This window comes from Metopolophium dirhodum, chromosome 1 (genome assembly GCF_019925205.1).
Source record: "Metopolophium dirhodum isolate CAU chromosome 1, ASM1992520v1, whole genome shotgun sequence".
Classification (NCBI taxonomy): Eukaryota; Metazoa; Arthropoda; class Insecta; order Hemiptera; family Aphididae; genus Metopolophium; species Metopolophium dirhodum.
In genome coordinates, this window is record NC_083560.1 from 104,159,371 (window position 1) to 104,391,043 (window position 231,673).

At 28.2% G+C, this 231,673-nt stretch overlaps 9 protein-coding genes across 13 annotated transcripts; 5 read left to right on the forward strand and 4 right to left on the reverse strand.

Annotated features, from left to right (window-relative positions):
* Positions 1–13,059: 13,059 nt before the first annotated feature.
* Positions 13,060–17,252, reverse strand: LOC132936065 (uncharacterized). 3 transcript variants are annotated; one of them, XM_061002737.1, is made up of 5 exons: positions 17,012–17,252; positions 15,421–16,898; positions 15,090–15,352; positions 14,438–14,609; positions 13,060–14,329 (listed from the first exon to the last, which is right to left on the reverse strand). In XM_061002737.1, the coding sequence occupies exons 2-5, from the start codon at positions 16,895–16,897 to the stop codon at positions 14,211–14,213; spliced, it is 2,031 nt and encodes a 676-aa protein (XP_060858720.1). In that variant the 5' UTR covers position 16,898; positions 17,012–17,252; the 3' UTR covers positions 13,060–14,210. The 3 variants fall into 3 exon arrangements, with proteins under 3 accessions (XP_060858720.1, XP_060858719.1, XP_060858718.1); XM_061002736.1 differs by having other exon boundaries at positions 15,421–16,901; XM_061002735.1 differs by having other exon boundaries at positions 15,421–17,252.
* A 206-nt stretch (positions 17,253–17,458) lies between these two features.
* Positions 17,459–29,544, forward strand: LOC132936626 (codanin-1). Its single transcript, XM_061003379.1, has 16 exons — positions 17,459–17,612; positions 18,494–18,653; positions 21,140–21,213; positions 21,292–21,479; positions 21,822–22,171; positions 22,263–22,571; positions 22,665–22,923; positions 22,986–23,134; positions 23,206–23,500; positions 23,575–23,768; positions 23,821–24,006; positions 24,082–24,316; positions 24,379–24,542; positions 27,874–28,039; positions 28,112–28,368; positions 28,425–29,544. The coding sequence occupies exons 2-16, from the start codon at positions 18,537–18,539 to the stop codon at positions 28,566–28,568; spliced, it is 3,087 nt and encodes a 1,028-aa protein (XP_060859362.1). The 5' UTR covers positions 17,459–17,612; positions 18,494–18,536; the 3' UTR covers positions 28,569–29,544.
* A 7,168-nt stretch (positions 29,545–36,712) lies between these two features.
* Positions 36,713–38,876, reverse strand: LOC132942669 (testis-specific serine/threonine-protein kinase 4-like). The gene is made up of 5 exons (XM_061011267.1): positions 38,709–38,876; positions 38,383–38,552; positions 38,135–38,284; positions 37,237–37,510; positions 36,713–36,901 (listed from the first exon to the last, which is right to left on the reverse strand). The coding sequence occupies exons 1-5, from the start codon at positions 38,874–38,876 to the stop codon at positions 36,713–36,715; spliced, it is 951 nt and encodes a 316-aa protein (XP_060867250.1).
* An 18,243-nt stretch (positions 38,877–57,119) lies between these two features.
* On the forward strand, positions 57,120–76,390 carry LOC132935691 (spondin-1). The gene is made up of 11 exons (XM_061002307.1): positions 57,120–57,529; positions 65,204–65,468; positions 65,683–65,830; positions 65,963–66,169; positions 66,260–66,383; positions 66,460–66,590; positions 71,867–72,095; positions 72,188–72,359; positions 73,098–73,320; positions 73,901–74,111; positions 75,852–76,390. Exons 1-11 carry the CDS (start codon positions 57,352–57,354, stop codon positions 76,022–76,024), a joined length of 2,061 nt encoding a protein of 686 aa, XP_060858290.1. The 5' UTR covers positions 57,120–57,351; the 3' UTR covers positions 76,025–76,390.
* LOC132935692 (uncharacterized) lies at positions 59,644–64,335 on the reverse strand. The gene is made up of 8 exons (XM_061002308.1): positions 63,175–64,335; positions 62,894–63,106; positions 62,618–62,817; positions 61,036–61,306; positions 60,858–60,956; positions 60,405–60,598; positions 60,194–60,323; positions 59,644–60,113 (listed from the first exon to the last, which is right to left on the reverse strand). The coding sequence occupies exons 1-8, from the start codon at positions 63,298–63,300 to the stop codon at positions 59,730–59,732; spliced, it is 1,617 nt and encodes a 538-aa protein (XP_060858291.1). The 5' UTR covers positions 63,301–64,335; the 3' UTR covers positions 59,644–59,729.
* Positions 76,391–81,222: 4,832 nt separating the features above from the next.
* Positions 81,223–88,631, forward strand: LOC132932899 (cytochrome P450 4g15). The gene is made up of 13 exons (XM_060999247.1): positions 81,223–81,416; positions 84,213–84,421; positions 84,531–84,643; positions 84,749–84,839; positions 85,082–85,264; positions 85,380–85,449; positions 85,848–85,974; positions 86,046–86,238; positions 86,307–86,416; positions 86,754–86,822; positions 86,907–87,075; positions 87,490–87,675; positions 88,193–88,631. The coding sequence occupies exons 2-13, from the start codon at positions 84,214–84,216 to the stop codon at positions 88,372–88,374; spliced, it is 1,701 nt and encodes a 566-aa protein (XP_060855230.1). The 5' UTR covers positions 81,223–81,416; position 84,213; the 3' UTR covers positions 88,375–88,631.
* A 2,599-nt stretch (positions 88,632–91,230) lies between these two features.
* Positions 91,231–110,908, forward strand: LOC132935853 (proton channel OtopLc-like). Of its 3 annotated transcripts, none has more exons than XM_061002486.1 (11): positions 91,231–91,423; positions 91,500–91,599; positions 95,900–96,046; positions 97,987–98,103; positions 100,294–100,408; positions 100,489–100,594; positions 100,883–101,101; positions 102,169–102,329; positions 105,504–105,684; positions 106,983–107,506; positions 108,792–110,908. In XM_061002486.1, exons 2-11 carry the CDS (start codon positions 91,574–91,576, stop codon positions 109,278–109,280), a joined length of 2,085 nt encoding a protein of 694 aa, XP_060858469.1. In that variant the 5' UTR covers positions 91,231–91,423; positions 91,500–91,573; the 3' UTR covers positions 109,281–110,908. The 3 variants fall into 3 exon arrangements, with proteins under 3 accessions (XP_060858469.1, XP_060858471.1, XP_060858472.1); XM_061002488.1 differs by having other exon boundaries at positions 91,511–91,599; XM_061002489.1 differs by lacking the exons at positions 91,231–91,423; positions 91,500–91,599 and adding an exon at positions 93,911–94,046.
* Positions 110,909–111,852: 944 nt separating this feature from the next.
* LOC132949107 (collagen alpha-5(IV) chain-like) lies at positions 111,853–165,756 on the reverse strand. Its single transcript, XM_061019890.1, is given in 62 exon segments — positions 111,853–112,437; positions 113,118–113,232; positions 113,328–113,505; positions 113,595–113,780; positions 113,980–114,051; positions 114,183–114,281; positions 114,426–114,516; positions 114,707–114,786; positions 115,813–115,910; positions 115,978–116,089; positions 116,316–116,382; positions 116,685–116,736; positions 116,806–116,872; positions 117,937–118,036; positions 118,698–118,768; positions 118,843–118,908; positions 119,243–119,305; positions 119,426–119,524; positions 120,387–120,449; positions 120,786–120,822; positions 121,309–121,361; positions 121,472–121,576; positions 121,652–121,742; positions 123,252–123,310; positions 123,410–123,466; positions 123,628–123,672; positions 124,851–124,922; positions 125,902–125,964; positions 126,033–126,138; positions 126,421–126,517; positions 126,824–126,933; positions 127,064–127,143; positions 128,052–128,120; positions 128,183–128,227; positions 128,293–128,423; positions 128,553–128,674; positions 128,771–128,822; positions 129,342–129,474; positions 129,561–129,596; positions 129,979–130,041; positions 130,321–130,383; positions 130,633–130,695; positions 130,801–130,908; positions 131,227–131,280; positions 131,427–131,549; positions 132,646–132,705; positions 132,782–132,830; positions 132,898–132,938; positions 133,774–133,900; positions 134,050–134,102; positions 134,169–134,240; positions 134,847–134,883; positions 135,342–135,526; positions 138,733–138,802; positions 139,863–139,925; positions 141,476–141,562; positions 142,049–142,171; positions 142,174–142,185; positions 142,286–142,330; positions 142,992–143,071; positions 145,918–146,035; positions 165,664–165,756. Coding segments are annotated over 62 exon segments (5,289 nt in total). The 3' UTR covers positions 111,853–112,179.
* Positions 165,757–168,604: 2,848 nt separating this feature from the next.
* On the forward strand, positions 168,605–216,555 carry LOC132937036 (collagen alpha-1(IV) chain). The gene is made up of 69 exons (XM_061003869.1): positions 168,605–168,811; positions 169,217–169,259; positions 175,689–175,856; positions 175,983–176,055; positions 176,999–177,060; positions 178,079–178,106; positions 178,300–178,379; positions 183,127–183,199; positions 186,337–186,414; positions 186,592–186,662; positions 186,805–186,841; positions 187,530–187,684; positions 187,758–187,821; positions 188,077–188,129; positions 188,303–188,348; positions 189,860–189,922; positions 191,442–191,497; positions 191,881–191,944; positions 192,641–192,712; positions 192,933–193,004; positions 193,135–193,161; positions 193,814–193,881; positions 194,112–194,202; positions 194,291–194,386; positions 194,518–194,624; positions 194,783–194,872; positions 195,261–195,382; positions 196,927–197,011; positions 198,236–198,272; positions 198,350–198,428; positions 198,500–198,552; positions 198,996–199,088; positions 199,163–199,197; positions 199,311–199,347; positions 200,326–200,388; positions 200,497–200,559; positions 200,908–200,985; positions 201,097–201,141; positions 201,238–201,273; positions 201,367–201,420; positions 201,491–201,553; positions 202,096–202,158; positions 202,247–202,309; positions 203,418–203,453; positions 203,648–203,737; positions 204,485–204,582; positions 204,764–204,863; positions 206,257–206,324; positions 207,252–207,350; positions 207,588–207,661; positions 207,761–207,858; positions 208,197–208,241; positions 208,340–208,441; positions 208,589–208,687; positions 208,769–208,837; positions 208,998–209,051; positions 209,845–209,900; positions 210,088–210,130; positions 210,413–210,484; positions 210,610–210,681; positions 210,800–210,853; positions 211,061–211,132; positions 211,295–211,384; positions 211,526–211,606; positions 211,678–211,766; positions 212,438–212,639; positions 214,648–214,819; positions 214,901–215,015; positions 216,017–216,555. The coding sequence occupies exons 1-69, from the start codon at positions 168,783–168,785 to the stop codon at positions 216,272–216,274; spliced, it is 5,343 nt and encodes a 1,780-aa protein (XP_060859852.1). The 5' UTR covers positions 168,605–168,782; the 3' UTR covers positions 216,275–216,555.
* Positions 216,556–231,673: the final 15,118 nt, after the last annotated feature.

The following is a 231,673-nucleotide window of genomic DNA, read 5'->3' on the forward strand; positions in this document are numbered from 1 at the left end:
CCGTTTTTTAAAAAAGAAAAATTTAGAACTACAAAAATCAGCTAATATAAGGGTTTTTTTTAGAGGGGTGAATTCTATTTAAACGAAATTTCAGAGGATTAAACTTTTATCTTGTGAATCACACTTAAAAATATTGTGTGTCGATTGTTGAAATTATGTTTTACACGTTTAATCCAAAACCAAAAATAAGGACCACATAAATCGGCTAATATTAACGATTTTAATTCTAGGGTTTTATTGTTAGATTAGATTCACAAGATAAAAGTTTAATCCTCTGAAATTCCGTTTAAATACAATTCACCCCCCAAAAAACCGCTTATATTAGCCGAATTTAGTGGTTCTAATATTTTCTTTTTGAAAAAACGAGTAAAACATAAGTTCAACAATTGATCCCCAATGTTTTAAAGTGCAATGCTCCGCATATTGTATTTAACCAAAAATTCAAAGAATTAAACTTTAATTCGGCTAATATTAGGGGATTTTTGGGGGATGAATTGTATTTAAACGAAAATTAAAAGGAATAAACTTTTATCGTACGAATAACTCTTTAAAACATTGTGGGTCGATCGTTGAACTTATGTTTTACTCGTTTTCTCAAATAGAAAATATTGGAACCACATAATTCGGCTAATAAAAGGGGTTTTTTGGGAAGGGTGAATTGTATTTAAACGAAATTTTAAAGGAATAAACTTTTATCGTATGCATAACACTTTAAAACATTGAGGGTCAATCGTTGAACTTATGGTTTACTCGTTTTTTCCAAAAGAAGAAATTGGAATCACATAAATCAGCTAATTTTAGCAATTTTTTTTTGGCGGGTGAATTGTTTTTAAATGAAATTTCAAAGGATTAAACTTTCATATTATGGATAACACTTTAAAACATTGTACGTCAATTGTTGAACTTAAGTTTTACCCGTTTTTTAAAAAAGAAAAATTTAGAACTACAAAAATCAGCTAATATAAGGGTTTTTTTTAGAGGGGTGAATTCTATTTAAACGAAATTTCAGAGGATTAAACTTTTATCTTGTGAATCACACTTAAAAATATTGTGTGTCGATTGTTGAAATTATGTTTTACACGTTTAATCCAAAACCAAAAATAAGGACCACATAAATCGGCTAATATTAACGATTTTAATTCTAGGGTTTTATTGTTAGATTAGATTCACAAGATAAAAGTTTAATCCTCTGAAATTTCGTTTAAATACAATTCACCCCCCAAAAAACCCTTTATATTAGCCGAATTAAAGTTTCATTCTTTGATCTTTTGGTTAAATACAATATACCCCCGCAAAAAAAAATTGTTAAAATTAACTGATCATGTGTTTCTAATTGCTGCTTTTGGGAAAAATGAGTAATACATAAGTTCAACGATTCGCCCACAATGTTTTAAAGTATTATCCATACGATAAAAGTTTATTCCTTTGAAATTTCGTTTAAATACAATTCACCCCCCAAAAAAACCGCTTATATTAGCCGAATTTTGTGGTTTTAATATTTTCTTTTTGAAAAAAATGAGTAAAACATAAGTTCAACAATTGACCCCCAATGTTTTAAAGTACAATGCTCCGCATATTGTATTTAACCAAAAATTTAAAGAATTAAACTTTAATTCGGCTAATATTAGGGGATTTTTGGGGGATGAATTGTATTTAAACGAAAATTAAAAGGAATAAACTTTTATCGTACGAATAACTCTTTAAAACATTGTGGGTCGATCGTTGAACTTATGTTTTACTCGTTTTCTCAAATAGAAAATATTGGAACCACATAATTCGGCTAATAAAAGGGGTTTTTTGGGAAGGGTGAATTGTATTTAAACGAAATTTTAAAGGAATAAACTTTTATCGTATGCATAACACTTTAAAACATTGAAGGTCAATCGTTGAACTTATGTTTTACTCGTTTTTTCCAAAAGAAGAAATTGGAATCACATAAATCAGCTAATTTTAGCAATTTTTTTTTGGCGGGTGAATTGTTTTTAAATGAAATTTCAAAGGATTAAACTTTCATATTATGGATAACACTTTAAAACATTGTACGTCAATTGTTGAACTTATGTTTTACCCGTTTTTTAAAAAAGAAAAATTTAGAACTACAAAAATCAGCTAATATAAGGGTTTTTTTTAGAGGGGTGAATTCTATTTAAACGAAATTTCAGAGGATTAAACTTTTATCTTGTGAATCACACTTAAAAATATTGTGTGTCGATTGTTGAAATTATGTTTTACACGTTTATTCCAAAACCAAAAATAAGGACCACATAAATCGGCTAATATTAACGATTTTAATTCTAGGGTTTTATTGTTAGATTAGATTCACAAGATAAAAGTTTAATCCTCTGAAATTTCGTTTAAATACAATTCACCCCCAAAAAAAACCCTTTATATTAGCCGAATTAACGTTTCATTCTTTGAACTTTTGGTTAAATACAATATACCCCGCAAAAAAAAATTGTTAAAATTAACTGGTCATGTGATTCTAATTTCTGCTTTTGGAAAAAACGAGTAAAACATAAGTTCAACGATTGACCCTCAATGTTTTAAAGTGTTATGCATACGATAAAAGTTTATTCCTTTAAAATTTCGTTTAAATACAATTCACCCTTCCCAAAAAACCCCTTTTATTAGCCGAATTATGTGGTTCCAATATTTTCTATTTGAGAAAACGAGTAAAACATAAGTTCAACGATCGACCCACAATGTTTTAAAGTGCAATGCTCCGCATATTGTATTTAACCAAAAATTTAAAGAAATAAACTTTAATTCGGCTAATATTAGGGGATTTTTGGGGGATGAATTGTATTTAAACGAAAATTAAAAGGAATAAACTTTTATCGTACGAATAACTCTTTAAAACATTGTGGGTCGATCGTTGAACTTATGTTTTACTCGTTTTCTCAAATAGAAAATATTGGAACCACATAATTCGGCTAATAAAAGGGGTTTTTTGGGAAGGGTGAATTGTATTTAAACGAAATTTTAAAGGAATAAACTTTTATCGTATGCATAACACTTTAAAACATTGAAGGTCAATCGTTGAACTTATGTTTTACTCGTTTTTTCCAAAAGAAGAAATTGGAATCACATAAATCAGCTAATTTTAGCAATTTTTTTTTGGCGGGTGAATTGTTTTTAAATGAAATTTCAAAGGATTAAACTTTCATATTATGGATAACACTTTAAAACATTGTACGTCAATTGTTGAACTTATGTTTTACCCGTTTTTTAAAAAAGAAAAATTTAGAACTACAAAAATCAGCTAATATAAGGGTTTTTTTTAGAGGGGTGAATTCTATTTAAACGAAATTTCAGAGGATTAAACTTTTATCTTGTGAATCACACTTAAAAATATTGTGTGTCGATTGTTGAAATTATGTTTTACACGTTTATTCCAAAACCAAAAATAAGGACCACATAAATCGGCTAATATTAACGATTTTAATTCTAGGGTTTTATTGTTAGATTAGATTCACAAGATAAAAGTTTAATCCTCTGAAATTTCGTTTAAATACAATTCACCCCCAAAAAAAACCCTTTATATTAGCCGAATTAACGTTTCATTCTTTGAACTTTTGGTTAAATACAATATACCCCGCAAAAAAAAATTGTTAAAATTAACTGGTCATGTGATTCTAATTTCTGCTTTTGGAAAAAACGAGTAAAACATAAGTTCAACGATTCGCCCACAATGTTTTAAAGTATTATCCATACGATAAAAGTTTATTCCTTTGAAATTTCGTTTAAATACAATTCACCCCCAAAAAACCGCTTATATTAGCCGAATTTTGTGGTTTTAATATTTTCTTTTTGAAAAAATGAGTAAAACATAAGTTCAACAATTGACCCCCAATGTTTTAAAGTGCAATGCTCCGCATATTGTATTTAACCAAAAATTTAAAGAATTAAACTTTAATTCGGCTAATATTAGGGGATTTTTAGGGGATGAATTGTATTTAAACGAAAATTAAAAGGAATAAACTTTTATCGTACGAATAACTCTTTAAAACATTGTGGGTCGATCGTTGAACTTATGTTTTACTCGTTTTCTCAAATAGAAAATATTGGAACCACATAATTCGGCTAATAAAAGGGGTTTTTTGGGAAGGGTGAATTGTATTTAAACGAAATTTTAAAGGAATAAACTTTTATCGTATGCATAACACTTTAAAACATTGAGGGTCAATCGTTGAACTTATGGTTTACTCGTTTTTTCCAAAAGAAGAAATTGGAATCACATAAATCAGCTAATTTTAGCAATTTTTTTTTGGCGGGTGAATTGTTTTTAAATGAAATTTCAAAGTATTAAACTTTCATATTATGGATAACACTTTAAAACATTGTACGTCAATTGTTGAACTTAAGTTTTAACCGTTTTTTAAAAAAGAAAAATTTAGAACTACAAAAATCAGCTAATATAAGGGTTTTTTTAGAGGGGTGAATTCTATTTAAACGAAATTTCAGAGGATTAAACTTTTATCTTGTGAATCACACTTAAAAATATTGTGTGTCGATTGTTGAAATTATGTTTTACACGTTTAATCCAAAACCAAAAATAAGGACCACATAAATCGGCTAATATTAACGATTTTAATTCTAGGGTTTTATTGTTATATTAGATTCACAAGATAAAAGTTTAATCCTCTGAAATTTCGTTTAAATACAATTCACTCCCCAAAAAACCCTTTATATTAGCCGAATTAAAGTTTCATTCTTTGATCTTTTGGTTAAATACAATATACCCCGAAAAAAAAAATTGTTACAATTAACTAATCATGTGTTTCGAATTGCTGCTTTTGGGAAAAATGAGTAATACATACGTTCAACGATTCACCCACAATGTTTTAAAGTATTATCCATACGATAAAAGTTTATTCCTTAGAAACTTCGTTTAAATACAATTCACCCCCCAAAAAACCGCTTATATTAGCCGAATTTTGTGGTTCTAATATTTTCTTTTTGAAAAAACGAGTAAAACATAAGTTCAACAATTGACCCCCAATGTTGTAAAGTGCAATGCTCCGCATATTGTATTTAACCAAAAATTCAAAGAATTAAACTTTAATTCGGCTAATATTAGGGGATTTTTGGGGGATGAATTGTATTTAAACGAAAATTAAAAGGAATAAACTTTTATCGTACGAATTACTCTTTAAAACATTGTGGGTCGATCGTTGAACTTATGTTTTACTCGTTTTCTCAAATAGAAAATATTGGAACCACATAATTCGGCTAATAAAAGGGGTTTTTTGGGAAGGGTGAATTGTATTTAAACGAAATTTTAAAGGAATAAACTTTTATCGTATGCATAACACTTTAAAACATTGAGGGTCAATCGTTGAACTTATGTTTTACTCGTTTTTTCCAAAAGATGAAATTGGAATCACATAAATCAGCTAATTTTAGCAATTTTTTTTTGGCAGGTGAATTGTTTTTAAATGAAATTTCAAAGGATTAAACTTTCATATTATGGATAACACTTTAAAACATTGTACGTCAATTGTTGAACTTATGTTTTACCCGTTTTTTAAAAAAGAAAAATTTAGAACCACAAAAATCAGCTAATATAAGGGTTTTTTTAGAGGGGTGAATTCTATTTAAACGAAATTTCAGAGGATTAAACTTTTATCTTGTGCATCACACTTAAAAATATTGTGTGTCGATTGTTGAAATTATGTTTTACACGTTTGTTCCAAAACCAAAAATTAAAACCACATAAATCGGCTAATATTAACGATTTTAATTCTAGGGTTTTATTGTTAGGTTAGATTCACAAGATAAAAGTACATATGTAACTACAAAATAATTATTCAATTTTAAATTTGATAAATTTTGTCGAAATTCGATATTTAAATGTTTATAAAAAAAAATTGTGCCTATGTATTTTTAATATTTTTCAACTGATTCTGTATTAATATATCAGGAGCCTTGTATTAAATTTTTACACTTTTTGGCCCAACAAATAAAACTTTATTGATATTTATTGAAAAAAAAACAATAAAATTGATTTGCTTTTATTTGCTAACTGTTTGCTAACTACCGGCGTTTGTTTGGAGACGATCGGACAAAGTGGGTGGGCTGAAATTTTTTTTCTAAAATCGGCCAAAAATAGAATTTTGATTTGCCAACTTCAAAAATTGATTTTCTATTATTTGATAACTGTTTGCTAACTACCGGCGTTTGTTTGGAGACGATCGGACAAAGTGGGTGGGCTGGAATTTTTTTTTCTAAAATCGGCCAAAAATAGAATTTTGATTTGCCAACTTCAAAAATTGATTTGCTATTATTTGCTAACTGTTTGCTAACTACCGGCGTTTGTTTGGAGACGATCGGACAAAGTGGGTGGGTTACCTGAACTTGGCCCACCCAAATAAATAATGCTTATAACTGCCTCAATAATGATTTGCTAACTTCTATAATAAATTGGCTATTATTTGCTAACTATTTGCTAACTTTTGGTATTGGTTTGGGTCTTATCATAGAAAGTGGGTGGGTCAAATTCATGGACATCCCTATTTTACCATCCGCGCCTGTTGTCAATTCATAGACACTCGGTAGTGTTATTCAACCATCTAATGATAAATCTATTGAATTTGGTATCAATTACAATTTAATAACAATAAAAAAAAAAAAATCAAATACCTACTAGATAATATCCATGTTATAATTAATGAAGTTTTTGAAATGGCTAAGTTTCTAAGTCATCAAAATTTGTCATTCAGAGATCCTAAAAACTCTGAAAGCTTATATAAGTGGAATGATGAAGATAATCTGAACAAAGGAAATTTTTTATAAAATATTTTATTTTATAAATTTATAAAAATAGCAAACGCAGGAAAGTAAACTTAGAAAATAAACTATTAATTTCTTGTGGTAGGGGCTTACTGGTAACTTTAAGTAAAATTTAATTTTAATATATTCAATATTTACATTTTGAAGAATTTATTACAATATATTATAATTTATTTATTATTATACAATATTTATTACAAGTTACCATTAGACAAATTCAGAGTTGAAACATTTCAAACAATAATCAACCAGATTATTAACAGTCTAAACTCTAAATGAATATTTCCCCGACAACAATATCAATTGATAGCAGATGTTCAATTCTTAATACCTGTGTGGGTGATAAACTAGATTTATACCTACCAAAGAAGTAATAGACATCTTAATATAGAACTAAAAAATTGTATTACTATAGCATCTCAAATTGTTATAAAATGTATCAAATTGACTCAATTCTTCACAATATTTTATTAGGTGCCCCCCCCCCCCCAATATTTTATTATTAGTCCTGGTGGATCTAATTCAACAAATACTTTGGCGTTCAATTTTACAAAATTAGAATGATAATATCTAACTTTATTCTAAATATGCCTTAAATGTTTATATCACATAATTTAATCTAAATAATTCACATAATATCATAGATTTAATTTATAATTAACTTACATTTATTTAGTTGTATACTTAAAAACCAATTGTAAACAAATTGTCGATTAGTTATAAATTATAATAGATACATTGTTATTATATACAGGTGTTACTTATGCTATTTAGACTTTGGAGTTTAGCTAGATATTAGCAGAAACGTGTTTAAATATAGTGCGCCATACACAGCGATTTTGCCGTTTATCGACGTTGACACCGCTCAACCGTTCGTATCGTAAAAACTGCGGTGGTAAAACTGTTCGGACCCGACGGCGAAATTACCACAGTGTGGAGGGGGCCACTTGTGATCTAAATATAACATACATTATACTAATTATTGTTGTATTGAAATTTTTGATAAATAGGAAATATTCAATATTGTATTTATAGATATTCGTCGAAATTATTTTATTTTATTATCGATTATATTTTAATACCATTGTTTTATCTGTATTCAATGTCTAAACATTACCTTGATGTACTTGATTGTGAATCGTGTTTCTTTTTTGAACCTAATGTTAAGTTGTATTATATTGTTGATTGCTTGTAATAATGAGTAAAAATAATAATTAACATATACGTAATGGAAACGAAGGTAAGTACATTCCTTTATTGAAATACATAATTAAGTAAACATCATTGATTAATTATTGTGTAGCAACGCAAAATCTCAGCAAAGTAAAATTGCTCCGCCTGTAGTAGCTAGTCTATAATCGCGTCGGGATGAATTCTAGGTAATTTGAAATGTTGAGATTTGAAGTTGAGTATAATTATAATATAATATTTTATCGATTAATTTATACAGAGTCTGTTCACTATTCAGACTTTCAGGACTCTTGGATTTTCTCTTTCATTATTATGCTAGGTACTGATAAACGTTTTAGATTCTGAGCGGTGATTAGTTTTACTATAATGTGTTTTTTTGTCCATATATATTCAGATATTCTATATAATTTCTAGGTATATATAATTGGTATATTAATATAATCTTAAAATTCAACATTTTTAGTCAACGATTATTTTGTAACGCAACGTCACACATCGTTTTAACATAAAAAAAGCTGGAATAAAGTCTATTAAAAAAAAAATTGTTTTTAAACTAAAATTATTGCAACTATTCGTCCTTAGATATAAAAGTTAAACAGTTTATAAATTTTTAACTACAAAATAATTATTCAATTTTAAATTTGATAAATTTTGTCAAAATTCGATATTTAAATGTTTATAAAAAAAAATTGTGCCTATGTATTTTTAATATTTTTCAACTGATACTGTATTAATATATCAGGAGCCTTGTATTAAATTTTTACACTTTTTGGCCCAACAAATAAAACTTTATTGATATTTATTGAAAAAAAAACAAAAAAATTGATTTGCTATTATTTGCTAACTGTTTGCTAACTACCGGCGTTTGTTTGGAGACGATCGGACAAAGTGGGTGGGCTGAAATTTTTTTTCTAAAATCGGCCAAAAATAGAATTTTGATTTGCCAACTTCAAAAATTGATTTTCTATTATTTGATAACTGTTTGCTAACTACCGGCGTTTGTTTGGAGACGATCGGACAAAGTGGGTGGGCTGGAATTTTTTTTTCTAAAATCGGCCAAAAATAGAATTTTGATTTGCCAACTTCAAAAATTGATTTGCTATTATTTGCTAACTGTTTGCTAACTACCGGCGTTTGTTTGGAGACGATCGGACAAAGTGGGTGGGTTACCTGAACTTGGCCCACCCAAATAAATAATGCTTATAACTGCCTCAATAATGATTTGCTAACTTCTATAATAAATTGGCTATTATTTGCTAACTATTTGCTAACTTTTGGTATTGGTTTGGGTCTTATCATAGAAAGTGGGTGGGTCAAATTCATGGACATCCCTATTTTACCATCCGCGCCTGTTGTCAATTCATAGACACTCGGTAGTGTTATTCAACCATCTAATGATAAATCTATTGAATTTGGTATCAATTACAATTTAATAACAATAAAAAAAAAAAAATCAAATACCTACTAGATAATATCCATGTTATAATTAATGAAGTTTTTGAAATGGCTAAGTTTCTAAGTCATCAAAATTTGTCATTCAGAGGTCCTAAAAACTCTGAAAGCTTATATAAGTGGAATGATGAAGATAATCTGAACAAAGGAAATTTTTTATAAAATATTTTATTTTATAAATTTATAAAAATAGCAAACGCAGGAAAGTAAACTTAGAAAATAAACTATTAATTTCTTGTGGTAGGGGCTTACTGGTAACTTTAAGTAAAATTTAATTTTAATATATTCAATATTTACATTTTGAAGAATTTATTACAATATTGTATAGGCACTGAATTGTGTAGAATTTTAAAGTAACACTAATTAATACATTTTGTGTACTTATATATTAATTTAAAGATTTTTGATGAAATAGGATTCTCATATACCACTCACCACTGTACTTGAAAATCTAAGTATTTTGTGTTTAAAAAAATTTCTATCCCCCCCTAAGACAAATTCCTAATTACGCCACTGTTGGGTTCGTTACAATAGCACACAAAGATGTTTGTGTTGTAAATCAGGCTGCAGTGTGTATACGGTGCATTAATGAAGGAGACGCAAAAGAAAGACTATTTGCTTTATTAAAAGTGGTTGATTCATCAGGAAATGGCTATTATGATATATTAAAAAAAACTTTTTCTGAACATTCCATTAAGTACAATCATATTATTGGGAATCATTTGATGGAGCAGCATACATAATGAGCGAGGAGTATTCAGATTTACAATTTATTACAAATTAAAAGTCAAGAAAACTAAAAAAGCATTTACATATAGTGCTATTGTCATATGCTTAACTTATGTGTATGTGATACATGTAAAAGCATGGAAACCAAAATATACAATTTGGATTTTTGAATCGATTATCAAAATTTTTTTAGTAAATCTTATAAACGTATTCACATATAGTTACATGTAATTGATTCAAGTTTGGAATCAAATAAATTGAAAAAGCTTAAAAATAGGAGAAAACCGCGAGTTGGTGGTCGTGAGAAAAAGCGTTGTTTTAGATTTTTGATGGTATTTATTTTTCCTATAGTTATTAGTGCTTTACATCATATTTCTATTTCTAGATATTATTCGACCCTAAAGTTTTGTTCAGAAGCATCTTCTTTATTAGATAATTTATGTAGTTTTAAAATAATTCTCATAGCTCATATATTTTTGACTTATTGAGCCACGTTATCTCCAGACAAGATGTATGGATTTATTGTCAGCTTGGAACATGATAGATTCGGTTAAACAAGTAATTGGACATACAGAATTTGACAGTATTCAGAAAAATTCTATATATTTTTGAACAATATGAATGACCTGTATAATATAACTGAGTAGTATGAGTCTACCTGAAAATTTATTAGTATCGAGTAAATTACCTGTTACTAGGAATAGCAGCAAAAAATAATATATGATTAGATATGTGTAGATGAAACCTTAGAGTTACCATTAGACAAATTCAGAGTTGAAACATTTCAAACAATAATCAACCAGATTATTAACAGTCTAAACTCTAAATGAATGTTTCCCCGACAACAATATCAATTGATAGCAGATGTTCAATTCTTAATACCTGTGTGGGTGATAAACTAGATTTATACCTACCAAAGAAGTAATAGACATCTTAATATAGAACTAAAAAATTGTATTACTATAGCATCTCAAATTGTTATAAAATGTATCAAATTGACTCAATTCTTCACAATATTTTATTAGGTGCCCCCCCCCCCCCAATATTTTATTATTAGTCCTGGTGGATCTAATTCAACAAATACTTTGGCGTTCAATTTTACAAAATTAGAATGATAATATCTAACTTTATTCTAAATATGCCTTAAATGTTTATATCACATAATTTAATCTAAATAATTCACATAATATCATAGATTTAATTTATAATTAACTTACATTTATTTAGTTGTATACTTAAAAACCAATTGTAAACAAATTGTCGATTAGTTATAAATTATAATAGATACATTGTTATTATATACAGGTGTTACTTATGCTATTTAGACTTTGGAGTTTAGCTAGATATTTAATAAGACGTATACATTAGTTTATTAATCATTACCAGGCACACCCGGCGAAATGCACCACCTGAGAATTTTAATAATTTGAACCTTTCAAATAAAACATAAAATATAAAAATGCCTTCACTATTAATTTATAGTAGTAATAAGTTACACTAATTTTTCATGGATAATATATCCTTATATTATCTATGGTTTAAGCGTGTAACAATCTGTGGATAACAACTACCAATTCGATCAGCTATCAACATTCAGTGGCAAAACAACGAATGATTTATTTACTTTTCTATGCGCAGTGCTTTAGCCATTTATCAAACTTTAGTGTAAATTGTATAGTAGTATAGGTATGCAATTGTCAGTTGATGATGTAGTTGCATCGTTACAATAATGTGGAAAATAACACATTAATGTATTAAAATTACTTTTAAATAGTAATTTTGTCACAATCGTGTTAGTTTAAATAAAAAATATTTAAACTACTACTGTGTTATAGCAAAAGTAATTTGTAATTTGAGTTACGTAACTAACCATTACTTAACACTGTACAAAGTCACATACCCCCTTGTATAGTGTTCGGGTTTATTATCATAAACATAATATAATGTAGTCCAGAAGATCAGAAATACACCAATAATTTCATTGTAGGTATGTACAAATATATAAAATTATAATTATTTCTTTTATACATAAATAGACAAAAGTTGACTGTAGAGTGTACATATGCAGAGTGATACTATTGTATAAGACATGAACATATTGTAATAGTAGGTACATTAGTATTTATAAGAGGCGCATACAAATTTGGGAAATATTTGGTCGGAAAAGTTAATATTTGGAAAATCTTTTTGAATTTTATTTCATTGGGATGTACTAGGACACTAGGTCGGAAAATATTAAATTACAAAAATATATAACTTTTATAGTTGAAAAGGTTTTTTTTTGGAAATATATTTTGTAAGAAAATATTTGGCAGGAATTAATTTTATCGAAAACATAAATAATCAAATTCTCATTTCTGGGTGGAATTTGCTTTTACGATATTAAATCTTTTTTTTTATTTGGGTAGATATTCAGAAATATTTGATAACAAATAATAATCAAGAGGGATTAGAAATTAATCAATAATTGATGTAACATTATACATGTCCCAAATAATCAATGCATATTTTACTTGTGAAAATACTAAATAGTGATCAAATAATGGTTGTATAAAGACTTATTAATGTAAATGGTCGTAACTGACCATTGTATACTGACTAAGATTGTATACTCAATATAACATATAATTGCATAAAAATAATGCTGCTTTCAAAAAATTGATATTTTAAGATAAAAACTACAAAATAATTAATATTGGTGTAGCACGTTATTAAGAAATCAGTGCACGTGCAGCGGCGCACCACTATTTCTTTTACACTACAATAATCATAAACACTAATGAATACTTATTAGTTATTAGTTGTTACGCACAAATGTACTCAACCCAGAAAATGACTTATTTTGAATATTCAAACTCCTTAAAAACAGTTGGTATAAACAATCAACATTAAGAATAGAAAAAATGTAATTTAATTTAATACAAGAATTTAAAATCTATAGTTCATTAACTATTAACATCAATCATTGTAATCTAATTATACAATGTTTTTTTGAATGCATTGCTCTTGGTAAAACATTAAATAGATTAATTTATTTGGTTGTACATTAGGTTAGTTCACCCCTACATTATATGTATAAATATTTTTCCTTTTATATTATTCAATGTCTTATAATTGCCATTGTACAAAAAGAATAATAATAATAATAATAATTTATACAAAATCTGATTATGGAGAGTATTGAATTATAAACAAACATTAGAAAACATCTGAGGGAGTTGTCAAAATCAAGCAATGGTAGTTACCAGGTACAATATTATTATAGTTATCATGTCATATTTTAATAGTGGATTTAAACAGCTTACAATTGGTAATACTTAAGTTGTTATTTTTTTACCACAGTAGAATACTAATTATTACAATTTTGTCATCTAATAATATATATTTAACTCGTTTAAAATTTTTTTTCTCGTGTCATACAACCACAATTAGACGAGTAAATATAAATAAAAAAGTAATATATAAATATATACAATTTTAGGAGTATTCAGAGGGGACTACAATCATAAGCAATTATTGTTTATAGTTTATTGTTATGATTTGTTTATCATAATAATTTTTAATATTACAAATTATTGTTAATTATCAAGCATACATAATACATTAAATACTTATTCAATTATTGTTTTTTTAATTAAATATAAAATAATTAAATGAGAGATGAGTTAAACATTTTGTTTAGAAAATATTTTACTATAAGACACCTTTTATTTCTTAATAGTTTATCTTTCATACTAAATTATCATTAAAACATTTTTTTTTTTTTTAAGTGTATATGTTTTGTCTTAAGTGTTACAACATATTCTTTAATAGATAACTAACCAAAATTAAGGTTACTTATTATACAGATATAAGCTGAATATTAAACAAAGCTCATGGCAGACAATTAATGATCATTTTGATTTACCGACACTATAACAGCATCAGTGAATTAATCCACAGGTTTAATTTACAACTTCTCGTAATTTCTAAATTAATCTATGCACCAAATATTCAGGAAAAAATAATAACTTAAAAATAATAAAGAAATATTTAGTAGTAAAAGTTTAGAAATCGTTAATTTTGTTTAATTGTTTATGGCGTTGTTTGGCATATCTGATCCACTCCTTGATGAACGAATTAACACAATGCTTTGTAACGTGTTTGTATTTGGTTTTTGATATATCTAAGGGTGTATTTAAATATAACAATAAATATACTTATAATGAGCATTTTCTTCAATATTTGATTAGTAAAGGTATTTTCAATCATAAAATACCTAGATTATACATACCAAAAATAATTTTGATGATTTTTAAATTTCCAATTTGAAAATTCCCACGAAATCCACGCCAAGAATAGTTGCTCGTTAAACTATAAGTAAACAATGTACGTAAAATTGTTCTAACAAAGCTTTTCAAATTTAACCCGAGCTTATCATGATCTTTAGGTGTGATAAATGAAATCTGTGAACAAACATATTTTAATAAAACTAAAATAACATAAAATATATTAATATACTGTAATACTATAATATAATATTTAAAAAAATATATTTGTTTAGTTAGATATTATATTATTTTTTTTATGTCTTGATAGGTTTTAATTAAATGGAAACATTTTTACTTTCTTCCAACAGTGATCATAAAACGGTTTGAAACAAACACGGTAATTTGATTAAGAAAAACATATCAAATTGCCTATATTTTTAGTTTATTGGTTGATTATGAGAAATCCTTAGTACCTACTCCAAAATTACTACTTTTAAATTTAAAACTAACAGTAATAGATATGGAAAAAGTATTGGAATATTTTTACAGTGTCAGGTGACAAAAAAGATAAAATACCTAGTACGGTTGCAACGCTTTGCGCCGTCTTGAGCCAACATTTTGTGTAAACTGCTGTGCAACAACTATATAAATAAATAAAAGAAAGAAAAAACTTACAAACTTTTTATAGAAATGTGAACTTTCATCTAATAGTCTTGATTCGAGTTCAATAACATCTTCTATTTTTTTTAATGGAAACAATAATAAAAAATTGTAACTGTCTATTGTTGATGCTGGTAATTTTTTAGCTTGTTCTTGTACTTTATCAGATTGTACATCATTAAATTTCTGTGCTAAAAAGTCCAAGTTTGAATTTATTCTTTTCATACATTGCCAAATACTGTGAATATCAATGTATGCATCAATGTTTTCTTTTAAATCTAAAAAAATAATAATCAAAAATGAACGTATAATAAATTTGATGCATGTATTTTAAGTAGGCATTTACCTTGATCACCTTGATCAGTGTTATCTTCAGCAGAAATAATACGGGAATCTGAATCCTCCAATTCGCTCGAAGTCGTCATACAACTATCAAGATTTTCTTGATCAGTATTATTTTCAGGTGAAATCATATGTGAATCCAAATCCTCCAATTTAATTGAAGTTGTCATACAAACATCCCATTTTCCTTGATCAGTATTATCTTCAGGTGAAATAATACAAGTATCCGAATCCACCACTTCGTTCGAAGTCATCTTACAAATATCTCCTATTCCTTGATCAGTGTTATTTTTAGGTGAAATAATACAGATATTGGAATCCTCCAATTCGTTCAAAGTCGTCATACAAATACCCTCTAATCTTTGATCAATGTTATCTTCAGGTGAAATAATACGGGTATCCGAATCCACCAATTCGCTCAAAGTTGTCATACAACAATCTAATTTTCCTTGATCAATGTTATCTTTAGGTGAAATAATACTGGTATCCAAATCCTTTAATTCACCTGTAGTCGTCATAAAAATATCCAATTTTTCTTGATCAGTGTTATCTTTAGGTGAAATAATACGTGAATCCAAATCCTCCATTACACACGTAGTCGTCATACTACTATCCACTTTTCCTTGATCGTTATCTTCAGGTGAAATAATACATGAATCTGAACACTCCATTTCATCCGAAGTCGTCATACAACTATCCGATTTTATTTGATCAATGTTATTTTCAGGGGAAATAATACATGAATCCAAATCCTCCATTACACACGTAGTCGTCATACTACTATCCACTTTTCCTTGATCGTTATCTTCAGGTGAAATAATACATGAATCTGAACACTCCATTTCATCCGAAGTCGTCATACAACTATCTGATTTTATTTGATCAATGTTATTTTTAGGTGAAATAATACGTGAATCCAAATCCTCCATTACACACATAGTCGTCATACAACTATCCGATTTTATTTGATCAATGTTATTTTCATGTGAAATAATACGTGAATCCAAATCTGCCATTTCACCAGAAATCGTCATACAACTATCCGATTTTATTTGATCAATGTTATTTTCAGGAGAAATAATACGTGAACCCGAATCCTCCATTCCACACGTAGTCGTCATACAACTGTCCGATTTTATTTGAGCAATGTTATTTTCAGGAGAAATAATACGTGAATCCAAATCCTCCATTACACACGTAGTCGTCGTACAACTATCCGATTTTATTTGATCAATGTTATTTTCATGTGAAATAATACGTGAATCCAAATCTGCCATTTCACCAGAAATCGTTATACAACTATCCGATTTTATTTGATCGATGTTATTTTCAGGAGAAATAATACGTGAATCCAAATCCTCCATTCCACACGTAGTCGTCATACAACTATCAGATTTTATTTGATCAATGTTATTTTCAGGTGAAATAATATGTGAATCCGAATCCTCCATTTCACCCGAAGTCGTCATGCAACTATCCATTCTGCTAGAAAACACACCACACACGAGAATGTATAGAAAAAGTAAACATACGCACAGAAAACCAGTAATTGCTGGTACTAATTGTTAAGCAACACGGTTTAATAAAATACCTACTATAATGGTACACAACGATTCAATGCTATGATAACGAAATCTGTATAATGCCCAGATCGCTAGCGTTTTGTATAATGTTTATTAGATTGTGTTCCGATGCTCTTGACCGTTGTCCATCTGTTTCAGATAACGAGAACTACGGATTTCATGAACGGTTTAGCGACGCTGTTGCGTACAAATTTAAACGAGAGAATACAGACTAGGTGATTAAATCAATTGTTGCTCTGGCTGATAGCTGTTGTAGCATAATGCCAGGACGTCTCTACTGATAACGGTTCTGTTATCTGAATTGATAAACGTGTATTCCGTGCGTTTACTGAACATGGTGGTAAACAAAGAACCACGGCTGTGGTTTGCATCGTTTTGGCGGTAAAATGATTTCGTTATCATCGTTATTTATCATTTATCCATTGTTATTATCCTGACTGTAATGCGTTACTATTATCATTATGTACGCCGATGTAATATTATTTAATATTATAATGTATTTTATTAATATTAAAAACTACTATGAATCTTTAACATAATTATGTAATTATGATTTCTTAATATTGTGGTTTGTTGACTGTCTATTAGCAGCGTTTGAAATTTTTTCATTCTGGTGAGTCTTTGAAGTCAAGTGTATTACTTATTTACGGCCATTTAGACCAAATATACAAACATATTTTTTTACATCCACCAACTCGTTCTTCCGCCAGACTCCGTACGCAGTTTTTTCCCTTCGAAAAAAGTCTTTATCTTTCCAAACCTTCCCCTATTCTACTGACTAACTTGTATTATGTTTTTCCTGCATTAACATAGATGCCTACTTTTTATTGCTTCTATAAGTTTTATGCACTGACTTTTCTCTGTGTTCTCATTGTTCCCTAGAAATTTCTCATATTATTATCTGCATATTCTAAAAAACTGATTGTTAATTGATTCAATTTTAAAATATCCCTTGTGCCATTTGTAAATCTGTCATTCAACAATTTCATGTGCACATGATAAGTCTGATTTACGTATACAACATTTGCCGATTTCCGTGTACCTTTATATAAAATATTTTTGTGGGTAAAATAAAATTGTACTTATATTTCTAAGTTTCTTCCAGTGGCTAAACAAAGCAGTGGCGAAGCTACATGGGAGTCAAAAAGACGTTGTCTACCCACTTAAAATACTGACAAATAATTTTTAAATACCTAATAAATTTAATAAAATATTAACTTTACAAGTTTGAATGTTGTAATAATGCCACACTATTTACTTCAAGTTAGTGTGGGGCTGTTGCAAAACACACTGTATTGTAATAAGCCATGAGAGCTCTACTTTCCCTACGCTGTTCACTGGAGTCTGCAGACTTATAGCTCCCATTACCCATTAGGCACTCCATATGGAAATTTATTATATTATTTTAAATTAAAAAACTTTATTTTAACATAAGTGTTTAAAATTATGTTATTGTTTAATTAAAAAAACATCTATTAATTATGTTTTTTTTAGATTTATAAGGATATTATAATCAGGTAAAATAATACCAATAACCATGCAAAAGTACATGTCTAAATCTGAAGTTCGATGTGCAAGTTTAATGAACAATGTATTGGAAGAAAACATTAATACAAATGAAATTTTGGAAAAAATTAGATCATTTGAGCAATGTGTAAGTTTATAATTTAATACTTAATTGAAATCTTGCATGCTTTATGTACTTATATATCGATGATTATACGACAAAAAGGACTGCGAGACGTTCCTAGTTTTCAAGAGAACCTAAACATTTTTTTCATATTAAAGCATATTATATTGATGTTTATTGATTATTTATGAATATTTTTTAAATTTTTAGGAGAATATAATGATAATATTTGAAGATTTTTCAGAGAATATTATCATCATATTTTAGGTGATTTAAGAGAATATAAATCCGGCTTTAATTATGACACATAATTTATTATATATTATAATATTATGTTCATCAAAATAAGGTGTTTACAAATAATTTCAGTAAAAAAAAAAAAAAACTTTTAAACAAGACAAAATATAACATTAAAAAATGTATTAATACTTGATGAATAACAATATAATAAACAACTATTAATATATAAAAAATAACACAAAAAACAAGATTAATAATTCTTAAAGAACGTATTAATAAATTACTATGGTAAAAATTAAATATAATAATATATAATATGTATAAATAAAAACAATGTTATTTGAACCTTCTTCGTCAATCTTCTGTAATATATCTCACTTATTTCCAGAATAGATTTCATACTTAAATACTACTCTTGACATTTTTGGGATAATTTAAAAAGATAATTTTGCTTTTCTTCTGAAATTATCAAATTTGTTTTTGTACAACTGTAATTAATTAATTTTGATTTTCACTTTTTTAATCATTATACTTTTTGGTTCTTCTTCGGTTTTGTTATTAAAAAACATATACTTCATGATTTGAATTTAAAGACTTTTTTGAAAAGAAACAATTACTTTAGTTTTTTTTAAGGAATTCATTGTTTATGGTTTTTAAAGTGAAAATTGTTTAGTTATTGTTTTCTTATCATTGTATTTTGAACCCTGTACATTTTTAACTTTGATTGGAAAAACGTTTAAGTGTGCATTGGTGATTAAAGTTGACCATTCATTATGTGTCGATACAACTTTATATCTTATAAAGCGTTCTATTGTAGCATTAACAAAATAGTGTGTTGGTATAGCTAGTAAACGTAATACAAACCCTACTTGAGCTGCGACACTAGTGCCCGAATCCGGTTAGACTCTGTAGTGCGGGTCTTCACTACATTCCCTAACTGTGGCATAATTTAAGGCACATTATTAAATATTTGTGTAGTAAACATATTTTATGTACCTATATTAATTATACATACTATATGATTTTTTAAATTATGAATCATAAAATTGTTGCTGTATATTATATATTCAAGTTAAAATATTAGGCACATATATTCGTAGTGTATATAAAATATATCATCATATAACTGTTGTAACTAATAAAAGCTATATCGTTAGTATTTTTTTCGTAACTTAATATTTTTAGACTTCAATGGTTTAATGATAATATGGAAAACAAATAAGTATAATAAATAACTGAATTATTAAATGAATACATTTACATTTCATATAATGAATATTGAGTTAAATATTAGGTAGATAAGTTGGGACCTTTGGCCATTGGGTAGGCAAATAAAAAAAAAATGTATGTTTATAGCTAAAATTTTACTATTATTGCACTATAGTAGTGTAGTCAGTTGCATAAGTTATTAAAATATTTACATAGTTATTTTTTTTACCATTTTTATGCTAGTGCCAAAGTACCTACGTTATGCGATTTTTAATTTGATTTATTTTCTTCAATATTACTAGCTAGATATCTTTTAGTATTTTTAATAGACTATAATGATATTAATTAATAATTTCCAAGATATAATTATATATTTTAGATAAACTACCAATGTATCTATCTAATATTTTAACTTGAATATAAAATACATTACAACAATTTTATACTTAACAATTTAAAATATTATATACGTATGGTATATATAATTAATATAGGAAGGTACATAAAATATGCTTGCTGCATAAATATTTAATAAAACTCCCTAAATCAGATAGGAAACATACTGGAGTCCTGCACTTCAGAATCTAACTGAATTCGGGCACTAGTGCCTAAGCTCAGTTAGGATTTGTAAATGCGGCAAGGAAAAACAAACATTATTTTTTACTTCTTCAATGAATTCAAACTTGGTCTTACACAGCATTGCTATAATTTCCCGTTTTTTATTTTGCCCATAGCATCACTTGAATCGCAATGAAGAGTGAACTTGTTGACTTGTTTTTTATACGACAATAATTTATTATTATATGGATGTATGTTATACCTTTTTTTAGCAGGCAAAATATACTGTTGTTTTTATCTTAAATTTTCTTTAAAGTTAAAATTAATATTGTTTGTTAAATAATGGTCACATCTGTTTCTGCACATGAACATATTGGGAATAAAAACATTTTTCTCTGTCCAACAGTAAAAACCATGTGTTGCATAGACCCATTTTCCATGTATACCATATGTAATTAACAAATTATCAGAAAATGTATTAATTTATAATTTATATATTATAGAACATTCGTCATGGTGTAGGAAAAATAGAATTTACATTTTATGTGATTGATTTTGTTCATAATAAGACTATGCAGTAAGTAAATGATTATATTGATTTTCATATAGCACTGAACTATAATCATGTATATTAAAAATATATCCATTTTATTAGGTATGTAAATCTGCAAGATGAGAATGAAACTATTATAAACAATGCATTTAATGTGCCAGAAGTTGAATCACCGATGGTGAAACGAATAATACCCAAAGTATCGGCAACAAAAGGTTCCAACAATCAAGGCAAGAAGACGGTTCAAATACATTCGGTGACTTCAAAAATGAACAAAACAAAAATAATTGGTATGTTGTTAATTTTGTAAAATAGTTTATTAGATTTTAAGAACATTTTTATTTTATTTTACTTTTACTTTTATAGAATATAGAACTGTTTGTAATTGTTAAATCAATTTTTGAATTGTAAACAGAAAATCTTCTTATACACTTCGAAATTATACTACAACGTCTACAACATATTTTTTTTTCTATTTAAATTTGAATCTATCCTTTCATTATAAAAGAAAAATTGTTGTTAAATACTTATTGTTAAAGTTAGTGATTTGATTTCAAAACTAAACATTTATTGACTGTTATTTTTCATTGATATTTAAACAAGTAGAAGTTATTATGTGTTTAATTTTTCAGATACCACTAAGAAAGAACGAAGGAGCTTGGATATATTGGGAAGTCTGTACGCTGCACTGATAAATTCTAACATATTATGTAATTTATTTCATGAATTAGGTTATGTTTTTACGCTTCTTGCAGTAAAAGATCATGAAATAAAATTTAATAATGACAGTTTTAGTTCAAATAATACATATTTCAAATCATCTGATGATTGTCATTATTTTGCTTCAAAGACTATAGAACAGTTGGTTTCAATTTTAAGTTATTTGGAAAAACCAATTATTAATCTAATTTTAAAACAGAAAGTAATCAACACATATGTACCAGAATTGGCTAAAACTTTTGAGAGTAAATTTAACACATCAGTTAGTAAATATAGATAACATTATTATATTAATAGTATTTACTTGGATATAAAATTTATATAAATATTGTGAATTATTGTTTTGTTTTCAGAACATAAATGATGATATTAAGTCTTTAAATTCAAGTATACCAAAAGATATGGTGAAATTTGATGGTGAACAAGATGCCAAAGATTGTTTTCCATCAATAAAAATGTTCCATGCTTTCAAAACTCAAAGAGATGCATTTTATGATTTACTGGAAAATTGGAAACAAAACGAAAATCAGTTTGAGCTAGATTCTAAGAAATTTGAACATATAAAGAAAATGCTTAATGAAAATAATAATTCTGTTAATATGAGTAAATTTGCTAAATTATTTGTCGCTCAATTGATAAATTCTACATTTGAAGAATCAAAGGTTATCTTTTTCATACTAATTTATCAATACTACATTTTTTTTTCATCTAAATATAATTTATTCATTGTTTAATATTTCGACATATATTTTTAGAATGTCTATAAAAATAAAACTATTAAAGAGTTGTCTGCCTCAAAGTTAGAATTACTCCATCAGCGAATTACTAAACGAGATTATACAAGTGGATATAGTGTTGATCCAGCTAATGAATTTCCTGGCATGCAAATGTTTTTTAAAGAATTTGTCATTATGTTGTTGGGTGATGGAATTTTTTGTAAACATTTAATAGACACTTTAGTACACAGAATCGATATATTAAATACAATGGAATGGGCTTCTGAACTACAAGAAGGTGTGTACCGTTTAATTTATTAAAAATACAAATTGCTACAAAGAAACATTTATATTTTCAAGGTGCAATTTATCAGCAAACCTTCTTTTTTTATGTTGATACTTTAAGATTGTTAGCCAAATTTTTGGCCTTTGCATTATATAATCCGTACAAAGATTATGATGTTTTAAATCCGGCTTTAAAAGAATATATATGGGAAGTACGATCAAAGGTAATTTGTGTACTATAGTATTATATTAATTATGCTTTAATCTTATTCTTAACATTATATTTAATATATAGGCTTTACCTCCAATAAATTTACTTGCTAAATTACATTGTGCTCTTAAACATGGACATAGTGAAATTGTATTAACAACTTCATGGATAATTGAATACTTGTATCAAGTGGATCGGATTTCAATTACAACTCCTTTTTATAAAGATGTACTAATTTTGATCTATTCTCTGTGTATGTTAAATTCTGATATAACTGGTTCCATACTAATGTTGAGGTTACAGTTTAATTGTTTAATTGAACACATAAATATTGAACCTCATACACTATTTGATGACTCAAAAAGATGTTTTGATAAAAGTAATTTATTATATAATGTATATTATTGTTATTGTAATTTATTATAATCTATTTTATACTATACAATCTTACAGGTCTTTTTGAAAATTTTGTAAAAGAATTAAAAAATGGTATTACAGTTAATACGAAGCAAATTTATCACTATTGTCCGCAGCTAAATAACTATCGTACTGTATTAGAAAGTAAAGTTAATAATAAAAAAATAAAATTTTTATCGCCTACTGTCAGTATACCCAGTCGAAAAATAAATCAAAATCATCAGATAGAAGTGAGTATACAGTTAACAAATAAGATAAATACAATTTTAATTTTAATTTTAGTTGGAATTAGAATCACATTTCTTTGAAAATCATTCTTCATCTGTATTAGCAACAGTTGATTTCATTGCTAAACGAATTGCTTCTACTTGCACCAAAAAGATTCAAAACAAAGGTATGGCTGCTGTAAAGAATCAATTTGTTGATATTGTGTGTGAAAAATTCAAAGAACATATCAGAGAAAATACAGTAAATAAAATTATTATTTTGCTAATCATAATGTGTATCAGACATAACTAAATAACTAATTACTAATTTTTACAGGATTCAATATTTAAAGTGGATGAAAATGATGTTGCTAAGTGTAGTTTATTTTTAAGTTCCTCTATTCAACAGTATGTAGATCATTTTTCTAAAAACAATATTCCCAACTCAATTCAAGAACTATTGGATTCTGAATCTGTGAACCCGGGCTCTTTGCCTTTTTGTATTGCTGTTACAGTTCGTAAATTTAAAGCACTAGTAACAGATTGGGTTAAGAATCATATAAATATCAAAAGTAATATGTTGTATCTTGTTTTTATCAATTTGAATTGAACTGATTGATAATGTTGTTAACAGGTATGTTCATTACTTACATTAATACTGAATTGAAAACAAATTTGAAAACTGGTAGTATAAATGAAGATGGAAATAATCTCCGTGAACTATTGATGCCTACTCATTGTGATGAACCAGATGAAGATTATTTTATCCCAGAAAATGAACTATTGATAGATTTGAATGCAAGTATATTTTATTATAAAAAAGTCACATCAACAATTATTTTATACAAAAAAATATTTAAATATTTAGTTTTTGTGTGAATTGTACGTTACTCCTTCATTATGGTCAAGGTCATAATGATACATTACATTTTAATGTATGAGTCCTAATTATCTGAGCAAACACTACAAAATTTAAATCTGCAAGCGTCTATTGATTATATAAAACTAGACACAAGCTACATGTGACATTAATTTAATACAATTTTGTTGAAATAATAATTTTTAACACAACTATTTAAAGTAATTTAAGCAAAAATTATTTTTGTTTATTGTTTGTTTATTTTTATTGAAATTTTATTGGACCACATTTTGTTTACATTTATCAAATGTAATTATATTAAACATTTTCATAATACATTCCTGTACATGGTATTTGTTTGTTATTATCCTGTTGCCACTGCACTTAATAAAATGTATCACCCCACCAATTGTATATTGTACTCGAATATTTTTTATCTAACGTTACACAACTTATTTGAAATTAAGTGATAGTACTATATTGTGGGAAATAATTCATAAAAATAAATTTTAAACAATGTTTAAAATTGATTAATTATGTTTGTTATATATATGTGACTATACTAGTGTTGGCCAACGATATAATTTTCAATATCGATATCGTATTTTTTCCCCCGATATCGTATTGCGATATCAGAAAAATACCGATATCGATATCGAAGCATATTAAAAATTTAAAACATTAAAAGTATAGAATGCATATTATATTATGAGTGTATTGAAAGTATATTAAAAGTATAGAATACATATTGTTTTAATATTATATTATGAGTGTAAATTAATTATTAATTAACAATTATATATTATTTTGTATAAACTGAAAAGTATCCAATGTATTTAATTAAAAAATTTCTTCTTCGAGCAGTTTTTCCATCAATGTTTCAGAACTTGGGTTCGATTTGAAATATGAATTCAAAAATAACAGTTGATTGAGTCGTTCAGGAGATAATCTATTTCTTTTCTTGGAAATGATTGTTCCAGCTTCGCTAAATAACCGTTCACAGGGAACACTTGTGGCCACTATATTTAAGTATTTTTTGGCTTGTAATGATACAGCTGAGTATTTAGATTCGTTTTCTTTCCACCAATTTAAAGGATCTTGATCGTAGGGAACTTTGATTTTCAAATTTTTATACTCTTCAAGTTGTTTCATCGTAGGACTTTGAGTTACCGAATAATCGTCTTCGTCATCATCATCGCTATCTATCATTAATGATCGTAATTTCTTACGAGGAGGAGAGTGTGTTTCAAAATGTTCTTCATTTTCTAATATTGATTCAGAGATTAATTCTTCTTCATTTTCTATTTCTGGATCAGTAATTAATTCTTTCAGCTCATTTTCAAGTTGTTTCCAAACAGTTTCTTTTTCTTCTTCAGATAGAAATTTTAACTCTCAAAATCTAGGGTCTAATGCTGATGATTTTGCTAATATTAAACCCATCATTTTTCTCTTTCATTAAGTGCAGTCTGTTCAACAAGTCTAGTTATTGTTTGTTTACTAGGAACAGAATACTCAGGTACGGCTATTTCCATAAATTCAAGAAAACCTTCTCCTTCTATAATACTCAGAGGTCTTAAATCTTTAATAACAAATTTCACTAGGCTTTTTGTTAGTTCCTTAGCTCGTTTAGTTTTGTTTGATAATTTTGATGGAGTTTGCTTAAAATATGGAATTAAAGTGTTAGACGTACTTGGTTTTGTACTTGTACATTGCTGAAAATGTGATTTGAGATTAGTCGTATTTCCACTATAACCAACAGCACATTTGCACTTTTTACAAAAAACTTGATTTTTATTTAATATAATCCCCTTTTCATTAACTTTAAAACCAAAATGTTGCCATATATCACTTCTAGCACCAGACAAAGGTACTAATTTAAAGTTTTCACTCATTTTATTTGTATAAATAATAAAATTAATAACGAACGTAATAATTACGACGTCTCACCGCGAGTTAACAACTGATACTGAATTTAGATTAAATTGTTTGGTGTGGTGGTTATTTCTTTGGAACATATTAATATCGCCTCATATCATAATCTACGTTTTTATCTTTATTATATCTGTCAGATATTTTTTTTAAATTTAATTTTATACTGTTTATTCAGTTTAGTGTTTAATTACACCGATATTGCGATATTTTCGATAATTATTTTTAGATATCGATATCGAAACCATTGAAAAATACTCACAATATCGATATCGTATCGAATTATCGATATCGTTGGCCAACACTAGACTATACCCGTACAATATAGCAAAAGGGACAACATACTAATAGGATTATAATATAATAAAATATAATATTTAATGTACAAGAAGTATTTACTCTTTTTCTATTAATAGATAACATACTAGACTTATCTATATGTAAGATTATGATTTAGATTATAGAGATATAAAAAATATCAAAATTCTAAATTAAACACTGCTGATGTAATATTGCCTAGTGGTGGTGTGATCAATTAAATACGACTTGGTGGCAGAATGATAGTAAACAAGACCCTATATAGACTATATTTATTCAGCTTGACATTTATGTAATTACTAAAAAAAGTATGTCATTTTAGGTCAAATATAAATTTGTTTCAAATCATATTTTCTATAAATACTTGAATTATTAATTATAATTTAAAAATTTCAATTTTAATAACTATTTTGTAATTTATTCAAATGTTTTTTTTATAAAGAATTGATAAAGATGATAACATTTTTTATAGTGAATTAATCACTAGGTTCAGATGTTTTTATTTTAACATTACATATCTTATGACTTATTAATTATTTATGTTTAGCCTACACTTTAAAATTGTATAAGTAATTATATTAATGTTGTCTAAAATACATAAAATAATATAAAGGTTAGGCATTATCGAGTTAAAAATTTGGTTAAGTTACTTTATTGAAATTATTTAGTTAAATAGAGTTAATTTTTTAAATGTAACTTTAACTTAAAAAGTTGAATTTTTTTTCAATGATATTTATGAGTTAAGTAAAAGAAAAGTAAATTTTAACTTTTGCCTTAACTTACATTTTTCTATTAAACCTTCACTCAATGAATTAAAAAAAATATTTAATTTTTGCCAGACTTGTTCAAATACACAAAATGTTAGTATCATTATTGACACATTTGTTATTTTAATACTTTTTACAGACAATATAATTGATATTTAAGTGAAACATACTGATTTTGGATATGACTTAAATTTATCATAATAATAGATGTTCAATGTGATTAGAACTAATTAATTATTTATATTAATCCTTTCAGATGTTTAGTTTAAAAATTATTGAAGTTGATAGTCATAAACTATCTTTGGATGATATTTCAGAATATTCTGAAAGATTTAAAATTATTTTAGAAAACAAAAATAAAATGGAATTTAATTTATACCGATTTATAATAACAAGACTGATTGATAATGTATTACTAGCAAGTATGTCAACAGTCAATGAATGGAAATTTCTCAAAAACCCTAGTAATCCGTATTCATATTTTTTTGTTTCAGCATATCAAATGCCGATGCTTTTTAATAAAGATGTGATGAAAGCTTATCATCCATATTTCGCTGAAAAACTGTATACCGTTTCAATGATAGTATGTGAACGTAACATATATATTCTGTCGCAGAAGTCTAATTCTCATAAGGCTATTATAAGTGAAAAAATAACTGCTTGGATACAATATTTCATAGAAAACGATTTCCTAACTATTGATGAACTTACAGATCAAATTATGTCAATTTTACAATTATCTTGGCCAGAGGTAATTTTTAAATTAAATAAATACTTACAAAATTAAAATTTAACATTTTTTTTTAGGATACATTAAAATGTTTGTCGATTTGCTTTAAAGACCTTAACAGTGTATGTTTAAAGAAATTTGATGATACTAAGGTGCAAGAGTTATTCATGTGGTTAACACATTTCATGGACATGATTGAGGATTATGATATCGATTATTGAAAACAATATAAACAGAGATATTTACTTTTTTGTTTCCATTTTTTTATACATTTAATTTTTATTTTTTAACGAGACTGAATTTTTACAAGATCAGATTTTATAACTAGAATTAACAGTTTGATCTCTTTTGTTATCATTCAGATACTTTCTTGTGTACCTTAATAATTATTGAATTATTTTTTTAAATTAGAAATTTTAATATTGAATTATGTATACATATTAATATATGCAATATTATAAATAAATATAATCAAATCTCATAATGCATATTATGTTTTAGAGTTCATTAATTTTAATATGAATAATCCAGATAGATAGAAGGCTTTCTATCAATATAGACCTAGTTTATGCGGTAAACGGTCACTTTGCCTTATCCGGTGTATTGTTTAAAATACAATAACTTGGACACATTGTATGGTCAGTCAAAATGTTCATTTCAAACGAGGACGTCTTGTACTATTTTGTGAATATAAATATATAGGTTATAAAGTTTTATGAGATTTAAACATAATTTTATATTTAAAGTAAATTAAAGATTTTATAAATAGTAAATAAACAAGCCAAATTAATCAGTTTTTTAAATTAACCGGTTGGATGGTAGGTAACAACCAAACAATTCATTTGGTGCTATAAAATATATTTTCTAAATTATAATTATAATACCAAATCAGATACACCAGTATGTATTTAAATATAAGAATATTTTTAATGTAATTGGTCAGAACTTCAGACTTTTTTTATATTATACCTACTATACTACTGGGCTATACATTATTTACCTATATAATAGTGCAAAGTGTCCGCGTTTACAATCTAGAGTTTAATTCAACTGCTCAAATTGTCTACGTTCTGAAATTCTAATTTTTTCCGACCGTACATTTTCGCATTTTGCACTTTCAATGTTCTACTGTACAAATTGGCCTAGAACCATCGTATGACTATCTAGTAATTGAATACATTTTCTGAAAACACATTTGAATTTGTTAAGAAATTAACTTAAAATTTAGATTTTTACTTTTTTAAATTAAACTTTCAATCCTTTAAAAATATATAAATTAAATAATTTTAAAATTTTAATGAATAATGATATTTAACTGAATAATTTAAGAAAAAATTAAATATATTTTCAGGAATTTCATCAGATAAATAGGTTAGTTGATACAATTGACAAAAGATTGATACTTTTAGAAAAAAAATTTAATAAAAGAAAGTGGGCAAGTTGGTGTCGCTCTGCTGTACATTACGTTACAAGTTGGTCACTGTAATGGATGGTGTTAAATTTGAATTCAATGATATAATATCATTGTATACAAAAAATGATTCTGAGCGAAAACTAAGTACCTATATTTGATGATATTATTGTGAATAAAGTAATTTATAAATAAACCTATTTACTTGGAACCTAAATATCTAATTGACAGTAAATTTAACAAGTTTTTCAGAACTAGAACTAGAATTTAATTTTAGAAAAATAAAGGTTCTATTGTTGATCTTCTTTTACATTTTTTTTTTTACTAATTTAGAGGTGATATGTTATTTAATAAATATAATACTCTTAAATCTTAATTAATACAAATTGCTTATACCAATATCCAGTGGCACAACTATCGGTGGGGTGGCTACCACTGAATACAAATTAGCCTTCCAAAAATATCCCTTATTGATTTAAATAATATATATGCCCCTGATGGGTTATTTTAAATTAATAGTTTTGTAAGGTGGCCTGTAGTCCCTCCAGAATTGTAACCCTAGTTCTGCCCATATGACAATATTGTGGTTTAACTAATAGTATAGGTATAGGTACATTTATTAAATACACCAATTGCACCACCTGTCCACCACGGTCCACAACACCAACCACAATTACCAGGCGTCACTGTAATAAATTATAATTTATAGACCAAGAACTTATAGCTACTATACTACTAATACTAATATGATGTATTCAGTAGGTATCTATTACAAATTACAATAATCTGTTGCGAAAACAGAAAAACGCTTATTGATTAAAATGTGAAAATAGTACAAACACAACAATCTAAACAGTTTTTTCCATATTTTATAACTAAAAATGAAATTTTCATTATTCCATTGATATAAGTTCATTCATGTGTTTTAGGTTGTGTAAAATTTAAATCCGTGAGTTATTTTACCAATATATAATACTTAATTTCTTCTTTTGGCTCCATTTTCAATCGGTCTATATTAATAAATACAAGTTTACACCAGTTAATAATAATTAAAAATCAAAAATTGTTCATTAAAAATTATTTATTTTAGACATGCGCCAATTTGTGCATGTCATAGGTGAAGACGTGTAAAAGGAGTTTTTTCAATAATTTAGACTAATAAACGGAAGAAAAGCACTTTCAGTAGGTACCTAGGTAATCCTATATTATCAAAATTTAAACGGTTCATAATCGTAAATTATCTAGAATGATAAAATCACAATAATTACAACACCATTTCTTTTCTACAAGCAGATTTAAAATCATTACGTGTCTCATATATAGGTACCCTAAATAATCCATGAGGCAAGAGATTGGTTTTCTCAGGGCCGTGTTAAGCTTTTTGGCGCCCAGGGGCACTAATTTTTAAGCGCCCCAGTCCCCCTCTCTTCTTTATATCATCCACTTATTGACTACCTCGCACGTTATTTAGTATTTCAGGTATGTGAAGAAGTATAGGATGACTTTTTTTTGGAGACTCCAAAAATTATCATCTATATTTTTAATTGTCTGATGATCCTGATCCCTGATGTTGTGTCGACATAAAACAAATAGTACTGAAATGGCTAATTTGGCCAATTTTAAATGTGCATTACAATACCTTAACATAGATTTAGTGGGTAATAAATTTATTAAGCTATCATATAGTTACAATGTTAAAAACTTTATCTAAATTTAATTTAGTTTTATTCAATAAAATTGCATTACATAAAAAAATTATAATAATTTTTTTCCTGCTTTCCCTTTAGCAAATTTATTAACTATTATGGTTGGTTAGAAACAGTCACTCATCGGAAAACCTGTGCGAGTATAAATAACTCGCGATAAGAAGTTTGTGACCAGTTCAAAAGTTTATTATATCATTATTTTTAGTACCTTAGTACCTACATAAAATTGAATTCGATTAATTTTTATTTTATTATCGGTACGACAAAAATATATTTCTAAATATATAACTAAGGAATTAATCATCGTAATTTTTTCATTAAAATTTTTATTAAATATAAATTGAGGAGTCGCAAACAGGCAACACTGGCAACAGCGGTTTCTCAAGCTTGGGGCGCCCCTTGATTTTACCAAGCTGTGGCGCCCGGGGGAAAATGACCCCTCCCCCCCTGAACACGGCCCTGGGTTTTCTATAACATGGTATCCTATTGAAACGACTAACGAGTTTTTTTTTACCTACTTTTTGAGAGAACGCTAATGGAAGTTTATTTTATACCAATAAGTAATATTATACAATGATTACATAATAATATATTAATAACATATCCATATGTTGCTGTTCATTATACTGTAAAATCAATTATAATACCTATATTTAAGTATTAAAATTAATGATGAAATCGTGTTTGTATTCAGTACTTTCGTCTGGAATATATACCGGCTGTATGATAAAGAAAATAGTAGGGAGGTGTTTACCTACCGAATATCAACGGAGAAAAATAACGTTCTCGAGATCGAAAGTTACTATATTGTCATAATGCGACATGTGGATGCAGACAGCACCCGTTATGTGATGGGAATTTCATGCACACTGTATACAGCAGTGGCGGATCCAAAGCTTAATTTTTTGTGGGGGGGTAGCAAAAGTACAAAAAGTTCCAAAATTGGCTAAACACAGTGTAAAACAAAGGAAAACTATGGTGATTGGGGGGGGGATGCCCCCTTTGCCTTCCCCCTGGATTCACCACTGGTATAGATACATTGTACGGGATCCGGTCAAAACGCCGACAGTGAAAATGTCGATAATTGAAATATCAACATGACCAAAATTACATTTTAAGTTACACCAAAAATCAAAATCGATTTTGCGTAAAAAATTCAGTTTTTCCCAGCGTTTTGAAAATTATTGGAAATCTTAAATGTTGACCTTCCCAATGCACAAACTAGATTCGATTTTTCATCGAACAAGATAGGTACTGAAGTTGAAAATTAAAACATCATTTCGACTACTTAATTATCGTGTACATACACAAAAAAAACACACATTGTAAAATCAATACATTCGTCGATCAGAATCTAATATAGTATTTGAACTTACATTGAAAATTATGATTAATTCCAAGTTGGTGCCAGTTTCCAAATTGGTTCCAATGGTTTAAACACAGTAAAAGTAATGTAACACAGAAACTACCTACACCTATTATCAGTGGCGGTAAGCCTACCAGGAATTCGGGATTTTCCCAGTAGGCCCTATCTGGTGTTGATGTATGGAGCCCTACACAGACATCTATTTAGTACTAGATAGCGAACTCCCACCGTGAATCTTCCATCAAGGTCGGGGGGCAATTGCATGGTATTTCATATGACAAATAAGATTAATTACGATTTATTTTGTATTATATTTTATTATTTCTAAACCTGTAGTTTTAAAAACAAAAAAAATATTTTAAGTAAGTAAGTCATTTTACACTTAATATTTTATTTTACCATTAAAAATGATGTTGTTCCTAATACATTTTGTATAATGAATGAAATGTTTTGTCCCCCAAGAAAACAGCTGAGCTTCACTTGATAACAATGTAAATTATAATATAATAGGAGTACCTTTTATCTAGTTAGTATATAGATATATGTGGGGCCCTAGGACCATTTATCAAGTACTCAACCTTGTGTGATGAATATTGAAAATAATTTTAATAAAGATACAAATTGACTAAATTTAACCACTCTATAAGAAAAATACCATTATTACTTAATAAACAATATTTATTTTTGTTCCCCGTATCGACCGTATCATTAGGGATATTGAGATTTATTTTTAGATTAGAGTTATAGAAAACGGGTTTTCGCGCGGGTTTGGATACAAAAGGTTCTATGTAAATATTTTATTATTTATTGATTACCAAATTTCTTCTCAATATTAACTGTAAAAATAATACAAATTCTGATTTAATTTAAAAGGTTTTGATAACTTATACGTCCAAATCAAATAATTATAAACTGAAAAATATTTAAACATATTTAAATTGGCTTTTCTGAAAAATTTCAAATTTACACATAGAACCTTTTGGATCCAAACCCGCAATCGGTAGAATATAGCTGTACTATAAAAATAAAAATGTATTATTTAACCAATGCGGTAGATATACGTTTATATAGTTTTTTAATTTTTTTTTTTAAATGTGTAGTTTTTAACGCTAATTTCGAAACTGTTTAAATTTTTTTGCAGAAACCATTATTTTGGAAGTTATAGTCATCCAAAGTTTGCGATTTTACATTTATATACGAATGTGCGCAATACTACTTTAATGCTGCGCGGAGGAACTTATGTTTGGTGTTTTTTCGATTTTTTTGTCCGAGCGCAGCGCAGCGAGCTGATGGCAACGCTAGCACATAATATGTGCTTTTTAACAACTTTGTTTAGTTCCGATGCCTACCCAAGGTGTTTTTACACAGCAAATCAGGAGATATTTTCGATTTTTTTGTCCGAGCGATATTCAATTCTAAGTATTTTTTTTTTTTTAAATGCGCGTTACAAAAAAAATTTAGTATTTAAAGTTTTTCATCAATAACTTCCAAACGAAGTTTGTCCGGCTTTTTTTTTACATTCTTAAAAAGCATTTTGAATACACATTTTGAAAAAAAAAAAATTCGAAAATTCGAAAAGTTGCTAAACCAGAATCGTTTCCAAATCTGTACTAAGAGTACCTATATTACTTTTTATATAGTTTTGTACTATATTGTTATATCAAAATAAAATGTCGCTCGCGTCTTATTTTTTGGGGGCCCTTATTCAAATTACTTGTCGGTAAACAAATATAAGCCTATCCGCCACTGCCTATTATATGATTAAATATTTACTGAGATATATATGTTTTCCGTTTTGACCGTTTCATTCAGCACGTCCGGATTTTTATTAATACTTGCCATTCAAATTTAATCTTTATAGTTTAGGTACAGTTTTACATACAGGCTCTGTTGTATAAATTGAGATAATAGTATTGCTTTATCGGTTTATATTATTACGACAGTCGACAAGTATCGGTATTATTAACACATGTTGTTTCGACGGTCGATTATTTTTATTAATCTGTCGACATGTTATTACCGTACTGTTTAATATTTTTAATATCATTCTAATCTGTTGATATTTCATACTTTTCGATATTTCGACTGTCGGCATTTCGACCGGATCGCGTACACTGTATACCAAGGCTGGACATTAACGTGTTAAAAGTTAAAATTAAGTTAAGACATTAAGTTAATTTTAATTAAGTAAATTAACTTGTTAATTTTTTTTCAAATTAACTTTTCACTTAATGAGTTACTTTTTTCAAGATTCACATGTTAACTTCAAGTTAATTTTATTTCAAAAGTATCTAAATTAAGTTAATTTTCGTCCAAAGAATACAAATTTTCGAATGAGTTTTTACTTTGATGTATCATTTCAAATTTCCCCAGTAATTCTCATGAGCGTAAATAAAAACTATCTAACAAACCATATTATGTATGTCTGGAGTTTTTTATTTTTGCAAATTATTAAATTTTAACTTTACACTAAGTTAAGTTACATTTTTTTCAAAGTTAACTTTTTACTTAACGAGTTGCCAAAAAAAAATACGAGTAACTTTTAACTTAACTTAACTTTATTATTTTAAAATAACTTAACTTAAGGAGTTAAAAAAAATCGTGAACTTGCCCAGTCTTGCTGTATATTCCAATGTGCATGCAACTCCCATCACATAACGTGTGCTGTCTGAACCTACATGTCGCATACTCGCATTATGTCAATAGCTAGTAGGTAGGTACAGTAACATTCGAGCTTGAGAGCGTTTTTTTTTCTCCGCCGATATTACTTACTATTTTTTATCATACTGCCGGTATATATTCCAGATGAGAATTAAATACTGAATACACATACGATTTCGTCATTCATTTTACTTAAAGAACACCACCTCCCCCCACCATTACTTATTTAATTTAATTTATTTTAATACTATATAATATAGGTATTTTAATAATTGATTTTACAGTATAATGAACAACAAAATATGGATATATTATGTTATTAATATATTATTATATAATCAATGTATAATATTACTTATTGGTATAAAATAAACTTCCATTAGCGTTCTCTCAAAAAGTGTACAGATTTGACCGTCAGTTAATTCGTTGGTCGTTTCAATAGGATACCATATTATAGAAAACCAATCTCATGCTTCTTGAATTTATTTAGTATATGAGACACGTAATGATTTAGACGTCGGCGACGTTGTGTACATAATAGTATGATCGTTTACTACTTACACAATCGTATTATAATTATAGACCTGTAACTTATAAGGCTTTAAAGAAATGGTCTGATAGCAGAGAGAGGGGGGCTAATATTGTTAGAAAAAGATAACCACGGGCTCATATTATAATACTATAATAACAGTATGGACGTCTTTGAAGATAGTATTCAACTAGGACATAATATTATCAATCTATCAGTGTCGTAGCCCAAAACAATTTTTTATTTTTTTTTTTTTGGGGGGGGGGGGGGGGTGGCACTTAATTTTTTTCTCTAGATTTTATAGAACTAGAATATTTTCACCTGTTGCTTTATGACACCATTGTTCATACTAATATTTCAGGGGGTCACTTGCTCCCCCCTTTGGTTACGGAACTGCAATAGTTACCCATCTTCTAACTAAAAAAAGAGTAGTTAGGGATTTGTAATGTAGGTACATTGAATGCTTTTAAAAATTATTTAAATACGTATTCTGAATACATTTTAAAAGAATAGAAATGTCAAAATTGACAATTTACGGAATTACATTATTATCCACACATTCGTTTTATACGGAACAAATGCGCTCGTAAATTGCCTACATTCAGTTCCTAAAAATCAGATCCGTTGACAACACTCTTGAATACTATTTATAGGTACTACATAGTTATTAATATCTTCTCGTTAATTACCCGTCAAGATACTGTTTGTTCGGGCTCATTTTTATCAGTTGGACTTTTGTCTGGCGGTTGACTCCACGGTTGATTTTTAATATCTGATATATTCAAACGAACTTTCAACGGTGCCAGTAATTTTATTATCATCTGTTTACAGGAATCGGAAATAATTACGTCTCGAGGGAATGAAACTGGCTTTTGTACTTGCTAGTGAAAAAAAAATAAGACAAAAAATATTCGTTGCTAAATAATTTGTATACTTCATTAGTTATTATCTATTATTTACGTAATCAGTGGCGTGGTGAGAGTAATAACAATTAGAACCCCAGGGCAGATTAAATATTTAATATTAACCCAACCAAGAATCGTTTATTTCAACCTACTCTCAGCCCTCGAGAAACTTTAACCAAATTTCTAAAAAAATATTCTTGGTCTATCCAGACCCATGATTTCTATCACCAGGAATATAATATGAGTTCACTGTGGTACTGAAGACAGCAGGTTGATATATTATATAATGCTGCAAACAATTTGGTACCTACTTTTAGTAACTTTTGATAAGTTGTATCGTCAAAGGGCAGAGTTCCAAATATCATGGCGTAAAGCACTACTCCGATGGACCAAATGTCAGAGGTATTGGGCTGATAGGGTATGCCTTTTAATATTTCTGGTGACGCGTAAGCGTAACTGCCACAGAACGTGCTGCTCGTTTTCATCTGACCATTTTTCTTTATCATATTATTTCGAGCGAATCCAAAATCCGATAACTTGATATTGTAACTGGTGTCCATCAACAAGTTTTCACATTTTATGTCTCTAAGAACAAAAATCATTTTGATTTCTATGTAAACGATGGCGGTCTATTTATAACAGGGCCAGAGAGGTCGCCAACGTTACCCAACAAGTGAGCCAGTGTCTTACCTAGCCGATGGGGGGATGGCAGAGGGGTCATTTATCCCTCCCCCATCGGCCATCTCTATATTTTTTATGTATTGTGTATTGTGTATACAAATTTGATTTTTATAAGGTTTTTTTATTGGCCCCCTTTTAGAAATCCTGGCTACGCCACTAAAGTGAGCTAATTTTAAGTACCTACTTATCTTGGTGATCGCCTACTATTTATTTTGGTAGGTATATTATTTATATTATTATATACAGCATAATAATAAATTGTATATTTATGTTTTTCTTTTATTATTTTTCCATCGGAAAATTGTATCTTTTTCTTCGCTAGTGGTTATACTTTGTATATAAAGCGTAAACGCGTGTTTAAGATAACGCACGTGATCAACCGATGATAGGTACTGGTACTGGTATAATAAGTTTTTATTTTTTAATAAAATTGACCAATATTTCTCTAAAGATCGACCAGCCAATCTCGATCGTCTGGTTGCTGACCCCTGATCTATAATAAGAGTATAAGACACTTAACATTGGTACCTGTGTACGACTCCTTTTGTGTGGCAATATTCTATAGCGTTAACAAGTTCCATAAACCATTTTCGAGCTCTATCATCGTCTATTTTACCGTCTCTTTTAATGATGTCCAATAAACTCCCATTTTCCGCGTATTCCATAATGATGTAAACTCTAAAATGTCAAGTGTATATTTTTCTATTGACGCACACTAGATAAGTATGCGTAATAATGCACCGCGACTGCAAAAGTATCTATATAATAATTATTACCGGTGTGTTGTTTCGATCGCTTGATAGTATCTGATTAAATTATCGTGCCTAAGGCCTTTGACCACTTCGATTTCTCTGGGTAGGAATTTTTCTAAATAATCGGTCGCCTCTTGAAGTTTTGAAACAATTTTAATTGCCACATTGCACCTATGGCGTTCGGAATGTGCAATCTATAGGTAGGTACATATTATTTTAAAACGTATTATATTTTTCATATTTGTTTTTTTTTTTATCAATAATTGTTTTAAATAATAGCATTTATTGTGTATCGTATTAGTTGAGAATTAAATAAGAATTATTATATACATTATACAATAATTTATAACCTTAACGGTAGCGTATGATCCACTACCCACGCTTCGGCCAACAGTGTACCCGTGCGTTTCTAACACCGAAAGCTTTTGATCTTTTGACTTTTTCTTTTCTTTTGATTTATTTTTTTCAACTTTTTCTGGTTTCACGTTAGTGTTTGCGTTTTCTGCTCCATCAGCCATTCAAATAGTTTTGCTTTATAGTAAAAAATTTTGTTTTTTTAAAATCCCTATGTATATTTATCTATGAATTTATTATTTGTCAAAACAAATTTTTTTCGCGTATCCATAGTTCGTTCAATTTAACTTTTCCGTATACGATTATTGTTTAAAATCTACAAAACGGTCGTTACCAAGGCTACTGTGGTATAATAATATGGGCACCTATATTAAATTATTCGAACATTTATCCCATAGCGGTCAGCCGTCGTCCGGTACGACGCATCGTCGCCGACAATAATAATATTATTTAGGTTACCCGCATACACAAATTAATAATAATTATCTACCTACCTATTTCAAATTTCCCAGTTTGACGACTGCCGTGGCGCAGAGCATAAATTGTCACCGACATCATCTCATTATAATAATATCATACCTACTATTGTGTCAGTAATCGGTATGTCTGCCAACGAATGGGTAATCGGCAAATACGTCATATTATTATAATTTACGACCATACATTATATAACTGATCCTGTACGGCGTTGCCCGTAACAATAATTAAATGCCCGTCGATTGACCCGGTACTTACCCCTTCTTAAACTCTGCTAAATGTAAATTGCAAAGATTTTTACACTGATATTTTGGGTTGTTTTGGCCAAATATAAAAAACAGTTCTAATGCTATGGATTTGCAATTTATTTAGGCCTTTGATTTTATATAGGTTGTAGATATATTATTTACTATAACTATAGAGCTATATTATCTTATATATTATATAAGATAATACAGCTCTCTATTGTTTCCGTTTTGTTTTAGTTGAAGAACACGAACACAATTACAGTGACTAATTTTATGATTTTGCACTTATATTTAATGTTTTCTGTACTTATTAATTATAATAATTCTGTACATATTTTTCGCACAAAAAACAGTTGCAGTTTCTTTCACCAAATGCTGAAAAGCCGACGTAAATTCATTATCGTAAAATTGGTATCCGTCCAATCGTTTAGTAAAAATATATTTTTTTCATAATTTGATAAAAATTCTAAAAAAAAAATTATATTCTGAGTATTTATGCAGTTATACTTTACAAGCACTATTTGCATAATTTGCTATAGGTAGTGATAACATGATAAAAAGTAATAACTGTATTCTCCTGTAAATTATGGTAAAATAAAACAATACAAAATACATATATTAAATGAGTTAAAAATAAATCAAATATATATTAACTACATATTTTGTAGATTATAACTTTTCACAATTTATTGTTACATGGTTAACTTAAACGGATTAAACCCAACTAATTCTACACAATATAGGAGGTACCTAGTAACCTATATTAAATTATTGAGCAAAATAAAATAATAAATAATAATCCCTGTTTTGAGTTTTTTCTCTCTCATATTAATCATACAATTTATTAATATGCATTTACAATCTATATAATTTTTAATTTATAATTTCATAAATACATTTATTTCAAATACATTTTTTCTTGATTTGACATTTATTTTGCAAAATTATTAGTTATTTGTAAAATATTTATTTCTGTAGTCCAGTTTCATTCTATATTTAATATAGTAATGTTAGTTAGTCGATTAGCTAATTGAGTTACTCAAATAATTGTTTATTATCAACGCCTTCTGATGCTCCACTAAGAAACTGTCTGTAAGACATTTGACATTTCTATTTAAAAATTCAATAATAGACGGAAGTATACCTACATGGTAGGTAAATTACGTTTTTAATAAGAAAATTTAAAATAAATATAATACCTAACTAGGTATAGACGTATAGTATGCACAAAATAAGAAACAAAAAATAACATATATATAACAATAAAATAACAATAACATAATCATGCGCATTTAAACCATACCAAGTAACCGTGCCTATACAATAAAATATAAAAATCAATATAATCACGGTTATCTATATCTGTTCGTCCAGCGAGAGACTACTGCAGACTGCAGCCCCACCAAAATATGGACATATAGTACCTATCTACGATTGTATAACTATATATCTATACTGTATACCTATACGGCTATACTATAACTAATGTTTTTTAAAAAACAAATATGTTAATCCAACATAACAATAATGATAAATTGTACAATCAAATCCCAACCGTCTAAAATAAGCAATTGCGATTAATTTCTTAAAATATTTTTTTGGCCATTATTTAATTTAAGTATAAATTATCTACACTTAATAATATTGTATTCACCAATTTACATAGTAAGACAATTTAAAACTTTAATATGAAGCCCCTTAAATAATATGAGTCTTATGTGAGGAGCACTGTACCCCCTGCATCTCCACTAAATCCGGCACTGCGTATGTAAGTCGTTGCGCAGTGTACAGGTAACATCGTAGTTTGCATAAGTCCATTATTTCCAGTGCTTGAAAACTATGTATAGATTCGGGGTAGAATAATAGAATTATACTGTCAACGAATTTCCGAGTGAATATTTTTTATGGTTTTATTTAAAAGTGTAAATTAAATAAATATTTGTATATTTAATAATAAGTAATAATATGGTGTATTGATTTTCATTATAATAATATCATAAAACACCTGTCATACAGCGCATTAGGTCGTTAAATAATTACCTACATGCACGGTGCGCACTATACATGCAACTATAGAGTTAATCATCTATATGCACCTACCTATGCATTGATAGTAATCAATGGTAAATGTTTATGTTTTATTAAGTACCTATGACCTATGTGTACCGCTGTTATATCCCTACTACCGTATTCGCAGCACGCACAACGCACCGCTACTTCTGTATTTATAATATTAAAATAATAATAAATAGATAATAATTATAATAACAATATAAACATAATCAAATTTCAGTTACTGTAGGTTATTATATTATTATAAACTGAGAAGCTTTAAAAAAATAATATGCAAATTCTCAAACCTCAGGAAAAAACTTACACACACACACACTGCAGTTGTGCAATTGATTACACGATATACGATATACATAGCTTTTCCGCAGAATCTAAAAGACAAGCACAAAACTAGAAAAACAACTTGTTAGTCATTACAAGCAAACACTTAAATTCTACTACCTACATATAAAATAATTCATAATGTTTTAATGATTATTTAAACATTATCCGCAACTACGTTGGGTTACCTATATACACTATTCGGGTTTATTGTGGATAATATACGTGATTAATAATATGATTAGTGAATGCAAATAATATCTTGTATCATAATTTGTAGGTACACAAAAGTATAGTGACTACAATATTATAGTTCATAATTCATATACAACACGAACAAATTAATTCAAACACGTATTTCTAATTTCTATGCGTATTTTATTATTCTTGCATACATTATGTTACCTACCTACTGCTGTGATAAACAAAAACTGGTGACTACACCTAACCTATACACTATAATAGGAACAGAGACGGACTACCTATATAGTATTGTAGTTTTTGAGGGACATTGATCAGTTGTACTTAAAATAAAATTTGTATTATATTTTACACCAATTATATTACGCTCCTTTTTTTCGTTCATCGATATTTCCGTTTAAAAACATATATAATAAAAACCACTTAGATTAAAAAAATATTGGTTATTATTATTAAAATTCATAATATTCATTGGCATGTGACTGTCAACGGTGTATCTACGGGGGGTATGGGGGTGTCATACCCCCGGGCCCCGGGACCGTATTTTGTACACAATGCAATATGTATATAATATGAATATATATGTATACTAAATATTATGTCTATTATTCTTTATTTTTAATCTTTGAAAAAACCCTACTAAAATTTTGTCTTTTTTGTAGTAAATATTATTTACTTTAATTCAATTCTACTTTAAATTATTGATATTTTTCTTATTAACAAATTGTATAATCAAATAAAATAAGAAATGCTTAAAAGCTAAAAATTAATATGTCTATTATATTATATAGCTTAATTATTTAAATAACTTAGAACAGTTACAATTATTGTTTTATTCTATTTTATTTGTATTCCTTAATTTTATTTATTATGATTCAATATGACGTATTCTCTTAAAATAACTAACACATTGTACTGAGTAGTAAACTGTGGTCCAATTGGTAATTAACATGGTGATCAGTATATAGGTACTTTATGTCTTATTTAATAAAGTTGTTTATATAATATATAGAAATTCTCAAAGTGCTTCCTTTCGGACTCATATAAAATTACTAAATTTTGAAATAAACCTACCCATAACTAATATTAATATATTGATGGAAGTCTTTAAATAATACATTTTGAATCCTATTTTTAAGTTAAATATATACCTAACAATATTATAATATTATAATAATAATAATGCACATAAATTTTCAAAACTACTATGTTGAGTGTCTTCGTGTGTGATGATGTGGCCGTGGCGGTATAAGCAGCAGTATAAATTATAAATAAAAATAAGAATTCTTAATATCACATAATATTATCACTCGGGCACTCGGCATAATATAATAATATCATATTATTTTCTAAACACTTGTACATTGTAATATTCACCTATACAAAATACACTATAGAGTATAGATTATACAAGATAGGTACAATAGTGTAGCTATTATAATAGTATATACCTAACTATTTTGAAGATATTCTAAATAAAATGTATATTATTAATAATAACAATAATAACATAGGTATATTTTTTTGTGACTTTTGCGTCCCCTTTTTTCGTTGCACACCTTGCCAGTCTCACCAAGCCCTTTCTACGGTTCTGACATCCAAAATTTGTTTGTAGGATCTAAATAAGAAAAGAAGACGAAAAACGTGTTTTCAAAATCTATGCCGTGTAGTTAGATCGTCCAGTATGTATTACCTACGATTGAATGAAAATAGGTCTTTATAGCTCGAAATACAGTAAGTTTTGAATCCCTTAATTTTTCTAGTGTAGTTTTAAAATGCCCTACTGGCTACCACCGGGCGACAACTGGAAATTGACTAAATACTGCAGTTTTATTTATTATATAGCTGATATAATATACCTAAATCCTAATATTGTCATTATTAAGTATTAAATCAACTGCGAATCATGATCTGTACGGAACACTACATATTAATAAATATTTTAAAATAATTTTGTATAAATTATACGACGCAAAAAGTATTTTAAATGCGATTTTGCCATATTATGTAGGCATGCTATTAGCTATTATATTGTAGCTAAAATAAAACTGTAAAATGAGTTTGTTGTTGTTAATCGTTTCGCATTTGTTGTGTTCTTATTCCCCGCAGGCTTTGGTTCGATTATAGATACCACGATTACACACTATTTTACCTTGAAGTAATATAAAAACGATTACTTCTGGGTATTTCTAAGACGTACTATATTACCCTATTACTTAATGTCTACGATGATTAACAATAGTAAAAAGTAAATAGCTATAACGCACCAACTTAATAATATTGTGAAAACTATTAAAAAAATACAATGAAACCTAGGTAGTTCAATTTATAATATTAAATGTTTTCGTATATAACCAGATTATGGATCAAGGGCGCATTTATAAACAATTAATGGGGGTGCACGAAATAATATTTTAAAAAACATTAAACTATTACACAATACTTTAGTTTTATGCATTCAACTCGTAGTTAATCAAAAACCAAAATATTCATTATTCACTAATTATAATAATAGTATGCAACTAAAAAAGCAAAAAAACACTTTGGCATAGTTATATAATAAATATTAAAGAATAGTGTTTTCCCATCGGTCATAAAAACTGTACGAAATAGAAAATTTTTTGACATCCTACTTTTCAAGTTTTGCACTGATACTTTGTATTTTTGGCGTTTTAAATGACGAAGGTCAAAATAAATTTGATTCACAAACAATACCTTGTAATGTGTAATATGTTTCAGTGTAGTTGTAGAATAAACTTAAATATAAAATATAATAAACTATTAAAGTAAGTTGTATAATATAGCGATTAAAGGGATTTGTGATGAACAGTTATTTTAGCCAAAACATACCAATCTTTTGTTCATCATACTGATCGACTTAGTAATGCGATAATAATTTTTAAAACTGATCTGAATTTGTTATTATGTCTACTTGAGATCGGCCGGTCCACTTTTCCCAATTTCACCCCCCCCCCCCCACACACACAACATCTATAAATTTAGTTTGAATATTTTTAAATTTCGGAATTTTCAAACGTTGATTATTCGGAATTTAAATAAGAAATCTTAAAACGTGGACTGACTGATCTTAGGTAGACATTATGATGAATTCAAATCATTTTTCAAAAGTATTATCGCAAGTACAATATATACTTTTAGTCAAATAAGACACACGTTCTAGATCGTTCACGCGCGCAACACCTGCACGGTGGTGACCAAGTCTTGTTCTGCCCGTGCCGCGTGCGTAGGCGTTGCTTGTGTAGTGCTGGACACGTACACACACTAATAATCATTTACTACACACGTCACACGCACATCATAATATTCCTGACAAGTATTTTCCTGAATTCATTGTTCCTGACGAAAATTAAGCGCTATCGTCGACACCGGCCATGGGCGCTTACTCGTGTCACTTACGAGTTAACATATCGGCGTTCAACGTGTTAAATAACAAATGACTGTGTAATACATATTATTATTTTTTGGAAATAAGTATATACATATTTTATGTTCATGACTTTTTTATTTTTCATAAACTTAAGATTGCCTGAGTGCCCTTATACTAACAGCGCCCGGGGCAAGAATAACTAACTTGCCCCCCTACCATCGCTAGATCTGGTACTGAGCACAACAGTGGGTTAAATTCATTTTCGCCAAAAAAATACATTTGAAAATATAAAATATAATAATACATTTTAAAAGTTTCATATTCCCACAAATAATATTTTTAAATTACAAAAAAATAACTAAAATTGTTATTCTTGGTTTTAATATGTAATTTCGACCAAATTTAAGTTCAGATGTCTGTAAAAAATAAATGTGTTTATAATTTTTAGATTTTTTGGTAACAGTATGAACTGTTTATGTTATTTATGTTATATTTATCTTATGTTTTAAATTTTTAATCCTCACCTATAATAATTGAACATTTTATAATTTTTTAACTTCCTTTTTTAATACATTTCTTAATTTTCCAGCTTTTGATAAAATATGATGATGTCAACTTTTGAACTTAAAATTTTTATAAAAATCGTGCTAATGGATATTTAATAGATTTTATGAACTGCTATTATAATAACTTATAAGGAACCTTGTATTACAATTTCAAGCCTTTTGAGCCAACGAATAAAATTTTATTTTAAAATGTACAGAATAAAAAATTACACACACACAGTCGCAAGTCACACACGCACGCACTTTAAATATTGCCTATACTAAACTCCTTAATTAAATACCACCACCGATCCCCTTAAGATAAGATATAAATTAAATCACTATCCCTACAACTCCACTAAGTAGACAATTAGTGTGTATGTGTTATGTAGAAATACACAAATAAAAATCACCATTTACTTCAACATTACCTGATTTTTGGACATTCTAAACAATAGCAATAATCAAAAGCTTATAAAAAATTATGCCATTGTATATAATACAGTTGAAGTGTTGAATCAGTTAGTTTATGAAATAACTGGGTAATTTATAAAATAACTAAAAATTTTAGGTAATGTATATAATTTATACTTTAACTAGTTATTTTATACATTCCCTGGCATCACTTCGTCAATGTGTAAAATAACAAATTGTACAAAATATCATGTAGCTACAATATCGTTATTTTATACTATCCAATATAATAATAAATCAGATAACACTGACGTCGTTATTGTCGGTGACCGCAATGTTCATGTACGTTTATCGTATTTTTATAAGATTATCGTTACTGGTACACGCGGTCTTGTTAAGAATACTTTTCAAATGTATTCAGAATACGTATTTAAATACTTTCTTTTAAAAGTATTTAAATATAAATACAAATACATTTTAAAAGTATTCAAAATACTTACAAAAATACTTTATTTTAAAATCAATAAATGAATAACTAATTATCAATATTTCAACCAGTTCAATGACTAGTTGACTAAAACCACTACTACCCACGCCATTAAGTACTATTATTGAATAGTTTCTTTAATCAACCAAACCAAGCGCTCTCGTGTATCCCTTCATATTATATTGTGTTTATTGTAAAAAAATTTAATACAGATTGTAAAAATTAAAATAAATATGAAAAAAAAAGTTCAATAACATTATACCAAGATTATTCAAGATAAATGTCAATCTAACCAGTGGGGTGGTCAGTGTCTTGTATGCCATAGTATAATATGGGGTTTCAGTCATTCTGTTATCCGCTTGTATTTTGGTGAAACCTTATTTATAAATGATCAAAGGTTAGAAGCATTTTAAAATAATATTTTAGAATCAACATTTAAAATAGTACATTCCGAATTATTAGTAATTGGAATTTGGAGTAGACCACGAGAATGAAAAAAGTATTTAGTATTCTAGAATAAAAATACAAATAAAAAGTATTTTTTAAGTATTTAAAATACATTGGTCAAAAAGTATTTGAAAACTATTTGAAATACAAAAAAAGTATTTAAATACAAGTATTCGAATACTTAACAAGACTGGGTACATGTATTATATTATTAAGATTGCCAATAAAATTGGTAAGGTTTAAAGCTTAGTAATAGTTTTACAGTCACACGTGTTCACTGTTGGTTCGTCTGTCTCCACACTGTTATTTTAAGTATTGATATAGTTCACAATTAGTTCGAATGAGTTCGATTTAATGAAAGAAAAGTTTTATATATTAGTATTAAAAATCGTTCATTAAAACCAATTAGTGCAGTTTTCACAAAAGAAAAATATATGCAAGTTTGATGATAGACGTGAATAAAATGAAAATAAAAAAGGAATCTTCTCGTGACTATTGGTTAGAAAAACATTACGATATTGTGAAAATAAACAGCATTGAAAAAAAATTGATACTACCCATAAGTAATCAAAATGAAAATGTTAAATTATACCTATGTTGTGACTTATGATTAAAGAAATTTTTGATTATTTACATGAAATTCATATTTATATTGCAGGACACGAAGGTAGAGATCGCATGTAATATGAAATATATAAACGTTATAAAAATATTACTCAATCAGATGTTAAGCAATACTTGGATTTGTGTATACCTTGCCAACAAAAAAAAAGTAAAAAAAAAGGAATTGTCGTAAAACCGATGGTATTTGAAAATTTAAACAGCCGCAAATAATGTAATTATAATTAATTCAGTAAAATAAAATATTTTAATATATTTAAAATTTTAATGTATTTTATACTTTAACGGATATCAAACTAAAATTGTATCGAACAACTAGATATCCTATGAAATAACCAGTTAAAGTATAATTTGCATATATTATTTCATACTTAAACTAACATTCGTAGGTAATTCATGAACTACCTATTTATTTAATAAAATAACGGAATTCAACACTTTAGCTGTAATATATATAAATCCTAACCATAATTTGTCAACAATAACGACAGCGGAATATAACATTTTGTTTCTCAAAGTAATTTCAACCCATTATAATATTATAGATTATTATTTTAAGGTTCGGAACTTATGCACTAAAATATTGTTGAAAATATGCATCTAAAAGAACTAAAATAGGTAGGTATGTGCAAAATTATGCAACTAAATTGTTATATGTAAATATGTGCAATAAATATTTTATATATTTTAAGTTCGTTATTTATATCTTATTTTGAATATTCTACAGATATAGGCTATAATTAATGAATAATATGCAAAATGCAACAAGTAAATTATTATTATTTTATTTTTTACCTGTAATGAAATGTGCTATTTAGTTATTACTTTATTATTATATTTAACCTTTAATTATGTAATTGTTTACCTGGTTTCTAAGGATATAAAAATAGTATTCAACAGTGCAGATTACGTTACCTATGTACATAACAAATAATAAAACAGGAAAGTTATTTATTTGTTAATTATTGTAACGACAAAACGAAAATAAAATAAAACTATCTGTACAAGCATATTTTAACGAAGGTAAGATATCAATAATTAGCAATTAACAATTCTGTAATTGTTTAGAGTATCTGCAACATTTTAAAGTTGTTGTCGACTTTGAGCGGAACGATTAGGTACCAAAGTATTGATTTTACATATTTATTGTGTGTGGTTTTTTTTTGTGTCTTTCATCAACTTTTGGTATGTTTCTCATGTTACAGTAAAAATGCTTAGATTTTCTACTTCATCATCTTTTATAAATATAGTTTATACTTTGGGGTATAAAAAGTAAAAATCCTAGTAATTTTTCATAAGCAGAAAAATTAAAATTAAATTAAGAAAAACCGGATTTTTTATGCAAAACCAGTTTTCGACAAATTAGTTTTGTTTTTTTGGTGTAGGAAACTCAAAAATGAATAACCGTAAGTACTTTAAATTTACACTAGTTTTTATATTCTGACCATTTTTCATAGAGCTTCAATGTAACACATTCATTACAATGACATGCTTGACAACTACTGTACAGCGGAGCGGTCCACATGTCCATATTGTCGAAAAAACTTGAAAATTTAATACGTGGTTCCTTATAAGTCTTAAACTTTTAAATGGTGTGATTAAAATAAAAGTTTACTAGAAGTCACATGGGAAGAATAACAGTTTTAGTTATTTTGTTTTAATGAAAATTTTTTCCACGGGTACCTGATACTTTTAAAGTACCAATATTATTATATTTTATACATGCAATGACAATTACAAATCCAATGTTTTCACCTATGTATTCAACCTACTTTATTACTAAAAGTAAAATAAATTACTGTAATATAGTAATAATATTATAAAAAATACTTAGTAAAAAGCTTGACAGATCGTCTCGCTCAGAATCATTTTTCGTATACAATGATTTTAATATTTTATATTATTAAATTCAAATGTAACACATCCTTTACAGTGATCTACACGGCTCTTTTTGTAGTAGGTACAGTATTTCTGATAACTGATAAGTGATAGTATAAACTATATAAGCACAGACGATGAGAATATTATTGATTTTTCCGTAGATAATGTGGTAGGTAAGAAATTAAAATGACCCAATTATGTAATATTATTTACAACTTATTCTTATTTTAACCTACCTTCTATACCCCGTTTGATGATATAATATACCTATAAGATATAATATATTGAATGTTCGTCGAATTATCACTAATGGTAAAGAATAAATATAATGAATGTAAATGATTTATTTTTTTTTAGTTAATAATAATTTGTATTTATATGTTGATAACTAGGTATAATTGTGGGTGGTAGCACACACCACGTTTTTTTAAACACATATTATGGGAAACTTAAGTGCCATCAATAATGAGCCTGTGGTTTTATTATTTTCTAATGAAATAACATTAGCTGTATAAGAATATATAATACAATTATTTTTTCTATTTTAATCTCACTGCAGGTTTAGTGAAAATGATCTTACAAAAACTTTTTTTACGTCCCAGAACTCTACAAAGTCTTGTTCCCCGAAACGATTTCGGAACACACAAGTAATATACAATATTGACGTCATCAGTAAACGATTTAACTATGTTTATGTTCTAACGTCTAACAACAGATTAAAAGTTTTTGAAAATATTTTTTTTTTAGAAAAACTTATTATCGTAGTCGCATTGTGTTCAGTTCATTTGTGGTAGCGGTTATTGGGATTGGATGTGCCATAACATATGTCAATTATAATCCACAGTTAAGGGATAATTTGAAGAAACAATCAGCAATAATGGACGAAGCTATACAGTTTCTATGGCAAGAGAAAAAGACTTTCAAACAGAGGATTGACGAAATTATTCATCCAAAGAAAAATTAAAACGTATATTCTAAGCAATTCACCTGAAATAATATGTGTTTATAACTATGTATTGTAATTTTCTATGATACTGAACGTTTATCGGTAATCATTATTAATAAAAGCTAAATATTAAAGAAAACTGTCAAACTTATCGAAACCGGAGGGGCATTGACTGTTTGATAAATCGGTATTACCTAACTATGTGTGTAGTTATGTGTTTACCAAAAAAAATCAAAAGCAGGTAAGTGGGTATTGCTCTGCTGTACAGTAGGTTACAAGTGGGTCCTCTGTAATGGATGGTGTTAAATTTGAATTCAATATAATCAATATAATTCAATATAATCATTGCATACGAAAAACGATATTGGGCGAAGACGGTCGTCAGCCTATAATATTACTAAGTGTATATTTTGATGATATTGTTGTGATTAAAGTAATTTATTTTACTATTAGGCGTTAGTACCAACCAGTGCTGGATTTAGAAAATTTGACTCCCGGGGCTAATAAAAATGCAGCGCCCTTACGTAGGTTGAGGTACGGGATGTGCCGTGTGTCAACACAAAATGTTTAAATGCAAATCAAAAAATATATATTTATATATTATTAAATATTTTTTTTTAATCCATTGTTTTTACATTATATACCATGTGTACGTGAAAACTGGGTACACTATATTATAACTCACTTACCTACATTATTCAATACCCTATACATATTTTATAATTCTATTAGTGGGAGATTGATGATCGAATAGTCTAGTTTTACAGAATTAAAAAATATGTATAGAGTACACATATTATGGTTTAGTACAGAATTAATATACCAATTAATATTGGTCAAACTGTCAAGTTATAATAGAATAAATCAAATGTATTTTTGTACTAATAGTAATGATTTTTCGGTAATTGTTTATGTTTTTTCCTCAAAGCACAATGTTTGCTCAACATTTACAACTACATGTACATTTGAAAAAAAAGTAATTACCTTTTATAATATCAACTCAAGAGTTCAAAAAACAATGTTTTAAATATCCCAACTATGATTAAATTTATTAAATTTAAATAAAAATATATAATTTAACCTAACCTAACCTAACCTAACAGACGTTAAAATTGCTTAATATCGGATTCTGTTTTTGAAAATAAATAAAGGGGTTATTATGATTTTGGGGAAAAATGGGTTTCATTCAAAACAAACCTTTTCCATTTTTCTAATTTTTCAGGACAGCTCTATTTTTGTTTCTCTAATTTTTAAATGATTTATGCCCGTATGCATAATAAATGTATGTGTCACATAAGATAATAATATGTTCAACTATGCCTTATGTGAAACATAAATAGACTATGCATATGGACAATAGGACAATGAATAATATGTAATATACCATTGAAAAAAAGGTAAAAAAATTATAAATTTTTTTCTGATATAAAAAATTGTCTTCTGAAAATGTTTACAGTATATTTTTAAGCTTAAAGAAAATGATTTTGGACAAAACGTTCCTTTTACAGGAATAGGAATACGGTCCTTTATGAATACAAACTGGAATAAGCGGCTTTTGGAACCAAATCAATTTATATCCATCATAATTCCTGACAAACATTTTCCTGAATTTATTGTTCCCGACGAAAATTAAGAGCTATTGTTCACACCAGCCATGGGCGCTTAGTTAGGAACTCGTGTCACTTACGAGTTAACATCGGCGTTCAACGTGTTAAATAACGGATGAATGTGTAATACATATTATTATTTTTTGGAAATAAGTATATACATATTTTATATTCATGACTTTTTTATTTTTCATAAACTTAAGATTGCCTGAGTGCCCTTTTACCAACAGCGCCCGGGGAAAGAATAACTAACTTGCCCCCCTACTATCGCTAGATCTGGTACTGAGCACAACAGTGGGTTAAATTCATTTTCGCCAAAAAAATACATTTGAAAATATAAAATATAATAATATATTCTAAAAGTTTCATATTCCCATATTTAAATTACAAAAAAATAACTAAAATTGTTAATCTTGCTTTTAATATGTAATTTCGTCCAAATTTGAACTTAAAATGTCTGTAAAAAATAATTGTGGTTTTAATTTTTAGATTTTTTGGTAACAGTATGAACTATTTATGAAAATCCTTGTTTTAAATTTTTAATCCTCACCTATACTAATTGAACATTTTATAATTTTTTAATTACCATTTTTAATACATTTTTTAATTTTCGAGCTTTTGATAGAATATCATGATGTAAACTTTTGAACTTAAAATTCTTATAAAAATCATGCTTATGGATCATTATAGATTTTATCAACTGCTATTATACTAACTTATAAGAAATCTTGTATTACATTTTCAAGCCTTTTGACCAAACGAATAAAATTGTACTTTAAAATGTCTATAAATAACTTAAAACAAGTCAAAATATTTTAAAAATTGGATCATGTATAGTAAATTATAAAATAATTATTCAACACAAATTTAAGTACCAATTACCATACCATCTGTTAATAGTTTTTGAATTATAATAAATAAATAAAATTGTTACATGAGAATTTGTTAATTTACGGGTGAATATCCAATGTCTACCTTCAAACCCTTGTAAAAAATTAATTTGAATTTCCGTTAAACATTTTTTCTCCGCTCTGTAGTTAAAATAAAAATAATAATATGTATTATTATACATATATGTAACATATAGGTAAAATATAATTATTTTTACATTGTATGGATTATTTATGGAAAAGTCTTCTCGTAGTTTAAAAATTATAATATTCTAGCCTTAGCTAGGTAACCTACTATTACGTCTATAACATGTATTTTTGGTTTGCACTAAATATTTTATTCCGTCTGTACCTAACGATAAAAATGTGTACTATTATAATATTATAGTATTATCAATATTATTATTTCTATTGTTCAGCAAAATCGTTGACTACAGTAATAAATTATATTATCAAGTCCATATAATTGAAAACACTGCGCTGTATTGCGTAATACTTGCGAGCATTAATAATTATACATATATTATAATGAAAAAACTGCGTGAACTTATTGACACTGGGTAGTAGGTACCTAATATTAGGATTTAGGTAATAGGAATTATATATTTTTCATAAACCCGTGGTAAAAAGGTATGACATGTGATGATGGTGTTTGTGTCATAGTTAAATGGGGCTGTAGCCATTTTCCTAAAACAAGGATTTGAAAATATAATAAATATATTCTTAAATCATATTATTCAAACAAACAAAACATATAGGTACCTTTATATACTTATCTTTGAATTATTATAAATAGTTGCATTTTTTTATAATTATATTATTTTTTTGTCAAATTATATGTTTAATACAATAAAAGTAAATAACTAAAAGAGGTAAATATGCTAAAATATCGGCTAAATCGTTTAATATTTGGAATACCTAAAGATACATAATTTAAGTCTGAAGAAAACGTTTAGAGAAAAATGGAAAACTAACCTTTTTTTGGAGGAAAACGGTATCTTATTTTTGATGAAAATGGACCCACCCTTTAAAGGTAAATGTACTCGAGTATACAATACCATGTTATATTGTATGTTGTCCATAATCATAACTTCGATTAGCATTTTGTAAGGCGATCAATGTAACAATATAGGTATAAACTATAAAAGAACTATTTATTTTATATGAAAAACCAAGCAATCCTTTAAAACTGTAAAAAATGGGCGAGGGGAGTTAAATCTATGTTGTCTGTTGGGTATCTAAGCCAGTGAGCCCCTCTATCTATATAGTTGCAAATATTAATAATTTGACAAGTTTATTTTAACAAGTTTCTCATAAGTAGTTCATATTATAACTGTAACCAAATAACCTCAAAAATATATAATTTTGATTTTTTACAGATATTATAAGTTAAAATTTGGTCTAAAATCTAAATTCGATATTGAAACGAAGAATAACGGTTTTAGTTATTTTGTTGTAAATCAAAAATATTTTTCGGGGAATTCATTTTATGTAATTTCTAATGTAAAATCACTTACTATAATAATTAATAGCAATATATTAATATGACAATAGACTTGGAACTTCCAAGACCGTCTCCACTCAGAATCGTTTTTCAAATACAATAATTGAGTACAAATTTAAAACATTCATTACAATGATTTACTCAATGACGAGGTACGCACTCGACTCCTAAAACTGTACTGCAAAGCGGTTACCTACTACCCCTCCTTTTTATATTTATGTTTTGTTGTATGTTGTATCCGTTTTGTTTAAGCAGTAGAAGGTACCAGAAACTTCGGAGGGTTATAGGGTTTTGTTAGAAACTAATTGGTCAAAATGTAAAGCTTCTGCCAAAATTTTTTAAAATCATATTAATTATCTGGAACTGTACTATATTGATTTTTATATATATTTTTTCGGGAAAGTGTTTACTTAAAAACGTATTTTATTTGATAAGTATTTACGCGTGAACGTATTTGTTTGGAAATTAAACTGTTGGCAAATATTATTTTGGAATCGTATTGAATTGAGACGTATTTTGTCGGAATAGTATTAACTCCGAAATGTATTTTGTGGCAAAGTATTTCCATATCATATAACAAAACCTAATACTTAATATACATTTCCAAAGAAATATTTTCCATGACATGAGTTTCTGAACAATACGATTCCGACAAAATATTGATCAGTATAATATATGATATTATATTTTTTTTATTAATTAACCCGTGGAAACTATTAGGCCATTGGGTGAAGGTTATTTTAAGTTGGTTTCTTTTACTGTGGGGATGATACAATTGGTTTGAACACGTGTATATGTAGCGAGGGTTTGTCACTAAAACCCCGGTGGTCATCCATCCGGGACCTATGTGAGTATGTGACACCAGCCGGTGCTTGCACTCAGAACATGTTTTGTGACTGAGGACAATCACTAGCTGTGCCCCAACATGCCACGATCAGTATAACATTACAGTTCCAACAAGTTACAACACAAAATATTCCCAACAGAGTATTTTCCATAAAATTACGTTTCCAAGCAAATTCGTTGCTGACATAATATATTATTTCAAATGAATTTAATAAAATTCTAACAAATGTACGTTTCCAACGGATTATTTTTCAACAAAAAAAAAAAAAATGATTTTGAACATAATTTATTGTTATAATAATTTATAATTATAGTTGTCTTACCTACTTTTGATCGGAAATTTTCTAAAGGGCCCAAACATTTTTTTGTTTGAACCTATAGTATATTATGTATTTATGTACATGTTATAAGTATAATTCAAATTAATAAAATAGCCTTAGATATATACCCCAAGATTTTTAGTACTTGGGAAAATAATAAAGATTTTGTTGACGGTCGTATGAGGAATCAAAATCTGAATGTAGTTAACGATACTGCTGAATGTGGAGTTTCATTGATTTAAGCATTCAATTATGGGACACTTATCAATCAAGAAGAGCAAAAGCAATGTCTTTTGTAAGAAGTTGGACAACTATCCAAATCCAAGAAAGCAACGATAGACGATTAAAATTTTGTAACATGATTATTTTTTATCTAAATATTATGATCATCCATGACTTTTTTATATTCATAATATGAATTATATTATATTATATATTTTGTTGTTTTGTACACTGTGTAAAATTTATTTGCTATTTTTAAACAAATTGCACAACCAGTAAAAATTAAAATTTTTCCTTGAAATGTTTGTGTACCTTCTTATTACATTATATTATATAATATAACCATATGAAAATAAAATTGTTTTCCTCGTCACTCTAATATATATTTATAGGTACCTAAATTACCATTTTAAATATTACAATTATTATTAATATCGAATAAAACTGATCTTTTTATAGTTTATTTTATGAATTACTCAATAAGGAAGGGACCCCCCCCCCCCCCCGATTGTGGCCATTCAGCCATTGTGCACAAAATAAATATACAAAATGATTAATAATATGTATACGCATTGCTGAGCGTGCGTTATAATATTATATTTATATTTATTACGTTCGGATATTATTTTTTAATCATTAAAATTCCTCATTATCATATCGATAGTGGCCCAGCATTTTTGGCTGAACGGCGTCCATGAATTATTATTTTATATAGATGCGTAGTTATCTAATACTACAAAATATGATATATTGTTATAAATGTAGAATTATTACAAAACACCATATTATTATTGCCATGACGTATGGTAATCTGGTAGGCAATGGGCATTGTGTTCTCGCTAGAACAACGCTGCGAGCTTATCTGTGCTGAATTGACCTGCAATACGCGATAAACTTGCGTGCAGTATATCATTGTTACTGTGTCTTATCGATTAGAAACATGGACTACCGACTTTGTACATACAAAATATAAAATATTACTTGCTGGGTGTCTGCGTTACACACATGATTTAGATATAATATAATACAGTATTATATTGTGTAACCAACGTTTTAATGGTCCTGCAACATAACTACGATCTAGACGGCGTACGATAGTAATAATAATAATAATAATAATAATGATATACAAAACAACGAGTAACGGGACACCGCAGTGAACGCAATCAAACGTTTCTATTCGGTTGGCTTCTACGTTAAGATGCTGGCTAAAATCGTAATTGTATGCTTGGGACTTTTGTCCGTGGGCCACGCTTGTGACAATAATAACTTGCAGCCTTTGGAAACGGCCAAGGCGTCGGCGAAATGGATGCACGATGGCTTCAAAATGTCCATGTTTGGTGACCCGGACAAATACATACCGCATTCGATGTACATTGGTAAGTACCTCACATTATAGATGACGTGATTTTTCATCAGGTCAACCCGTATACCTAGGTTGTGGGTCAAAGAATCGTAAAATCCGGCTTTTGCGCAACACAAATCACAATCCCCTCCCATACTTTCATTTACACTCTACCTACCACAAATCTGTTATTCTGTGTTATGATGTAAATTCCCCCTGTTAGGTATATTATTCCGTTAACCGTATTGATTTTGGGATTTTGTATCACAATTACTAACAAATAAATAAAAATAAAATAACTTGAAATTTAAACAATGAGATATTAAATAATTAAATATTATTTTATATAAATATTTCTATATAGCTTGATAACTGAATTTATTTTGTGATGTGAACGATCATATTATGAACGTTTTAATTTATTTATACGGTAAATTAATAAATAACTTTACCGATACTTAAAGTTAACAACTATTTAGTTCCCTTGTAACACTTTACCTTTTAAAACGTCTATTTAGCACCTTTTAGTCACACCATCATACCTAAATACTTATCTACATAGTGGACTACACAAAATAAAAATCACTCTTCTCAACAATTGTAACGATATATGTGTATCATGGGTGTACCTAAAAATAATATTGTCTGGTCTGAAACTTGCAGCGAAACAGTCGTGACCTATATTTTCAACTTTACGAAATCGTACGTACCTACACGTATAATAGGAAAACGAATACATGAATAGTTAATGATACATTGTAAAATGTAATTAAAATATGTTCAATAATTAAAATAAGTTTAAACGAAGTATAAGAAAAATGCTGTTATAATACTTACCTATTATTTTTGTTTGTAAAAAAAAAAAAACAATTGAGAAAGTTAAGGTATTAGTATATTAATATTTTTCATACATAAGAATGAATGATGTTCAATTTAAAAATTAGGTACATAATATGCAATTAAGTTCAAGTATGTGAGTATGTCGTATATACTAAACATTATTTAGACTTGTATATAAATTATTATAATGACATATTGAATACTCTAACCTTTCTAAAAAGTAAAAAGTATGCAATAAATCATTTCAATATTCGCAGAATAATAATTGAGTATACATATACATATACAATATACATGTTTAGCCGTTCAGGATGTATTATTTTTCATTTGAAAAAGACGTATTATCGCTGAATTCTTTAGTCATGTATTTTAATTTTAAATGATATTATACAAATTCTTATATTTTGAAAATATTCCTTATGGTGTTAAACTGTTAAGATTCACGGATTTATCGAGATAGGTATTCCACTCAAAATATATATTTTTAGTTACCAAAATATGATTGTCAAACTATAAATTTATCATTGCTTAAATATTTTATATTTCTTGTACATTATACGCATGATCACCGATAGAAGAATTGTGATTTACTTAACATCAGTTTATTTTAATTTTTCCTTCCTTCCAATTTAGTTAATCACCAAAATGATATAACACCATTACACAACTGAATCTTTCTTTTGATACTTAAAAACAATATAAAATGTAAAATGGAATTTAATTCATAATGATATAATCATATTTATTTTTTACTTTAACATTTAGCTGTGTTATATATTTTATATATGTATAATATTAATAATATATTTAATTGTTCCTAACAATTAATATACTACAGGTATACTGCATACAGCATACTAATAATATGTATATTATGTGAACAATGCGAATATATTATATCGTCGTAGATCAGATAATTATAAATATATCGGTTACTATGTTAGTTTTGTTATCAAAGTCAAATAATTTTGAGGTATTTTATATTTTTGGTACACGATATCAGGAAGCATATTATATTATATTATATTTATATGTTCAGCTGCCTGAACTAATTTAGTATGAAAGTATTGAGTCAAAATATTTTGTCTTTGTTTCTAATAAATACATTTAAGAAAATTACCAACTAATTTTTAGTGTTAACAAAATATTATTTAGTATCCACATTCCATCATTTAAAAAGCTCTGCTAATTTTAATACGTAAATAGAGCAATTAGGTACGTAGTTTTTAGATGTTTAGCCAGTTTAGGTATACACTAAATGTGTTACGGTTGGAATAAACAAAAAATTTGATATATTTAATTATAATTTAAAACAAGTGTCCAACACAACATTATAATCATCAAAATCACATATTATATTATTGACGTAGGTATTCAAATCACAATAAACAAAACTATTTTTGCGTCGCTTTTACCATTTTTTCTAATTTCGTAATAGTCTGGGCTCTATTCATAATCAAACTTTTTTCAGTGCATATTTCATTTTGAAAATCGCGTAATTGGTCTTCGGCTTGCACTCGTTCGAGCTCTATTTTTTCCGTAATCACGTGTATGCACTTGTTCAACTCACAAATGTCGTCTACCAGCTTTTCATTTTTCCCATTGCCTTTCTCCAGTCGCTTCATGGTGTCTTCGATTTCCTTCATTATCGTTTCCTGCAGATAATCGCCTTTGGTACTGTTCGAACTGCCTCCGATGTCTTTTTCGGCCAGACTTTCTTTTATCTTGTTGTAATGCATCACGACGCGCATCACGTCCACCCATTCTTTTCTGGCCACCTGCATTCGATAACGTACAAAATATTACATAAATATAAATGCATCTAGCCACGGATACAACTTTTGCAGCCGTCATTCACCTTGTAAGCCATTATGCCCCTTTTGATTTCGTTGTGTAGATCTTTCTTCACGGAAACTATCAATTTTTCTTGCTTTTCCTGCAGCTGATTTATGATTTTTCGACGTTCCCGCGCCAACAGTGCCAACAACCTGCGTTTGATTGAAGTAATAGTATAATGCTGTAGGTGCGTTACTATTACGCGTTGGAAAATTGACATAAATAATAATCACATTTTAACCAGACATACAGGATATGCCTTGGCCAGCGTGTCGGCCATCTTGCTGGTGGGTTTTTCCATCAATGCTCCTTGCCACATCATTTCGGTCATGGAATTTGAACAGGTCGAGGCTGGGCTAAGTAGAGATAGTATCGGAGAAGTCGAAGCGATTACAAGGTTTTGAAGTTTTTGTTCACGCTCTTCGATCTAGAATATTTAAACGAATCAAATCATGAAGACTATTGGTCATGATGTTATAGGGCTCGTTATAATCGAACTCTAGAGCAGTCAATAATTGTTATAAATAGGTATGTACTACTGCATAAGAAAAATTAAATGTAAATTCCGATTATGTAGTATCTAAGTAGGGAATGCAACATGTCGGGTGTAACAATCATTAAATTATAATTATTATTATGTATTATAATAATATTGAATTAATTATATTCGTTTATTTTGTTATTACTTCTTGTAATATATTCTTCACTCTTTTTTTCAACATCGAAAGCATTTTTATACGTTTGAATAAGTGTGGGTTGAAGTTATCACATCCTTTGCTTTCAGCCTTGAAAGTAATAAAAATTATTATAAGTAGGTACATGATTTAATCGTACATCCCTTTATGCTAAATAAAAATTGCTCACTATTAATTTTTCAAGTAGCTTCTCGATGTATGGATCGTGGCAAGCAGTACTGTTAGGATCCTCTTCTGACAACATTTCCTGTTCAATGTTATTATGTAATCTTTTGAAAAATTCATAAGTCAACGTCCGGGATTCTTTTGACTTTCGATTTGACAAAATTGTTCTAACTTCGGCCGTCAGTTGATACACTTTGTCCTCTTGTTCACAGTTACTTTTCGGTGTGTTGGACGCTTCCACTTTTAAATCTATCGGTTTCACTACAGGTGTTTGGCTAAATAGTATGTTGTATATAAATAAGAATTGTAATAAAAAAAACAACACGTTTAGTAATTATAATAATAAAATGACATCGATATATTTATGAAGAGAAACATTATTTCTATTGTAAAATTGTAGATACCTATAATTATAGACATTATATTCATATATCTTCCATATTGAGTTATGAACCGTGTTTTTCACAATGAACTGAATAAGTGGGTATCTAATTGAATCGCGTTAAGTTTACATGGTTTATACTTATTTCTTATATATAGGTATACCTACTTTATCATTTAAACAGATACGATTAAGTGATGAATATCATAGGTAGATTGATGGTTTTTAATTATTTTTTCTTTATATAATAATTATTATTATGTTATATATGATTTATTTACTAATTATATTTAATTTGAGGACTTAGCCTGTTATGAAATCAAAATAAAATGTTGCCATTTTCATAGAATTTTTTATTTAGGTATCATTATTATAATAATGTGATGAAAATACTTTTTTTTTAGACATTTATAATTTTAGATTCTGAGCTAAGTGAAAATTGTAATGGTTTTACAACTATAGTATCATACCTGGTTACATAAATTATTTAACGTGGTAACCCTATGCAATGATGAATATACTATAATCGTTCGTTGGTAATAACTAATTATGGTGTTAACTCTCAAACAACGTGTCAGATATAAGTACCTAAAGGTAATTACGTGATGATTAGTGTTTGACTTTAAACACTCCAATAAATAGACTAAAATAATATGCGATCAAAACTATACACCAAAAAATAAAAATTTCCACTTAATTTTTTATTATTGGATGTGTATGATTCAACCATCCAATTATACAATTTATTTTAAATTGTAGGTATAATTTATAATTGGTATGATCTACTCTTATACATCTACAATCAATACATTTATAAAAGATCTGTGCTTATAGTACCTACCTATTATAAAATAAATACTGGTTTCAAAGTATAAATATTTGTTCATGAATATTTTATATTGTTTTAAATTTACGTTCTTTTGAATCTGTTAACCTAGTAATTATATGGAAAAATTGTATAAATGATCAAATATGTACTAAAAAAAAACGTAGATATTACTATATACTCAAATATGTATGCACTGGAGAAGACTTGATTTTTCATTTATAAATTCATAATTCTAAATGGTAAAAAAAACATGCAAATGCAGTAAAGTTCGGGCCTAATGATTACCACCGGGCCTAATCTTTTAATTTTAGGTACCTACTCAATATTTGAATTCTAAATTGAGGCTAAAATATGATTATACGCTAAGGATCTTACATTGGTCGACCGCACGAATTAACCCAACAGCCCGTATTTCCACCCACCGTCACGGCAACGTATGCAAACAATCCGGCATTTTCAGGCAAAGTCTTGCACGCTATGTAAGTACGCCCATCGTTCGACAAATGATTCAAGTCGACCATTTCCAATTCTCGATTTTTAACGAATTTCATCCATTTCTGTTTGTTTTCATTGATCTAAACAATTGAGCCGATTTAATTGTATTATTTTTTTTAGTACCTCTAGCTGGCGTTTATGAGATTTATCACCCACTTCTTTTTCTTTTTCGACTTCCACGCTGGCTTTGGTAGTTATTTCCGGAAATACGCCGTCCAAAGACAGCGGACCCGGTTTTGGGGTTTCGTTGAACGGAGTGGTCATCTTACGGGTGTTCATACTTAAAATAAGTTGCGACAAATATATATTACGTGCTTGTTTTTCATTTGTATTTTTATACGGTTCAATTGCGAGTTTATGTAACCATTTCTAAGATTATATAGATAATACATACAAATTAAAAATTACCGAGAAGATAAGTTAGTTTAATTTGTTACTTTGCATATCTCTTTTTCACTTTCAGATTTTAACGAATCAAATGCTGCTTTAAAATGTTCTAAAAAGAATAAAAAATCCTCGTTAATTTTCTCTTCAATACTTAGCTGCTGCATTATTCCAGCCATTATGTTATTATAGATGTCCTTTCACAAAAAAACGTGTTCAATTTATATTTTCTAAACAGAATTGATTGCGTTCATTGACTTTACGACGGTATTTCGGTATAGTAGTTACGAGAAAAATAACATGTCTATTGTTTAATATTAAGTTGTTATTTTATGTAAAACTAGAATGTAATATATCTATAGATACAAATATTGTAGACGTTACTATGCCATCAGGTGGATATTAATTAAAAATATAACTCGGCGACAACAATAAATACATATTTTATTATTAAAAATATATTATCATACCTAGTCATGATGTAATCGGTCAACGATAATAACTATGTTATCAGTTATATATAGTATATATTACTAGCTGACACGGTAATGCTTTAGTGTTACTAGGTTCTTGTGATTGTTCAACTCCTTTTGGGTGTAACACGCTGTAGAAGTGTGTTGATAGTCTTAAGTGTAAATGATATTATTTTTTAATTTATAGCCATCCCGACCGGCGAAGTAGTGGTTCAAACTTGATATATTCTGTACCAAAATACACAGGCTTATCGCATTAATAATAATAATAAATATTATTAAAACCAATAGCAACCATTAATAAACAAAAATGTCCATAATAAATCTCAAAATCCTTGTTTGAGAACCTCCTCGGGTTTGACCTATTATTTACCTTTTTTGCGACAAAATGTAGCCTATCTTTTTCCCCGATGTCTAATCTACATCTGTACCAAATTTGATCGCAATCGAATGAATGGTTTAGGAATGCATCATAAAGGATATAGAAACAACTTTTGTGTTTTATATAGGTACTAGCTCTCCGAGCGTCGATGGGGGAGACCCCCAAACCCCCCAAGTAGGCGAAGAGTTTTAACTGATGTCGGAAACTGCAGTGGTCTTTTGGTCTGGTCGTTGGTCTCGAGCCGGTTGGTGTGTGTAAGGAGGTCTGGTGATAAGGAACTGTGATAAGGTCAGGACCACCGCGGTTCGACGTGGTAGGCCGGGTTATGCCGCCGGAAATTCAAAATTCCATAAAAAAAATCATACAGCCACCGCGATTTTTTTGGTGTCTAGCAGGTCAGTCACCTCAGTTATCCGGGTAGGCAATTCGACTTCGTCGGATATCGGACAATGGGGGACGGCCGGGTCACGGCATCAGGTATGCAATCCAACTGCGTTGGATCGCGGACAACGTTCCTTACTGCCGCCGAAAACGCGACATTACGTGATTAAAAATTTAAAAAAATTCGGGCGTCCATGCAAATCATATAGCCGCCGTGTTTTTTGGGTGTATAGCAGGGCAGTCACCTCAGTTATCCGGGTAGGCAATCTGACTTCGTCGGATAGCGGACAATGTGCGATGGCCTGGTCACATTGTAAGGTATGCAATCCGACTGCATCGGATCGCGGACAGCGTCCATTACTCTCACCAAAAAAGCAAAAATAAGTAATAAATTACGTGAAAAAAATTTAAAAAATTTCGGGCGTCCATGCAAATTATATAGCCAACGAATTGTTTGGGTGTCTAGGAGGTCAGTCACCTCGAATGACGTTCGCCGTAGTATATAACTACACACAATGTAAACGATATATACTACACAAACCAAAAAAACATATTGTATATATCTACCTATGGTATATGAACTAATCAATACATACATATCAATATAACATTACAGTTGTCAGGTGAGTTAACTGGTTGAGGTAATCATATAGTCACTTTCTTATTTTGGTAATTAATAATTTAATGTAGCATACAAATACTGCTACAGTTACTATATAATATATATTAATAAATAAATAGATCCTCGGGTCTCTGCTTTATAGTTTTAGATAGATATAGATTATATAACATAATGGGGTAAATGGTAATAACTACTAGTAATAGTAATATTTTTTTCGCTTATAGTAACGATTGAAAGTGAAAATTTGGATTTTAATTCGTTTCTGGTAACTGCTGAACGCGATTGCCACAGTACGATAAGCGAAGATTGTGGCGATCCCGCATCACCAGACCGATCAGGTTCACTTCAATTACTTTCGTCTGATGACAGTGCGACATTCCATCCGGAGTGTATAAACACCATCATCCAGTCTGAACCAGAAGTCAAACTGCAAAAGTTGCGTTTCGTATGGTCAGCACCAAAAACAGGAAGCGGCTGCGTGTACTTAAGGTATTTAAATGATATTGACCTGTTAATTTGTATATATCATCTACCCATTACAATGTTAATAGTCAATTCAATTTTATTTAATGAAAAGTTAAGTTAATTTCATATTGATTTCACTCTTAAATGCCTAAACTAGCTATAGCTTATGTTCATGCAGAGTTTAATAAGTCGTGTGTTCAGTAAGTCGTGAGTTTAATAAGATAATGATATATTTTAGGGCTTTGATTACCTATGAAAACGGCTTTAATAAACAGAATAGTGAACTGTTAAAGGAACTATGCGAAATGTCTTTCGATACAGTTACGAAGCAAAATTCATCGGCTGAAACCGAAAGTTGTTGTGCTTGTGACGAAGCCGTTTATGAGGTAGGTAAACAACCAATGAAAATATAAAAAATATCCTGAACCTGCGTACCTGTATGGCTGTACACTGTCTTGTAGTTTGTGTGAAAGCAGTGTCTGTTTATAAAGTTTTTTTTTGTCTAACTGAAATAATAGATGAAATTTGAAGGACTTTGGTCATCTGAAACTCATCCGAAAGACTTCCCGAGTGCTTTGTGGCTTACTCACTTCAGTGACATAATTGGAGCGACACACGATAAGAACTATTCCTTTTGGGCTGAAGGTCAATGGGCCACCGACGGTGTTAGACAGTTGGCCGAATGGGGTTCAACGGCGATTTTGGAATCCGAACTTAGGCAGCAGGTACCCAAACGTTTCATATGCACATCGAATAAAATCATATCTATTTGTATACTTATTCACGATATTCAAGGTATTGTTTTTAATTGTTAGAAGAAACATTTGAGAACTTTGATCAAAGCCGCTGGTCTTTGGCATCCACGAGTAAACGCTAACGCCACGTCTAAATTCCGAGTGGACAAGAAACATCATTACATCTCATTGGCTTCTATGCTCGGTAAAATAATAATAATACAAATCGCATAAATATATACTATTATGGTTATCATCTTTCGTGTGTAAATTGATTTTAGGACCGTCCCCTGATTGGATAGTAGGTGTCAATGGCCATAATTTATGTGAAAAGAACTGTCAGTGGGTTCAAAACCGAACTATAGACTTGTACGTCTACGACGTTGGAACAGACAGCGGACGTACATATATGGTAACGTAATAATATAATTGTATACTAATGTCAAATATATTACTCATATTTTACCTATAGTTTCTACTGTACCTATTAACTTAAAATAAATATATTAATATAGGCTGATACTTTAAACAAAACCTTAATTTAGTCAATTAGATGTGTGTTGACTGTCGAACATTTAACCTTTTCAATATATACAAACGGTAAAATAACAATATAGTACCAATTACATCATTCTAAATTAAGATTATTCCAATTTGATCAATTAAAAAAATAAAATATAATATTTAGGTAGGTTGCTTACGCGGTAACTTCGGTACCTATATGTTAATTTTTTTTTTAGGAACTATAGGCAAATAAATCGTAACTATAGACAAGAATAGCTGTTTAATTAGACAACCTTAATATACCTATTTATATTCGTTTTGATTTTTTTCGAAAATTCTTCAATTCGCACATAATTATTATGTGGTAGGTGTGATAAGAATTAGTTATTAAATCAATTTATTAATTTACATTAAAAAAGCTTGATGGTGTGAGAACTATCCAGTAACGGCACTTCAGCGTGAATCTATATGTGCTTATAGTATGTAATTGTGGTATATTCAATTAGGTCTCGAGGCCACTGTCACCAGAGCCATTCGAGAGGGAGGGGGAATTTCTCGGAATAAAGTTTGTTAAGAGGTTATATTATACGTATGTTTTTGAAGGTGCTTCTAAATTTGGAATAATGTTTTTTGAATGTGGAGTTTAGTATGGAAGGCATCGTTTGAGAAAAGAGGAGGGAAATTGATTATTAGTCTAAGGATTTAATTTTGTGTATTTGAGTTTTTAGCTAAGCTATGATATACCATTTGAATATTTACCTAGGCTAGGCCAGAGTTATTTAATTTTAATTTTGTTAAGTGGATGTGTGTGTTATGCCCAATTCAGGAATTTGTAGAATGTTTATATTAGGTATTTGGCTATGTTGGCTTTAGGTATGGGTTAGTTTTTTAGTGTATACTCAATGACAGAGATCAAAAGTTGTATTGACCAATTTATTTATTTTTTTCTGTTAAACGCTATGCGGGACTAAAATAAAGATAAGGAGATAGTGTAGATGGTTTGAGGCTACATCAGGATCAACATGAGTGGAGTAAACCACTTTGTAATAACATTTTATGTTTAAATGACTAAAATTAAGTTTTACCATTGTGATTTAAAATAGACTTATTTGTCATCGTCCAATGTCAAATGGACTATTCCCATGACCTAATATGTGATGGATACTATTTTATCATTAAAAAAAAAAATCAAATAAGGTTACTTCGGTGATTTTTAATTAAAAGTTATAATACCTATCTTGAATTCCGAAAGATTTATTTAGGGGAAAAAAAATTAACTTTTAATCACAGCTAAAAAGCAAAACAATATTATAGACATATATAATTGTTATCACAGAATGTTGTGGTAGGAAATGGGAGAGAAATGATTTTAATTTACATTTCGTTTATTTTAAACGCTAAATTTTAAAATAAATATTTTATTTAAATTCCTGAACATATAAGAGGAACTAAAGACGGTCTGCGCAGTGCTGTAGGTACAGCCAGCATAATTTCAAATTTGTATGATTTTTAAGCAGAAGGAATATTTTATCATAATCAATTAAGTTCATTACATAAAATATAGTGAGTAAAAAATTTTTAAAAATGTATTGTTTTTCGGAATTTTGTGTATTTAATAATAATAACATAAATAATCGTATTTGGAACAAACCAAAATATTAATCGTAAGGACAGAAAAGTTTATATAGTAATTACAGAATTTAATTAAAAAGTTCCGCGATTGACGTTTATAATAGCTTTAGTTATTTTTACATTATAAACATTTTGTCAAGCTTTTTAAAATATTATTTTCATCTATGGACGTAAATTATAATGATATATTGACGACTTACGTGCTGTAAATTTTAATTTATGACCTATACCTATAATAGCCTCGAAATTACTTATAATAGTTACAAAAAATATTATTCAGTGTATATTCCATTAAGAATATATTAGTTACACTTGAACAAATTTGATAAATTATTGATTTTATGAATCATTTGTATACATTTGTGTGCACACATTTCAGTAAAAATTATTTTCTAAATGGCATTTAGGTAATCATAATATTAGTAACATAGTATTATATGGTCGTATAGAGCACACTAAAACCCATATTAGTACCTATAATGTTGGAATGCATACTATATTGCGTATATTTAGCTTTCAATAATTGGTAACATAATACTATTTTGTTATGATTATCGAAGTAATATCGTTTCCACAGAATAAATTAAATATCATTTATATTCTGTGTTACTACATTCTATGCATGAATTTTCCTTACAATGTTCCTATAGTAAATAATTAACATTTTTAACTTTTTTTATATACATAACTATTTTATTTTTAGACTTTTTTATGTTTTATTATAAAAATTTGTTATTCTAAATACAGATATCTAATATTCATACAGTAAATAGGTGTACAGCGTATAATAATGTTCATAATGACCTTGATTATACATTTTTTTTTCAATTAATTATGAGTATTTTGAACATTAATTGTTATTTGTACTAAATAAATTCAAATCCATGACACAACGTTAATTCGACAGTCTAGTTAGAGCTCGAAGGTTCATGTATTTGCATATTAATTTATTCTGTTAATAATAGTAGTTGCGTGCACCTACGTCATACGAGCATATTATTATGATACATTTTTAATTTATTTGACGATTTTCTTAATAAAATCCATGTTGACCTGTTTAAAATTATAATTGGAATCTTAATATTTTACTCATTTAGCTATTTGATTTGTCTATATTTCATTAGACTTTAAGTCAACTATATCACACTTGCTGCTGTGCACTTCATATTTTTTTATATAGCAATATATGAGATAATATCTTGCCAAATAAATATGTCATGCCTTCAATCATTTTAAAAGTGATTTCGCTCTAAGATTGACTTAAAAATATAAAAAAAATGGTTTTGCGTGGCCAGAGAGATAAAACAAACAGTACACTGACATCTTCCTGTAACATTTTTTTTTAAAATAGGGTAAGTGTGTAACACTGCTGTACATTAGGTTCTAGGAGAATCATTATAATGGATGTGTTAAATTTGAATTCAATGATAAAATTTATTTCATACGAAAAATGATCCTGAGCGAGGACTATGGTCTGTAAGCTTATAATGTTACTACCTAATACCTATGTATATATTTTAATGATATTATTGAGATTAAATTGAAATTAATTTATTTTACTACTATACTACTACTGTAGTAGGTTAAATTCATTTTTGCCGAAAAATTGCTTTAAAAATGACACTGTGTGTATAAAATATAACAATATTATACTCTAAAAGTTTCAAGTACTCAAGTATAATATTTTTAAATAACAACAAAATAACTAAAACCGTTATTCTTGGTTTTAATATATAATTTTGTGCAAACTTGAACTTAAAATGTGTGTAAATAAATAACTGTGCTTATATACTTTTTCATTTTTTGGTTACAGTATGAAATATTTATGAGAATCCCTATATTAAATTTTTAATCCTTAAATATAAAACTTGAACATTTTATAATTTTTAACTACAAAATAATGTTCAAGATTTTGATAAATGTTGTCAAATTTTGAAATTGAAATACTTATAAAAAAAATTGTGCCTATATGAATCTATAATTTTTCTTAGTTACCACTACTTATGAGGAACCTTGTATTAAAGTTTCAAGCTTTTCGAACCAACGAAAACAATTTATTAACATTTATAGAAAAAAACTAAAAAAATTTCAAATTTCAAATGTCACAAACAACTCAAAATTAGTGAAAATATTTTGAAAATCTTATCATGTAGAAAATGATAATATAAAAATTTGATGAAGCTTTCAAGTACCATCGGTTAATAGTTTTTGAATTACAACAAAATAAAAAAATCATTCTATAAAAATTTGTTTATTTGCGAGTGAATATCCAATGTCTAACTTCAACCGCTCATAAAAAATTAATTTGACTTTCCGGAATAATTGTTTTTTTTTTGGTTGTTGTTAAATGTAAGAAAACTTATGGGGAATCTTGAAATTCATTTTCAAATCGTAAATATACATAAAAAAAATGTTATGAATTTCCAACTCAAAATATTTTGTAAATTTTCGTTGATTTTGTTGAATTTTTTCGAAATTTTGACTTCAGACGCTCATCAAAAATACTGTGAGTTTACTCTTGATTTTTTTTTACATGTTCACTAATAACCTTCTATTAAATGTTCAAGTTTTTTGATCGACTGAAAAATTTCTTATTCACAATAATTCAAAAATAATAATAATTAATAAAGATTGAAATTTTCTTATACGTATAAATAGTTTAAATTTTTTGACAAAAAAAAATACCAATATAAACATTTGGTGAAAATGTCATACCGTTATTATTTTTAGAATTATACAAAAAAAACAAAATATACGAAAAAATATTTGAAAACGTGTTTTGCGTAAAAATCTCAGTTTTTTTTTGTTTTTCCTGACGCTTAAAAATTGTTGGGAATTTTTTACGTTTGACCCCCTAATGTACCAATATTTTACCAGGAAAATCGGAGCGTCTTTAAGTACTACCCCAATAAGTGACAAACACAAAAGAATAATTTAAAAAATAACACATATCATTGTAAAATCAATTACACTCCACTCCGAAATTAAAATCAAAAGTATTGTGTTCTACTTATGAAGTTACTTTTTAGTTTTTTTTTTTAGTGTATTAATGAAACACACTGATAATAATGGTTAATCAAGTGAATAAATTAGTTAATTTATAAATTATTATTTGTTATCTATAATATTATAGTAGGCAATACTGTGTTAGGTAGGTTAGGTTAAGTTAGGTTATACTGTACAATTAGATTAGAGATGCTCGTCTATTATTAAATAGTGATTAGATTCTTATTATTATGCAATAAATTAAATTTATATCTTTTAATCATGTTATTAGTATTATAGATGCATAATTATACTTTTAATATCATTAAGTAAACATAAAACAATAATATTTATAATATTAACGCAAAAAAATTGTAATGCGTAAAACCTATGTTTATAATGCACGTTCCTACATATTATTATTTAAATTGCCCACATAATCAGTGAAATTATTTGTATTGGTAAAATATTTAAATTCACCCCAATGATAAAATAAATAAAATGTTTGATATTGTTGCATACACAATTAATAATTATATACATAAAATATATTTAAATTAATTTTAGTCACACAATCAAGAGACCCTACCACATGAACGCATTTTTCGGATCACCCCGATGTATCCGGATGATCCCAGGTCACCTTTTTTCAACGAAAATGGCAACGAGATGGCTCCTTTGGCGCGCTTACATTTGAACAGAATCAACCTCATACCGAAGTCTTGTTCAGATAAGATTATAACAGAGTTAATGGACGAACTCGTAGTGTCGGAGAACTCACAAGATATATTAAGGCGTAAGCACCAGTTTTTGTTTTATTTGTTTTGGTTTATTAGATAATATTATACCTACCTACCTCAACGACATAACTATAATGTCCTTGTTTAGCTGAATGTGCTGTATCAAAATACTCTGAATGGAATAAATGCAACGTGACTTGTGGCAAAGGTCTCAGAGCGAGAAGCAGAAACTATTTAAATGAGACCGCAGCTCAGCAGTTTGGTTGCGACAGACAATTGGTATCTAAAGAAATGTGTCTGTCTTCAGTGCCAATTTGCCCGTAATTATATTTTATTTGATATTATACCTAATACTTTTGTGATTTTGAGGGAATTGGGAGCAAATGAAAATTATTTAAAAACAATATTGTTGTTAAGATTTGTTATAATGCCAGAAATGTAAGTAATAATTAGTTGTAAATTATCTTATTAAACATACTCCTAAATCAGGTTTTTAATTTCGGTGATTTTCAAGGAAAGAAATGTCATTTTGTAACGCTCATTTTCAATTCTAACTTTTAATAATAATATACAGGTAGCGAAAATCGTAATAATAATGATGGAATCTGTTTGAGTACTGTTGCCTTATAGAAGAAATTTATTTTATAGCTAGATTTTAACATTTTTTATTCACCTCTGTGTGATGTAATTGTTAATTTGTTTCTTATACTCATAAAAACTACATCACGCTCAAAGATTAAAAATTAAAAAACAAATATATTTTTAAAAGATTATTTTTTTTTTTGTAGATTTATTGATCGGTATAAAACTTCTAAGAGTTCAAAATTATATCTTAATAGGGCTATTTCCATTCATCTCCATTGAAGATTGATGATAGTTCGTACCTACTTAGCTATTTGTTAATCTAAAAATGTATTATTGCCTTACTTGTAAATTACGATTGGAAAATCATTTTTAATTTGATTTATAATTATAATTTTTCGGACACGTTGTCTTTGAATTTATTGTGTTTGTATTAGTTTTAAATTAGGCACCTACTAGTTTTTTTTTTAATTTAGTGGTGAGACAGAACAAGAAGACGACAGTCTGCTAATAGACGATGCTAAATGTAACACCACGGAATGGACACCGATGTCTGAGTGTTCAGTGTCGTGCGGTATAGGATTCATGTTCCGCACCAGACAATTTTTAGATCACACGAGTTACAAAAAGTGTCGCCACATCGGACTTGTCATGAAGAAGAAATGCATGCAGCCAGCTTGCACTAAAGTCGCTGAACAGGTGATCCAAACATTATAAAAATATACTTCTATGACACGAGCGTTTTAGAAGAGCAATTCATATTAAACGTCACATTTGTGAACATAAGGTAGAAATTTAGGAGTGGGGCTTACACATTTAATTTTTCTAGAAAAATCTGCTGTATTTGAAGGTTGAACGCCATGAGATTCAGGTTTGGATATCAACTAGATTCCGATGACTATGCCAACAGTGATTTTAAAATTTTGTTTTCTATTGCCATAGTATATAAAATTTAAATATATTTTTGTTATTTTACGGTTATATTTAAATGTGTCTTAGAAATAATAATAGTCTTAGGTTTTAACTATTCATATCGAAATATAGTGCATAATATGAATTTAATGATAGTAGAAACCGATAAATATGATAACCAATATTGGGTATCATTTAATAAAAGTATATTAATATTAGTGAGAACCAAATGTGGTTCTCATGGCAATGTAAACAAATTCACCAAGGGCCAATTTGGGTCTCACTGCAACTTTGGAAATAACTCTAAAAACCCACATTATGGTGCTCAACGTGAGTTAACCGTATAATATAATTATTTGTGTTTTAGTCTTCTTTCACTAGCACATGCCCGGTAACCGAATGGAGTATGTGGAGTCCGTGCAACGTAACTTGTGGCCAAGGGTTGTCGATCAAGTCTCGGTTGTTGCTTGTATCCGGTGAAAATTACACAAAATGTATCGATAAAGTCGTGCTGGAGGAAACTCGAACGTGTAACGGGACGCGGCCTACCTGTGAAATAAACTCGTCTCTCGCAAAAGGTAAATAGCAAAATCGAATTACTTATAAAAAGTATAATATTCTTCCGTGTATAATATGTGAATCATATATTCACTAAAAACTTTAACGTTTTAATTGTTTGTATTAGCTAAAGCAATGATATTATCCGATAAAACTGAACCTATCTTGTATTCTTGTGTAGAATATTTAACTATTATAAATATTTTTTATAAAATGGAATGTGGAATTGCGTTTCTATACCCTGTTCTAAATGAGAAACACCCAGACTTAATAAATATTAGTTATTTCCCTTTACTTGTGAGATCGTTCAGCTAGTTAGGGTATTGCTATTATAACATTATAGTACCTACCTATATATAGCAGTTGTACATAATAATATTATAATATGGTGTATAACTGTATAGTAAGTGTATAGCCGAATAGGTACATTTAGAATATCTCATATTTTCTCAAAGTAAACATTAGACATTTGAGTATTAATAATTATTGTTATTTAATATTCGTTAACGGATGTGTTAGCGAACTCATGTATTTTCTACCTTGTAAAAATATCTATTGCTAAACAAATTTACAAATTTAAAAATATGAAATATTATTTTGAAATACAATCAGTTATTAAAAAAATGTTAACTAACGTAGGTATTTAGTAATTTTATTTATTTTATTGTAAATTAATTTTGAATTCACTATAGTTTGTTTCTATAGTGACATTAAATTATTGTAAAATGACTGAAATCAAATTACATTTGATTCAGAATGGGTTAAATTAAATAAATGATTACATTAATAAAATATTTTTTTTCCTATTACATTAGCATATTACTAGTTCTGGACGATAGATTTAAATTTCTGCATTACTGCGAGGACACCGCTAAAAGATTTAAAAAAATAATAAGTTGGTAGCTGTTTTTATTTTATCGAGTTCTTGCAGTATTATAAATTAACCATATAAATTGCAAAGAAAGATTGTGTGTTTATCATATTCATTAATATTTTCCTCTTAACATACCTACATTCATTACCTATGTACATATAGACTCATAGTGTGCAAATACGGGCATTGAAGTCATAACCGAGTAACCTGACCCGATTGTATATATGTTCGATTATATATAGATGTATTTTAAGTATAATAAATGATATCATAAATATAATTTATTCCATTGTGTCTTCTGTATTCGTTAATAATTGAATATTCCATTACTGCTTTAACTATTAAAATTCATATTTCCAACAGTCCGTAAACTTACGTAATAAAGTAACATTTTATGTTTTAAAAATCAAATAAAAACCGATTGTCAACAACTTGTCCACTAAATTGAATACTTCGCAAAATATTTCATTAGGACAAAATATGGTATAACGAATAAGTAGAATGTAGATAGAAAATGATCGATGAGAGTTTTTTTTCTACTTGACAAAATATTATAATAGAAGTTTGGTGTTTAATACTAATGTCCAACTATTAACTATTAATAACACACAATCATAAACACGTTACACGCGTATAATAAATAAGTACCTATTTATAATGACAAAAAATAAGATTATCTAATACATTTAAGTGTAGGTATTAGAATTTCAACGTTTTAGCAATAAATAAAACTATACGACTAGAAAACAGTATGCTATAGAATACAATAATATTACAGATATGAGACATCGTATTAAAAGGTGCCTAATGCAAACGTGGCCTACCTATATTGTAAAAAAGTGTGAATTCTCACTAAAATAAATCATAAATCAATTTTTTTTTTCAGAAATATGTAGCATGGAAAAAAACGAAGGAGCTTGTAACGTAAACGCTGTGCGTTATTATTACGATAAAGCATTTAAGACATGCAAACAGTTCAAATACGGTGGATGCCGGGGTAATGAAAATAATTTTAAAAGTGCCAAAGAATGCTATAAAGTGTGTCACGGTGTAGTTTGAAGAAATTAAGTACTTACTTCAATAATAAGTATCGTTATTTAGTATAGTTTTAACTTATAAGATACATAATAATAATGCGACAATATATTATGATATATTACTATAATGTATATAATATAATAGAATAGTACATATAGATGTTAAAAACTTATATTATATACGCACAGTATGTACACTTATTAAACTTGCCAGACATACCTATTATAGTTAACCAACATTTTACTGTGGATTTGTGTTTATGTTATTTCCTTACGTTGTGCAATTTTTTTTAAATCGTTTGTGTTTTTGTACGTCATCAGAACCATTAATTTTGTATTCATATAATATTATTATTACCATTGAAAAATAAACAACATTTTATTCAAATGGAATATCATCATTGACGTCACCATTATATTTTTTTTCGGTTTAAGGGTAGCTATATAGTATATACCTATATTACATGTTATACTATATTGAATATTCACATACTATTGTGGACTGATTTGTATGTACCTGTATATCCATAATCTAGATGTTTACCCAAAAGTCGTATAGTTAATAATTTATGCGTATGTCATAATTTGTAATAAAGTATAATAGGTGTATTAATTATTATGACGTATATTAGTTCGAATATTATTGTTACCGTCATGAGTTTAAACTGGTTTGTGTTATAAGCAAAATGCTAATTAAAATATAGGATAACATTTTTTACCTATTAATATTTTAATTGATACAATAATACAGAAATTTACTGTGCAGCTATTTGCTTAAAACTATGAATCAAATGATGTTTTACATTAATTCAAGAGTATCTATTCTAGATTACCTACCTCTTCTGGACCCATAAAAAAACAGGATTAGGTATTGTAAATTACCTATTTTAATTTTACATGTACCTAATATTTATTGTACAAGCACAATATTTGAATAAGAACAATTTAATTTAGTGAACCAAATTTTTAATTAGTTATTATGTTTCAATTATTTTTTTTGACCTCGGAAATTACGTAATATCCTCACGATAACAAGCTTAAATTGATTGAATTTCGATTGTTAAATAGATCAATTATTTAGTGTTATCTACCGGTCAAACATTTAAAAAAAAAAATAGGTAGACACATAAAACCTAATGGTTTTGAAGTCGTTTTGACAATACTTTGTGTAGAGGGGGCAATTAAAAATGTCTTATATCTACCTATTGACCTATATTTTATATCTTATACTGGTGAGATTGGGATAGTCACTGTTATTATACTTGCTTATCGGTTATATCTATAAATTATACCAATAGGTACACACAATGGGCTCAAATTGCCTCCCATCTGACCATCGAATTACCCTCCGATACAAATAAAAACATTATGGAACTTAAGTACCTAACTAGTATTTAAAACATCTGTCGGAAAAAAAATAGTACTTCATTGATGTAAAATAAAATGCGATACCTATTGCATTTAATACCTTGTCACAAATATTATAATAAAATAATTTAGTCTGTACAGTAGTTAGTAATATATTGCCATTTTACATCACGGTCTTAAACAAATGTAAGGAAAACCATTTAAGTTAAATGTTTTTTAAATTGAAGTTTAAATAAAAAAATTGAGATGCAAAAGTTAAGTAGACCATTACGGGTGTATTCAAATTTTAAAGTCGTAATAAATAATTTCAAGAAAAAACAATTCTAAGCGGAGCTCGGTTTATCTAAAATAGCTGGCAAAAATCAAGTTTTAATCGAAATTGCAGTTCTTCCTTGCACATACTTAATTGGGTACCTTTGTTTTTCTCAAAACCTCAACTACAAACTACAAATAAATTTAAAAAAATTAATATTTTAGTTCAAATTGGGCAATGGTATTGCCATAACATTTTTGAAATTTTTTACTAAAAATAATATCATTTTATTTACAAAATCTATTCATTTTTTGCTTTGCCAATAATCTAAAGTTGTACCTAATCTTGGTAATCATTAATAACTATGATTGAAATAGGACGAGAAATAAAAATACATAGCTAAAAGTAATTTTATTTGATTTATCAGGTCCATCAATCAGCATTGTTTCGTCGGTGTACTTTTTTACTTTGTTACTTTTTTACTTTAAAAATAGTCTCAAAATCCATAAATTTAAAATATAAATAGAATTGTTAATATTGTTAACAAATCTTATCGATAATGAAATTGATATTTTCCTGAAACGAATGCAGCCCCCCCCCCCCCCACCAATTTCAGATCCATGCTGACTACTGATCATAAAAAATATTACAGTTTATTTTATTAATAATTATGTAAATAATGAGAAAATCTATAACAATATAAATACCTATCTATCTAATAAACTAAAATATCATACTACAATATCATATATGATCAGTAGAGGTACCTATGTATTTTCTATTACTTATTCGCCTATGTATTAATGTAATTGATATTTATAGCAAAAAAAAACTAAAAAAATTGAAATTTTAAATTTTCCGTAAACAGCTCAAACCAATTCAAAATATTTTCAAAATTGTTTGGTGTAAAGAAAATGAGTATATAAACAATCAGTGAAATGTTCATGTATTTACAATTATTAGTTTTTAATTAAATATAATAAAATAACGAAATCACTACACGAGAAATCTACTGAATATCCAAACTCGTAAAAATTTAATTTGACTGTGTTGTAGACATTTTTTTTTTATGGAGGTTGACAAACTTATGAGAAATCTTGTATTGTATTTCCAAATCTTAGATTTAAAAACAAACATTTTTATGAATTTCAAACATAAAATAATTTACACATGTTCGTGATTTTTACGTGTTTTGTCAAGATTTGAAATTTAAACGCTTATAAAAAAAAATTGTGACCATGTATTTTTCATATTTTTCAAATGTAATTGTAACAATATATTAAGAGCCAAAAGCATAAAGTTTTGATAAAGTTTGTCAAAATTTGATTTTTAAATGTTTAGAAAAAAATTTTCCTATTTATCTTCAATATTTTACAACTGCAATTATTACAATTAAATATTTATAACGAATCCTGTGTTAAATTTTCAATTTGTGCGATAGTTTAACGCAACAAAAAGCGTATCGATATTTGTATAAAAAAATCTGAAAAATCTAAAAATGTTTATAAAGAGCTCAAAACGAGTCAAAACATTTAAAAAATATAAAATGTTAAAATGCTTAATTATATAAAATTAACATTTGGTGAAACTTTAAGACATACGGCCATTCGTTTTTTAATTTCAACAAAATATGAAATTCGTTTAATGAGAAAAATTTGTCTAACTTCAAACGCTCAAAAAATGTATTTGACTTTCAGGCAAACTTTTTTTTTGAGTTTAAGAAATTATAAAAATATTAAAAAATGTTAAAAATGTATAGTTCAAATAAAAAATTTAATTCACAGGTATTGAATTCAAACTTTCTGTCATTTATGTATTTTATATATTTTAAATGTTTAAAATTGTTATAAGATCAATTTATGAGGGGTCTTGTATTAAATTACGCATCTTTTTTAACAGAATAACAATCTGAAAATTTCGAATAACTAAAGATAACTTAAAATTAGTTTAATTATTTTGAAATAATTGTCAGTAATTATATCAAATGATAAGTGTAAGTATAAGTGGAATTTTTCTAGTTTCTACGGATTAATATTTTTCTTATTTACAACATAATAACTAAAATATTTTAAATAAAAAATCATTAATTTTTTATAAATATCAAATTACATCGAAATTTTAATTTTAACGCTTATAAAATAGTAAGGTAGGTCCAATTTATACTTTTTAATTTTTTTTATGTAAACTTATAATTTATAAAGTATCTTGTTTCAATTCTTAAGTTTTTGGTATAACATCATTATGTTTTATAAGACAATTAATATCAAGTATTGAAATTAAAATGCTTACGTATATGCTAAGGCCTATAACATTTACTATGGATATATCTGTTTTAAGAACAACTTAAGAATGAACCTTGTGTTTATTTTTCAAACTTTTTTTTGCATTAAACATTTTTATGATTATGAAAAAAGGAAAACATTTAAAATGTCTATACAAACCACAAATAAAGCCAAACTATTTTTAAAATTATAACATGTCTAGAGAATCCTAATGTCTGATGAAAATGTTAAGTGAAAATTTCAAGACTCTATGGCCTATGCGGTAATTAATTTCTGAATTAGATGCATTAAATGGAAATTAATTAATGATATTCACCTTTGTATTTTAGAAGTATAACTTACTTGGGTATAATTTATCATATAAATCAATTTACTTATTTGAATTTGAATTTAATTTAGTTAGATAAAAATAATTCATTTATACTCAAATCAATTTATTTTAATATGAGAAATAAATATTGTGGTAAGATTTAAATATTGGGTATTTAGACGATTGTTTACGTATTGTTTGTATATTAAACAGAATTTAAAATTAATTTTGAATTAAAATAAACAACCCAACGTTAGAAAATATTTAAGTTAACGTAGTGATAAATTAAAACCAAATAAAGACATTATGTTTAATATTATGAAATAAGAAATGTGCTAATGTAATGTGTATTGTATAACAGTTCATAAATGTATAAGAACACAGAAAATGATGTTTTGAAATTGGAAAATAACTCTAAGTAAATATATAGTAAAATTCATAAAGTATGAACACTATTACTATGTAATTGTTGATATGAAATTGATTTTGAGAAATCCGGAGAAAATCTTATATTTTTGGTGGCTGTTTGAAAACGATTTTTAGACAGTCAATGAAAACTCTGTTTGCCCATGTAGGTACCTATTTTATAATATTATCGAGTAATTAAGTTTTATTTTTCACCGTGTTTTTGATTATCACTCGTAAGTATAAAAATATAAAAACGAAAACATCATGAAAATATTGCAATAATTAAACATTGGTGCGTTCATTATAGTTTAAATGCACAATATGTTATATATAAAACCATAGTTAATATCCATCGGTGTTTTTTTTTCTGTAATTAAACCAACCTACCCAATCGAACATTTCTCTCACCACTTGACGATATGCGTCTAAAACCAATGGTCAGACGAACAAAAAAAAAACAAAACAATAATAGTAATAATGTATTAATGACGATGGAAATTAAGGTGATCCTTGATCCTCCTTAATTACGTATTCACTGGCATACTACTCGTACGGGTACGATGAGTGGGTAATGGGTATATAAAAGCTGGTCGTACCCAAAGCCGTGTTATGTGTTCAGCGTTCAGTGTTCCTTCAACAACCATTTACATGACACCGAGACATCATCGACATTAAACAACACCGTGTGCAGTAGCTTGGAGTGGAGCTCTCCAAACTTCACTCGTATTTTTGTGATCAGTTGATTTTTATTGACTTTTATTTTTCAAGACTTCGTTGACATTGCATGATACAGGTAATAGTTTTTCATTTTTACACATAATAGATTATATTATAAGCACGTCCATTCTAGATTATAGTCAAGTATTATATTATATCGTTCCTAACCTGCAGCTGTATTTTCTTTATACTTTATCGATCGTTAATATTAATTTACTGATACTGAACATGTATAATGATGTGGAAGCATGTATCACTAGACCTCATCATTATTTTGATTGACGACTTTCGATCGAAACAGAAGAATTTTTGGTTTTCGGTAAAAAAAAAAATAGTAAAAATAATAAATAGGTACTTGCGATAAAAAACGGTTTTTTTTCAATTGTTATAGCTTAGAGTAAATCAAAGATCTTATGATGTCTTTAAATGTTTCATAATTTTTGTCGTCGATCATAAATAACGGACCAATGATGATACATGTCAGATTATACTCTTGAATGGATTGTTAAATAATATAGTAAATAATTTAGCACGTAACCAAAATTTAACATTTTGATCAACTAATTATTATTTTGTATATGTAGCTTTAATGTTAAGTGCTTTTTCTTACAACTATTATTTTAATTAAAAAATCCCCAATTATTCGAATACCAAATAGATATAATATAAAAACATACATTTTGTAGACTAAGTTAAATGTGTTTAACTTAAGTTGTATGAAACTCAAATAGGTAACCTACCTATAAATTTTACTGATAGCGTCACACCAATAAGGTGACAACATTTAAAAATATTATATGATATTATGGTATGTAATTTGATTGAAATATATTCATAGGTATAATAATTCTAATAAATGGTAGTAAGTACATTATAGTTGTAAAAACAATATTTTCACTAAATTATACAAATATTTCAAGGACTGTATAATTGCCGTAAGTCGTTTTTAATGAACCTATAATATTATAAATTGTCGTTTGCATGTGTTTGTTCGATTTCTCAAATACTATAATAAACTATGATTAAATAACAATTAATGATTTCATTGAAAAAAGTATTACAGTCAAACTTAGTTTTTTTTATATTATTAAAATATTATTATAAAAAATTATTAGCGTACAGAACGGAATTATAACAAAAGCAAAATAAAATTATACTTTTGAAACATTGTGTATTAATAAGAATTTGGAACAGAATTTTTAATCATTAGGTATTTTTATTCATAATTTAATATCCATATTTTGTTATTTTGTAATAAACCAGTTTTAGTTTAGTACCTATTATAAAAAATTATTATGTCTTTACCCATTTGCGTAGTTCGCGTGTAAGTAATATACAATAATAATTTGTATACAAAATTCATTTGGCTTTAAAAATAGAATTTTTTCGTTGGCAATGATTGTGATAATGTGTCAATACAATTTAACCAAGCAATTCGAAGAAAATAAAGTTAAATTAGAAACATGAAATAATTAATGCTTTTTGTACACTTATGTATTTCAATGATAACGTAGAAGAACATTTAATTAAAATGTTGGTATAATGTAATGGTTTTTTGATAAAACATTAAACGCAGGTACTTTATATAAAAATTATAATCCTAATTCAAAAATGAAAACTTAAACCAAAATTAATAAAAATGATTAGGTACCTAGGTATATGTTTAAAGTTTTTCACATGAAATTCAATATATACGTGAAAAATAATAATGTACAAATAGAGTGTAAACGTAGGTATATATTATCGAATAACCTATATTTAGGCTAAATTAAAACATGTAGCTATATAATACCAGTCCCTACTTATAATAATCACTTTTCCTCAATTGATAAATATTTTGCAAAATACATTTAATGTGATAAAACACTAAAATATTCATTCATAAATGAAATATGACCTTAAAATCGAACGATATGTATTAAAAACTGAATAGAGTAAAATATGCAAAAATATGCACCAAACAGTTGTGTATTTCAATTCACAACACTGGACATTATTTGAGCTTACTTAATATATAATACGATAACACGGGAAAAATTCAAAAAACTTTCAAATCCACCTCGTAGATATTCTAAGTATAATTATTATTTTAGAGGTTAACGGCGTTGAATATGATTCAGATATACGAAACTACTGACAATGTCTGATTAGCACCTATCTGGTCACATTGTACTGTGCATATATTTGTATCTGACCAAATATTTAATATGTTTGGAAAGTAACATTATTTGTATTTAACGTTAATTTTTTCGAAAAATATAGGTATAGTTGAAGAACTATTTCAAAATATGTTAATTTGAAATAGCCCTTTAATATTAATCCAACTATTGACATAACTATTCATATAAGAAAAATCACCTGAATAATTAAAAATATAAAATTATAATAGATTTTGAAAATTAATTAAAACAGTTAATTTATTATACATATTTGATAAACATTTTACCTATTAACCCATTATCATATTATTAATTAACCTAGTCTGTAGGTACGACAGGTCAAATGACAAATATAAGGTTATTAATATCGTGTCCGTTTGCATATCAATCGGTTATTCGCATATTAATGCTTCTTTGGATATTTTGTTGTTTATGTAGGTTGTAGGTACCTATTTTATATGGATAATTATATTTATGAAACAAAGGATTTAAATACTCTAATATTTGCATAAAATTATTCTAAATACTTACCAATAAATTATCATAGAACATATTATCGACATATTGTGTTAACTACAATATTTTAACATACCATAGGTAAATTATTTGGTTATTATTTATAAACGCAAATCGATCGAATTTTTTTGAAAGTTGAGAAACATCATTATATACCGAATTCAGATTTATTAACCAATAACTGTGTGCTTGTGCAGAATGGTGACCAACGTTCAGGGTGTCAACCCACTCTTCGCGCTATCGGCATTCAATCTGTTTTTCTACCTACTCACGCCGGCAATCGTGTTATGGTACATATACTTCCGGATGTCACGCAAGCAGCTCTACGACCTCGCCAGTAAGATCCCAGGATCTGAAGGGTTACCGCTGCTGGGAAATGCGTTAGACTTTATGCAAGACCCACACAGTGAGTTATTAATAATAATATTATAACAGTACTATTGATATGGCGACGCCTAAATTAAAATAATTTGAGTTTTTTTTTATTTATTATTTATTATATTTTATATTCACAGCCATTTTCGAAAAGATTTACGAACGGAGTTTTGAATTCGAAAGGAATTCACCCATCAAAATGTGGATCGGTCCCAGGTTGTTGGTGTTCTTGACCGATCCCAGGGACGTTGAGGTAACGTACCTACATATTTTTGTACATTAAATACAATTTTTTCGCTACCTTCCGTTGGCGTAAATGCAAACGTGAAACTATATAATATTGTGTTTGAATCTGCAGGTGATCCTGAGCAGTAACGTGTATATTGACAAATCTCCCGAATACCGTCTTTTTGAACCATGGTTAGGAAATGGTCTGTTGATAAGCACCGGTAAGCATACCGTCATAAGTTTAACACTGGAGGTGTATTTAAGATTTTCAAAAAGGTAGAGGGATAATGTTTTATTTAATCGCAGTGATAGATAGAATAGATACCTACTACAATATTAATTTAATTTAAATAATTATTGTTAAGATATAACAATGTATCGAACTATCAACCCTTAAGGTCCATAAGCCATGTATATAGATATTATTGTTAAACGTTCATTTTATGATTTTTTCTTTGGACAGGTGACAAATGGAGGGCCCACAGAAAATTGATCGCGCCAACGTTCCACTTGAACGTGCTCAAGTCGTTCGTGACACTCTTCAACGTCAACAGCCGCGACACCGTCAGTAAGCTCAGAAAAATGGGCAGCTCCACATTTGACATTCACGATTTCATGAGCGAGTGCACGGTGGAGATTTTGTTGGGTAAGTCCGACGATTTGGAAGCCACGTGAAATACATTATTGTTATTTTATACCGTCATTGGCTATTTATGCGTGACATATTTTACTAACCCTCCCCATTTATTTTATCGTTACAGAGACCGCCATGGGAGTAAGCAAGAAAACTCAAAAGAAAAGTGGTTTTGAATACGCCGCTGCTGTTATGAAGTAAGTGAACCAAAAAAACGAAACATAATCGTAATACATCTCATTTAGAATTTTATCTACCCACAACAATGCGTTTTTCCTTTATAATGCTACAATATTAGAATCAATTACATTACCTACAGCAGTTAATTGGTAGTTTACCTTTCCCACGTTCGTAATACCTTATATTATATTATATAGTTACTCTTATTTCAATTTATAAATAAAATACTTCGAATAATAATTAGTGAATATCAACTGTTCGGTCTCAATCGGTTCCTTATTGCAGTTGGTGATTTTTTGAAGCCGAGTATTTTGTTAAAACCTATTAGATTAACGAGAAGTACTGATGTGCATAAATATAGATACTGTTATTGTGATTATACTAAAATAATTAATTTGTTTTTTTGTTTTTAAAGAATGTGTGATATTTTACATATGCGTCACACAAACTTGTGGCTGAAACCAGATTTTATTTTCAATTTTACCAAGTACGCAAAGGAGCAAGTTGGGCTCCTTGACCTGATTCACGGTTTGACGAACAACGTCAGTATAATATAATATTATTTTTGATTTATGATCAACGTCTAAGAAAAATATTCTTGTAAATCTTCTAGGTATTGGCTAAGAAGAAGGAAGAATTTTTGAAGAAAAAGAGTCTGATGAAAGAGGTCTCTGACATTCCAGCAGCTTCTGAGGAAATCGTTGAAACAAGTTCAACACCTGATGTAGAAGAAGTACCGTACGGAAACTCATTTGGGCAGTCTGCTGGTCTGAAAGACGACTTGGACGTAGAAGACGATGGAATTGGTAATGCACATTATACACATCCGTAATTGTTCTGGTCATAAGGAAACTTTTGTATTTTTAATCTGTAGGCGAGAAGAAGAGAGTGGCATTTTTGGACTTGTTAATCGAATGCTCAGAAAATGGAGTTGTATTATCCGACGAAGAAGTTCGTGAACAAGTCGATACAATCATGTTTGAGGTTCGTTCCAAAATTATAATTTAGAAATAAATAACCAATGATAAAAGTTGTGAAAAAAAAACTTTCCAATAGTAAATCTAGTGTACTACTTATTTATTATTCGACTAAATATTTAAATTTCAAAAAAATTCGATACTTACCTAAACCCTAAACTTTTCCATATACGTGTAATTATATTGATATACGATGTTAAAGATTAATAACCATTCCTAATTCATTTCTTCTCCCATACCGAACATTTTTTCCTTTCTTGGTTCTTTAATAATTTATACATTCGCGCATAATATACAATTGTAATAACTGAAACGCTTATATTTTTGTGTTTTTTTTTTATAAGGGTCACGACACAACAGCAGCCGGTAGCAGCTTCTTCTTGTGTCTGATGGGTGCTCACCAAGACGTACAGGTAAGACTCGCTCGCCATTAATAATTGTTCAATCTATGTCATATAGAAGTTTTCCATTTTGATTTATGTGCGTTTTTGTTGTAGCAAAAAGTCGTCGATGAATTGTACTCGATATTCGGCGATTCCGACAGGCCGGTAACGTTCCAAGACACATTACAAATGAAATACATGGAAAGGTGCATCATGGAGACGTTGCGCATGTACCCTCCAGTTCCGATTATCTCGAGGCAAATCAAAGAGAAAGTTAAACTTGGTGAGTTTATACACGAAACCCCATGACAACGGTGTCAGTGCCATAATTTCGGCGTTTTATTTAACCATGCTCCTTTTGATCGTCACCGCTCTCCAGTCAATTGTATACTATAATATTATAAATTATAACAATAATATTATGTTCTACGACCAAAGGCCGAACAACCGATCCTCAGTTCTAGAGCATTCCAAACATTTACGTTTGATTTTTATAATCTAACTATCTAGCCAACCCCCTCTCCCAATAGAGGTGCTTTTTGAGACCGGTTTTACGCGTACGTTTGTCCGGTTCAAATTCAACGCCTCGACCGAAATCCGTATAATAAATTACTATTATTAGCACTGCGCGAACATATAAAATACTTATGTTAAAATAAATTATTGCAATAATCGATGATTTTTTTTATTTTTGCAGCCTCTAGAGACATAACCTTGCCGGTCGGTGCCACGATCATCATCGCCACATTCAAAATTCACCGCAACGAAGAAGTATTCCCCAATCCCGAAGTGTTCAACCCCGACAACTTTTTGCCGGAAAAATCGGCCAGTCGCCATTATTACGCGTACGTGCCGTTCAGCGCCGGGCCCAGAAGTTGCGTCGGTATGTCACCATATTATACTTATTATATTATTACGGTAGAATTTGAAAAAAAAACTCCGTTTCAATTTATCGTATACCTATGAATGTACTTCGTTTTGAATTTTAAATCTTGAAATTTCGTATCTTTTGAGTAAATCGATGTTCATTATTACGAAAAAGATACGAACCACGTTCTATATACTATGTTTAATTAAAAATTAATGCGATTATAAACACAATTTTAATTAGGATCAAACTAAGCATTTAAAAATTGACTTGTTTACGATATAAAACACAATTGTATTAAAATAAGGTTAAGGTCGGTTAATTGCTTATTCAGAATTTGACTTAAAGTTTAAAGTACAAAAGTATACATTTATTTTAATTATTAACCTATGCAGAACCTTTTGTGAATCAAATTTATAAATTAATTATCGTATTTTCAATTGTATTTTATGCAAAACTTTTTTTGTTTTTATAGTGTTGCGTGACATGATAGTTAATAATTGTATTAATCGTCAATAATTAATTTTTTCAGGTCGCAAATACGCCATGTTAAAATTAAAAATTATTCTGTCGACCATCCTACGAAACTTCAAAATAAATAGTAATCTGACCGAAAAAGATTGGAAACTCCAGGCTGATATTATCTTAAAGAGGACTGATGGATTCAAATTAAGTTTGGAACCAAGAAAGTCGCTAGCTAAGACCGCTGCTTAAGTAGCGAATTATTATTATTATTATTCTATGGAGTGGATAATTTTTTTTTAAATGATATATATATTTTAATAAGTTAATAACCATTATTATTTGGACTGTCGACTGTTTATTGACTACATGGCTACCAAGGCCGATTTAAATGTTTTTTATTTTACATAGTTAACTTTTTATTCTGTACTATTTTATTGTATAATTTGTATTTAAGGAATCTGGAATTTGTAGTTAGACGAAATAAACGCATTTTCTTTTCATTATAAGCATAGTTCAATTATTTTATTCATTTATTTTGAATACCTATTATTTTGATAATATTTTATCTGGTCAAACTGTAAAATAAACTTTATAATTTTAACAGTAGCTCAATATAAATAAATAAATAAGCTTGTTGATAAATAAATATAAGTATATTAAAGGATCATATAACAAAGAAAAACACATATACATTCTATATTGAAATATAAAAAATATATTCTCAAAAAATATGTTTGGATCGTATTCCTTGTAGTTGAAACAATGCTACAATTTTCTGAAAAGTATATCGTTCAAAATCGGCTTAAATCTAATAAAAAGTATCTGTTTTTCAGTCAAAAATCGATTTAATGTTATAATTTTGTAAATTAAACAGTAAACTATTATAAATCCATACATAATATTAATGTGAAAATAAGTGAGTGTGTTTTTTAAATTTTCAATGATATGGTTGGATTGGTCATGTTTAAGTTTGGGTATTTGTAAATTAGAGTTACGTAGGAAGAGAGTGTTGGCTAGTACGTGAGCTATAATTATTATATCAATGATTGTACGCAGTGTGACGTTTGTCATTTAAGACAACAACTTTATTTCAGAAAGTATGAACATTTTTTTTAATATTTCTTACAGGCAAGGCTACAAATGTTATAATAACGTTATGACTATAACGTTATATTTGACAAAAAAAGATTGAAATTTGTAAACGTAATTATAACGGAAAGCAAAAATCAAAAATAATTAAATACCGTAAAAAAAAAATATAATGATTAACAAAATATATTATACATCATTAAACAAAACATAATGCAAAATTTAATTTATAGAAAATCATTAAACAAAAAATAACGCAAAACGAAATATTTTAAAATCTATTTATTTAAAAGGTCTATTGGTTTCGTAGAAACAATTATTTCATGCAAACAATCTAAAAATTGATTATATTATATTCTGTATCCGGGCCATTCCCTACCAGCATTAGTTATTATTTTTAAATTTAATAGGTATTAACACTATTTTAAATAACGATAAACGTTAACACAAAACTTGGATGACGTTTTAATTCTGAATAACGGTAAACGCAATAGTTGAATAACGTTTCAATTCTAAATAACGATAAACGCAAATATTGTGTAACGTTTTAATTGTAAATAACATAAAACGGAATTTTTTTTAAATGCAAGCTCTGCTTTTAGGTACATCATTTTGAGTCATTACTAAACAACATTTTATTACTAATTGTGGTTATTAATATTTTTTTGTCTTTTGAATAACAATATACATTTTAAATTTCATATTCCAAAGCAGAATATTATTTGGATTACAAGTAGTTTATTAGTAATAACTTATAACTTATTTACTTATAAGTGGCTATTTGATGATTATATGAGTGGAGCAGTAGACCAACATTTTACGGGGTACCTACCATTACCTACTCTACTCCATCCTCATTTGAATTTTAAATACGTATTACTAACTCTTAGATTATAATACTAGTCCAAAATTTGATACCTATTTATGACTGATGTATCGAAGTATTTCAAAAAATATTATGCTTTGGATTATAGAATTAAAAATAATAACAAGAAAAAATAATAACAATTTTTTGTTTAAAAATATTGATTTTTATTATTTTTAAAAACTAATAACGTTTAATTTATTTTAATCTTACGTTAAATGAATCGCCCGGTATACAATGATTTATCGTCAATTTAACATTTAACATATCCATAACTCTATTACAGTTCCAAAAAAACTGGAACATGGACATGTACATTAAAATCTTTTATTATTGAGTGAACACGGCCTGCAGTAATTAGAATTTAGAGTTATCCATTGGTAGAAATCAGGGAGGGGGCTTGTGGGGCATAGCCGCCAAAAGTCCCTCAAGCCTCCTCCTTTTTTAGTTGTGTGGGATCGAAGCCCCCCGCTCGCATTGATGTTAAAAATGTTAGCCCCCCTGAAATTGTAATGGATTTCCGCCTATGGGTTGTCCACAACGAAGTAGATCAATAAAAAACTTTCCAATAAAATATCAATACACTTAATAAAACATTATACAAGTGACAATATTTCAAATCGTCTTATGAAGTTACTTATTGCGGTGATGTCGTCGCGGCATTGAATACGTGAGTGTTGCGTGCAGCATTTAACTTATTGTTACCTATTTATTCATTTTGAATTGATATTTTACGAATTCGAAGATTAATCTATCTTGAGGGGGCTGAGCACCCCGCCAAGTCGCGCTTATGTGATTTCGTCGTACGTCCATCATCATAACGGGTATCGGACATAATTTTTTTGTCATCCGACGCTTCCGGTCGGCTTCCGCGGGTAACTCTATAAATTATGTTACAGTATTTAATATAATATAATAATAATATAATAATATCATTGTCTTTGGCGTGGAAGCGCACCGTCGCGCTTGTTTGCGCAATCGTCAATTTATTTACGCCGGTCGGAGCAGGAAGATTTTTTTCCGCCGCAGGGACCACATTCCGAGGGGTGGGGGAGCTCCCCCCTTTCGTTTAAATACTGGTTTTAATAATAATGTATTATTATTATTATTATTATTATTATTACGTGTGTAGGCCGCGTGCGTGTGTGTCAGCGGGCTGGCCGCCCTATCATCCCGTCGGCGAATCGTTTGCACATCACGGTCTCGTACGCTCGGGCGAATGCTGTTCCCGCGGTACAGCGTAGGTAATATTAAAATAATTATAATGTGGTAACAATATAAAAGTAACCGATATCAATATATAACAATGTCGCGATCGTCATAATAATATTTTATTCAACTATCGTGAGTATTGTTGTTGACTTTTGAGTATTTTTTTAAAAAATTATTTTATATTTAATATAATAAACTATTAATATAGTACCTGAATAGGTAAGTACGAATCGACAGTCAGTTATCGTATATTTGGCTTTGTTTTTACGGTTTTCTCCAGTCATGAAGACCGACGAAGAAAACGTTAGGTAAGGTAAACGTTGTATTTCGTGCACTTACATGCATGCTATAAAAACACTACGACATGATTTATCATGTCTTTTTGACAGTATTATCGTAATTGAATAATATTAAATTTTGTATATCCAAAGTGCATGTGTCCGACGAGTTTTCGACGAAAAATATTTCTCTAATAGTTTCGAAAATATTGTCGTCGCTGTTACGATATCATATCAACGGCTCAAAGTTATGCATAATATTCAAATGGATATAAAATATTATACTTTTATGTTTTTTACATTATAATAAATACTATTAAATACGATTCGTATAGTAGATATAATATAATATAGTCAGTAGTCGCTACCTGAGTAACCTAACCGATTCGTTTGCTATTTTATTATGCTTACAAACGCGTGATTTCGACGATTTTTTGTAAAAAAAAGTATAAAAGAATATTACAAATTACAAATTTTAGAGTTTTTTTATATTATTAAAAAAATTTTTATAAGGTTTACGAAAACACCTGTAAATATTAGATTAATTCTAACAACGATGGCTTTATAATGATGATTTACACTAGGTAGCAAATCAATAAATTCTATACCTAACCTAACCTAACCGATTCGTTTGCTATTTTATTATGCTTACAAACGCGTGATTTCGACGATTTTTTGTAAAAAAAAGTATAAAAGAATATTACAAATTACAAATTTTAGAGTTTTTTTATATTATTAAAAAAATTTTTATAAGGTTTACGAAAACACCTGTAAATATTAGATTAATTCTAACAACGATGGCTTTATAATGATGATTTACACTAGGTAGCAAATCAATAAATTCTATGAACAATTTATGGGTATTAACACAACGAGTGATGTATACCTCCTAATTAAGTGTGTAACTTAAAATTATGTGGGAAAAAAATTACTACCTATATACCTAGCAATGATTCATTTTGCTTTGACAGAACACGTTTGAAATCTACTTGTATTAAATCATGATATTTGGTATCAATACTAAAATAATATATTATATAAGTATATAGGTAGATATTATATTTGTTTCCAATATTATTGATCATTGCCCGATTTGTTCGTATACAATCGTTTTCTTCGGTATAGCGGTAGGTACGTAATATTATTAGATCAATATAATATGATGTACTCACATTATAATATGCTTGTAATAGATACGACCAATATACGTTATAACCATTAACATAATATTATGTAATGTTTATTCAAACGTAATAGCCAACAGGTATAATAAAGTAGGTATAGTGTTATGAGTTTTGACCAAATTTGCAATCGATTGATAGTCATTTGTCAGGCTATACGAGGTTGATAGTACGAAAATATGTAAATGTGAGAACTTCCGGCATTTGATACAATGAACTCTATTGTGTGTCGCGAACCATGTTTTTCAATCACTCCGTAAGGTGAATGAATACGATTATTGTTGTTAGGTATTTTTCATGTCTTGGATAAAAATATGCATTGACAAGAAAATCGTAAAAAATAAACAATCATTGTAATAATACAAATTGTTTTAAATCACCACAACACTTATGATAGCTACCTATTAACTATAAAATATATCTGATACAAAAACCTCGGGTAATATTTAATAAAATACACAATGAAACTTCAAATGGTGTATTGTACCTATTATTTTAAAATAAAAACAATATCGTATTAAATCAAAAAGACAGAAATCGATATAAATATTTGTTGAACTGTAGCCGTTTACCATTTTTTGGGGAAAAAAATGTTCTCTGATGATGATTGCAGTTATAGTGGTTGATGTTACAGTTTGTATTATTATTATATTGTATGGACATGAATTCCCATAATTTCCCAAAGGAACAAGCACTTTTAAAGTAGAGTAGGTGTTGTCTCTACCGATATTGTATGCTTAACTTTTAAAATACTTGGTTACCTACTTAATAAAATAATCAAACATGATAGTTAATATTAATATGATTCCATAAATTAAAAATTTACATTGGTATATAAATACTAAGTGTAAATTACCATAAGTTGCGCAATACATTGTTGACATTTATTTAAGTACCTAATAAATATAAAAGATATTTTAACATGTACCGTATAAATGTCAATATATATTGCTATTAATAATACATTTTGTAACCGTATAGTAGGTATGCGAACAACATGTGTATAGTGGAAAATTGATTTTAATAATGTGCAATTATTAGGTACAAATATTACTATGAAAAATAGGCACATATTTTTATTACGAAATAATCAATGACTGTGATAGTATGTGTTTTGTTTGACGAGTGCATTTTCGACACAAACCGTTAACGAATAATAAGTGAATAAAAACCGGTTAGTAGTTGTGCTAAATACATCCGGTGTACGTGTATTGTGTTTATTTTTTCCATGGACGTCATTAAATGCACTCGGGGCATTAATATGACATTTAAATTTTAATAAGACTCTTGTACAAAGTAGGTACACGTGTTAAACAAATTTTATTTATTTACACTGAAAATTATTTTTTGTTATATATAACGATTATTTGTTATCTGATAGCTAGGCTGAGGAAGTTAACGATTTTTTTTTAACTCGTTAAGTTAAATTAAAAGTTACTTATATTTTTAAGTTAAGAGTTAACTTTGAAAAAAATGTAACTTAACTTAGTGTATAGTTAAAATTTGCTAATTTGCAAAAATAAAAAATTCTAGACACATAATATGGTTTATTAGATATTTTTTCTTTACACTCAAGAAAATGACTGGGGAAAATTAAAATGATACATCAAAGGGAAAACCCATTCAAAAATTTGCATTATTCTTCGGACAAAAATTAACTTATTTTAGATTTATTGAAATAAAATTAACTTGAAGTTAACACATTAATCTTGAAAAAAGTAACTTATTAAGTTAAAAGTTTATCTGAAAAAAAAGTAACGAGTTAATTAACTTAACGATTTAACTTAATTTTAACTTGTAACTCGTTAGTGCCCAGCCTTGTTTGATAGTAATAATTAAGTACCTACCTAGATTTGGAAAATGCAATATTAAACTTATTTTATATCTAATTTTTTTAATATAATTATAATTTAATATACTATATTTCTTAATTTAATTTTCAACTCTATTGTTCATTATTATTAGCTAATTATATATTGTTTTAGTAAAGCTCCAATATAAGCGCTTCACTAACCGACTAACTCATCATTGGAGTACCAGACCATCACAACCCTCGTACCCTTCATTTTCGAATATTTAAGGAAATCTTAAAAGAAGGCTAAAAGACAGGGGTGTCATGATCTATAAAAAATTATTAGCTATGGTGACCATTGACGAACTTTTCTGGTCCACAGACAAGACATTTATTTTTTAAATTATTAATTTTTGATGGCAAATTAAATGATTCATTAATTTTCATTTTCATTTTAAATTTTGATTTGTTTTTCTTTGAATAAACATGTACATTAAATTGTGACGGCCCTAGAAAACTTTCTAAATATTTCTAAAGTGGCCCTCAGAAAATTTTAATTGGTAATCTCTGAACTATACACTTAATATATTAACTATAATATTTCATGACAAAGTACCTCCATCGGGAGGCATATTCACTCAATATTTTCATCTTATTATTGATTAGTTAAGTTATCAATTAATCATATTGTTCAGCTCTGTAACAGATGGCCTATTAAAAGACTATGTTTTAAAAATAATATATTATCGTCAACATTATAGACTACTAGACTAGGTATATAATATTATAATTTTTGACAAATTATTATAAGAATAATATTATGAGCTTTGTAATCTCCATTTAAAGCAAACGGAAAAGCTACCTATTATTATTATTAATTTATGTTATTTTTTAAGTTGTCTATTAGACACATATTTTAAAACAATATAAATCTTGTGAAAATAGCATAGGTATAGTCTCTAGTTATATTTTAAATAGAACACAATATATTAGTCACTTAATAAATATATTTGTATAGTTAAGTTTTTGAGAAAATAGAAAAACTTTATAAATTTAGTGAAATTTGCTGTTTTCTTGTTTAATTAGTATTAAAATAATAAGATAAGAACATAATATGCCACATTACCACTTAAAAATAAATAGATATAAGTAAACAAATTGTGAGTATACAGTAACAGTGAAATTTATAAACAAATATTCGTGAAAAAGTTTCAATCAAGTACCTACCTATCTACGAAAAATGTAATAATTTACCATTTTATCTACGTATTATCATCAAACATAAATATTATATAATTATTTATTTTGTAATATTAATTATAAACAATTATTATTTGTTATATGCATTGATGGACAGTTGGACCAGCGAAGGGTCTAATAAACCTACTGGTACAGACATATCACCTTCGTTAATTAGTGCAAAGGTCACGAGTTCTACTCCCCCAAATGAATTCACACCAAACAAGGATGACATTTTACCAAGGCCAAATTCTGTACTGTTCGAGTAAGTATATAATGTCATAATATTATGGTTTAACTGTCGAGTTCCGTTCAACCAATCGCCAAATATTAAATCTATAATTTACGAATTAGTCACAAAGAAAATAATATGTTCAATTTGTCACATTTAGATCTGGTACAAGTCAATCCATCGTTATTTAATCATTTTTTATTAAACCAGTTTTTCGTGCAAAAATATTAATGTTGAGCATTAAAAGTATGACTGTGGAATTCTGTAAAAATGTCTTTGTATTCTGGATTGATTTAGAAAATACACAATTTTGACAATAATATAATCAGACAAAATCAAACATAAAAGTGTTGTGTACAATATTTTATATACTATGTTATTTGTTATTTTTGGTAGTCCCCAAGTATCAGGTATTCATGTAGGTAAGCAGTCAATAGTTCATCATTAACTATCATTAAATTATTGTGTTTTATTATTATAACAACGATTAATATAACGATAAATAATATGTAATGTATTCTTGTAATTACATTACATACCTACTACATTTTCGCATTATGTTAATATTAAATACATTCGGTAAAATAACTTGTATAATTTTTGTCATACTATTCTATAAGTCCGTTTTCACGTTATCGTCGTTATCTCGTTTCTCGTTTTTTTTCATGGAAACTAACATTTTTTTTTAATTACTACATAAAACTAAATTAATTAATTATCATTTTGTTAGAGAGTTCTCTACTTCATCACGAGCTATTAGCTTAAAGGAGTAGATTTATTTTATTGTATTCATTATATATGTCATAACTGTATTTTAAATAAATAAAACTATCCAATCAAAAAATAGTGTATACGTATGATCTGTTCTAGCTAGTGACTGGAACCTTTTTTAATTTATCGGTATCGGTTCCGGTACTGGTTCTCCAAAAATAAAATAACTGTTCCGGTTTGGTTAGGTCTTTGATAAAAAAAAAATAAAGATATCGGTTCTAAATAATTTTGGTACAGTCAGGTGCCGAAAAGTATAATAGTTTTAAATACCTACCCGGAATGCGGGTTTAATTAATAGTATGAGAAATATTAGAAAAGTGAAAACTCATATGATCATACGCATAGTTTATACACAAAACAGTAATATTATTAAATTATTAAATTATGATAAATAACATTATTTTATTTTTGAACCTAAAAGAATCTATTTAATTTAAAAACTCCGGTTCGGTTCCGGTATTTTATTTATTAAAATAAAAGTTCTGGTTTCAGAACCGGTTCTTTTAGGTTCGATTCCAATCCCTGGATCTAGTGAGTACTGCAGATATAATATACAACTTTACCTATCTAGTTTAATAGGTAAGTAATTAGATACGAAAATTGAATTTATTGGCACTGGCTACAACATTCATCATCATGCATCCATAATATATATCAATATATCATTATTATATTTTATTATTTTTTTTTTTTTTGAACTTAAGCCCGGCGGCTAAGGCCATTAGCTGTTGTAGGGGTTATGAACTGTGATAGGGGTAAGGTTGGTACGGTAGGTTGATTTTACGATAGTTTTTACGGTTGTTACGGTAGGTAGCAAACACGTGTATCGTGTGGCAAGGGTTTTAACTACTATGAACCCGGGTGGTCACCCATCCGGGAGCTAGTAGCTGTGGCCGTTACTTACTCCCAGTAGCATTCCGCGACTGGTAGCAGCCAACGCGCTACGCCAAGCCAATTATATTTTATACAAGTATATGAATGCACGATTTTCCATTTTAACGTTACAACAGTTAAGCTTTATTAAAGTACATTTTCTACTCTTCCTATGCGCAATATTTTAAATAAGTAAATTTTTTTTTAATTGGCATATACAATATGGTTCATTTATTTTGATTCTGTAAACTGCATTAAAGCTAGCTACTTGCTAGTATACAATAGCCGTCAATAGGACAATTATTAACGCATTGTTTTATTTTGATTAGGATGCCAACGGTAAAGCATTTGTCCACACTGAGCACTTCCGTAAAAAAATTACCTCATCAAATGAAAAGGGAATCGACAATTGAAGAGCTACATAATACCTGGAGAAAAATGGGAGCGTAAGTATATAATTCGTCAAACTGTATTGTCTGTACTTATGCAAACAATTATAATATAATATATTAATATGTTTAGTGAACTTTTTAAAAAAATTACACAATTACACTGATTAGACGGATAATGACAAACCTTGACTCATTATATTTTCTTAAACTTCTCTAGTGTGTAATGTTTATAGTGCAGATTTATTTTCTCTTAAAATAGCCAAAATATGGTACTTATATTCTCTTTAAAATTGTAAATATGCTTGTAATATTCTCTAAAATAATATTGGCAAATAATGCAAAACAATTTTTTAACAATTATATTTTATGAATACCTATATTTTTTAACATCAAAATAATATGTAGTTATTTAAAAGCAAAACAAATTTAATAGTTAACAAAATTAATAATATAATTAAAATAATAGATAATAAACAAATTATTTTTTTAAATTATAACTGGTATTTACATATTGTTGCTAAAAACCATTACATGTCGTGATAATTTACGGGGTAGCAAAATATTATATATTATTCGTACTTCGATACCTAAAATGTAAAAAAATAATAATCTTCAGACTTCATAATAAAATCGTTCTGGCGTTGAAGACAGCCGTACTCAATAAATTATAAAATAAATAGGTAGTACTTATCGCAATGGTTGAAATGTCCATATTTTTTTTAATTTATAAAATATTTTTATTAGTGAAATATGCAAAAATATTATTTCATATGGATATATTCTTTAAGACTTAAGATAATGTCAGCGCACTATTTGGCTTCTCTCACTGACCTACGCGCAATATAACAAAGTTTACGTTCACAATAATGAATATGATCATAACAAATTCTAAAATAAGAGTGAAATTAACTTTTATACAATTTAAAGCTAAGATTATTATCTATATAGCTGGCTTTAAAAATTAAAATATAATAATAATTTAACCTTTAAATTTTATAAGAGGTAATTTCACTCTAAATTTAGAAATTACTATGATTATAATCATTATTGTGAGCATAAAATTTGCTATGTAACACGTGAGTCAGAGAGAAAATAAATAGCGCGCTGACATCCTCAACATCAAAAAATGCACTTTTATGCAAAAGTTTTTTTTTATTATTTAGCTTCTTAGTAGCACGATTTGTCAACATATCTTACTCTTGTAGTTGTGCCATGTGCATACAGCAAGCATCCAATAAAAAGTTTTTTTTACATAGAAATCCTCGCACTAAATATTAATGTTTATATTGTATACCTCATCAGTATTGAGATTTGAGATTCATGAAAATTAAATACTAATAAATATTATACAGTATTGAAATCCAGTAACAATAATTTTGACTATTAAGAATGAGCATTATATTGTATTAAAAATTATTGAGACATTTTTACTTTGGACCGACCAAAGAACAAACTAGATCCAATACTATATGCTACCAGAAACTAATGAAACCCGATTGAGCACGGTCCATATTAAATTATTTTTAGTTAGAAATTTATAAAAATGTTTGTAGTTATATCTAAGATTTGAAAATTGAATACATAATTCCTTACATTATGTATTCCTAGCTTTAACAAGAATAAAAAGTTTAACGAAACCAAAACTCATTCATTGGAGCCTACATTTTTGACATTGGATTTTAATTTTCCAGCCTGAAATCAACGAATTCTCGTCAAAAACGAATAACCATAGATACCTAAAATTAACACCAAATGATTTTTTATAAAATATTCAAAATATTTTGACACGTTTTGAACTATTAATAGACATTTTCTATTTTTTCTATAAAATGTTATGTCAATAAAAGTTTTTTAGTAAGGACGGTCAAAAATGTTTAAAATATAATACATAAGTGTACGGTACACTGTGTACCTCATAAAGTCATAAGTGTTATTATAATAACAGTTAAAAACTATTAAAGATATATAGGCACAATTTTTTAAGTATTTAAAGTTTAAAATTTGACAAAATTCGTCAATATCTCGAAAATTTGCAAATTATTTTGTGGCAACAAATTTATAATTTTTTCAGTTTTATAGCTAAGCATTGAAAATTTAAAACAAGGTATATACAAGTATTTTAAGGATAACATTAATTTTCGTGCTAAAATGTAAACAGTATTACAAAATGTATTCGGTCTATTTTTATAGCTTCGATGTATTTTTACTTTTGAGTAATATATTTTTTTTTATTCAAACTTATAGACAAGCTCTTGCTACGACTCTATCTGCTCTTTACGGTAAACTGTTGGTCGTCATGGGCATAGCTTTTCCGATGTCTGAAGTGATATCTACACACATTCCTCATTCGTTTTACGAGGTGACATTTACGATTGACTTATCTTTTATTATCATTTCTTTTATACTCCACGTATTTTTACTATTTTATTTTTTCTTCAGGGTTATTACTTGTACCTTTACTTCGGAAGTATGGCGTTTCTTTTTTACATGTACGCAATGCTGCTCAAAGGCAAGCCCACGATGACACCAGTCAACAATAATTTCAGTAAGTATCGTGAATATTCCGCGGTAAAATAAAATACTGCAGCTATACATAATATTTCATGCGTTGTTAATCGTGTTAAAATATATACAATGAAACCTCTAAATACCGGACACTCTTGGTCACTGAAATATTTTATATTCAGGGGGTTCAGATTGTAGAAAGTTTGTAGTTGACTCCCAAGAATACGTCCGCTATTGGGAGGTGTTAGGGGAGGTTTTAATGTATATAATTATTTTAGTTGGTTGATTTAATTACTATTATCGTGACACGCGTGTCGTGTATATATAGATAATTCGGTTAGCGATTCATTATCCGGAGAAGGCTCGGAAAACAGCGATGGAGACTCGGAATATTACGAAGACAACGATGACTTCACGAACACCGGTGCCGTTGAAATGGACTATTGGACATCATACAACCCGAGAACCCGGAGACAATCGTCTCACCTTGTGTTGCCTTCTACTTTCCAGCATTACGGGAGTTTCTATCTGAGAATGGGTGCTGTGGGTTGGTTGAACATATTAATATAAATATATTATTTATTATAATATTATAGTATAATTATTATGCCCGCGACAACTATTATCTATTGGTCACAATGGCACGTAAGCCCTTCGTTCCGCATTTCGTCAACATGAAATCGACAAAGACATATAATATATAGAAATATCATTAAACTAATTTTTTTGAAATATTTATCTTTATGAAAACAAATGTATTTGTATAATTTTAAAATTTTAAATTATTGAAGTGACTACAGCATATATTACTCACCAGTGAAAATTCAAAATAGTGTCACAAATGTTTTATATACAAATACACAATACCTACATTAAACAACTTACAATAATATATATATACATATTGGATAAATGTTTCGTAAGTTAATGCTTAATTTCTTGTCAGGTGGCACTACTGCAGGGAGCCTTCCTACTCTACAATTAATGTTCCTATGTTAAATGTTATTTTATGTCACCACACTATTACTATTATTATAGATTGTCAATATATATTTTTTAAATAAAAAAAAAAGTTAATGTTTAGATATAGGTTAGTATTAACCTACTATTTGTTACATAATAATAGTATATTCATTCTATATTTAAAAAATACTATCAAGAAATCTGAAAGATATTATTTTTTTAAATCGATCCTGTAGCTAAATGCAAAATACTTCTTCAATAATTAGACAATGTACAATTATATAAAAATATCACCTACCTACCCACAGTTTTTACGACAACTGGTTATCTATTCTCAATATCTATTTTGTTAATCAACTTATAATAAATTATTATGCAACTTATATTGTATATAGTCGATGTAGTTACCTGCTACCGGCTATCTTATTAAATGTTGAAAACATACCACTCAAAAATGTTTATTTCTGTTTTGTTTTGGACTTTTAGAAACTTTTATAACTTATTATCTATTATATTTTAAATGTCAAAGTCAATGCCATACTGATGTGGATTTTATAAACGTTATGCATTTATGCATAATGATAATAATAGTAATAATAGTAGGTATAAGTTTAATAACATAGTTTGATTTTTGATTTTTTTTGTTTCCAGCTTTCGGCATAGGTAGTATGATTTATTCTGGACTTGAATTCGGTCAGTACTTCGAACTTGAACCAGCTACGAAATGCCACAACGTGCTTCTGGTGCTCACTCCAGCAACAAGAATGGCATTCATATTTATACAAATGTACTTTATATTTTTGAATGACGAGGTAAGATTTATTTTTGTAAAAAATAGACAGAATTATACTTTTATAAATTTAATAATTAAAAAAAAAAATCACATATGTACTTCTACACTGAAATTTATTAAATATGTATTAATTATTCTTAATAATAGGTTAGTAATAGTATTGAGTATATATTGTATAAATTACATACTCAATGGTAATATTAATAGGTACACGTGCTATCATGCCACATATTAACAACCGACTAAAGTGTAGGAATGTGCCTGCAAGGGTACCTATTATAAGCTATTTCGTTACAGAGTTATGTAAGTTGAATTAGTATTTATTAATAATTACAATTAATTGTAATGGTCGGGTTTAAATGCGTAGGTAAGTATATACATTATAAGTCAGTGTCTTAAAACAAATCTAAAAATAACTCTGTTGTAGTATAGTTTTAACAAATACCGAGTTATAATTTGAAAATAATAATACTATTGTAAAACACAGATGTATTGCAGCGTAAAAGAAAAATTATTTTTTTTATTATACTTAAAAACCAATGTTTAAATAAACAATAAAATAAATATGGAGTCATGGTGTTGCTCAATGATTAACCTCAGTCACCAACGTGTTCTGAGATCAACCATCGGCTGGTGTCGCTAGTTTCCTGATGGGTGACCACTCGAGTTTTTAATGACGAATCCTCACAACACATACACATCCTTGACCAACCGTAACCTCTCTACAAAATGATAATGGCCATGATAGTTATTCCGATGCTTAAGATCAATAAAAAAAAAAAATAATAAATAAATATAGACGCCAGGACCTGAGCGGAGACGGTTTGTCAGTCTAGGGTATTTTATATTATATTTATATTGTTATTAGTTATTACTAATACGTCTTATTGAATTAATATTATAAAATTACAAGAAATCACTTAAATCGTTATTCTTGTATCGTTATTTAATATGTAATTTCGTCAAATTATATCTTAAAATATCTATAAAAAAGCTTATAAAAAATAAACGTGCCTATGAATTTTTAATATTTTCAACTGTTATATGAAAAAAACTTAAAAGTTATGATAATTTTGAAAGTTATATTAAGTATAGGAATTTATAAAATAAACAAATGGTGTAAATTTAAATTATCTACAGTTATTCGTTTATGAATTACAAAATATAAGAAAAAATAATCGCTACATGAAAAATCAAGTGAATATTCAATCTTGCAAAAATTTGAACTTCAAATTAAAAATTTAATTACTTTCCGGTAGAGATTTTTTTTTGTTAAAGGTATACAAACTTATGAGAAATCTTGTATTCAATTTTCTAATCTTAGATTTAAAAATAAACATTTTTAGAAATGTCTAACTCAGAATAATTTGCACATTTTCGTGATTTTGACATAACTTGTCATAATTTTAATTTTAAATGTTTATAAAGAAAAAAATTTGTGTGATTTTTAATGTGATTATGTATTTTCAATATTTTTCAAACACTATTGTAGCATTATATTAGGAACCTTGTACTAAATGCTCAAAACAAGTCAAAGTATTTTTAAAACTGTAAAGTGTATTTCAAATGCTAATATAAACATTCAGTGAATATTTCATGTATCTACAGTAATTTTTTTTAAAGTTACACCAAAAACCAAAATCGATTTTTTGCAATAATTTTGTTTTGTTTTTCCGACGCTTTTGAAAACTACTGAGAATTATTTACTTTTAAAACCATTAAAAACCAAAATCGATATCGAAACTGAACACAAAATCGAAAAAAATCAATACCAGTTATCAAAACCAAAATTAAAAACGAAAAAAATAATAAAAAATATCCGAAACCGAAATCAAAATCAGAAAAAATAAATACCGATAACCGAAATCGAACAATCGAACAATAATAAAGTAAAAGGTGATGACAGACACACAAAAAAAAAATTTAAAAAAAAACACATAGCATTGTAAAACTAATACTTACATAGTTATATATTTTATCGCTCCGCTCACAATCTAAAACAATTTTCCAATAAAATGATAATTGGTTAATATTTAAAAAATATTGTAAAGGTAGATCTCAAAATTAAAATTACAAAATAGCGAAATACATAGTATTTTTGTTTTGGAATTCATAAAATTCTCCAAGATATGTTAAAGAAACTATCTATTCCCTAACCCCGGATATATTATACCCAAATATAAAACACACGTGTTTTCTAAACCTACAATTCCACCCCTTCAAACAGCTAATGGCCATAGTTTCCGGGCTTCAGGATCAATAAAAAAAAATAAATAAAATATGTCAATAATGATCAAAAAATATTTTTTGTAGTTAAAAAAAATATTTTTGGTTAGAATATTCGATTGTAATAATATTTTCAATTTAGTATTTTATTTATTATTCAATGAAAATAGGGTTTTTCACAACCAATAATTGAAAATTATAACTACGAATGTATAAACAATTAAAAAAATGTAAACATAATAATATTACAAACTAAAAAAGACACTGTTTTCCAAGGCTGGGCATTAACGAGTTAAAAAGTTAATTTTATTTTAACTTTTTAACTTAACTAGTTACTTTTGTCTTTTCATTAACTTAACTGTTAACTTACTAAATTTCTTTCTTAATTAACGTGAAATTAACGAGTTAATTTTTCATTTTAAGAAGTAAGTTAAGTTAATTTATTTTGTTTTTAATTTTATAATATTTCATTATTTTAGTCTATTTCGTTTTCATGTCAAAAAAGTTGTATCGTAAATTGTTTAAAGTTAAAATTTATATCATTCGATCTAACTTATATGGAAATACTGTATGAAGTATTAACACTATATCCTATAATTTAGTTTTGGGTTGAAAAAAAATTAAGTACGCTAGCGTTGTATAAACAAATTAACTTTTTTTTAACTTAACTGAATTAACCTATAGTTAAATTAACTTTTAACTTTTTGTTATTGGTGCATATTAACTTAACTTAACTTAACTTAACTGAGTTAAAAAAAATCATTAACTTGCCCAGCCTTGCTGTTTTCCTTTTAATATATTTTAGAATATGAAACCAATTTATTCCAATTTATAAGGTTAAGTATGTTTGGGAATGAAATTATAATCAAATGTGAATGGAAAATTATATTTCTATGATTCATATCATTCAGATAGCATAATTGATAATATTATGTATTCAACGTTTTCGTCGGTTTCCTCATTGCAGCAACAAATGAGGGTGACGCGTCACCGGGTCTTGGCAAAGTTTGGACTCATGCACATGATCGGCACTAATCTGTCAGTATGGCTCAATGTACTCGTACAGGAAACCAAACACGAAATACTAACATTTTACAACCCGGCAGACAATTCTATCGGTGTCGACAAACAACCAAATCATTTTTCACGTAAGTCCATACAAACTGATACAGAACAGTACGGGTGTCAAGTACCTAGTGTGATCCTTACTCGGAATTAGTTTTAAAGCATAATAGGTATTATTAGATGTAATACATAGGTATTTTAATAATAAATTGTATTGAAATTGCCTATATAAGACCCCTTAATTACCATACGTTTGGTGTCTTGTTAGTATTTTGGATTAAGTAATCGTGAGGGATGTTGAGTGGAAAGCCACCCTTCGTTAATTTTCTGTTATATAATATATTTATTTTTTTCCCAATTTGTGTTTATACATACCTATATTATTTGGCTCGTATTACCGTCAGACCATTGGGGAAAAAGGGCGGCGGACTTATACTTCTCAAAACGATGCCAAGTCTCCCCTTAAAATCAAGTCCTCATCAAATAAGCACTAGGTATAAAAATTTTTTAATTTTTTTATTTTCTACCTATTGGTTACTGCCTATAATGTGTATCTCAGGTATTGGAACCTTTATGTATTTACCAGTTTAATACCTATACTGGTTATATTATTATATTATTATTTTATCTATTTAAGTTTTGGTGCAGGTTTAGAGAAATGTTCAGACAAAAACATATTTAACGTCCCAGAACCCCCGAAGGCTAAAAGTCTTATACTCCGTAACAATTTCGAACCTCACAAGTAATATATACATTATTATTGAACATTGTGACTATTTTACGTTCTAACAACAAATTAAAAGTTTCATAGTGCAAATCAAATTGTGCCTATTTTAAATCAATAGTTGGTTTTTGTTAAACTCACCAGTTACACCTTTTTCATTTAATTCTGTTTAAGCTATTTTATAATTTTGTTATCAAATCGTTTGTTATTGTTAACCCATGTAATCTTGTTAAATGTTGTTATGCGTAAATTAAATACATACATATAAATATAATTTTGTGACCCGACCGTGCGTAGTATCTTATCACATATTATTATGTGTGTTTGTCAACTAATGAGATATACCTAGCAGATTATTGAATGAGAATTATGTAATCTATATAAAATATAATAATTAGTATTCGTACATCGGGCCGGGGTGCCCATTTTAATCAAATATATTGAGGGTCTTGTCACTCCAAAAATTTGGGCTATTTTCGTCTGTGTGAAACGACTCTGTATACAGCTGCTGCTGACGTCACTCGAACGGTTGTGAGACCTAACCAAGGGGGTTTATATAAATTATGATAATAATAATAATAATAATAATAATATGTATAATTACGCTTATAATATTTATAAATCCTCCTTGGGCTTAACTTTGTGTTGTGTGTGCAGTGTTCAAAAAGTGGACGACCACCACGACTCAGTCACCGGCGTCGGCCATGTCGTCAGTGGCTGACCGGCTGCGGCGGAGCATCAACACGGGACCGCACCACATCTACGAGTGCCGCCGGACGAACATCATCGGGTCGCTGGTGCAGAACGCCAGTCCATTCCTGTTCCCGTGCACGATCGAGTACAGCCTGATCTGCGCAGCCATACTGTACGTAATGTGGAAGAACATCAGTCGGGTGCACGCGGACGTGTACCGTCAACGGAAGGCGGAACGGTGTGAAAACTTGGCGCAGATCACGCACTACCGGAAGTCGCCGCACTATTACTCGGTGGATTGCGCGCAGGCGCACAAGGGCCTGTTCGTCGGCATACTGTTCTTGGTGCTCACCATCATCTCGCTGATACTGTTCTTCGTGCTAATTTCCCGCCCGGAGCTCATCACGTTCGCCGTCATGGAGGTGAATGTCTGCGAGCTGTCGCTGTACGGTATGACCACGCTGGCCACCATTGTCGGCATGATGCAGGTATGACAATATTATTACCTATAAGACGTAATAATACTCAAATATTTGTAGGGAAAACCCCTTTACTACGCAATAGACTCTTAAACATAAAAAATAGTGTTAATTTTTTTTTAAATTTATAAACAAAACTTAATCTCATCCTAATATTTTTGATTTCAAACTTGTATGATTAAAATTCCTTTTTTCGATATTGTATAGTCGTTTTAATTTGAATTGCGGGACGATAATTATTTTTAACTATAAACATAACAAATCCATTGAATGAAGAATTTCCCAGGGAGGAAACGTAGGAAGTGCTGTGGAATCCAAGTATAACGGTTGGCGAAATTAGTGTGGAGTGTGGTTAGGAAGATTAAAAAGAAAGAAGCAAAAGAATGGAGTACCAGTAGAGGTAGAAAATAACTCAGGCATAAGGTTAGGTTAGTCGAAGTTTATGTTAGTCGAAGAGAATGTTCCGGAAAAAAAGATAAAAAGCATTTTGGTACTCATATGCTAGACTGGGCATTCACAAATTAAAAAGTTAAAGTTAAGTTAAAAAATAAATTTTATTTTAACTTTTTAACTTAACTAGTCACTTTTGGCTTTTCATTAACTTAACTGTTAACTTTTTAAATTTCTTTTTTAATTAACGAATTAATTTTTCATTTTAAGAAGTAAGTTAAGTTAATTTATTTTGTTTTTAATTTTATTATATTTCACTATTTGGGTTTACTCTGTTTTCATGTCAAAAAATATTTACCGTGAATTGTTTAAAGTTAAAAATTTATATCATTCGTATCTAACTTATATGAAAATACTGTATAAAATATAAACACTAAAGTCTATAATTTAGTTTTGGGTTGGAAAAAAATTAAGTACGCTAGCGTTGTATAAACAAATTAACTTTTTTACAATAGGATATTATCTTGGAATAACATTTAACAGAGTCTCAAATAAAATTAGATAAAATAACCTCATGGTTGGATACGCGACTATTTGAGCCGTAGGTACTCATAATGTTAAAAACATTCCAAAACTACACAATGATATTTTAATAAAATTACGCCAAATATTAAAATAAGTATTACAATGCTATAATAACTAATAACAATTTTTATTTTACAATACCAATATATTTTTCCCTCTTAAATTAGATCGAGGATCCAAATTCCGTAGTTTATACTTTGAGCCCTGCAGAGTTCCCTAATAAATGTGGACCCTCAATTCCCTCGCCCTGCGTGATAATGATAAATATGTGAATCGTGTACCTACGTATAACATGAATGTGCCCTATACACCACCGCAGGTCAGGCAGCTGAAGTTCGACGGACTGCGGAATCTCGAGCTGGACAACATACTGCTGGTGGGCGCGCAGACGGGCACGTTCATATACAGTACGTTCACGATAATCAGCGGCCACTTCACCGAGGAGAACAACACGATCCTGGTGCTGATCACCGCGTCCGCGTCGCTGGTGCAGACGTTCTGCCAGACGGTGTTCATACTGGACGCGTCCCGGCGGTCGTGCGTCACGCCCGACCAGATACGCAAGAAGCCCGGCCGGGAGATCGTCACGTTCCTGTTGGTCAGCAACCTGGCCATGTGGGCCATCAACACGCTGGAGAAGTCCCGGGCCGACTCGCATCCCATACAGCTGCACTTCTACGGCCTGTGGGCGTGGACCATAATCACGCACGTGTCCATGCCACTGGCAATATTCTACAGGTTCCACTCGACCGTGTGCCTGTGTGAGATCTGGAAACGGTCGTACAAGATCAAACCGTCGTACATGTGAAAGCGCTCACGTCCTCCGCCACTGTGCCACAAAATCCTTTAATATAAGCGTATATAATATCAATAATATTATTATCACATATTCGGTGGAGTCGCTTCGGGGACCGGGTCGGGTTCGTTCCCGGTTTGGTTCCCCAGCTCCAAAATTTCATTTACTATTATTAGTTATAAAGTATTTACCAGTTTCGATATAATATTATATAGGTATACACACGAACGTGTGTAAATTCTGCCCGATATTAGTAGGTAGTAAGTTCCACCTCAAAATTTTTGTAGATACAATTATTTATACTCAGATAAATAATAATGATTTTAATAACTACATTTTTATATTGTGCATAGTTGGTTAAAACCTAATGGGAACCAATTCGGTTCACCGTTCACGTGTGAATGAAAGGTAGATATGGAAATTATTCAGTGAGATACTAGATAGAGTCTCGCCGTCATAATCAGTCGTAAATCATTCCACAAAATCTATAAATTCAATTTAGCAAAATTAAGCCTATAATAAAATGTTATGAATAGCTTACACTTTAAAACCTAATTTGTGTGGCATAGACGCACCAAAGGTGATGGATAGTTTCGTTTTATTATTTAGAAAGGTACCTCTACCTATACTCATATTATGTTCTGATTACCTACTGCATTCGTAGAAGATATCGAATTTTACTGAATTTTATATGTTATTAATTATTATTATTGATCAAGTTGTCAGTAAAAATGATATTCAATTTGATACAATATCTTTTAGTCTTGGATGATCCACATCTGTAGATGTATGCAACAAAATTATTACGACCAAACTTTGCGAATGCGTACGTGGGAAAAAAATATTCTAATATAAATTATCTATTATTGGAGAATTGTAAATTGTTATTTATAAATAAAATATTTATGCATTCAAAATTATTCTCAGTAATACCTTTTTATACCTGCTAATTTTGGATATAATTTGCAACCACCCATTTATACGAAACTGGTAAAATGGTTTTATAACTTTTCAAAACTACCATATAATTCATTATTTCATTATAAATTGGTAGATTTTGAAAATATCAACATATTTGGAAAAAAATAACAGTTTCGATTTCTAAAAAAATATTTAAATAAGAGTTACCTACGGCAAGGTTTCAATTCCAAAACCAATAATTTTATTTGGTACGGTTCCAGCTCTTTCAATAGTGCCTGTGTCTTTACGCTACAACCACCATATAGATTATATTATTGTATTATTATTATTAAATTATATTTGTTATATTAAAATAATTGAATGACTAATATATTAATATATATATTATACATATTTTATGTTAATATCGACGCCCCAGTTCAAAACTGCAACAACTCGAGATAATACCTATAACAAATCCAAGTTTTGTATTGGTTAAATTATTGACCACAAGAGGGTATTTTCAATATTATAACTTATATTACGTTACTAGAGAAACAATATAGAAAACACATTATACCCAATAAACCAATATTTTGAGCTGTTGCAATTTTTAACTGGGGCGTCGGTATATTATATTGTGGTGGACGGTTCTAATAATATTTTAAATGAATCGCCCAAGTATGTATTTTTACTTATAATAATATGAAAAATCTGAAATATATTTCATAACGTTAAACCGATTTTAGTACCTACCTACTTACCTAATTCGTAATTTGTGTTTACTTAGGTAACTACCTAATGAAAATATAAATATGCCTACAGTATACTTACCATGATAAGAAATAAAATAAAAATCATAAATAATCATTATGTTTATTGTAATATATCGTTGATGTGGTGATTATGGATCATTTTAAAATGTTTTCGATGGGTGGTGTGGACATTGTATGATTACATTGCAAAATAAAAATTCTACAAGTTTTTTTAACATTGGTGTAATTGGCTACTCCAGTTATACATCCATAGGACAACTATAGTTAGTATACTGTATAGTCCAGAATACAGTATTTTTTGCTATATAAAATGTAATATAAATATTGACTCTTGGCACCTGACATTACCGAATTCTTCCCCCTTCCCTTAAACTTTTAACTGGTTTGAAAATGGTGTTTTCAAGTTTCACGGCAGTGTTGCGATGTAACCACTCTGCAAGCAATGTGGTTTAATATTGACTTTAACCTCCAAAGCGATACATTGTTCAACACCAAAATTGAGTATGATGAATCATAAATTCTTAACTTAAATTTTTTAGTACTAATCATTTTGTCCCTGTATAGTTTTCATAGCTTATATTTGCTTAAAATAAATGGTCTTTAAATGTAAATTACCCATATAGACTAGATTTTGGACACCATTATCTACATTTCATGAAGCAAACTTTTAAATAGTTACAAGTATAAACAATATTAAATATATATATATATATATATAATATAAACCAATGAAATGATAAAAGGTGATGACAATTAAACCATCGAATATTACTGTTTTAATATTTTTGTTTAAAGTTAGCTTTGTTATAATTATAACAAATAATAGATAATATATCTTATTACATTTCTAAAAATAAAAATAATTTTACTATATTGTAACTATATTGTGCTGGTTATAAGAAATACAATTAAAAATTACCTAACCATTTATTGGTTGTAGTTTACCATAAAGGATTCTTTCATACAATTTATGACATCAATAATTATTATAGATGTATATTATTAACAATAATCATTTAAATTATGTAAATTATTCCAAAAATAAATGTTATAAATCATATTGGTATAAATACAAATAATATTATACTATAGGTATACTTCAATAAATAAAAATACTAATGACATGTCACAGAACACATTGATTTTATGTTTAATATAATATAGGTATTAGAATATTTGTATAAAGAAAAATTAATAGTGAAAAAAAAATTGCTTTTTAAAAATTAATTTATTGCTTAATATCGGTTTCTCAAACACACTGAGCACCTGCTGATACGCGTTTGCAATGTATTTTGTTTGAGTGTCTGAGGCCGGGGCTTCCTGAACATATCTCGGTCTTCAATTGTAGACAACCAGTATGAATAAGCCGTGGTGTAGAAGTTACAGCGCCCTATTCCATGGCACTCAATAAACGGTCTTGGTCTAAACTCTTCCAAGCACGAACCTGGGCTGACCAACGACTGACCGCCACCATCAGCACCTGAATCGGTATGCTAAAAAATAAAAACCAACAGTTACTTTCTATTTGCATGTTTGTATTGCAAGTAAAATAATGACATGTTGCTATGTTGGTGGTGTGCTTATATTTTTTAAATGGTTGGCCTTCTATGTTGTATAACATAGATAACATTGGGCATGAAATAAACTGTGGTCGCCAATATGGTAGAATATATGTCATATTTAATATATTATATAAATTGCATTTAGAAGGACCATCTAGATAATTATTATAACCACAGTATCATTATATAAACTCAAATTGTTCTATGAGAAAAACTCTAGCCTTGTGAACATGCTGCCTACCTACAAGTTATTCAAGTAATCTATTTAATAAATTCCTCTATGAACAATGCAAATAAAAATGAAAATAATACTATGTCAATACTTTTTTAAAGTATTATAGGTACTCAAACCAGTTTATTGTTAGTTAATCTTCAATATTTTTCTAACAGTTTCTTATATTAAAAAGTTTAATAATATATTAATATTATTATATTATAATTGAAAATTCAACTTTTATCAATCATTTATTGTCATTATGATTATAATTAGTGTTATGTACATTATCGAATACTATCAATACTAAAACCTACAATTGGTACCTATCAGTTTCAATATTAATTTTACTATAAAATTTTTTGATGAAAATAATGTATTATTTTATGTTACTGACCATGATAAAACTGTATCCAATCCACAACTCACTCCAACCATTTGGACATTCAGGTATGGCCATTGATTGACTGTGCACTGCAATTACTTTTGTTGGAGCTTCACACACAGAACATCTTAAACAATGAAATTAAAAAAAAATGTTATCCTTAAAATGTATATTAAATAACATGTGGAAAAATATAAAACAATTTAACTGCTGTACACCGACCTTGATATGAATTTTGAAATATCTAAACCTAGAATTGGTGTCATCATTAAAGGCATCGGCTCTGGAGTACTCAGCCAATAACTGTAATCATTTCTACTTCCATAATTACATACTTCGTTTACATCACAGAATAAGAATGGCATTGTATTGAATTTTCTCAAACAACTACCCGGTGCACCTAAGATGGCAGTATAGATACATAAAAAAATTATGCTCAAGAAATTAAATTAAACAAAATTATTTATAATTAGACACTTTTTTGTTTACCTAAATCTTGTCCATGTGCTTTAGCATTGCCCATAAAATGTAAAAGCGAATAACCGGACCAGAGTTGAACAGTGTTCTTTGGACATGCTGGAATAATATCCGTTTGGGAATGATATGTAAAGAAATTACCTTGGTGTGGCGGTGGTTTTGTTGGCAGAGCATCACTACCAGGTGATCCGGGTCGACCTAAATGTTACAAAAATCATACCTAATAAATTAGCAAAGAGTGATGAACTAAATACAATTATATAACATATATAATTAACTTATATTATATAAATATAGGTATAAACTATAAGGTATAATATTGTTTTTCTGTAAGAATAATAACTTAAAATAAAATAAAATAATTAATACAATTTTATAAAATGATGGCATGCGTTACCAGTATATCCTCTCGGACCATATTTTCCCGGGTTTCCTTGTCTTCCCATTTGTCCTTTGAAACCTTTTAGACCTGCAATAACAAATTCAAATATAAATTATAATAATGTATGTAAATTAATGTATTTTCAGTCAAATATTTGATTGATAATTTTATATAAGGTATATGTAGATTTTAATACCATAACGATAAAAATATTATACCTTTTTTTCCTGGTAAGCCAGGGAAACCATCATCACCATTTTCTCCTTTTAAGCCATTACGTCCATTGTATTTGTTCTCACCAGGTTGTCCACGCAACCCTGTTTCATAAATATTTGATTTGAAAGCCTCAGTAGGTATTATAATATACAGTTTTTAAATATATATAATATATATTTATAAATTATTAAATGTTATCCTTTGTAAAAAATCTAATATCAGTGTTATTATTCATTTGAACTTGCCTGTCAACCCTGGATATCCATCTTCACCAGGCATTCCTCTAAGCTGAGTTTCATTATAAAATAGTGATTCTCCGATATCTCCTTTTTTGCCCTGTGGATAAGGAGAAACAATGTTTAGACAAAATATGATGTAATTATATGTGTATTGTGTACAAATTTTATATTTTAAAAATATCTGCAATATCAGCTGTATTATCTATTAAGTTAAAATAATCGTAAATAACCATAAGCCTTAGAATATACCAACTTACCTATGTAAACTCTTATATTAACACACTTACTTTAATACCAGGGATTCCCATAAATCCTGAATTTCCTGGTTGTCCTGGTATACCTTGTATTCCTTTTAAACCGGGAACACCTAAAATACATATATAACTCATCAATATATTTTAATTTTAAAATATTTGCAATATCATCTACAGTAGGATTATCTATTAACATACTATTATATTAATTTAATAAGCCATTAATCAACAAGTATATTTTTACAATTATAGAGTATTATGGACTAGTTTATTATTATTTTGAAGTATCACACTATATTTAAAGGTATTTGCTATTCCACTTAAATTTTATTTTTTAATTAAAATACAAATTTTTGACCAAATCACTCAATAGCAGTACCTAATTAATAGTAACTTTTTAGTTGTTACCCAGTGTTCGGATTAGATAAGTATTTTTTTATCTAGATAAAGATAAAGATAATGCAACTCAAATGTATCTAGATGGATATAAAAGATAACTTAACTCATATTTATCTAGATAAAGATAAAGATAAATACTTTTTTATCTAGATAAAAAAAAATACAATTTTTTTAAAATGGGTTTTAAATTTAGATATATTTTAGTTTGGCACTAGGAACATAATAATAATAATGATATAAATAAAAATAATTACATTATTTATAAACCATAAACTTGGTTTGAGAATCTGTATAATTATTTAAAATGTGTTTGTACAATTTCGTGATTTTTATCAATAAAAAATGTATCTAGATGAATTTATTTAGATTAGTAAAAAAATTATCTAAGATGAACGTTTAGATATCTTGTAACTATTTATCTAGATAAGAAAAAAGATGAACATATAATTATCTAGATAAGTCCGAACACTGTTGTTACCCATACATTTTACAAAATCACAATACTGCTCACAATAGGTAACCGTTATTTTGCTCTGGAAAAGCACTAAATCATTCATCATTTTTATGATTACTGTTTCAATTTAAACAATTTTGATTTATGTAAATATTATATAATGTGATAATTTGGTGTAAAGAAGGACAATTAAGGGAAACACAAAAAAAAAAAGAACTTTTAATAACCAATATGTCTAATAATATAAATAAACTTACATAACTAACAAAACATTAATAATAAATACCTGTCATCCCTTCAAACCCAGCTTCTCCAATTTCACCTTTTTCGCCTTGTAACCCAAATAATCCAGACGAACCAAACTCACCCTGTTCTCCCTTTTGGCTGTATAGGGAGGTAAAATATTATGTTGAATCGAAATAATTCGGCTTTATTAATTTTAAGTACCTACCTATATTTTGCAATACCGGGTTCACCTTTCCACCCTTTTAACCCTTGTCTGCCGGGTTCTCCATTTTTTCCTGGAACACCGTTAGCTCCAGGTTCACCTTGGACAGATTCGCCTGTGTATGAGATATACAATTTTTTTTATAGATTTCATAAATATAAATGAAATAAAACAAAATCATCGTAAATTTGTGTCATACAATAATATTTATAGTCAAAACAAGATTACAAACATAAGATTTTGTTGAAAAAATGTAAACAATTATAAACAGATTTTACTAATATAGGGATTATATTATTTTATTGTATACACTATTATATTATTTAAATAAATATTCAAACCTCTAGGACCAGATTTTCCTTTTTCTCCTTTTGGACTTATTCCACGTGGTCCAGCATATCCTGCGATCTGATAAAAAAAAACAATGAAAATGCACAATCAATTATTAGTCAAGTAATTAAAAAATGAATTTCAAATGAATATAAAATCCTTACAAATAAAAAAAAACTAATGATTTTAGCATAAAACTGAACTTATACCTATGTAATCAAATTCACAAGTAGAAAAAATAATAATATTCCTTAATAGTAAATTTCATTTTTTTTAAATTATATGTTTTAGTATTTTATGATTATAACGAGTAATATTTTTGGTTTATAGATAGATATTCATAATTGCAATTTTTTTGTTATATAATGATCAAAACAAACCCCGTCATTTCCGTATTCTCCAGGTGCTCCTTTTTGTCCATCAATTCCAGGGCTAAAATAAAATATATAGTAAATTCAATTTCACAACAATGTCAATAGTGTTGTAATTTATATAACTTGCCTTCCAGGAACTCCATCTATGCCACTTCTTCCTTTTTCACCATGTTCTGGGAAAGAGCCAGGGATACCTATGTAGAAATAAAATATTTAACTTAAATTATTTTAAATATTTCTTTTACCCTTAGCCGTTATTTTTCTTATGTACATGATATATTTTAATTATGAATTACAAATAATATTACGGTGTTAACATCTGTTAATCATTTTTTTATTATTCTAATAACATTTTCAATTGTTTTAGGTCACTTCAACGTTTTAAATTTAAATTCAATGATAACACATTATAAATTTTAAAAGAATTTTGATTGAAGAACGCGAGTGGCTTTATTTTTGAGAATAGCTTGTTATAATATTACATATTTACATAAGTGCCTATTTTTATTATTATTTGTTATTAATATTTCCTAAAGTCTGTAAGTTGAACTAATATTAGCCAAAAACTATGTATACAAGACGTTATACATCTGTACTGTAGAGTGGTCTCAAGTTCGATGTACAAATAGCTTTGAATTCGTCTAAAATCTAAATAGTTTGAATACTGCATACCATATAGATGATGATGATATAAATATTTGGAAAAAATGCCCAGCATCGTTTGAATTAATTTTCAAATTAAAAATAAAATTGATATTGTCAAAAAGTGGTGTTTAGTATTCCCAGATTCCCGCTGTCCTTATTTTTCCAATTATTTATAAAAGTACCATCAATTTACTTCTTTTTTCCACATCAAATTATTAACCTGATCAAGTTATCTACCAAAAACCACCCTAAATGTTGAATATTTAATCAAGAGATTGTCTGCTCAGAAACAAAAAAATAATTAAGAAGTAAAATATACTTCATGATCTATCTTAACATCACAATTTTATTATTACATTATTATAGAACGAAGTATACCTATAATTCTCGCTTAATTTAGAATATAAAATAATAATAAATTAAGCCAATAAAATAACCCTAGCAGTTGAGGCACAAAAAAAAAATAATAATAATAAATTAATAATCTAAGTTTAGAATAGTTTAAATAAATAGGTATGCTATATAAAATATGGATGTTTATGGTTTACCTATATTTTTTATGATTCATGACAATTGTTTAGTCTAATTTGATGATATTTTATATATCACATACCTGGTAGACCTTCAGGACCAGTGTCACCTTGTTCTCCTTTAATTCCATATATTCCTGTAAATCCAATGAGTCCAATTGATCCTTCATCCCCACTTACACCCTAAACAAGTAAGTATATTAGATGACACTTAAAAATATAACAGTACATAACTTATAAATTATAAGTTTATGATATTATGAAAATTACTATAAGAATAACAGTGTTTTTACAAAGTACTAGATATATTATGTACAGTATATTTTCGTAATTTAATCTAACAGAAAATAACATAATAATACTCCTGACTATCTTAAAACCAAAACAATAAGTATTGAACTGATATAGTAACACATAAATATATTGTAACTGTGTGTATGTAAATAAAAAGCATTCTAAGATTCTAAAGTTTAATATTGATTCTGGTCATTTTTTCTCATTTAAGTTAAAACGATAACTTTAGGTACACTCATTACACATTAGAATTCACCTTTATTTCTCAATTTATCCCCTATTCAATTATTTCATAATTTATGAGTAAGTATAACTAATACATTGAGTTAAAATTCATTAAAACTTACTTTTAATTATAAGTAATATTGAACTATGCAGTATACATGCATTTATTAACCATAGGTAATTTATTGGCATAATAACTATTGTGATTTACAATTATTAATACATCTGTAAATAATTGTTTATAAGCCAAACAATTAGGTAATGATTTTCCTATTTTTATAGTTACCCTAATAGTTAATACTTATATGAATTATTATATTTTTACTTTAGTTCCTTTAATTCCTTGTAATCCTGGTAAACCAGGTGGACCTGTAGAACCTCTTAAATGCATGTGACCTGAAGAAATACATAAATATAGAATGCATGCAATCTATAATGTTGCAATAGATCATTAATATCAGGTATACTACCTCGGTCTCCAGATTCTCCTTTTGTCCCAATAATAAATCCTTCATAGCCTGGATCTCCAGAAGGTCCTATAAAATGTAAAATGTAAAGAATTATTATAATATACGTTACAAGTTTCATATTGCAAAATATATATATATTATATACGATGTGGTTACATAATATAAATTATATATTTAAAGTAGTATGTATTATATGTTATAATAACCACAACAAATTAATTAATAAAGTTGGAAATAAAAGTATGTACCTAATTTATCGAAATTTTATAAAATATCTATAGGTGCAAAATATTTTATGTATAGTTGAATAAATAACCAATAGTTAATGATTTCAAGATTTTAAATACAACCAAAATGACAAAAATACTTATAATTGTACAAATTAATTTAAAAAAATTACCTTTGAATCCTTTTGAACCTTCAAAACCAATTGCACCTCTGTATCCTGGGTCCCCAGGTAATCCTATTTCAACAAATTTTAATATCTTAGTAATTATTGACATTTATTATAGTAATATAATATTGCTTATAATATATTTTATAATTCTATCATATATCACTATGATTTTCAACATATTAGTACCTGGTTTTGCGATTTCACCAGGCATGCCATCTAATCCACGTTGCCCTTTATTACCTGGTATACCAGGCATACCAGGTGATCCAGGTGGTCCCTTTATTCCTAGATAATTACAAAAACAATTAAATAAATAATATTTCATCAAGTGAAATAAAACGTAGCATAGTATTAAATTATTATGATTAAGGAATAGAAAATTGATTATAAAAATATGATTTTAAATCAGAATAATATTAGATAATATTACACATACTTATTTTACAAAATATTACTTAGGTGTGTATTTAAGCATGGGTGAGATCTACTGTTTAGTTTTTAAGTTTAAAGTGGTTGAAGGTAGCTCATTTATTTAATGATTAAGTACTAAAGTCTGACAAAATTACATCTACTTAATTAAAATTATTGAATTCCTAAGATTTGTGTTTATCAGCCTCTTTTATATGTTATTGTAATTTTTTTAATCTATTGATATTTAAATTATGTTAAAATGATGTTGAGGCGTAAATTTTGTCAGGTGTAAATTCATTTTTTGTAAGAACAATATAATATATTATTTTGCTGAATATGCAGCAGGTACAAATTGTCTATCAAATACTTCTTAAAAATGACCATGTTTAATCCATTAATATGTACCAACTATTACTGTTCAATCTTGATTCAGTAAAACGTAATTATTTTATTCATACAGAATACATAAATTATTTACTAAAGAAATTATTTAAAACAAAGTTAAGATTAATAATATAAATATAATGGTATGCCACATAAAATTAATATTCATAAATCATAATGAAGTTTGAAAAAAATGATTAATTAAAAATGATAATATATGAAAAAAATTAAAAAGAATAATAGATTAACTAATTTTTTTTTAAGAATTTCTAACATAGAATTATAAATTAATTTGTATTTAATAAAGGAATTTTTATTTATTTTTATTTATATCTATTTCATTTGAATTTACCTGATATGCCAGATCGTCCTTTTAATCCTGGGTAACCTTTTGGACCTTCGTCTCCAATAATACCTAAAAAATGTATTAAATAATTTAAATTTTCCTACTATGAACAATGTTGGTATACTTAAAATTATAATCTATGTATATCTATGTATCTTAACACTAGGTACCACATACAAACATAATAATATCAATTAATTTGTCTAACCACCAATCAGACAATATTTTTTATAAATATTTCAAAACATAGAAATATTAAGTTTAATACATATCTGACACACTTTAACTAAGCTTAAATAAAATAACAAATTCATAATTCCCTTTACTTATTAAAAGTTAAATTATATTTAATTAAAATAAGTATAACTATATTAATTTAATGATATATTATTAAAAAAATCTTACCTTTATCTCCCACCATACCTAGGTCTCCCATTAAACCCTAAAAAAAACCACACACAATTATTATAACAACACAAAAAAATTTTATTATTGATTTTGATACTTCACGCTGTGAAAAAAAATATTGCCAAAACAGAATTTGTAAAAACAAATTTTCGGCCGTTTTCGACGCAATGACGTCATAGGTACATTCGTTTTTCACCCGTAACTCAATAAATAATTTGTTTTTTTAAATTCTGTTTTCGCAATTTTTTTCACAGCGTAAAGTATCAAAACCAATAATACAATTTTTATTTTTTTTTTAGTTGTATATGCCTTTAACTATTAGAAAACATAAAACATCATATCATTTGTATTAAATTCAGGTAACTTGTTATTTTAATGAGTACCTAATGATTATTGACTAGGTACCTCTTATTATTTAATATTAATGTTGAAACATTTTTCATACAATTTAATAGGAACACTATTTCATTATTTAATAAGACTAAAAAAGTTTTTTTAGGCAGTTAATTTTTTTAATTACCTTTCGTCCTGATTGACCAGGTTTACCATCAATTCCAGGTTCTCCTTTCAAACCTACACGTATAAAAAATTTAATTATAAATATATAAACAAATGTATTACTGTAATAGTAATTTTTAATATTATATTTTATTGCTATTAAAATTATTTAATCATAAATATACCTTTTTCGCCGGCTAATCCAATTTCCGTTGTTCCGTTGTCACCTCGCATACCTTTTTGGCCGTCCAATCCACTATAACCTGTAGGACCAATGTCACCAACTCTTCCTATAAGTCATAAAAAAAATGCAATAAACACAAGAGTATCATAATAAAATATATTAAATCAACATTTATTTTTACCTGTGGCACCGGTTTCTCCTTGCGGACCACTAAACGAATAATCTCCCCTTATACCAGGAAGTCCAGGAAGTCCTTGGTTTCCTGTGAGTCCCTATTAAACAGATAAAACAATATTTTAGGTGAAAATATTATCTAAAATGTATTATCTAATAACTAGGGTTCGGATTTCAAGGCAATATAATCAACAAAAAAAGCATTTAAAATTTCAAAAAAAATTTATTAAAACATTAAATAGTTTGTATATTCTATATTAAACTAGTGTGTATTAAAAAAAAAAAAAACCACTACTATCTACTTAGATAAACTGTCTTCAGTAAAACGTTGACAGTTTGCACTTAAAATAATTTTGTTCATAGAAAATTATCTTTCAACGTTCACGGAAGTTATTGGGGCGGACACTGATGAACAATTTTGAACCTATAGTATCTACGCATTATGAACATAATATTTTAATCTATAGATTGGTAGTATGGGTACTTTTATAAACGTTAAATTAACTGGAAATACCAAATACTCGATAAAGTAATTGGCAATCGGATATCAATAAATATTGCCAATAATAAAACCCGTTAAAATTAATTAACAGACAACAATTCACAGTCTTCAGAAAATCTTATCGATTTGTACCGTTGATACGTATGTTGTGTATAAAACTATCAAATCAATTGAAAATTAAAAACAATAAAGGCACAGTAAGTGAAAAGTGAAAATAGCAATAAGTGAAATAGGCAAAAAGGCATTTATAAGTAAAAAAAGGCAAAAAAAAACTATGTTCATCAACTTACATATTAAATGACACACATTTTTATATAAAATTTATTTCTCTATTATTATTAAAAATAAGGCTTTTGCCTTCAAATCAAAATCTTACAAATTACCTAAAAATCCCTAACAAAATTATTTTTCTTTTCATTACACAATATAATATATTGTACAGAGTGTAACAGAAATCAATGACATACGTAATTAACTACCTATGTAATAGGTATCAACCGAATTTGTATTCCAATACATTTTTTAAATTAAATTATAAATATTATTAGTTGTAATATTAATAAGAACAAAAGTTATTATATAGTTAGTTAATTTTTCAATTATTTTTGTATGCCCTGGAAGTATAACTTAGAATTGTGTAAGTATGTAATTAATATAATATGGAATACCTATCATCAATAATGTAGTCTGTACAGTGTATTTTATGATGTTTACCCACATTAATAATTACATTTTTAACAGATATTTTCAAATACAAGAATCACACATTTTAATACACAATACATTAAAATAGAATATTAATGCTACAAATATTTAGTTTGATTTTGTAGTGTGTGAATTACTAGCTCAAATCAAAATACTGTTTTTGGTACAAATTTAAAAATTTTAGTGATTTAATTATTCATTTCCAATAATTTATTCATTCATTAACTATATTCTATCAGCTATTACTTAAGTATAATTTTTGTAAATAATTTGTTTTGAGTAATCCCATAATTCTAAATCTGTCTATCTATTATCTAATGTAAATTAATAATTTAACTTTCAAATTATTAGAAAATTTAGGATTACTAATTTGTTGTTATAATTTAAACAGTAACAATACCTTTTCACCTAGTTGTCCTCTTAACCCAGGTGCACCTTCCATCCCAAAATCTCCACGGCCTATAAATTTTTTAAATTATATCATACAATTTAAGTATTATTAATATCAAAATATTGATGTATAACGTGCTTATTTTCCAAATGTGAATCTATACATACTTCCTTTTTCACCAATTTGACCGAAAATACCCTGTCTTCCATCATAACCCTTAAGTCCTAAAATTTAAAAACAAATAATTAGGTATAGTGTTTATTTTTAACTAAAATAAAATATAAATACAATTTAATATTTAGATAAAAACATTAAATTTTTTCCAATGTCTTAAAAACCAGCAAATACATTTTAAATTATATTTTTATTTATTATGTTTATGTACCTGGAACTCCATTTTCCCCAGTATCACCAGTTGGACCAGAATCACCTTGAAACAGTTAAAATGAACATTAAAATATTCTATGAATTTTTTTTGTGTTATCCTTTCTTACATCATAGTATACAGATATTACTATTTTAATTATTATAATTATATTGTGTTAAATTTATAAAAAAAAATTAAGAAGATTGGTATAATTTATATAATACTCTAGACACTAGTAAATCATTTTCATTAATCATTATTGTTAAACAATTATAGATGAACACTGATTTTAATACATGTTATTGATTTTGAGTTTATACTATTTCAGAAATTGGGTAATATTGTATTAATTTATAGCACTTCAAATTTTCAATAGTATAAAGTATATAATAATTAGGTAGGTACCTATTATAATCTAGTTATGAATTTAAAAATCGTTTAAAATATTGTTAATACCTACACAAGTATACACATTAAATTACACCGCATTTTAAAAGGTATATTTATTATGATTATTGAATCTTTAACATCAAGAATAATTTTGGCATTCGTTTAGCGTGTGGCCTACTGGGACCACTGAAGTCTACTGTAATTTTAAAAAATAAACCATGGTAAAAATATATTAATTCCTACTATCCAAAGATAAGTTTTGCCAGAGACTACAGACTAACTAATACCTATTACAGTATTTGATGAATGGAAACCATACCACAGTCAGGCTATATTAATTTAACTGTCAATCATTCAGAACATTTTTTTTTAGAAAATATAAAAATGTTTATTTATAGTTAAAAAATAAATATAATATTTATAATTTTTATTTGTTCAGTATCCATATACTTATTATACATTTGAATTATTTTTGTTTAGGTGCCTGTCACTTTGTTTTATCGGATCCGATTGAGACGAACGTTCCACCTAACTGCATCATGTATTCCAGTAGATCAAACACTAAACGTATGCGTAACGTTGAATTTTACCGATTATTTGTATGGAACTTCTATTATAATACATTGAGATTTTTTTGTTTTCATATTTTACAAGTACAAGGTGCATGGCCTTGGGAATCAAATAATAACTGATAAATTATTGAAACATTTAAAACATAATTATATTATTATTTGTAATTTTGTATCTACTCATAAGATATAACACATTTTTTGTAATTATATTCTTGGTTCATAAAAATTATAAGCACAAACTAAAACTTGTTTTATATTAATTAAGCATAGTATGGATACCTAGTTTTCCCATTTGGCCATTTCTTCCTTGTTTACCTTCTGGACCTCTGTCACCATCAATTCCTCTGAGTCCTGTAAATGCAAAAAGAATAAATTGTTTAAAATAATACATTTACCATAAAATACCTTTGATTTATTATCAAGATATACTTTTATGTTACTCGATTGAGTTACATTTCATTTGAATATGTCAATTATAATGAACATTATTAAAATAGAGAAAGTAATGCACTACAATTATTGGCAATAATATAACAAATTTCAATGAAGTTTCCGTCACGGCGGCACTGATGCTTACTTTCTAATATTTATGGTATTAAAAATGTTGTGCTAAAATATATACATAATATAGTTAATACCTATTTTACTACATATAGTAAATTACTTAATTACTAAATTACTTAAATTATTAAATTACTATATGATTAAGTATTGCAATAGTTAAACTAATGTTAAACCACAAAATTTGGACAGTAAAATCAATGGGATAAGCATAACCGAAATTTAAACTATGATTGTAAAAGTATGGCTAAATTTATGTTAATAGTTAGTTTATCATTTAATATTTAGGTTGATCTTTGGCTTTTGGGTCATTTTTTCAGTTTTCTTCTCCAGACACAAAAGCCAGAGATCAACCAATATTTAATATAATTTTTTTTTTTATAAAACAAAATTAAATGTTAACATGAAAGGCTAGTAACCTTATTTATGCGCCTTCATTTCTAATCATTCATCATTATGACGAATACAATAAATATTTTATATTATAAAACCATTTTATACAACCATTTTTAATTGGTTCAATTCAATAAATCAAAAATTAAATTGATAAAACACAATAATTAAACTTTTGGATAACTTTATTGTAAATAGATAATATTAGAAAATAAAATTTATTTAACGTATTTGGGATAGATATAGAACATAATATATGAAAGATACAAGGGAGTTAAAATGCCTAAAAATAGCAACAATAAAATTATCAGTCAAATCAACATATAGTTAGCGATCTAGGGTTAACTATGTTGAAATAATTTCATTGTTTACTTACCTACTAATCCCCATTCTCCTTTTAAGCCTTTAGTTCCATTGAAACCAGGTTCACCGTCAATTCCTAAATATAACAATCTATATATATTAATATTCAAGAATTGAAATAATATGTCAACTATATTTGTATACCTTTTGGGCCAACTGAGCCAAAACCAATTGATAAACCAGCTAATCCTGGTGCTCCAGGTAATCCAATAGGTCCTCTAATTGATATTCCTCGTTCACCTTTTGTACCCTAGATTTATTACAGGATTAATTAATTTATATCGTACATTATTATAACATTTACACCCGCATTCATACTTAAGTAAACTTATCACTTAAAATGTACAAATAGAAACTAAAAGAAACGTGTAGATTTAGTTTACATTGATAAGTAAAGTTTAAATGTTTAAACCTATAAAATTCATATTTTATTGAATAATTTGTTTTCAAATGTACTATTTATGAACATTTTGGTGCTAGTTTAATTAAACTTTTATTTTGAACCATATAATATTATGGACAGCTAGATTACCGGTCTTCCAGCTAGGCCTATAATACCAGGACTGCCTTTTTGACCCTTTGGACCAAATTCTGCATCTAAACCAGGATAACCTCTATTGCCACCAATTCTGTAAATAATTTAAAAAGTATAAGTAGTAATTAACTTTAAAAAAAATAAGATAAACAATATAATAATTTATAGTGTCGAAGTATTTATACAAATTTCAATTTGTTTTAAACAAAATAAAATAGATGTAGGTAGATTATAATATTGGATTTTTAAAACTATAATTTAGAATGTGATACACATTAATTTTAATATTTTCATTAAATTGTACACCAAGAACATATTTTTGAGTGCGTCAAAAGATATTTACTGAGTTTTACAGTTTTTCTAATAATTTACATATATTTTTACTATTTATATTTCATACCCTTCTTCTCCAGGTTCGCCTTTTTCTCCTTTAATACCATTATCTCCAAATTCCCCAACCAATATGCTCTGACCTGGCTCTCCGCGATCTCCTTTTTGAGTAGGTGGACCCTATAAGTTTATTTTTTATAACTTTTTTTTGGTAACAACTATTTTTATGATTTTTTTCTAATCCAACCAATCGATTAGATTTAATCAACTAAATATAAAAGCAGTATAAATATATATATAAAAATCATACTGGTAATCCAACAGGACCGGGTTTTCCTGGAAGTCCTTTTTCTCCTTTTAATCCTTGATCGCCCATAGCACCAGGATATCCTACAAATTTCATAGTTTTTAGATAAAATATTTGAATCTTTATGAAAAGTTCTTTAACAAATTTTAAAATATTTAGAACATGTAATTGTTGAGAACATGGAATTTTAGAATATAACTAGGGTTGGCATGGAATTCTTAGTGAAACAATAAAAAACCACACTCATTAAAGTACATAATTATTATTCTCAATGATTTTTTATCAACTAAGAATAAGCGATGCAATGTTATGGTACTAATAAAAAATTTAGAATTATGCCAATTTTAAAACTGTAAACAATATTATACACAAGAGAAAAGTACTTCTGTGAAATTATGATGTAATGCAATTTTAAGGTAAAAAAGGCAAAATAATTTCTGTAAAAAATGACAAGTGTAATATAAGCACACCAAAATATTATATAAATCTATGTAAACTACAAATTACAATATAGCCATAATATGGTTAAGGTTCAAATTTAAATAGCAAATGAACTAGACAAAATGAATGATGAAATATAGGAATATTTAAACATCAAACAATTATTTTCTTATCAATTATTTGTTTGTTTATTTTTTGTCATACCTATTTGTTTAGACTTAAATTTCTTTGACATAAATTTATTATATTTATGAGTGTTATAATTTATGTTTGAAATATTTATTTGTATTCTTAGTAAGTTAATAGTCTTATTTTATTTTAATTTGTTACCAGTGCCTAGTAGACGTGGAGTAGCTTATCTTTATGGGGCCATTGCATTTTCATAGAGTTATTTAAGTATGTAATACTATGTACTAATACAAACAGTTTTATCATAAGTTGTAAGTTATTAGAGTATTTGAGAATTAAGTAAAACAATAGGTATACAAAAAGAAAACTACAGCTAGCCTAGAGTAAAACTGGTACAGTTGTTTAATATTCATTTTAATACCTTTTAACCCTGGAGGACCATCAGTAACTATACCAGGAGGACCAGCTGCGCCAGAAAATCCAACAAAACCTTCAAAAATAAAAACATTAATATGAAATAATTTATTTTATAGTGTTATGTGATTTTAATACCTTGGTCTCCTTCTACTCCCTTTTGTCCTTTAAATCCATGTTGACCTTAAAATAGAAATTTGAGTTGTAATTATAAAATGTTACATCATATTGTATATTATATATCATACCTTTTTCACCCGGTATGCCTTTAATGCCTCTTTCTCCTATATTAGTAGCGGTATATTGACTGCTATCGCCAGGTTCACCAACTGCACCTGCATTACCTTGTTCACCTTTAGTACCAGTAATACCAGGATACCTGTAACATATTAGTCATAGGAGATTTATAAGTAAAATTGGAAATTGAAGACATCATAATGCTTAATAAACAATATATTTTTAATAATTATTTATTTGTAATAATGATTTTTTTTTATGTATAACATACCCTTCGTTTCCTTTTAAATATTCAGGATTTAATTCATCAGCGGAGTCTCCTTTAAATCCAGTCCTACCATGCTCCCCAGGACGTCCATCGGTACCTGGTAATCCTGAATCTCCATAATGTCCCTATTTACGCGTAATCAATATTGAAGTATATGAATAATTTTCATATTAGTTTTTATTTTTTTTTTTTTTTATGAAGTATACAAAATGTTGACTTACCTTCATTCCTCTTCTACCCATACGACCAGGTAATCCAGATAATCCAGGTAGTCTGTAAAATATTAAAAATAATTAAATGATATTAAAAGATTAGGGTATTATAAATAAACCTGATTCAAATCTATATCGCAGCGTTTCTTAAACTGTGTTCCACGGAACCTTGGAGTTCAACAGAGATCACTTCAGGGTTCCGCAAAACTCTCATTAAAATAAAACATAGAAGTCCTGTTCGTTTATTATTTTAAATATTTTTTGAATTAAATACAGTATACACATTATTATTACATGAAATTACAATAATTTTTATTGCAAATAATCCTTACATAAAACTATGGTAAAAATGACTAAAGTAGGGATTCTAATTGTCGAACTGCAATAACTTATTGTTAAAAGCTAACTAAAAAAATCTAAAAAGCTGAAAAAAAGTAGGAGTTCTACGATAAAAGTGGGCATAAAAAAGGGTTCGAGAGATAAAAAAGTTGAAGAAACGCTGCTATATCAATATACATTTCATATTATTATTAATATTACTATATGATATTGTTAATTTAATAAAAATGCACATAAATACCCTATTGAACCCATATCGCCTTCTCTTCCAGGGAACCCCTTTGCACCTTTTTCACCTGGTATTAATGTTTGTTTAAAACCATCATAAATAAGTGTTCCTCTCTCTCCTGGCATTCCAGGGTATCCAGCCAGTCCTAACAAAAAACTTTAATTCAATAAAATTCTCTAAAAAAAAAATATTATTTTGCGTATTGATTATGATCTATGATATAATACAAACCTGTTGAGCCAGGTCTTCCAGATGATCCTTTATAACCTATAAATATGAATAATTCCAAATTGAATAAATATAATATTATTGTGACTTAGAGATATCCAAAATATAATAACAAAGTATATATTTTTTTTTTTGCGTATGTCGCTATGTCCGGGAATAGTCCAGAAGGCCTAGTTCGGACGCTTATTTGGCAGAATTTCTAATTGGGCACCTATAGGTTCATGCAATGCCCACTTGCGGGATGACGGTCTTGCCGTCTAAACAGTTGCCTGCCCAGAGAGCGATGCTGCCTGTGGTCGGTATTCAAACCGGTGACAGTGCGCATTAGAACCGACGCCGTAGTCCACTCGGCCACTCCGTCCCCCAACAAAGTATTAGATACAAATTATTTAGAACTAGGTATGGTTGACATTAATTTTACCTGGTAATCCAGGTGCACCCATCTTTCCTTTAGTTCCTCGTATTCCATTCAAACCAGCAAATCCTATAACATTTTGTATGAATTAAACATTAGTAATCAGTTGTATGACAATAAATGAAATAATGATGAACAGGTTAATCCAGGGCATGAAACCACTTATGAAAAATTCGGTTACCGGGTTACTTAAAAACCGGTAACCGGTTTCAAGCACTGGTTTAATCTCAACCATACTCGCTACAGAATAGATCTGAGTTATTGCTAAACAACATAGGTAGGTAATTCATCATTCTTATAATTTTATGTCATAGTGATATAAGAAAATATATTTATAAATATTTTTACCAGGAGCTCCTGGTGCACCATTTTGTCCATCAACTCCAACATCCCCTTTTGGTCCATCAATACCTAGAAATAAAAATAATGATGAGTTATAATAATATAAACATAATAATTTTTTGACATAACAAGTTATATACCTATTATAATTTATTTATTTGAAATTTGAAATATTTTTTTACAGTAAACTCACTTACATATTATCTTATAATAATTACAATATTTTAAGACTTCAGTAAACAAATATAAATCAAGACATTGAAATTATATTATACAAGATGTTTAGTAATAATTAAACAGATAATAGTAGTATTTAACCTGGATTGCAGTAGCCACAATCATCTCCCCGAAGTCCTTTTGATCCATTTCTACCAGGAAGTCCTGTAAACAAGTGTGTTTTAGTATGGTGTTTTTATATTAATTATTGAAATATAATTAGAAAATAGTAAGACTAACATAATATAGTATGTTTTAATAAATTCTTACCAGGAAATCCAGGCACTCCAGGTATACCAGAAAATCCTGGGATACCAGGAGCTCCACGTGGACCAACAATTCGTTCTCCCGGTCGTGTTGCAGGGAAACCTTTTGTTCCTAAAAATAGAATGTATAATCTTAAAACACAATTATATTTTCATACCCTCTCTCTCTCTACTTACTAAAATTAAAATATTTGACTTAAACAATACTAGCCTAATATTTGTCTAATAAACAATTTAAAAATAACTAATTAAATAAAAATTATTACACAAAAATAGTTAACTGTATTAGGTATATCATACAAAATGTTGAATTACTATTAGTTGAGTATATCGTTCAATAAGTATATACATTAAATTGATTAGGTGCAGTACTATTGAGTTTTAAGTTTACTTATACATAACATATATGCATAAACACAATTTTTCAAACCTTTAAATCCTTGATCACCCTGGTCTCCTTTAGGACCTTCAGAACCATCACGACCTAAAAAAATGTAGTATATTAATTAGTATCATATTATAAAACAAGTAGGTAAAGTTTGTTATCAATTTGTTCTTCATTAAAACTACTGATATTTCAATAATATAACAATATTTTCGTATGTACTCATAATAAATTATAATATTCACCTAAGCGACCATCTTCACCCGGGGGTCCAAACACAGTTACGCCATGAATTCCTTTTTCGCCAATTGGACCAATAGGTCCAGGAACTCCTAGAGGTCCTTGTTCTCCTCGTGGTCCAGCCAACCCTTTATTAACAAATTAAAATTGTATCAACATAAATATATACTTATTGGTATATAGTATTATTTAACCTACATTTTACTTATAAAATGTAGATGCCAAAAATTCATTTTTTTAAAGGTTTCATATAGGACATTTTGAGAAATATTTAAAATTCTAAATTTAATATTTAAATACTATTTTATAAATGTTTATCATTGTTGGTAAACGAAACAAAATAACAGGTTACTGTCATGAAATTACTGTGTAACGTGTTATGTAATTTTGTTAGAATTATTTCGATGAAATGAAATGATAAGTGATTCCTATAATATAATCCATTCCCTACTGTTTCGATTTTTTTTTTGAGTTCAAAGGGTATACAAATATGTATAAATATTTAATTTTAAATCATCAAAATTCAGTTTTCAATGATTTAAGCCATATGTCTACTTCCACTGTAGATCAGAAGAAAAATTAATTCAATGAATTATATTTTATTTATCTACACAGAAAGTTTTATATGAATAGAACACCTAAAGTAGTTACTAATGTTTTTATACATAAAAAATATATATATTTTAATATTAATTAGTTAAAATCGTCATGCCATATTCGTCGCCCATGACTGAAATAGCTCACTTCCCGCCCTTGTCACACAATATACTATTAAACACAGAAATCAATTATTACGTAGGTAATGATTTTTGTGATAGATTTCTGTTTTTAAGAATTCAAATATTCATTTAAATACAGTTTAATCGTTGGTAAGAATTGGTAAATCTTAAAACCACTCGATTATCTCAGTGTATGCATATGTGATGTTTAGATAAATCTTCTATTATTTTGTTCTATAATTATTTACTAATTAATGTATAAGTATGACTATAGTTGGATAAAATATAGTATTTATTTGTAGTGGTCAAAAATGTGATGTTAAAAACAAAAAAAAACATTACTGATTTCCTACCTGCCTAATATTTTATTATGCATACATTGACTTTTTATTGAGCTTTTAATGCTTTATTTCTATTTTTACTAGACCTAATTAGCCAAAGTCATAAACCTAATATAATCAATAAATATATATATTTATATATAATATATTATACATAACTTTACCTTCAATTCCTTGTTCTCCTTTCATAGATAATCCTTTTGGCCCTCTTGCTCCAGGAATACCTATACATTATAATAGATAATTCATAACTAGTTTGTCAGTATATTCAATGTTATGAATTATTTTAAAAATAATTACCTGGGGGCCCTGGTTCACCAGGTGGTCCCAAAATTCCTTGTTGACCAATCTGAAATTATATAATACTATAAATTATAAATTACCAAAAATATTGAGTTATTAAAATTATAACTAACCCTTCCAGGTAATCCATCTTCTCCTCTGGGACCCTCAGGACCTAAATAGTTACATTGGTTTGTTAAATTATTTTAAGATTGTTAAATAAATATAATATAATATAATATCATACCAAATTTAAAATTAAGTAATTTTATTTATGGAAGGATTATATTATGTAACATAATAATTTATCACTTATTATGTAATATAATATTTATATGTTCTACAAAATAACAAATTATCTTTTATATTGTTATAAATTAATAATTATCTACTGATCTATCGTTAGACTAATTCGTAAAAGTTTTAACTCCAAAAATGCAATTTTTTTGTTTATGACTTTTTCAAATAAAATGAATGATAATACATCGTTTAAAAGCATGCCGCCTCAAAAATAATAGTTTATTCTTCCGTGAAAGTATTTATAAACATACAGCAAAAATGCCCCATCCCCATGATTTGTTATGGAAGAAAAAGTTCCATATCCATGAACAAAATACGTGTTATTGATTCAAAAATAAGAATACTTCAAATAAATTAATTTTTTAAATTTATTTGATGGCTTTGTTAATATTATTTTTAACAAAAAAACCCAAAACATCAATAACACTCTTGTAACATGACTTAGAACTATTTCTTCATAAAAAATGTTTTTTCGTTTTTTGTTCCTCTTGAAAAATAGACACTATGGAGATAGAACTTCTACGAATTAGTCTGACGCTATAATACATTCTAATTATTATTCATTGTGTACATATCTATACAGTCCACTTTTGTATTCAGAAATCAGAACTTAAAATTATAAACTATATAAAAGAGGAAAACCAAAACCAAACACGAAATATTGTATTTTATACCTATTATAATTATGTAATATAAGTAGTAAAACTTACCAATAGGTCCTTGAGGTCCTTCAGAACCATTCCTAATTTCATCCAAATTTGGATCATATATGCCTGGTTCACCTTCACTACCCTGTACTCCTGGAATTCCTAAACGTCCAGGTTCACCATTTCCACCCTTTATTACAAATAAATCAATGAGTGAATTTGGGTATTGATTTTATTTAATTACAAATCAATAACAAATGTATGATAATAATGTATTTTTGTTGTACAATCAAAAATGTGATAAATAATAATTTCATAAAATATTGTAACTGCACTTACCTTATCTCCATCTTCCCCTGCTAGTCCTGAGTATCCTGGAGCTCCTTTATCGCCTGCACATAATTTCCACAATATATTTTGTTAACTTGTTAAAATAGATTGTTTTTTTTTTATATTACCTTTTATGCCACTTTCGCCAAACATACCAACATTTCCATCTTTTCCTCTTTGACCTACATTACCTTGTGCACCTAAAATATACACAGAATTTTAATATTTTAGAATAGGATAGTTTTTTATTGTATTGCTTTAATTTTAAGATAACTCTATTTAATATGTTTAATCTTAATTGAATTGTTTTAACATGTAAACATGGTTCAGTTTTTCAATATTACAATATTTTTGCTACATCAAATTAATTATGTTGTCTTAACAATCACAGAACAACAATTGTATTATCACACCATAACTTACATTTCTTTTAAATTTTTCTTAAAATGGAAACTATTATTGAGTGTAATGTAAGTATTTATTATTTTTTTTAGAAATTTTTTATACATTGGTATACCTATACTGTAATACAGTATTGAGTTAATAGGCTGAAGATTGCCGTCTTGTTGAAAACTTCCCAATTACAGTGTTGTGTGCCTACTTTCACTAGCTACCGCATATTTTACATAAATACCTAACTTATGTTATATTATGTTTTCCATTATCAGACATATACAACCATTAATTCATCCAATACATTTTAAGATATGAATAAAATAATATCATATTATTATAATAATGAAACATTGATTATAACAATTATAATGTACATTGTATATTATACACATAAATATTTTACAAATTACCTTTTACTCCTTTAAATCCATCATATCCAGGACGACCCTTTAATTAAAAACATAATATGTTAGATTGTTGCTTTATTAAGTACTAAAATGATAGTTAGATCTAAGCAAATTCCAATAGCTTGTATAAATTAATTTTTTTATAAATACCCAATGTAACTGAAAAAGAAAAATCTTACAGAGAAAAGGGATCAGTATGATATATTTAATTTTTTTAAATAACACATAATTATATTTTTCCACCATTTCCAATTGGACCTTTGTGATTGAGCAAATACATTGAATACATAATATGTTAAAACATAATATCAACATTGGACATATACATACACAAATATAATATAATTTAATATGTTAAATTAATTTATACATTATTACCTAATATTGTGTAGTTTTAACTTTTAAACTATGAACTAAAATATAATAAATAATTATATTTTTAATTCTACATTAATGATGTTATCAATAAAAACTTATTAGGTACAGCGGTTTACTTACCATAAGACCTTTAGTGCCAATTTCGCCTTTATACCCAGGTCTTCCGTTATCTCCTCTAGGACCACGATCTCCTGGAAGTCCTTTGTACACAAAAATATCTGGAACGGGATCGCTAGGATTTTCAGGGTCAGTTGAATTACTTGGGAGTCCTGGTTCTCCGCGATCTCCATCGTCTCCAATAATACCTGAAAAACAAAAATAAACATATAGTTTATGAAACGAAAAAATGTTGAAATAAACTGTACATTTTCCCTAGTGCTCTATATGGATTTTTAATTTTATTAAAAGTTAATATCAACAACTAACAAGTAAAGTAAAACATAGATACCCCCACGATTGGTTTAAAAAACTTAACTGTTTCTAAGTCTCATAATGGCAATCATATAAATGTTATTTTCTCTAATAGAATACATTGTGTTCAAAATTCACATTGCTAAAACGGTAAAAAATATTACCTATCAAATAAATACTGTGAAATGTAGAAAATGAGGAAGAAAAGTTACCAAATTAATTTTATGTCGATGAAATGTAAATTGTAGTTCCGTGATAGCCACTATGACATATAAGCGCTGGTGATTAAGTCTCCAGCTGTTAAATTTAACTTTAATACTGATTATAGAGATTCATTTCGGTAGACACTTTTCAAGTATGGGAATCATGGGTCGATGGGCAATCATACTATCTATAGCATTGGGTATCCCTGATTTTAATATAGATCACAGATATTCATATAGTACTAGATAGTGAACTCCGATCATGAATATTGATAGGAGCAATTGTATGGTATTTTATATGGCCAATAAGATTGGTTATGAATTATGATATACTTTATTTTATTTTGTATTGTAGGTATTTTATTTTCTAACCCTGTAGATTTTTAAAATAAAAAAGTGGGTAAGTGGATGTCGCTCTGCTGTACAGTAGGTTAAAAGTGGGTCACTGTAATAGATGGTGTTAAATTTGAATTCAATGATATAATATCACTGTATAATAAAAACGATTCTGAGCGAAAACAGTCAGTCAGCATATGATATTACCAAGTATATTTGATGATATTATTGTGAATAAAGTAATTTATATATAACCTATTCACGAGGAGCCTTGTTTTCAATTTTCAATCCTCAGCTATAAAAGTTGAACATTTTATAAATTTTTAACTACAAAAAAATTATTAAACTTTAAATTTGATACATTTTGTCAAAATTTGAACTTTAAATGCTTATAAAAAAAAAATTGTGATTATGTATTTTTAATATTTTTCAACTGCTATTAGAACAATATATCAGGAGCCTTATATTAAATTTTCACGCTTTTTTACCCAACAAATAAAATTTTATTGATATTTATAGAAAAAAAAACTAAAAAAATTGAAAACTGACAATGTCCGTAAACAACTCAAAAAAAGTCAAATTATTTTAAAAATTTTATCGTGTATAGAAAATGCTAATATAAACATTCATTGAAATTTTCAAGTTTCTACAATCATACGTTTTTTAATTACAACAAAATAAGAAAATCGTTACATGAGATATCAAGTGAATATTAAAGTTGTAAAAATATGAATTTCAAACGCTCATAAAAATTTAATTTGACTTTCTTGTAGACATTTTTTTTTTGATAAAGATAGTCAATCTTAGATTTAAAAAGAAAATTTTTATGAATTCTCAACTCAAAATAATTTTCTAATTTCCGTGATTTTTTCGTATTTTGTCATGATTTTAACTTTAAATGCTTATAAATAAAAACTATGACTAAGGATTTTCAATTTTTTTCATCTGCCTTTGAAACAATCACATAGGAGCCTTGTATTAAATTTTCAAACTTTTTTACCCAACAAATAAAAAACTTTATTGACATCCTTAGGAAAAAAGACTAATAAAATAGGAAACTAAAAATGTTCCTAATTAGTTCAAAACAAATTAAAATATTTTGAAAATCTTACCGTGTATAGAAAATGCTAATATAAATGACCATTATTACTAACCACTGTGTGACGGGGAGTTATAAGTTATTGTAAAAACCCCCGAGGTGCTGGTCTTATAACTCCCCGTCACACAGTGGTTAGTAATATAAATGACCAGTGAAAATGTCAAGTATCTACGGTCATTTGTTTTAGAGTTACGCCTAACCTAACCCAAAAACAATTTTGTCAAAATCCTATACAGCGTAAAAATTCCCGGTTTTTCTTAATTTATTTTTTGTTTGTTGGCGCTTTTGAACACTAATGGGAATATTTTGACCTGACCAACTAGATTCACTTTCCCATCATACAAGATACTGAAGTTTAAAATCGAAGCATTATTTCGACTATTTATCGTGTACACAGACACAAAAATTAAAAAAACACACATCATTGTAAAATCATTAGATACCTATAGAAATACCCATCTAAATTAATTTAAATTAATTTAAACCAAATCTCTTAAAACTTTAAAAAGCTGAAGTGTAGTTTCACTGAAAGCTTATTTTTCTTAAGAAGTTACCAACTACCTAATTTTAAAATATTTTCAAAATATATTGCCAACGTTATAATAACGTTATATTTGATAAAAAACGTTTGAAATTTGTAAACGTTATTGTAACGGAAAGCGATAATCAAAAACAATTAAATACGTACCTACCGTAAAACAAAACATAACGATGAACAAAATATATTATATATCATTAAACAAAATATAATTTATAGAGTATCATTGGACAAAAAGTAATGCAAAAGGAAATAATTTAAAATCCATTTATTTAAAAGTTATATTGGTTTGGTAGAAATATTTATTTCATGCATACAGACATTAGAATTGATTATATTATATTCAGTATCCGGGCCAGCATTAATTATTATTAATTAATTAAATAGGTATTAACACTATTCTAAATAACCACATAACACTCAACTGTACTTATATCAAAACTATACCTACTTATAAAATCATAAAAGAGTTATAAAGATTATAATGAGTAGTTAGTAGGTAGTTACTACTCGTTAAAAATTCGATTTTTATGTATCAAATTACTTAGAAAAATATTCTTCTTTGGGATATGAAATTAAAACTGTATTTTGTCAATTGTTATTTAAAAAAGTAAAAACTTTAAAAATGTTGAGGATGAAAAATATTATATATTAGGTATATTATATTATTATTTATAATTTAAAAGTGTTCTTTTTAACAACTAGAAACCATGTAAAATATTTTGAAATAGGTAATGATTACCCTAATAGGTACAATGATTGTTCAATGATAAAAGAATAATCTGTTATACTTAGTGACTAAACCTAGTGACATAAGTCCTAATTATTATCTATTTTGTATAATATAATATTCAATTATAATATTATGTTGTGTATTATAACAGGTAGGTAGTTGTATAAATTAAATATTTAACGTCAGCTCACCTTTAGATCCTGGCTGGGAGTCACCAGTATCACCCTTCAGTCCATTATATCCATGATCACCAGTTGGCCCCTGTAAAAATGTGAGTAGTTTCATTTTAAACCTAATTAAAACATTTATAACTATAATATTTATTTTTAAATATAATTTTATGGTATGTTTTCAGTTAAAATATAAAAAAATAAAAACAACAAGAAGAATATAACTCAACAATAAAATTTAAGACGCTACTTTAAAACCTACTTAATTATTAATTAACTTTTTAATTTAAGCATTAGCATTCAGGTTATTTATGGTCTGTTTTGAATTAAAAAATATACCCAAAACCTTGAAAATTGATAAATTTCAAAAATACCCTGTCCGTATCCTGACCTGACCAATATGATTAATGTAAATCAAACCTTACATAATAAAATATATTTATTTTTAAAAATTATTTTAAAAATTTGCTTTGATTAAAGGTAACAGGTGTACCTACCTATGTATCAAAAAGATTAAACAATATATTCTTTATTTTATTTATAATCTGAATTCTGAATACTTGACAATAACCAAACAAATAAATAATAAATATATTTTAGTATAAGTTAACATAATAATGTAAAATGTAAAATGTTCAAAATTAATATTGGTAGGTACCTACCAAGTCATTTTTCAACAACTTACATAAGTCACAAGTTAAATTGAATAAATAATTAACTCATAATTTAAAGTTAAAATCTTTTGTTTTCATTATGGACTGGAATGGTACATAAAACTTTTGAATGGCCCATGGGTAAAAAATATAAGTCCCAAATCCACATTAGGCATTCTCATCAAAAGGTATAAGTTGTATCTAGGTTTAAGTTTACGTTTACCTATCACCTAAACTTAATTAGAATAAAAATTTTTTTAAAATCCTAAATAATTATTAAATAAATTGTTAAAAGCTATTTGGGTTGGGCTATTGGGCAAATGAAGTTACTTAAAAACAAAAACACCCTCTTAATGGTTTTAAAAAGCTAAAATGAAACTTACTTTCTCTAATTTACTTATTAATAGTTTATATCAATCATAATATAACAAAAACCTATGTAAAATGAAAAACTGAAAAAGACGTTTTATAATACCCAACACAATATATTTTACTAACTTGTACTCCAGGCACACCAATATCACCTTGCACACCTTCGATTCCAGGATATCCTGGTTCGCCCTATAAATATAGAAATGTATAAATCTATAAATTCGATAAAATACACGTTTCAAAATAATCAACAACAATTATTGTATTTTATTTTTATTAAATACTAAAAACAATAACTGAAATAATGAAAGTTTATTTAGTGTTCATAATGCACTTATTTTTAACTTCTTGAAGTCGATCAATATTACTGTATACAGGATGTAACAGAAAGACCTGACAAATTAAACAACTCAAGTTCAAGACAATATATTTTTATTTTTTATACTGAAATTAAAATTTATTTAATCTGATAGGTAAGTCATAAACTTATAGGTATATATTTTTTTTGGAAAAATTCAAAATAGTCAATTTGTAAATCTGAATTTTAAAAAATGTTTATTTAAGTTATGTATAGGAAGTTTATCTTAATTTTTTTTTTTAAATTTCATTAATTTTGTCAACTAAAAATGATTCAGTCGTAAAAAAAACATTTTAACTTTTTAAGTTATTGTATTAACTTTTTAAATATTTTATGAGAATTTTTAAAATGTTATTATTTTTCAAATTAATGAGTCTTCAAAAAATGTTATATTTTAGAAAATCATGAAAAATCAAGTATAAACCACTTAGCTTAGATAAATGTTTTTAGAGTCAAAAGTTTTCTAGAAAAATTGGATTTACAATTAATTCAGATTTAAAACATTTATTTTCAATATTAAAAAAAAAAATGTTACCTATGTTAAAAATTTTAAACGATTGATTAGAACAAAAGTTAGGTATGTCATTTGTCAGGTCTTCATGTTACAATCTCTAGTATGGATTCAGTAGCCACGCAAAGAATTTTTATTCATGGGGCAGTAACATAATTTTACAACAAACCTACCTCTGTATTACCGATACTGAAATGTAGTTAAACCCAAAAAGTTTGTGAAAAAATTAATGAGTCTTCAAAAAATGTTATATTTTAGAAAATCATAAAAAATCAAGTATAAACCACTTAGCTTAGATACATGTTTTTAGAGTCAAAAGTTTTCTAGAAAAATTGGATTTACAATTAATTCAGATTTAAAACATTTATTTTCAATATTAAAAAAAAAATGTTACCTATATTAAAAATTTTAAACGATTGATTAGAACAAAAGTTAGGTATGTCATTTGTCAGGTCTTCATGTTACAATCTCTAGTATGGATTCAGTAGCCACGCAAAGAATTTTTATTCATGGGGCAGTAACATAATTTTACAACAAACCTACCTCTGTATTACCGATACTGAAATGTAGTTAAACCCAAAAAGTTATTCAGTAACAATTGACAATTACCGACGGTCCTGCATAGTACAATACCCACCCACCCACCCACCCATCCATCAAATTTTTGATCTTGCTACCACTGTGTGGATTTTATACATAATTTTGTTTACGGATACCTAATGAATAATTTCTCATAAATCACATATCTATAACTATATTGATTACTATATTACTATTGTTGACTTGACTATGAATAATTAATACATCTGCACATTTCCTATATTAATTATTTAGGTAGGTATGCTATAATACAAATTTTAATCGACTTACTTTTGCCCCTGGTGAACTTGATTCACCTCTTTCACCCTTTAGTCCTTTACTATTTGCCCCTCCATCGCCGGGATCTCCTCGTAGTCCCTAGAAAATAATGATTGAAACAAACAAACACGAATACAATCAGTGTCCGTCACTATATGTCTATATAATATAAAACATATTATATAAACACGATTCTATGATAGTACATGGGTTTTTGAGCCTGAGCCCAGCTATTAAACAGTATAATGTAATGTAGGTACCAAATAAAATAAATTAATATTTCAAAATGACCTACTAATATTTAACCCTACTATTATCGGTAAAAATTATACATTTATTTTAGAAATTAATCTTTATAAAATATTTAAACTAAATTTGGCTGTAACAATATTATTATAATTCATCGATTTTAATGGTGATACAAATAACTAACACATCTATTATAGTAACTCACTCAATGATAAGATACACTTGACACCATCTATACAGCAGAGTGAGTTCCTCAGTTTTTAAATGATTAGCTTTTATAGATTTTTTTAATTAGATTTTCACTACCATTAGGAATTAGTTAGTAATAATATGCACCTGTAGACCATCAAGTCCTATGAGACCTCGCTCCCCGGGATATCCGTCTTCGCCCATAAGTCCGTCATTACCATCTGTTCCATTACATCCCTCTAGACCTTTCAGTCCTGGTGGCCCGGCTACACACCCGCATATCCCTAGAACAGTTAAGTTTAATAATATATGATTATTATGATAATATAGTATATAACTATTGTCGTAAAAAATGAAAAGTTAAGATACTAAATTGTTCCTTACTTTATCACCGTCAATTCCATGGTAACCAGTTAAACCATTTTCACCCTGAAAAATTGTTAGAATATTTAACTTTTTAAATTAATACCAACATTATTATATTATATTTAACAATATTTTAACAATATTTAACTAGCTTATTAAAATTTTTATGATTTAAAAATAAAAAAATTTATATATTTTGAAATATATGTTAATGTTTACGAAAAAATAAAAATATTCGATAGTTTTAATCGTGTTGATTTTAGATTATTAAATTTGGTTAATGACAACCTACTCGTACTTTTTTAATTTTTATAGTCCAAGTACAATATTTTTCTAAATACTGATGTATTAAATATTATAAAAATTGAACATTTAAGTAGTTTTCATTAATAAGTACTTATAAGTTTAGATTATCAAAACATTGAGTTGACAACTATTTCGGGGTACCCCTATGGTAAAACAACACTTATCTAATTTTTAAATGAACAGGTAGTTTTAAATAGGTAGTTTACATTACATATTATCAAAAAAATTGACTTGGCAAATTTGATTAATCAATTAAATAACATGTATAAGGTATAACCTGTACAATGATACAAGTACCTACAATATTTAGGTGTTGTTTAATAGTTGAAGACTAATAATTTATTATGTGGTTCAAGATTTATTTGATATTATTAAAAACATGTTTTATTTATTTTTTATAAAATGTATATATAGGTACTCGATATCCTTTTAAACCGAGATCTCCCCAATCTCCAATAGATCCTTTTTCTCCTTTTGTTCCAGGTGGACCATCCGGACCTAAAATTGAAACATAAATTGATTGTAAGCCACTGTAGATATATTCGATTACATTAATTATGGTAGTTAAATTTTAAATATTATTTATATATTTTCCTTTATTAACAGCACGCCACACCCCGCATGTGTTGTCTCGGACTTACAAGTGCATAACATACCAAATTTACGATCAGCATATCACGTTTAGCTCTGTTAGATTACAAATTAGAGTGAATCGACGTATTATGAAACTTGATGGTAAAAACATTATCCGTACTCGTATGTTGGTTCTATACGATAGTTCAACTTTTTAGCAAGTTCTGCGTGTATAATTTAGAGTAAATTAAAAATGCTCATAATTCATTTAAAAACTGAATAATTGTAAAATACCAACATACGAACACAGATAATGTTTTTATCATCAAATTGTATAATAGGTCGATTCACAATGTTTAAAACTAACAGAGCTAAACGAGATTTGCTAAGCGTAAATTTTCTATGTTACGCACTTGTAAGACAGAGAGACAACCCATGCGGGTTTGTCGTTGTCTTAACAAAACGTTAATAATATATTTAATACCTACTTAAAAAATATTTGTAAGTAGTTTATCGGGTTCACATGCAAATATTAGAATGATGAACAGAAAACTCAACTTTCCCATAATAAACTAAATTATTTTTCAAACCATTGGTTTCTTTTAATTTTTTCGTCTCTGTGTGGAACCGGCATGACTGCATGAGGTACTTTCAAGTGTGTACTTTAGTAGGAAGTAGTAGGTCAGTGGCGTATATAGGGGGTGGGCTTGGTAGGCTTGGTAGGCCTCCCTCCCCCCCCCCCCGAAATTACAGTCTTTTTAGTAAACAGTAGATAGTAGCCTATAAGTAATATATCACTTGCTAGTTTCTATCTAATATAGCCCACCCCAAAAATTATTTCTATATATGCCACTGTAGTAGGTATAGTAGTAGTAGTATGTATAGTATAGTAAGTATTTATAGGTCAACCCCTATATTGCTAAATATACTTGTTACTAGATAGTAGATACTTGGTACTAGATTGCTTGTCAAATTGTACTTATTTTAGTCGAACTGCACTTTGGCTCAAAAAAGATATTCCAACAAAAATATCATGAATTTGAAGGGATTAAACGTTTATAAATCACTAATTTCCTTTCCCCCTTACAGGCTTACAACTGACAATGATTTTAATCATTGGCGTAGGTAGTTAAAAATTATTATTTTATACATACCATTGTCCATTATGTTAATATAATATTATACATACATATATTATTAAATCATCAAATATTATTATTGTCATTATTATAACTTTTTTTTTTACTAATTTTGGAAATTTTTGTAGTAAGTACCTACTAAATAATATAGATAATATAATTTTTTTATTCTTTTTTTAAATCGTAAAATATTATTATAATAATAAACGTGAACGTCCATAGTGACCTTAACTTTTAACTCCCTATTTTGAACGAGTGCAGTTCGACCATTACTTTTTTTGAACCCAAGTGCAATTTGACCATTTCTTTTTAGGTAGTAAGTGCAATTTGACTATCCCGGTATCGAGTAGGTGACATAACACAACCAACATAGGTGAGTTACAAATACAGTCTTACTTTTGGCTACAAACTACAATTTTTTTTATTTAAATTTAGTATATCAAGTATAAAAACATCAGCGATTTGATAAAATAATTTTTCTGGTTTATGTTTTAATTTTGAGTGTTGTAACATTCAAATAGAAATAAATTAGATTTATGAAATCCTTATCTTTATAACAATGAGGAAATAATGTCATGATATAAAATGTGTTCATACTTCATCGGGTTATTAGTTGTAAATAATTTAAACTGCAGAAATAATTTTAATAAAACGTATATCGAGGAAAACATATAGGTAGACAGAAATAGTAAAAAATAAATAGTAAAGAGTAAGTCATAGACCTATTTTTAAGTGATTTTAAATAAGCAACTTTTCAAATGTTTAGTAATACTAATTTTAACAATTAAAATTATACCTACTGGATAATTCACTAGGTAATAATTATCAACCACCACAATGTAACCTACCTTTTGGCCTTTACCATGTATGATGTACCAATGGTAAAGACCATAATATTTCCAATAAATTCTATTTGTATGTAATTTAAGGATTGTCCTATATTGATATAACACATAATTTTTTTAATTTAAACTATATCCTTACATTTATATACTCATATACTTTACATTTTTAAGCAAGTGATTTTTTTAAATTTTAATATATAATATTTAATTTAAAATTAAAACTAGTAGTTTCTGAGTTATTATGTACTATTGGTACTTAATGTCTATGTGTACTAAGGATAATGCTTGATTATTAATAATGGTTTTACAACCAAACATCAAATATAAATAAGATAAATATTTGTTCAGTTATTTATTCAGTAATAAAATACTAATATATTAATATTAATTCGTATATTATTTTAATGATTATAGCCCCTAAGCCTCCATTTATTTAAACCTATTATCGCAGACTACTACCTTCAGTGTTTCTATCATCACAAGACACTCCTTAAAGAGATTAAAAAAATAAGTATTTAAGTACCTATACAGTAGGTATACTTGAAAATTTAAAAAATCCTAGTTTGATTAACCTTTATACATTTGTGTAGTACTACCTGGTAACATAAATATATATTTTTTCTTCGTGTTGGAATGAAACCTATCGGATTATGTATTCATTTTTTACATGTTTTTCCTATCCTATTGGCATATGGTTATGTATTTGTGAATAGGTACAAGATACAAATATTATTACGTAAATACCAAACACTAAATTATAGATGTAACTATTATTTTAATATCAAACCTGTTTCTCCTGGAGCTCCTTCTGAACCTTGTTGTCCAGAAATACCCTTGTCACCAGGTTCTCCGACAATACCTTTACAGTCACATTTAAATGGATTGCTGCATCCTCTACAATAAGCCTAAACAAAATAATTAAACATTTCAAATTAATATTTATTGAATATAACTCGTAATTCATTATAAGCAGAGTTAACGATTAAAATATGGACTTATGTATGCTTATAAACACATAAAATAATAAATGTTTAGACATTTACATTATAAACATAATAATAAATAATAATAATAATAATAATAATCACAAAAATACTACCTATCAAAACAAATTAATTCATAAAATTGCTATTAAATATAATATGAAAACTTATTACAAAAAATCATGACGATAACATTATAATATCTAAAAGATATATTTTATAAATAGGTATATAATGTATTAATATACATGACTAATAATCTCATTAGGTACTGAGAATATTTTGTGTTACTATAGACTAGTGTATGTGTTTTTTTTTTTTAAGAGGACGCAAAACCGGTATAATAATGTTGTCTCTGTCTTACTTATAGGTACCTACAAAAGGATAATTAACAGGATATATATTGTATTATCATCAAACATAAAGGTAAGATTTTAAAAAACATTATCTGTGTTTGTGTACGTTCGTTTTATGATATATTTTTAATTTTTAAGCGTTATGAACACTTTTATGTCGTAATATTTTACATACCTACGTAGGTACCTACTCATAAATATCGTAAATAACCAACTTTCAAACACAGGTTTCCTTTAAGTTTTAAGTTTGATAATAAGTCAATTCATTGTAATATTAACTCTAACAACACAAAATTTGGGTCTGCTGACGCGAGTTTCTGGTCTAATCGAGACATCGAGTGCAATATGTGGTAGGTCGTAGGTACCTGGTGCAATAGTGCATCTATGAATTATGATTTGTATTTATGAATGTTATGATTCTGAATTTGTATTATATTTTATTATACGTAATTTATTATTTTATATTAATAATATTATATAAAAACGATTTTAATTCATTTAATATAACATACTATACATGGATGCTATAGACATAGGTATTAGTACAACTTGGAACCCAAGAAGCATAAACAATTAAAGTTTGTTGAAGTTTATTGTGCGCAAAAGAAATCATAATTTTAAATAAAAATTAAATTAAATACATAAATACGTTTTCTTCAAGATTACCCATGTGAAATGAATGAGAATTATTTTGTAAGACCGGATTCATATCTGATAATTAAATACCGGATTTTTGTATAAGGTGCATCTCGCTATTTTCTACATCATATACATGCAATCAATGAAGTCTCCGTAAATTAATTGATTGATTAAATAATAAAAGTGTATTTTGTGTATTTTTTGTATATTTGGTCACTAAAAATAAATCACTAAAAATAAATCACTATAAACAGAAGTGAGTAAAAAAAGTACAAAAATTACGCCTAACTTTTTCTTGCATATTTTGAATTTTTTTAGTGCATGTTTATGATCAACAAATTTATTATAAGTGAATATGATCCGGTCTTTACTGATAAAATATGCGAACTGAATCATAAAGATGAACAAATATTAAACTCTACTATAATATTTGACAATAAGTATTTTTGAACTATTTTAATATGGGTTATTAAACATTGTTTAAATCTGGTAAATGAAATTTGATAAAACGATTGACATTAAGTCAATAAACTCATATAATAAATATGGTATGACTAGTAGTTAGAACCTTACTCATAGCCGTAGCCATCGTCCACTCACACATGCATATAATATTATATTAGACCTAGATCAATAACATATAAGTTATAACTTATAACTGTATATGGAAGAACAAAATTAATCTAACCGTGGACATAGGATATTTTCTCCAATAACATAAGACGTATTGTATAATCGTTCTTATCAAACAACATTTTTAATACAATTATTATAATTTTTTTTTTAGAACTTACAGATTCAACTTACTAGTGATGGTTTTATAATTATTTAGTTGTAAGTTATATAACATAGAATAAAATGGCAGCGTCGGTGCGATTACATTTTGTATGGAAAAGACCTTAAACACAGTAATTTTTGTGCCCGCGACTAAGATTTATAATTTGTATAAAAAATCACGAATTAAGAAAGTATGTCCCGGAATCTATGAATTAAAACGTTTTTTGTTTGTAGATACCTTGCTAAATTAATAACCCCAACAGTTTATGAACTTAAATAAACTAAATTTCATATAACTATACATTTTTGTTTAAAATAAAATAAAGTGTATTCAAATTGTGGCCCGTGAACATTTTTTTATTTATTTTTGGACCCTTGACATCAAAAAGGTTGCCGACCCTTGTTCTAAAGTGACCGAAAGGCTTGATTTAAGTAAGTCAGTTATTTATTTCATAGGATACGTTAGTATATTGATTCAAAAATAAATGTATTAAGCTAATTATACATATTATGATCAAAATTTGTAATTACAATTATTATTGTCTATCGAATTTGTAATCAATGCTGAAAATAATATAGCATTAAACGTTTTCCCTAAACAGGATAGGATGTAATATATGCATGGCTGGTATCTCTGCACGGACGTCCGGCCACTAGTTTCAAACGATAAGATTATAAATTTCTTAACCATATACCGATCCAATAAAATTTGTTGACAGCACCCGTTGTGAAATAAAGGCAATCGCAGCCTACGCTACTAGGATTTCCGGATGATAATCCAACTATTGTAAGGTCCTTTTTGAATGGCAAGTGTATGTACTTCCGATATCCACGTGCCAAGGATGTTTAATTCAAATAAAAGTATACATAAGTTCTATAAATTTCATTTTTACACTTTTACGAATATTGCGCTACTAAATAAAAATAAAATATCAGTACCTACCACTTGCGAGTAAAGTGTAATTTAGATTATTGTGTAAAATTGAGTAGTTCAAACATAATATCGTTTACCTTCAAACTATTTCACACGACTAAAAAATATATTATAAAAATAGGCACCTAATTCATATCGATGCCTCTATAAATAGTTATAATAACATTAATGTGTCAATGTGTCATATACTCCTATGACTATGATGTAGGTATATTGTGTGTGTATACAATTTAATTACCATGTCTTAAAGCCTTACACGAACTATTCGCATAATAGGCGTGTAATACGCATAAATAGATTTTAGATATATTATCATTATAATTAATTCATAACCAATGTTAATTAATACCGAGTAAAATAATGGGAAGGGCGCTCGCAGAAATATAATCCGGGGGGGGGGGGGGGAGCGCAAAGTCAAAAGTAAAAACCAATATGCTATAGTTGATGTAAACAAAATAGCGGGGGGCACCCTGGGGACGCCCTTGAGTAATAGTGTTTCACAAGGACCTCGAAAAGTTATTTAGATTACTTCAGAGTTATTGTTACTGTTGGTTCTTTTGTTATTAATGAACAGTAATATTTAATAAATACTAAAAAAAATAATTCTTCTTGAGCCCAACTATATCATCATATAACATAAATGTCTAAATTAGATACTGTTAGAAATTTTTTTAATGATCATACTATTAAATCCCTAAAATAGAGTATTCACTGCAGGTCACAGAGCAAAACAAGTTCTCTCAAACTCTAAAATACTTCTATTCCACATTTCAACGACAACGAACTTTGAGTTGAAAACCTTAGGAAAATTATGAAAATAATTTAAAATAAATAATTTTTCTGTTGTTTTATTGACTAATAGTAAACTATTTTTATAAATAATATATCCTTGCTTCAAAATAGATATCAAATTTCAAAAAAACCTACCTAATATTTACCTACCTAATAAATTATATTTTAGGTATAATTATTATATTATAATAAGTATATATTTGATCATAGGTAATATCTTAACTATAGGTAAGCTTAAAAATATGTATTTAAAAAATGGGTAAGTGGATTTCGCTCTGCTGTACAGTAGGTTACAACTTACAAGTGGGTCAGTCTATTTAAAGTACCATCTTGATACAATTTGCTAAAAGATAAGGTACTATATGTTGAAATCGAAGCACTCCTTCTGGTAGAAAATTTTGTATACAGGATAAAAAAAAAAATAAAAATAAAAATAAACACAATTGTAAAACCACTGCCTCGCTCGGCTCAGAATCATAAGTTAGTTGAAATGTGTACTAGGTACCTAATTACTTTTTAAAACTTTAAATTAACTTTAATTTTAAACTTTAATGTAATTTTTAAAATTGGACGGTGAATTATTTAACCAACTGGATTAAAAAAAAAAAAAGGTGGATAAGTGGATGTCGCTCTGCTGTACAGTAAGTTACAAGTGGGTCACTGTAATGGATGGTGTTAAATTTGAATTCAATGATATAATATCATTGTATAAGAAAAACGATTCTGAGCGAAAACGGTCAGTCAGCCTATGATATTACCAAGTATATTTGATGATATTATTGTGAATAAAGTAATTTATATATAACCTATTTACGTGGAGCCTTGTTTTAAATTTTCAATCCTTAGCCATAAAAGTTAAACATTTTATACAATTTTTAACTACAAAATAATTAATAAATTATAAGTTTGATAAATGTTGTCAAAATTTGAACATTAAAAGCTTATAAAAAAAAATTGTGCCTATGTATTTTTTATATTTTCAACTGCTATTGTAACAATATATTAGGAGCCTCGCATTAAATTTTCACGCTTTTTACCCAACAAATAAAATTTTATTGATATCATAAAACTAAGAAAATTGAAAACTGACAATGTCCGTAAACAGCTTAAAAAGAGTCAAATTATTTTCAAAATTTTATCGTGTATAGAAAAATGCTAATATAAACATTCAGTGAAATTTTCAAGTATCTACAGTCATTCGTTTTTTAATAAAATAAGAAAATTGTTACATGAGAAATCGAGTGAATATCAAATGTTGTAAAAATATAAATTTCAAACGCTCATAAAAATTTAATTTAAGTTTCTTGTAGACTTTTTTTTTTTGATAAAGGTAGACAAACTTATGAGTAATCTTATATTACATTTTCAAATCTTAGATTTAAAAAGCAAAATTTTTATGAATTCTCAACTCAAAATAATTTGCTAATTTTTGTGATTTTTCCGTATTTTGTCAAAATTTGAACTTTAAATGCTTATAAATAAAAAGTGTGACTAAGGATTTTTAATTTTTTTCATCTGACTTTGAAACAATAACCTAGGAGCCTCCTATTAAATTTTCAAGCTTTTTTACTTAACAAATAAAATTTTATTGATATTTATAGAAAAAAAACTAAAAAAATTGAAAACTGACAATGTACGTAAACAGCTTAAAAAGAGTCAAATTATTTTCAAAATTTTATGGTGTATAGAAAATGCTAATATAAACATTCAGTCAAAATTTCATGTCCCTACGGTCATGTGTCTTAGAGTTACACCAAAAATCAAAATCGATTTTCTCGAAAACAGATTTTGCGTAAAAATTCCCGTTTTTTCCTTAATTTTTCATTTGTTTTTCACGTCGCTTTTGAAGACTACTGAGAAATTTTTACTCTTGACCCCCCCCCCCCCCCAAAGTACCAACTAGATTCAATTTCCTATCAGAAAAGTTACTGTTGAAGAAAATCCAAGCACTTTTACTGTCCTAAAAGGTGATGACAGACACAAAAATAAAAAAAAATTAAAAAAAATTAAAAAAAATTAAAAAAAAAACACACATCATTGTAAAATCAATACATTCATCGCTTCGCTCAGAATCTAAAATTATAAACATTGTTAGGATATTACCTAAAAGAATTTCAAAAATATACTGACAGTTGTTTTATTGTTGCCTGATTTTATAATAAAAATTTAAAAATTAAAACTTAATTAATTTTTCTAATATGTTTAACATGAAATTGTTTTACTAATAGGTACTAAAAAAATAATATCGAAAGATTTAACACAATTTTAAAAATCCAAACCATAAAGAGTTTAAAATTAATTTTATTCTGATCAAAATTATTTTTGGAACTTATTAATTTAATGATAATATTATTATTGATAGTTGGTTATATCAATAAATTAATGATAATATTGTCATTTTGGATTATAAATATAAATTATTCTACTAACATAGTCAATGAAAATATTTTAAAATGAAGCTATTGATAATTGTTGTTACTAATTTATAATATTGATGATTAGGTATGGTTCCTATGTTAAAGGTACATTAATTAGTTCTTAGATAGTATTTATTTTGAGAATTTGGGTCACATAAGTACGTATTATTATTATGATGCAATTTTTGTGAAATAAAATATGATTGTGGCCAATTAGTGTTAAATATATTATTATCTTTTAATAGATATAAAAATATCTACGAAAACAATGAAGGTGTGGTAGTTTTTAGGTACGTATGTATTGAGTATAATCGAATTGCCAAATAAATGTTGATACATTTTAACTATCGCTTAATCAACAACCGGAAAGAATTTAGACAGCTAGATTATTATAATTTAATTTAATAATTAATACAGGTAGTATAAGATTATTCATTACCTATATTATATAATATTATATAATTATTTATCTTGGAGTACCTATATTATTTATATTTATAAACATCTACCAGGTGAACACCGGCTTCGGTCGTCCTCAGTTTTCAACGAAAATGAAATTATTTATATTAAGGGGATTCCATACCATGATTTTCTGTTTTTGTCTAACACACGCGCGACATAGGATTTTAGACGGATTCTTTGCCAAACATATCAATTGATGTAATGAAGTGAACAGAATTCTGAAAACAAATTTGAATTCGTCGTCAAATCTACTTGAAATCGATTTCCCCACAATTTTGATTTTTTGATTTTAGATTCTCCAAAAATTGAAATACAAAAATGTTTAAATACTATTTTTTAATATGACGTTTTCTGGAATTTGGGGGATAATATCAAAAATGTGGGAAAATCGATTTCAAGTAGACTTCACGACGAATTCAAATCTGTTTTCAGAATTCTTATCGCTTTAATAGATCAATTGGGATGTTTGGCAAAAAACACGTCTAAAATACTATGTTACGCGTGTGTTAGACAAAAACAGAAAATCACGGTATCGAATCTCCTTAACAAGAAAAAAATGATTTAATCCAATAACGATTTTTATTTAATATTATAAATGATTCTATTCACATATTATTATACGCTTACAATGTTTATATGCTAATTATATTATAGATGGAACCCCGAATGAAGTAATGAACGAATAAATGATTTAAGTCAAAACCCATTGATATACCTACTAGGTACTCAGAGTTTTGTTTTGTGGTGCATAAACGTATAAATGGCCATGTACCTAATCCAAAAAAAGTTGTTGAGCCTTTCAATTAATTCTAAAAACACAACTACAACTGAAATAATGATTTATTGAACTTCGCATTATTAATTCAATCAGAAATTTGTTACATTTCAGCAAACACAGTACCTAATGTTTAGACCAAAATAAAATAACAAATTATTTCAACTATCTACATTTCGTTTTTAATGTGTTTAATACTTAAGTGCAAAACTTAAAACGAAATAGACAATAGCTGATGTAAAAATTTACTAAACAACAAAAATACCTAGTTAAAATAATAGATACCTAAGTAATGGCAATTATTGGTTTATTTTTAAATGTTCTTTAACAGGATTAACTTTACCATGTAAAATATACTATAATATCTAATTACATATTATTATCTATACATTATATTATATTCATTGGTTATCAAAAAAAATATTCAACGTGTATATTTTATTATGTAGGTATATTATTTGCATTGGTATTGTAATTGTACGATATTATTTTATTATGGTATATTATATAGGTACGATAGGTAGTTCAAAAGTCATTACACAGAATTACAACGGAATAATATTTTACGTTTATTTAATATTGGTGATAAATATTTTTTTTAAAATACTAATAATACGTATTTATTTTTTACACCCTTTTTAAGTTCTCACCTAATAGTAAACTAGCTGTATAATGGATTTTCAATTTATACAATTTATTATACCTAGTAACATAATAAAATTAATTAAACTTGAAATAGGTAGGTAGTAAAATATAGCTTCAGAACATGTGCGTACTTTGGCAGATACCTAATACTAAAATGAATAAATTATGAACATTTTTATATTAACATTTTAATGTAGGTATTAATGTATTAATGGAGTAGATAATAAAAAAAAGTTATATTAAGTTATAAATAATATCCTCAATGGGTCCGTTGATAAGTATAGTTATTGTTTTATATAAAATGAAATATGTGCATATTATTTTGCATAACGGCATAGGTCAAAATACTAGACCGTTAAACACGTGTTTGCTGATCACAACATAAAAAATGGCCTCTACGGCGAGTCTAATTAATAATAAAATGATTTCGAGTTTCCGGTAAATAACTATTAGGTGTGTGCCAATTATAATTTTTTGTTGACGTTCAAAAAAACGGCTTAATTAAAAATACGCATTATTATTAATCGCGTTGGTTACCTATAGGTATTACTTAATAAACGTAATGCACAATGCACATGTTGACATGTTTAATGTTCCGTAGATTATTTTATGTGGTTTATATTGATATTTTTCTGATTTAAATTATCAATATTATTTATGAATTATTATAGTAAAAATAAAATGTTTGTAAAATAGGTAGAACACAAAACCCTTTCTGACCATTAATTTAAATACTTGTATTACCCTTACACTAGGTACCTAATAGATAACTAATTATAAAATAACTATACAAGACGCGTTTTTATGATATTTATGAACACGAGTTTAAACAAAATTGATTTTTAATATTTACTTATTGTGATTTATGTGTATTATATTATTAAAATAAATTGTTAGAAATGTTCACAAATTATAGCACTACCTACACGTAGAGTTTTTTTTTTATTAAATAAATCAATACATTACAATTAAAACAAATTATTAATAGTAACATATTAAAATTATTTAATTAACTCTTATTTCACGTTCATTGATTTGTGTAAATTTAATATTTTTAAAAACATATAATATGGTATAAATTGCTTATACAGCAACCCGACCGGTAATACACTTAATTCCTTGTAGTTTGAAACTGAGGAACCTATTAAAACATTTTTGTTTAAGAATATTCTGACAACTAAGTTTTGTAGTGTTAAAAGAGAACTTATTGCATATTCAGAACAATCTCCCCAAACTATTAGGCCGAAAATTGATTTATATAACGCATTATATACAGTGCAGATGGTTTCTTTGGATAATATTTTGTTTAGTTTATACATTTTGAAAATTACAGACCTTAGGAGATTATAGACATTAGACAATTCGTTATTTTCTCTGATTATTATTAGTCTTGGAAATGTCACATTTTGTTACAAATTATGGTTAATAATCAGATAATTAAGGAATGCATTATTTTATAAATTATGTTTTAGTTTTGTCTGTTAAAATGTTTCTTTCTAGTAAAATGTGAAGACCACCATACGTTTTTACTTAAGTATCTATCAGTAATTAAAATTTTTTTATTTGATCAATTTAAGAAAAATATATTTTATTTTATCATTTGTTTCCCTATAAGTATCTGAAAAATTAGTTGACACATAATATTCTGAAAAAGTAAACTTAAACATTTATAAGTCAAAATATTTTAATCAAATCTAGTTTGGTGATTTTATTAAAAAAAACATTTAATGGAAGCTAATTGATTATAAATAAAAATATTATTCAATAAATGTGAAATGATAGTTTTTAATGCTGTTAAACCAATTTATGATTTAAAAGAAATGATCGATCATTTTTCACATACTAAAATTTCAATAGGTATAATACACCTATTATTTATATATATACTAATAATTATACTTATGAGATTAATTTCATAGTTTGTAAAGATTTTCATTCACAAAGAGTATTCCCAAATGTCACAAAAAAAAAAAATATTTTATTAGCATGTGATTTGCGCATATTGAAATGTATACGATTTTATCGTATTAACAATTAATTAAAAATATAAACATAAATCGACAATTGTGAAATAATTTAATAATCTAGTTTTATATTATTTTAAATTTATATCTTTTATATAAATACATTAATATTTAATACACAATCACATTTAACAGTATAGTCAATAGATATCAGGGGGATGTATCATTAAAATGGTATTATTGATTAGAGTTGCACAAAAAAAAATTCTACGCGTATGTTGTAATGAGGTAGGTAAAATACGAAGTGGCATGTATTTATCAGATGTACAGTAATATAAAATTTAATATAATTTTCCAGGTCGATGTCAGGTAATACTTAATATAGAAGGCAGAAATCTAACAAATATATACAGGGTGTCCCATGAGCCGTAGAGTGAGATTCACCGCCCCGACAAAAACAGGGATTTTTGCTGTTTTACTTATAAACTATTAAAATCATGAGAATAATAAAAGTAAAATGTTGAAATGTCAACGTTTTCAGAAAATTTAACTCTATAAAATGGCTATCACCATATTTTACCAAAATATGAACATTAAAACGGTGGGCAAGTGGGTATCGTTCTCCTGTAAAGTAGGCTACAAGTGGGTCACTATAATAGACGGTGCATTAAATTTGAATTCAATGATATAATATCATTGTATACGAAAAACGATTCTGAGCGGAGACGGTCAGTATCCGCCTATGATAATTACTAAGTATGTTTGATGATATTATTGTAAATAAAGTAATTTATTTACATATTTACATGGAAACTTGTTTTAAATTTTAAATTATTTTCTACTTATAAAAGTTGTATTTTATAAATTTTCAATTTGATACATTTTGTCAAAATTTGAACTTAAAATACTTATAATGCATATGAATCTTTAATATTTTTAATATTAAATATCTTTAATATCTTTAATATCTTTAATATCTTTAATATTCTTCAACTGCTATTGTAACAATATATCAGGAACCTTGTATTCAATTTTCACGCTTTTTGACCCAACAAATAAAATTTTATTGACATTTATAGAAAAAAATTGAAAATTGAAAATTTCCTTAAACAGTTAAAATCAAAATCAAAATTGTATGGTGTATAGACAATGCTAATATAAACATTTTTTTTCATGTATCTACTGTCATTTGTTTTAGAGTTTTAGAGTTACACCAAAAACCAAAATCCTGACGCACCTCCTGAAGCACCAACTAGATTTATTTTCCCATTGAACAAGATACTGAAGTTGAAAATCGAAGTATTAATTCGACTACTTATCGTGTACACAGACACACAAAAAAAACATAATCATTGTAAAATCAATACATTTATCGCTCAGCTCAGAATCTAAAATTAACCAATTGCAAATAAACGTCGTAATAATATATATCAAACATGATATTATATTATAATAAGTCAAATAAAAATACTATGACCTACCTATCGGTCGTTATTATAACGTTTCGTTGATTATATTTTTTTCAATCGCAAAACAAGGTAAATTTTTACGAACGCTAAGTAAAAAAAAAATCGCAGTATAAAGAATACGATTATGCTACTAAAAAAAAAAGAATGAATAATTAGATTAAAATGGTAAATACTAATAGTAATAATAATATTATAGGAATTAAAAATAAGGCCAACTATCGTTTTGTACATGAAATTATTATGCACGTGAAGGTAATAACTAATCATAGATAGTACGATGGTCATTAATGATGTTTTTTATGATAGTGGTACACAGGAAACGAATAGTTTCCCCGAATATAATATTATTATCGCCATCATGTATATTATATTATATACTAAGCAAGCGTTCATTATTGATTCATGTTATATAAATCGCCGTCTTATCTGCATCAATACAACTACCGCAAATTGATAATGTATAACATAATAATTATCATTATATTTAATTAGGCCGACAAATATTACTCAATTGACCGGATAACGGACTTCCAGTTCTTTTCGACAATATACTATTACACAAAGTGATAATAATATTAAAACAGTGGTTTTTAATATTTTAACATTATTATAAATATTATGATAAAAATATACATTCATTGAACACATAACAATAATTTACTGTAAAATTTGTAATTATATTCAATGACGGTCATTAAAAAAAAATATACTCCATCTTGAATTGAACTGGCAGTTAAAAATAAATCCTAATTTACCAGTATGTAATAACTACCTGTGATTAATATTTTTTGTTTTTCCATTACAAAACTTACCTAATATGTGTAAGGTATTTATCTGATAGATAAATATGTAGGAATACAAATCTTTTCCATGAAGTTGTTTAATCAATTTTTTCTGAACGTTTATAAAAGCAAATAAATTACAAATAATATACCTAAGCTTTCGAAATAATTTATTTACTATTTAGTATATAGAGCAAGAATATTATATAGGTGATATTCAATTTGACTCCTAAGTATCTCGAACCATATTTTGATTCTTAATTGTTATTCGAATAATACGTTAAATAAAGATTGTAGGTAGTAAGTTCAAATTTCGAAGTTTTTGTCTTTCGAATGTTTTTGGATAAGCAGTAAAGTTGCTTTAACCTAACCCTATCTACAAATTTCAATAATAGCATAATATACAAAATAAGCATTTTGGAAAATAATGTCTTCCCCATTCCAGCAATTTCCTAGTTTTGATTTTTGCAAACCTACCAAACTCGTGGACCATTGCAGTATACGTTGGTAACAATTAGTAGGTACCAATATTATATATAGACTATACGGTATAAATTAATATAACTGTATACAAGTAATCTTATGTAAAAGCTTATTTTAAAGCCTAATTTTTATTTTTATGGTATTTACTAACAAAGTAGGCATTTTTAAAGTTATATAAGTTAACTATACCTATATTGAAACAATTTTTTTAAGATACCTTTAAATGAGGTCGAAAATCAAAAGTAAAACATACAGCTTGCATTATGTTAAAGAAATTATATTATAGATGTATAAATAAAATAATACTTTTCAAAAATAAGCGAAAAATTAAGGAAAAAATGAGATTTTTAAGCAAAACTAGTTTTTGAAACTCTAAAAAAAATAACTGCAGATACATGAAATTTTCTTTGAATGTGAATATTGGCATTTTCTATACACCAAAAATATCTTTCAAAATATTTTAACAATTTGTTTTAGCTATTTATACTTTAGTCATAAGAACAATTCGATTTATACTACATTTTTTGTTATTTATTGTCGATAAAAAATGTTTCACTCTGTCAAAATCCTTTAAAAGTTAATACAATGTTAGTATAAATTAAAAAAAAAATTATCATAAATCCAAAGTAATTTTTTATGAGCGTCTAAAGTTAGAATTTTGACAAAATTCATCAAAATCATGAACATTTGCAAATTACTTTGAGTTAGAAATTCATAATAAAATGTTTATGTATATCTAGATTTGAAAATCATAAGTTTTCCTATAGTCAAAAAGAAAACAGTTATTACAGTCAAGTACATTTTTTATGATCATTTGAAGTTAGACATTGGATATTCACCTGTAAATTAGGTAACAAATCCATATGAAACGATTTTCTTATTTTGTTGTAAGTACTAAGTAATTCAAAAACTATTACCCGTAGGTACTTGAATTTTTCACCAAATGTTTATTTCATCGTTTTAATACACATGATAAATGTTCAAAATATTTTGAGTTATTTTTAGACATTTTCAATTTTCAATTTTTTTAGTTTATTTCTATATATGCCAATAAAATTTTTCGTTGGGTCAAAACGCATGAAAATTTAATACAATGCTCCTCATAAGTTGTTATTATAGTAGTTAAAAAATATTAAAGATTCATATTAATATGCACGATTTTTTCAAGTATTTAAAGCTAATATTTTGACAACATTTATCATAATCTCAAAAAATTATAAAATGTTCAATTTTTATAGCAAAGGATCGAAAATTTAGAACAAGGATTCTCATAAATAGTTCATACTGCAACCAAAAAATACAAAAAATAAATAAACACAGTTATTTTTACACATTTTAAATTCAAATTTGGATTAAATTACATAGGTATTAAAATCAAGAATAACAATTATAGTTATTTTGTTGTAATTTAAAAATACTATTCGTGAATACTTGAAACTTTTAGAGTATATTATTATACTTTATACACACAATGACTTTTACAAATGCAATTTTTTCGGCAAAAATTAATTTAACCCAATGTAGTACTATAATGATTTTATCTGTAATATTGATCACAATAATATCATCAAAAATCAAAATATATATTTAGTAATATTATAGGCGACAGACGGATTTATACTACCTATATTGTATAAATTGTAAAAATTAATAATAATCATAATTTTCACAATTTAACTTGTGTAATATTTGAATAAAATAATGGACCCATATTTTATTTTGAAATTATTAACAAAACCTAAATGTTGTAATTGTGAATCAAAATAAAATTTGACTCGAGAGTTGGATGTGCTACGCCAATGATAAATAGTTTATTCAATATTAATTATTTATCAATGGTAATAAGAAATCAATCCTTATAAAAACCATTCAAAATTAAGTTCAGTTTAATACAAATTGTTAAAATACTCATGCAACTAAAAAAAAGTTCAAAATAATTTAAATTTAAATCCCAGACAATATTATGGTAAATTTACAAAAGAGTGTTTAATTTTTCTGAAAAATTTCTCTAAGAACAATAAATACCTACCTGATTATAAAATTAATATTATTATTCAGTAAAATACATAAAAGTTTTTATGTTTTCTAGATAACTCCTTTCAAATAAAATATTATCATTTAATAATATTTTAATATTATATAATATTATAAGAATTTAACACAAATTTATAAGATATAATTCTAAAAGTTTTAATTAAATTAGTCTTAATGACTTTTAACAATACTTTTGTTGGCGTGTTATCATAGTACATGTAATTTTAAAACAAATAGTTTCATAATTATTATTAAATGAGACTTAATATAGCTTATGATTGGCAATATGTGTTTGATTACGTAATAAATGTTGAAGAGATTAATATCGCAATTTCAAAAGATTTTTGAATCGCTTGATAAAAACAAAATAATCTAAATAAATTATCTATACAATAAGAATAGCACTATAAAGATTTTAAATAAGCAATATATTTATGTACGTTTACGTCATGATAATAATATAGGTACTATCATTCAATATAGGTAAAGGCGTGAACTTTTGTTTTTATGGTGCATCACAATTTATGTACATTTACTCACTTACATCATTGTGCTTATTCTTTATCATTTTTCATTATTTTATCTGATTTAGTAATCAGTAATGTAAGTAGTGCCATAGTAGTGGAATGAAGAGGTAGTTGAAACATTGTAATTTGATCTAACCGTTCAATGACACCCAATATTATTTTAATTGATGCAACTGCTCAAGTGGAATATTCTATACTTCATTCATACCACCTCTTATATTATTTATTATTGAAAAATATTTGCATCAAATATGATATAAAAGTATATTTTCATGTTTTTTATAGCTTATACAACATAATAAATATTAATGATTTTAATATGTTTCCTTCGATAATCTAAAAAGTATTGTCATGCTTAATTACGAACCTACAAGTACTCTTAGTAGATCATTTAGTGAATTTCGGGGTACCAAGTTTAATCATAGAAAATGTATAAAAATATAATGATATGATAAATCACTGCAAATGTATTTAAGTATTTTCAGTATAAATGATAAATGCATATAGGTAACTATAACCTAAGTATATTGTACAATAGATATAAATTATATTATTAAATATATAAATGTATTTTATATATTTTATATATTATAGCCACCACAACAAAAGTGTACCAGTTTGTCTCCTATAACTTTTCTTAATATTTTATTTATTCTACCTAATTTTTAAAAATGTTCAATATATTACCCAGCTATACGTGTTTCAGTAAATACGAAGTTTAACCTATATTATAATAACATATTATACATAACGATAAAATAAAATAATATTTTGAGTGCAATTATTATTATTTAACTACAGAAAAATTAAATAACTGTGTCCTCTCAATCAGAGACTGGAACTGAACCTAAAAGAACCGGTTCTTGAACCGGAATCTTTAAAATATTAAGAACTGGAACCGGAACCCTTTTAATAAATAAAGTACCGGAACCGAACCGGAATTTTTAAATTAAATAGGTTCGTTTAAGTTCAAAAATAAAATAATCTTATTCATCATAATTGAATGGTATTAATGTTATGTGTATAAACTATGAATGATCATATGAGCTATCTAATATTTCTCATACTATTAATTAAACCCACATTCCGAATAGGTATTTAAAATTATTATACTTTTTGGTACCGAAATTATTTGGAACCGATAACTTTATTTTTTTTATCAAAAAACCAGAACCGAACCAGAACAGTTATTTAATTTTGGAGAACCAGTCCCGGAACTGATATCGATAAATTCAATAGATTCCAGTCCCTGATATCAACAAATATTTATTCAAAATAAAATTTGAAAACAATATTTCGTGGTTGTTATTACTTATTTGTCTACAAGACTTTATGTCTGTATTTAAAAATAAGTATTTCAATTTAAACAAATAAATTGCTGCATTTTCGAATACAAATAATAGTAAAAATTACTTAGAAATAAGAATGCAATATGATATGTATAATCATCATATATATATTATACATCAAAAGTTACCTTATGTGTACATTATCATACAATATATTTTACTATTTTCAATACTGAACATAATATCATATATCCACCATGCAGCATACTATAATAAAGGAAGACATGAACATTTCAAATTAAAATAAATATTATTATATGTTGTTTGATACTTGGATTGTAGAACTATCTATATTTTATTTAAGGGAATTCGATCCTGACTGGGTTTTCTCCCTAAATATACTTATCGTATCCGGGATCCCAATAAATATTGTACCGACTGACCTAGTATTTTCTGAAAAAATATTTATTTAAAATCGTTAAAAAATTTACTTTAAAATTATTTTTCCTCTTAAATTAAACTCTAAACCCTTGAAAACTTTTAAGAATTTTAAATTGTTAATTATATTTAACTAAATAAAGTAATTAAAAATGTAAGAAAGTCGTTTTCATATAAACTTCGATTTATTTAAACGTGCGTGCTACTCGTGCAGGGCACAGGTATTTCTTTTACACTATACTACTATAATATAGTCATCAGTCACACACTTATCACTTACTACGCGAAAAATTACTCGTCACGCACTCCAAAAACATAGAGATTACCTATATTGAACGCCTTAGAAATGGTTGGTATCAAATCCCAGTAACAGGTAACTATAAGTATAAACTAATTAAAGGCAAATATTAAATTTTGAAAACGTAAAAAAAAATTATGATTCACTTGCTGGTACATCAAGCATCACAAAGGTGAATGATCCATTTTATTAAATATTACGCAAGCAACTAAACTTGCAAATGAGAGACAATTATGACAATATTCAATTTACTATGATGTGTAACAATAAACAATTTCCAAATGTTCTAATGAGAAAAAAACCACAATGTTTAAGATTTTTAAAAGAAGATCATATAATTAATCTTGTGAAAATTATATGTTGACGGCACCACAACTTTATTTTAATTATAATAATACAGTGAACAAATGTGCCTACTGTTCAAATATCCCAAAATATAATACATTTATTATAATATTGTATAGGTATTATTGTTTTCAATTTGGTTTATATTAACCAATACAAGACTGCAATAGCCTAAAACATTTTCCTAAAAATTTTATATAAAATGTATAAAAATAAAACGCAATACCCAACGTCCATAAAAATTATTATAAACCAAAAATTTGTAGATACCATGCAATCTATCAAATTTATTAAGTGGCATGATATTATCAAATTAGATTAATAATTTAAAAAAATATAATATTACAGAAACTACGAACTGTAGAGCAAGGTTTCGGAATATATTTTACTAAATAAATATGCTTAATATTAATTTAACGAAAAACAATAGCAATTTTATAACTATTGTTATACATTTATAATGTTTGTATAATACAATAGGCATGCATATTATTATAAAGGAAAAAACTTCAATCTTTGAGTGATAACCTTAAATTTAAATTATAGACGTGACTTATAGATTCACTGAATCGCACTTTATTTCGCTATAAACGTAGGTTACCAACAATTATCTTAAGTCCTCGGATGTTTCTTACTTATTCTTGATTGAGAAACATTTTTTGTTTTATTATTTTTTTAATTTGTGAACGTTAGTGTATGCTTACATTACTTCTATACGTTTGTATTTGTTCACATTTAAATATCACGTATATCTATGTGCAAAAAACCTAAAAATATACTAAATACAATTTAACTTACAGAATTGTTAGGTACTTAATAAATCACATTATGGTATGATGTAGCTATATTTTTTTTAACAAACAGTACCTAATCAACTGAATATCAAAAATATCTGCCCTAGTGATATGCACACGAAGTTATATAACTACCAATGCATGTAGGACCCGTATAAATATAGTAAAAAATCAAAATAATTGGCTAGTTTCAGTCTGCGCATTGTGAAACATTCTCTGCAGAGCTGGTTCGATACACAGAAATAATATGACAATAGTAGGTAGTAAGAAATACATGATTTACTAACGAAACGTCTAAGTTGACGGACAACAAATAAAGTGTGAATAAATGCTTGCTTGAATTGGAATAGTTAAGTTTGAGGCTACATAAAACCTAAGGTCGTACACCGCTCCGTGCCCACAAACAAATCCAGCTCATTGGTAAAATACGTACATTAGGTACCTATATTATAATATTATTATCTACAATACACTATAATGTGTCAACCATTGTAGAAACGAAGAGAAGCCCGATTCAATATGGCAGGGTTGGAGGCGGGTACCATGCCTGCATTGAGCATTCCCAAAAGACTATGTTACCCTTACCACTGTCGATATGACACTAGGACTCGGGAATAGAAAATTACATCCCGAAAGATCAAAAAATACGTCACTACCTATTGTAATGACACGATCTACTCAGCGCGGCGTATCGGTGGCCCAGTAATAGGTAATAACTATGGACAAGACAACAGCTGTAATATAGATAGACGCCACGTCATTATACCTGCGTACAACTAAAGGCTAAAGCTCCAGACCAACAACTACGTTTAAGCACATCTCGCACCGACCTATCCACTTGACATATATATTATATACGCGCAAATTTCCCGGAGTTATAAGAGGGGCCAGGGGGAAGGTCATCGGCCTAAAATGATGACAATAATGCAAAGTGTTAAATACTATGTATTAAAAACATTATTTACATATTTCTGGTAAAGCCGTGAACTTCATGACGTGCACCTAAGCCAATGTTAAAACATACATGTTCAAATGTTTATTATTTTTACCTGTGCAGGTGCACACAACCAAGAATCGGCTCCTTATATCTACAGATCCAGAAGACTCAACCCGGGATCGCCTCTAAAGTGCAATATATGTAGTAATGAGCGATTATATCACGTTAAGCGGTGTTCCATCATATTTATATAATATAACAACAATATTATAACATAATATAACATAATATACCTAGGTACAATATATACCTCCGTATGCGAAGATTATATTATTATTTCTATATATGCAACATGATGTATTATAATTTTGCAATGATTGGTGTACTACTTACCGCCTGTTGCGTTTCTTGGATCATCAACAGCAGACATGGCACGATCACCAGAACGACGATGCCGAGCCGCCGGCAAATGCCGCCGTGCGCCATTAGGACTGTGTGTGGTTTGCGGGCAGGTCGCCTCCGGTGTAGTTGCCCGCCGCCGTAGAGCAGCCGAACGCCGCCGCCGCCGTACGTGCGTGCGCTCGTATGGGCGCGCGCGCGCTCGCGTTTGACCGCGACCACTGGTGGACGATGTAATGAAAAAACCGAAATTTATTCTGTTGTCTTGTTATAATATTTATTATTATTACGACGAAGTCGATGATGTACAACGTGTATAATATTTACGAATCGTTGCGAGATCGTCTTGTTGTAATTTATTATTATTGTCGTGGGTGCCGAGGCGAGAAAAATAAAATAATACACATACAAATAATAAATATTATATTATTATTGCTAATCGAACGAACCAGCGTTATCGTTTCGTTACCAAACACGGTTATTATTGTGGTGATGGTAGTGCTGCTGCTCACGCTGCTGCGGCACACCACGTGGTTGGCTCCATCGTGTTCGATCGCCGACCCTGTGGATCACTATAATAGCGCGCGCGCGCGAACTCGGCGGCCGTTATCGGTGACCGTTATCGCTCTCGGCCGCCACCGGTTGCAGGCCCGAGTCGTCGGAAACAAAAAACGCTATAATATTGAAAAAATATATATAATATATTATTATTATACGACAGGGTTTTATATACGAAAAATACATACATCGACGTGTGTCATAAAAAATGCCAATGAAAACATCAACATTTTGGTGGTCTCATTAGTCCGGGGGGCATTGGACCGTGCCCCCCCCCCACGTGCCCTTAGGGAAAATACGAAACTGGTCACAGATTTGCTGTTGCCTATATGGTGTTTGTATGATGAAAATGTGGTTACTTTACAGTTAATGGGCCCTGATGGTTGTTATACTTGTTACCCGCGTCCTTAAGACTGTATTATCCGCATCTGTGGGCCCCTTTTTACTAACTTTCGATTTATCAAATTAATTATGCTCAGCAATTCAAATTGTGTGTACTTACTTTTTAAGGTTTAATAGAGTGAATTCAGTATTTCAATATTCACCTATTATCAAACCCAAAGGTAAGAACACAATCTGTGTTTTATTAGATATTTTCCGATATTTTAATTTTGAAGCAAGTTATATGTTATGAATTATATGAGTACCTATGTAAAATAACAAAATTTAATATCTAGATTAAAAATTAAAATATCCTAAAAAAACCCAAGAGAAAACACAAATATTATGTTATTACCTTTAAGTTTAATAATAGGTATAGTCACTCTGCTCATATTAAAGCTTATTAGTTATTACACAAAATTCGAACTACATCGTTACTGCTATTATACGTGTACATACACATATTTTGCATGCTGTACGTTTGTAAGATAGAGACAACACATGCGGGTGTAATGCCTCTTAAAAACATTTTATACAAAACAATTAATCAAATATAATCTAGCATTTATTATAATATTGTAAATTTAACGATTATTATTATTATATTTAAAAAATTATATTATCATTTATATTTGGTACTATGATAATAATATTTTGTGTTTAATTAACTATTAAAAAAAATATGGGATCATCAGTTTTTTCGAATAATATAGTAAATACTTCTACAAGTATATTAAATTTAGTATTTGAAAGCATATTAATAGTTACCAGCTACTGCTTTTATTGGGTAGTTAGGTACATCCCACATACCTATATTATAACTATTTTTTAAACAAAACTTTGAATAAATCTAGTTGTTCATTGTTATAATATATATTTTGCTGTTATTAAAAATGCAGACATGTTATTTAACATAAGACATTTTTATACGTATTGTATACGGTGTTGGTATAGATTTTTTTACAATTTATTGGGTATGTAATTATTATGCCAATATTAATAAGGCAAAAAATAATTTGTGAAAATCAAACGACACCATTGTCGGATTAAAGCACGGTGGCACATTAACTATACTTCATGTGCATCAAGTCAGGAGCATTTTTAACAAATAGGTATGTTTGACAACAATGTTCGTCAATCGTTATAGCGTAGATCCAGATTAAAGCCTTTACATATCTAATTGATAATTTATAATACTATTTTGGACATTCGTTGAATACGAGTAGGTATAATAGTAGATATTATTATTGAGATTTTTATAATTAGGCATAATTTAGATGAACATAAGTGTTTATATTTTGCAATTTACGAAAAATAATTATTTTTAAATCTCATCAAAATATGATAGGTAAGCAGAGCAGACTCCACGAAACGATATAAACGATGAGTCCTGGTTAGATTTTTCTGGAACATAATATTATTATATCATAGTTCATAATACCTACTCTAATACAGTGACCACGTCATGCATTATTTTGCGACACTAGATATTGATCTGAAATTGTAACTCGACAATAGCTGGACTATGAAATATGATCAGCATCGAGTGCACTGTACTAATTCACATTTTAAGTTATCGTGATGACGTTATAAAAATGTTAGTCGTGTTGAACGCTTTTATTAATTTAACAAACAGACGACGAATCGTTCCAATTCAATCGAATTTAGCTGTATAGGACACCTCTAAATAGCGGACAATAATTTAGTCACTCTGCGTACTACCTATATATGACGTCATGGACTTAAGTCAATTTTGAAAAGATTCGTATCCAACGATCAAATCGAACCTAACCACGACGAGACGTCAGTCCGAGACGTTGAATTTTTTTCCTCCATTTTTGAGCACTTAAAACCGGAACCCGACAACCATCCGCGCGCTAAAAGGGCCAGTAACCGCGAAGTTCGGGAAACGGCCGCGAGGTGGCGAGATCTGCGCGCGCCGGGCCTGGGAGGACGTCCGATGATGAGTTGTCGGCGCTCCGACCGCTGATAGCGAACGCCGACACACGCCGCCGCCGCCGCCGGACTCGTGTACCATTTCCGAGCGCCAGAAGCACCACGAAAACGGCGTCTACCTCGCGGCCCGTAGAGAGTACTATGTCGGTGCGCCGCACGAATCTCGTGTCGAAATAGTGCCGAGCGGGTATTACCTATCTCTGCACACCGTGGCTGCCATGCCGCGGCCCAGTCTGCTTCGTTGGCGGTAAGTACCTACCGAGGCCAAAAACCATCACAAATTATTATTATTATTATTGATGTTGCTATTATTATAAAAATATAATATTATTGTTTTAACACAATTTTTTTTTTACCCTTCTTCAATGATAATTATAACATGTACGTGCGTCTCATCCAAAACGCATAATTATTACGCATGACGCGTAAATTATTTTCGTGAAAAAATTTTTTAATATCTTACAGCTCGCGTGAAACGCGTAAAATTTATTTTTAACGTAAATCTTCTACATTAATTGACTGCAATCTTTTACGTGTTCGTTTTTTGATACCGTCAAAAAAAAAAATATTCAATCGACTTGACAAAAATCTTGCGACTAAAAAAATTGCATCTGTTTTTTCTTTAAAAAAAATGTTTGTTTTTATTTTGCAGGCAATTCGCATTATTTGCCTACTTGTTTACAACAGTATCGGCGGTAAGTACCTACACATTTTTCTCGCTTTATTTCAATAGTAATAAATAATAATATTAAGCATTAGTAGTACCTATTTATATATATATATCCTTGTGCGTATTATTATTCTAATAATATTGCGACATACCTAGAACCTACAAAACGCATAATGTAAACACTAATTTATAAAAATTAATATTTTTACATAATATTATTCAATATAATATTATGCAATAATTATAATTATTTATTATAATATTACGCCCTGCGCGTTCCAACCCGTGCAACCGTTCCGAACCGGTTTTTGTCTGCCCTTATCTCGTGTACAACGATGTAATGTTTCAGAAGTCGGTGTAAAGTGCACTCGCGATTCCAGTGCTTTTCCTAGAACGACCTAGGACGGACGTTTATAATTATAAGATCTGTAATGGTAAAGGGGGGACAACGGTGTATGGATGTGTGATAAACTTGACGAACCTTATGAATGAACACGCGCGTAACACCATTAAATTGTAATACCTACTAATTGATCATTGTGGAACGGTAACGAAATGAATAGAATAATATGATGTTATTTCGTCGATAAACTTTATTATAATATTATTACATGTACTTATTTTACCTACATCTTGAAAGTTTCATAGTAGGTACAGAATGGTATCTAATAAAATACGAATTTAAATTAGAATTAGTAACATTGATACGTTACCTATAGGTGTAGTATAAAATTAAATAATACAGTTTTCATCACACCTTAAAAAATCGAATGCTTGACATATCCATTATCGCCCATAATAAATTGTATACAACGAATAATTTCTTTAGTTATTAATTATTACATAATTCAGTTTTATATTTTAAAATGAATTTGTTTTTATTTTAAATATTACAGAAAACTTTTGAGGATATACTATAATATTATACAAATATTCGATTTATAGAAATTATTTACGAACAAATTTCATTAAAAAAGTGTACAGTACCTACATTATGATTATAATGTTTCATGTGCAAATGTACAATTGAGAAAATGACTGCATTGTTGTAAAAGTTGGGATTTATTTTTTGCTTGGAAGTCAAAAGTTTTTTGTTTACGATTTAGGTGGTTTCAAAACGATCAATTACAGTAAAACCATGGTATAATAGAATAAATTACAAAAGTAGGTACCTTCATGGCTTCATAGATAAGAGATATTTAATTTTTAATTTAGATTGCAAATTATAATGGACATCTGCGAAAACAAAATTGCGATAATAATAATTTTTTATAGTAATAATATTAATCTAGATATCTATGGTATATGAAATATACGTGCATTAAAAAATGTTCTTAATTATCTGTTGTATTTTATTATTTGACATCATACGGGTGCACAACGTTTTTTTTATTTAATTCTTATCTATTCAAACCTTACTGACCCTAGAAAACTGATAAAATATGTCAGATATCTATCGTAAAAGTATTCAATAAATAAATATATATGTATAATATATAATATACTTATTAACTCTGCAAATTGTAAATTGTTTACAAAGTTTTGTAGGTACGTTAAACTAGTACCTAACTGTACAAATAAAATGTTTTCATAAAATTCTTGTCACTTTTACACATGTACCTACCTACTTATGTAAAAATAAATATCTGGCTTTTATTATGAAACAGTGTATAGGTACCAGGTACCTTTAAGATTATGAGTGAAGGATTATTTTAGTTTTACAACAATATTCTGATGATGATGTGACTACTGACTCATAATCGTTTGTCAAACTTTATAAAAAGTTTCATTTAATTGTAAAAATGTATAATATATTTTAATTTTCAATAAACACTGAAAAGATACAAAAAAAACATTTAATAATATGTGCGTAATGTACATTGCATAATATCATTATAATATTGAACGTGATCATTTATCGTATGTTATATCCGGTCTTTTTATCTAGAATTTATTTTGATGTAAGCTATACGAGTACCTACATCGCATTCGTTGCTAGGTATCTACTTGTTATTTCTGTCTTACATACTCATATAATCATCTTAAATATAAGCTCAGTAGAACCAATTGGCAATTTAGATTTATAAGTATTGTTATTAAAGTAGAGCTTGCATTTGAAAAAAAATTCCGTTTCATGTTATTCACAATTAAAACGTTATCCAAGTTTTGCGTTTATCGATAATCGGAATTAAAACGTTCTACAAGTTTTGCGTATATCGTTATTTAGAATAGTGAAATACCTATTAAATGTATTAATAATAACTAATGCTGGTAGGCAATGGATACGAAAAATAATATAATCAATTCTTATGTCCGTAAGCATGAAATATTTCTACGACACCAATATAACTTTAAAATAAATGGATTTTAAATAATTTCGTTTTGCGTTATTTTTTGTTTAATTATATATAATATATTTTGTAAATCGTTATGTTTTGTATTTCGGTGCCTATTTAATTGTTTTTGGTTATCGCTTTCCGTTACAATTACGTTTACAAATTTCAATCGTTTTTTATCAAATATAACGCTATAATCATCACGTTATTATAACGTTGGCAAGCCCTGTATTAAAGTTAAAATTTATAATATATTTTGAAAATATTTTAAATTTAGTAGGTAGGTAACTTAAAAAAAAAGCATTCAGTGAAACTACATTTCAGCTTTTTAAGGTATTTAGTTTAAACTAATTACTATAGTGTTCACACACTAACCTAACCTAATCTGTGCAACACGTCAAAATGTATTATCTCCTGACTCCTATATTTTGTGTACATTTTATTTTTCAACTATGCCTGTATGTTGAGTTATTATTTTCGCATGAATCGGATTCTACAAGGGTTTTATCAAATTTATGGACGTGAGGTGTCTTCTTACGAAAACATTATTTTCATCTTGTCTCTGTTTTACAAATGTACACCATATAAAATTTACGTTCAGAAAAACTAACTTTATGTTGTTATATTTAATACCTATTAGAATGACCCATTAACAGATTTTAAGGTGAGAACATTATTTGTGTTTGGTAGATGGTTTTTATATTGATTTTTTTGAAGTAAATCATAAGTACCGATATGTAAAATGTTAAAATTTAAAATGCTCATAACCTGCTTAAAAAGTTAGTATTCTAACATTGACGTATAGACACAAATAACGATTTTACCTTTAAGGTTTGAAAATAGGTCGATTCACTTCAATATTAAAGCTAACAATATAAAGTTGATTTTGCTTAACGCAAATTGTTTATGTTGTAAATTTGTAACATAACAGGTATGTTCTACATCCTTCTAAAAAAATCATTCAGTATACAGTATAGGTACCTATACAACATTATATAATATTACCATGGATAGTTTCTATAGTTCCTTCTCTTTTATTTATTACCTCTCGGATTGATTATCGTTTTTACATCGTTTTTCTAGATGGGTATTTATCCATAGGGTTAATTTCTAACCATATCCAATCATGATATTTAAAATGGAAATAAGAAATCAATAAATTGTATACAATACCTATAGTCTTAGTACTATAGTCTTTATAGTACCTATGTTTATTAGTACCTATAGTCTTAGTCATAATACCTATGTTTTTTTTTATTTGATTGAGAAAAACTATATTTATTTAAGGACTCTGATGTTTTAATTAAGTTAAAATATTTCTAATAATTTTCAATACTCAAATATTTGTATTACAAGTTCATTATAACCTGAAATGTCTTCACCTTTCATTCCATAAAAACAACTTTATATTGTTTCAATGCAAGTAAAAACATTTAATCACATGCATACATATATATAATTTGGTGGTTACTGTTCTAATATAACAAATATAGAGAAAAAATCCAATGTATCAAATAATACGGATTATTATGAAATGAAAAATTGGTAAAAAATATACCATTCATTTACTTATTAATGTTTGGTTGCAATTATTTGGATCTGATGTGAAATAGGCAAGGTTAAGGCTGACGGTATTTTTGGTATACCATAAATACCGGTATACCGGTATTTTAAAATTATTTTGTTAAACGGTATACCGTAAAAAACCGAACTGTTTCGGTATACCGAAACCGAAATGATTCGGTATACCTAAATACCAATATGGTACGGTATACCAAAATAATAAATAAAATCTAACTAGTATCGATATTTTTTACTTTTATTGTTTCACATTACAAACTTTATTATATACTATAATATATAATATTATAATCTATAATATTGCCATTGATACTATAAAACAGCACTATAACCGTTCATTCGGTTTTTTATGGTATACCGTTTACCAAAATAATTTTAAAATACCGGTATACCGAAAATACCGTCAGCCCTAACCGTACCATATCGGTATTTAGGTATACCGAAACATTTCGGTTTTTCGGTATACCGTTTCAAACCGGTATTGAAATCAATACCGTAATACCGAAAATAATTTTCAATACCGTCTGCAGCCCTAGGTTCGTGAAATTTTTAAGAAAATAACCTATCGATTTAACCTAATAATGAATAATATTATAATTAATGTAGTTTTTGTTTGGTGGCCATGGACACTGTAATGGTCAGAAAAAAAGTTGTATCCAGCTTAAAAACGTATAATATACCTAATGTGTTAAAAAAATTATCTAAATATTTCACTAAGTGTAAGAATTTTTCCAGTGCTACAAGTTTATCATTTTTGTACTAAAGACCAGTGGTGTATTAACATCCATGATGTTGGTCCTCCGAAGCCTTTTTATTATCATTTTAAATCGAGGACATCACACCCGCATGTGTTGTTACATGTCTCTGTCTTACAAATGTACAATGGGACAACTTTAATCCCTCTGTATTTATAGTAGAATTATCAAAACTTCACAACGCCTAGGGAAGAACATTATCTGTATCGTAGTGTTTTTATTATTTGGATAATATAAATACATTTAAACTTATCTGTTTGAGAATATAAGATTTTTTTTGTTTTCTTCATTTAATTAATAAAAATGGTTGGTTAGTGTTATTAAATAAAATAAAAACACTAGCTTCGAAACAGATAAAGTTCTTCCCTATGGGCTTTGTGGAATTTTGGTAATTGTACTATAGATACAGAGGGAGTAAAGTTGTCCCCAAGGCTGGGCAAGTTAATGGTATTTTTTAACTTCTAACTTAACTTCTAACTTATTAACTCGTTAATGCTCAGCCTTGGATGTCCCGCGCAAAACAGTTTTTGCTATGTTGTACAGTAAGACGGAGACAAGTAGACAACCACAGACTTCTATACTACACTAGATAAGAAACTCCTATACAATTTGCATTGTTTCAAGACTTGTAAACTTAATGAAGCTCCGCTGAGGACGGCCGCTATTTTGTCGATTGGCAAAACATTTAATTTATTATACAAAATGTATTAGAAATAATATCGTTTTTAATATCAAAATAAAATAGTAAATGTAAAATGATTTATATAAAATATATATATATTTTTTTAACTACAGGCTTAGAAATAATAAAATTCAATACAAAATAAAATAAATTATAGTCAATCTTATTAGCCATATAAAATACCATGCCAACCGACCATGAAGCTTTAATTCATGGTTTGAGTTCGCTATCTAGTACTATATAGAAATCTGTGGTTTCCGAAACTTGATGGTAAAAACATTATCTGTGTGTTGTTGGAAGTTTTTTTTACGATAGGTAATTCAGTTTTTAAGTGAGTTATGCGCGTGTATTATAAATGTAAATTAAAAATGCTCATAACTCACTGAAAAACTGAATCATCGTAAAAAACTTTCAACAAAACACGGATAATATTCTTATCATCAAGTTTCATAATAGGTCATTTCACTCTAATTTTTAAGCTAAAAGCATAAAATTTGAATTTCAGAGTGTAAATTTGGTATGTTACGCGTTTGTAAGACGGAGACAACCATACGGGTGTGGCGTCCTCTTAATATTAATATCGATACTATTTATAATCAATGATAATTTAGCGTCCTGGCAGGGTAGAGGTTGGTGGAACAATTCGATGTATAGTCGTTGTTACTTAAAGTGAACTGACTGTGCCCACGTGCGCGGTGCTCATGTACTTAGTGTGCCACCCCAATAATAATCCATGAACTGTTTTATCCAATAATGTTCATAATCCGTTCGAAATTTTAAGTTCCACACAAACCTGAACATTCAACAACATCATAAGTTTGGGGTGTTTCAAAATAAAATATGTATATATTTATTATTATTATGTTGTTTAATTGTTAGGTACTCATTATTGGTGGGGGGAGGCATCCCCCGCGGGTCTGTGTATTATTATTTATTTAACCCCCCACCCCCAAAAAAAATTCCTAAATTCCTTATAGTTCATTAAAAAATAGGTCACTTTTACAACAACTTCCATATCATAGAAAGTGACATAAAAATTTAAAATATTAAACAAACTTCGTTTTTAGTGATGATCAATAATATATGTTTATTTTTTTCAGCAATGGAATCCAACTTGGAAGGATTCAAATCAAACGAATTTAAATGATCCATATTCTGGAGATCAAGAAGTAAAACGATATACTGGTGACAATAGATATGCCATTTCAAACCAGAGAGGCAACTCTACAAATTGTACACCAAAATGTTTCGCGGAAAAAGGAAGCCGAGTAAGTTAAAATAATTGTTTAATAATCGTATAAATATAATATCATGATGAATACATATAATATTCTGATTATTATGTATAGTATACAAATTAAAACGTTCTTTTTTATTGTTAACCTTAAACTAAGGGACCACCGGGCTCAACTGGTTCACCAGGTCCTCAAGGAATACAAGGATATCAAGGACTTGAAGGTCTTCCAGGTAACTATTGATACATTTTAAATTAAGTAGGTATACTATATTATGAAACAATCCATATTGTACTAATATAGCTTAAAAGTACCTACATCATATAATATATAAATATATAATAAATATTATAATGTACATACAAAAAAAAAACAAAACAGAGTGTTTGAATTAAAAAGATGAAAATTGAGGTACTCTGATTAGGTAGACACTTTAGAAAAAGCGTTTCCGTCACTTTTTTATTTTTCTTTAACCTTGCCCATAGGACAGTACAGTTTACTACGTTTATATTAGTTTCATTGTATGAAAATGTATTCATTACTTAATAATTAAAAATTTTAAAATTCTATTGCTAAGTTGCATAAAAAATGATTCATTCAATGGTTCAATAAAATGTAATAGACCAATCATGGGCCACTAAATTTAGTAAATTAGGATTATTAAGGACCGTTAGCTCACTATTTATTAATAAAGGTTTAGCGATTGTTTACGCAACTCAGCATATTAATATATATATTTTCCTTTTTAGTAAATAATAAATTTAATTGTATGTCTATTTTGATTTAAAAGTATTAATGAAATACATTTGAGTGGAAGCTGGAGTAACAATTTATTAACAGAGAACACTGCAAATACCTATTCACACCGGGTTCACAGTTTTCCAATCAATTAAAATGTATATTATAAGAATATAATTTTAAAAAGTCAACTTTCCTTAGCAGTTAGCTGTTATCAATATAGTTATAATATGAACTTATATGCATATTTATATGCTTCAAACAAGAGTATCTTTATTTTTAATGCTATTGTATATTTATATTCCACTTTGTATATCTTACTGTATTTTTTTGTATAACAGTTATTGTTTATAACATATTAACATTCTAATTTCTAATACAAATATTATAAGTTATAACGATTATTTATTAAATTATTATCACTTTTTAATGTCCAGGTCCAGTTGGTGATAAAGGAGATATCGGTCCCATAGGGGTACGAGGACCAAAAGGAGACAGGGTAATGTACTTGTTTTATTTTATTAGTTTCATTGTATAATATTATATTAATACATGCAGTGCTCTACCTAATAAGATACTTTACATTATTGTTCAATTCGCTTTTTAATATTCGGTGTAATAGTGTTCAAAATTTAAAAATGTTCTACTATTCTATTATAATCTGTAACCAATTGTGTGTAAAATTTTTGATTTCCATTGATCATCGTGAATCTCAAAATACTTGTGCGAGTACCACTTTAAAATGCGAAACCTGTTAAATTCTTTCTTAGTGCACAATAGCATGGTGGTACGAAGGTGCCGTGAACATTTAAAATCTCTAGCTATTATTGTTAAGGCTTTACGTTGATCAATCTGTAAGTCAGTCTGGACAAATTCTATTTAATAGTTATTAATATGATTATGTATTTGTCATTTTTACTTAATCCAACCTACGGTGATTTGAATATAATGCCATCTATTGTCTAGTGGTTTTTGATATAGCTGTATAACTCGACTTCGCCAGGGAAAAATGATCAATTTATACAAAATACGGCATTATAAAATTTGTGTATCAATGTTTTGGTTTACCTCAATTCATATTTGAAAGCTATCATCTTGGTATGCTGGCGAACGTGGTTCAAACTACTAGCTATAAACTTTCCTGATAACTCTAAAAACAATACCTGCATTTTTTATTAAAATCGGTTTAGTGGTCTTTAAATCTATAGGCAACAAACACATAGAATAATCATTTTAAACTCTCATATTAATTGTTTTAAGATATAATTTAAAAACAATAGACTGATTTCTGCTATTAGATATTTTAATAATAATCAGATTCTGTAACTAATGGCAACCATTTAATAAAAAATATTCCAATTTCCATAAATCTCTAAGAGTGTTTCTTTCGTTCGTCTTCGGTCTATTAAAGTCTATTAAATTGAAAGTAAAAAAAAAAAACATTTAGGTATATATGATAGGTAAAACATGTATTTAGTCATTTACTTTTGTTTTAATAAAGTATATTTTGTTTTTAGGGCAAAACGGGCATTCCAGGTTTCCCAGGTAATTATAAATAATGCTCATAAGTCATAATATAAGAGTAGGTACATTACTAGTATGGTATAATACCTTAAAATATTGATTAAATATATGGTATCCGTTTATTTTTTAATATTTAAGGAAAATTGTTTTCAAAAAAATATACTTATATATTATAATATTTGTCTGATCAATAAATTTTTTTTTGTTTGTTCAGGTGTAAGTGGAATACCTGGACAAATGGGCCCGCAAGGAATACCGGGTATCCCTGGTTTAGACGGATGTAATGGAACAGATGTATGTATAATGTATTCTTCTTACTTCGAAAATATTGAAATCAAAAAAATAATTATTCTATAGTTCTATAAGAAATTGATCTGTTTAGAAATGTCGGATGAAGTTGAATATGGAGATTTAATATGATTTATATCAGGTTATAGGTTATTGGTACATACATTTTTGATTTCCAGTTTTTTAGATTCTGAGCGAAGCGATAAATGTATTGATTTACAATGATGTGTGTTTTTTTTTATTTTTTTTTTGTGTCTGTCATCACCTTTTAGGACAGTAAAAGTACAACAGTAACTTTTCTGATAGGAAAGTGAATCTAGTTAGTACTTTGGGGGGGTCAAAAGTAAAAATGTCCCAGTAGTTTTCAAAAAAGACGTGAAAAACAAATAAAAAATTAAGCAAAAACGGGAATTTTTAGGCAAAATCTGTTTTCGAGAAAATCGATTTTGGTTTTCGGTGTAACTCTATAAAAATGACCGTAGGGACATAAAATTTTGACTGGATGTTTATAATTGCATTTCCTATACACCATAACATTTTCCAAATATTTTGACTTATTTTGAGCTGTTTACGGACAATTTCAGTTTCCATTTTTTTTAGTTTTTTTTTCTATAAATATCAATAAAATTTTATTTGTTGGTTAAACAAGCTTGAAAATTTAATAAAAGGCTCCTAGGTTATTGTTTCAAAGGCAGATGAAAAAAAAATCCTTAGTCATAGTTTTTATTTATAAGCATTTAAAGTTCAAAAAAGTGGGTAAGAGGATGTCGCTCTGCTGTACATCAGGTTACAAGTGGGTCACTATAATGGATGGTGTTAAATTTGAATTCAATGATATAATACCATTGTATAAGAAAACGATTCTAAGCGAAAACGATCAGTCAGCCTATGATATTACCAAGTATATTTTGATATGATGATATTACTGTGAATAAAGTAATTTATAAATAACCTATTTACGTGGAGCCTTGTTTTCAATTTTCAATCCTTAGCTATAAAAGTTGAACATTTTATAAATTTTTAACTACAAAAAAATTATTAAACTTTAAATTTGATACATTTTGTCAAAATTTGAACTTTAAATGCTTATAAAAAAAAAATTGTGCCTATGTATTTTTAATATTTTTCAACTGCTATTAGAACGATATATCAGGAGCCTTATATTAAATTTTCACGCTTTTTTACCCAACAAATAAAATTTTATTGATATTTATAAGTATCTACAGTCATACGTTTTTTAATTAGAACAAAATAAGAAAATCGTTACATGAGATATCGAGCGAATATCAAATGTTGTAAAAATATGAATTTCAAACGCTCATAAAAATTTAATTTAAGTTTCTTGTAGACTTTTTTTTTTTTGATAAAGGTAGACAAACTTATGGATAATCATGTATTACATTTTCAAATCTTAGATTTAAAAAGAAAAATTTTTATGAATTCTCAACTCAAAATAATTTGCTAATTTTCGTGATTTTTCCGTATTTTGTTAAAATTTGAACTTTAAATGCTTATAAATAAAAACTGTGAGTAAGGATTTTTAATTTTTTTCATCTGCCTTTGAAACAATAACCTAGGAGCCTTCTATTAAATTTTCAAGCTTTTTTACTCAACAGATAAAATTTTATTGATATTTATAGAAAAAAAAACCTAAAAAAATTGAAAACTGACAATGTACGTAAACAGCTTAAAAAGAGTCAAATTATTTTCAAAAATTTATCGTGTATAGAAAATGCTAATATAAACATTCAGTCAAAATTTCATGTCCCTACGGTCATGTGTTTTAGAGTTACACCAAAAATCAAAATCGATTTTCTCGAAAACAGATTTTGCGTAAAAATACCCGTTTTTCCTTAATTTTTCATTTGTTTTTCACGTCGCTTTTGAAGATTACTGAGAAATTTTTACTTTTGACCCCCCCAAAGTACCAACTAGATTCACTTTCCTATCAGAAAAGTTACTGTTGAAGAAAATCCAAGCACTTTTACTGTCCTAAAAGGTGATGACAGACACAAAAAAAAAAAAATTTTAAAATTTAAAAAAAAAGTGGATGTCGCTCTGCTGTACAGTAAGTTACAAGTGAGTCACTGTAATGGATGGTGTTAAATTTGAATTCAATGATATAATATCATTGTATAAGAAAAACGATTTTGAGCGAAAACGGTGAGTCAGCCTATGATATTACCGATATATCAGGAGCCTTATATTAAATATTCACGCTTTTTTACCCAACAAATAAAATTTTATTGATATTTATAGAAGTTTTCAAAAGCGACGTGAAAAACAAATGAAAAATTAAGCAAAAACAGTAATTTTTACGTAAAATCTGTTTTCGAGAAAATCGATTTTGGTTTTCGGTGTAACTCTAAAACAAACGACCGAAGGGACATGAAATTTTGACTGAATGTTTATGTTCATTTTTTTTAGGTTTTTTTTTCTATAAATATCAATAAAATTTTATCTGTTGAGTAAAAAAGCTTGAAAATTTAATAGAAGGCTCCTAGGTTATTGTTTCAAAGGCAGATGAAAAAAATTAAAAATCCTTACTCACAGTTTTTATTTATAAGCATTTAAAGTTCAAATTTTAACAAAATACGGAAAAATCACGAAAATTAGCAAATTATTTTGAGTTGAGAATTCATAAAAATTTTTCTTTTTAAATCTAAGATTTGAAAATGTAATACATGATTATCCATAAGTTTGTCTACCTTTATCAAAAAAAAAAAAGTCTACAAGAAACTTAAATTAAATTTTTATGAGCGTTTGAAATTCATATTTTTACAACATTTGATATTCGCTCGATATCTCATGTAACGATTTTCTTATTTTGTTCTAATTAAAAAACGTATGACTGTAGATACTTATAAATATCAATAAAATTTTATTTGTTGGGTAAAAAAGCGTGAAAATTTAATATAAGGCTCCTGATATATCGTTCTAATAGCAGTTGAAAAATATTAAAAATACATAGGCACAATTTTTTTTTATAAGCATTTAAAGTTCAAATTTTGACAAAATGTATCAAATTTAAAGTTTAATAATTTTTTTGTAGTTAAAAATTTCACTGAATGTTTATATTAGCATTTTCTATACACGATAAAATTTTTAAAATAATTTGACTCTTTTTAAGCTGTTTACGGACATTGTCAGTTTTCAATTTTCTTAGTTTTATGATATCAATAAAATTTTATTTGTTGGGTAAAAAGCGTGAAAATTTAATGCGAGGCTCCTAATATATTGTTACAATAGCAGTTGAAAAATATTAAAAATACATAGGCACAATTTTTTTTTATAAGCTTTTAAAGTTCAAATTTTGACAACATTTATCAAACTTATAATTTATTAATTATTTTGTAGTTAAAAATGTATAAAATGTTTAACTTTTATGGCTAAGGATTGAAAATTTAAAGCAAGGCTCCACGTAAATAGGTTATATATAAATTACTTTATTCACAATAATATCATCAAATATACTTGGTAATATCATAGGCTGACTGATCGTTTTCGCTCAGAATCGTGTTTCTTATACAATGATATTATATCATTGAATTAAAATTTAACACCATCCATTACAGTGACCCACTTGTAACCTACTGTACAGCAGATCACCATCCACTCACCCACCTTTTTTTTTATTGAACTTAATCATCGGTAACTAGGGAGTTTTGTAGTAGGGTTATTTACGGTTAGTTTTGTATGTGGGGCTAGTCACTAAAAACCTGGATGGTCACCCATCCGGGAGCAATGTCTCGGCGATGCTTGACCTCAACACACATTAGTGACTGTGGCTAATAATCGCGCCACACCAGGCCAAGATTTCCTTTTTGTTATGTCCTTTAATAAATATAAATTTTACTCATTGTAAATATTTAAAAATTTATATATAAAATTAATAGGTAAGTATAGCTATATATATATATATGTATATATACCTAATACCTATATAAATTTATAATTGCAAAGCTTAACTCTATTATCGATATTTAATTAGCTAATTAAATAATTATCTTTCATCATAATATTACAATGCAAATTCTAAGTAATAAAGACATCAACATGATATTATTTTATTTTAAATGTATAGAAGAATATTATTATATATTTAAATTTTTGTTTTAAATAGTACTTCCTACTCAATGATAATTCCCATTTTTGATTGTTGGCATTCAATTCAGCTCAATACGTTTTGAAGTTGTTATAGCCCATAATGTGTGTAGTAGGCTACTATAGGTGCCTGCTGTGCACTCGGACCTTAAAGCCCTATGCGTTACCATTCCTAGATTAAGGGGGGGCAGGGGAGCCATGGCTCCGGGCCCACGACGGATATCGAACAATAGTAGATCCCTGGTTGGTAGTACCTATGTTTCCTCTAATATATGGATAATTCAGATATATTATTATTATTTGGCCCCAGGCCCAAAATTGTCTTAATCCGGACTTGCGCGTTACACCTGGACAATGTTATAGTGTGATTCCAGTTCTATCAATGTACTAAGTATTCGTCATATATATAAATAGATGTATAGATACATTATAATATTATGATAAAAAACTGTATGATATATTATGCACAGTATATATTATACCATGTTATTAGAATTAATATACAAGCTAAATCCATTATTCGTACCAATATGGTAAATTACTTACGAAATATACGAAACAACTAAATACAAATAAATAAGAATATAACGCATTTTAATTTATAATATTATAATGATAAAGATTTAACAAATTCGTATCTATTTGGCAGGGAAATCCAGGCCTTCCGGGATCATCAGGAGCTATTGGACCTCGTGGGTACCAAGGAATAACCGGTGAAAAAGGTTGGTATTTTGAAATAGGTACCTATATAAACTCACAACATTTTTCCTTTTTTCAAATGATAGTAAATAAGATTTGTAAGAGGTTTAAGTATTTCTGCTATAAAAATATGTTAAATTATAATTACTTCCTATCAAGCTTGATAGCTTAATAAGCTAAAATTATACAATTTTGGAAATCAAATTTAGGGTTGTTTAATAACAAGTAGTAAACGAAAATATATAATAAGATACTTAATACATATTATTATGAAAAGAAATAGACGCCCATATTTGGTAATAAAATTCTATTTCTGTTATTATTTTTATTTTTAAATATAACTGCCATAAAAACTTTTTTTGTGATTACATTAATTTGATAAATAAGAAAATATGCAGTGGTCGGAACGCAAGTATTTTTTTGAACACGCTAACACCATAGCAACCACCTCAAAAAAGTAGCTCGGTATCGCTATCGTTACTTTTTAAAAAATTAAGTGCACAATTTCTAATGCTATTGTTTAAATGTAGCACCCTACTTTTTCACTAAATTTTAGATTCTAAAGAATGTACTCATTTTACAGTGATGTGTGTTTTTTTTCTGTCTGTCGTCAACATTTTGGGAACAAAAAATATTTTTGAGATCAGCATAATTTCTGATAGAAAAGTAAATTCAGTTGGTACTTATGGGGGAGAGGGGGGCGTCAAAATTGAAAAATTCCAAGTAGTTTTAGAAAGTGTCATAAAAAACAAAATAAAAAGTGAAAAAATGTGATAATTTTTAAACAAAACCAATTTTTGAAAAAAATTAATAATTGTAGACCTTTAAGTTTCCAAAAAATATTTTTATTAGAATTTTCAATGAATGGTGACATTTTTTAAATATTTTGTCTCTTTTTGAGCTAGTTATAGTCTTACTTAGAAAAAAAGCTTGAAAATTTAATGCAAGGTTCCTTATAAATTTTATTAACGTAAATTAAAAATATTAAAGATACATAGATATTAGTGTCATATACCCTATTATTTTTAATGCATTTAACATTCAAATTTTTACAATATTTATCAACATTTCGAAAATTTTTAAATGACCTATTTTTCAGTTGGAAATTCATAAAAGTTTTTCCTTTCAAAGCTAACATTATAAATTTTGATAGGAGTTTCACTTCAATTTTTCTTTCCTTAAACAAAAAAAAATTACCGAAAAGTATTATACATTTTTTATGAGCGTTTGAATTGAAAATTAATACGATATTGGAATTTCATCAGTAAATTAACGAATTTTCTATCAACTTTTGATTTTTTGTTGTAATTCAAAAAAGAATAATCCTAGACACTTGAAATTTTCACCAAATGTTATAATGACCATTATTTATAGCCATGATAAATTTTTAAAATTTTGAATGTTATTTTTCAGTTCGAAATTCACAAAAGTTTATCATAGCTAAGATTAAAAATGTTAATAAAATTCACATAAGTTTTTCTACCTATAACAAAAAAAAAAGTTTACTGAAATGGGACATTAATTTTCATGAGTGTTTTAACTTATAATTTATAAATTAAGATATTTGATATTTAGCGGTAAATTATCGAATTCCCATTAATCGATTTTTGAGATTTTTTTGTGTTTCAAAAACGAATTACTGTAGACTCTTGACATTTTCACCAAATATTTATATTAGCATTTCACATATATAATGCAATTTTAAGAATATATTTTGACTCTTTTTGAGCTATTTATAGCCATGAGAAAATTTTCAAATTTTGTAAATAATTGTCCAGTAAGAAATTCATAAAAGTTTATAGCTAACATAAGCAATTTTAATAGAAGGTTCCCAACAAGTTTTATACTACCTCTATCGAAATGAGAAAATTCTCCGGAAAGTTACGCTATTTAAAGCCATGAAATATTTTCGATTTTTATTCATTTTTTTACCCTCTTACATTTTATTATTTATACAATAGTATGATTGGCTGACACAACGTCTTCGCTCAAAATCGTTTTTCGTATACAATGATTTATCATTAAACTCAAATATAATATCTCCATTACAACCAAACCTAACCTAACCTTTATTATTTAGTTTTTTTTATTGAAAATTGGTTTGTAGTATATACTGATTTGAAATTTGATCACTGTGCGGGATTTGACTAGGTACGTGATTTGATTGTGAATCCAATCCGATAAATTTACTAATACACTTATCATTATTATAATATTATAAATAAATAAATACTTAATTAGTTATATAGTAATATAGTCATTTAGTTATCAATTATCATAATACTTTAATTTATCTCCAAATAGGTTGTAGGTAGTGACAAAATAATGATAATTTTCGCTACGCTAACCGTAAATTTCTAGCGTGGTAGAATATTTTTCTACATTAGGTGTTAATCGCTACAAATAAAGTAATATGCTACTGTAGCGTCGTCATAACGAGCGCACTACACCCGATCACTGAAAATATGCAACATCAGGTATCTTAGTTTTGCATTAAATCTGAACAAAATATTGTCAACATATTGTATAGGATTTTAAAAACTTTCATTTAGATACACTAAAATTTTTGCTTAAAACATAAACAGAATAATACGAAATTTTTTTACTCAAATGTTCTTATTTGCCAGACAAAAATTTTAACACAGCGTAAATAAATCTGTTTTTAACTAAACATGTTTTGTATTTATATTTTTAAATTACATTTAGGAATTGTATAGGTATGAACAATATTCAAAGTCATTAATATTGTGAGCTTTTTAGTTTTAGATTAAACAATACAGGGTGATTGATTAAGCGTAAAACACTCATTATCTCAAAAAGTATTCACTTTTTTCAAATTTTTTTTTTTCAAAATTTTAGATCTACGCCGTTCTAGAATTATATAATTATTTAATATTTTCACCCTTATATTTATTAGGTAAACCACCATCAACTTTTGTTTTTCAAATGGCAACCTATACTAAAAATTTCATAATTTAGTAAGGCTTTTTTTCTTATGAACTATCACGTTTAAATTTTCATTTTTCGTTTATCCGTTGACGAGATACAACTCCTCAAAGTTGGGGTGTTTTTGTGTAAATGCGTTATACCTAGTCAGTACTGCAGACCGCAGTAATTGGGATTTTTGTGCTCCAGCGTAACCAAATATATGTTTTTAAAGGTCTAAAAGGAGAACCTGCCCAAACATCGATACACAACAAAGGTCAAAAAGGAGAGCCTGGTTTGGATGGAGATCGAGGTAAGAGTAAAACATTGGTTTAAAAATACAAATAATTAATAAGATAACCACAAACCCTTTATAATAGGTTAAATGTTAATATAAATATTAAATGCCTGTACTTACTAATTCCATTGATGTCTAGAAATAAATATAGTACTATAATGATTTATAACATAATAATTACAATTTTTTCAGGATCACCTGGAAATCCCGGAATCCAAGGGATTCAAGGTCCTGTTGGACTAATAGGAGAAATTGGAATAAAAGTAAATCAAATTAATTCTCAACTATTAACTGTACCTACATAAATAACTAATTATTTTATACACTACTATTTTACCTAAATCATACGTTAAATAAAATATTCTTAATAAAGAATTATTGATAAAAATATTTTAATTTGTACAGGGAAATCATGGAGTTCAAGGCCTAAAAGGAGAAAAGGGTATGTATTATTCAAAATGTTTGCTTAAACAAAAATAGTTGCATAATGTCTCAACCAGAGACTAGAACCGAACCTAAAAGAACTGGGTTCTGGAACCAGAACCTTTAAAATATTAAGAAATGGAACCGGAACCTTTTTAATAAATAAAGTACCGGAACCGAACTAGAATTTTTAAATTAAATAGATTATTTTAAGTTCAAAAATAAAATAATTGTATTTATTCATAATTTAACGGTATTATAAATGTTTAGTGTATAAACTATGTATGATCATATGAGTTTTCTAATATTTCTCATACTATTAATTAAACCCACATTCCGGATAGGTATTTAAAGTTATACTTTTCGGTACCTAAATTATTTGGAATTGACGCCTTTACTTTTTTTTATCAAAAAACCAGAACCAAACCAGAACAGTTATTTAATTTTTGGATAACCAGTACCGGAACCGATATCCATAAATTCAAAAGGTTCCAGTCCCTGCACGGTTCCAGTCCCTCCACTCTGAACACCTGTCCGCATTGTACCAGTTAATAAATTTTTTTTTTGTATTTCCGAATAATTTGAAATGTAGAGAAGTAAATATAGTAGTGACTTGACACTTGATAGTGGATGACGTGTACAAGGATAAAATATATGGTTACACTATGGTATATTAATTACTTAATATGTTTTTGTTTAAAATGCAGGAAATATGGGTCTTGGGTTTGAAGGTCTTAAAGGAGAAAAAGGTCATAAAGGGGAACGTGGACCACCAGGACCACCTTTGCCAACCTCATTTCGTTTTGATAACAACAATACAACAGTTGGACCAACTGGTGAACCTGGTCAAAAAGGAAATGCGGTAGATATCAAGTTTTATTTAGTGATGTAAAATAGATAGATAAACAACTTAATCTATAATTTGTATGAACTAGGGTGAAGATGGCGAGCCTGGAATGAAAGGAGAACCAGGAATGATTGGTGATCCAGGAAACCCAGGTACATATTATATCATAATCATATTTAAGTATAAAAAAATATAAACATGATAATTTATATGAAAATTAATTAAGTTAATTTATTTTTTTGTTACTAGCATACTTATAAAAAGGTTTAACACAGTAAGGCAAAGTTAAAATTTGTTTTAAAACTTGAATTTGTATTATTATATTAAGATACAATATACCTATAATACTTATATACATAACCTACCTATAATTCAAATTAATTATAGGATATGAATTTATATTCCAGGTGATGTTGGTGAAAAAGGAGAAAAGGGCTTAGTCGGAACTGCAGGACCAAGAGTAAATAAACATTTTTATTCAAAGAAACTTAACCTTATTTTTTAAGTGGAATTTTAAAACATTTAAAATAAAATTGACTATAATTTTTATAAATTATTTTCATTCATTTAAAAAAGACATGTTATCTATAAAAATAAAAATCATTTGTATTAATATTTAACTTTATTTTTTAGGGTCGTGATGGCAACCATGGACCTGCAGGACCTGCAGGACAAAAAGGTAATTTATTAAATTAGCATTCTCTACTGAAATATATAAATACAACTAGAATCTATACTTTTGATATATTTTTAAGTATACAACTTTTTAGAAGATTACATTAGTTATTTGTATTATTTTAGATTCTGTGAGGGGCGATGAATGTATTTATTTTACAATGATGTGTTTTTTTAATAAAATTTTACTTTTTTTAATTTGTGACTGTTTACACGAGAAGTAGTCGAAATAATGCTTCGATTTTAAACTTCAGTATCATGTACGATGGGAAAGTGAATCTAGTTGGTCAGGTCAAAATATTCCCATTAGTGTTCAAAAGCGCTTTTACAAACAAGAAATAAATTAAGGAAAATCGGGAATTTTTACGCTATATAGGTTTTTGACAAAATCGATTTTGGGTTAGGTTAGGCGTAACTGTAAAACAAATGACCGTAGATACTTGAAATTTTCACCGGTTGTTTATATTAGCATTTCCTATATACGATAAATATTTCAAAATATTTGGATTTCTTTTGAACTAGTTACGGACATTTTCAGTTTCCAATTTTTTTAGTTTTTTTTCAATGGATGTCAATAAAATGTTATTTGTTGGGTAAAAAAGCTTGACAATTTAATACAAGGCTCTTAATATATTGTTACAATGATATTTAAAAACATTAAAAATCCATAGTCACAATTTACAGTTAGAATTTATACCAAATAGGCGTAAAAGTCACGAAAATGTGCAAATTAATTAGAGCTAGAAAATCTAACATTTTAAAATGTAATACAAGATTCCTTATAATTAAAAACCGGATTAACTGTAAAATATGCATGCAAACATGCACTAAAAAAAGTCCAATAATCCAATAATTATAATAAAAAATATAAATGGGGAAAGTAGCTAAACAGTTTGATTTACTGTAGGAGTGAAAAGTATCATCGTCATTCAGTAGGTAGTAACTATAATGAGTGTGATAAATTTCCATTGCTCAACTTGTTTGATCAATATTTGTAAAAAAAAAAAACTAAAATAAATAGAAAATCAAAATTTTCAATAAACAACTCAAAAAGATTCAATATTTTGAAAATTATAACATGTGTGAACAATTCTAATAAAAATATTTGATTAAAATATAAAGTGTCTACAGTTATTTGTTTTTGAGTTGCACAAAATGATTTTGTCAAATACTATTACTATTTGAGTACTTTATCTCTCGTTAATCCTTTATTTTTTTTGTGTTTCTCTGTTATTTTGAAAAGTACTATAGGTACATTTTTAACTCTTGTCCAACTAAAATATAAATTTTATCTACTAGATCTAATTCGCTATTAAAAACTACAATCTGGAAAATCGGAGCATTTGTTCTGCTAAAAAAAATGATGACACAACAATTTTAAAATTTTTTTTTAAAAACTAGATATCAGAACCTAATATATTTTATTGTAAAACCAATACATTCCTCGTTCTACTTACTCAGAATCTGAAATTAAAATTATTATGTAAGTATTTATTTTATATTATTTTTTTTTAGGTGATCGAGGAATCGATGGCTTGAATGGATTACCAGGACGATCAGGGCTTAAAGGCGAACCAGGTTTGTAGTATTACAGTAAATTGCATAATAACAATAATAATTTATTTATTATATTCAGTATACTCAAGTACGGGTATACACAAATAAACCTATTACAATTTAAGCATCTAAGTCCTAAAAAATAGTAACATGTACATCATGATACCTACACAATATAAATATAAATACAGTACGATAAGATATTTACAATACTATAACATTATATAGGTACCTATTATACAAAACTTATCTAATTCCATTAAGTATTTAAAGACTTCATAAATATAAATAGGCAGAGGACCAACTCCGAGAGAGGCTCAAACAGGGTTTTTAAGATTTCTGATAGAAATTTTTGTTTATAAATGGTTGCCATGGGTTTTAAACCTATTATTATTTTAAACATATTATTCATAATATAGAGTTGGCATTTTTAATGGGAAATAAAGAGTACGGGATCAGCTAATATATTATTTAAGCAAGCATTAAATCAAATTGTCGCACATTGCCTACCAAGATGGCTGAGTTGCACTTAAAGCCGCAAATATAGGATTCTTTCCAAACATAATCTACAATTATAAAAAAATATAATAGGAATACTGTTAATAATGTATATAGGCTAGATATCATATTAAAATAATTTAAATTAGTTTAAGTTAAGAATTATTAGATGAAGTTGAACAATTTATGCAAGGGGGCTTGGTGCACGTTAGCTGTTTAGGAATTACCTACCAAGAATTCAGTGAAGAGATAAGTCATTATATACAGAGGTTAAACCATGATGCATTAATTTAGGTATAGCACTATTGTTCTTGTGACTATTGGCTAATTAAAAAAAAATGTTACTGATATTTTAACTGAAAATTGTATATTGTATATTATAATATATAATTTTTGAAACCATATTAATCTGTACTTACTTAGATTAAATTGTAATTGAAATTCCTATATCAACTCTTGCTGAATCTGAGTCCATGACCTCTGCCTCATAACTTTACCGAACCATCTCAACCTATTTTCCTTAATTTGTTCTATAAATAGTGCCACTCCTACACTAACCTTAATGAATTAATTACTCATTATTTCCTCCTTAGTAACAGAACAAATCCATCTTTGTCTTCTCATCTCCAATTTTTAATTTAAATTTTATTTATAATAGTACCATTTTAATAATCCATATAAATAGAAAAAAAAATAATATTATAACTTTTTTTTTTTATGGACAACTTGATCCACTATTAAACATTATTTTCTGATATATTTTTGTAATATTAATTGATTTAATAACTCACATGAGTCTACAACACCAGTCAACAATCTTCTTTATAAGTTTATATTAAAAATCTTATACCCCCATTATAATAAAAATATATTACAAATAATTTTAAAATCTTAATTGTATTATATTTGTGTAACAAGTTTGTTAAGTTTAATGATGAATATAAAAATTAAACTATGGAGCAAATCTATATTAAGATAATTAATTTGTGAAAAAAATCTTCTATAATATTTTAATATTATCATTGTTTCTATTTTTTTTTAGGATTGGATGGTGCTCCAGGAGCAGCTGGGTTGCGAGGACCTCAAGGACAACCAGGGGTATATTTTATTTTTAAATAATATTTAACTAAAACAAGAATATTTTTAAAAATTATTTTTGATTCAACTAATATTTTAAATTCTATTGTATTTTTATAAAAAAAACATAGACTATAATATACTCTATTCAGAATAAGAAAGGAACTAGGCTAAGGTGCACAAGGGCGTGGCTTCGTTCCGAATGACAACCTGGTGGTTGACTTGATGGGAGAAGCATCTGACCGCCGCCGAGTACCGCTCCTATCTTGAATAGAGTATAGAAACCTAGTTAGCGCACTACAAGTTATTGCTTATTGGTCATAAACTCATAAATTACAAGTTATAAGAGTATATTATGATGGTACCACAAATTTCATTTTGAAATAATTAAATATTGTATTTAGGGTGGAAAAGGCAGACCTGGTCTGCCTGGACCTCAAGGACCGCGAGGATACCCTGGACCTACAGGTATGTTTATTTATTTTAGTTGTTTTAAGTGACAGATACCAGATTGACCGTTTAAATTTTTCATTACTGGATTGAATACAGGGCAAAAACAATCAAAATATGGTACAACTGAGTACACAAATATGCACAACTTTTTTGTAAATATTGATGTATAGTTTAGAAGAGATACTAACTAAATTTTAATTTATAATTGTGTAAAAATGTTTAATTAGAGTTCCTAAATACTTACTGCCTACTTAAAATTATTCTAGTAGGGATATCTTTATAGTTTATATATAGTTTTTCCATACAGTAAATATTTTTCATAATATTTTAAATTAGACATCATATTTTTTAATTCAATACAATTAAATTTAAATTATTTAATTAAATTGACTAAATTTAGGCTTTTGTATCAGCTAGAGTTTCTTTTAAAGCTATAATTATTAACAAATTGATGTGACTTATAGGTTTTAGAATTATAAGTTCTATAAAATGTTAATACTAGGAAAACAAACATGAACCTTTCATATAAATCATGTTATGTTCATAGAACCAACATAGAAAATTTGAATATCATAAGCCTTTTTATTTTTTTGTTCAATCGGTTGGTCAAAAATGTCATAAAAAAATAAAAATTGAGTATCAATGTAACATAAATACTGTAATGTTATATGTTTATGAAATAATATATATTAACAATCTACTGATTTTCAGGTCCAAAAGGTTTAGACGGTATTGACGGCCAACCTGGTCTTCCCGGTCCAAAAGGAAATATTGGAGGTCAAGGTGTGTTTTTTTTTTACAGTATAAGAATGATACTAAATAATAAACATAATATGTCATTAAAAATGCCGTAACATAAAATCAATTTTTTTATTTAAGTAACTTCCAATAATCAATAGTTCCATTACTTTTATTGGGCTCAATGAATTATTTGGATTTACCTAAATTGGGTAATGACATTTTAACAGATGTATATTTAACTTACATATTTCTAATAATTTAGGAGTGCCAGGATATATAGGCCTAGAAGGTTTACAAGGAGAAAAAGGAACAAAAGGAGAACCAGGACTTACAGGCATGTATATTTTATTTTTATTCACATTCTAAATATTTTGAAACTTTTTGGAACTATATTATACATTCATTCAATTTTATAAACTTTAACAAATTAAATAAGTACCTAATTTTAATTTTTGATTTTGCAGGTTTACCCGGAGAATCTGGTCAAAGAGGTAATTATATTAATTAACAATTACTATAAATATTATTTCTGTATCCTAGAATAAATACAAACTTAGTTCTTAATTTTTTTCTAATTTATTTTGGGTTAACATGTTATTGAATTGTGGTTAAATTATGAAATAAATTATTATATCTTATCAAATTGCAATATGTTTAACCCAACTGTTAATTTTGGAAAATAGTTTGTGAGCACTAAAAAGTTTAAAACAATGTCAATTAAACCTTTTCTACGTTTTGACTTTAAATCACAAAAAAACTTTAAACTAGTATTTGTTTATTTCTTTTTAGTTTAAAAAAAAAAATTCCGAATAACTATCTAACACATTAAAGCAACATTAACCAATGTCAAACATCCATTTTTGATAGATCTTGGAAACTTTTAAATATCGTATATTGAGTACATACTATAATTAATTAAATTTTATACCTATTAATATTTATTTTTGATTTATTGTCATTACAAATTTAAAAACATATTAATTGAAAAATGTATTGTGATTTAAAATTATTTAAATTTAAATGTAAGTTAATTGTATACTTTAAATTAATAAATTAGTTTATCGGACAAAATGTATCAAGGAGTATAACACCAATCTAAAAATCGATTGTATTTTGATTACATCACAATTTATATACCTATAGGTTTTGCTGGCGCACAAGGCCCACCTGGACCTCGAGGATTTGTTGGGGAAAAGGGTGCTTCAATTATCGTGAGTATTAACTGTAATCATTTTATGGTTTTTTTTATAAACCAAGTTGAAAGGAGTTTTCTGACAGTTTTTTTATTTATTATAATAAAGAATAATACTAATAATATTGATGAGTTTTAATTTTAAATTGTTTCAACCTATTATATAAATGTAGTAAACGATAATATGGATCTTATAAATATATATTTTTACACCTAAATGTAATATAAGAGACAATTCTATTTTAATAGGGACCTAAAGGATTTGATGGAGTTGATGGAAGAGATGGGGAAAAAGGACTTAAAGGAGAACGTGGTTATCAGGGTGAACGAGGGTCTCCAGGTAAGCATAATAGAGAAACATATCATATGAAAAATGTTTTATAATTGAATCATTAATAAAAATTATTACAAATTGAAATTATTTTTAGGTGATTCGCCAACTGGTATTGCTGGACTGCCAGGTGTTAAGGGTGCTACTGGGGAGAAAGGTGATGATGGCAGACCAGGGATTCCAGGAATTCCAGGTAAAACATAACATTATATTTAGTGGAAAAACAATTTATATATTATGATCATTTATTTGCATAATTTATTAACCATTTTTCTTTGTTTTATCTTAAAAGTTTAAACTAATGTAACGTTGCACTAACTATAGGTCGAGATGGGCCAAAAGGTGAAATAGGTGGACGCTGTCAAGGCTGTAGTCCGGGAGAGAAAGGTACTAAAGGTGAACCTGGATTATATGGAACTCCAGGGTTGAAGGTAATACTTATATACATTTTTATAAATCTTTATAAAACATCATTATATAATTTAACATTGATTCCATCTTACAACATGTATACATTTTAGAAATATATAGAATATTATTGTAATTAATTGAAAATACAAAAAAATACAATTCATAATTTGTTTCATAGGGACCACGAGGGCCACCAGGTGAAATAGGATATCCGGGTGAGCCAGGCGCTGATGGATTAATCGGACAAACTGGTGAACCTGGTGCTGCTGTAAGTACTTAAATATTTATGATATTATAGGAATATTGTGCTTAAGAAATTATTTGGGCGGGTTACCTATCTAATAGTATGTTTGGTCAAATTTACAAAATATACAATACATTTTCAGTTTTATTAGAGTATGTAACAGATACATAGTTAGTACTTTTTACTGATGTACTTAATGTATCTGCTATAAATAGATATGTATGGGCTAGAATACCTAGTATGAAACATATTATAATAATATATAGTTTTTATCAATTACCTTTTAAAAATGTTAATATGTGACCTTTTGATTAAAAAGTTTATTTATATCTTTGAACTTGGAATTTATCTTAGAAAACTAACATGGTTATAAAATTATTGCATTGGAATAATATTTATGATTGTTTGTTAGGGAGTAGATGGTGCACAGGGTGAAGTTGGTCCGCCAGGTGAAAAAGGCGCAAATGCAATGATACCTGATAGTTGGTCATATACTCAAAAAGGAGAACCTGGTCCTCGTGGAGATCCTGGAAGGTAATTTTTTTAATTTTATTATTAAATGAAACGTAGAAAAGTACCTAGGTATTGCTCTATTGTACATTAGGTGTCGTGTGGGTCATTGCAATTGATGTGTGTAAGTTGAATTCAATGATATAAAATCATAGTACACAAAAAACGATTCTGAGCTGATAAAATAAACATTTGTTGAAAATGTCAAGTATTTACGGTTATTTGTTATTGGATAACAAATTAATAAGAAAATCATTCGATGAGAAATGGTTTATTAAAGGGTAAATCGTAACTTAAAATGCTCATACAATATTAAGTTGAGATTCTCAGTCAACTTTTTTTTTTAGTCAGAAAAATGTATGAAGAAAATTAAATTTTTAAAAAATACATATAAAAAAGAAAATGTTTATGGATTTCTAACTCTTAATAATTGTACATTTTTGTGATTTTGTGAAAATTCTTACTTCAATCGCTCATCAAAATATTGAGAATTTACACTCAATTTTTTTCTTTAAGTTATATTAAAACTTATGTAGAACCTTTTTAAGTGTTTTGACAAAGCAAAAAAATATTAACGATAGTAAATGAAAAAAAAAATAAAACACATCCAAAATTTCTCATGCCTATTAATAGGTCAAAAGAGCCAAGCAATTTTATCATACATGTAAAATGGTCATATAAACATAAGTGAAAATTAAAAATATATAAATTATTCGTTTTTAAGGTACATCAAAAAAACAAAATCAATTTTGTTAAATACTTAATATGTTTTTCATAGTCTTAATTGGTTTTTCCTACGCTTTTGAAAATTGTTCAGTTTTTTTTTACTATTAAACCTCCGATTCTCTTTCTAACCAGAAAAGATGCTGAAGTAAAAAATTGAAGCATTTTTATTCTCCAAATGGTGATGACGGACACACATAAAAAAATCATTGTAAAATCAATACCTATATATCTCTACGACAGAATCTAAAATAAGTATAGTAATAATGTAAAACCATTGATTATAAATACTAGATTGCTAGTATAATGGTAGAACATACCAATATTTAATAATACGAGTACTTTAATAAGAAAATCTTATCGAGAAATGATTCAGATTCTTTTGAAACTATCAAAAATCTTTAAAAAGCAAGAAATAAGTGGGAAAATTTAATAAATTTGTAACTATTTAAAAAATATTATTAGCATCTATATTAAAAGGATTTATAAATGATACCAATAATAAATTATTATATTATACCTATTATACTATACCTACATTATTCTAAACATAAAAAAAAAAACATGTGTCTTTTTATTTTTATATTACTTTTTTTTATATTTATTTATTATTTTGTTATTACTTATAGTGTATATTAAAATTGAATAATATTGTTCTCTAAAAGCTAAATATGCTTAGTAGACAAGAGTTCTTAAATACATTTAAACTGATATAAAAAGTAATTATTAGTACATTAAAATAACAACTGTTTGTAAATACATGTGGTAACATTATTTTTCATGTATGTTTGAATAAAATAAAATATGAAATTATGTAACATTTTTTAAATATTTTGATGAATTAGGGATGGCTTACGAGGAGCAGATGGACTAAACGGGCCTGAGGGAAAACCAGGTATAGATGGATTACCTGGAATTAATGGAGAAAAAGTAAGTACCATGTCAAAAACCTTTGATTGGTGTCCCCCAAAATTATTATTTTTTATTTTAATAAAATATAATTATTGAAAATTATTTTATTGGTATATCCTTGTGTAACACACATTGTCTAAGACATCTAAAAGTAAAATTGTGTTAAATAGGTACCTACCCATTAGAACTTACGTATTTAAAAAAAAAGTTTAATTCAATATTATTAACCAACAGACCAACTCATTTTATACTTAATTTAATGAGCCAAATAGAAGAAACGTAATTTCTTACACTACTAATAACAATTCATAAATGGATATTCAAATTAGTAATAATAATAACAGACAAAAATTTATTTTTCAATACCTTGATTTCATTTTACAAATTAATTAAAAATGTAAAGATTTTATAAATAAAAATAAGATTTTATAAATAAGTATATTTTATTTAATTTTTAAGTTATCATCTTTAAATTAAAAATATTTTGTTTTGTTAAGCTTTTTAACAGTTATCAATAAATAGGGTTAGTGTGCCAAGTTGACAAATTGATTATAATATGTTTTAACAAATTATGACATCAATCAATATAGGTAAATGATTACTGAGAGTTATTGCAATAAGAATTAAGCGTTTACTAAATATTTTTAGCTATATAAGACAAAACCATTCAAACAGTATAGTCTTAAAATTACCACACTCTCCTTAGTACCTATTGTTTTATTTACAATTAAAATAATTCTGTGTGTTCTATAGAAGCACAAGAGGTAAAAATATTTATTAAACTAAAGTGTTGTTCCTATAAATGGAAAAAAAAAATGCGAATTCAATAACACTTAGATACTTAAAAACTGAATTAACCATTATTGGTTACACAGTTATAGTACCTATTCATAAACTCTTAATCTTGCATTATTTATGGGTATTTTCTTATTGTACCACGTAATTTCTTAAGATTAATGGCTCTCAAAATCCAAGTTATTACTAACTTCCTTGTATTAAAAATTTAATTCAATTTTTTTTTTTGTAACAAGGATATTAATGGCCATTGAAAGTTTAAAACATAGATAAGTTACTAAAATATAAACATGAAGCACAGAAAACATATGTTTAATATTAATTGTAAGGATAATGATCTTATAATATTATAAATTTAAAATTTAAAATTTGATGTAAAATGTATTACATTGATTCAAATATATTTATACTGTAATATAAACTTTATCTCTTTCTTTTAATCATTAGGGTGATAGAGGATTCCCAGGTTCTGATGGTATACCAGGTAAATAGCATAATATTTACTCTTGAATAATTTTTAAAAAATGAATCATACCTTAAACGGTTTTTATTAATTTACAGGACAACCAGGATATCTCGGATCCAAAGGAGAAAAAGGAATTAGCATTAAAGGAGAACAAGGAACCCTCGGAAGACCTGGGTATATTTTATATTGTTATAACTAATTTTATTTATTTGAATTTAAAATAAATTTTGTTTTAATTGTGATAGATTGAGAGGAGATAAAGGAGAGCCCGGATTAACGGGACAAAAAGGAACTCCTGGTTAGTTAGTTTTTGTTATAACATTATCAAACATTTAAGATTTATCTAACAATAACTGAGTTTTTATAATTAACGTTGTTGAAATATTTTATGAATATCAACGTCATTAGGATTTGTACTGCTGAGATATTTTATGAATAATATTATAATTTCATTCAAAATTCTCTAGGTACCCATCATACATACATTAGTCTGATAATAATATAAATACAATTTACCTATAATTTATTATATAATTTCATATTATGATACATTTACATTTATATATTGTATAATAAATAGTACCTACCTATGAGTATAAATTAATTACATTTTTTTTTTAAATAATTGATATATTATATTTTACTACTATCATAATCTTAATATAAATTATGCATTTAAAAATATTTATGTATATTATTAATTTCCTCTTGACTAATACTAAGTAAATATATAAACAATAGGTAATTGCGAAATCATGAATATTGGGAAAATCCAAAAGGGTGAACCTGGAAGTCAAGGAGAGAAAGGTGAACCTGGTACACCAGGTATTGATGGTAAGTAACTTATTTAGTGTATTTTAATTTAATTTGCTTTCAGCTACCTGCTATTAATTATGTATTCATAATAGGTTACCCGGGAGAAAAGGGATCAATAGGACCAACTGTAAGTATTTTATCAATTAATAAAGGATTTTTATAATCACAATTTAAAATATTTAAAAGTTTGATCTTCAAATCAAATGCTTTTTAAAAATGCAAAAACTATTTATTCATTAGGGCCTAAACGGACCAGTAGGACCAAGAGGAATTCCAGGTGAGTAACATAAACTTACATAATTATTTTTTCAAATTCATTTCATTACACAATATATTATAATTAGGGCTAGGATTTATATGCATTTGCATGTTTTTTTCCTTAAGTCCAAATTGATTGGTTGTCGGATTTGTCCACGATTTGGCTTATTCTCGTTAGATTAGAACAAATTTTTTTCTGCATATTGTTGCATATTTTGAACATAGTGCATATTATTGCATATTCATGGATTTTTGATTTTTTTTTACTCACGTTTTTAAATTATTATAAGTTATTGTGAATTTTAAATGGTGTTTATTTCACAAAATCGATATTTTTGGTTTGTCCGTTGAATTGTCGTAAGTATATAGTATAAATACTACCTATCTAATCTTATTTTAATCGGACGACTGATAGAATTACTTATACACATTGTTATACAGTATTACAGTGAGACAGCACAACATTATTTCATTAGTATGTCGTGTGTTGCGTAAATGTGCGGACATTTATACTTAATAATTTAAGTTTTATAAAATGCCCAAAAGTTGAAAGTGAAAGTTCCAAGTTACGTCATTTTGTTGAAGAATTTTCAAGTGACGTTTTTAAAACAGTTGGTAAAATAGTAAATTAAAAACTCGTTTTTGCATATTTTTGCATTTTTTGGTAAGTGAAATGCATATTTTACAATTTTTTATTGCATATAATAGCCCTAATTATAATATATATTTTAACACAGTATACATCATGTTTTTTGGTAAAGAACAATTTTTTTTCTTGCAATGGCAACCAAATAATAACAAATATATATTTAATGTTAATTTAATTTTTTTAATTAAATACTGAGTACTTAAAGTTTAATTATAATACAATTTCTTATATTGTTTTTTCAATAAAAAATGTTTATGTGATATACCTAATATAATATGATTTATATACATTTAATGTATTCTATAATGATAAAAATTTTCTTAACCCATACATATAACTTTTATTTAGGTCTTGTGGGCCCCAGAGGACAGCCGGGTATTCGCGGAGAAAAAGGAAATACTGGACCAATGGGTTAGTATATTATATACATTTAACACTGGAAATTACTTAATTAATATGTAAAATAAATTACTTAGTTAATTATGGTAGTATATTATATTTCTTATTTATCTATGTCAGGTTTCCTTGGTGAAGTTGGACGTGATGGAGAAAGAGGATATCCAGGATTATCTTCACCTAAAGGTGGTTATAACAAATTTAATATATAAATATGCACTGTATTAACAGTTAACACATTGTTTATTTAATACTTAATTTAAAATAAATTAAGCTGAACAGAAATTGATATTATGAGTTAATACTCTCTTATTGGATATAAATTATAATTATTTTTTAAATATAAACATTTTTGAACCTGAGACATAATGCTGCATCATTGATGTATCACTGTAACTAAACTATTACTGACTACTGTTATTATATATTTTCAATACTTGAGATGCGCTAATGAGTAACCACCGACACATTGTTTTACCTGGGTGATTAATGATACGCAAAAAAAGAACTTTGTACGAATTCAATTTTTTTTAGGCGTCAAAGGCGAACCCGGTATACCTATAGTTGGACCAAAGGGTTCAGAAGGATTTCCAGGCGAAAAGGGCGAGAGAGGTAATTTTAATTAATATTAAAAATACTAGGTAATTAAAAAGATTATTCAATCACTGTTTAATTCAACAATATAATATCAACTATAATAATAAATTATTTAACCTTGATCAGGTTTGCAAGGGCCATTTGGAAGACCAGGACAGTCCGGTGAACCGGGTATGTGAAAGATAGTTCAAATATTTGACTACATTATCTGATATAAAATAGAATATTTAAATGCAGGTTTTTATTTTTTTTAAATATAAATTTTAGGAACTCCTGGATCACCTGGTGAAAAAGGAATTCAAGGTAATATCATATTAGATAATTTAATTTAAATTTAATTGTTTGGGCATTTCTATCGTATTTTTAAACATTTAAATTTGGTGTATTTCTATTCAGGTGAACCTGGTTTAGAAGGATTGACTGGACAGTCGGGAACTAAGGGTGAACCCGGTGAGTAATCTTAAAAAGTAATACATTAAAAATCTTTTATAATAAAACATATTGAATTTTTATCCAACAGGCCCTGTTGGACCAAGTGGACCCCCTGGTAATGATGGCCTACCTGGCATAGATGGTCCAAAAGGTAATAGTAAATTCTTACTCCAAAATAAAAACCATCATTTCTTATACCTACTGGCTTTATCAATAGCAAACGTTTACAATCGAATGATGAACATTTACGAGTAACTTAATTGCTAGAATATCATGCTCAATTTATTAACGTAATATCTAGTACAACACAACTCGTTTAATTTTTTTTACATATGTGACATTTTTAATACCTACCTATGTAACAAACGGTTGAGAACATTCATGTTATATTTTTTATTTATTATTTATAATATATCTTAAATATTATATAATAAATCAATCAACATAATGCTAAATTTTAATATTATAAAAGGGATAGTCAAAACTTAACAGTAGATGTAGGTATACCAGTTTAAAGCGTTACACACAAATCCCATTATACTATAGATTAATATATTTCAAAAAAGTATTCAAGAATGCAGGTCAAGGTATTGAATGAAGGATTTATAACAAACTCTAATCTAATCATAGTTATATTTTTTTTTCTGTAATTTATTGTAATTGATTATAATTAATAAAATTTTTGTTTGTTAGGTGAAACTGGATTACCTGGTGAACCAGGTAGACAAGGACTGCAAGGATTCCCTGGGCCAAAAGGTAAATTAATTTCTGAAATACGAAATTTGATTAAGATTCTTGTTTAAGTACCTATCTATAATAATTCATCTTAATAATTTCATTTTAGGTGATACCGGACCAACGGGTCCAGAAGGTCCTAAAGGATTTTCAGGATTCAGAGGAATGCCAGGTAAATAAAATGATATGGGCTCATTAATATTTGAATTATTTTCAAATGAATATCATTAATATAACAATATAACTTGATATGGTTATTATTGTTTATTAAATGCTATTAAGTAGGCACCTACTTATTTTTACACTTAAGAAAACAACCCAAGATGACTTTGATGTCTTAGGTAATCAAATATAGAATTTGAATAACTATATTGTTAGCAAGACCAGACATAAAAATGAATCTAGTAGGTACTTTTGGTTGTTTTTGGAACTTCGCAATCGTAATTAAGAGAATTGTGAAAAAACGGTGAAATTATTACGGAAATCCGTTTTGATCAATAATCTCCTGTTTTATTTGTTAATTTTTTTATACCCGAAGATATGTTTTTATTGTCTTAAGATTTTGACACTAAATATTTACAAAGAATGGTGTACAAGTGTAAAATTTGAATTCAATGATAAATCATAGTGCCTATATTTTTTAACTATATTTTTTAACAACTAACAAATTAACTCACGAGAAACCTTGCATTACATTTCCAAGCTTTTTTATGGAGCAAAATGTTTTTAATCGATAATATTTATAGTTAAAAAATTTTCATGGCTAGAAATATAGCTCAACAATTTTTAAAAGTTTTAATTTAGAAACTTATCATTCATGGAAAATGTTCACATTAACATTTGGTGACAATTTGAAGTATCTGAGGTTATTAGTTTTTGAGTTGCACCAAAAAGATAAAATCGATTATTTCAAAATTTGTTTTGCGTAAAAATTCACATTTTCCTTAATTTTTTTCCTGACGGTTTTGAAAACTTCTTAGAATTTTAATTTTTTACTTCTCAGATAAGCCAACTAGATTCATTAGATTCATTTTCCTATCAGAAAAATTTTTGAAATAGAAAATCGGAGCATTTTTACTGTACCAAAAGTTAGATAGAAAAAAAAACTCATCATTGTATAATCAAACATTCTTTCACTATGCTCAGAATCTAAAATAATAGACTTTATTAAATAAATTAATACTATACCTATTACGTTTTTATTAAATTGTGTTTATAACTTTAAAACTATATTCTTGATGAAAAGTTATTTTAACGATATTAATCTTTTTTTTTTATAGGAGCATTCGGAAAACCTGGAATCGATGGAATGCCAGGTAATATAAATTATAATTTATTATTTATAATAATAAATTTATAACTGATGATAGATTTTCATATTTTTTAAAATGTTTTACCTACTCAATTATATTATGGTTACATTTAATTTTTAATTCAACTAACTGACAAGTTTGTTAATTAAAATTCTACCTATTAACTATATCCAATAAACTTTTATTTACATTTGTAGGAGACAAGGGTGATAAAGGAGATACTGGATTACCTGGAATCAGTGGGCCACCAGGAGAAGATGGTTTGCCAGGACCACAAGGATATAGAGGTACGTTTCCATTTTAGAATGCATTATTCTGTATTAAAGTAATTTTAATATATTACATATTTCAAAAAAAATTATTATTTTGTCAGAGAATATGATACCTTTATGTGGGTGTTGTTATTTTAGGTTCCATTTTAAGAGCACGTCAAACCCGCATGTGTTGTTTCCGTCTTACAAATGTACAACATAGTAAAAACGTTTTGCGTGATACAACTTTTCTCGCATCATATTTGTTGTAGAACTACTAAATTTTCACAACACGTAAAAAAGAACTTTATCTGTGCAACAGAGTGCTTTTTTTAATAGCACTATCCAATCATTTTTTACAAGCAAATGAAAAAAACAAATAAACGAAATGTTTAGAAGCAAATAACTTTTTTTGTATTAATTTTATCTAAAATATAGCCACGCTGTTGCATAGATAATTTTCTACCCTATATGTTCAGAGATTTTAGAGCCACTAATACAAACACAGAAAGATAAAAATTGGCCCGTGCTTAACAGTTTTAGCTATGTTGTACATTTATAAGATGGAGACAACACATGCAAGTGTGACGTCCTCTTAAGTAGAATTTATTACATACATAGGCGTCTATAGAATCTAAAGAATTTATTAAAGAAAAAAGATATTTTAAATTCTTGTAAGACAAAAATATAAATTAAAAACAGGCATTTTTTTCTAATTTTTTTGTATAATTTAAATTGTAATTCCTATTTATAGTCTTTAATCATGATCACTGTGAATTTCAGGTGAAAAAGGGGATATAGGTTTCCCTGGACCCCCGGGTGAAACTGGATTACGTGGTTTGCCAGGTCCTATGGGTGATCGAGGTCCTTTAGGATTACAGGTAAATTATGATTTTTTTTATTATAACTGAAGACAATTATTGTAGATATATATTTACTGTTTAATATATATGCTATAACTAGACGTTTTCCTAAAAGTTTTAAAATTCTGTGTGATTTATAATGGAAAGTATGGTAAATTTTAGCATTACATTTTTGATGATCATTTTTAACATACCATAGGGTTTAAAAGGAGAACCCGGTCCAGTATCAGAAAAGGGACAGAAAGGAGAGCCTGGTGAATCCGGTCTCAGAGGAGCACAAGGACAACCAGGAATGGATGGTAAATAAAAATTGTTCAATATTAAGTGGGTTTTTTTGTTTATACTAATACCTATATTAATTTAAATACAAACTATATGTGTCATTCAAATAATAAAAGTTTAGTGATACATAAACGTTTATTACCTAGTTTATTATTATTACAACTTATGAAAATTTATGTTTTTAAAATTGGAGACCAATGTGACCCGCGTTTATAAATAAAAAAAATTATTGATATCTGACTATTTCATGAATCATGAAAGTTTTTCATGTAAATCTTATTTTGCACCAAAAATAAATTTATTCCAACACCCTTAAGGCAGAAGCACTAGAAGGTCATAATTTTTAGAGTATTTTGTTTTTGATGCAATTTTGTGAAGTATTTAATATTCATTTTAGTTTACTAAATCACATTCTTTGTTATTCCAGTAACATACAAATTCGTATTCCACCAATTTGTAATATTTTTGTTTAAAGTAATTGGGTAGCTACCTAATATTCTACTAATAAATAACACCTATTCAAAACAAAAAAATTAAGAATCAGAATGGTTATTACTTATTAAAAGTGTTATTATTACTATGACCGATGTTTATTTGAATTTGGATAACGTTATTAGGTATAAAAAAGAATAAAATAAAATAAATAAACATCTATGTAAAGATTGAAAAAAATACTGATCGAACGTCCAACATATTTAATATTGATGCATGTTTTTAAAAGAAATATTATTTAAATAGAAAAATCCAATATTGCCAAAAATAGATTTCATTATATTATGTTAATATTAGAACTCGCTAGTCACTACTAACCCACATGAAATATGCATTTATTTCATCATCTTCTATATGGGGTTAACATTGATGTAATACACATGTTTCTATCAGGAATACTTCACTATCAAAAAGGTTAGGTACCTATTATTAATACTATATTATGTTCACTGTTGGTATTTGAAAGCATAAAAAACAAAATTCAAATATCATTTGCTCCTTCAAATATTGACACATAATGGTGTAATATATCCTTAAACATATATGTATTAAAAATTAAACTGAGTATGAATTATAAATGAAAAATATAGAATCTCATTTTAGTTTCAAAAATCCTCACTAATTTCACCCTTTTAACTAACAAATACTAAATTATTCTATATTATATTAGATATGATTATTTTACAATTTACATGTGTCATATATATTTTATATAACATGATAATACAGCATACAATTTGAACGACTTTATAATTTAAATTTATTGTATTATATTAATTAACAGAATAAAATTACATAGTAAACGTAAAATGTCTACACCCCGAATTGGAATATAACATTTATTTTATTATTCACAACATATTCAATTTGTGAAACTAAAGGCTATGGTAGTAATTACATTATTAATTTAATTTACAGGTTTACCCGGAATGAAGGGAGACATTGGATTCCCAGGTATTGGATTACAAGGATGGTCAGGACAAAAGGTAAATTTACATACCTAATAGATTTAACACTGGCCTAAAAAAAAATCAGCAACTGTTTTATCTGATAAATGTATTCATTTTTTTTTAATTAATTCAACATTATGTTATCTTATGTAACTTAACTGTTATATTACAGTTAGTAGGTACAACAAAACAATTTTCCCCCTCCCCCTACTGAAGTTTAATATGATATGTTATTTATTATCTATAATATTTAGAGTTTATTTCATACTAATACATAACCTAAAATATATTAAAGTGGTTTTGAGTAGGCACAATATTTTTAGGCAGAATATATTATACCTAAAACTAAGAAAAATTAATAACAGTTCAATTATTTTTAGTTTTTAAGAAAATATGTGCATATATTTTTGTAAGGCTAATTTATTCTTATAAGTATAATTTTTTTAATACAATTAATTATTGTTTTTCAATCAAAAATTCTAATAATATAGCTTTGTTGAAGGGATTGAGTGTAGTGATAACCGACAAGTGTTAAATCATATTTCCATTTCCATTCCGTATTTAAGTTTTTTCTTAAATTTTTTTGTATACATTTTAAATTTTATAGAAAGTAAATATTATAAATATTAAATTAATGTATATTTATAATTTATATAATAGTCGTGATAATTTATTAGTCAGAATATGTGATCTGTTAAAAATGTTAATACATTCATGACTTACTGAATTATTCAGTACTTCATCAAACAATCAACTACATTATACCTCATTATTTATTTTACTCTTTTTTTGTCACTTAATTTAATTTTATAACGTAAAGATCAATACTTAAAAAATACTTAATGATACCGTATACCAAAATTATAAATAAAATCCTATATTAGCCTAACTTTTCACATGTTTAATCGTTATTATATCGTTATTACATTATTTAACAACATAATTTGATGTTGTATCTTTAAGGGAGAACCTGGTACCCCTGCATATGACGGACGGCCTGGAAATGATGGTGAAAAAGGAGTTGCTGGAGTTGCTGGTGTTCCAGGAATGAAAGGTGACACGGTAAGTGTATATGATGATTATAACTTTATAAGATAATAATTTGAAATTAGCATAGATTATTGATAGTGATTATTCACTATTAATAATAACCTATACATAAACAAAAGGTTTTAAGTTACTCATATAATATAATAATAGTATGCTTTAAGTATGTTTAATATTCAAAGGATATATTATAAGCATATTTCTCGATTAAATAGAATAATCGTTTACACTAGAATAATTTATTTTTAAAAGGGACCTCGAGGAGTCCCAGGAACACCAGGGCCTCCAGGAATGGATGCTTTAGATGGAATGAAAGGCAGTGCGGGGTATAGTAAAAATATGAAATTATATTATAATTAAAAATTAATTTAGTATTTACAGTTTCATAACAAATAATTTACTATAAACAATTTTATTATTTTTAGTTACCCAGGAATTCCTGGACAAGAAGGTGAAAAGGGTGACATTGGGTACCCCGGAATACCAGGATTAGACGGAGAGAAAGGAGAACGAGGTTTACCAGGTATCAGATTCCAGATTATGTTAATACTATAATTATGAACAAATTGTGTTAGAACATTTATTTAACATATTACTTTTATGAAAATTACATGTTTTTTTTTTTTATAATTAAGACAAAGAATTTACTTAACATGCTAATGTTATGATGCTTAGCTTATTATGATAACAATGCACAGTAAAAATATTTGAAATATAATTTGATTTTAACAGGCATAATTGGTATGATTAAATAAGCCCATTGGTGGCTCTTCAATGTTGGTTTTAAAAATTTATATAATTACATACAATAAAATGTTTCATGACATGTAAAAATATTACATTTTTGATTTATTTATCTAGGATTAATTGGACAAAATGGATTAAAAGGGCCCATGGGAGATAAAGGTAATCTAACATTATATTATTCGATTTTGAATTTTATGTATCATAAAATGGGTCAATATTATTTATATTTAATTTTAATTTTTTATAATCCATTTTAGGTGATCGAGGATTACCAGGTCCTGCAGTTGATATTAAAGGAGATAAAGGTGAACCAGGGCCACCAGGTTTTCCAGGAATGCCTGGTTCAGCAGGACCCGTTGGTAGGAATAATTTTTATCCTAAAAGTTTAGGAATTAATCAATAAAGATTTTGATAAATTATACATTTGCAATTTCTCTATTAATATTTTAACTGAATAAAGTATTCTTTTACTTTTACATAAATAATGTAAATTGTTAACTGTTCAGGACTTAATGGACCACCTGGAATTGAAGGAGAAAAAGGTGACATGGGAGTACCAGGTGCAACTGGTTATCCGGGTCCTTCAGGTCCAAGAGGCGAAAAAGGTATATAATAATAACAAATATTTTGCAAGCAAATAAATATAAAAATTATTAAATTCTTCCATTTCTGCACTTATATTTTAGGTAATGTTGGTCCTCAAGGACTGTCAGGCATTCCCGGAACAACAGTCAAAGGAGAAAAGGGATTACCAGGTAAATATATACAAAGTATAGTCAAAACAACAATATTATGTTATATAAAATGTTTTGTATATTATGGTCAAACTAAAATTCTTAAGTTATTAATTTTTATTAACGATATACTTTGAATCCTTTAACAAAATGTCTTAATTAATTTTGTTATATTGTTTAGGATTATTGGGTAAACATGGCAGAGATGGACTTTCTGGCTTATCAGGAGAGAAAGGTAAAACATTTAGAAATTTAGTTTATTTTTACTCGGTAATCCAACCAAATAATTTTAAACATGTTGTAGAAACTATAATATTATTAATATTATACAAACAATGCAATAAATTAATAAATAATAAATGTGGTACATGGTACCTACATGTTATATTGATAATGTAATTAAAAACGTAAAAATGTTTTACATTTAGTTATCTATAGAAGCGTTAGTACTTACTATTGGTAACTGTTAGGTACATATCCAAAATATATCAAATATTTTTAAATTTTAAATTAAAACTTTGATTAGAAAATGCTCTATTTTTTTAAAACAAATATATTAGGATCTATAGAAGATAAAACAAGAAAAATTCACCTGTTTTAAAAATTCATATCATGTTATTAGATTTATCTTCATATTTGACTAAGTACTGTTTGAATGGCAAATGAGTCTTTTTAGTATGAAAAACAGTCCGTTTAGGATCTATTAATTAATAATAATATTGTATACAAAATTACATATTTATAGTAGAATATGGTCTCATAAATATTTGTAAATTTGGATTGATTATATGAACTAATATGACATCATACTAATAATATTGTGATAAAAATTAAAATAAATATTGGCAGGTAGGTAGGTAGTAATAGTAATCAACACTAATCATGTAGTTTATATTACCTACAATAGGTAGTCAACAATATCCGAAATTTTTATACTTTATAATGATCAATTTGTAGATCAATTTATCAATATTTATTTAGAAATGATAAACAACAACATTAATGATTATGATATATTATTATTTCAGGTGATAAAGGACTACCAGGATTACCAGGATTGCCTGGTTCTGTGGGACCAGTTGGTGTATGTATATTCTTATTATTTTAATGTGCCTTATATTTGTCCTAGTTTATTTTAAAATTAGTTTTCAACTTTCAGCAGAAATTAGTTAACAATTATTAATTACCTACCTTCAGTTTGATGAGTTTTAAAATTGATGTTTATTAATGAGTAATGCCCTTTAATTGAATAGATTTTTTAATATTTTCAGTTCCCCGGTTCACCAGGTGATGTTGGAGCGATTGGACCACCAGGTATATAATAATATAATATGATATAACAAAATAGAATCATCAAATATGTTTTTATTTATTATTATGATCGTCTATGTACAAAAAGTATTGATACAATACTTTTTATTGAGATTTTAAATCAATTTTTTTATTTATTTTAAATAGTTTAATTTTGTTTAAGCTTAAGTATTTATTTCAGTAAATACTATTATATTTTATTTCGTTTATAAAATCTAAAATGTTAAGTCCATATATATTAAAACTTACTCTTATTTACTTTAAATAATCAACATTACTTTTCAGGTTTCCCTGGATCTCCAGGATCAGATGGATTTCCGGGTATACCAGGAAAAGATGGCCCGCCAGGATTAATGGGTAACTAATATAGTTATAAGTTAATAATTTAATTTGTATAAAGCAACTATATTCATCATGTTAATATTGTATTAATAGCTATAAAACCAAAAATAATGATTAATACATATGTTATCTAATTATAGGATTCAAAGGAGAACCAGGAAACCCTGCACCTTATGGTGAAAAAGGAGATAAGGGTGATGTAGGTTTTTCAGGTAAATATTGTACATAATTTTAAATTTAATCTTAATGAATATTATATACTTCTTGTAAAAATATCAACAACGATGGATTCAATTTTAGTTTATAATGAGTTAATTATTTTAATTTTAGGGGAACCAGGTTATCCTGGATCTAAAGGTGATAAAGGAGATAGAGGTTATCCAGGTAAACAACAAAATATATTTCAACTAATTTTAAATAATATAAATAAATGAATAAGACCATTGAAAAGATACACATGGATCTTTGAGTATTTCCGTGGCTATTCAATATTCTATACCGGCTAACATCTACCACTATCACAAATATTTAATATATTATTTAATAATATTTTTACATTAGTAAAGTAGAATAAATGTTTGTATATTTAAGGACTTGAAGGAATGCAAGGTGTACAAGGTTTACCAGGTGACAAAGGAATGATTGGAGTTCCAGGAAAATTAGGTTTGTTCCACAAATTAAAAACCAAATTATTAATACTTGTTAGTTGTTCCTCATAGATTAACAACATAATATTAATAAACATTTTTAAACACCTATGTCTTAAATAAAATGTATTAATAAATGATAACAATTTTTAAACATGTTACTTTTATTTATGTTAAGGTATGCCTGGAATCTCTGGAATCAAAGGTGATAAAGGTGAACCAGGTTTGGCACCTCCACCGGGATCCAAAGGAGAACGTGGATTACCTGGTATTTTAAATTTTGAATATCTCACATAAATTTAAATATTTTGACATTTTTAACTAATAATACTTTTATAATCAATTTTAACTTATAATTAAATTTTTTAATTAGCTGGCATCTATATCAAATTTATTGTTTTTAATTTAGGACCTGTTGGTTGGCCAGGTGAAAAGGGAGATCCTGGCAATGACGGACTTCCTGGCTTAGACGGATTAAAAGGAAATATGGGTAAAATATAAGGAGAGAACTTTTTTAAATTTTCTGAACAAATTATATTTTATTTTTATTTAAAAATTTAGGTGTTCCTGGTTTGAATGGTCCAGTTGGTCCTCCTGGTTCAGAAGGTGAAAAGGGTGAACCAGGAGTAGAAGGGTCTCCAGGCTTACAGGTAGGTTATGCTATAAATAACAATATTTTTTTGGTATAATATGTATTATTTTTACACTATGTAGATTGTGATTACAAAAGTACGCATGGTGAAATTAATTAAACTAATATAGGTTAGGTACCTATTAAAATGCGGGAAAACATTTAAAAAATAATATTGCCTACACAATAAGATTTAGTTTTGGTTTCTGTATAGTACATAGTTATGCAAAATCTTTTCTATCTAAGATGAAATAAAAATAATATATATTTACATTTATTAAAATATAGGTATATAAATATTATAGACTTCTTATTCGCTGAATCGAATAAACAATCACATAACATTTAATGAATCAATTGTTATACCTAGTGAGATAGTCGTCCATCATATTTTCCAATCATTAAATTAATGAGTTTTTTGTACAACCCCGATTTATTTTATTAAGTACTGAGTTATTAAATACTTAAGTATTTTTAATTCAGCTTAAATATCCATATCATTAGTATTGAAGAGGAAACTATAGAATTTGATTAAAATTAAACATTATAATTGTTTTTTCAAAATTAATTAAAAAGAGCATGAGTTGTTGGAAACTTTAAATATTAAACGGAGATAGGTACATAACACCAAATAAAAATATTACTAATGTAGTAATGCTGTATATACTAAACTTATAAATGTGTATTCAGGGACAACCAGGTTTACGAGGAAACGATGGAGTTCCTGGTAAAGCTTGTGAATCAGAACCAAATTATTCAACTGGAATTTTACTGGTAAAACATAGTCAGAGTTCTTCGATACCTCAATGTGAACCAAACCACGCACAACTCTGGGATGGATTTAGTTTGTTATACATTGAAGGCAATGAAAAATCCCACAATCAAGATTTAGGTAACTTTTTATATTAATCATTGTTATTATTTTATAGAACTCTCTAATAGTATAATATTATTAAGGGATGTTTTCCGTTCCTCCATGGTAGATAAAATATACGAACTATCGGTACAGACCCTAAGGCCCTCTGTAGTCCTCTGTAGCTCTCTGTATAAATGTTGTGTTTGGTCTACACGCGGCGCGTGTCCTCGGCGTGAACTTACGATGGAGAAAATATTTTTAACGGTGACGGCGAGATACCCGTTGTCCTCGCACGCCTTCGGTATCGAGACCACATCCGGCCCGTCGGTGTCGCAGTACCTATCTGTAGAGGGCTACATTTATACCCTACCTATCTGAAAAAGTGGGCAAGTTTATGAAAATAATTAATTGTTGCAAGTTAATTCAATTAAATTGCCTTCAGTTAAGTTAAAAGTTAACAAAAAAAAATTGAACTAGATAAGTTTAAAGATGAGATAGAAAATAAACTTAACTTAACACAGTTAAAAAAAATTTCAATTTTTTTTCAAGTTACAATATTTTTAAGTCATCACGTTTAACACTGTGTAAAAAATAGATTATTATAATATATAATTAGAAACAAATTATATAATAATAATAATAATCGAAAAAGATTCATCGAATCAGTATTGCCTAGTTGGTTCCGCAGACACGAAAATAAAATTAACTTAACTGCATGATAATGATAATTAACTATAAAAAGTTAAGTTACAACAATAAACATTTTAACTGAATAATGCCCACCTTTGCTTATCTGTAGCACAGATAATGATTTTCTTATAACTGTGAAAAATTGGTGAGTTTACATATCCAAGATACTTGGCACAAAACTATTTTTTTTGTCACGCCTGCACCGAAAGTTTAGTTTTCGATGACGGTTGAAGCGTTGGAAAGCGACATTTTTCCGTCCAGCGGTCGGTAAAGTGGGAATCTCCAAGAGTACTGAGCTCAGATGTCACGCGTATTCTCTGAACAAACAGACACTAAAATCTATACTACGGTTCTCATAAAACATAAACTTTTGGTTACATCTTATACTTATATTATAACCTCCTTGCATGACGCGTACACATTTTTCTTTCATGGAATTGTTTTCGTATAATAATTTGGTTGTTGCATAGATCCTTGCATAATGTATTACCTTTGCCTTGATTACATGTTTTTATTCTTATTTTATTTTAATATAATAATTATTACTTATACTGAAATCTATACCACGGTCCTTACAAAACATAAACTTTTGGTTACATCTTATATTCATATTATAACCTCCATGCATGACGCTGAAAAAAAATAAAACCAAATAGTTTCTTTCATAAAATATTGTTTTCGTAGAATTGTCTGGTTGTTGCATAGATCCTAGACTGAATTACCTTTGTCGTGATCATTGAACGCAGAGGCGTGACAAAAAAATAGTATGTGTGGCTCGTGCGGGAAGGCAATTTCCACCCTAGCCACACAATATACTATTATATAAAGAAAAAAATATGATACATGAGCTACACATTTGGAGTAGCGCATTCTGTTCACCATTTCATGGTTTCAGTTGTCTGGGTATACCGTCCTGTTAAGTGCTTAAATTTATTCCAGTTAGGAAGTACCTATTGAAAGACCGTTATTATTTGAATTAAATTAGAAATGTATGCAAACCACATCGATTTAGATATTCCAGGCCAGAATAAATTGTACTTGAAATATTTGATTAATTGATTAATTAATTGCCTTAGTTTTAAGATATTTATGAGTTAGGAAAAAAAGTTTGACTAAGTTTGACGTTTGAGCTAGGTAGGTACTTTAAAAATATTATATAAATGATAACTTACATTATCATTGTAAACTATATTATCCTATACCTACATAATACATATACTAGGGAAATAATAATATAGACTTACTGTAAATGTATTAAATACATTATAAACATATAGGTACTTAGATTATTACTACTTAATAATAAAAATTTACATTCAGAAATGTCAAGATTACAAATTTTGATAATTTTCAGGATTTGCTGGTTCTTGTATCCGGAAGTTCTCCACCATGCCATTCTTGTTCTGTGACTTTAACAACGTATGCAACTATGCCAGTAGAAACGACAAGTCGTATTGGCTCAGCACTAATGCACCGTTACCGATGATGCCAGTTGAAGAAAGCGATATTCAAAAATACATTTCTAGGTAAAAACTATCATCGATATTAAATAATTGCTGCAGATTAATAATTATTATATTTTATTATTTTCTGTAATGCGTTTATAGATGTGTCGTATGCGAGGCTCCTGCCAACGTGATTGCTGTACACAGTCAGGCGTCAACGATTCCTGACTGTCCTAATGGTTGGGAAGGTCTGTGGATTGGATACAGTTTTGTGATGGTAAGTTTTCACTGAAACAGGTAGTTTTTGTAGTGTATTTGCACTGCGGAAAGTACTTAAAAAAACAGATGGTCGAACGAAATTTGAAAAAAAAATCATTTTAAACTTGTCGAAAAGTGGATATTACATATTACATAGGTACTTACATATAGATGCAAGTTATTTGATTGGAAAAGGTGAATTTTACATAATTTATTATAGTTGAATCAACAGTAATAATAATTATAATTATTATACAAGTATAAAAAGGAGTGTAATTCATCAGTTTCATGAAAATACGATTACTTGTAAGTTTAATTCGTGATCTATATATCGATTAAGTACCTATTGTACATGTTATAGTAAAAATAATTATTTAAATTTCATACAAGATTCCTCCTAAGTTATTTTTACAGCAATAAAAATACTAAAAATAAAAAGTCACCATTTTTCTTTAAATTTATAATTGTTTTTATTTTTATTTTTATAATTTAATTGAATTTTGAATATGTAATAAATAATAATTAATCATAAGATTATAAGTCTGAATATTAAAAAAAAAGAATTTGACTGTCTTTTATTATTTATTTTTCAAACTTTCTTTAATTTAATAAAAGTAGAGTCTATAGTAGCAAATATTATCTGGTATCGGAGTCAACATCATCCGTTTAGCTAAGGAAACACTGTGTAAACACTGTCAATTTAGGATGGTTAACTACGTTTGTGGAAGTTTCCTATTCTTCAAAATACTAAACATCGATATTAACTAATTTCATAAAGATGAAACTCTTCACCGTATTACTTATTTATACGTATCGAACTATCATAGAATCTGACTCATTAAATGAACTAGGTACAAAAATCATCATATAAACCTGATTTAGTTACCCCCGGTTTTAAATTGATTTCTTATGAGCTTACACAACTGTAACTGTTGTAGGTACACAACTTTTGGCACAATTTTCCGTTCATATTACCTAAACCTTTTACAATAGTAGTTGTTTGTTTCTGTTTGATTGCAGCACACGGCCGCGGGTGCGGAAGGTGGCGGTCAATCACTAGCCAGTCCTGGTTCGTGTCTGGAAGACTTTAGGGCAACGCCATTCATCGAGTGTAACGGGGCGCGAGGAACGTGTCATTATTTCGCAAACACTATGAGTTTTTGGATGGCCACCATCGACCCTGATGAACAGTTCACGAGCCCCAAGAGGCAAACGTTGAAGAAGGACGATAGTCGTACTCGCATTAGTAGATGTCAAGTGTGCATACGAACAACATAGAACAACGATGTCTTAAAGATACACGAAACGGATCATAATATGATCATATATTATAATATTTTTAATTTTTGATAATTTCGATGTATACATTTTTATGATTATTATTTATATTATTATTATTTTTATTATTATAATTATTACTACTATATTCACCAGTAGGTTAGGCACCTAAGTCGCTGTTGTATTATTTCCAAGCATTCGTTGTGTTCATTAATAATACATTTAAATCGAATTGAGTTCTTAATATTTTTAAAATAATATAAATATATATATTAAATGTATTTATAACGTTCATCACATAGTTCAATTAGAGTCATAAATCTCCGATTTATTGAATAATTTTTATCAACTCTGTGTGTATAAACTTATCCTAATAATGCGTACCTATATCTAAATAAAATATTAAAAAATAACAATACAAGTATGAAATTCATTCAAATACATCTATATATTAGAATTAAGATAAAATAATTAGAATGTAAAATACACAAAAGAGCCACATATTTTATGAAAATATTATCATTTTACATTTATGGACAACATTATACGAATTTATGTAATATATATATATAGATTACTAGCTTTCAACCATTTCATTGATGTTTCACTCTTACACTTAACTAATTCATACTGTATGAGGTATTATTCAATTCCCGTAAAATATTTAATATACTTAAATATAACCACGAGTTATATGTAAGAGACCACGGCCTATTAAAATGAGTCGTTTATTAAGGGGTTGTGTATAGAATATTAGTGAGAGTAATAGAAGCTAATTTATGTGTATGCTCTTGATTATTATTAATTACCATCAGAAACAAACTAATAACTATGCACTCAAATGCACATTGTATTCAGCAAGATTAGTTCTTGAGAAGTCACAAGGGAAAAACTAGAATTTAGAATCACAAAACACAGCTAATATTTACGTTTTTACTTATAGGGAAGTCAGAATTTTGAATGAGTTCAGAAGATTATCAATTGACACCGTTGGAAAAGACTTAAGACGTATGGAGATCGAGGGTTGTCCTACATTTATCTTAGGGGCTAGGTGATCGCAAAATTAGAATTTAGAACTACGAAATTCAGCTAATATTAACGTTATTATAATTGGGGTATTAAATTTTCAGCTGGAATTTAAAAGAATTACACATTTAATGTTGGATAATACTCAATACTAATGCAAGATTGTTAGATTGTTGCAAGATTGTTGCACAGATTGTTCTCTTTCAATTATAATAGTTGATCACAAAAATAGAATTAAGTACCACACAATTCCGCTAATATTTACTTTTTATTCTTATGAGGTGGTCAACATTCAACGGAAATTTAAAAGAATGACATATTTTGTGTATAGAAAAGACTCAAGACCAATGCGGATTTAACGTTGCCCTGCCGATATACTAGTGAATCGCAAAACTAGCATTTTGAACCACAGAACAACGTTCTTACTCTTGGGGTAGTCAGAATTTCAGAAAAAATCAGAAGATTATCAGTGATAGAGAAGACCAATGCAGGTACCTATATTGTTGTTCCATTGATATACTAGTTAATTGCAAAACTAGAATTTAGAACCGCAGAATTCTGCTAATATTAACGTTTTAGATTTTGAGCGGAGCGATGAATGTATTGATTTAAAAATTATGGGTTTTTTTTTTAAATTCTTAATTTAAATTTTTTTTTCTTTTTGTGTAAACGATAACTAATACAAACAATGGTTTGATTATTATGAACAGTATTTTGTTCGATGGGAATTTGAATCTAGTGGATGCATTCGGGATTTAAAATTTCAAAAAGTTTTCAAAAGCGCTGAAAAAAAACAAAAAAAAAAATTAGAAAAACGGAAATTTTGTTTATTAGTGTAACTCTTAAAACAATTACCGTAAACACATGACATTTTCACTAAATATTTATATTAGCTATTTCTATACACCATAAATACTTTGTCTTGTTTTGATCTGTCTGCATACATTTTCAGTTTCCAATTTTTCTAGTTTTTTTTTTCTATAAATACCAAACAATAACATTTTATTCGTAGGGTTAAAAAGCTTGAAAATTTAATACAAGGCTCTTAATATATAGTTACAATGGTATTTGAAAAATATTAAATATACATACATATTCACAATTTTTTTTATAAGCATTTCAATTTTTACAACATTGGATATTAATTTGATTTCTCAAGTATCGATTTTCTTAAATTGTTTTCAAAAATGAATGACTACATATGTAGATACTTGAAATACTAAAATACTAAATTTTTACACCATATGTTTACATTATCAGTTTCTATACTTGATAAAATGTTAAAAATATTTTGACTCGTTTTGACCTGTTTACGTACTGTATATTATAATCACCGAATTTCGCTAATGTTAACGTTTTTACTCTTGGGATAGTTAGAATTTCAGAAAAAAGCAAAAGATTATCACTTGAAACCAATTAGTAAGACTTAAGACCAATACAGATATAATGATGTGGCCCCACTTATATACTAGTTGGGAAAACTACTAATGGGAAAACTAATAATTAGAACCACAAAACATCCCTTCCAACATAGCATTTCCCAATGTGAAAACTGGTTTGAACGTTGAGATTGAGTTGAATTTAAAGTCTAAAAATGAGGTTTAAAAAAATTAGATGGAGTGTTTATTTTTAAACATTTAAATTAGAAAAATATTTGATATTGTATAAACATGAACATTAACTCGGGAAACGAATTTAGAATATAAATAATGTCCATAACTGTCGCGGAAACTTAATATAAATATAGTTGGTGGGGAGTAATTAGGTACTTAATTGGAAAAACCTTGATTTTCTAAAGAGTAATATAGAGTATTGTCACCCGTTCAAGGCTTACCTACCACACAGGCACACAGCTATTTGGAAAATCGAATCTTGTGCAATTAAAAAGGTCAAAAATATAATTTTTTTTTATTTTACTTATCTGGCGTATTCTGAAAAGTTATTTAGTATTCAAATTGTATAATATTATACGCTGTGATTTATAAACGTACACAATTAAATGTTATAGTGCTTTAAACATTCACAAAGACATTTGTGTATTTGACTGTTATTTGACTGTTTGTGCATAGGTACTGTTGTGGACCATGTGTCTTAAGATTTTTCTAAGAGGAGCCTGGCTATGAAGACTTAATTTGATTCTTGTGTAGAAATATGTTAGTGTCATCCTTTCTACTATTAATGATTAATGCGAATCCGTTGAGAAACAGAAGTCTTTATTGTCACAGGATCATCCTTAAGTGGTACAAAAAAATCTCAACGATTCGAAAATATGGTTTCTAAGTGTGTTTGAAAATTACAAAAATCAGATTTTGAATATAATATGCATAATTTAACCATAAAATAGTGCGAGGAAGCTTAAATAATAACTCATAAGTACATATAGATAAATATGATTGACTGCAGCCAATAAGAAGTGGAGAACTACGATACAGGCGAAGTAAAGAGCGGGGGTTGCGTATCAAAGAAACTGTGATGATACCTGTCTTATATATTACCATAATATATATTTTTTCACAATATACACATAAGCACATTGATTCCATTGTAACGTGGGTTCCATGTTTTGACTAGCTTTAATTTTTACACTGCACAATTGATGTGTACATGGATGTTGTGCACTATTGCGCTACTACATACCGCCCGAACGCGGACAACCACCCGGCCCTCGAAATAACCCAAACTGAATAATATTAATCTCATATTCAGAATTTCTATATTTATATTTTTATGTTTCGAAACATAGTGTTAATAGCACTTTGGGTTGATGCACTTAGCTGTATTATTATGAATAATGTTTTCAATATGTCTTGAGTAAACAGCTCAAAACAAGTCAAAATATTTTGAACATTTTATGAAGATTAGAATTGATATAATAAACATATGATATAAATCTCAAGTATCTACGTTTATTCGTTTTTGAATTACAACAAAATAAGAAAATCGCTACATGAGAAATCAAGTGGATATCCAATCTTGTAAAAATTTAAACTTTAAACGCTCATAAAAATTTAATTTGAGTTTCTATAGATACCTATTTTTTGTTGATAAAGGTAGATAACCTTATACGGTATCATGTATAACATTTTAAAATCTTAGATTCAAAAAGAAAATTTTTAGGGATTCCTAACTCAAAATAATTTGCACATTATCGTGATTTTTTCGCCTTTTGTCAAAATTTGAAATTTAAATTATTATAAAAAAAAAATAATGACTGTGGATTTTTCGGCCGTACGTCCCTCGAAATAACCCAAACCAAATTCTCAAGCCTGGGTAAGTTAATGATAATTTTTAACCGAGTTAAGTTAAGTTGATGGAAAACATTTTAAAAAGTTTAAAGTTAACAGTTAACCTAATTTTTTTTAACTCAGTTAAGTTAAAAGTTATATGAACATTTTAAATTAATTTATTAACTTAAGTTAATATCTTTTTTTTTATATCTATGTAAATACCCAGTAATATTGTTTAAAATAATAAAAATCATAAATATTATTGAGCACAGGAAATAGCTAATGGCTTTTCTATACATGGAATTAAATTATTAGGTAGGTACTGAATTAATGGAATTATGTAGTAGGTACTGAAAGCATACGAAATACGAAAATGCCGAAATGAATACAATCTGTTGATTTATAAATAAATAAATAACTTATTTATGTCGAAAATATTTTATAATATGTTCTTGAGAATTGTACATTTGTGATTTGTATTAATATCAATAAAATAACATTAATAAGATAATAATTATATCATATTATTACTTATTATTATTACAATATACCCATATGCCGCAGTACTATGGTATGGTATTGACACGGCTACGACAGTGGTGGCAGATGGTCCGCGGAGAGCCGGTCGTTGATGTGGTAAGATGGGTGGCACACTCGAGCGTTAAATAAACGACAAACACAGTTTTCGGGTAAACAAAGTCGTGTTTATTTCACCCCGTACCGGGTACGCATATATATAGTATATGGATACAAAAAAAATATTAAAGATGAAAAAAAAAAAGAACAACGTTCGACGGGCTATATGAAAAAGGTATCTATATGGCTGTGATCGTGGTGTGTGCTCACAATGTGTCTTTTTACTAGTGACAGGTCTACGACGGCCGGTACTCGTTCTACGCGACTCGCCTTCCCGTCCCACCTTGTGCCTTTGTGGCGTGGTGGGGGAGTTGGCGTTGTCGCGCTGTAGCCCGTAGTGGCGGTTGACGAAAAATGTAGACTGGTCGCTGCGGTACCTGTACTTTGTACTGGTGGCCGCTGCGTACCGTGTCATACTCCCCCGCCAAACCGTCACACGGGGTACACTTGTACCGGTGTCTGTGTGCCATTATGGGACGGGGTGGCTTGTACTACCTCTGGCTTTCACTTGAGGTAGACTTGCCCGCGCCCGTGTGTGTTACTGGGGGTGTTTTGGGGACCCTACCGGAGTGTAGAACGAGTGGGTGTCGTCCAACTCCGCCATCCCCTCGAACGCCACCAGCCAATCTGCCTCGGTTATGTCCACCGTGGCCTCTGATTGGTCTGGCGACTCCTGGCTGGTGGGCTGTCCCGGCTCCTCGGACTTGCCGTCCTTGGATGCCGGTTTGTCCACCTCCATCGGTGTTGGGTTGGCCGGAGGCGTGCCGGCTGCTTCCGGGTCTGAAGTTGGCGCGGGTGCTTGGCAAGCCGACGTTGTTGGCTTGCCTCGCTTTCCCTGGCCTTCCTCTTTTCCTTCAGCTGCTGGAATTTACGGCGGTTCCGTGCCTGCTGCGCCTCCGTCCTCACCATTCCCGCTGGACCGGGGAGTACCCCTGTTGGCCTGGGTACCGGTGCCGGCTCCGCAAGTGTTACGGGGGCAGGTGTCGTTGCTGGGGGTGGTGGCCTTGTCAGGGACGGTGTGCGGCTGCCGGGTGTTGATGTTGATGGTGGTCGGTGTAGCCGCAACCTCCGCTGGATGTCCGTCGTACGGTCCGCCCAGCCCCGGTTGTAGATGGCCGCCCGCACTGGGTCCTGCAGGAGTTGGCGGGTTGTCATCCTCGCGACCTGGGCGGCTGTTCGCGGCTCATCCTGGCCACCGGATACCAGCCCCAGCCGTTGGATGAGTTCGGCTACCTGCTGCCACTTCTCCTGCTGTTGGCCGGTCATGTTGTCTGTAAATGATTGTTATTACAGACAATTGTTTATTTAATGTTGGCCTATCGGTGCCCGTTTTAGGCATGACACATGTATTTTCCGCGGCGGTTGTTGGTCGGTTTGGAAGACTCCTTTCCCGACCTGTTTCGCCAGTCTTACCGGTCCCCACCATTTTGGTGCGAAACCGGCGTGAAAATCTTTGTGTGCCTTAGATAAGTGGTGTGCTTTGTAGTAGACTACGTCGCCCTTGCCGAACTTCACCGGTGTGCCGGTGTTCGTGCTTGGTTTTACCACTACCTTTTTGCCTAAAATACGTTTCTCCCGCTCTACCCTCTCTTCCTGTGTTTTTTTGATGTGTACCGGCGCCGCTTTAGACAGCGCCCAATCTCCGGGTCTCTTGCACTCTCTGCCGAGGACAAGGACCGCGGGTGGGTAGCATGTCTGTTCGTTGCACCTGTTCCGTATCGAAAATAGGATTGAGGGTAGTTTCGTGTCCCAAGATTTATGTTTGCCCGTTACTAGTTGTGCGCGTAACCCTTTTTTTAAATCTTGATTACGGCGTTCGACTGGGTTGGCCCTCGGGTGGTAGACTGGGGTCGTCCAACCCTGTGCCCCCCAGTGTTCTAGCGCGTTCATCATTTCGTTTGACACAAACTGTGGGCCGTTATCACTGAGACACACGCGGGGGTAACCGAAACGCGAAAAGAACTCGCGTTCTAACGTTTCGATTATTGTTTTAGAGGTTGCTGTTCCTAAGGGGTAAGCCTCGGTCCACCTACTAAAACAGTCGGTTGCTACCAGTATGTACGATTTCCCCTTACCAGAGCGTGGGTATGGGCCCATGAGATCGACACTGATAACTTCCCATGGTTCACGGGGGGTTCTTGGTTGCATTGGGTCGTTTGGACGTGAGTTTAGTGGTTTCGTGCACGCACATACGTGGCACGCACCGACATATAACCTGACGTCGTTTTTTTGACCTTTCCAATAGTACCGTTGTCGAACCGCCCGGTACGTCTCTTTCCAACCCGGGTGGTTGGATAAGACGTGATCGTGACACCTCCAAATTGCATGTTGTGCTTTGGTTTTTGGTATCACGACGGGTGTGTGGGAGCCTACGTTTACGCGTAAGAGACCTTCGGAAAAAACGTATACGTTTGTTCCCGATTTTGTGCTCCTAGTGTTCCGCGCTGGCCCGTCCCACCTGTGACCGGCGACTACTTCGCGGATTGTGGCGTCTTCGGACTGCCACTTTTCGAGAGTCGTCGCGGTGAGTGGTGTGTCGTCACTAACGTGGTTATCGAACATGGAAAATATTCGGTCAGATTCGAGGTCAACACTGGTTGTCGGCGCTGTGGGCGCCCCTACCAATTTTTCCTCAAGTCGATCTTCGTCTACGGGTGTGCCCGGTGCCGGGTCACGAGATAACAAATCTGGTGCTTCGTTTTGTATTCCCGGGACGTGTACCGTACTAAAATCTAAATTAGCTAGTTGTAGTGACCAACGTGTTAATTTTGAATTTTTGTCTTTAGCCCTGTGTAACCATGTTAGTGCCGAGTTGTCGGTTAGGAGTTCGAAACGTCGGGTTTCTAGGTATGGACGGAATTTGTCTGTCGCCCAGATTATCACTAGGCACTCGCGTTCGACCGCGGCGTACCTTGTTTGCGTTTTGCTAAACTTTTTGCTTGCGTAGGACACTATGCGTCTTTCCACCGGGCTGTCACCCCGTTGGAAAAGTACCGCACCGGCTCCTATTTCGCTTGCATCTGTTTGCAGACAAAACGGTTTGCTATAATCGGGTGGCGACAATTTTGGTGATGTGACTAGCGCGTTTTTTATTGTTTCGAACGCGCGTTGTTCTACCTCTGTCCATTTCCACCGTACTCCCTGTTTTAATAAATTAGTGAGAGGTGCTATGGTATCCGCGTAATTATCTACGAACTGGTTGTACCAGTTGCACACGCCCAAAAATTTACGTACGTTCCTAACCTTTTTGGGAACCGGAAAATTGTCAATGCATACCAATTTTTCCGGTTGTTTTTGTATGCCCTCCGAGTCTACGATGTGCCCTAAAAATGAAATTTCGCGTAGGCCGATTTTACATTTTTTGTGTTGCACGTTAGTCCAAACCTCTTGAGCCGCTCGAGAACCTTGTCTAAGTGGGCCTGGTGTTCGTACTCGTCCCTTGAAAATACTACAATATCATCCAGGTAAACTTGTACGAAATCATCCTGGTACCCCCTCATGACCTCGTTCATGAGTCTCATGAAAGTCATTGGACTATTCTTTAGACCGAAAGGGAGGACTCTGAACTGAAATAGACCTCTACGTGTTCGGAATGCCGTATATTTTCGTGCATTTTCGTGTAGCGGCACTTGCCAGTACCCCGACTTAAGGTCAAAAATGCTGAAAATTTTCGCGCCCCGCATTTGCCTAATCATTTTGTTGAGATCTGGCATAGGGTACGCGTCGGATTCCGTAACGTCGTTAAGCCTCCTGTAGTCGACACAGAGACGAAAAGTTCCGTCTTTTTTCTTTGCCATTACTACTGGTGCGGCCCATGGTGAGGTGCTTGGTTCTACGAGCCCCTGGAGTTCCATATCGCGTACCATATCGTCGATAGCAGTTTGCTTCTGCTGCGGATATGGGTATGGTTTGAGCGCGATTGGGGACGGGTCTTTTAGCAGAATTTCGTGTTCAATTAATTTGGTACGTCCTACTTTTTCGCTGAATACTACCGCGTATTTATTTAAAATCTTGGTTAGTTTCGCGCGTGTTTCGGGGTCGTTTCCGAATTCTAATTGTGACAGGTCGGGACGAGTGGCGGGTGGTTGAGATTTCCCTTTCCAACATGTCGACGTACGAATTTGCTTACCCATGTGAATTGTGCACGCGGCGTAATCCCAAGAGACTTCGTTGTTAACAAGAAAGTCGTGTCCTAATAACGCGTCGCAATACAAATTGTCTAGGATGGTAGCTTCGAGTTTTATATCGAGTGCACCTATCCTAGCTTCGAATGTGGAGGTGCCACTGGTTGTTGCAGTGCGACCGTCCGCCATCCGGACTGTGTTTGTTGGTCCGTGGGTGGGTGTTTTGCCGTATTTACGGGCTACTGTCGGGTTTACGTACGATTTTTGTGCCTGCGAATCTAATAGGGCTGTTACGAAGCCTGACGGAAATTCGAGTTCGACCGCGGGGGTCGGAATTTTGTCTTGGCATGTTCGCGTACCGTTATTAGTCGTATTGCAATTGGTCGAGCGGGACAACTGGTTCTGAACCGCGATGGAGACTGTCTGGTCGGTGGTGTTAACCGCCATGACCATACTGTCAACATCGGTTGCCTCGTTGCTCGCCTGTTGCCTTACGTGCGCAGACTGACCTAATGCGGGGATAAGCGCGGTGTGTGTGCTTGTGTCCCCGTCGCCCGTGCGGGTGAACACCCGTGTCTCTGTTGCCTTTGTCCCTACACCTGTGGCTGCCCCATGAGCCGGTTGTTGCTGAGCACACGTGTCACCGGTGAGGTGAGTGTGTTCAATGGTGGGGTGGTGTAGGTTGGGGGTCTGTGAACGGGTGCCGAGTGGTGATTGGACGGAAAAAATGTTCGTAGTTGGTTGTTCTGTGTGTTGAATTACCGAACTACGCGCTTTTCGATTACGCTTATTTTTTCCGTGTGTACTACCGAGAGTGGGTGGTGATGAGTGGGGGGGTGGTGATGAGTAGACTGGTCGCTGCGGTACCTGAACTTTGTACTGGTGGCCGCTGCGTACCGTGTCAGTATGGTATACCTTTATATCTATATACGATATACCTATGTCCTATATATTATAATATTATATACCTACCTATATAGTATAATATAATATATACCTAAATGGCTATTGCTATAATATGTATTTACTATTTAATTAAGTTATTTTTCTTGAAGAATTCGGGTTAATGGAACAAGAAATTAATTTAACTATATTTCTAATTTCCTATTCTAGTTAATGGTTATGTAATATGCAACATCAATAATAATTTTTATATTTATTTTATTTATTATTTAATTATTTAAAAATTAACTTAACTTGAAATTGATTAAAAGTAACTCGATATTCATTAAGTTTATATCAATTAAAATAAGTTAATGAAAATTAAATTTTAAAAAGTTTAGTTAAAAAGTTAAAATTAACTTAACTTTAACTTTGTAACTAGTTTATGCCCAGGCCTGATTATTCTCATATTCTGAATTTCTATATTTCTATTTTAAAACATAATCTAAATAGCACTATGGTTTGATGAACTTAGTTGTATTATTATGAATAATGTTTTTAATTTGTCTTGAGGTCTGGTAGGCAGTATACGTACACTATTGTGCACATAAACGCATAATAGTTATTAAGATTACGAGTATTTAATGAGTGTAGTTGGCATATATTATTCCCTAATTAGGTGGCCTAAAAATTATGAGATATTATTATATTTTATTTAGCAACCAACATTGTATAATCTTGATTTGTATTGTAAATAATTCATTATGCATTATTTCATTTAAAATTTTGTGAACAAAGATTGTACGCGTAATTATTATTTATCTTAGTAGTTTAATTATATATGAAAATAGAGAAGACAATAAACAGTTAACTGTCGGCTGAAGCCATCTCTAATTTAGAAAGAAAAATTAATAAAAGTAGTACGCTAATAATGTAATTAGTTTTTATAATAATATTATAATATATCCATATTTTTAAGTTATTGTACAAAATAAAAAAGGAAAACAACGAAGTTATTTTATGTTTCGATTTTAAAAAAACATAAATAATTCCTGTGAGTACTTTATATTAGATATTATTATATTGCATGGGTTTTCAACCCTCCATTTTATTTAAAGGCAAACGATCATATTTAAAGCATTATATGTACTGTTTTACACCTTTTTGAAAATGTAATAGGTATAAAATATTTGTTTTTCGAATGTGGCCCGCGATATTTATTACAAATTAGCTGATCTCATGCACTTTGTTGCCCGTTAAAAATTCCAACTCTAAAGAATTCAAACTGTGTTAAATTCGTTATTTATTATTCGGTACGTAATAGTGTTTAAAACTTAAAAATGTTCAACGATTATCTTGCATCTCAAAATACTTTAGCAAGCACCGCTTTGAAATGCTTTCTTAGTGCACACTTGTATGAAGATACCTTGATAATTGCAAGCCTCTACCTATCCTTAATAATATATTCCGTGCAATTTAAGATTATGACGAGTCTTGAATCCTAATAACGTTATAACTTTTGTACACACGGCGCTAGATAACAAATCAGAAGTCAGGTGCGAGTTCACACGTTTTCCATTATAAAACACATCATATATAGGTATCAGCTTTTGTGCACCTTCACACTTGCGTCGAAATATGAATATATATTCCAACTATTAATTAGTAATTACCGACATATCATTGTGGCAAAATTTTACAAATTATGCGTATTAAAACAATTTCCTTTTTGATAACTTTAAATAATTATCTAGATATAGATTAGTCCAACTCTGTGTCAATATAATATTTACATGGACGATAGTTTGCATATTATTGTGTCCACAATCTTCATAAAATACAGGTAGGTACTGTTGTATAGCTGAATAAAGTAATTTCGAAAAAAAATGTATGTGGTAAAAGTAGAAATTATTTACATACAAAATATAATTTTAATTCTTTCAATGAACATGATAAATGCATTATATTAACAAGTTTATCCAAATTCTAAAAAAAGACTATATTTTCTAATACACAGATTGTATATCTGTGGCGATACAAACTTATTAGTAACAAAAGTAACAAAAAGTAACAATAAGGAAGTTCAACTCCATTTGATGCATAGACGTAAAATATAATAATATGGTTAAATTAACACGTATAGGCGGGAAATAACTTATAGCTAAGTTTAGGTTAGGTACGAATTGCTAAGCAGGCATAGTGACGGAGCACCAAAGACATTTTTTTATATTTTTTATCATTGAATGTGTGTGTATTTTAATAGGAGGATGAGAGAAAAGTAAAACGATAATAATATTATAATTATTATTATAGAGAGATCGAAAAACAAACTATGACATTAATATAGGTAGACTAACTCAGTAAATATATATTTTTTTTTTTATTTATAACCCACGGCAACTATTAGTCCGTTGGGGGGTGGTTTTTAACTGTGGGAGAGGGTACTGTAAGTTTAAACACGTGTTTTTGTTAGTTTGGAAGACTTTTTAAGTGGGCACCCGTAGGTATTAGCCATGCCCGGGTGGCGGATGGTGGCCTCTGTCTAGACACCGTGATTGCCCGAAGAGAATTGCCGCCCGTGGCAAGGTTTCGAACCGGCGACGGTGCGCGTCGCAACTGACGCCTTAGTCTGCTCGGCCACTTCGTCCCTCAGAGACTATTATATTGTTTTTATCACTCAGCCGTAACACCCTGTACAATTATGGCGATGATGATAATAATAAATAAAATAATAGGCTATCGGCATGACGAAACGAGACGTTTACATCATATACGTCGATCATAACAATAATAATACTATTATTATATAGCTGGAACACGTAGGCGAAATACATCTCGACCGCGTGGCGACGATTAAAGTAATAATAATAATAATATTATTATATCTGGAACACCGGAACACGTAGCCGAATATACGCACTTGTCATCAATGAAATACGCCTCGTTGCGATGTCAATACACAAACAATATTAATAATGTAGTTATTTAGGCAAATAATAATTATGATGGCCGGTTCAAAACCTCGGCCGCGGGCTTTACCAATGTAAGTATTATATTTTATAATACGCACGTAGGTGTATTATTAAATTCTTAATTAAAAAAAGGTTTTCCCGTGGGCACTTCTATTCCTAGTAAGTTTTAAACTTTAAACGTATAAACTGTAAAAAAATGTTTGTATTCTTAACTTTTCTCGGATTATAAATATGATCACGTTATCTTTCATATTATTATGTACATTTATAATTATAACACGCATTACTTAAATATGTGTAATTATCTTTTGTTTAAAATAACAAAATATAATATACATTCAATCGTTGACATTTGATAATATTATTTAGATTAGTGAAATGACAGCTCAATTTCGATGCTCAAAATATCTGACGATAATCCTCAGCAAGAAACAAAAATGGAAATAGATTCAAGATTAGATAAGAGTGAAGTATGTATGCATCTGTACATCGTGTAAATCTGTTCGTAAATGGAAAATTCGTAAAGTCGATGAAAAAGAGACATATTTTACTCTACAATATCATACTACATATATTGTATATTGTAGTATGATATTTTATATTGTAATCATACTATATTGTACCTACTTGCTAAATTATGATATAGGTATTAAATAGATACAATCAAAATTATTGTAATATTTGATGTTATTTTATAAGTGAAATTTGTATTCGGACGTGTATCATCCACAAGTACAATATGCCAATTACCACAAGGTGAAATTAGCGATTTTATAGAATCTAAGACAAACTCTTTTTCACAAGTTCGCATTTATAAGATTATGATGTACATTCGATTATTGATTTTTATGTTATTACATCGTATAGGTTAACCATTACAACCACTTGGCCACCAAACATCCAATCAGAAAGCGTTAATCGTCGGATTCGCTTGGTGAATATAAGTTCCTACACGAGAAATTCCTAACTAAAAATTGATTACAAGAAAGAAACAAAAATATTCTCACATTAGTCGATAAATATTAATAAAATCTTCAATAATTTGTTTGTTTAAATAATTTAACATGTTAACTTGTATGTATATTATGTATCTTTAATATTAATTTTCTATCAAATGTTACCTTATGTATTATGTAAATTGGACTCCCGTCCGTTAAATAAATAAATAAATAAAATACATTGAGATTCTTTCTCTCGAGACATTTTACGTATTTTTAGATTCTGAGCAAAGCGAGGAAGCTAATGGTTTTACAATGGTGCTTATTTTTTTTTTTTTATTTTTTTTTTATATCCTGTACACAACATTTCTACCAGTAGAAGTGCTTTGATTTCAACATAATATAGTACCTTAGCTTTTAGCAAATTGGATCAATATGGTACTTTAAACAAGTCATTTTTCGATTTTCTCAATAGTTATTTAATGCCACCGAAAAAACTACTGACTAATTACGAAAAACCGCTTAAAATGGGATTTTAATTTCTAACGCTTTGTTTATCACCGTAGCAACGAATAAACAATTATAATATTATAAAATTTAAAAAATCCAGACTGATAAACCGTCTCCGCTCAAAATCGTTTTTCTTATACAATGATATTATATCATTGAATTCAAGTTTAATACAATCCATTATACATTGACTCACACAGCAGAGCGAAATCCAATCTTTTCTTTTTGTAGATTGAAGACGATATAATTGTTGAAAAACAAAATACAATTTTTAAACTAAAAATGAAGAACAATATTAAATGCATCATAATTATTTTATTGGCGTTCTATGTATTAATATCACAAGCCGGAATATTTTCTCCAAAAACCACAAAACCGACTTTAGTAAGTAGATAATTTTATATTAACGGGGGACGGAGTGGCCGAGTGGACTAAGGCGTAGGTTGCGACGCTCACCGACGCCGGTTCAAAACCTCGGCTGCAGGTGGCATTTTTCTTCGGGCAGGTCACAATGTCCGGAGAGAAGTATCACCATCCCCCACCCGGGCATGACAGATACCTACCGGTGCCCGTATTGAATTTACTAACTGCTATAGTAGTAGAGCACTGCAGAGTTCTAGCCTAGGTATACTTAGTGACTTAGTGTGCGCACAGGTACTACTCTTGATTTGGCTGCTAATATTCTTGTTTGGTTGTAGCCATTCTGATCAGTACACCTAATGTATACCACCGCTCCATAGGCTTGTTCTGAAGCATCTGAAAATCCTTGAATTTCAAATTTTAAATCACAGTTTGCTAATGTTACTTGTCGAGGAATTTGTAATTGCTTTAACTTTAGAAATTCACCAACAAACTTATTCCAAGTTGCCTGAGTTTCTGGTGGCAATGGTGAGTGCCACTCTATTTTAAGTTTCCACAGTTCTTGAATTAACATTTTTGCAAGTATAACAACTAGCCCAATAAGTCCTAATGGATTATATAACCATTATAACCTTGCAATGAGTGAGAACACTCTTTTGGTTTAATATGCATGAGTAGATTCAACAGGTGGGGTCTTGTACAATGAAACTCATTGTTGCTTGGA

Excerpts from the sequence above, each read along its gene's own strand:
- LOC132936065 (XM_061002737.1), bottom strand. The coding sequence starts at position 16,897 with ATGGATAGTTGCATGACGACTTCGGGTGAAATGGAGGATTCGGATTCA. Across the intron at positions 14,610-15,089 it reads CACATTTCTATAAAAAGTTT|ATTTCATTTATCACACCTAA; the intron begins GTAAGTTTTTTC and ends GTTTGTTCACAG. Across the intron at positions 14,330-14,437 it reads AATCATCAAAATTATTTTTG|ATATATCAAAAACCAAATAC; the intron begins GTATGTATAATC and ends ATACACCCTTAG.
- LOC132936626 (XM_061003379.1), top strand. The coding sequence starts at position 18,537 with ATGCAAAAGTACATGTCTAAATCTGAAGTTCGATGTGCAAGTTTAATG. Across the intron at positions 22,172-22,262 it reads AGAGTAAATTTAACACATCA|AACATAAATGATGATATTAA; the intron begins GTTAGTAAATAT and ends TTTTGTTTTCAG. Across the intron at positions 22,572-22,664 it reads CTACATTTGAAGAATCAAAG|AATGTCTATAAAAATAAAAC; the intron begins GTTATCTTTTTC and ends ATATATTTTTAG.
- LOC132942669 (XM_061011267.1), bottom strand. The coding sequence starts at position 38,876 with ATGGCTGATGGAGCAGAAAACGCAAACACTAACGTGAAACCAGAAAAA. Across the intron at positions 38,285-38,382 it reads GCGATCGAAACAACACACCG|AGTTTACATCATTATGGAAT; the intron begins GTAATAATTATT and ends TTGACATTTTAG. Across the intron at positions 37,511-38,134 it reads ACAAAAGGAGTCGTACACAG|AGACATAAAATGTGAAAACT; the intron begins GTACCAATGTTA and ends TTTTGTTCTTAG.
- LOC132935691 (XM_061002307.1), top strand. The coding sequence starts at position 57,352 with ATGCTGGCTAAAATCGTAATTGTATGCTTGGGACTTTTGTCCGTGGGC. Across the intron at positions 65,469-65,682 it reads AGCGGCTGCGTGTACTTAAG|GGCTTTGATTACCTATGAAA; the intron begins GTATTTAAATGA and ends GATATATTTTAG. Across the intron at positions 66,170-66,259 it reads AATCCGAACTTAGGCAGCAG|AAGAAACATTTGAGAACTTT; the intron begins GTACCCAAACGT and ends TTTAATTGTTAG.
- LOC132935692 (XM_061002308.1), bottom strand. The coding sequence starts at position 63,300 with ATGGCTGGAATAATGCAGCAGCTAAGTATTGAAGAGAAAATTAACGAG. Across the intron at positions 63,107-63,174 it reads GTGAAAAAGAGATATGCAAA|AAATGGTTACATAAACTCGC; the intron begins GTAACAAATTAA and ends ATATAATCTTAG. Across the intron at positions 60,599-60,857 it reads TGAAGAATATATTACAAGAA|ATCGAAGAGCGTGAACAAAA; the intron begins GTAATAACAAAA and ends TAAATATTCTAG.
- LOC132932899 (XM_060999247.1), top strand. The coding sequence starts at position 84,214 with ATGGTGACCAACGTTCAGGGTGTCAACCCACTCTTCGCGCTATCGGCA. Across the intron at positions 85,450-85,847 it reads TACGCCGCTGCTGTTATGAA|AATGTGTGATATTTTACATA; the intron begins GTAAGTGAACCA and ends TTGTTTTTAAAG. Across the intron at positions 86,823-86,906 it reads GTGCTCACCAAGACGTACAG|CAAAAAGTCGTCGATGAATT; the intron begins GTAAGACTCGCT and ends TTTTTGTTGTAG.
- LOC132935853 (XM_061002486.1), top strand. The coding sequence starts at position 91,574 with ATGAAGACCGACGAAGAAAACGTTAG. Across the intron at positions 96,047-97,986 it reads CCAAATTCTGTACTGTTCGA|GATGCCAACGGTAAAGCATT; the intron begins GTAAGTATATAA and ends TATTTTGATTAG. Across the intron at positions 98,104-100,293 it reads ACCTGGAGAAAAATGGGAGC|ACAAGCTCTTGCTACGACTC; the intron begins GTAAGTATATAA and ends TCAAACTTATAG.
- LOC132937036 (XM_061003869.1), top strand. The coding sequence starts at position 168,783 with ATGCCGCGGCCCAGTCTGCTTCGTTGGCG. Across the intron at positions 194,873-195,260 it reads CTGGTGAACCTGGTGCTGCT|GGAGTAGATGGTGCACAGGG; the intron begins GTAAGTACTTAA and ends ATTGTTTGTTAG. Across the intron at positions 210,854-211,060 it reads AGGAGATAGAGGTTATCCAG|GACTTGAAGGAATGCAAGGT; the intron begins GTAAACAACAAA and ends TGTATATTTAAG.